The sequence below is a fragment of the Labrus bergylta genome, chromosome 12 (assembly GCF_963930695.1).
Source record: "Labrus bergylta chromosome 12, fLabBer1.1, whole genome shotgun sequence".
NCBI lineage: Eukaryota > Metazoa > Chordata > Actinopteri > Labriformes > Labridae > Labrus > Labrus bergylta.
Window position 1 is genome coordinate 19,416,867 of NC_089206.1, and position 288,358 is coordinate 19,705,224.

Below are 288,358 nucleotides of genomic sequence, written 5' to 3' on the forward strand. Positions count from 1 at the left end.
AATCTTATGCCGTTTGAAGGAAAGCCTGTTTATTTCTATTTTAAAAGGTGCTACATGCATTTGTGGGATGAGCAGCAGAGCTGAGTAAGTGGGTTGCGCCCATGAAAACTTGCCAAATCGTCTCTGCCAAACAGCTTATTCTGCTGTTGACTCTTGTTTGATGTTGTTTAGTGGATTGGATTATTGTAGTCTGAAGAAACAAGACATATTGGCAATTTAACAATTTATTAATTTAACAAACAGGAGCCTCAGTAGCATGTGGAAGAACCATACACAGTCTCAACAGCCTGGTCACACACTGCTGTGGGATGACATCCCATTCAGCCAAGTCAGCCAATGTGGTTGTGTTGGTCACTGGCATGAACAGCACGCCCAAGCTTATCCCACAAGTGTTCAATGGGTTTGAGGTCAGGACTGCAGGCAGGCCATTCCTTCCTCTCCACTCCCAAATTCTAGAGGTAGTCTCTAATAAAGCCCGCTCTGTGGGTGTGAGAGTTGTATATCTTGGAGGAAAGAGTTCGGTCCCAGATTGTGGAGATATGGGATTTCCACTGGTTGCAGAATCTCATCTCTACATCTGCCTGCATTGAGATTTCCTCCAATGATGACAAGCCTTGTTTTTCCAGTTAGGGAGATGCCGCCCCACACCATCACACTGCCTCCACCAAAAGCTGTTTCCCTATCAGTGCAGCAATCTGCATAGCGTGTCTTCTCCACACTTTGACCCTACTATCTAACTGATGTAGACTCATCGCTGAACATAACGTTCCTCCACATGTTCAGGTTCCAGTGCACGTGTGCCGACCCCAGCGCAACGGGCCTGGCAGTGAAGGGCAGTCATGGCAGTTGTTTGGCATTGGCAGAGAAGATTTGTCAAATTTTTCATGGGCGCAACCCATATACTCAGCTCTGCTGCTCATCCAACAAATGCATGTTCCTTACAAATGTGGCACCATTTAAAAGGGAAATAAACGGGCTTTCCACAGCCCATGGTTGAGCTTGTTGAGCTTCTCAACTCCGAAAAACACAAGAACATCTCTTTGATTCGATGTTAATGTAAAACTTAATTTTACATTAACAAATAATTAACTTAATAATTTTCAACATCGATTTAAAAACATAAAGTAAAAAAGCTCCTAGAATTGAATTTAGTGATGAAGTAGGCTAAGAACCAAAACTCTTTACAAACCTTGCCTCCCAATCTAGTGGCAGACTGGGTCAATTCCATTTTTTTAATAAGGAAGTTAAAACAAAGATTGCTGGAAATGATAAATGTCAAAGTAACAAAAATTCCATGTTGTAAATAATACATTTTAGCAGGGTGTTGCGTACGATTATTGGTGGACAGTAGTTATTTCATAACTTGAACATTTTATCCTATTTTTCAATCTCCTCCATTTTTATCTTCACATTTTGTTTGGTTTCACCCTTGAGGTCCGTTTTTTTAAATAAAGTAGAACTATCTGAAATGGTACTGATCTGAGGAGTAAGGGGCTTGAATCTGAAGTCTATGATCATGCCCTTAGTCTTAGACACATTGAATTGAATAAGATAGAGTTATAGTTACAATGCTACAGCCAGTAATAATGGTAAAAGTATGTATAGTATTAGCTGTAACAGCTAAGTATATTCATCTACTGGTCAGTCTAATGACCTTAGCAACTGTAATGATGATTAAACTGGGATTGGATAAGGATGAGTATGAGGAGGGAACAGCATTGGGATCTCTTCATTATTTAACAACATAACTTTTGTAATATCAACACTTACACTTACTTTATATCAAGACTTTCTTATTTCCAGATAAAACAAGCCTGTGGTGCCTTGAACAACAAATACAGTAGTTTCTTTTTACATTCCACAATTGCAGTCAAAGGTTAACTCAGAGTAAACCAAGAGAATTATAAAGAGTCAGGAAGCAGCTTTACATACTGTATGTATGGCTAATAGTTCAGTAAAATGATCAGTCAGTTACTACTTATTATGATGCCTCACTTTACTATGAGGTTAACTAAAGAAGTAAGATATGATTAGGAAATGATACAGTACTGAGTAACAACCCATTAGGATGTCTCACTTTACAATGGGCTACACAAAAAAGTAAGTAATGATTAGGCGATGATTCAGGATTGAGTAGCTTCCCTACTTCATTCTCTATTAAGTAATAATTAGCTACTCATTGAATTGGATGAGAAGTTATTTAGTATTTACCCATTAACTGATGGTTAACTAGTAGTTAGTTCTCATTTGTTTCATAGTTACTGTGCAACATTTTGTGTAGTTTATCTTGCATTCATTATCTGTTAGATAATCATTAGCTACTCTATGATTTGATGATGAGTTACTATCTACCCAGTTAATCATTGTTAACTAGTAGTTTCTCATTCATTCCCCAGTAACTTTAATAATGTAAAGTTTTACCAAAAAAACATTAAAAAACATAAATATCTTACCTTCTCTGTTACTGGCTGTTCCTTACATGTAAAGCTTTTGCTTCATATTAATATGTACTCTGCTCACACATATACATAAGTACTCTGCTCACACTTTTATACCTACTCTGCTCACACATATACATAAGAACTCTGCTCACACATATACATAAGTACTCTGCTCACACATATACATAAGAACTCTGCTCATACATATACATAAGTACTCTGCTCACACATATACATAAGTACTCTGCTCACACATATACATAAGTACTCTGCTCATACATATACATAAGTACTCTGCTCACACATATACATAAGTACTCTGCTCATACATATACATAAGTACTCTGCTCACACATATACATAAGTACTCTGCTCACACATATACATAAGTACTCTGCTCACACATATACATAAGTACTCTGCTCACACAGTGCATTCTCTGCTCACATGGGTCTTTGTTATATAGCAATGAGTATGGTATTTTACCTGCTCTTTTGTAATATCATATAACAGAGAATAAGGTCTTTCACCTGCTTTTTGTGAAGTGTCTTGAGATAACATTCATCATGAATTGGTGCTATTCAAATAAATATTGATTGATTAATTGATTTACTAATACAAACATATTTTATTCACACATACCAATACATATGTCCCAAATATACACATACTCTCTACTCAAACATATACACATGCATACATGTATGCATGAATATGTATGTATATGCAAGCATTTATGTAATCATGAGAGTATGTATATATCTGTAAGTGTTTAGTTTGAGTATGTATGTTTGTGCAAGCAAAGTTTGTATGTATATAGAAGCAAAGAATGCCTTTATTGCCTATGCAGCTTCTCATACATATCAGCTAGTTTTATAGATCAAAGCTACATCCTCATCCCATTTTGCACACAAATCTGAAAAATATAGCAAGGATCCGTTGAAAAAAAAATGTTTTTTTAATACATTTATTAAAAGAAATGTAAAGTGTATGAATGCATGTATGGGATTGTTAATTCAGAATGTTTCTGTTGTGACTTACTCTTGCTTTTTACTTACTGTTAAGAAAACTTTTTTGGCAGATGTTTTTATTCAAACATTGATTGAGCTTCTCCAGTTCCTTTATGATGCCCTCTTTTTTTTTTTACAAAAGGTATCAAAATACTCGTTACATCACTTGTGCAATATTTGTTCTTTGCCTGTCCAATCTCCCATCACTAATATTCCACCCAGCAGCTCTGATACTCGTTTTGTCTGTAGCCTTTAGACCCTCTCATTTCCTTTTCAGACGGATATGAACTCTGCTGACAGCACTGTCATCAGACGCATCATTGTCTGCCGGCCAACAAACAAGAGCAGACAAACAAGGAGGGACAGGTTGTTTCATACAGATCACGAACCAAACACTTGATATCTCCGATGATAACACCCTCAAGACGACTTTTTGAGAAAATCACGCTTGTGAAACATCCTCATTTGGATGGAAGCTATCTTTTGATTTGGAATTGCTTGTTCTATTTTGGTGTGTTATCTGGAGAGAGGCTGGCAGTCCTTTTGTCTACTGATGAAGGTACATTAGGATGCTCTGAGGAAAACGTCTTTTGTTGACTATTACTTTAAAAAACATAAACAACCAGGCAAACTTTGAACAAAAATATTTATATTAATATGTGTACCTTTCATGGTCACTTACACAAAACAGTTACAATAACTGACAGAGTATTATTTCATTAAAAATAATAATATCTCCATTACATTTCATACCTTTAATTTATCCAATTAATACATACAGCAATATTTTTTACAAATGTTGTTGTTTATAAAATAAATTATATGCTCATATAATATGCTGGATGGGTGTGTTTCGACATGAAGGCCCTGTTTCAAAATAATCAGATGTATTTCTGGGAGGGTATAATCATAAAAAGTTGCATTTGTAATATGCATACATATGAAAGTATATTTTTTTAAATATGTAGTTATCATTCAGGGAGATTTGATATGCTTTCCTCTTTTCAGGCAAAAAAAATCCACAGTGGTATTTATAAACTCTGATCTTTTGAGATGGCTTGGTCCAATTTTCATAAGAAAAATATGACGGTTATGTTAAAGGGGGAAGACCACTTCAGTCTCAAAAGGGGGGGGGGGTACATCAGACTGCCTCTTTTTTTGCTGGCTGCGAAGTGTCTTCAACCTAATACACATTGGTATCCATTTTCGTTATGAGATTAAGTGGACTGTGATTGTAATGAGTTAAGGATTATCATCCAGTTACCAGTGGTTTATGTTTGAGGGAACGGTCTTATTTTGTACAAAAATACAAAAAGAACAAAAAAACTTTCCCAACCGGCACAACCTCCACCCTCCTTTATTTTCCTTTGGATCTAGAGTAGAATGGGAAAGTGCGTGCAGTAATTTTTGGAAAACCTCACAAAACCTTGATTCAAAGGTACATTTTCTATTTTTTTAAAGGCAAAGCACATGTCAATGAATTTGCAACATTCATTTTGGTCTTATAGTTTCAATAAAACCAACAAAAACTTGAATAACAGCAATGGCATGTCTACACAAACAATACAAAACACTAACACTAGAATTGAGTTTACTTTATACAATCAGAAAGACTTTCCTAATGCCTCACCAACATGTGCTGGTATACACTGTCATTTCATCAAATATGGAAAGGACTCTAACATGGTCTGATACACGAATAAAATGATACAGAAAGAAGACCTCATTTACAAAAACACATCTTAAAGGAACATTACATACACTGCTATCTCACTTTAGGTTGTGCTTTAAGATTAGGATGTGGGTTCATTTTACAAGTGAATACAAAAATACAAAAATGAAAATCAACTAATATTTAACATAAATATTAGTACTGTATGAGTAGGATTGATCTATGCTAGAAAGCTCATTCCTCTTTAAACCCTGACCTTAATGTACACTTTCAGTGAATGCTTTTTATATGAGACCTCTTCACCTCCATCTAACATTAAAGCAGAAAGTAAAACTCGAAAATCTATTTTCTTTAGAATTCTATGAAACTAAAAACTACAATAAAGTATGTGTAGTTTGGTTGTTAGTGTTAATTGTAAAGTAAGTCAAAATATGATTCTTGTCTCACTAAGCTCCTCATTTCAACACTTTAGGTGAACAATAGGCCGCTAGAGTATGTAGCTTTTGATGGTATATGACTCCATCAGCTAACTAATATGCAACATACGTACGTATATGCATGTGCTAGCATTTGAGGAGATATAATCGTCAAATATGTTTAGAACAATGAATGGAAAACCTCTCTTTGATCAAATTATTTTTTTCATTTTGAGTGTTCACAAAATATGCTACCTTCTACAAAATAGCATAACTTTACTGTATGAAAACAGCAAATTGCAAGGCTCAATTTCTGTGAGTTACCTGGCTTGGAAGATTAAAAAAACAAAACAAAAAAACAGCTGTAGCCCAAATCAGAAGTGAATGAATGTAAACATGTTAAGAATCTGCAGACATAATATCCCCTCATCCTTCCTTCATCCTGTTCAGTCCGTCCAGGGTTATTCAGCTGCCTCATGCTGCTCCCTCTCCTCAGGAACAGACATAAAGATCTTCTGACAGAACATGGTGAAGATTTCTGGGAAAAAAAACAACTCATATTAGCAATGTCTTTTTGTCCTTCACTCAGTTAGTACAGGTCAGATTTCTTCAGATAGTATTAAACATCTGAGCAACATCTTGGTTTGTGTCCCTAGCACTAACTATACAAACAAACTCACGTATCAGTGCTGCGTAACAGTAGATATTCTCGCAGGAATTTCATAACAAAGTGTAATAAATGCTTCTCCAGCCATGCCTGAACAAATACACATAGCTGTTAAACAAATATGAACGCTTGGCTCACCCAGCATCTTCTTGACCACATGGGGTTTCTTCCACTTGTAGCCCAGGAGGTACGCCGGGATGCCTGTGAGAATAATGCTGCAGCCTATCAGGCACTCGAATGGAGCCGCCCAGAAGGAAACAGCGATCATGAACACACAGCCCAAAACAAAAGTCACAGGGATGAAGAGATACACCTGATGGAAGAAAACATAATAGGCATAGTTTATTGTTCCTGTTAGAAAAGAGACAATAAAACACTATGTGACAAAATCAAAATATGTTTATAGAACCAAACTTGTGAAATATCGTAGTTAGCTATTTTCTAAGTCTTTTTGGGACATTTCTGCTTGATCATACAGTAATCATTTCTAAAATTAAACATGTTGCTTCAAATACTTGGGAAGTGTGAGCAACTGGAAGGTTCATATAACGCATTTATTGATTACAATTTTGAAATGCATTTTCCACCTTCATTTTGTTACCCTCCTACATTTAATTTGATAAATAAACTTAGTAGTTGCATTCTAAAAATTAAGAATGATTTTTTTTTTAAATTGATTGATCCAGAGGATAAATAAAAATGTACCCAGCAATGTTGCTGTTTTTTAAATGCTAAAATGTGCTAATGTGCAGTTGTTTCTTTGAATATTTTCTGTATTTTTGACTCCATTGCTTAAGAAAAAAATACAGCTTCAACACCTTGTTTCTTTTGTCAAATTGCTTTTTTCACTTCAGCAAACGACAAAGCGAGAGTTCTTCTTCCATTCCTGGTTAAAAATAGTTACTTTCTTTATGAAGAAACAACAACCAGCTACTGTTAAAATGATATCCCAATGTTATGTGGACATTCATTACATTGTCACATTACATTTATACAGCTCATGCTGATTTAAATGCATCTTTACATTTTGAACTGGCAGTTTATTATTGCAAAAATTCAGACCCTGCAGTTGTATAACTGATCATTAAAGGTACAGGTTCCAAAAGTGGTTTACATAAGTATGAGGATAGCTCTATTTATACCTTATAAGAGGTTCACTTTAAAAACAAGAAGGTTCAGATATCCAGGTTCAAAAGAAAAGATAAAAGACTATGGTCAAAGTTATATTACCATGATGAAAGAGGAACAAAGAGTCATGTAATTGTGCTTATAACCACTCCCCTCATCCTGAAAACACAGCATGGTCCACTTCCAGATAATAACAAAGGCAGTGGTACAATGGGGCTTTCATAAAAAAAATAAACAATGAAATAAAAATGTAGGTGCTGTATGAAACCAGGAGACGTGTTTATGTTTTGGACAGACAAAGAACTGGCTGAGGTTCAGGTACATGAAAGGTCTTGGTTACCTTTCAGTAAGTCTTAAAATGGCTTTTCATAGATAGATATCTCAAGTGCAACAAGCATACACAACCTGTAATACAACTTTTTAGACATTGCCATTCTACCTTAATGGGCCTTCTGAGGTCAGGTTTGGTAATGCGCAGCCAGAGCATGCCTGCAATGGCCATCCCAACACAAAGCCAAGTGAAGAAGCTGAAGAGATTTATGACTGAGAAGATGTCCTGAGAGATGGTGTACAGCATGGACAGAAAACACTGGAAAAAAGGAAGACAAGGCTGTTTCAGTCTTACAAACAGTATAAAGCATATAGAAACATATCTTGTTTTTTGCAATCAAAAGTTATAACTAGTATCTCATAGTACAGAGGGAATACTCATGTTTAAAAGAATAACTACTGTAGTAGTCTGAAAAGGCCTGGAGTCTATGGAAGCTCAAAGCCAATTCACCATTTTTTAAAACAAATTTTGTTGGAAAAAGTGGTTTGAAGAATCCTTATTGTGGCTGTTAGCTAGAGGGTTCTTACAGTGAAGATAAGGGACGGCACTGGTGTGAAGAGGTCTGTGTGGACCAACCCCAGAGCAGCAGGGAGTTGACCCTCTCGCGCCCCAGCATAAAACAACCTAGAAGATGAGAAAACACCAGATCATATCCATTCCAAAACAGTTTTTTCTTCAATACTTTTTAATTCGTTGTGTCGGTTTTTCAATAAAGCTACAAGATTTGAAGTATTCAAATTGCTGTTGAAGTCTGTCCTCGTGAAATGTGACTGGAACATGTTTTCCAAACTGCATGTTGCTGATCTTTCTCAGAGACAGTGTAAGACTGCCAGCATTTTTTTCATGTTTGGGCAATACTCATTTTCAACCGATGAATCAGTGCATAATAACTACGCTCATTCCAAACTCCAACTCCTTTTGTTAACTCAGGAAAAGACAAATGTCATAAACTGTTGTATAACAATAGCATGCAACAAATACAAACCTTGCAGAGGTGAATAAGGACCCATTGACAGCTCCGAAACAGGACAATCCCACAAAGACAGGAATAAGCCAGGCCATAACACCAAGATGATACTCCCCAAAACTCTGTCAAACAACAATATGATTTATGGACGCTCCCATTTTGTCAAAACACAACCTATGAAGTGAAGTTTGCCAGTAGCTCTTGTGATTTTTGTAGCTCTTATGAGAGAAGTGTAAAGCTCACCACAGCAACAGCCTCGGACTCGACCATGACTTGTGGTGAGATGGTGGTGAAGTAGGCCAGGTTGGTAAGAACGTACACCACCGTCACTATAGGCATTGATATGATTATGGACAAGGGAAGGTTCCTGCGGGGGGGGGACACATTCTGTAAGAACATTTGAAAGTACTGCACTGCATTCTATATTTGATTTTTGACTAAGTTTTTGATCAGTCATGCTAGACTACATAATACTATAAGACTACATAATAAAATGTATCAAAAATAAAATAGCACATGCTTCATAGATAAATGAAGTTTAACCCAATGCGAAGCATATTTTTTCTTATTATTTAAGGCTGCTACTTTATTGGATTTTGATAATATTAAAATATCAGGAAATCTAGTATGCTTTTCTCCATGCAGTCAAATGATGATAAATCAGTTAAATCATGGGTGCAGGTAGTCATGATGTTTGCATATATTTACAGGGGAGGCTGTACAATCCTCAATACAACCTTCATCACATTTAAGTCACCTCTCTGGATTGATCATCTCCTCCGTTACATAATTCAGGTAATTCCTGGAAGAAAATATGGAGCAGGAGCACTATTTTAAGGACTGGGTAAAGACTTGAAATTACATTGCATTGCAAAAACAAACAGTTAGCTGCTATAAATAAACTATATTTCTGGTCTGTTCTTTTTTTTTTTTTTTTTTAATTGTTACAGTTCCCTTACCAGCCTCCAAAAGCGAAAAGACCACTATACAAGGCCAAGACAATGTTGTCCACTCCAGTTTTACTGCCTTCAAAGGCCTTTTCAGGTGTAAGGTACGGCACATCACCTGCACATAGACAGCAAGAAATAAAGCCAAATAAAACATCTGAAAGAGAAACCAAAGTGAAGTAATCCTGTGGGTTTACAGGCCTGTTCTGGATTCAAATTGAGAGCTGCTGTCACTTCTTATTTCTTGCATGAATGCCAGTCTGTGTTTGCTTGCCCACTCAAACACTTGACATTTGCAACCAGGAACTTGCCTGTTCTGTGTTTATCTGATCACTTTGTCTCACGGTTTGAGCATCTGCTTTGACGTACTGAAATATAATCAGACCCTGTCCAAGTGACATTTGAAAAGGAGCAGAAATGTCTTTTTAATAAGTACACAGATGTATTCACAGCAGCTATCATTAAAAAAGGAAAAACTGTCAAGTAGTGTTTAGGAGTGTGTGTTTATGTGTGTGTGTGTGTGTGTATGTGCTTAGAGTCTTTGTTGAGCAGGACTCCCTTCTCTACCTGTCGCTTTCAGATGCTAATGACTCTGCTCTCCATGAGGCCTATCACACACACATTATTTTCTCACTCTGTCCTTCTCTCGTGCGCTTTGAAAGACCACAGTGTGACAACAGCTTTGCCCGCCTAGTTTCCATGGTTACACAGTGTCGAGCACAATGGTGGTGAGCTTGACTTGCAAAAGGGGGGAGAGCAGCAGATGTAGCATGGAGCAAACCATTGCCTCCCTGTCTTCCCGCTTTTTTAAAAATTTGAATGGCGCGACTAGTTCACTCAGATGCTCCGCTATTTCAGTTTTGTAAAGAATAAATGTAAGTTTAGGATAGAGCTAAGATAGAGCTGACATTGCACATATGAATCATTTAAGGAGCAGTTGCCTCTGAGCCTCATATGAGTGTATTAATTCCATCTTGTTCTTTTAGGTGCATGATGTACAGATGGGTCATGTATGACACTATGCCTGGCAGAATTCATCTTTAAAGCACCACATACTGTAGATTCACATGCACATGGCTGCACAATTACTCAGACCCAATCACTTGGCTGCAGACAGACAGGCCTTGTGTTCAAACTCAGTATGTGTGTTAACAGAGTGAAAGGAGGGCAGTCTGCTTGATTGAACTCATTAGTGTTTGTCAACTATTTGTTGATCATTAGAGACAAAAGAAATTAACCTTGGTTGTAGTGCCACCATACAGTCACCTGGATTGAACAAAAATTGATAAAACTATACTTTGATAAGAAGGTTGACAGAACTTTTCTTTTGTTGCACTTTAATTACCATCAATATTGCAGTAAATAATGAAAATATTTAGGAATTGATTTTATAACTGATATAACTGTTTGCAGCCATGTGTTGGACACTTGTGAAAAGCAAAGGCACAAATACAGAGCTTAACATTACATGTTTGTTTTTTAACTGATCAATTAATCATACTTTAATACTCTTTAAGGTTTTACATTAAATCAAAATCTTTATGTGGATTAAATTAGCGTTCATTTGGACAAGTTAGGGATGATGAATTGTACTATGAATTTAATCTTGGCACAACCTTCATTACATGCTCACAAACATCAAACTGCAACCAGTTTTTTTTGAACACTTAAGTGTTAATGTCATTGCTTGTTATTTAATATTTACAATCTTACAATACACTTGTTTAACTTTCCTAGTTTGTTCCTTCTTCTTACACGTTCATCATGAGGTTTAACAGGGCTGATACCAGGTAGTGAAACACAAAAGGCTACAAAACCCAGCTGGTAGTTGTTAATTGATATATAGTTGAGAAATGACACAATTCTAAGTGATTAATGTGTTATTATAACTGCATGCTCATTACATGACCATTACAAACTATAAACTAACGGGAAAAACAAAGACAGTCTGAAATGTGCTGTGACTTTGTATGACTCTATCTGTTGATCTGTGAGTAGGTGGAACTCACCTGTGGAAATCTGGATGAAGCCAAAGAGGATGATGGTCATGAGGGCTAGCAACTTGGAAGCTGTGAACAAGTCCTGGACCTTGGTGGCAGCTCGCACACTGATACAGTTAACAAATGTCAGAGAGGCTACAGGAAATGACAAAAAGGGCGGGGAAATTAGAGGTAATGTCATCTCAGAATAAATGAATCATACAACTGAATTTGGTTGTAATGTTTAAGAAAAGGTGCTTTTACAGTTGTTCTTTGTTCAAAACCAGCAAAAAATCTCTCACTCACTAAGACACAGGCAGGCAATGAGCTTAGCAGCACTGTCAGGCACAGCGCAGTTTGGGTAGAGGGGTTTCAGAAGGTATGTAGCGAACACCAGGGACACCACATACTGGGATGAAGGCCGTATTATTAGCATCTCAACCCACAGCTTCAGAAAGGCCGCCAGTTCACCGTATATCTCCAAAATGTAGGTGTAATCACCCCCTGACTTGGTGATGGTGGTGCCCAACTCGGCGTAGCACAGGGCACCCATAGTGGAGATCACTCCACAAACAGACCAGACAATCAGGGAGAGCCCAGCCGAGCCGGTCTCTTTGACCACGCCCGTAGGAGTGACAAAAATGCCAGAGCCGATGATTGTGCCTATGATCATTCCCACACCATTAAAGAGGGTGATGCTGCGTTTGAGCTCGATCTTGTCGCCTTTGGCAGGTGAGCTGCTGGTTGGGCTGGCGACAGCATCAGCAGATACAATAGGGGTGGTCGGAGATGACGGCTGCTCCGCAATCAGACCGTCTTGGTCTGGGTCTACTTCAGCTGCTGGAGGAGAGAAGAAAACATAACAGGGGATGAAATAAGAGAGCTTCACACTTGAGGTACAAACATTTAGTGTGTGAAGACTAAAACAAAAACCAATCAATAGTGTGTTTTTTTATTTCCTTCCCTGGGGTATTTTCATGCTGTCGTAATGTACAGAATATATATATATATATATACAAAACTTTCATGATCACATTAACAGCATTTTCTCTAATGTCACAACATGTGTCAAGCAGGGAAGGAAAGTAGGCACACATAAAGGCACACAAGGTCTTTAATTGGGTAATATGAGTGCATACTCCTCATCTGTCAGTTAGTTCACCTGACAACATCACATAATCATTAAGAACTCAATGATGGATCTTAACAGCAAAATCAAACAGAATGTACTTTGGCATTAGGCAATGTTGCATCAGAGCGCATGGCGGGATAATGCCGCCTTGCACCATGTGGTATCTACAGGAGATTGAGCATGCACTGTACCTACCCCCCATCTTCTCCTGGCTCACCGCCTTGGCAATGCTATCCCGACTGCTCCGTGATTTCAGCTCCGGCTCAGCCATCTTCTCCTCTTAATCTGGGTTCCCTTGTCTTGTCTGTTTCCTCCTTATCCCCTTTTCCTTCCTCCCTTTATGTCCCCTTCCTCCTCCTGCCTGGATTTCCTCTCTGCCTCCCTCACATACAAAATCTCACCCCCCTCCCTCTACTCTCTCTTTAACCCTCTCTGATTCGTCCTCTCTCACACACATGCACACGCTCTCTCCTCTTCATTTGCAAACACGCTGCCTTCGTCACACAGACTGGAATCAAGCTGACCCTGATCCTCTCTCTGACTCTCCCTCCCTCCCTCTCCAAGATACAGCAGGGAGGAGCTGAACCTTTGTGATGCTCCTGCTTCCTGAGCCCACACCCACTCCAACTGAATGATGGGATTGCTTAGAGTGGGAAGTAGGTTACTTGCAGGCACCATTTGGAGGGTCTGTCATGTGATGCTGTAATCTCTCCTAGTGCTGCCTAATCCAGTAGTCTACAGTCTGTCAATGGGTGTCTGTTTTTGCCATCATGTCATAGTAAATTAGTGGAGGATGTTGTAAATCTGGGGCTCCCTCTAGTGGTGTTACCCAAGTAAAACAAGTGTCTTTGTTCTCCCTCTGTCATGCAGCAAGGTGACACACCACAGAGAAAATGGAGACTAGCGAGCCATATTCAATGTAGAAAATGCAGGGTGACAGATGAGCCACAGTATGTTTTAGCATTGCCTGATGCTTTTTTTCCAACCGATTTATTTCCAGAAAAGGGTCTCAATTCTCAAAAGCTGATTAAACAGGATCAACCTTTACATCCAATTGTCATACAGCCCCATAACAATTAGGGTACTAATGTACAGACACATGGTTTGTGTGATAGTGCTCGTTATAGTATTTAGTTTGAAATGATGGACAAATTAGAAAGATAGAAAGAGAGGTTAAAATAATAAAAACATTAACTGATACATAAGTACCAACATTGAGAAGTTTGATTGCCTCAAATTATGTCAGGAACTGGGCCTGAAGTGAAAGGTTGTACGTCCAATTTAAACCACCAGATGTCGACAGTGAGAAGCGCACACGCACACACACGCACGCGCACGCACACACACACACAGCAAGTTCGAAACGCACCGAACCGGCACTTGATGTGTTGTTCAGTAGTGCAACCACTTGGTTTCACTCAACATGAAATAGCTAACTTGCAAATAAGTAGTTTAAAGTTAGATAATTATAATAACTGTGTTTATAGGATACAATGATCAAGTGTTTTCGTAAAATGAGCATTCCGAGAATGAGCCCCGTTCTGTTTGAGCGCCAGTACATGCTCACTTGCATTACTAGTAACGCTGACAAAGTCGACAAGCAATCTCCGAGCTCAGCTCATGAGAGCATCTTAGCTTTGGAGGAGGAGTGCGTGCCGACGTTGGAATCATCCAGGGCACTTTCTGCCACGAGTCCGGGGACTTTCCCCTGGGCAGGCGGGGGAGAAACAGTGTTCTCTGTATGTAGCCCAGATAGCAAGCCTTCCGAATGCCCGGATGTAAACAAGAGTACAGGAGTTATAAGTAGGTAGGCAGATTGAACATATTTTCAATCACGGTTTAGAAAATGTTGATAATGTTTTTGCATTGTAATGTTGATTTTGTAACGTTAAAGTAATATTCTGCTCTTACGATCGTCTTAGGCGTTCGCGAGCGTCCAGTTTTAGAAACAAAACTTTTATAAACCGCGAGGAATCATGGGAAATTTTAAAAGCGTAGTAGTTCAATTGGACGGGGAGCACATAAAATACATGTAAAAGTCACTATTTATTTGGAAATGCACAAGGTGTTCTCATACATAGCGAATCATTATTTCTGACATAAGCTTGAAAGTCAATATGTAAATTAATTTTAAGCAGAACACCGATTAGAAAAAAATTGTATTGTGATATGCTATAGGCAAAAGGTTAAAGAGCCTAACTGCAGCAGAAAGGAAGGACCTGCGGTATCTCTTCTTCACACACCGCGGTGCGGTTACCATCCAGGGGGTAACGAGTCTCTGAACACAGCTGGCCTCTTCGCCAGTTTGCTCATTCTGTTCCTGCTACAGCAGACCACTCAATACCATACAGGATGGCTGATGCCACCACTGAGTCATAAAGAGTGAATGCTCCCTGAATCTCTCCGTCTCCTCAGCAGATGGCGTCTGCTCTGGCTGTCCTTGTTGTGTATGATATTCTTTATCACACATCCGACATCCCAATTCCTCTTCAGTGTGATCAATTCCCTAATACGCAGGTAGAAGACGCCCACTTTAGCCTTCTGAGTGAAACCTGTATCTACAGTATAACTCATTGAAGGGTGTATAGGTTGTATAAGTGCCACATGCTGATAGCCTATATTAGCTTACCTAAGAAGCATTTTATTATTTTTGTTGGTAACAGAGTAAACAAGTCCCTTAGTATTTGACCGACTAGTTTAGTCCTAAAAAATGCCTCAAATTTTATATTTGGGTGATTCTCATAGACTGTTTCTTCAACCAGGTGTCCTGTGAACCTGTAGAAAAAAAACTTTCCCAAATCACACTAATCAAAGTCCCAAAAGGTTATCTGATTTGCCTAGTTTTAAGATACAAGAGTGGATGAACTACCATCACAACATCATTTGGTCATTTTTGACATATTATCTGACCCTTAATGAGCTAATGTCATTTCCACCACATCTAAACAAACAGCATTTTGTTTAGAAATTGTATGACATATGACACCCCCAAATAAATGTATGACTATTCCTTTTTGCAATTTTATACCATTTTACAATTTTTATACATTTGTAAATTAAATTAATTAAATGTCACAAGGATCAAATGGCTTAACACACATTTACCTCAATATAAAATCTAATGTTGGATTATGTAAATACTGGTTTGAAATAAATAAATAATAATATTTCATATAGTGGAGTATGATCTAACATATTGTGGAGAATGTATAATTAGAACTTTTCGAATGTTTTCCAAAAAATGTGTTCAGTGATTGAAATGACAGGGTGTTGTGGAAATGACAATTTATGTACGTTGATGTAGAAAATCTTAATTTGAAAACAGTGAACATGTTTATTTGAAATATTTATGTTGAAATGCAAAATGTGAGTTGATAATAGGTTCAATTAATCTGTAAACATAGTTTTACTGCTATTTATTTTTACAGTCCATATTGTCAGCATAACAGCATAAATGTCATTTCCTCCACAATGACTGTGATGGAAATGAAATCTTTACAGTATTTAGGGAAAAACTACAATCTAGCTTTACATTTTAGCTTTGATTTGATATTTGTAAAGCTTATAAAATACACTTATTTAACTTAAACAATCTTTCCTCATACAAACTTCCATGGAGTTACAGCGTGTTTGGAAATGACATACAATAAAAGTAATATCTGCTCCAGCAATATTTACCTTTATTTATCTTTAAAGGCAGCTCATGAACATCACAATAACCACCATATGAGACATGTGCTCCGTTGTCACTGTTGACTTCCTTAGTAACTGCCTAACCAATCTCTCTTACAGACGTTTTGGTGGGAAAATACATCAGTGTGGTGAAAATGACGGTTAAACTGTGTGACTGATATATTTTGTGTAAAAATGAATATATACAATTGTCTCACATTGAATACTAACATGTTTTTGGATTGTTTAAGTACTACTTAATACAACTACATCAACATTCATATGATTAATCCTGATTTATAATACATTTAAATTGTTGAACATATGAGGTTCAGGTGTGGGACAAGGGCAAAACAGTGACATTTAAGCGTATAAGATATTGGAAAGTAAAATATTGGAGAGAAGGTAAAAGTTTTTAAGACAGTTTTATTGTTTATTTATCAAAGAGAGACATTTTTTGTGAAAATTGTAAGAAAAACAACAACAATATGACCAAAGGACATGAAAGTGCTTGTAGTCAAAGAACCACCCGTTTATGCTATGTCATTGGCTAAGTAAGACTCTTATTTACCTTTGTCAATTCGAAAATGGAAATTCGTCAGTATTATGCAGTCTACATATAGCCTATGTCCTTTGCTAAATAGGCTACTTATTAACTTTTTGCTGACAGTAGATAGGCTACTTGAAGATTTAATAAAATAAATCAGATCCCTGCTGGTTCATATATCTATATTGTTTTCTTTTGTGTGTCTATTTCTTTTACTTTTAGGTTTGGATTTATTCTTTCTTACCCCACTCCTATCTGTTTTTCATCGTGCTCTTGTTACTTTTTCCCCTTTCAGTTTTCTTCCCTCTTTAAGTTATCCCACATCTTCAATCATTTTGGAATTTGTCCCATGCAGCCTTGAGAGTATTGTTGTATTTGGACACAGATGCTTGCTTGCAGCATTTGCTGCCAGTCAGCCCAAACATCACAGTGTTGAGGGCATCGATCTGAGCGGTTGAGTTCTTACCAGAAATGAGTGGCAAAAAAGTAATTTGTAAATGGATCGGAAAAATGTAAATAACAAATACCACAATTTTGGCTGAAGAGGCTTCCCGATCTGTACACCCATTGAAACCTTTTTTGTGGATGCGAAAAATCCCCCCAAATAACAATTGAACCTTGGAAAAAAAGGAAGAAACTCCTGACAGAGGAGGAGGAATTAGGAGTTTTAGGCGTACAAAACAGAATTTATTGAATCAATGCAAATTGTGTCGATAGGGAAAATACAACATGTTTGGTATGGTGCAATACTATAACTGAATACAGTATATTGGCTTTTTATATAGGCTACCTGAACCTCACTTTAAACACTGGAGTGTTGTCATTATGTAATGGGAAAATGCCTGATACCTCAGCATTGACGTACACATTAGGCTATATAAAATAGTACATAGTACAGCTGTATACTTTGCCAGATACTGAAGTGTGTGGTTAATACTGCCTTCAGATGTTACTTAGTGGAAATATATCTGAATTTTGTACACTGTACTGCCATCTAACCACACACACTGTCCATTATCCTTTCATGGGATCTAATTCCTTCTCTGCATATCTTCATGTACATGTACCTCTGACCTATTTTAATTTCTTGTATTTTACAATGCCAATTTACTGTCTCCTCAGAATTCAGAGAACACTCTCTACTCCTTATCGCATATCTTACCTCATCCTTTTCTATTTTTTTCAAGTTTCATCCTGCATTCTTTGTCTGCTTGTTAAGCAGGGACACAACTTTGCTCTTGTGTTTTTTGGTATATCTTTATGAATAAAACATCATTTAGACACAGATAATATGCTATCTTTAGACATGAAACTTTCTTCTCTGCACTGGAACCACAGAATCCATCATTCTCCGGAAGAACTGATCGTATAATGCTATATGTCAGATGTACATTGAACAGGAAAAAAATATCAAAAAGCACTGCCGCATTCTGCCTGTACGCTGGTGTACCCCCCCCCCCCCCCCCCCCTACCACCACCCACAGTGAATGCATGGCCGATGATAGCGTGCAGTGTAGCCCATATGATAAAAAAGATCAAACGCCTTCACAATATATTTTGAGCCCTGGGTCGTGGTAATCCCTTCTTGTTTGACTGCCACTAAACTGGCCTGGAAATGTTTTTGAAGCCGGCCCATCACTGCAATCCCTGCATCCTCCAATCCAACCTCCCACCACCACCACCACCACCTCCATCTCCATCCTCCTCCTCAATTCTCCTCTTACCTTATAGCTTATCACGAATCATGCTACTGTTGTGTTGTTGTGTTTCTCGCTCTCTCTCTCTCGAGGAAATGAGAGTGGAGGCTTTCTGCTTGAGTTTGCTTTTCTTAGGCACAATGTGTCCTGACAGCTGACCCTGATTTTCCCCCGACAGTGCCTTCCCATCTCTTCGCACACCATTTCTCCCTCGCTCCTCCTTTTGAAAAAAGAATCAGCTCTTAGCTATCCTATTAAATTCATCTCATCTTCATCTAGTCCAACCACTTCTGATTGATCAAATAGCTGTGCAGTCTGGTGCATTAGTATTGTGAACAAAATATGTCTTCTAATGGGTGTAAAACATCACAAGTGGTATCCCTAAATCTCCACAGTATAAAATCTACCTATATATTGAATGATCTGCTTTCTCTTCTTCCATCTTGAATGTCTAACTTCATACCTATACATAGGGTATATAAAAGATAGGCCTGTGTGTGGAGCAAATAAAATGTTTTTTTGCCCATAATTGGTAAGCCCGGACATCCATGAGGAAGCCTCCCCATCACTGAGTAGAAAATAATCAGCAGGGAAGGATTACAGCGAGTCAGAAGGCAGGGAGATCAATTTAAAGGCGAGTGTCTGGTGGTGGGATTTACATTGAGAGAGAGAGAAAGAGAGAGAGAGAGGGGAAACACACACAAACACACACACACGTCTTCAGTCAAGGGGAAGAAAAAAAAAATCTTCCTGCAATTTCAGTCTCACAAATTAAAAATATTAGAAACCAGTCTAAAGACGCTCAGAATAGTCATGACATACAAGTGAGACAAACACACGAGGGGGCTGCTCAGTGGAGAAAATCAACCTTAACCTGAATTTAATAAAACATCCATATTTTCTCTATAAGATCACAATTAAAAAACATCGTCTTAAGCATAGGGACAAATAATGCATCAAGTCAAATCATCAACATGTCTTGAACTTTATTCGTGCGAAAAACAAACAAAGCATCCACGTAACAACTGTTTACTCTTCATAAAGGAAATGTTTGAACACCTCAAAGAAACAGTGAACACATTCATTCCTCTCATTAACAGAGCAACCAAATCTAAATAAACTATCATACTGTACATTTACCAATTTTCTACAACAATTACTTTAACAGCTTTCTTTAACTACTGTACACAATTTTGACATAGTCTTTCTAATCTACACTTCCTATCAATTTCTGTACTCAAAATATAAACTTCTATTTGTGTGGGCTGTGCCTTTAATCTTTTCTGAATACACACTGCAAATGTAAAATAATGGCTTGCGAATTATATTTCTAGAGTTACAGTACCGGCAGACTGCAGATTTATTAGATTTCTTGCAATCTCTGTTAATGTCTCACTGCACTTCAGTACAGTGTTTGTCTTTTTATAATATCACTTAATTATATCATTTTAATGGACAAACTACAATTAATAATAACTTGTTTACATTTAGGTCCATGTTTCATGTTTTTCAAAAGTGCAGGAGTGACACACAGATGATAGAAGTTTAGATGGGGATGATTATTCATTATTTTTCTTCTAACAGCTGTCTATCCCATCAACAAAAAGATGTTGGGCAGCAAAGCTTCGAAGGAGACAACAAAGATAATACCAGAACAAGAGAGAACAAGGAGAGGTGAAGGTTAATCCTATCAGTATTTCTGTCTGTATCAGAAAGTAGTGATGAACGCTGATCAATGAATGAATCAGGTGTCATACATGAGTTTGTTTTTGTGGCAGCACTGACACTTAATCTACTCTAAGATGTAACTTTGAAATAAACTAGCACTAAGAAATAACAAATCATGCACATTTTTTTAATCAAATCAGAAGCAATCATGTGCCTGTACAGTCAAATGTATGCTTGTACATATCCTTATGAGACAATCAAATATTGCATTACCACTATTCTTTCTCTCCAAGGTTTTAAGTTGCTTCACTGTTGACTCATTTCTCCAAGCAGTTGTCTTTCTTATAACCTTAGAACAAAGCTTTACAAAAACAATCCTGGTCATGCTATGAGGACAAAGTGAATATTAAAGAAAGTAAGACAAAAAACGATTATACAATATCCTCTTCCTTCTGCTTTTCTTGTGTTGAATAGCAGCAAAAGCTGCATTCCGTCAGTTGTTGTTCATAATCCACCAAGAGGCTGTTAAATGAAAAAAAAAAAAAATCATAAATGTTTTAAGTTCTCTGCTTAAGCAAACCAAATGAGCAATGAAAAAATAAAGATAATCTAAATGGCACCATTTATGGCATTTTAGACTTAAAAAAAGTAATGGCCTTTTAGATAAACTGTTATGGAGCATATCTGCTCTAGTTTTGGCCACTGGGGGCATCAAAAACAGGCTGTAGCTGCAACACTGGACATTACAGTTGATTTGTGTGACTTGTACGCAAACAGTTGCCTATTTACACACTGTAAACAAAAAAACAAATAAAAATGTTGTTGTGTTTCTGTTGAAGCTCAAGGAAAATAGTGAATTGGGTGATAATTACACTGTGTGTTCATTACACACTATGGGCAACTGTTTTGTCAATTGGTTCATTTTTATTATAAGACCATTTATTATAGCAGCTTTGATATTAAAAGACTTCGTACCTTCAGATTTTCTGAATTCTACAGTATTTCTCCCAGACACACTTAAATAAACCAAGGTGTCATCTTTTCTTTGCATCTTGAACCAAACACCTAATCTTGGAATCAGCTATTGATGATGAGGATTTAGCCTCTGGCAGCAATGGGCAGCTTTTTGGGGATTCAGAGTTGGACCTTTATATCCAAACAGTTGGATATTAAGGACTTCCTTTTTAGCCCATTGCCATCGTTTACATTCTGACTTGCATCTTGAGAAGCAAGAATGGAGTCCGAGAGTTGATTGTTAGCTGCATGCTGCACTGCTGACGTGTGTTTAGAGATTAATCAAAGCTGAATTGCGCTGGTCACAGAATATAAATGTCTCCATCCCCTCCCGTGCGTTCACAGTGAATTTTCCAGAATATTTCCTTCTGCGTTATCACACCAGCTCATCCTGAATTCACATGGGATATTTAATAGGAGGCTTGCTGGAAATAACTGGGTAAAGCCCGAATGAGAAATGTGTTTGTTTGCGTTTGCACATGAAGCTCACTCTGAATGTTTCAGGAGTTTTGTGTGAAAATACCACACTAGAGTCAGATACCCATGCCTGTGTATATGCCCAATCTGTTCACAGAGATTATGAGTGAAATAATGCAATTATATTTTTCACAAAGGCCATTTCTTTTATTGCATAATAAATATGCAAACACTTATCATGAATTAATTGAACTATCTGCACAAACTGTGATTGGTTTTACTGTATTTGTAACTGTATTTGAGTGAGATTTTGTGCACTATATACCTGGGAGAAGCATGGTGGAGATTATCTCAGGTTCCTCCAGCACGTTGATAATGCATCCCTGGAAGGTCTTACTGATGGATGACTGCAGGTAGCTGAGAGGAAAGAGGGGCGAACAGGATGAGATTGCCATTCGCTACTTCGGAGGGCAATAACACGAGAGAGCCTGCAAGCAGCTCGATGTTTGGTCCAGTAGTGAAAATTCTCAGAACTTGTTTTATCTGTTGTAAAGCTCATCTGATCCTACCTCATCCAGGAGAGACGGTCCTGCCAAAATTCGTACATGATGAAGCATGATCTGTCTGGCAGGTTCTGGACTGAAATGCTAAAAGAAAAAGAAAATGGACATAGAAAGAGAAAAAAGGGTAATTGGAGAAAATTGAAGTGATTAGAAGTGGCTGCATCAAATCAAAGAGGCATCAAGAGGTAAACAGAGGCGCATAGGCAAACAAATGACATACTGCAGGTTGTTCAGCTGGCTGCATGTGGCATCAGTGTAGATTTTAAGAGCGGTCTGAAACTGCTCGACATCTCTCTCTTTCACTAACATTTGCCTCTGGACCAGAAGAATGTTCTGGAGAAGACGGAGAAAAACAAACCCGGGTCAACAGGTCAATGTCAAAAGTAGCATGTATAAAACAGACCTGAATAATAAGCAGAAACAGCGATAATATTTTTTTTGGATATTGTTTTGAGAAAAGGCATCTCATAATATCTGATACAAACAATTTAAGCACAATTGCACTTACCGATTTGTATGTTCCTGCCAATGTATCCTCTTGGAGAGGTTCAAGGTGTGGGCTCTAAATGGGGGTATAAATGATGCATTCAGCCATTAGTTGTAGAAGAATTAGCAAAAACAAAAGGTTCAATCCAATCCAGCAAAAGGATGTCAGCTTGGTAGAGGCTGTCGCAAAGCATCAACTCTCTAAAAAGGAAAAGAAGGACATGTTCATATTTATCCTCAAACACCTTCCCTTCAGCCCTGTGACATTGATTTATTCTATATTCTCGTCTAAATGGGCAAGATAGGAAAATTTAATTTCTCGTATTAGCGAGATAGTTTATTACCCCTGCAGCAAAGGGATTCATCCTTGGAAAGGGCCTCAGCTTTATTTTTAGATTAACATTTTAAAATGTAATACAAACTAAAATGAATTCCAAAACAGAACCTTTAAGCGATTTGTGCTCTTCTTCTTGCCTCCAGGCAAAATATTGTCTGTATTGAATAAATGTCAAGAAATTCAAAACATCTGCCCTGGGTTATTTATGTACAGGACTGATGAATCAATCTCACATTTTTAAACAACTGCCAGATCTCATCAGTTCACTAAAAACTTTATCTGAAGCCGTTTTTACATATGCACTCCTGAAAATATCAAGATCAATTCAGAAGGACTGCTCCGGATAGTCTCCTGACCTGGCTGTTCAAATATGCTCCTCGCAGCAGAAGACTGTCCCTTTTCAGACAGGAGGCCTCCCTGCAGCTTGTACTGTTGGGACACATCTAAACACATTCTCTTTGTACAAATCATCCTCTCTGACATTTTGTTCATTCCCCTACTGCAGGGCAAACTTTGTGTGTCTACAAAAACACCTGGGCTGAAAGATTTGTTTCTGTCTGTAACAGCTGTGATTCAAACAGCCATTCTCCCCCATGAGACAAAGCTTGGTGCAACTAAAGTGAGTATTTCTAACATCTGAAACTGCTTAAATGTTTGTAGAAGCCTCAACAACAGCATTCGCTCCTATCTAAAAGATTCTACTACCCATAGTTTCCTCAAAATACAGAGAAAAATTTACTGTAACTGAGAATTACTTCACACATTTTGGACATAAAAGAAAGTTCTGAAGTGAAAAAATTATAATAGCTATCAATTTAAAGGAATCGATTGTCATTTTATAAAATAAACTCTGTTGCTGAGAGGTTGATATCACGCTTGTGTTTTGCTAGATGTGAAATTAGAGCCAGAAGAAGTTGAGGTTAGCTAAGCCAAGCAAAAAGGCTGAAACAAAAAAATAATACAAACCTCACACTCCAGTTTGTCTATGAGCTGCTCCAGCTGATTGATCTGGGAGCCCCAGTGGTTGTCTGGCTCCACACTAACCCCTGACCACAGAGAAAATAACCCAAAAATTAGCACAGCAGCATATTTTTTAGAAGTAAAAGTTTCCTTTGAGGCCAAATTGCTGCAATATACCCTTCAATAACGCCAATAATTTTCTAAACATTTGCTTTTATCACATCGTCCTCCGGTATTTGGTTCCTGAAACACACCTGTGGTGAGCATGCCAGAGTAGGGGTCAGTAGGGGAGAGACACATATTCTTCTGGATGCGTCGACCGGGGCGTTTGGTCACCCTCTGGATGGGCAGGTCCTCTGGTTTCTTCAGCATCCTCCTCTCTGTGAAGCCCTGGTCATGAACAGCCTCCATAGCGCAGTCCAGTGACGACTGAAGGGACTGCAGCTGGGTGGAAGTCTCCCTCAGCAGGAAGCGGGTCACAAACTGACCAAGCACTGATGAACCCTGATACTCCTGCATGGAACAGGACGTGTAAATGGAGAAAGACTACTGGTCATAATGAGATAGAAACAAATTAAACCCTTTTTTTCTCGTAATGATTCACGTATTTATATAATTTCTAAAATAATATACATAAGTCCTAGTTGGAAAGCAAGAAAAAATCCTCCCAATTTTTTTTTTTATTTGTTACATGTGAACTTAGTTGTTTTCACTTTATGTAAAGATGAACAAAAATGCTTTGCAAGAATAATCTTTCTTAGTTCCATTGTTGTCATGTCTGTTTGGATTGACCTCAATGCTTAAATGCAGTTTCAGCAAGATTAAATATATAACAGTAATGTGCAATAACTTGCTAAAGCAAAGACTTGAGTATATAACTTGTGTTCATAATGCATGGAGAAATAAAAATAACCATTAATGCTTTAAGCATAGTAGTTTAAAACATGGCCTTGTATTGCACTTGAGCCCTGTTTTGCCCAACTAAGTATTAAAGATACAAACAAAATTAATAATTATAATTAACCTGTAAAAACTTTTCAACCCATTTAAACCAGTATGGGTTTAAACTTGGAAGATTATCATTGAAAACAACATTTTCACCAGGAAAGAAAATGTTTCCTTTGTTCTTGTGAAGAAAGGAATTGGATCACAATTAGAAAATGAACCGACATGATTTTTATTCTCTGTTCTTCTTGGCTTTTGGGCTGATACGCCCAAACTGTAATCACCTTTAGAACTAGCTGCAAGTCTTTGTTCTTTGTTCATGTTACACTAAGCTTTTCGATCATGAAGACTGCTGATGCTCAAATAATTGACCCTCTAAATGTCATTTTTGTATTTTGAGGTTATTAATGATTATGATTATTGACACACTAGCTTTGTTAAAATGAAAGGAGATCTTTATTGATTAGGTATCTTCAGTCAGAGGAGCCAAGTTGGAGTTACCCTTCCCCTCCTGCTGTAAACATGCATTGTGTGAATATGCCACTGAGAAGATAACTGCAAGTTCATTCATTTAAAGCTCATAATATTGATAATTGGATCCGACTTAACTGGAGAGTGGTATTATAATAATGTATGGATGTCTGGGGCATGTTTGCACAGACCTTATGATACTTGTCAGTGCTGTGGCTGTTGTTTTTCTGCCAGCTGTGTTTTTGTGGATAATGTTGTCTGTCACACTCTCCAGCACGTTGTAGTGCAGAAAAATATAGTCCAGAGATATAGTCCAAATGGTAGAAGAGACTGGAAAAATGACCACTGAGCTTGTTGGAATCCATATTACTGTATATGCTGCACAATATAACTTATGAACCTCAATACTTTCTTTAATTTCTCCTGTTTTTTTATCACCAAGACAGAGAAGCTGACACTTTCTGTCTATCTCTGTTAATTGTTTATTTTAAACGTTTTTGGATTTGTGTTTTAAGGCATTACAAACACATTCAAAGCGGAAGATTATGTCAAAGGTTTATCCATATTTTTGCAAACTGGGGTTGTCACTTAGCACTGCGACATGATCAGCTAATTTGTTTTGTATAGCAAATGAGAATTTAATAACTAAGGCCGATCTCAGGGCGTGAAACATGAAAGGCATCTTTGACCGACTAAGAGCAACATGAAAAATGCATAAGATGTAGGAAGGAAAAGAGTGCTATACAGAAGAGGAAAAAAAGAGGAAAGAAAAAGAGCCAGGCAAGAAGGCAAAGCAGAGGAGACAGCTATCAAAAAGAAAAAGGATAAGAGAGAGACAAAAAATACATCTTAGCAAATAATAGAAACGCAATAAAAACGATGGAAAGAAATAGAAGGAGAACGAGATTAGAGCAGTTGAAAAACGATGATGTGTTAGTGGAGGACATCTGATGTCAGATCAGTTTGACAGCTTGGGGGTTTGTCAGCCTCATTTACTGTCATCCACACTCTTCACCCTATGTTCTCTCTCTGAATATCATCCCTTTAACCACTTCCTGCACTGCAGTTGCTACATACCAAAGAAAACGTCATGATGAGTCTGCATTCACAGCCATCTTTATTCACAGTCCATACCTGAGTCTCTAACCCTGCCAAATACAAACAAATAGACAATCACTCGTTGGCATTACATGCAGAGGTAGGTGAGACTGAAGAAGTGAAGTGAAGTGAGCTTTTGATCATGTCTTACTGGAAGCTTAAATAAAAATGAAGCCATGTACTGCATATCACAGGTGCAGATACTCCTCTCTACACCTTCTAGATTATATAGAAGCCTTTGTGATATATATTTTGATTGAGTACTCGGTGCTCTGCTTTGTTTTGTTGTTGTGATCAAGGCTTGATTGCTTATGCCTGAAGTTACTATGCGTGCCACTAATACTCTACAGTTATATCTTTTGACTATTAGTAATAAGTAGTAGATCATAGGCCTACATGTACACTCCCCCTGCATTTGGGAGTTAGGCCGCACTATAATAGTGTCACAATAAAAAACAAGCCACAACAGCCTACATGGCTCTGCTCAACCAGCCTTCATAACAGGATTTCATAATGCTCTACTTAGCAGGTGTCCCAGTCAAAGCGCTTTCAAGATTACAGGTCACACTGACCAATTCACACACTGATGGCAGCTAAGTAAAGCGTATTAGTATTAACTAATCCAATGATTCATATACACACGCCAGTGACGCAACAGGCTTGCCCGAGGACACTTCAAACATGTGACTGTAGGAGCTGGGGCTCGTGCATGGCTGTATATACCTTACGACTGAGAGACGACCAACTCTTGAATAAATTACCTGGTTGACAGTCACCTTCTCAAATTCAAGGATTGGCTACTTTTCACAGTGTTATAACCCTGTTTGTTTGTCTTGTTTTTAACTGGCTTTGGTAGAAACGTGGCTTTCTATGACAGCCAGATAGGTGAATCTATTATCTTCATATGGTCATAACCGGATCAAATTATTGATTGATCTAATATTGGGGGTTCTAGTCATAAGTCAAATAAGTCATAATCCTCATCATTCTTACCAGCCTCAGTAGAAATTCTGAGCAGGCATAGTGCTAATAAACAAGCTTACCCTGGAAAACTATGATAAACTGCATTAGTCTTGAGTATAGCTTCACACAATTGCTAGCATGGCTGTATAAGGCTGTGGAATTAAATCCCAATTGCATTTTTAGCTATTGCATTTAGCTGCTTCAGTATAAGGTTGTTTGAGCTCATATTAAGAAATAAACTGTAAGTGAGGAGAGGCAGTGCATATTGCAGGCAGAGTCAGTCATGCTGGTCAGCTCTCTTTCCCTCTTTCCTGCTTCCACAGCAGAGAGATCTCAAAGACCTCTCAGGGGCTTTCCAACTGACAGCTGAGGTACAAAACAGAAGCCTGTCTCAGTGCTCAGAGGCATGAAGGATGCTAACAAATCTCCTGAAACCTTTCAAAGTGGATGACAGTCTAGTTGTTGATATCTTGACAGTCAAAATTCAACTTGGTGCAGATGTGAGAACCTCGTTAGTCACATCACCTACCTCTTTAGTTTTATCCATGGCCTTCAGAATGGCCACATTCAGCTTTTCCAGAGCAGACAGGACATTGACGTATTCCCCCAGATGTGGAGTAAAGTACGCTAGAGGAGAAGAAGCATACAGCTTGTTTACATGCACACTTATCACTGAAGCAGGGGCGTGCTAAGCCAATAGCAACAGCTAAAACCATGAAAGGTTGGGCTTTTTTTAAACTTCAACATGATTTCATTCACTTGTGTTTTTAGATTGATTAGTTATGAAACCCACTATAATAAATCAAGTAGCACATAATTACCTGAGAGTTTGTCTATGTCCAAGTTGCTGTAAGACAATGAGAAAAACATAGAACTTGTTTTCTAAGAAATAGAAATGTTTTGAAATGTATTATAGAAAGACTAGTGTTTTTGTCATTAAGCCTGTAATGATGCTTTCTGTCAGTGGCACGGACAAATGTTTTCACATACTTCAGAATGTTATTTATATCAACAGTGTGGTCACACAGAATCCAGCAAACTGTGTGGCTTTCAAGCTTGACTTAAAGCTCTTTATTGAATACTGAGTATGACATCCTCTTCCTTGAAGTGAAATGTTGACATCTCACTGCGAGGCAGCAGGAGGGGCTGCAGATGGCAGCAGATTTGGAGGACTACTAAAGAGAAATATAAGCTTACTCTGTCTGCTGCCTGTCAATGGAGTAATATAGCTCCTGCATCTGCTCGGCAGTCAGGATACCATCCGTGAAGTATGACTGAAACTCCTCCGAGGACAGCTTCCCGTCGTCTGAAAAGGGAAACAAAGCTGTGAAAATCCCACCTCATGAAAACCTGAGATGCTTTATTACCTTAATGAAAAGTCATCTATCATTCATGATAATCAAACAAGGTGGCTTCTGATAAGGTTTGAGTGCAGTTGTTGGTTAAAATACTTAAAATCAAACAACATTATGCCAAAACTTGTCCTTTCTTGGTTTTAAACCTCTGTCTAGCAAAAAGCAAAAACCTTCTCTTCATAGTCTTTCCAGAAAATAGACATCAAACTTTTCTTTATCAGACTCCATTACTGCAGAAAATGATTATTTGTTGGTTGAAAATCCAATTTCTGCTCTTAGGAGTAACAATGGCCGAATTTAGCAAGACTGAGGCTTCATCTCTTCTTTTATTTTCTTATTGCTGTAAACTGAAAAGCCACAGGAATAAAGCTACTATTACATTCCTTCAATTAATTTATCCTATACAGTAAAGTCAAAATGAACTTAACATAATTGTATATCAACCAAACTTCTATCAGTGTGTAGTTACAGTAATGCCGGGTAGGTCTGCTGAAGTTAAGTATGAGGCCTCTGATCAGCAGCCTAAGGGGCTCGGTGAGGAATTAAGAGACAGAGGATTGAGGGCAAAGCCAACAAAAAATCAAATTATCTGGTTGTGGGGTGAGTACTAGTTTGACTTGTTGCCAACTCACACAGGCTCTGGTCATGATGTTTTTGCAGCTTTATAGCCAAATGACAAATTTCAAGAACACATTTGTTTCTCATTTCAGCTATTTGTATTCTGTGATTATTGCACAAAGGTGGATAAAAGCAGAAACTTTGCTCTTACTTTATAACTAATTATTACAAATGGCTTTGTAAGGGACTTCAGGAGAATCTACACTGGCCATATACAGGAATAATAACAAGCAATGGTCCGCTGTAGTGCCAGTGTTTGGTTTGCCTGTTCTGGACAACTGTGTGTACTGTATATACTAAGGGCGCGGTCACACTGGCAATCCATACCATACTGAAGCACGATTGCCCCCCCTCCTCCCCAGTCCCCCGCTGGCCTTCACGGCCTGCGGTCACACTGCTGCAAGACTGGGTCCAAACCAGGCCTAAGCACGGTTATCTATTGTACATAACTTTGTTATACAGCACATGCATTATGGCTTTATGTTATTATGAAGCGTGTTTACAGATAGACTCGAGAATTTTTTTTAAAAAGGGACGCGCAGTCAAGTCCGCGTCTGTACAGAGAACACAGAGAACATGACAGCTACATTACTGACTTTGTGTCTTATTTTCAGTCATTTTAATCAGATACAGCCATAAATACATTTTAAAAATAAAAGAGACGACAATGCAACAAGCTGTACTCTGTGAAAGAGGATCTGCTCTAACTGTAGATATCACGAGATTATACCAGAGTAAAAAAGGACACAACATTTCTTATTTTTAGGTCATTATTCACTAATTTAAAAAATCATAGTTACTAAACTAATATTCAATTTCTGCAGATAGAACCCAGTATTTTACCCACTGCTACTTTGAGATGACAATGTGTATATTGGAACATTTGTTGTTCTGGCCTTGTTAAACATCGAATGAAAAATGAAGCTTTTTGAGAAGTCAGAATTCGAAGTCCTTTCTCCAACTTTTCTGAGAAATTCTTCTTTCCACATGATGTGGGAGTAAATACAATCTGTTGCTCCTCTGACTCATTCTCCAGCCTTCTCCATCTAAAAAGCTTTAGTGAAGATTCTCACCCAATTTGATACTCAAGTGGATCTCAGAAAACCATCTGATATGCAAGTACTTGCCATAGACTAGAGTTGCCCTGATTTGAGCTTCTGGCTAAAGGCAGTTAGACTTATGTTTCAGTATTCTTGATTTTTGTCAGAATAATATTTTGTGGAAGTAAAGGCTGAATTAACATGGTGTTTATATAGCTTTTAGATGCAATAAATCAAACCTATAACTTAACCTAACTTAACTTAAGCTCATACATTTTGTTTTAGAGAGCAAAGACAAGTTCATGTTTTTAGCTCCAGGTTCCAAAATAAAAGAATTTTCTCTATTTGTGTGCTTATGATTGTCAACTAAAGATACAGTAGGTTTCAACCTCATGAATGTGCACGTGACGCAGCAACTGAACCTGAAGCTTCTTCAAAAACAACTGTCAATACAACACCTCTGTAGGGAAATTTTAAGTGTTGTTCACATGGATAATAAATCAGTACCATACTGCAGATGGGAGACTGCTTACTAGCTGTAATTGCCTCAATAAATAAAACCACTACAGTGACCTAAATGAAAATCTCTCCCTGTTATGAAGCTTTATATCCTAGAACAAATTTCCTCCAGGGGATCCTAAAGCCGAAAGTGCTTAAACATAAGCAGCAACAATAATTCATAAAGCCCAATAGTGCAATTCAAATAATATAAAGAAAACAAAAGACAGACAAGCAGACGTAGACAATATTGAACCCACCTGACAAAAATACATAGTGAATTTAGTCTAACAGAATATAAACTTGAAGTTATTTTCAAATGTATTGCAGAATTAGTGTCAAAATAAAAATATTTTGTCATGTATGTGTCAAAATTTGAGGAATTTAAAATGCAATACATTTTTACAACTTAGTCAGCCAACCAGCAAAATGTCAGCCAGATCTCTGCAATCACTCTTTTCCAAGTCAAGCTGCAGCTCTTTTGCACATCGAAGCATCTGGTAAGATTGTCTACAATCCTCTCTGCTACAGCCCTGAATGAAATGTGTGAGGTAAAAACCTCACAACTTCTAAAAGCCTTTCCACACATACGGAAATCTCCTGAAAAACTCTGGAGATTTGGCTACCCGGAGGTTCTTTAGGCTATGCGTGAACGCAAACAGCCATATTTTTCACGCGAACTTTACCTGGAGTTTCTCCGGCCAGACCTTTAGTATTTTTTCCGCAGAAAATCCGAGTGAGCTGATGTCTGAACGGTCTGTGTGACCACTACGATCTCCGTGCCCGTAATTAAACGGCTGCATTCTGTTTTCTGTTCGTCAGTATGTTGTTCTCCTCTCTTTTGTGGATGTTGTCATTCCATTGGACTACACATAGCATTGATATAAAGGCAAATATTCTCATTATAACATTTTGTAGCAGACTCTGTTGCTTCGGCCGCTACTTTCGTGTTGTTTTTTTACGTCACGTCTTACCTCAGGAAATCCCCCGAGCCCCCTCCCCTCTGACAGGGATAGTCTCCAGCTGTGAGGAGCATATGTGAACGGCTAGTTCGGGAGAATCTCCGGAGAAGTCCTCCTGTAAATATCTAGAAATTATCCGGAGTGCATATGTGAAAACGGCTTAAGTAGTGTCCAGTGTTGCTGCTGCTCTGTTTGTCTCTATCCTTCTCTTTCTTTCAGCCTCTCCCTCTATCCCAAGTTCTTAGTCCAACACAGTTTCAGCAGCTGAGCTGTTTAACATGAGTCTGGTTCTGCTTGAGGTTTCTGAATCTTAAAGGCAGTTTATCCTTGCCACTGTAACTTTGCTAAATGTTGCTTCGTGCTGTGCTCGTGATGGATTAATATTTAGTCTTTGTAGATAGAATAACAGAGACCATGGTCTAAACTGGCTCTTTTTATAACCAATGCAACAATCAAAACACAAAAAAAATGCACACCAGGTACTCACGGTACCAAAGTTTTTAAAGTCAGTCAGTAAGTCAGAGTTGGGCTTTGCTTCGTTGAGACTGGCATCTCCTGACTCCTGGGAACAGCTGATCCACCAGGGAAATAAACAAATCCAACAGGGAATCGTGCCTGACAACGACAGACCTCCAGCAACAATAGTTCACACAATAATGGCTTTAACGCGGACTTGAAAACACGCTCTATGCCGATGTTATGCCGAAGACACTTAATCCTGCTGCTTCAATGGCGGTGTATGAATGGGATTAGTTACTTCTGATGGATGATACTACACAGCAAGCACTACCATCAGACATGAGACCGTGAGACATGCAGTGTAAAAGCACTTTGAGTAGTCAGAAGACTAGAAAAGCTAAGACTATACAAGCTCAAATCCATTTCCCATTCCTTCACTGACTCCCCTCTCATCACCATGAAGAGATGTGAGTTAATGGAAAGGTGTGTAGTGTCTACAGTGAGTCTACAGGCGCTACAGTGTCTTGAGATAACATTTGTTATGAATAGGGCACTATACAAATACAAATTGATTGATAAAGAGAAGAAAGCAAAACTACTTCATCCACCTTAAATTTTGTCCAATAAAACTAGTGTGTACAGGCAGGGAGTCAGGGACCAACCAGTCGCCTGGCAAATTGTATACTCAGCTGCTTGTATTTACGATTGAATTTGTCCTGATGACAAATAAATAGAACTAAGATTAAGACTAACTATACAGAACTAAGATTCTATTTTGATTGTTGTTTTTTTTAATTTTGATCTCCTTTATATTCTGTATATTCTTGCATACATCCATTTTTCATATTAGAAATTAATCTCAGCACAAGAATGACAACTAACTTGTCATCCTTATAACAAGAGCACAGAGGAATAGGAGTAAAGTGGGTTGGTAGCCAGCACTCATTATGTGGTAAATCTGCAGTGCTCGAGGCGATCATGGCAGCCCACTCAGAGCTGATTGGTAGGAGGTACTTTCCTTCTCGGGTACACGACTCAGTGAGTTTGTGAAGATGCGAAGCCAGCAGAGCTTGGCTGCATATTGAAGATAACTACCACAAACACTGACAGAGTTTTCTCGTCTCGCTTATCTTCCCTCTTCCTACAGAGAGAGAAATAAAGCCTGGTGTGAGGTCTGGAGGGTGGCTGGTGGAAAAATGGGAGGAGTGAGGCTGAAACATATAAACTTAACTCGAAGAGAGTCAACATCTATTTATATCCAAATGTCACACCCCTGCTGTCTTTTTAGACACTTTGTTACCAGCTAATTTAGAAAGCAATCATCTGAAACACAACTTGAAATATTTCAAACCACCCACCATTCCTTCAACCTCCTACCGTTTCTTCACAACAGTCAGACAGAAAAAACATGCTCTGAGGGCTCTTTCATTATTCAAACAAACTGATGTTGGGTTTTATGGTACCTAAATATCTTCAGAAGAGCTGTGAGGTACCCCAGACAACCGCTGCTCATGGCTGCACATGTTGCATCATTAATCCTGCTCTTACATAACACATCCACTGCCCTCCTGTGGAAACTGATCAGTTTGTGGATGCACTATGCATTCATCACTAGCCTCTAGTATTCCATTAAAAAGAAATGCAGTTCATATCTAAAAACATCAACAGTATCAACATTTTCCTGTGCATTGTTTTTTATGCATAGCTGGAGGGCATTGAGGAGTGAAAACCCTTTGATCTAAAGGGAAGATCTAGATGTAATATTGTAACACATTTCTTGTTTGCCGGTTTAGTGCATTAAATTCACATCAGGTGCAAATCTCAAGTGAACTTTTAGAGTACATACTTACTAGGGGTGGGAAACACCAGGGTCCCCACGATACGATATGATCGCAATACTCGAGACACGATACGATTCTATTATATTATATATATGCTGAGAACTGCGATACAATATTTTGTGTTTAAGCTTTTTAACTGCACCTTATGTCCACTACACTAACTGTTTTGTCAGATAAGATACACTTCTCAGGCTGTTCATCTCACTTCAGTCTTTTTTCTTTGTACTTCAGATATTTTTCAAATGAATTGTGCGATCACCTTCAGCAGTTAAAAATTAAAAAAGCATATCTAAAATATCATATTGAAAATATCGATACTTGGCTGCCATGAGACGATATAATATCGCCACACAAAATATACTATGCTGTATTGATTTTACAAGCTACACATTGTATATAAGGGTTATATATACAATATCTTCTCAGTGAAATTAACATTGCATGGCAGGTCTGTATAAGGAGTTCATTTCGGCAATTCCAAGCCAGCACAAAATATATATATGAATATATATATATGAATTATATGAAAATATAACCAAGGTCAAGCGCAGGTGCATGTGTATATATGTATATATACACATATATACACATGCACCTGCGCTTGACCTTGGTTATATTTTTATCTTTTCTACATAGAGCTGTCAGACCGCAGTGAAACAGAAAGAAAGCTTTCACCTGGGTCCCATAGTCCCCTCAAACAACAACAAGCCATCTCTCTGAACAGATCAATCAAAGCTCATTTCAATTTGAGTTTGAAAGTTGAATTTCCCTCGGGATCAATAAAGTATCTGTCTATCTCTCTGTCTGCCTGTCTGCCTGCCTGCCTGTCTGCCTGTCTGTCTGTCTGCCTGCCTGCCTGCCTGCCTGCCTGCCTGCCTGTCTGCCTGCCTGCCTGTCTGCCTGCCTGTCTGCCTGCCTGCCTGCCTGCCTGCCTGCCTGTCTGCCTGTCTGCCTGTCTGCCTGCCTGCATGTCTGTCTGTCACAGCTTAGATAGATCTGTCTGTCTGCCTGTCTGCCTGCCTGCCTGCCTGTCTGCCTGCCTGCCTGCCTGTCTGTCTGTCACAGCTTAGATAGATCTGTCTGTCTGTCTGTCTGTATGTTTATGCCTTTTTTTAACTTGCTCCTTCAAAGAGTTTTTAATTGAGTTTAATGAGCTGTATCATCTAATTATCTGCATATTTTGCTAACTCACCATTTTTGTCTGCCCGACGGAATATCTGCAAGAGAAAAGAAGAAGAGAAGACCATGTTAAAGGTTAAAGGTTTAGGAACACAGAACAAATTACAAACAACAGCAGAAAAATAATTTACATAGTACATGTGTGATATCTAAAACCTTAGAGGTTTGGAGGAAATGCTATTTTTTCAAGTGTGCCCTTTCTTTAAGTTGAACATGAAATGCACTAGAAATCCAGAGATTCTTTTATATATTTGAGAAGCAGTAATGCAATCAGCCTAAACATTTGAGTTAATCTATCCATAGAGGCACTGTTTCTTAGCAAAGTCCTCTTGCAAAGTTTGGTAGGACACTTGAGGGGCTGTCATTTCTACATTTCAACAAGATATGATTCATGAGACATCTCAGGAAATAAAGCGATGACATTTATGTGGACACACAAGGAGCTCTGGAATGATGACTTAAATGATTTTTCTCTCTGTGAGCATTAAAGTGATGATGCTGCTTCAAGAATTTCCCCTATTTTTGTGCCTGTCCAGCAATCAGAAGGTGACCATCCATTCTTTTAATCAATTATTGTTTAGAACACAAACGTAAAATCAGTATTAAAATCTTCTACCTCATCAGCATAACAATGAACCTGTGAAAAAAGAGTCCCTTGTAGGTGTGAGGTGTTGTGTGAAATATCAGAGTGACACATTTTATCAGCCTGTGAGGACGAATACAGTCCAGTGTGTGGTTGATTAACTGTATGATCAGAGAGAAGCGTTGCTCTCACATCCAGCTGTTACCTTCTGAGCACAGCAGACTGTGACGGCCTGGACACTCTCTGATGTCATCTTTTTTTAAACAACATCCTCCTCCATAAGTGACACATCTACTGGATCTCACACTAATACTAATACTGTATAGAATAGTTCAGAACACCGAACAGAAGCTGAATGATTGCAGGTCTAATTCAGAGAGCAAAGGACTGTGCCCGTTTTTTAAGCATCTAAACCAAACATGTTTATGCTGTATGTTGCAAAAGTCCTTTAACAGACACTTGAAACTTTTATTTTTCAGAAAGTTATCTTGTTGCTTTCATAGTAGGCCTGGGAGATATGGCTTGGATAAAATATCAGATCTTTTCACACCAAATGTGATTTACAATTTCAATCGATTGTTTTGCTCTCTCTTTATTTAATACCTTATTCTCAGGGGCGCTACTGTAGAAGTGATTATGGGTTGGAACTTCCGGTGATATAGGGGAAGTAGGAAAAAGCTAGTTTCTTTCAGTGGCTAACCATAGTGTCTAACCATCGACAGTGCTTGTTTTGGAAGGAATCCTCTTCTGTTTTGCAAAGACTGCTTTATTTTTTTGTCAGATGTGTTACTGTTTTATATGGATTTAGGATATATTAAGTTATATGTCACAAGTTATTATCCGAAATGTCCCCTGCAGAGTTCTGGTACCTGTTGCGCCATTATGTGGTTGTAATAATAACCAGACGAAGCTAAATTTGTGGCTTGAACAGCGATGTAATGAACATGCACCGAAGACAGAACAATCACACGTTATAGTTTCCATCGCAGGCTGCAGATGAGGAATCCCAAAGGACGTGGCTGAAAATATAAAACCTGAAGAGACCAAACACTGTATGTGTGCTCAATTCATTTTGTGGACAAGAAGAAGGCCAACAAAGGAAAACCCTCATTCCACTTTGTGGCTGGGCTACGACCGGCTACGACAGACCACCAGAGAAGAGACGCCATGACTTGAAAAGCCAGGAGGACATAAGGTAACATTATGATTTCAGGCGTGGAAAGAACAACAGGTCATACGTTTTATTGTTGTCTTTAATGTAACATTAGGCCAATTTATGGCAAGGAGTTCTAAATGATGTGCTAACAGGCTCAAATTCATGCACACACAACCATAGCAAAACCACATAACAATCTTAAGTTACAGCTGTGATGATTTCTCATGCCCTAATAATTATGAACTGCTTGATGAGAACGAGGTGGATCTCACGCCATGAGGGGGTGGTCACACTAAGCACGATTCACACCTAAATTCCAGTCTGTTTGACCAGTTGACCCTCAGAGGTGTCACAGCCTGTTGCTGAAAGTATTTTGGAGACTGATTCAGACTCCCTCTTGTATACAGGGATTCCACTCTTCAAGTTTCACGCCCTTGTGTCATATCTAAAATCATTTGCTCCTGCTTCATCATTCATTTTATGTTATATAAGTCACCTGTTAAGTTGTATAGTGCAATTTAATTATGATCCATGTTTTGGAATTCTAATATCGTGACAAGGCTTGTTTTGTGTAAATAGTCTCACTTTGCCCACAGTTTTGACCCATTATTATTGAAATGGTTTATTTTTTAAGAAAAACTGAAGTCTGTTGCTGTTATTTTTCTACCTTCATTTTTTTATTATATTTATTCATTTAAAATAGAAACGGTGCACACTAATGAACATAAGCATCTAAATATGCCAGATTGTAGCCATAGGCTAATTTCCATCTATTGTCAATAGTGGACGACAGATTCATTATGCAGCTGTGGTGTTTGTTGTATGTACTACGCATAACCTCTGTTATCTGCCTACTGTATTTTCAAAATGATCCATGTATTTGGGGCAGAGCTTTATCTTCTATTCAAAATAATCATCCACTAATCTTGGAAGGATGTGGATAAATAAATACAATTTCTGAAGTTGTTTCATGTGTGTATCTGTGTCTTTGTGTGCAATACACGAGCAGCTGGCTGTAAGTATTTCACCTTATATTGAAACTAACTATACGTTTTTGTGGAAAAGTATTTGAGAGCAATAGACATCAGCTAGGATAAAACCTAAGGAGGAGATTTATAGGCCTTCATTTCTATTTTGTGATGTCACGTGGGAGGTTGGGGAGTTGATTAAGCTGTTTTCATCCCACACAGTGAATGAAGATCTACTGAAAGCAGCATTAGCTGCATTGATGATGTGTGGTAGTAATTTCCCTCTCAGTCAGTCCCTGGGGTCGGTTAATAAGTAACACTGAGAGCTACTGAGCACAATAAAGCTACAGCAGGAGGAGAAGCTGACACCGTCTAAACATCTATTCAACCTGCTGGGTATGACATGCTTCCTGTCAGCCTCTGGAGCAAAGAACAACAAAAGAACTCAGGCATGTGAAGGCTCAGAGCTTTTGCACAACCGTGAGTCTGTTAGATCAAATACAGTGAGTCCTTCAACTTGTCTAATGAAAGAATAAGAAGAAACAGACCTTTGTTAGAAAGACAGATTTAATTCAGAAGCATGCTCAAGCTAAATGAGGTGTGTGTTTAGAGAAGGCAAAGCACAAATGAGAAAATATTGAGTAAAATATCGCAAATAAAAGAGTGAGAAAAAGCATGATTTATCAGGCTTAGAAAACAGACGTGAAATGAATCAGTGCAGATCAGTGACAGTATAGTTGCCTTCAAGTAATAACCTGCTTTATTAATGCAGCTATAACAGAATACTGTATATGACCATTTTACTGTCACTATATAAGGTTTGGTGAAGAAAAATAACAAGAATGAAGGTAATGCAGCTTTGGGATTGTAGGAAAGGATGCTAACTGCACTGAAACCAAATGCTTTTGCTGCAGTCTTATGTTCCCTTCTTGCAAATAATCTGCCCAAAGGAAACAAGTGAAATGTGTTTACAGCTAGCTTTCAGGAAGTGAAAGTCTGGGAAATGATTTCTGATGCTCTAAGTAACCAGAGGCAAAAAAGCCAAAGGCTCCAAACTTAAAGCAATATTTCTTTAGATTTAATACTGAGTGGACATTGTGGCATTGACATCTTTTTATGGAGGGATTACTTATGTTATTATATTGTTATATAACACATATTTTTTTGTAACAAAAAGAGAAAGACAAGTTGGAGCTCCTGCATGTGAATCCAATTCTGTGTCAACTGTGCAAGCAATCTCCTGATTAAATAATTCAAAATGTACATCTTACATTTGTATGTTTCTGTTTGGAGATGTGTGAAGGGAAGGCTGCTAGTGCTCTTTAAAAATGTAGCCTACAACATGATTTAAACATGTTTTATCTTTTTTTAGTGTTCAACCAATGCCATGGGCTCTATGAGTTCATTGTTAAAAAAAAAAAAAAAAAAGAGGTAAAAAAAAAAATTGCAATGCTTTAGAGGTTAAAAGGTTAAAAAAATGCAAACGTGACCTTATTAAGGAATCTATTGTGTTATTAACGCACTAAGGGACATGCACTCACCTTTCTTACATAATAGAGCTCCTTCGCATCAACCACATGTGAATGAGAACATGAGCTCATTGGGAACCATTCACAGAAGATGATAAAGCACAGAGGATTACTCAAATTGTGCCTTGTAAGAGAGGTGGACGCGAGAAAACACGACCACTCATTCATATAGGGTAATGGTGCATAACTAACCAAACACAAGAATAGGTGGGATTTTTTTAAACAACAATGCCATCGGATATTTAAAAGACAAAATCGTTACTACTTACATCTTGAACCAGAGAGATGCCTTGGTTTTTGTTGTAGTCCAGCTCCTGCTGCTTTCTCAGGTGTTCATGTTTGGTAGATTGAAGACACATGGTGATCATCTCTGTGCAGGCCAGCATCTTGTCGCTGTCGATGCGATTTCTCCCCCTTTACAAAAAAAAGAGGACTGTTCCTGTTTGTTATTTGGTATGCGGTTGTCCTTGTCAGGATGGGTGGTGAATGGTGATTATTTCGTCCCTGTGATCCGGTCAGGAAGCTGGTGATAAGCACAACCTGCTGCCCTCTGCCTGCTGCTGCTGCTGCTGCTGAGCGTCGCCTGTACGTAGACAGCAGGGAGAACCCCGCCTCTACACGAGGCTCCATCAGCGATTCATAAAAGCCTGAGGAATGCACCATCTTCTGGTGAGAGTGCGCACATCTACACTGACAGGGAGCAGGAGGCGAAGGCTGACCATGTTTTGAGACACTATTTCAATAGCAAAACTGTTAATGGTTTGATCGCCTCAAACGCCAGTGTCCTATGTTATCGCTGTATTCGTTTTATTCCTAATGGTGAAACTAGTGTTTTGTGAAAGTAGGCTAAACCTTTATTCATGGCGTTTTTAGGTAGGATATAGGCCTACCTTAAATGACCTATTTGGGGCATTCTACCGAATTAGTTAAAAGTGCAGTCCCATTACAAAAAAAAGGGTTTCACAAAACAATTAAGTATTCAGACATGGATATTTACTGAGATTATATTATGATCTATTTAAACCCAGGGCTTTAAATGTGATAAGCTAAATAAATACAAAATCATCATTTATAGTGTACTTTCTATTGAGAAGTAGCTGTCCCCAATCCTGACCCCTAAATTTCAATTTATGTAAATACCACTTAAATTTTTTTTTAGATTTGTTTCAACTGTGTAATTTAAAAGATCTGAAATCAGTATCATATCAAATCTCATCATTTTGAAATAAATGTGTTCCAAAGTCTTAGAATCAGTGAGTTTCTATAAGTATCATCTTTTCAAGCATCTATTTACAGCAAATAAGCAATTGATAAGTAATATTTGTACTATAAATGGTCATGGATGAACATTTTTCTTCAAAAATAATTTATTTTATTGACCAGTAAACATACTATTCCCAACATCAGACATGTTATGAGTTAAATGTTATAATGATAAAACACTACAAAGAAAATACTGGTCACTACCGAAACACTGGTTGTTTTAAAAATAATATATATATATTTTTTTAAATATATATATATTTTTTCCCTCTATTGTGAACCATTGATTTAGGCTATTGATTTATTGACTGACTGACTGATTGATTGATTGATTGATTGATTGAATGATTGATTGATTGATTGATTGATTGAATGATTGAATGATTGAGTGATGCCTTTACTTCGAATAGTACAACAAACCAACAATGATGGCTGTAGTTAAAAGATGTAAAAAAACAAATAAACAAATACACACAAAAAAAAGTAATTCCTTCACCATCACTTCTACATTACATTTTACATGGCTGAAAAGGAGTCATAGGAAGCACAAACCTTCCCCTTTATTACCATGAACTTTCTATTTATGAATATAATAAAGAAAATAGTTACATATTTAGTTAGAGAGATAGACAATACATAATGTTTACATGATCATGTCCTCAAGTTTACTGACAGGTACATGGAAAAGGCATCATCACAGTTAAACTGCTCTGATATGTCCAAACTGAACATTTTTCAGGTTCTGTGGAGCTCTATCATTACTTTGCACCGCCCATGCGCACACACACGCACACACACACACACATACACACAGACACACACACACACACACATTCAGGCATACGCGATACACACCTCCTAGATTGGCCCCCAAGCTGAGCCCCATCTGACTCATCTGAGTGGTTATATGAGGGGCTAATTCATGAGTCAAGTCTTTAGTCTTTCACATTCATCCATAACTGCAGTACTTCTGACCTTTGTCTATTTGCTGTTTTGAAGTTCGTCCTCAGTGCAGGTCAACAGGTAAGCTTTCTGACTTCCTCACTTAAGACTTGTTTTCTTCTCACATTGTTTATGCATTTATTTATTATTATTATTATTTTTATTATTGGTAGTAGTAGTTCAAGTAGGATATAAGTAGAGGTTTTGTCTTTGTTATTGTTGTTATTTTTGCTGTCAACATTCCTATCATTATTTTGTATTTTTAATAGTAGTAGTTGTATCACTTTTAGCACTATCATAAATATTATTAGTAGCAGTGCTGTCGTAATTTACACTGTTATACATCACTATTTAACAATTGCATTGTTATTTATTATTACTATCACCATAAAGTATTCATAAATTGTTACAATAACGAATGATTTATTGATTTAGTTTTAAACACAGGTTTCCCAAAGCAATATTTAATCACTGAGAAGAAACATTAGATTAACAACCTGTGGCCAGCTGAAGGATATGGTTCATTTTTTTCTAAAAATTGAATGGTTTGGGAAGAAATTTCACACAAAAACATGTTACATACTTGTTGTGTTTAAAGGCACTCATGACTTGAAGATAGAATCTAACCACAAGAGAAAGCCACAATCCCAAGAATTGCTCTTATCTGCTGACCGCAGGATATTGTGCTGGAAATTATAGGGACGGTCCATCTTAAACTAAACGGCATCATCAGCAAATATAAAAGAGTATCAATAAGAATATCAATAAATTCAATAATTAAAGTCACAGTTTAATAAATTATTAATTGAATATTTTGTACATAATACTCTCAGTGTATAGTAACAGCTAATGACGTATGTCAGGGCAGCACATGAGCGTCTGCAGGGCAAAGATAAGAAGCAGAAACCTGCCACACCCTCGAGGAGGAACCTACTGGTTCCTATAGCTCAACTAAACCAATACATACATCATATTGCCCCCATAAATAAGTTATGCTTTGGAAACTATGATGGGATAGTTATTTTATGGATCTAAGTATAAAGTTGGATCATTCCTTGGACTTCCTGATTTCACATTTTTATTTTGTTTTGACTCAATTTTAACTCAGACTCAGAACAGTTGAAGAACAATGGCAGCCTTCCTACATCACTGTCCCTTCCTTAAGTCCGTTCCCAAGCCAGCTTTGAGGAGAACTGGAGCCGCCCTGCTGTCTATGGCAGATCAATGTCCAATCATCACTCGACAGATAAGTGTGAGCGGCCTAGGCTCTCTGGAGGACAAGCTGACTGTCTCACCCACAAAAACGAAGAGTCACCTTCTTCCCACTGTGGACCAAAGGCAGCAGTATACCCAAACAGCTGTTCAAGTAGCTGTGTCTATATCAAAAGGCTGCCCTTTTGTCACCACTCAGATTGGGATGGTCAAAGCCAGCCCTGAAGTGCAGGAGGACCTCCAAGAAGGTGAGGCATTGTTTATTGCTGCAGAAAACACATTCAACATAAGAGTAATTGAATTTGAATTTAAACAGAGGCAAAAAAAATCCAGGATCTGATATACCCTTACTCCTTTTTTCAGGTTTGATGAGCTCTCTCTTGAAGGATTTAAATGATTCAATTCTCCAAAAATCAGCTCAAACTAACGCAGTCACCCACCTCCTTAAAGACAGCATGAGTATGTCTTATCGTCAAAATAACAGAGAAGCTTATATAACCTGTTATTTGCATTCATTCAAACAAAAAAACTGTCCTTCTTGCAGTTGGCCCCAGCTACGACTATGACAGCTTCTTCAATGAGAAGATCGCAGAGAAAAAGAAGGACCACACATACAGAGTCTTTAAAACAGTCAACAGAAGTGCTGAGGTATTCCCTTTTGCTGATGATTATTCTATCTCCGGGCGAGAGGGCTCCCAAGTGTCTGTCTGGTGCAGCAACGACTATCTGGGAATGAGTCGGCACCCTAAGGTTCTCGGTGCGATCAGGTAAAGTGCGACAGAAATACAAATGTGACCTTATTATGTTCAAGTATCAAAGACTAGCTCAAACTTCAGTTCGTCTAGTCATTCAGCTGTCTAATACTGTATTTCTGCAGTTCAATAGTGTGTTTATAGATTTTAATTTTACGTAATGGTTCTCAAGTCCATTTAATTTGTAGTGTCAATGATCGATTATTAAAGTTGTGTTAAAGGACCAACCTATCACTTTCTTTTCCATGTTTTTTATTTCTACATTGTTATACCAGGTTAAACTTTTGAGACTTGAATGTTTTTATTTCTGTCTGCTCTTTAGTCAAGGAGGCAAATGTGGAGTACTTCCAGTATAACAGCAACAGCCACTTTTAAGACACATTTATTGAGTGGGTTTTGTAGCATGTGCCAATATTCCAAAGCTTTGAACAGAAATATGATGTAAAAAAAAAAAAAAAAGGATTGGATATCTTTTGTGGCATGATGCTTCATCATTGTGCTCTGGATGTCCTCAGTGATGCCCTGGAGAGACACGGTGCAGGAGCAGGGGGGACCAGGAACATATCAGGCACCAGCAATTTTCACGTCTCTCTGGAGAAGGAGCTTGCTCAGCTGCACCAGAAAAATGCAGCTCTGGCCTTCTCCTCCTGTTTTGTGGCAAATGACTCCACCCTCTTCACTTTGGCAAAGATGCTTCCAGGTAAACACTGATCTCTGAACAGTGGTTTGCTTGAATAGATTCAAGAGTAATGAATAGTGAAGTCTAGCAGAAATGTTTCAGAGGTGATATAGCCTATTATTATATTATATCAAATATTACAGATATATTACATTATAGAAAATGTTATAAGGATGTGTTACTGTTCAGAGAGAAATCAGCTCCACTGGTTTTATGATGTGTTCACTGTGCAGGTTGCGAAATCTACTCTGATGCAGGGAATCACGCATCAATGATTCAGGGCATCAGGAATAGCGGAGCCAAGCGCTTCATATTCCGCCACAACGATAGCCGACACCTGGAGGAGCTGCTGCAACGCTCAGACCCAAAGACTCCCAAAATAGTGGCCTTTGAGACTGTGCACTCAATGGACGGTGAGAACAATGTTTGCAGTGCTAGAGTTATATTTTAAGTCATTTATTCCATTTGTCAGAGATATGGTGTATCTATCTAACTACTTGAACTGCACTTTTATTTATTTTTTTAATTATACAATGATCCGTTTTATATGAGATTTTATTCTTTATGTTTGTTTACTAAATACAATTATAACATGGTGTGTATAATAGTTTACAAAGTGAAAAAGGAGAAAGTTACAAAAGTTTGCACAGTAAGTGTGGAATTTTCTTAGTTGTATGTACATTGGTAGCGACATTGAATTCTTCATGTATTTTGTAAATTAAGTCCAGTAGGCCTACCTAATGATCAATAAAATTCATAATCTATAACTAATAAAGACAAAGTCCAGTTGGGAGTATTATATCTCTATAATCTGCAATGTTCAGTCTAAATTATCCATTACTGTCTTGCCTGGGAGGAAATAGTTTTTCTCCTTCAGCTCTCTTCTGTGTGCAATAACACACTCCTGACAGCTCCATAAAGCACTGAAGTACGCTGAATGGATTTCTGTAACTGCTTCCCAAAAGAGGATAATGACTATATAAAACACTGACTCTATTTTGCTTTGCGCTAGGCCTACATATTTTTTATTATGCATTTAAGCTAGTGAGATATTAGTATTTCGAAACAATGTAGATAAAACATATGTTTAAGTGAATAATGCATATCAAGATCTTACACTGTGGTGACATTTGCAGCACAGATTTCCTGCTGATCAGCTTTATGGCTCACTTCTAAATAAACAACTTATTCTGTGGGGCTTTCAGGGGGCATATGTCCTCTAGAAGAGCTGTGCGATGTGTCTCACAGATACGGAGCCCTGACGTTTGTTGATGAGGTTCATGCTGTGGGTCTGTATGGAGCACATGGAGCTGGTGTGGGAGAGAGGGACAACGTGATGCACAAGATTGACATTGTTTCTGGGACCTTAGGTGAGTATTGACCTTTTTCTGAAAATGTTCCACCTTCATTACCCACCTGTTTTATTTAATCTTCAGGATGACGAAATACCCGATGCATAAAATATATTAAAGACCACTCCTTAGCTGATAACCCTTCTCCTATATAGGTTATTTCACAAGGGCAAGGCAAACGACCTCAAACTGTCTTAGATTATTGCCCCTCTTCTTAGAATAACTCTCACTTCCAGCCAATTGAACTAACTGGAATTTAGGCAGCAATAGGCTACCTCTGAAAAAGCATGTCACTTCTCACATGTAGGTTAAATGAGGACATGAGAGGATGAGTGAGCTCAGGGGAAAGCAGATATTGTATCTGTTGGGTGCCAGCTCTACTCCCTCTCTGGTGTCTCTGATAAAACCATCAACAGGGATTTCATGCTGTGTGAAGCTTTAAGACAGACGAATGGTTTTAGGTAGGAAACCCTGTCAAGCTCTTAGATTTCAACATTAGACTTTACTTAAGCTATATGGTTGCAAGTGCTCAATAGCGGGGGAAAAGAAAGAAAAGTTAAAGTAACAGCAGTAACAGTCACTTTAAATAGTGGCGTTAGTAGTTTAAGAGTAGGCCTAGCATTTCAGTAGCTTTGAATAGCTTTTGAGTAGCTGTTTTATTGATTAAGAAATGCAGTAGCATCCAATCAAGCTACAATTTTCCCACAACAAAGTTGAAGAACAGCCATAGACTGTAAATATCAAGTGTACAGCGGAGCGCTCTTTCATAGCCTTTTTCAGTGACATATGAACGTGGAAGAATGGGATTAGTTATTACTGATTGACACTTTACATAGGGGCCCATTTACCATTTACAATAATCCTTATTAAATAAAAATATGTAAATGCATATTTTGAAAAATCAACCACTTTTCAAAGTAATTGTATTATGTCTCAGTTGTGCCATTTAGAATAACATCCTTTATATTATTTGGTAGTATAACCAGTAAAATGTATGTTTTATAAGCTCATAATCAAATATCTTTAAATGTGAAATGTAGTCTTCAAGGTCACGTTACCTTTATTACATACCTTTATCAAACCAAACAAGTATAATAAGCACTACAATGTCATAATAGTTATGTATGTCACATCTTGATCAACAATAATTCCTATCTCTAATTATTTCTGTCCACTCCCCTTCCATACTTTTTTCTGTTGCTGTTTCAGGCAAAGCCTTCGGCTGTGTTGGAGGCTACATTGCCAGCAGCGCCGCCCTGGTTGACACTGTGCGCTCCCACGCAGCTGGCTTCATCTTCACCACTGCCCTGCCCCCCATGGTCCTGGCTGGAGCTCTGGAGTCCGTCCGGGTCCTGAAGAGTCCTGAGGGCCAGGGGCTTCGCAGAGCCCACCAGAGGAACGTCAAACACATGAGACAGCTGCTGATGGATAAGGGCCTGCCTGTGGTCAACTGTCCCAGCCACATCATACCCATTCAAGTATGAGAGTCTACCAGTGCTGCTACATTACAACCATCACTCCAGCAAATCATCATCTGACTTTTCTGGTAGTTAGTAGTGGTGGTTGGAGTTTTGGTCATATTTTTAGCAATTTATGTCAGGATGATGCATAAACCTACAACCAGCATCAGCATTGTCAAAATAAGTCTTTTGTAATAGGAGCTGAATAACAATTCACTTTTAAAAAAACATTTTAGGTGGGCAACGCTGAGCTGAACAGTAAGGTGTGTGACACACTTCTTGAGAGACACGACATATATGTCCAGGCCATCAACTACCCAACAGTTCCTCGTGGTGAAGAGTTGTTACGTCTGGCTCCATCTCCTCATCATGACCCCGCCATGATGGACTATTTTGTGGGTGAGTGCAGGGAACCTTAGAGAAATTAGGTCTGAGTCATTTTTGTTAGTGTCTAATCAATTTAAGGGGAAACAATGGCTGGTACAAGTGAATTATGTTTGTCCTTAGTGATTCTTAAGCAATAATGAGTCTCTTGACATCCACCTTCTCCACAAACCCTGCTATAGCAGCAAATAACACAGTAATCTTAATGACTAGATATTTGTTTTTAAAGTAGTAAAGAAGTAAATATCTGCAAGTACGTGTACATTTTTATAAATGCTTGTGTTTTTTCATAGAGAAACTGGTGGAGGTGTGGCAGGACTCTGGGCTCAGGCTCAACAGCGCGGCCAGGGCATCTTGCACCTTCTGTGACCGGCCGCTGCACTTTGACCTTATGAGTGAGTGGGAAAAATCCTACTTCGGCAACATGGAACCACAATACATAACTCTGTCTGTCTAATTATTGTCTTAACAGGAGTCAACAACATAAAATTATTATTGTATACTTACATCCATACTTACAATCATACAGACATAATTCAGGTGCACCAGGGGGAGTGCGAAAGTTATTATTTTGTAATTATTTTAACATTACTTAATGTCAGTGGTATGGACTAATTCCAGTATTAATTTCTGTTTTCATGTAACAATACTAAGTTAATGGATATGATTTTTTTTAAAGTGTGCCTTCTTAATTTTAGGAGCATAAAAACCTGCACATTAGGCACTTTCTTAAATCTCTTATCTGGTTGTGATGGATTGAATAAAACAATACTATTTAATTTTATGTGGTGTGATTTCTTTCATGTACTTTTTTCACAATGTTTCAACTAATGTTTCATTCAGTAATTAATGCACTATAAACGTTATGTGGTACACATACAAATATATATTTAAACATTTAAATGATTAGGGGTGATACAAATCTTTACCTTTCATACTCTAATATAATAATTATATAAAGAATGAATGATATTCATATGATGCATGAAAAATTACAATGAATAATAGAACAAACCTTTCCAGTTATCCTTAAGACCTGAATTGAAGTTGGAAGACATAAGATGTATACGTAATGTGATGTAGTGTGATGTTAAGTGTCCTCTAAGAATTTTCAAGCATGTCCTATTTAAGCCCTTAACTTGAGCTCCAATCAATGACGTTTTCTGACATGCTGGAGCTCCAATGAGGAGTTTGTGGTCATGAAACAGGCTGAAATTAATACAGATGCCTCTACATAAGCTTACAGCAGACAAGAACATCAGTGATTAAACTGATCATTTATATATAGTAATGTTTAATGCCTGTGACTTCTGATTCATGATGAGTAATATGTTTTAGTGTTAAAAGAACACAGGATGAGATGTTTTATCAAAAAATGCTAATTACTAATCAAGACAATATCAGCAAAAAAGTTAGAGGTACTACTTTGTCCACAGGGATTGCCTAAATCAATTTAAACCAAAAGTTCCTCACAGGCACTTAAAGGTATAGGCACTTGCATGGTTACATTATGTGACCTCAGCTGGAGCTACTTATTGATTCTATCCTCACTAGTTGACATTACAGGGGCTGGTAACTTCTCGTTTGACCTTTGCCTTCAGTCTGCGAAGCTCTGGATTCTCACGGTCGATAATTAGGCCACATTCAATAAATGCCCAGGCTTTATTGAGCTGCTGCTCTCCATAGTGCTGCAGCGCCCCCCGCAGGAAGCACTCAGCCAGACACAGCCTCCCCAGACCCGTCTCCACACACTGGACGGTCTGGTCCTTGTGAAGCTCCAAAGCTCGAGTGAAGTCCTCCAGAGCTGCTCCCTCCCTGGAACAAATCAGCAGGCTGCGGCCACGTCTACACAGGTCCTCCGCCCAAACTCGAGGTTCATCTGAGCAGCTGGAGTCAGTTCCCTGGTGTCTCTGGATAACTTTATCTAGATCAGCTATAGCATGTTCATGTAAGCCCAGCTGAGAGAGACAGGCAGCCCGCTGACGAAGATACTGAAGTCTTTGATTTCCCACTGCGTGTACTGCAACATTCAGGAGTGTAAGGGCCTGATCCCAGTGACCACCTGATGACACTCTGCTGGCTTCCTCTGCTGCTGCCTGTCATAGTGTGGAGGGAAAGGGAGAGTAAATATGCAGTTGATAAATGCATTTATCCACATTTACAGCATTTAGGCTTCAATGGAAGGTCATTGCAATATGAAAACGATCTGCATGCATACTGGCTGAAGTGGTTGCACTAATGATCAGGCAATAACGTTTACAAGACACACAGTATATGCCTAGGAAGAGAAGGAGGAGCAATTGAAGCAATTGAAAGGAGCAAAATTCAAAGTTTTGAAGGTGAGCCACTTCAATATAAAACATTTGTAAAGTCATTACAGCATCGAGAGCAAGAATCCAAACACAAGTTGTCTTTATTATCTCAAACAATACAACACAAGAGGACAGCAAAGGGAACTTGTCAGTAGTTGTTTGTTGTCATATAGTTGTCAAATGGTTTGGACAGAGCATTAAGAAAAGCTAAATCTTTACTTCACAAGCATTTTGGAAATGAGCATAACATTGCTTCAGCTGAGAAGGCTCTTTTGTCGATGTCAATAAAAGCAGATGACACTAAGACTTCAAGCACGTTGTTTCTTGGATGATGTATTTATTCTTTTAATGATATCACCTACATGCACAAACTAAATATGCCTTCCAACTAGATATCCTAAAGAATCCATCTTATTGTCTGAGCGACAAATGTAGAACTGTGGTCTGTGATTTACAGGAAAAACCAGACATGGTAGATTTCCTGGAAAGGCAAGTGAGGATAGTAACAGATTCAGTATTCAGAGACATTAAAGACACCTCTACATTGGGTAAGGACACAAGGAAATTTGAGCAATGACAGAGGAATAAAGGAAATGTGAATTTGCCAGTTTTATTTGTTATGTGGACTGAATCATGCTTTGGATATTTGACATTTATTGAAAAAAAAAGGCTGTCTCTGTAAGGTTTTTAATGTGTGTAAGGGGCACATCAGCAAAGACTGCAGGAAGCGACTCTCATCCAGTTTGCTGCATATTCATTAAAGTAAACTTGAAATGGATAAAGAACAAGCAGAAAAAGTGACAACAGGTGAGAACAGTGCTGTAGCCTCAGGTCAACCTATAGTGTTGTCACTGGGGGATAATTGCAAGCTCTCAATAGTGCCTGTTCAAGAAAGGGCTAGGAAAGGGAATGCAACAGCTATACATTTCTTAATACTGGTAGCACGGCATCACTCATCACTGAGGGGCTGATGAACAAGCTTCATCTTTAAGGAAGAAGATCAACTATTCTCCTGAAAAAGATGGGTCAAAAGAAGGTTGTTGAAACCTATATTGTTTTGGGCCTAGAGGTTGCTGGTCTGAACAACAATTTGCATCCTTTGCTAAATTCCAAGTGTCAAAGGACCATACCTGTTCATAAAGGAAACATTCCGCATCCAAAGGTTTTTCAAATAAATGGAGTCATTTTAGAAATGTTGAACTGCCAGATATTGACTCTGAGTAAGAGTCGTTAATTGGATTATATGTTCTGAAGGCCCTGGAACCACTGCAGGTCATACGGAGTGTGGAGTTGGACCATATGCTGTAAAAATAATGCTTGGCAAGACAGTTACTGAATCATTGAAGGAAAAGCTTGATGATGCTGATGAGCAGGCTGCCATTGATGTCAATATCATTTCAGTGGTAAAACTGTTTGAGCTTTTGTAACAGCTGTTCAAGACAGACTTTCCTGAGTGTGTCATGGATGACCAAGAATGTTCAGAAGAAAACCAGCTGTTCTTGGATTCAGTTCAAAGCCTGCAGAGCTTGATTGTCATTACTGCATCAGGCTAACATTAAAGGACAGGAACATACACATGCCTTCAAACAAAAGTGTTGCTGAACAACATACACCTAACCTGAAGAAAACGTTCAAATTCATGAACAGTAAAACAACAAGAGTTGTAACTGCCGAGATATGTGAATACACCAATCCAGCAACCATGGTTTCACAAGGTTCATCAGTCAAGTCCGTTCTTGAGAAAAAAACATGGGTCTCCAGGTCTCAGATTCTTCTTCAACCTGTGGAGGAATGGTCTCAAATCTTGGATGTATTGGAAGAAATCTAAAGACCCTAAAGTCAGAAACATAAATATATAACAATGTTTTTATGGCAGGATCACAATCATGATTTTTATCTAATTTACAAGTTACTGACCAGTTCAACCATACTTATTTCCCTGTATATTTTTTAATGCACAAAAATGTGCTAAAAAGTGTAATCTAGTTTAAAGTCTTCAGCAACAACCTGTTTTTCAATACATTAAATGTTTGCCAATGTAGTTGGCACCATCAGGAGTCTTCTGACACTCTTTGTTTCTACTCTACTGACAATTCAAAGCGCTTTTACAAACAGAATCATAGTTGAAATTGAAACTCGATTAATTTCCCAGCCCTAGGTGAAAAACCACTCCTTCTGCACAAATAAAAGCATCATCCAAAAGATCTGCACTTGTTGCCCAAATTGCCTGAACTGGCTGCATCTAATGCTAAGGTGGCCGTTTTGGAGGCTTCTGCTGGATAAGGTCTTTCTCATGCACCAACAGACAGCATGAACTCTTGTTTTTAAAACGGAAAAGAGAAAACTGTTACCAGTCAATACACTTAACCCCATTTCCAAGGAATATGAGCCTTCAGCACATAAGGAAAGGGTTGATCATTGCAACAAAGTAAACAGTAGTGAGCACGAACAAAACAACCTGAAAAACACATTTTGATAGCAAAGCGACATCCTGAACCAAATCAGCTTAAGCCTTTGGAAACATCACAAAACTGATGGCCTGATACAACAACTGCATGGGTAAATCAATTAGTAGGCAACACATGGATCATCCACAATGTTATCAGATTCCATCTGGAGATGTTGTCACTATTATGCATCAACAAAACAAAATAACAGCTGCCCTTGCACACCAACAGCGAATACTATCTTTGCCAGCATGAGACATTCCTGTGTTTGGAGGAAATCCATGTCAATATAAAGCTTTTATTAAGGCATTTGAACAAGGAGTGGAGGACAAAGCTACCTAAGCAGACTGCTAGTACTTCCTGGCAGCCAAAGGAATTGGTTCATAGCTGCCAGCACATGACGCTGTACATACACTTCAAGAAAATTCTGGGAACCAGTACAAGATTGGAAATGGACATATATGTAGAAAAGGCTTTAGCCTAGCCAACAGTAAAGGCAGAGGATGTCAAATCTTTACAAACCAATTCTTTATTCTTGCACAGATGCTGCAACGTGATGGAAGAACTTCATCATAATTATGCAAGAATTGGATATGCCCAGAAATTTGAACATGGTTGTTTTCAAGTTGCCATACAAATTAAGGGAACCCTTCGAGAACTTTACGCTATCAGAATGTAGGCCTGCTCATAGTACCTACAGTACATTCTCTAAATGCAGTATGGGAGGTGGAGCCTTTAGTTATCATGCCCTTCCCCTTTGGAATTGTCTACCAGTCAAGGTCCGGGAGGCAGACATATTCTGTACTTTTAAGTATAGACTCAAAACATTATTTTTTGATCAAGCTTATAGTTAAGGCTGGCACAGGTATGGACTAGCTCCTATCTCTCTCTTGCTCTGTGTATTGACATCATATTACTGCATGTATGTTATGAATTGGCACTATACAAATAAAGATTGATTGATTCATTGACTATCTGCAAATCTTAGTTATTAACCACATGTTTTCCTGGGAGCTCCTGAGCTCTCATGTCTTGTAGGTTCCTCGGGATTGTTGGAGGGGAAGGCCTACTGCTATCACCTCTGTTTGTCCCTGTCCTTCTTCCTGCATCTTATCCCACCTCCCTCTATCCCATTTTTCAAGCCTAGCGCAGTTTCGACAGATGGCTGTTCATCATGACACTTCTTTTACAAACAACTCAAAGAAAAAGGGGATATTTTACTGTCGTTGTTTTTCACATGCTCATCTTTTGGAGAAATGCGAACTGTTCCTACGAAAGAAGCACAGAGAAAAGATCCACTTCCTAAAGGAGAAGGGAATATGTATATATTCATATTCTAAAAGGTAAATGCTGAGTCGCTGCAGAGACTGTTCAAGCTGTTTAGCAGCAATTTTACAGTACATGAATGACTATTTAATTCAAGATTCAAAAATCTTTATTGTCTTTCACATAGTGATAGAAAATTACCTTCGGTTAGAGGCTCAAGTATCATTAAATCATTCACATCCATTTATATTCACATGAAATCATAAAAATAATGAGCTTGGGCTCAGAAGAGGTGTCCATGTAACAAATAAAGTAAATTGGTGCTTTCTGTAAAAGAGGTGGTTTCATTTTGGAGAAATGGAGTAGCAGCAGTCGTGCAGTGTGGCAGACAATTGCAGAGATCAATGGGTGAGGGACAGAAAAGAACTTGATCTTGATAACAACAATCTTCCTGTTGAGAGAGATTTAGGTATGTTTTGGTGTGACAGACTCCTTTAAATTCAAGATGGAAGTTAAACAACCAATTACTCTGTCTGCCAAGATGTTTCAACAAGACCCCTGCAGGAGAAGCTGTGGATAGGACGATGCTATACCATCAGAGATCTTAAACCAATGGGAAATGTGGTTGCATGAAGTTAAGTTGCTCTCATCATTCAGGGTTGAAAGATGTGTAAATCCAAAGAATTTTGGTAACCCCATACACGGCCAACTACATCATTTTGTGGATGCCACTAAAGATGGCTGAAGAATTGCAGTCATTGTTCACGTCTCTTTCCTTTTGGGTAATGCCAGAATTACACCTCTAAAAAGATGGAGTTTGGGAGCGTATGATATGTTGCATTATAATGGACTTCACTTTGATTACGTGAGAAAGAAGCCATTTTTAAAGGTCCAATATGTAAGATATCTACTGAATTGAATCATAAAATTACATTACCATCAGACATTAAGGAAGCATGCTATGTTCAAGTGTTGTCTTCTCTGTCAACGACCAGTAAGTACAACCAGTCTCCAATAAATAAAATAAATGAATGAAATAAATAAAGTAATCAATATAGCCTATATATAAAAATATTTTTTTAAATTGCAGATACAAGCACTGACACCTTTTGGTTTCTTAAGCCAACACATCTGGGACAGAATAGTTTCATCGCAGAACTTATAAAAACAATGACAAACAATAAAATCACATTCTGCGTGTAATGTAATGTTTGTTATGTCTTGGCCCGTTCAGAATAACTAGCAAAAGGCTGTTTAAATGCAAATGACAGTTGTGTTTGCTCCACGGTCTCCTTCTTCCTAGTTGCAGTGATGTTTACGTTCGTGTGGTGCCTTTTCGAGTGATTTTAATAAGTTGGACTTGTTGCCAGCGAAGTGCCCGATGAGCAACGTCGGCACACTATCTCGTTTCGTCAATGTCTCTTAGTTCATTAATGTATTTAAGTGGGAAACCGAAATGTTCCCACACAGGAGACCTTATCGATAGCGGGGGATCTTCCAGCATGAGCTGCTCATTTGTTGTGACTACCATGACGCTTGCCGGCTGTGGTGTGCTCCCGCTTTGCGGTCCGTGTAGGAACACAGATTAAAGCACTTTAGTGCCGCACGTAACAGTTTCTTGCCCCAGGCTGATGAAAGTCTAACAGTCACAGAGTGTCAGACCTGCCGCTGTAAAGTACCGCTAACCCTTAAACCATCACCACCTGTGAATGTATAGACTATTCAAAACATTTAATGTTCAATAACCTAATCATGTAGGCTATACTTTAATATCGTCCTCTTCATGCACACCTTTAAAGTAAATACTGTAAAAAAAAAAAAAAAAAACCTCTACCTTATGTAGGTTATATTAACCATCTGTTACACAATCACATATTTTCTTTCAATCCCATCTCAGCATTTTTGCACTACTACCATGCACTATTGTCTTATTTAGCCTCGTATATATTATTCTTTGCTTATTTATGTTCATATTTAATGTTAAACTTTTGTATATTGAGAGCACAGGTCACCGAAGACAAGTTCCTTGTGTGTGTGTGTGTAAGCATACATGGCCAATAAAGCTGATTCTGATTCTGTTTTACTTCAACAAAATGCAGGATGAATCAGTGGAAATTACTTCTTTTAATGTCAGTGGGGTTTTATATCCGATTAAAAGAAGCAAGATCTTGTCAAAACTGAGAAAGGAGAAGGCCAAGATAGTATTTTTGTAAGGAACACATATGAATGAGTTGCTATACTCTTGTATACAATACACTAAATCATTAACATATAATATGAAATATGCTATATATACACAGTATATATAGCATATTTCAGAGACTAGAAATGAAGGTGAAAGATTTGTCAGGATTACAGAACGAATTGAAGGCATTTTGGTCACTTAATGAATGTTTATGCACCACCTGGGAGTGAATGGTTATTTTACAGACATATTTTTGATGTAATGGTAAACTCCCAGGAGGTGGTTATTTGTGGGGGAGACTTTAACATCAGGCTCAATCCTATACTAGACTCATCAAGGGCTGCTAATGATAAGCCTCTAACTAGAAAAGTTAAAACTTTATGGAAGAACTGGGCATATATGTTTGAAGGAATCTGCATCCAACTAGTAGAGACTATATACACTGCTCTTTCTCACTCTCGGTCTACTCAAGGATAGACTCCTTTTTTTAAATTTACCACAGATAGGCCTATGGAAAGGATTGCAATATTGCTACAATTGATCTGTCAGACCACATAGCCCAATTTCTCTGTGTGTTATTCTAGAGAAGAAAAGAAGGAGATCAAATTGTAAATCAAATTCAAATATACTAAATGACCTCAAAATAGTGGAGAAATTGAACAGAGACATCAAAGACTATCTGGAATTTAATGATACTGAGGAAATATCACCAATAATTCTATGGGACACGCTGAAGGTGGTAATGAGAGGGAAAGTTATTTCCATAACTACATATATGAAGAAACTTAAAAAGGAAAGATTAACAGAGCTTCAAACGAAATTAAAACAGCTACAACCTGCGCATAGTAATAAAATACATCCTGATTTAAAACTGAAGATTAAAAACTTCAATAGAAATGGCAGCTGCCATGATAACGTCTGCTTGTTATAACCAACCGCCTCTTCACAGCTGCTGACGCTCACGCAAGTGACATCCTACGGCCTGACAGCCTGGGGGGAAAAACTGTTCTTCTGTCTGGTTGTTTTGGCGTGCAAAAATCTGTAACGCCTCTGAGTACGCATGGCACAAAAGTGCTTTAATCTGTGTTCCTACGCAGACCGCAAAGCGGCAGCACACCACAGACAGCGTGAGAAGTATAAATAGATAGCGCCCTCTGCTGTAAAAAAAAAAGCATTGCGATTAATTTTTCAGAGTACCGATGTGAACCTTGACACCTCACGATTAATCTTCACATCCTTAATTAACATAATTAACAGTAGAATTTTTTATAAAGTATTTTCCTTTCCTTTCTTATAATTTATTTTGCAACACAACTAGCCTAATTATAGCTAAGCAGATATATGGGCATGTTTTTGTTCCTGTCATTTGAAATGTATTGCAGAAAAACAATAATTTGCTGATGGTTGTAGAACAACAATGTTACAAAAGCAATCACGTTCAACGTATTAATGCCGCTCTCTCCATACTGAATTGAGGCTTCTTGTTCTAGGCATACCTGTGCAATGAGTTTTCGCTGATTTACTGGCATCAAGGACAGCAGAAAGTCCAGACTGGATGATTCTTTCTCACTAAGTTTGCTGAGCCTGCGAGCCGCACAGCGATAGTTACTCTGCCAGGCCTCCACCACACCCAGTCTGGCTTGAGCCACTGCATCTCTTGGCTCCTGGCCAAACACCTGGCCCAGATGAGCACCTGCTGCTTTCACGTCACCTGGAGTAGATGGACCACAACAGCAGGGGTAGGGATAACAGTAAACAAGAAGTACCTGATAGAATGTCTTTTATCAAAGTGGAAACAGCCTGAACCATAATGTAATGTAACTAGAATGCTGACATCAAGGATCCTAATGAAAATTCAAATCTCACCTTTGGCTAAGAGTGTGTCCACATATAGGAGATGCCACCTGGGGTCTCTGCAATCAGTCCTCATCAGAGCTCCACCAATTATAAAAGCCTTTCTAAGCAGCTCTTCATGGCAGGGGACAGCGTTAGTGACTAGGATGTCTGACAGATTAGATCGACAGAACTGATGCAGCCAATCACAGACCAGCTTGCGTGCCTTGTCCTTGAGGGACAGGATGTCTTTGGTGACTATGTCTGTGTTCATCTGAAGTGCTGATAAGATATCATTGGTGCATTCCTAAAGGGAAAAAGATTTCAATTTTTTTTATTTATTATTAATTTAATATTGCCTACAGCTATACCAACTTTTTGTTAAACTATGTCTATCGTATCAGGAAAATATGCAAAAAATAAAATATGTTTGTAAAAGAAAACAACATTCAAATCTGTGATATCATGTATAGTTTAAAGTGTGCTCACATATCAGCCCTTTTTCTAAGCTTTGCAGATCAACATGAGCATTGTGAAGCTCCTAAAATTTGAGATTTTCAAGTTTCCTTTTACAGCTAGTTGCAGCTACTAATTTGTAACGCTGAAAAATGTATCTTAAAGTCTAGACACCTGAAAAGTATGATGAACTGTGAATAGAATACCTGTTGTTGATTCAGCATGAGATACGTGAAGCCTCTTCCACAGAGTGCATGAACATGTTTTGGGTGACGCTTTAAAATGGCACTGAAATCAAAGATGGCAGTCTTTCTTTGGCCCAGCAAGGCATAACACCTTGCTCTCTCCAGCAAAGAGTCATCTGCCTCACCACCTACAACAATGCAGTTATACGACTGACATGAAAATATTTACAGCATTTATATTTTTAATTTTTCTAACTTTTTCTATAAATATACATTTACTTGCCCTTAACCAATGACAGTTCAGAAGCTCGATGACATGTGTTGAAATGTATTCACATTGACAGTTTTTCGGCTAAGGTTGCCTGTCTTTAAATTAAATTGTAAAACAAAAACAATCTGCCTGCTTTTTCACCCATTCTTGAGAATTGGGACAAATAATGCCCTAGCACACAAACTTTTAATGTCAAAAGATTTCATATATCTGAAACAAATATGAAATATCACATTTTTGCTCTACTTTAATTTTTTTAAACTTCTTAACATCCACTACGCCAGAAAACGCCCTAACCCAGACAACAATTCAAAACTTCAAACAATTTAACAATGTGCCAAGTAAAGCATTCAAAATATCAAACCTGTAATACCTACTGATTACATAGATGTAAAAAATACTTTTATTGTCATCTACATTTCAATTTTTAAAAAGAATTATGAAAACTTTGGCCCATCAAAGTTGTGTCCGAGATTTTTGGCAATTCCGTCTGACTTTTACAAAAAGTTAATATAATCAGTCATAAAGGGGTGAGCTACAACTAAAGGACCCCTGTCTAAATTCCTGGTTTCAAAAAAAGGGGTTATGCTGTTCAAACATCGTAAGGCTTTCTAGTTTTTTGAGAAATTCATTAAATAATATTACTATCAGTTGTGTATAACAAACATCCACATGTCATGAAAAGATTTTAATCACCAGAGGCCATGATAGCAATGGAAAGATATGCCACAGCCTCCCTCACTGCGCTTTCCTCTTTTGTGCCCTCCAGGATGCGTTTAGCAGCAGTGTGACAGTGTGCCTGCAGGAGTGTCCGATCCTTTTGCTGTGCCACCGCCAACAGAGGGCGCAAGCAGCATGTATCACCACAATGGATGAGCTTTTTCAACAGCTGTGAGGAAAATGAAAAGGCCTTTGTTTCATCTTTAATTAGTGATAGACGCTTAGGCTCACATTCTCTAACTAAGATGTTTTTTTTTATTTGGAGGAATATATTTCTTCTTTCAATAAATAAGGACATTCACTGTCACAATCCTATAGGACATAATAAAGGTACATTGTTTGAAGAGTAAAGGCAGTGTTGACTGTTTATCATTCCATTCACAAAAATGATATAACATTTTCTTTTAGATTTATTGAGAAAAAATGAGAAAAATGCTGTGTGTAGTTATACATCTGAATACTGGGGACTTTAACAGGTGATCTGCATGATTAAATGCCCCCCTTATTGCAATATAAATAAAACAATGTATTTATATTAGTGTGACTGTTCCCCTAGTATTGAGACAAGTTGAGATTTAATGTGCCGACTTCATATGGCACCGGGTCTATCAAATGCTTTCGCAACAGAAATACAAATAAAGAAATCTAACTTGAGGGTTTTAAAATTAGTCGTTGTGGTCCTTTATATCTTTAATATAGTTTTTTTGAGGCTTTTTCATGAGAGCAATTTCAGTGAATGGGAAAAGCACATGCAGGCAGTTACTCCAACCCTAGAAAAAAACAGGTTTTGTGTTTTCACCCAGCTACCACTAAAACAGGCAACATTGTAAAAATGCAACGCCTTTACAAATGGTGATCCAAACATTTTCATGCAAAACAATCTGAGTTTTAGACTCACTGCCTAGAACCTACATACCTGATTGGTGTCATATAAAAAGCCTCTGTGCAGCTGCAGCAGGGCGAGTCGAGCCAGTATGGATGCCCGTGGACTGCTGGGCCCAATGGAAAGTAGTAGTCGATAGGCCTCTTCCACCCGGCCCAGCTGGTACAAGGCATCCGCCGCCATTATCTGAGACGCATCATTCCCGGGCTGGAGCTCCATCAACAGCAGAGCCAGGGAGTGGACACCAGCAGGAATTCTGATGCACAGAGGGGGAAGAAAGAAAAACAACAAAATAAAAATCCTGAATGAGGACCTTTTAATTTTATTAAGAAGACTTTAAAGCACTGTTGACAATGCATTTTGAATTGTAGACAATAGAGGCCTACTTAAAACTTTAGCAGATCACCAGACTTCTACAAACATTGACTTTAATAGTCCGTCTTGGGACATTTATTTTGGTCTTTTTTATGCCTTTATAAGACGGACAGGACTCTTTAGGGACTTTGATACAATCACACGTCAAATTGTCTAAAAAAAAGTAAATTTACAGTTTATAACTATATATGAGGCAAGCATTATACCCTGATCTCTGGTTTTCTCTCTTTGATGGAGCTTGTGGCTGATCCCCTTTCTGGTGTTGTTGGGAGTCTTCATGGGAACAGGACCTGGATTCATGCTCCCCTGTCCCCTCCAGCATTACTCGTCCTTGCTCCAGTAAAACAGTGACTAGGAGTCCCCGGTAGTTCCATGGCACCAAGCAGCGAACAGTCAGTGCTGTTTCCTGAGGCTGCAGCCTGCTGGCGGTCACATAGTCCAGAGCTGTGAGGTAGTTTGAGCTGCCCATCATGCGCAGGAGGCCCCTTCCACACAGCGCCCGCACACAGCTGGTTGGGTGGGGGGTATTGTGTTCAATCACAGCCTGGAAGTCTTCTAACGCCCCCTTGTGGTCATCAGAGAGAAGTCGTGCATATCCACGAAGAACCTGTACAGTGTTTTGATAGCTTTGCTGACCTTGAGCAGAAGCTAGCTGGCTGCAGATAGAGAGTGCCTCTTTGTGCTCCCCTCTGAGTAGAAGAGAGTCTGCCAGTCGTACCCGCAGCTCTCTGCTTCCGCCGTCAGGCTCCAAATGGCACAGAGTCCGTAACTGACTGATCACAGGATCCAGGAGTTCGACTCCATCAGTAGATCGAAGGTCTGGACGGATGAGGACCCGTTCTCTGTAACCAGACAGGCCCCTCTCTGCCTCCTGACGGAGATGATTGCGAGCAGCCATCCCTGCACCTTGATCTGAGAATAACTTTTGGAAATAAATCCTGGCAGTTGCAGGATGGGTCTCAAATGCCTCTCCCAGGTCCCTGCATGCCTCTGTGGTCCTTCCACCTGCTGACAAGCAGGCTGCTGCTCGACACGTTAAGAGCTTTGTTCTTCTCTCATCAGTTACTATGAATGACATGTCCTCACTACTCTCTGTTTTCTGACAATGACCATGATTCAAAAGAGCCGAGTAAACCTCTGCACTGTCACCAAACCTGCCTATCAAAAACAAATATGCTGCTTGGAGTTCCTGCACTTCTCTATTATCAGGGGAGATTGTTAACAAAAACTCAATAATTGTTGAAGAAGTCTCTACATCAAGCTTTTCATACTCCTTTGACATTACTGCACAATCATTGTCAAACATCAAAGAGGGAATTATTTGCAGTAGTTGGTCTCTATAAGCCTCCACTATTTTGGGAAGGTGCTGAGATTGTCTTCTTCGAATGAGAGTGACAGTTTCAGATTTGTTGCTTAGGTAAACCCTGAGGTAAAGCTTCAGCCCCTTGACACTGTGAGGCTCAGAGAACAAGCAGGCCAGAGCTTGTGTTATCTCCAACACAATGCCAGTATTACCTTGTGAATGAAAATTGTGCTTCCCTTCAAGCAGAGCAGTGCAGCGAGCAAAAATCTCCTCACAGCTATGTCCACCATTCTGAAGGAGAGACTCCATTTTGAAAATGGTGGCGGACAGATTGTTGGGGCAGAGTGTGGACAGAAACACGGCTGCAAGACCTTTATTGAGACCCTCAGCAGGCTGGTTGTCCCCATAACCATCCAACCAGCCTTCTAGAGTAGAGATCACTCCACCCAGGCTGGACTTCAGTTTCCGCATGTGGGACATAGTTGAGGCAGCATGAGCCCTAAAGGCAGACATGTAGAGTGTGGTAGCCCTCTCCAACTCTCCGGCCTCAAGGAACTTGTCCCCTTCCTCACATAGCCCTGAAACACTGACCCCAGGTCTGACCACAGCAGTCATAATCAGTCAGCAAGGCACTCTCTTTTTCCTTACTCGTCCCAGTGATTACAGCATTGATGTCACCTGATGGTTGAATAAAAATGAAACAAGGTCAAACATAATTTGAAGAATTTTCAAATTTTCAAACCTGCACATGAAACTAAATATTGAAATCAATGTCAGCATACAGTAAAGAGTTGGTTTGGTTGTACCCCAAGTGACTTGTAGGCCAATAGCTAATTATTTTCATGAGTTATACCTTCAATTTGACCAGTGTAAATGAATCATCTTTTTTGACAGGTCTTGATAAAAGTCCCACTCAGGGGCCACTGACATGCCTTACAGTAGAAACGGCTGTGAGATCATGGCTATGAGCTAGACTGTGATAAGCCTGGAGAAGTCTGTGACTGTCCTCCCCTCCTTTTTTTTCTGCTGGGATGTTGTGGGTTGTATCTTTTTGTGGAACAGAGAGGCAAAAGGGTCCTCTGCTCTGCATATTCATTGGACTCTCTGGCTGTGGTGGAGATCCTGGAGGTCTGTCTATTAAGAGAGGAGACAGTGTTTCCCTTTTCTCTCTCTCCTCCTCCTCATTTCACTCTGTTGGAGGCCCACCTCAACAGCATACACAACACGACTGTGAAACTCTCTATCATAATCTGGACGATTTTCCTTAGGCCTGCAAACATGACTTAGGCTACTTGTCATCTAAGGAATCTATCTCCACTGCTGCTGGCTGAACCTCCTTTGTGCAGGGGGGGTGATGACGCCAACTTTTCGCCACACATTCACCCAATCATGTTCTGCATAGAAGTTACTAAGCAGACCTAATATGATCCTAAAGACGTCGGACAGCCACCGATTTCATTAAGTAGCCTAATTCTGGGCAGCTTTCTAAAATATACTAGCCTACCTGTAAACCTCTGTTAGAGGGGGGTTTCTTCTTCTCTGGCGTCTATACCTGCAATAAGCCTCATGTTGCAAACAGCCTATAGACCTACTAACCAAAACTTATGGTGACTTATTATATATGGAAATTACTCACCGATTATTTTACTGAACGTCCGGTGTAGCCTACAGAAAACATTGGCCCCATTACTGTAATTCAATAGCCCGGCCGCACAGGGTTTCCATGACAACGTGGTAAACTCATACAACAAAAGCTCTCGCGAAGTTTCACACGTTTGAAGCAGACGGAAGTACGCTGTACGTAAGAGAACAACGCCTCCTCGCGCTGTCCTCTTTTCGGAATGGGACCGTCCTGATGCGCGAGATAATGATTTTAAGCACGGGCCCGGTTGCCAATGGAAACCATTAATGCTTGTTTCCCCAGGAAGACCACAACACTGCAGACAGCAGCTCGTGTAGTCGACTTATCAGTTCCCTCACGTTAACGCGGACTAAATTCATAGCTAGTGCTAGGAAAGGAGAAAGCTACATAAAAAGTTATGAGATAAAATGTTATTTTCGCATCTCAATAAAGGCATCCATTAGGCCCACAGATATTTTTCCAGAGGCAGAAATGTGCCTTCTTAATTTCACTTTATCTAGGAGCCGCTATAACGAGCGTGAATTGCTCATTGATGTTACCTATAGGTAGTAGACTAGATCTTTATCGCTCAATTAAGCCTACATGATTGAGACCGACAACTTTGAAACTCAACATTTTCTTGCTTTCCATAATAGCCTATTATTGATAATCATGTTGCATCTTTGCATTAAAGGCTTTATATTATATGTGATTTTTCACACTTAAATATAATAGAAATCAAGTATATCCTCTGAAAATAACTGTGAGTCATGACTGTCTACAATGGGTGTAACACCAGAGTCCCACTGTCTGTGATGCTTTCCCAGTTTTCCCAGTCATATTTTCAGTTTGTTTACATCGCCCGGACAGCCGGCTGACTCCTCCCCTCGCGAACAAAAGTTGTTTAATTGAGGGACTAGAGAAAAGAAGAATAACATACTGTACTCACTGCTTAACTGCGTTTCTAGAACACGCTCATTTCAGGTAAATTTACATGCAGTGTGAAGATACGAGCATAATAAAGATCACTAGCATTAGCATGCTAACACAACAATGCACTGTGAGTTGTTTTGATTTCATGCTGGTGCTCAAGGGCGACATCTGCTGGATCAAAAAATAAACGCATATAAAGCCTTTAAGGAAAGAAAACAAATAGACCGCGATAAGCTAAATTTCAAATGTTGAATGTTGAATTCAACTAGGCCTACATTCAAATTCAATCTTGAAACAGCAGTTGAAATTGGCTCCTAAACGAAACCTATGCATGTAAACAAACTGAAGATAGGACTCGGAAAACTCTGAAAGCATCACAGACAGTGGGACTCAGGTGTTACACCCATTGTAGACAGTCATGACTCACAGAGTTATTTTCAGAGGATATACTTGATTTCTATTATATTTAAGTGTGATATATACACATATAAAGCCTTTAAGCTCAGTAATAAAGTATGTAAGCACCCATGAGCATTATGAAAAAATGATACCAGTAACAAAATATATATACAAGCCTACACCAACAAATATGTGTCTGGGCCTGTAGCCAAAAACTACAGATATATTCATATAAAAATATTCATTTATGGGCTCCAATAAATGGAGTGTCCTACTACTTTTCTGGTTGTTACTGAATTAACGTTAAAAAAATCTCAAAGTGAGATATACCCCTACCCAACTGCAGTAAATCATCAGCCTGGGTGTGTGGTTAGGAAAAACCTAACCTGCTGCACAATGACACCATTTGTTTGCAGGAAATTGAAAGTCTGACGTCCTGTGGGGATTTCAGTTTTCTAACCTTGCGAGGGAGTGCAGTAAAAAATTTGGTGGCTAAAACTGAAACAGACTTTCATGTGAAATGAGATGAAGGAGAACACCTAGATGTCAACTGATTTTTTTTCCCTTGTAGGTTACAGGATTGAGTGCAGAGTTACAGTAACAGGATGTCATGTTCTTCTTGAAATGAACCTACCACAAAGCTGAAGTTAAAAAAATAAATAAAATTAAGCTGCCACTGTTGTTGTTGTTGTTGTTGTTGTTGTTGTTGTTGATGATGATGTTGTTGATGTTATTAAATGCATTTGAGAATGCCACTTAATTATTCAAGCTCCTATTCTGCAGCTATCTCTGAAATACAACAAATCCATTAGTTTCGTATGAACATGGTGCATTTTGCAAGTTTATTTAGATACAAATATATCTCAACCCCAAAAAACACAAAGAATGGAGATATTTGGATTAAGTTAATGCATGCTATTTAGCCATTACAAGAAGTATGAAAACATAAAAAATGTAAATTCCTGTTGAGCCTGTCATGATCACAACAGATCTTCATAATGCCTAATATTAGCTCTTAGCTAGATTGTAATATACATCTTATTCACTAAGAATGGGTCATTATTGAAGTTTTCTGCGGTTGAACAATGTATTGGATACAGTCTGTAATGTCCTCTCCAGGAACTGGACTTTTCTAGTCTACAGGTGTCAAAGGTTTAAGCACTGATGATCTGATTTAATGATAGTGTGGTATTTTTACACTGCAGATGCAACTTCCGGTTTCCTGCATTGCCCCGTTCAAACCATGTTGTGTGTAATTTCTGCTTGCTGCGACCACCTCAAATGCAGCTTCTCCAGGCTTTCCTGCAGCAGCTGTGCACAGCCTGATAAATCCATGTGATGCAAGGCAGAGAAGACATCTTTCAAGCTTGCTGAGGAACGCTGGCTCCACAGCCTCAGCATCTGGTACTGCCTCTCTTTGGAGCCTAGACCCAAACCAGCCTCCAGCTCCACCCGCTCCAGCTGCTGGTCAGCCACCGAGAGCAAACGCAAGAATTCCTTCCATCTACGCAAGGGCACCTCCTTGATAATGGCATACAGGACGATGGCGGGCCAGTGCTCTGAATGATCATATTGTCCGCCAGCTGTACAGAGAGAATCACAGGCACTAGAGGTGAACAACCTGCATTAGTGTGCAGTGTATCTAGTGTGCTTCTGCATAAAAAAAACTTTTTTTTTTTTTGTAATCTTGCAAGTTTACCCTATTCAGTGCACAGCTCCATCTTGCTGAATGTTTTGTCCTTTGGTTTGTTTTTTGGCAAACTATAAACCCCGTTCAAGCTAAACTATCAAGATACAGGTCATCAAGATACAGAAACTGTGAAGAAGCATTTTAGCAGACCATGTCAGAAGATGGGGCATGTGTTGACTGCATTGATTGTGAAAAGGTTCACATGGTCCAAAAGGATTAGTTTGGGTGATATATTCTGTTTTCTTGACTGTAGACAAATGTCATCAAAGTACTAAAAAGCCCAGCCTGATATATCTTATTCCACTATGCCATAAACCTCCAGGTTTTCATTAGTCATATGTCACTTATTCATTATCACTACGCCCTACTGTTTGAGTAACATTTGCCTATAGGACAAAACACAGCCTTTTGAAAAATAAAACACACTTTGTAGGGTTTGACTAACTGTTGCAGCACTGCTACCAGTAAAATGATTTTTGATTCCTGGATGCGTTTTCTACATTTATTTGTGAAACAAAATCATAAATAGGGATCAAAACCTACAGTAAAAGATCTAACAGCCATGCGGTCAAGTCACTCTACAAAATGATACACAGCAACACAAAAGGACAACAACAGCACACAGATAATACAAGTATTATAAATGGATTTGTCATGGAATATTCCAAAAATGAGATCTAAATGCATGTACTGTACAGTCATTTCAATGTAATTCACACATAAAGGAAGAGGATGCAAAGTATTACAGTTAAGTTATATGCAATCTTATCTGATTTCCATTTACGCAAAGGCCAACTAGCTGACTGATGCACGAGTGAGGGCGGCACTGTGGGCGTTACAGCTGATCAGTGATAACTTACATGCTGAACAGGCATAGATGAAAAGGCTGAAGCCCAAGATAAAACACCACAAAAAGTGTAACTTTGACATTCTGTTTATTTTTTTTCCCCACAACATTTGATGTTAGCTGCATGATGTCTGGTAGATTACATTGTAATTAAATTCAGGTGATGGTTTGATAGAACTTTTTAACATTTTGGTAACAATCTATGCTCTAATGCTGATAATGGGCTTTAGTTTTAAGTCATTGCTCTCACATTGAAGATGAACGTTTTTGTTATTTATCAACTCAACTTTTATTTTATCAATTTAAAATAAACACAAGGTACTTGTGCTCTAATGAAAGGATATGCGAATAGTGAAGAAACCCCTCCTCCTAATTATGGCCCTATGCCCTACTGAAAAGTTATATAACCTACCTTGTGGCCCTTAGATGCCACTGCAACCAAAACAGCAATGCAACCAAAACAGACCCTGGCTCTGATTATGTAAACAAGCCAGGTTGTGACAATGCCGATACTACCTACCCTACCTTACCACATGAGCAATAAGTAGATAGATAATATGTAATTTATAGTTATTTTTTTTTATTTATAGTCTTGTTTCTATTTATATAATAAATAGAAATAGAATAAATAGAAACATGACGCTATTGGCACTCACAACTCAACCTAGGGTGTTTTGTCCAATTAATCCAAAATTCACTGTGTGTTTTTGATAACATGTATGGTGGCCCTGAAGTGCAAAGCACAATGAAAAATCACAAAACAAAAAAACAAATTTAAAAAACACAACAAATAAGAAAACATTGTTGTTGTTGCCATTTGTTGTTGTGTTTTCTTATTTGCTGTTGTGTTTTCTGACTGATCATTGTGCTTTGCACTTCAGGGCCACCGTAAATATGAGTCTCATTTCACCACAGTATTGAGAGTGAAATAAAAATAAAAAAAACAGTTCCGATTCAAGTACTGACAAATGCTGACATGCCATATCATGCTAAATTTGTTTTATACAAAAATGCAATACAAGCTGAAAAAAATGAGTCAACTCCAAACAGCTGCTTCTTTCATCCATATTCTACTGAAATCTTAGGGCCAAATATTTGTAACCATATATATTCACATTTATGTGTTATCAATCAAATGCACCAGTGAGGAACAGGGATGTCAAACATCAAAATAAATTGAACCAATTCCAAACAGTTCACTTATTTTCATGCTGTTTATTGTTGCCTGACAACAAGTAGTGAAACCTACCTTTGTGTTCAGTGGCTGGCAGTAGAGGACAGTCGTGGGTTGGTGTGGGATGTTCTTGTGTGGCCAGCACCTGTTTTGGAATCATTATGGGAGTTTCCTCAGATATATTTAATGTCTGAGAAGGACAAACAACAAAGAGAGGTAAAGATCAATTGAAGATTGAAGTGTCAAAGCGCAATGGGTAAAATTCATCAGTCTTTCTGACACACAACTATATCATCTAGATAATTCATCACAACTCTAGCTTTCTAAAAGAAAACTGATCAATTGATTAACTTTCCTCAAATTGACCTTCCATGTCTCTTTTTATTCAAACATTCATCTGTCTGGCCTTCGACAGGACATCAACAATCTTGAGCTCTATCTGAGCAGAACACAAAATTTGCAAAGTTTAGCACTTACCAGTGTGGTTGTGCTGATGTCCTGATGACTGTTTTGTTCTGGTAGGAGGAAAGCAGATGTTATCTATAAGCTTCCGTCTGAACACATTTTTGAGTGAGAAGCACACTTTGACAAAAAAAAAGCAAATACATTGCTGAGAAAAAAAACCCATTTTAAATCTGAAATCTTTAATGTACAGGGATAGAAAGACTACAGACGTATTGAGACCAAAATGAAAAAGTATTCATTTTAGACGTTTAGGTGTATCATAAAAAGTGAATTACTTCTACAGTTGGGTAGTTTAATTTATAACAATATATATCTTAACAGGCTTTTTTAAAGATATATTTAAAGTAACTTGGTACTTATAGTAATCCAATTAAAAAAACAGTAACAAAAAGTATATTTATACCTCTGAAAGTGAAGAAGAGGTATGAGTTGCATAAAATCAAAGTACTCAAGTATGAATCAAGTACAACAACTGTACTTAAAGGGATACTTCACCCATTTGCATTAAGCTTTGTATCATTAGAAACCTGGTAGTATTTTTGAATGGTCGTGCATCCCGCCCTCATTTTCCCCTGAGATGGGAAATCTTTGTATTTCTAAGTCTGAAAAGAAGCTTCCAGTGATGCAAAATGACGATTTTTACGTCACTGGAAGCTGTTGCGGTTAGTGGGGTGAAACTACAACGCTAGTTCCTCATATTTTCGACCACTGAAGCTACAGACCAATCACAGATCAGTGGGTGGGAACTCACTCCCAGAATCGAAACTTAACGTCCGCCATATTGCTTGGAAGTTATGCTAACAGGCTCAATGGAGAAAGCTGATAATGGCGAAAAAATATAAATATAATGGTGAGATGGCTGCTGCAGACAGGTCGGTCTTGTGTTTTGGCTGCTGCCAAACACAAGACCGGGTGCCGCGAGCCCGGCACAAGACTGGCCTGTCGGCAGCAACCGTCTCACGGCTGTGTTGCTATATTGCCGCTGCCAGCTCAGCAGCCGAGACATGATGCCTGCCTATCAGCGGCGGTGAGGACGAGGAGCCGGGGTCGGCTCGAGCTGGGGCGGACTGGTAGTGTCGGTGCTCTCACTGTTTGCCTATGGACTCAGACATAGAGTCTGTTTTCTGCCAGGAATTTCCAAGATAAATTCTGGAAGAAATCTCTGAATCTGTTGAGGAAACGGTCTTATGTGTTGAAGTAAATATGTCTGTAAATGCTTTTATTACTATATTTCTACTGCTATATTGTATATTTTGGAGAAACTGTAACGATCGATTTTCCCTCTGGGATTAATAAAGTATTTCTGATTCTGACCTAGAGGACCTTAGTGGGAGTGGCCTGCGGTGCTGTGCATTCTGGGATTTGGTATCTTTCATCCACATGATTCAAAAATAAACTTTCTGCCTTTTCTCGGCCAAGAAGGCACCAACTTCAAAATTTATTTCACATTTCTAATACATATATGAACCAATGTCAATACAGATTCATGTTTCAACGGGTGAAGTATCCCTTTAAGTACAATTTATGAGTGCATGTACTGAGTTAAATTTCATGCTTAGTTACCGTTGAATTTTGGTTCCTCGACAGGCAGCTCCAGGTCTTTCTTTGCACTCCAAAACGGACAACTGGCAGGGTATCTTAGTGGGTTCTTGTTGAGGAAAAGGAGGCAGGAAAGTAACAGAAAAGTCACAACATAAACTCCCCCCAGAAGCAGCCAGGAGAATTGGTTCAGTGCTGTGGAAACAAAGAAACACACTGAAATCAATCTAAAAGCGAGAGGAAACAATCAGGGTCTGTTAAACATGCACTGTTGTAAGTTTAAAGGCTTTTAAGCCATATAATAATAAGACAACAGGATAGTATGTGTATTCGTTAAATTACTTGTTAAAATCCCAAATATATTTAGAACTAACAGTGATGTGGAGTTGGATTCACTGCAGTGGTTGGAGCTTTAGTTCTTCTAAATGTAGCGCTCATAGGTGTAGTTGTAGTTGTAGGTAGATTCATCAAGGTAGTTATAGCTGAAGTTGTGCTGAAAAAAAGAGAAACTTATATAAATAACACCAGAAGCATATTTTACCTTACACTAAAGGATAGTTCCCAATTTTTGAAAGTCTTATTACAAATAATCTAGTCCATCTTTGAACACTGAGTCAGTTCTTCCTTGTTGTAATATTCAAATAGGTAATTAAACAATCCTTTTCTACTGTGATTTAAATGAAAGCAATGGATTACTAAACTAAAACACCTAATGGCATGTAAAAGATTCAAAGTTGGTCAGAGACAAAATTTAAGGTTTTTTTAATAAAATAAAACTTTACGTTTTATTGTAGAGTGTCCCTCTGCTGTTATGTGTCAGAGATAAAGGATGAAAACAAAAGAGAAAAAATTGTAATAAAAGTCTGATTTTTGAAGACACTTACTGGATTTCTTTACCTTGGATAGCTCAGGCTGAATATAATTTCAGATACTTGCTTAAATATGTTTGTGTGCACTTTTTTCACATTTACATCTAAAACCAATCTTGAGGTTACTTGTTTAAATAAATAAAAAACCACAGGGCTTGATAATGATTTGGACAATAAACTGAGGGGGAGGAAATTAGTTTCAAAACGATATATTTTGCTGTCCCTCCTCCTCTAAAAAACAACAGCTAATTCCCTCTCACATTTGTGTTCACATGGCTGTGATGAGGCAGGAACACTGATCCATGTATTGTGGTTTTGCCCTTCTGTAAGGAGTTTTTGGAATGAGGTGATCTCAAATTTGTCTTTTATTGTGAGAGTGAAAATACTTTTCTGTCCACTGGCATATACTGTATATACTGTATCATAATTCTATGAGACTTACAGTTTACTCCAAAGTTGTGTACCCATACTTTTGTGGGATTTTAAAAGGAAATCAGGCTAAATCCTATATATACACACTCACAACCCTTTAGTCACAAAGAGACCCTCAAAGTCTTCACAAACCTGAGACCTTTAACATCCACAGCCTCATAGCCACAAAGCACATACAGGCAATGCAGGGCCTCAGTAAAAACCACAAGTAGGCTACTCAGTGTCTTACACAAAAGTTTAAAAAAAAATAAGTTTCCTCCACTCTGACAAGAAGACCACATATGCCCCCTTAACTGAAATCAGGTCAGGCTTTATTCAGATGAAGACTTAATCCTGATAAAAGTATCCTACAAGTGATATTTTTTCTCAGTTGATGGAAATGTTGTTAATTATCAACAGTCAACAGCGTATCCAAAAAGGAAGCATGTATAATAGATTAGGTTTCATAGAAAGGGTAAATATAGCAACATAGAAATGTAAAGAACATAGACAAATAACACTTGACTGATATTAATGGTAAATAATTATAAATAAAATAATTATAATTAACATAGCTAGGTTTTCCTCTGTCAAAATGTATCTCCTACCTCTGACACTTCCTTTTGCAGTCACGATGAATAGCAGACTCTGAAAAATATTTGTGTGATTAAAAAAATATATGGCTTACTTTTGAGTGTGTTTATACTAAAATACACTAGCCAGATTATATACCAATGTGGCAGGTGAAAATGCTTAAGCAAGGCTTCCACTTTCTTTGAATTCACTTACCTTCACATTGTTTATCTGGGCATGGCCTGCAATCCCCAAAGACACGTTCATCTAAATAGTAATGTCTTTCTGGACAGTCACATATATAATCACGCTTATTGGTACAGTTCTTTATTGTCACCTCTTGATCTGGGGAAAACCAAATAAACAGTGTTTCTTTCACAATACAAAGAAAAATTGTCATTGGGTCTAAAAAATAATAATAATAATAATAAATTTGGCTAATTAACTACTTCTAATACCATCAGTAAGTCTGAAAAGAATGACAATTTGATCATTAAAGAGCTGTGTGCTAACTGCCACAAATAGCATCAGAAGTGTATTTTAATAACCAGAAAATGTAATCCAACCATGATCATTGCCAAAATTAAAATTAAAAAGATTAAACAATATATGAGAAGCTGAGAGGTAAGTTTTCTTTTAACCAAAGTGATTAATGATAAGATACTTACGACTACATGCCTTACAAGTTTCACATTTTGGTAAAAAGTTGTTTTTATCTGTGAATGTGTCATCATCACATTTGCTACATCTGTGCTGTTTTACTGGATCCTCACAGCCAGCACTTTTATAATATCCTGGGAGCAGAATAAAAAAAGGGAATGAGTAAAAATGTGATAACTTCCCTATAATTCTGTAACACGAAGCTTTGTCAGTATGACTTACCAGGTGGACAAATTGTATGACATGAACTGTTGGTTTGTTGTGTCAAATTGGCATATCTCAGTCCAGTTGATAGGAAGGCAAGTATCAGGAGGATAATCTGTAAAAAGATGAGGATTTATAATCGAATTTGAATCAGAAATACTTTAGTGAGATTAGACATTAGGGAGAGAGAAAAATAAAGCCTAATAGAAATAGGAATTAAATATAAATATAAAACATAGATAAACAACAATAAAATGAATAAGGAACATAATGCAGCATGTGATACTTTGACACAATAGCTGCCATTACAAAAGGACAACTGTGGAAACGTGGCTTGTGCTACTTATCAAGGCATTTCATGGGTTTATAATCAAGTGGCAACTTTTAGTCTTAAAAAGTTAAGCCAATGTGGAAGTGCACAATCCTGCAGTTTGTCTAGTGTCTGCTTGAGGCTGGCTCCAGGAACACCAGAAGTCACATACACATAAATGTCAAAAAAGCCTTTTTTACAGCATAAATTAACATGTACACAGCCTGGTACAAAAAAAACACGAAATGGTCTGATTGGTTACTGTCATCACTGCCACATACTGTACGGTGGGGTTCATTTTTTTAAACTGCTCCGTTTTTATTTTGAAAACTATACATATTATCCATAGTTAGATGCGTAGCTGACTTGACTGACAGCTGGAGTTTGTTGTAAAGCAGTCTGAACCGAAAAAGCATTCCCGATTCATTTTAATTAGGAGTGAACAAGACCCATTGCTAACAGATCTTTGATATTTGTATGGTCTGGGACAGTTGTTTTCAACTGGTCAAGTCTAAGGACCCACCACTAACTCCTTCATGAAAATCATGACCGAAATTTCTGATATCAGATTTATTGAATGAAAAATAGCGCAATTTGGACATCAAATGGTACAAAACACATGACGGAACAAAGAGAAGGAACAAAACCAACATGCTTGAAGAGTGTTTCATAGACTTTATACACTTTTTTTTTCCAGCCACATGTTCGCGACCCACTTTTGGGTCCCGACCCACCAGCAACTGCATGGATTCTTTCTTTTCAACTACATACATGTTTCGGCAATGGGTCATCACATATTCTGGTCATTGATAAACCTAATTTTGTAAATGTTAAACAACATCAAACATTAATGCATTTAACATAACAAATGATCCACAACTGTTTTGATAATCACAGACTTTGTGGGCCCCTTCTTCCATACACTAAACATTTTACAGCCCAAATGATTAACCATGAAAAGGCCTCCTATTATAACCAGGGTTGTATTCTTTTTTGAAGAATTGATGTAAAGCAACATGTTTAGCCATTGTTCTTATATCGTGTTTATCTCTCACACAGCATTCAGAAAATGATAAGATATAAAAAAAATGTGTCACTTATTATGTCATTGTAACATCAATAGATGTTCTGTTACAGGTGTCGATATAAAATGTACTCACAATAAACTAAATTTAAGTAAAACTGTTAAGCTGATCCATAAACAATACCTCAATTAAATGACTTACCTCGTCCATGCTGGCAGATTAGACTGTGTGGAAACTGGACACGTGTTAGTTGCACAGACAACAGATCACGAAAATATGTCCCCAGATGAAAACATCACTGCATTAAAAAATAAGAGGAAACTCTCTGACTTTAGGTCATCTTTAGATTTCCGTACAAAGCTGACTCAAAAAAAAGCATTCACGGAAGCCTGTGAGACTACCAGTCTGTGTGTGTATGTGTTTGAGTCTTCACAGAAACAGGAAACACACTGAGATCACCAAAATCAACCCCCATCACACACACACAAACACACACATGATGACAGCGTCACCACATGGGTTCCTCTGTTCCAATAATTCCATTTCACCTCTGCGATGATGACGATGATGATGATGTGGTTAAGACACAAGAGATAGGGACAGACAGGAGCCGAAAAAGGAGTAAGATTTGAGTGGAGTTTGTTGTCAGAGTGCAGCATATAAAGCACATTTAAATTGTATTTAATTCATGAACTACAAGAAAATCCTACCTTGAAAGTGGATTAACCAACCTATTTGTGCATTTAAAACATACAAAAGCAATATACAATTTATATGTATGATTACAATTACAAGTAGTAGTAAAGGTATTATGTACAATATTAAAGGGATACTTCACCCGTTGAAGCATGAATCTGTATTGACATTGGGTCATATATGTATTAGAAATGTGAAATACATTTTGAAGTTGGTGCCTTCTTGGCCGTGAAAAGGCAGAAAGTTTATTTTTTAATCATGTGGATGAAAGACACCAAATCCCAGAATGCACAGCACCGCAGGCCTCTCCCACTAAGGTCCTCTAGTTCAGAATCAGAAATACTTTATTAATCCCAGAGGGAAATTCGATCGTTACAGTTTCTCCAAAATATACAATATAGCAGTAGAAATATAGTAATAAAAACATTTACAGACATATTTACTTCAACACATAAGACCGTTTCCTCAACTGATTCAGAGATTTCTTCCAGAATTGATCTTGGAAATTCCTGTCAGAGAACAGACTCTATGTCTGAGTCCATAGGCAAACAGTGAGAGCACCGACACTACCAGTCCGCCCCAGCTCGAGCCGGCTCAAACTCCTCGTCCTCACAGCGGACAGGCAGGCCTTATGTCCCTGCTGCTGAGCTCCCGGCAGCCGGGCTCGGCCTGTCGGCAGCAGCCGTCTCGCCACTATATTTATATTTTTTCGCCATTATCAGCTTTCTCCATAGAGCCTGTTAGAATAGCTTCCAAGCAATATGGCGGACATTAAGTTTAGATTCTGGGCGTGAGTTCCCACCCACTGATCTGTGATTGGTCTGTAGCTTCAGTGGCCAAATTGTCATTTTACGTCACTGGAAGCTTCTTTTCAGACTTAGAAATACAAAGATTTCCCATCTCAGGGGAAAATGAGGGCAGGATGCACGACCATTCAAAAATACTACCAGGTTTCTAATGATACAAAGATTAATGCAGATGGGTGAAGTATCCCTTTAACTTTGAAAGCATCCTGAGGGTTTTTATTTGAAACCCAAATATTAGGAGTAGAGTTTAATAGGACAATTACAACAGTGAATGCTAAAATGTTTTGTTTTTTTTCACAAACATTCTACAAAAGACAGGAGTGCATACCAGTGATGCAATGGTGCTGCCCTCGAATAGAATATGAACGTGGGAAAGCGTATGTATCCCAGTATCCTTTGCACTCAGACTTATGTCTGTGTATAAATTGTTAGAGAGATACTTGTCAAAATGATAAGTTTATATTTGGGTTAAAGAAAAAATGTGAAATCCTACGTATCATTAAACTAAGATGATGGGACAGCACATTTACCCATGCTATTGCCTTAAGCTCCATTTTAGAGCAACTTTATCTACTTTAATTAGAAAATATTTTAGTTTTACCTTTAATTTATTAATAACACTGAGCAATTTAAGTGACGTGTAAAACACGAGTTGATCTCATCAAATACGATGTTCCCTTTAAGCAGCCTTGGTAGACTATTTAACAATTCAAGTAGCCATATTTCTTATTTAACCACCTATTCTGTGATTTTCGGGTACGTCGAGTAGACATATTTTGCAGGAGTGAAACTGTGAACGCAGTGCTTCTTTATAAAGGACTACCTTTATTTACACTGCGCCGTTATTTGAGGAAACGAAATTGAATAGGTGACTTTTCCACCCATGCGGATCTGTGCGCAAAATCAGACCCAAACAAGCGCCGAAACAGCGCCATTAAAGTGTTCACGGGCTGTCCCTTCAACGTGAATTGAGTAGGCCTAGGTCATCGTGTAAAAATTCAAAGCAACATAAGCACAATATTTCCTCAATGTCTGTTCTGCATGGATGGTAAGGCTGCAGCAGCACCCAGAAGTGAACAAAGCGACCCGGAAGCGGTGGTCCGACTGGAGGCAGACAGAAAGAACATCAAGCTTTTATATTATAGCTGTACTCGCAAGACAATATCTGCAATCAGGACACAAGGTATTTGTGCATGTCTTTTCGTGTTTTCACTGCTATGCAATTCTCCGATGAGCGATAGCTTCCTAAATCCGTGCATTGTGCACAACATGTAATAGCTGTCCTTTGATTCGTCCAAAAGTTGCAGAATGTAAAAAAAAAAACAGCCCTCAAAGTGAATTTGTTTAAGATGGCACGGCGTTTGTACAGAGACAGAGCACTTTGCGTTAGTTCTGTTTTGACATTAACGCATCGCTACATTTGTTTTAATCGCTCTGCTGTTCTGATCGAGCCTGCATCTTGTCCGTTTCTGTTTTTTGCAGGGCATGGTTGTTGTAGGAAGTGTCAGTTTTTTTAAGAGGTTGGGAGGCCGGGCTATTCAAACCTGCAATTCGCCGTAAACAATCATTCATGCCTTTGACATGATAAACACACCTTTGTGTCCGCGTTGGTCGCTTTTGTCGCCATCAACATTCTCACAACATGTTCATCCTCCTAAAATTTTGGGGTCTGCAGAATATGGCGTCCCGCCTTATAAAAATAAGGCTGCCATTTTTGTTTCTCTTTTGTCTGGAAATGTTTAAAGAAAACTGTCTGAGAATGTCTGAGCCGCACCGGGAGGAACAATATTCATCAGTTCGTCCGTAGATGTCCTCAGACGGCCAACATGTCCGAAACGTCAAAGAATGGAGAGTTTTGTTTTCAAGCCTATATGTGACAATTTAAAGCTTCGTCCACTTATTTTCAGGAATTCACTCTCAGACAAAAGGAATAGAGCTAAATGTCCAAGCTAAACTGCTATGGCATTGTCGGTCTCGATTTTTGTTTTTTAAGTGAGACGCTATTTTGAGACTTATCAGAGTTAATTTAAAGGCGACACAGCAGGCCTAATTTACACGATGAAATATATTAAAGTGTTACACTGTTCAAAAACAGCCTTACATCCTGTGCACTTTTGTGTCCCATCTTTCAATCACATATCAAGGTTTCTTAAGTAAATGGAGTTTGCATGTGCCATTTGCTCAAGTAATCTCCATGACAACTAAGCAAACTCATGTCTAAAAAAACGGATCCTAGCCTAATCGATCCATCCTACTTATTTTCACTTTTTATTTGTAAAAAAAAAAAAAAAGCCAAACAAATAATTTAATTTTTCCAAGAGAAAATTGAAGCAAGTGTATCAAATTGCCAGAAGAAGGGAATCCTTTTTTTTGCAGTAGGCCTATTGTTTGTGTGTGCGTGTGTGTTTGTATAAATCAATTTGATTTACTTGTTTTCTCTTTTTATTCAGTTCCTTTTCCTTTTTCTTTTCATCTTCATTATATTGTTGTCTTTATTTGTCATTTATTTTCCTCTCCATCCATTTGATTCAGATATTTGAAAACATCTCAACCATCTGCACCCTTATAACAAACATCTTTTGGCCCGTCTATTATGATCCTCTAAGTGGCCTTAATTGTGCATTTATTGCAATGTTGTTTTAGCCTAGCTAGCACGATATGTCCCAAAATATATCCTTGAATATTTTTTCATGATTAATAAAGATAGAATTTTAAAACTCTATTTTCTGCGGACAACATTTTTTTTTTTTTTTTTTTAGAGAAAATGTGTTTGAGCACCAAATTATGTTCTTCATACTTAAATGAATACTGATTTTGCAATTCTATCTATATACAGTATCTATCTTCTATCTATATCTATCAGTTCTTCGTACAATGAAAAAAAATTGTATCACAAAGACCTCTGATTCTAACTGGCTTTAAGAAATGTGTTTTTTAAATAGCATATCTTTTAGAATAACTTGACTTCAAAAGTGATGAGATATATGTTACTCATTTTAGGATGGCAGAGCCTCGATTTAACAACCCGTATTTCTGGCCGCCACCTCCATCAATGCCAGGCCAGGTAAGTCCCACCCAAGTAACATGTAGCTATTGTGACATTTCACGTTTGATTGCCTTTTAATTCCATGTGTGAATGTCTTTTCAGCCATTCAGCACCAGTCAGTGAAATAAATCTCACAGTGAGAAGCTGTCCCAGTTTGTCTTGTAGAGTTACAAAGTTGAGCTTGTCTTGTGTCCTGGGACATTTTTATTGGGTCATGATTGACATTCACACACGGTGGCTGTTTTCTGTTGAGCATGACCCGTTAACCCTTGCAGCTGGATAACCTGGTGCTCATTAACAAGATCAAGGAGCAGCTGATGGCTGAGAAGATTAGACCCCTACACCTGCCACCTACCTCCACACCTTCCCAGCAGACGTTGCTGGTGCCAACCTCTTCCCCCGATGGAAGTGCTCAGCACAGCATGCCGGTGCTGAAGCCGCAGCAGCTGTCGGGCCACCACATTCAGCAGCAGGGCTCCGGACAGCCGGACATCGCTCTGCATGCTCGCCCTGCCTCCAGCTCTGGACAAGGTACAGTCTTTGTGTTTATTGTGCTGCACCACATTTGAAACACTGTTAATCGTGTGTCAGCAGCATGAAGTATCCTAAACAATGAGTTTTAGTCTTGTTTACTTTGATCAGATACCTGTTTAAATCAGGGAACTTTTGGAAAAAATGCCAACAAGGCGGTGAAAGTTTATATGAACTGTGTGTTATTTGACAACGAAATAAGGTCAGTCTTTATTATTTTTGTTAAAATATTTTCTAATGCCATCACCTGAAAACTTCCAGATGGAAACATGGATGACAAGTCAGCAGTTAAGGCCAAAGGACTGTGGGAGGACTGGCACATGAGACAGCTCAGCGAGCAACATGGACGGCTCAACCATCGATCAGGTGCTGAAGTCAGCTGATCTCTGGTCTGTTGACATGGAGAAATATCAGAATAATAACTTAGTAATAACTTGGTTAAAATGATTACATGACATCAAATAAGACATTTATAAAACAGTTCCCAGTCTTAAAGTTAGGTTATGAACAAATAGACTATATTGTGAAGCGAGTGCATTCTACTATAATGCTCTCAACACTTCCAGATAACCTGACTTATGGTACATAAACAGGATATAAAACAACATATTGGTCAGTGTTATGCATTGAAGAGACACCAGTCTTGTTGAGCTGTTGAACAACCATACCAGTGGTGTTGTAAGTTTAAGCCTATTTAACACAAGTCCCATTTTCTTTATTTCATAGCTAACCATTTTGTAAACTGTGCTTCAGCTTTAGGAATCAGGAAGATGTTTTTTTTCTTGTTACGGGAAACCATTGGTTGTTATTTCTGTAAAATAGAAAAATCCTTGAACAGACTTGTGAAAACCTTTTGAGGCGTGAATTGTAAGTAGACCTAGAAAATGTAAAACAGACTTGATGTTCATTGTAATATATCCCATAACACATGTACCAAACATGTTGATCAGTAGTCAAGAGCTTCACTTACAATAACAATCATTTTGTGATTAAAGTAATCAAAACCCGGTCAAGTCAAAATTCTGAAGGTTCTTGTTCTTGTGTTGAGAGTTCTTGTTTTCTTCTCCGAAGGCCTGGCTCCCTCTTCCCGACCTGAAAGCCATGGCACCTCTGAGGCACTAACCCCCACAACCCCAACCTCCAGCAGCCACAACCGTCTGGGTGGCACCCCCTCTGTGAACATCATCTCTGGGCTAGCTAGCGGTCCTGGCATGGACCACATGAAAGTTGGAGGTCTGGCTGGACTATTGGGCCCCCCACCAAAAGCACCCCGGGGACGAAAGAAGATCAAAGCAGAAAACTCATCTGGTCCTCTGCTTGTGGTGCCCTATCCCATCCTAGCTGACCAAGGCTGTGTCACTATTGCACCCAAAGAGGGCAAAACCTACAGGTTGTACACAAGAACCAGCTACTATTACTCTTCAGTTTTAATGGAGTCACAGATTGGAGGCCATTTCTGAAAATACATTTTAAATATATAATTGTGGTCTAAAGATCAATAGGCACCGACATCGGTTTGGTTTAAAGTACACTGCAGATTATTGAGATGTGAGTAACCTCACCTGACTCACTTATTGGGATGTCAAGTGATATTTCACTCCTATAATCAAATTTCTTCAAACTGCTTTTCTACTTTAGTTTTTTCATGAAGATAATGGCAAAATAAATTGTGACTTAAACTTAATTTTGTGATGTAAAAACAATGGTGATCCATGAAAAAAATAAAATAAATCTAAGCTTTAGAAGATAAATGAAGCCCTGTGATTGACTGGTGACCAGTCCAGGGTGTACACCCTCCTCTCGCCCAATGACAGATCGGATCGGCAAAACACAGAAAAATATAATATAATCTGAAAAATATAAATGAATGGACTAAATGATTTCCTATTTTTGTAATTAATCCAGAATCAAACTACAATGATTTTGGTTTTGAGGGCATGCTTCAATAGTTTGCATAAATGGTTAAGTTTTTGGTGTCCTGATTTTGTCAATCTAAAAGACAATGAATTGGGACAGTCATTTTGATAGTTTGATAAATAATTCACTTTATTGCTTGTCTTTATATGCTTGTTCATTTTTTTTGTTTCCTTTATTTCCATCAAGATGCAAAGTGTGCCCGCTCACCTTCTTAACCAAGTCTGAGATGCAGATTCACTCCAAGTCCCACACGGAGGCCAAAGCACACAAGTGTCCCCACTGCTCCAAGACATTCGCCAACGCCTCCTACCTGTCCCAGCACCTGCGCATCCACCTGGGGATCAAACCCTACCACTGCTCATACTGCGAGAACTCGTTCCGTCAGCTGTCACACCTTCAGCAGCACACCAGGTCAGTCCAGCTGTGAACCCTAAATCTGGGAAATCAGGTTAGCTTTAGGAGAACAAATGTGACGCGTGTCATTCACAAATGTTATATTTCTGACTTTTAATTTGGGGAATTGAGCAAACATCTTCCAATTATTTTCCATTTTACAGCTAGGTATTTCTCCTTTGTATTTTAGAGGGAGGGGGGGGTAGTAATAGAATTTGTTGTGGAGTCTAACTTTATTTTCAACCCTTCATTCTTCTTCTTCATTAATGATTTAAAAAGAAAATTTAAAGTAATTTTTGATTTCTAATTTTGAAACAGAATCCACACTGGTGATAGGCCTTATAAATGTGCTCACCCTGGATGTGAAAAGGCTTTTACCCAGCTGTCTAACCTCCAGGTCAGTATTTCTGTCACAACTGATATATCTGCCATAAAAGGAACTGTCCCTTTTCAATGAACTAGTCAACACAGCAAAAAAAGAATTTGGTTTACACATAAACATGTTCTTTGCTTTAATTGAATGTTATCAAAAATATCTCAAATAAAAACTTCTTTCTCTTCCTGAACAGTCTCACCAGAGGCAGCACAATAAAGACAAGCCGTATAAATGTCCTAACTGCTACCGTGCCTACTCAGACTCCGCATCATTGCAGATCCACTTGTCAGCGCACGCCATCAAAAACGCTAAGGCCTACTGCTGTAGCATGTGTGGAAGGGCATACACCTCAGTGAGTAAACAACAGGTTATCTTTTATCATTTTGTGTGTCAGATTTTCTCTATGTTTCTCTTGCTCATATTGAATCAAGCCAAAAAAAATGCTAAGCCTTTTTCTTTTTGCTATTTAGAGTTCACACCCCATTTTGGCATACAAGGTTCTACCAAGTACACAGTAGTTTAAACAAAGTACTTTTTTGCTAGCCACATGTGACTCATGTAGATCAAAGATCACAATATTTATACAGCACCTCTCATCTTCAAATTTCTCTGCTACAAGATAACGCCAGAGCTGAAATGATTAATTACTCAACAAAAAGATCATAGAATACAATCAGAAACGTTTAGCGAAAATGCCCAAAGTTTATTGATGCCAGCTTCTAAAATAGCAAATGTATAATGAATCTTTGTTAGTTAAGTTCTGTCAGCTAGGATCAGTGCTTGTGGAATTGTTGTCAGATATTTCTTTACACTAAATAATTAATCAAGACATTTTCACTAACTTCATATAAGAGCAGCTAAGAAAAGTGATGTTTGACTGTACAAAGTTTTGTTTTTGCAATATTCTTTCGTTGCAGGACATGAATGAAAAAGGAAAAAAGACCAGCCAGTGTCTTCTTTTGATTTATACCTTTCAAAAGCTTCTGATCAAATGTGTAGTCTCCAGTTTCCTTCAAAAGTTGAAATATTTCTCATTTTGTTGTAATCTAGGTATATCTTAATTTACATGTGAGTTTAGGGTTACATTTCCTTATAGTAAACATCAGTGTGTTCATGTGTTTGTAGGAGACCTACCTTATGAAGCACATGTCCAAACACACGGTGGTGGAGCACCTAGTAAGCCACCAGTCGCCTCAAAGGACAGAGTCTCCCAGCATCCCCATTCGCATCTCCCTCATCTGAGCTCCCCAGCCACTCAGCAGCAGGTTGGATTCAGTATCTATGTAAGGCCGGTGTATGAGGACTGCACCCAGAGCCATCTACATAAGGCTTACATTAGCATTATAACCGCTGACATAAGCATTCAGTATATAGGCTGCCTCCATCCATCCCCACACAGGCCGTCTGTCAAAAATGAGCACAGCGTTATTTTGTGAATGTAAAAAATACAGCTAGATGTTTCTGGAGGATCAAGTGGCAAAGAATGTCTTGCGTCAGATTTAATAAGCACTTTTTCGTAAGCATCATATAAACTGCTGGATGCATTGGCCATTAGAAATATTTAAGTTAGTTTTTTTTTTCTTCCCCTCTTCCATGAAATGGTTTCCCAAAAATGTGCCAGATGATATTTGCCCTTAAAGGTCCCATATTATGCTTTTTCTGGTTTTATATGCCCTTTAGTGTGTTTTCCAAGTGTCCTGTGCATGTTTAGGCACATCTATGTGCAAAAATTCAAAGTCCGCGGAAATGCGGCTTCTCCTACGTCCTCCTGTTAGCTGTAGCATTAGCTGCATGTAATGCTCGGTTCTAGCCCCCCTCGATAAAAATTTGTCAGTGTGAGATCACTGATCTAAGCCCATTGGCTCGTTGTGGCAAGCCCTGTAGCTCATTAACGACAGAGCGGATCGGCAGACCAATCAGAGCAGACTTGGCCCACGTGGGGTCTAACAGTGTGGGCTCCACAGGGCGTAGCTGACGGACTCAGAGCGTAGAGGGAGCAGTACATGAAAACAGACACTTTTTTCAAACTTTAGCTATTGTGAACGTACAAAAGTAGGTACATAGATGAAATATACGAACCCCAAAAAGGGCATAATATGGGATCTTTAAAAAGAATTGAGAAAGTGAAAAAAAAACAACAATGTTGGATGGGTGTATTCTGGAGACATCCAAAGATAATCTTAAAGCACTTTTAGGCCTTGTGGTTTTTTGCTCAAATTGTTCAAATCTTGTTGGATGGAAAATGCCAAAGGGCATTACTTGTGGCAGCTAAGAGTACAGACTGTGTGTAGATAACAGTCTTTCTGTTACTTTTTTTTTTTTTACACAAATCTACAGGGTCATCTAAAATTTAAGCAAGGCAATCGGTAGATTACAATTCAAACATTTAATGATTGTATCAAGAAGTTGTATTATTGACTTTGGGAGGCAAGAAAGAGGGAAGAAAGATGAATGTTTTTTTTTTTACTTCCAAAATTTACTCCATATTTGATATTCACTTTTATGGCACCTTTTTGATCACAAGGTATGATCAGAGTAACACTGCTTTAGACATGTTTTCCTCACGTCTCATTTTCTAGTGCCATAAAGAACCTTGGTGAGGTGTTGAGAGGAAGCTTATCTTGTCATAGTGTGTGTTTGCTTTCTTTACCCAGTTAAGCTTTGACTAGTGTTAGCGGTTCGGAAATCTTGCACATATATCAGTGCCAGCTGTGCTCCAACAAGCCCAAATTTTGAAAAAAACTTGAAGTTACATTTTACGGGAGCAGTAATTTTATCATTAGAAAAATATTGGACCAAAATGTGAAGTCACTGTATACCTACTTTGACCCAGTTAAGTTTTTTTTTTTTTCATTTAAATAAGCTTTACCCATTTGGTATAAACTGCAGTATAAGTCATATTCAATTAGTCTATATTTTTAGTTAAAGAAATTTGTAGTTTTTGTAGAGGTGATGCCTCTCTCCTTTTCATTTTTTTTTCTCATTAGTTTTCTTTTTATTGTACATGGTATTGTTTGTTGTATTTTAACGGAAACTTTAACCTCTGGATGGTACTATTCTTCAGGGCACTTCTGAAAAGGTGCTACAGCTAGATATCACGCTGGAGATGAACAGAGAATAATGTAAAATACATATACAGTATATAGTATGTTTTCAAAAAATAAAAACGTATTACTCAAGCCACTGGCCTGAAAAACATTTACGCCAACAACAGACCCTGCCTCCTCAACCTACTCCCTCTTTCGAGATAACCGGAAAATGTACATGTTGCTGTACTGTAAAACATGTTACTCATTTAAAGTTCCTATTTTTACGTTTAATAAACATGTTCGGTTTGGGTTTTGTAAAGGTTTATGTATGAACTTTCTGTTATTATTTTAGTCTACTCATATGTTATTAATATTCATGTTTTCTATCAGTTATTTACATGTAAGCCTTAACTGTTTTATCATCACATTTCCATTACTCTGTATTGTGTTCTGCAGTATTCGGTTGTGTAAACATTTTTATTATTTTTATCCTTCAGCATGGAGTTTCTGAGCTGTAATCTGTATAACTGTTTAACCCATGTTCTCTATGAAAAGATATTGCGTAGATTTACTACACTTTTTCCTGTCTTGCATTGTGGTTTCATATACAGTTTCTAGACAACTAAATATGCACAGCCAAGACTGAGAAGTTAAACTAAGGTTATCAATGTTTTAAAAAAGAAAAAAAGCTTTGTATCTTTACCTTGTTTAATAAACAGACTGTTATAAATTCATCACTGATTTCTTGGTTCATACAAAACATATTTATCTTAAAAAAAACCTAAAAGATGAAGAGAAAAGTCAAGCACTATATATGTATTCACTTTTATTCATGAAAATATAAATGTAAAAAAAGCATTTACATGAATACAACATTGACATGATATTTTTCATGTCCATAAGGTTTCAGGTTACATCTGACATAAATAGGCTCATCATTTCAGGCACATTTAAGACAAAACAGTGTACAACTCTGTTATCGGCACAAAATAATGTAGTGGTAAGAATAAGTTAAATGTGGGATGTGCAATTGTGTGCGTACACAATAATTACTGCACAAAAAAAGTTTTATAACTCACAACCTAGCTGTTGTGAGTTAAAAAAAAACTTAATGTGCCCATGTCCTCTATAACTTATTTTTAATATATATATCTAATCCTTTGCTTTTATGAAGGGATTTGAAGACATTTATTTTTCAAATATGGTATCAACAATCTTTCTCCAGTTGTATACGCCTCTACTTTAAATTGTAGTTTATTGCCATGTCACACACATCTCCTTGTAGAAGGGTAAAGGTAATTTCTGACCAACACAAAAAACAGCTTCAGTTACTTCAAACAAGCAACAAAAAAAAACCTTTACTTTAATTTACTGGCTTACTGACATTTTGGCTTTTTTGTAAAAACTAATTGTGGAGCTCAGAATGTAAATACTGGAGCAGCTTAAGCTTTCAAACAGAACCAATAACAGATATCAGAATGGTCCCGTTTCTTAAGGATCGCGATATTAACTGCCATATATGGTAAGTCCTTTTCCTATATTCCTGTTTTGTAAACTCGTAAAAAAAAATGCTGATCTGTGTTCCAAGTTTTTTTAGATACAGTAAAACCATAAACATACAACACCATAGGAGGCTTTTTTTCCATCGAAAACTGCAAAGAATAATTTACATGTGTATAATACACGCCATCAGTACACTGCATGAGACACTGATATATCCTGCATCTCAGTTCTCTTAAATACTGTCTCCTCGGCCAAACCGGAAGTAGTTCTAGAACCGCCAAGTTAAGGAGCGTCCCAAAGCTCTTTATAACTGAAAGGAGGAGAGAGGATGGAAGAGAGAGGAGGGAGATCTGAGGAGCGATGAGCGAGGATACACAAGAGCACACTTTATGGAAGTCTTTTTACTGACAGGCACGCCCCTTTATCAAATACCTCTCATTGACTGACATTAAAAAGACTAAACGGACACATCGGACATTTAAACAGATTATAAACATCTGTCAGTTTGTGAAGAGTCGGTCTGTTATGAGCTGGGAATAAATAAAGTGTCTGACATGAAGATTAACAATGAAATATTAAGCATAAGTTCTATAAAATCAATACTACAGTGTAGGCCGCTCACTCCCGACTTTATATTTGATTTACTGTGTATTTTATTAGAAATAATACAATGCGTATTTGTGCCGACATAAACAGCTGTTAAAGCCGACTGACAGCTGAACGTGATCAGCTGATATCATCACAAACGGACGTCGCTTCAGGTGACGCTGTAAAGGAAAGGACGTCTCGTGTCTCTTAAAACATATCTCCTCATTTCCTCTCTCCTCTGCTTCAGTTCCTTGCTACTTCCCATGTATCTCTGGTGGGAGGGACTAAGACGCAAGTGGAGGAGCCAAATGTAGGACGCGTGGATGCAATTAAGGGAACTGAGACGTACCCGTAACCAGTGCTACAATTTTCAAAAATGTTAAAACGAGTAAAACATTTCGTAAAGTGCTCAAGCTAAACATTTGTCAGTCAGTTTCCCTCATGAAATGTCTTTAAGACATTTACTTTGCTGAACATTTCCATATGTTGCACCATTACATGTTTTTTTTGAATAATGTAATGGTACAACAAAGATTATCATTTCCACGAGCCAATATAAGGCTTACAAACGTTCTGATTTGCTTTGGTGCTTCCCCGGCTTATGCAACATAACTTTGCATACAAACACTATCAAGCCACGTGTTTAGTTTCACTCTCCTGTAAGATGATTTTTTTAATATGCCTTTACAGTAATTGATTGACACTTGCAGTTCATTTTTTTTTAAATAAATCACTCATTTTCTTTATCTGGACCCGGATCAGAAACAGAAATTGCAAGCCAAACAAGAATCTGCTTTGCATTTACAAAAGTTATATCACCCTGAGAACAACTACGGTGGAAGCGCCTGTTCATTGTTACTGGCTTTTAACAAGCTGGATTTGCATTCTATATTTGTAGGATATTGGATGCTGTGGTGCCTCACCAAAACCTCTCATACCTGGTTGGTGTCATTATTGCTCTCCTCTGTTCCTTTAGAGTCTGGAGGAACCAGGGGGGAGATGAGATTCAGGTAGCCCTGCTCCGATGGTTGCTGCATGGACACAGCAGCAGTCGAATCCGCCACCACACACTCACCCACCTTCACATGACAGATCGCATCAAGGATGTGCAGCGGGTCACATGAACCTGATGTCAGACTGTTGACATAGAATTAGTGTGAAATATTGGAAAATACAAGTGCCAGCATCCATCTGTATGCAATGATATGAAAACACACCAATTACTCAATTTTACCTTAGCGAAGACGTACGCAGGATGCCATCACAAAGGCTATCAGAGGGGGGCACTTTCTTTGCATTCTGTTGAGAAATTTTAACCATTTGAGACCAAAACACACCAACTTTTTTGAGTACAGTGAAATACAGGACATGTCCCCCATTTACTTAAAGTATGGTCAAGAACATTCTCTTACATTTGATACATACACAGACGCAGGTCTTTCATTCCATCTGTAGTCAGATTGTTTAATCAGACTCTTTAACAGCATCACCACCTCATGACGCATATCAATGCTTCACACTGTGTGTGTTTTCAATAATAATAACTCTTGCCACAAGTGGAAGTGTACATACCTTGTATTATTCTATTATTGTCTTTATTTAACTGATGTACATATGTTTGATTTTTAACTTCTTGTTATTTTTGATAATTATATTCCTGTTTTTGAGCTGTTGTGACAAAAAAATGTCCCCCATGGAGGATCAATAAAGTTTATCTTTATCTTTATTTAGCCTCAGTCGTGATATACTCCACCTTTCATGATTTTTCAACAGCATAAACATTTGAAATTCTTTATCTCATATCTTCAATGCTTTATGAGCTGTTTTGAAATAAAATAAAACCTGAGAACTTTGGGTGGCATGTCCTATTACACCATAAAGATCTGCATGGTGTTACCTCCACGCTGTAGTGTGACTGGACATTCCTTAGGGCACGCTCCAAAGAACTGACTTGATTGGAGAGCTTCAGAGTTCGATCCTGAAGTTGTCTGTTTTCCATCTCTAAAACGTTGACCCTAAAAGACAGATTCAAGTTCACAATCTCAAAAACAGTGACATTTTCTTTCTTGTAATTCATAGTTCAGAATTTGCACAATGAGTCATTATGTGTGGATTCGTTTTTTTTATCTGAATCCCGATACAAAACCTTGCGCACAGAATACTTGCTCTGATGTATAAATTTTTTCTATGAATTACAAAAGTTTACAGTAAGAGACTAAATGTAGTTATCAAGCAGTGAAGATGATTTGGTGGTTCTTTCACTCCTTGAAAAAATAAAACACTATTTATACAACGTATTGATAAAGGAGTTTTGGAATTATCCTTCTAACTTCCAGGTGAATATCAGGATGTCAGTGGTCCAGTTTGATACAAAGCTGAACAGCGGCTGTCAGTATGTTTGAGATAGAGACACACACACACACACACACACACACACACACACACACACACACACACACACACACACACACACACACACACACACACACACACACACACACACACACACACACACACACAACACACACACACACACACACACACACACACACACACACGGTTGTGACAAAACAGTCGATGGATTTCAGAGTCAGTGTGCGAACATGATTGACACAAATTAGACCGTATTGCTTTTTAAAAGTGCAGCAATTTTGGACAAAATCAGACTCAACTTCTGAATAAAACTAATTGTAGCGACACGGAACAACAACTAAAAGCTGCTAGTATGGGGCTGACTTAAATCAGCCCCATACTAGGGCTGGGCTATATATTGAGTTTTTAAAATATATCAATATATATTTTCAGATATAGTGTAGAACAATGTCGTTAATATTGATATACCGTAGTTTATGTTGCATTAAAAATAATATGTGTCTTCTGTAGAGCTGCCAGTTCACCTACTCTGTCACTCTTCACCCTGCTCCTCCTCTCTCCCTCTCTGAGCCAAACTCCAAAAACAGAATGAAATACAAAACACACAACTGTGTTTGATATCACAATCAGCACCCAGCTGTTATCACAATGCACATGCACTAGTAATCACAGACTACTGCTCTTTAAAGATATGTAGATTCCACTGCCAGGGGGCTCTCAATCAATACTACAATAATCATGGAAGTTCTCCCTCTGCGGTGTGTTAGAGAGAGCAAGAGCTTTGGGGGTGCAGGGAAGGAGATGGAAAATAAGATGGTGACGCCACAAGATGGTGGACAAAGACCAAAGGGAGCCATGTGGCTCTGCTCAGGCCCCCCGTTCGGCGCAACATGAAGCTCCTGCCACCAAAGTTACTTGGCAAAGGAAGCCCTTTAACCAACAGGCTGACCAGGCAACCAGACCCACAGAAGAAGGGGTCTTAGGGGTCAAAACCACTGCCAGCGAGCGTGCCAGATGTTCCCTGTCCTCTGGCCGCGCTTACGAAGCGTTCTGTTTTTAATAATAGCCAGTGTCATCCCCGTCTCTCTGACGTGTGGGCCTGGAGCCTTGTTTGTCCGTTCTGGCCCAGAAGAGGAGAAGAGACTCTGTTCCAGTGTTAGATGTTCTACTTACACATTTCAGCATCACAAGCACTCGCACGCACACTTTAAAAATAAAGATGCACCGACTGATGCATCCAGGCTCACAGCCGTGCAGTGTTTACATTTGTCAGAAGAAGTAATGTCAAAAATGTTCTTGTCACTGCAATGCCGCCGGGCAGGGTTACAACCCTCCTGGGGGCAAGGCAGCTCTCCCCGGTTGTCCTGGGTCTATCAGTGCGCACATGCATAGTTGTACTCGGTTGTACATACAAGGTATTTTTTCTGGTACTGAAGACAAGAGGGCCGGTGTGCGTAAATGGTAAATGGACTTGACCTTGTATAGAGCTTTTCTAGTCTTCTGACTACTTCTGACTACTCAAAGCGCTTTTAGAGGCAGTGGTTGTTATGTAGTGAGACCATCAGAAGTAACTAATCCCATTCATACGCTGCCGACGAAGCAGCGGCAGCACTTCAAGATTAAGTGTCTTGCCCAAGGGAAAAAAAATCGGACATCGCACTGATTAGCATTGTGTACAGTACAGTGGTGGGATTGTGGGAAGGCTGAAATCAGGGTTTTCTGTCAGCAGTACACTCTCAATGTCACACGGGACATTACCAGATCTGTAAAAGCTCTAGAGATTGATATTGTGGAACTTCAGTCCTTGATAGATTCCATAGGAAATCAAGGACATATTGAAGTTCTCAAAGCTAAAAAGAAAGCCCTGGCAGACCTGCTGGGCACCAGAGCCCAGGGAGCCCTCGTCAGATTGAGATTCCAAAGTGTGGCTCAGATGGACGCCCTGTCCAAGTTTTTCTTTGGAATGGAAAAAAAGAATGGACAAAGTAAATGTATGCATGGCCTTCGAACAGCAGCAGGACAGGAGCTGAAAGAAGCTGGAGACATCCGAAGACATGCTGTGGAGTTTTATTCAGCGCTCTACAACAGTGAGTACACTGACAATGAACAGCTGTTTGAGTCTTTTTGTGATTGTTTACCTCATGTCTCTGAGGACTACAACCAGCTGATCAGAGAATCTCTACAGCTACAGGAGCTGTCCACAGCTCTGCAGAGCATGGAGGGAGGAAAAGCTCCCGGAATCTATGGACTATTATGGACCGGAATATTCTCTTACAAAAAAGCTCTTTAATGACAATGTGTCTTTAATTCCTGATGTTTTGGACGCCTCTAGTTCATTGGATATAGACCTTGGTCTCATTTCATTAGATCAAGAAAAAGCTTTTGACCGAGTTGAGCACCTCTACCTCTGGAAAGTTCTGGAGAGTTTTGGTTTCAGCCCTGGTTTCATTGCTATGATCAAGGTTTTGTACCAGGACATTGAGAGTGTACTGAAAGTGCACCTTTTAAAATTAAGAGAGGAATAAGACAAGGTTGTGCTCTTTCAGGGATGTTATATTCCATCTCTATAGAACCCATGTTTTGTAAAATACGGTCTTCCATTGAAGGGTTCATTTTACCTCACTGTTCAAAACATTTTATTGTGTCAGCCTATGCAGATGATGTTATTGTCATGATAAAAAATCAAAAAGAAGTGTTTTCAATAGAAAAGGAATTTGGTATAGTATCATCTGCAAAAGTGAACTGGGGGAAGAGTGAAGGGTTAGCAGTTGGTTTTAAATCACATTCGCTGCCCAACCTACCATCAGGACTAACATGGGGAAGAAATGGTTTTAAGTATCTTGGTGTTTTTTTAAGGGATGAGCTAACTGTACAGAAAAACTGGGAGGAGGTGGTGGAGAAAGTGAAGGGGAGGCTGGAGAAGTGGAGGTGGCTGCTGCCACAAATGTCGTACAGAGGAAGAGTGCTCATCATTAACAACTTGGTCTCCTGTGGACTCTGGCACAAGATGGCATCAATAGATCCCCCTGCTGGACTTCTTAAACAACTGCAATCAGTGATGTTGGACTTTTTCTGGGAAAAGCTGCATTGGGTTCCACAGGCTGTGCTGTTTCTACCTGTTTTCCACCTGGCCAGCAGAGTAGCCGCCTTCAGAATCCTGTTTCTCCAGAAATTCCTCACTGGCCCAGCTGATGTGGTCTGGAGACCAGTGGCCAGCAGCATTTTTAAAAAAGTGAACAGACTAGGACTAGACTCCTCACTGTTTTTAATGAATACTGACTGTTTTAATCTGTGCAACCTGTCTGCTTTTTTATCAGAGCCTTTTCAAAACCCGGAAACTGTTTTTATGGAAAAGACTAGAGCCCACACTGTCCCTACACTGGCTGCTGGAGGAGCCTCTGATCTATGGGGCCCGGCTGGATGTTCAGGACACATCCTTAATGGGCCTCACGCATGCTCTCATCTGCACTGACAACACCACACTGAGACAGATCGTGGACGTAGCTGGACCTGAACTGAACAATACAGCAGCAGTGACCTCTGCTCTTGGTCTCCGGTCTGCACGTTTTGTGGACGGAGTGCTCAGACTGTCGCGTCTCAGACTGACAGGGGAAGAGAAGGAGATGCTGCAGGATTACTGTAGCAGGATGGAAGTGCCCATTGACAGTGACCTGTTTCCTGAAATAGGCCTCACAATAAAATCTTGTGTTTCAAGTGAGAGGGACTGATGACAAATGTTTGAACTTGTATAATATTAGAGGTAAGGAATTGTTTTGTGTGTGTGTTAAAGTATTAATTGAGAGTATATTGAAAAACAGAGTGGACACCAAGTGGAGACAATGGTTGAAAGTGGCTGACTAAATCAAGCCAGTGTGGAGGGTTTTTTATAAAAGCCCTCTGAACAAGAGATCTGGTGATCTGCAATGGAGGATTTTAAATGGAGCAATAATAATCCTTCTGTGTCTAATGAATGTTTCTTTGTGGGTCTGTGGAAACCATTTTTCACTGCTTTTCAGTGTGTGTCAGACTCAGCGATCTGTTTGGGGTTTTAAAGAAGGTTTTTATGGGTTTTAAAGAGACATGGTCAAAAACTGTTTATCTTTGGAGCAGGGAACAGCAAAACAAACGGGTTAAATGGAAACTTTTAAATGTTTTATCAGGACAGGCAAAACTGGCAATTTATCTCAGCAGGAAAAAACAGTTGGCGAACAGGCAAGGAAAGGAAGTGATTGACCTCTTCCTTTCTTTAGTAAGAGCCAGAGTCTGGGTGGACTTTAATTTCTTTAAAGCTATGACTAATTTTACAGATTTCATTGAAACATGGTGTGATGGAGCGATAATCTACTCTGTAGAAGACGAGAAACTCATCTTCAATTCTTTTTTTAGCATCTAAAAAGTCAATCGTGTGATATTCAGTTTCTTTATGCTGTATAAAAGTATGTTGTTAATTGTTGTTAATTATTGTAAATACATTTGTTTTGTAAAATCAAAAATCTCTCTCTCTCTCTCTCTGAAATAGATATTTTTCATATTATGCAAGGATAGCTTAATGATTAATGCCTGACCTGTTTTGTTCATGTTAACATACAGTTCTCTGTACAAGTAGCTTAATTTGATTTTTTTAAAATAATACAGCAGCCTATATAGCCATGTGTTTTGACACAGCTGACTTAAGGTCTACGCTGTTTGCTCCAACTGCCCCTCTTCAAAACCATTTTTTAAATATCTCCCAATAAGATATTTTGTCCAGAAAAGTATTTCTTCTTTTACAGATCTTCCTGCAAAAAATACAACAGATGATATACTGTCATTATCCCCGCCCGGAAAACCTTTTTTTTTTTTTTTTTTAACAGTATTATGAGAGCTTACAGATACCACTGGAAAAAGGACGATGAACAACGTTGAGGTGGAACTGAGGCGGAACTGAGGTAGCCCCCCCCCCCCCCCTTTTTTAATTAATTTATTTTCATTATTATTATTTTGAAATCTAATTAAATTTTTTCCTCCCTTTTTTCTGTTTATTCTATTTTATTTATGTTTCAATTCTTTATCAAAATAGATTCCCTATCAGCAGCAATGGGAAAACTAAGTGAATCTAGCATGAATTCAAAATCTTAATTCTTGATTTACACAGAAAAAAAAAGATCCAATTGCCAACTTTTAAAAGAACCAGCAACATATGCTCGAGTTCCATGTACCGGTAAATCATTAGTCTGCTTCAAAAGATACCTGTATTGTACAGTTGAGGCAGTCCTCATGCCTTTGCTGCCCATTTCCTCTGCCTCGCTTATATTTCGCAAAAGTTCCCTCTTCTCTTCCAGAAGTTTCTCATTTTCCTCCATCACTGTATTGATCCTTTCCTTCTCCTGAAAGCCACCAAGGAGGAGATAGGAAGAAAGTACAGACAATTTAGATGTTAAAATTATTCAAATGGTATTCTGGCACAAACATCTCTTATTTGGAAATAAAGGGGCTTTGCTAGCCTTCTGCATTAAGTGTGTGACCTTGTGTGAGAGGCTGGAGGCCAGCACCAAGTCGTTCTCCAGTTTCTGTATGATGCGGTCCTTCTGTGCAGTAGCCTTGAGGAAGACCTGCTTGGCCTGACGGAGCTTGGTCTTGTGCTGACTCTGCTTCTCATTGTACTTTCTGGTTGATAAAAAAAAAAAACAATAATAATAATTATTTTATATAACATAGTTTACAAAGTGCTTTACATAAAACAAGTATACAATGATTATTTAGAAAAAATAAATAATAATAAATATATATATATAAAATGAATCATGGATTGTATGTGTGGTACACATTCATAACAAAAGTTAGATTAACTGTCAGTTAAAAAGTTAATTAAACACAAAACAGTAATATATTCTTTATTCCTGTTAATGGGTTCAAGGTATGTCTGCTAATAGGTTCAATTAATCAACCAATTCTAATTTGTATAGCTCCAATTCATAACAAATGTTATCTGAAGACACTTTACAAAAGAGCAGGTAAAAGACCTTACTCTCTGAGATATTTTCTACAAATACCCATCATTAATCCATCATGAGCACAGCACTAAGCAACATTTAGCTACGTTACAGTTACAATGAAAAACTTTCTTTAAGGGGCAGAAATCTTAAGCAAAACCAGACTCATGTTAAACAGCCATCTGCCAAAACTGTATTGGCTTGCCTTGGAAAGTGGGATAGAGGGAAATGCAGAAAGAAAGAGAAGGATAGAGACAAACAGAGCAGCAGCAACAACAACAACAAGAACAACAACAATGAATAAGATATATATATAGGCACAATTTCAGTGATATTGTTAATGTGTGATCATTTAGTCTAATATTAACTAGGCAACTGTAATGATGAAGCAATAGGGAAGTTGAGCAACTCTAATAGGGCTTTCAAACTTGAAAAAAACTCCTGAAAAACTCCTGATATTTGGAGGAGGAGCTTTATGTGTGAACCCAAACCGCCAAATTTTAAACTCTGACTTCACTCTGAGTTTCTCCTGCCAAACCCCTAGTTTTTTTTCCCGCAGCAAGTCCGAGTAAGCTGATCTGAGAACGCAGCAGGAAATTATCTGGAGAATTCACCTCAAGCCAATCAGAGGGGGGGAGTGATGTTTATATACTGTGACTGATGCACGGTGCATAAAGATGTGTGTGTGACTGCTACCGCATTACGTTTTCTGTTCATCAGTATGTTCTTCTCTGCTCTTTTGTTGATATTGTGATTCCGTTGATCTATACGCAGCATTGCTATAAAGGCAAATATTCCCATTTTAGTATTGTATAGCGGACTCGCTTGCTTCATCCGCGTGCAATGTTGTTTCCCAGGTACATCAGAGTTAATTGTATTACATTGCTTACAATGCAAAAAATGCATATCAGTGAAAATGTGATCGTCTCACCTGACATGTGTGTCCAGTTGGAGTAGAACTTGCTGCAGCTCCCCCTGCAGTCTGTCAACCTCCTGCTGCTTGGATCCCAAGTCCTCCTGTAGTTTGTTGTATGACCTCTGGTTGTCTCTTACCTTATAGGATATATTTAACACATAAATGTTAATCTAAATTCAAACAAACATCAACAATAATACATAAATCAGTTTGAAGAGATGCTCTGTATATTGACTTTTTAAAAATGCCAGCCAAAGGTCACACAGTACTATGTGATAAAAGGAGAAGCATCTGAACACAGAGACAGAAATATTAGGAGTATAGAAATTGCATTAGATGGCCAAAACCCAGCCACATCATTGACATTGGATGAACTGTGTTACACTGATCCTTACCTCCTCTCTGGCCTTGCGTAGCTCAGCCTCCAGGATGGTTAGATGTGATTCCAGCTGTTGAGCCCGGTGGCTGAGCTCTGCATTTGTCTTGGTCATGGAGGCCTCCTTCAGCCTGAGTGACCGTAACTGCTGTTGCAGCTCCTCCTCACGCTGCTCCAACAGCTTCCTGAGATATAAAAAGAGGAAATGATGGATAGAAGTTTTGTTCATAAACGGACATTAAAACTTGCAATGTTGGCAAAAGCTATACCACTACCAATGGGGAGAGCAGCACTGCCATTTATGTTACCTGGTAATGTGCTCCTCCTGCTGCTTGGTTCTCAGGGCTGATATGGTATCGGCCAGATCCCTGCTGTCCCTCTCCAGACGACTGCTCTCACCTGCCCGAGCTTCCTCCACTCGCAGCTGGTGCTGGGCATTCTTAAGCTGCTGCTGCAGCTCTAACACCTACCATTGCAACAAAGTCACGTTGCAATCATTCAGATAACACAGCAATTCATTTCCAGAGAGTACAAGGCTTAAGGTGTCCAACAGAAAGTCTTTAATTTTGGTGAATAGACCTGCCTAACCTTCAGGTTAGGTAGAACCAATTTACAGGTACTAGAATGAGGGGGAGGGGCTGTTGCCTCACAGCGAGAAGGTTCCAGGTTCAAAATGCATTACAACTGGTCGCCATTAAAAATAATGAAAAAATAAAATTATTAAGCTAAGATAAAAGTAAGATGAAAACTGAACACTTAAACTTTATTATAAATTGATGACTATTTGAATATTCAAATATCATGACCCATCCCAAGTGTGGATGCACGCAAACCTCATACCACCCCTGCATAAGTCATGGCCCCAGTTGAGCCATCCCAGTCAAAAAAGGCTCGATTCGCCCCCTGCTTTCTAAACTTGCATGTTTGCAAGTATGTCATATTACTTTGACAAGCAGCAGGAAAGAGGGCTATGTAAATGGGACAGAGGGGTCAACTAGTGAGGGACAGGGACGCAACTTTCACCCAGTTCAGTCGTACAACTTAAGTCATACAACTTCACTGGTTAGCAAAATTCCCAGCTAAACTCTGGGTTTTCCAACCTTTCCATGTGCATTCATATAAAAATTGGGAAATTTGTAATTACAAGACGATAGCATCCAACATTAAGAAGAGAACCAAATAAAGACCATACTAAATGAAAGTGCTTATGTGAAGATGTCCTGTCAGCACTGACCTTTTTGTCAGCAGCCATCAGCCGCACCCTCTCTGCCTGTAGCTCTTCCTGCAAACTAGTGGTGGTGCTGCGATTTGTTGAGTTACGTGCAAGTTCCAATTCCAGCTTTCGAATTTTCTGCTGCTGACATTCACACTCAGCCGCCTGAGCTTGGACACTATGCTCCATCTGGACCAGCTTTTTCTGGACCTGCTTCAGCTCTGCACAAAGCTAAAAGATGCAAATGAGAAAATATGAACACAAATAAACATTGCTTAACACCTGCATTTCCACTATTCTGACGGTTCTTTAACCTCTTCCCTTTGAGACTTTAGGTAAGAGTTTCACACTTTAAGTTTTGCTCTGTCTAATTGTCATTAACTGTAAGTTGACTAAACGAGTTAACATGATGAAGGTGTAAGAGTAATATAGTCATATGAATCTGGAGGAAAAACCTGAATACGCTATTCTGTAACCTTACACCAACCTTGAGTTTTTCCTGATCCAGCAGGGTATTATGTCTCTTCAGATCCAGGTTCTTCTCTTTCTCGTAGCGCAGCTCTCGCTCTGCTGAGGAGAAAAGGCTCTGGGCCCTCTGCAGGTCCTGCTTCATCTGTTTAGCCTCCTCTGCCTTCTGGTTCAGCACTAAGTCCTGGGACTGAAGATAATAGACAAAGCTGGGTTAAATTTTTTGATGAAGAAGAGTATAGATTAACACATTTAGTCAAGTGTCCCTGGATCAGTTAGCTAGCTAACATCATTTTTGGCTGTTATGACTCAATAAGCAAATTACCAAACCACACATTCTCCTTAAAGCTCCATAAACATGACACATGGCTACTGGGATACCTGAAGCATTAGTGCCAATCATCCATATTTATTATGAATTTAAAGGAAATGAGGGTTGTCAGATGATATACATGCTAACGAATACAAATGTTTAAAATATTTCTTTTGTATTGTAAACTCACAGTTAGGCTACTGGATAAAAAAATATATCAAATTGCAAAATGCTGATGGTTTAAGGCATAATGAAGCGGCTGCAATGTGAAAAGAAATTAAAGCCAATTATGCAATATAAGTAGATATGCAATACATTGAATATTAAATGTGACTGTGATTACCATGGCTGCTTTAATAATCATACCTTTATATGTGCCTGGGCTTCATTGACCTGAGCCTGCAGGGCCAGTTGGTGCTGTGAGGCCAGCTGACACTCCTTTTCCAGCTTGGTCTGGAGAAGATTCAGCTCCTGCTTAAGACGTGAAAACTATGAACACCACATAAATACAAACATGATCCTGGCAGAGGACATCCCCTTAATGCTGGCCTCATAGCTCATAAGTTAGAGTCAGACCATGTGCCTTACTAATGACAGAAACGCTGTACTTTGATCAGAGTTTGTGTTGCAGGATGTTTTGCTCTATTGTTATTTCATTTCTGAACATCTGATTTCAACAGTTTTACAATATGACTGCACATGTCAAATATTAAATGACTCGACCAATGGAGATGTATCCCAGTTACCTGATATGAGTACTCATCCTGCGTCCTCTCCACTGGACTCATAATGGATTCTTTATCAGCTGTTTGCAGTTCAGGCTCCTTTTTGCTAATAAGTGCTTCCTTTGAAGACGAGAGCTGCTCATCGTGCCACTTCAGCTGCTCTTTAAGGCGCTGGATCTCTACCTTCAGCCTAGCTCTTTCTCCCTCGGCTGTCAGCTTTTCCTGGACACCTGAGCTCAGCTTTGCCTGGAGCTCAGCCGACTGCAGCCGCTCAGCAACCATCTCTTCCCTGAAAAATATGCACATTCATAAAAAAACAAGTAAGCTCCAGTACTATTTTTTTCACTTGACAAGATAAAAGATGTATGGACCAGTTGTAGCAGGGATCTCACTTATCCTCCAACACTGCACTATTTCCATTCCAATGAGTCAAATATACATTGGCCAATGCAGTGGCCTAAGTTTAAAACTTTGAGCTCAACACTGATAACAACCTCAAGGCATTGTGTGCTGTCTGGAGGCTGATGAGTTCAGCAATAAGCCCGTCAGCCTGCTCCTGCAACTTGTCCTCCTGGGTTCGGTTACTGTCCTTGCAGTATTCCAGCTTGCTCTGCAGTCGGCTCTGGGAACGCTCCATCTGAGCAACCTATCAGGAAGAGAGGCAAAGACAGAAAGATGGAGATAATCTTGTTTAAGTGGCAGAACACATGCTGTTAATTTATGTTGACACATTTTAAAGTTGCAAAAGTGTATTGGATTGTATTGGCAGTTTTATTATTTTTAGCTGCTGATTTGACAAGTCGGCGCCAGAGAGCACTTCTTTTAATCATCCCAGACTTAAGCCAGGCGAGTCATGACTTTAAATACACACTATACTGAATTAAAGGTGCACTGATATATTGGCATTTCACACGCACGCACAAGCCTTTCATGATGTGTGTACAGTGACACAAATCTCTAATGGACGGCCACAAACACAATAAGCTAACATGTCAGAGGTGTAGACTTGAGGTGCCCATCAGCAGAGGAGAAAAAGGTTTGACATACATTTAGGACAAACAAACCGTTTCCCTGCACTTGCTCCCCTTTTGCCTCTCTGCTTATGGCAGATTCGTGACTGTGTTGCCCGTACGTATGTGAGTGCTCCTGCTTTCTCTCTCTCTCTCTCTCTCTCCCACTTGGGGAGCACAGCACATTAAAAGATTTAAATATTCCCATAATATTGTTTGGTTATAGAGGGTAATTTGTATGAAAACCTATATATAATATAGTATAAGCACGTTATCAAAAAGTTTGAATGGGAGAGGTAACACTTTGCATGTTACAAATTCATATTGATACTTAAGAGATATAAACATGATTAAGATTTGTTGCTAACACAAATACCATTCACCGAGGCAGTGAGAAAAAACAGAGGCAGGCAGGTAGGATACTGTAAGTGATCAAGGGAGAATTCAGCTGAGGAGAGTGAATCAGTGAACTTCTCTGTTCCTTTAGCCATCGTCTCAACCCCCCGAGGTGCAAAACTGAGTGCTTCAGGAGCTCCATTGTGCCTACCTCCATCAGACTGTACAACAGCAGTGGGTCCTATAGTCTGTCTTCATCATGCAGACTTATATTCCCGACAGTGGCTGTCCCGCTGCCATACCCTGGACTCTGTCATGTATGTCATATTACTTATAGATGCTTATTTTGATATTCATTGCTTACTTTTGTCACCTTTTTCAACTCCGTCACTTTATCTGATAACTGTTACCTTATCTCATAACTGTTCACTTTAACTTAAACTTGCCACTTAATATGTCTCAATGTCCTGTATAGTGTTTTGTGTATAGTTTACTTAATACTTGCTAATAATAGTTGTAAATACATTATTTTTATTATTATTATTATTTATATAATAATATACTTATACTTATATATTCTTATTTTATTTGTACTCATACGCTCTCTATACTCTTCTTCTTGTCTTTTACTGCTGTAACACTTGAATTTCAATAAACCCTCAATCAATAAAGGACAATCTTATTTTATCATATCTTATAATTTGATTTATTATTTATCTTTACTTCTAGGCGCTGAGAGCCAGCAGCCTGTTGCAGCAGCTCAGACTCATACAAGTACCGATACCTTGAGGTCCACATCAACCATAAACTGGACTGTTCTCACAACACTGACGCCCTCTTCAGGAAAGGACAGAGCAGGCTGTTCTTCCTGAGGAGACTCAGATCGTTCAGTGTCTGCAACAGACACCTTCTCCGTGACATAGGCAGTATAGGCAAATGTGAGGGGCGCCAGCCTTCCACGCAACAACCACTCACGATGGTCCAACTAGGACCGACGGCTGACAATCTCCTTGGTATGTCAGGGCCTTAAGAGCATGAATGCATTTGGTACAAGAAGTCCTTACTGAATAGATATTAGTGTATGGTGTAGGTCTCTTTGCAAGGAAAACGTTTGGGCTCACCTGAAAAACTATGCTGAGGTTTCTGTACTGCTCTGAAGAGAAAATATACCAGATTTTTGAAAAGTGTGTTTTATTATCACCACTTATTCATAACTATGAAATAATAATTATAATAGATTGGTTTTATATAGCGCTTTTCTAGATATTTAAAGACCTGTCTGGTCTCCTTTAAAAATAGAGGAGAATACAGGTAACAAAGCGTTCAACACTTACAATGTTAGAATGAGAGATGGTCATGTAACTTGCTGTAGGTTTTCAAGATCTTTTGTAACAAACAGTTACTTAACAGTCAGTGTTTGACTGTAAACATAAAATAATTTTTAATCTAAGAAAACAGTTTGCTTTTGCTGTCAGTTATAGTGCTTTAAAGATAGAAAATTGGTATCGGCTAAATATCGGTAACATATTGCAAGATCCATACTTGTTAATGTTTTGTAAACTTTTCACCACTTGGGGGAGTAGCGCCGCCGTCAGGAAGGGAGAGGTCAATCCAGGGGTTACTTGACACAGGTGTATTTTATAAGTGGGAAAAAGACGTATTTGTCTACAGAGAAAGTGGATACACTATATATTAAACAATCTACAAACTGTAAGTAATAAATTGGTTTTATTGGAAATTGGACATTTCTTTATTTTTGCACCCTGGCCTTTTTTTTCGATAGGCATAGGGGTCACTACATGCAGGTCAGACCAGGTAAAATTTGGAAATCGGAATCGGCCAGAGAAATTGGTTCATCTCGACACTGAATCATTATTACTATCGCAATGTTTGCAAAATCACATTGTATTTAACCAATTTCCAACAATGCACTCTTGCAGTCATGACAACTTTGTGTTTAAAAATGTTAATTAATGTTATTTGTAAATATTAACCATTAACCCCAATTTTTTCCTATTTTCTCCAATGTCATCATGTTTAAAAACAGACCTATCCGAGATGTCATTGAAAGCAAACAGATTTAACATGAACAAACCTTTTCCTCCAGAACGGCTTTCTCCCCTTTGACTTGAGTGAGGCTCTTGATGAGTGTTTTCCCTTGTTGGCATTCTCTCTGAAGGCTGTTGACCTCTAGTCTTAGCTTCTTCAGCTCTCGCTCACTTATCTGCAGAGCCTTTAGTGAAAAGAATGAGGGCATAACATCAGGTTCCAAGTGGCTTGTAACTGTAGTTTTTATATTATACTTTTCTGAAAAATTTAAAACAAACTTTCATTGGGATTAACTTCTTAACAAGTAAACTGAAGTTCACATACAAAACATTAACGCTTTTGGTTTCAACAGTAACAAAGAAAAGGCTTTGGTTTCAATGCTTTTTCAGCTAAAGCAATTGATGTGCTTTTTTTCACCTCCTTGTCTTTCTTGAGGGCAGCCTGGGCAGCACTGAGGTCTACCTCCAGCTGTTTCCTCCAGTCCTTCTCCTCTGTCAGACGAGCCTCTAGCAGAGCTAGTCTCTCCTGGCTGCTGTCCCTTAGATGCAGTTGTAAGAAGGACTCAGTGGCTTTTACATTTTCTCCATTCCTCATCATTTTTCCTGGGTCACCTGGCATCTTGAGCTCTGCCTCCAGGCCTCTGATCTGCATTGACAGTTAAGATTATTATTCAGTCATTACAGACTGGACTGTTTCCAAGAAAATAATTTATATTGTTTTTTCCGTGAGGTTTTTAAACTTTCACCTTTATGTGTCACTACCTTCGGGCCTGGAAAGAAGCTCTTGGCTTTTTTTTCTCCTAAATTGACAGGTTGACAGAACCATAAAAAACACAAAACTTAGGCTAATTTGATAGCTCTTCTCTAAGCAAAAATCACTTCCTGACCCCCATCTGGAGTTCTTCCCGTGACTTGACCTGATCGGCAAACAACCTATTGATAAGTCTGTGTAAATTTTTAGCCAGAATTTAGAGCTGCTCTTTACCCTTCTGTGGAGTCCTTCAAGTTCTCCCTCGTGGCGATGTCTCTCCTCCTTGCTGGAGTTCTGGGCCTCCCCCAGCAGAGCCTCCAGTTCCTCGTTCCTCTCCTCAAGCTCTTCTTGTTGCTTGTGGAGCCTCTGGAGTTGTCTTTGCATCTCTTTCAACTGTACAACCCCGTCTTCCATCGCTTCACGACATCTGACAGAAAAAGGATGTTTACAGTTAGAAAAATAGGCTGGCAAAGTTTCCAAAGATAGGTAAACGGATGCAGTTGTTTGTAGTACTGTATGTTGTACCGTTTGTGAATACCGTCCTCGTCTTGATCCAACAAACCAGACTGATGGGGTTTACTGCTAATGCTCTTGTCCTTTGGATCGTCATGTTTCCCATCATTTACTTTCAACTGGACAAAGACAATACCAAACTGCCATAGATAGCCATCGAATTTGAAGTTACGTTTTTTTCTGTTCAATACACATACACAAACTGTAAAACACTAACCTGATCCAAGAGACATTTCTTTTCAGAGTCTAAAGTGAGGACTCTCTCTCTCAGAGCTCTGTTCTCAGCATCTAGTTTGTCATTTTGCTCTTTGGCTCGCTGCAGCTTCATCATATCTGTGAATAGACAAACAAAGAATTATGATTGTATACACAAAATTCTCAATTTTACTTTTTTACAAATGTAGTCAATTTTTGCCCTTTTGGACCCTTTGCAAATTAAGTTATTAAAAGCAACAACTATATTGATGAATGATTCATGACAAATTCTGTTAGGACTGGTGTTGCATTCGTAGCTTTGTGTGATAATTTGTAAGATGTATGTAAGAGCCATAGTCACGTTTTTGGGTAAAACATATTAATTATTGTGCCACTGGGTGTTGCTGTCCTATTGCTTAGGGCACAGGTATATAGGTGCCTCTCTTGTCAAGGTAATGGGATGCTTCTTGTTGTGTTAGATTGCTTATAGGCTAAATTGTCTTGTTAGACCATGTGGCAGCTGCTCCGAGACCCGCCCGAGCCTACACATCCAATTAAAAGACCAAGCAGAACATTTCTGACAAGAATAAAATTAACATTTTGCTAAAACACAATACGAATACATGGAAATAAACAGAAATATAAATTATAAACAATGAATAAAATAATGTCCAATTTTCAAACCTACAAGAAATATGAGAAAAATATGAGAGGTATATCTGAAAGTAATCAACTCCCTTGCCAGGTAGTCTAAAGCAGTGACTGATGTCTCAATCTGTTAAAATGAGAGAAAAGAATACTTATTAACATTCTAGGTTTTATCAAGGGCTGAGATACTAAAGGCTCTGGACTTTGTGGGGCTGTCTTGGCTGACACGCCTTTTCAATGTCACGTGGAAATCTGGGACAGTGAGTGCCTGTGGAGTGGCAGACCGGTGTGGTGGTTCTCATTTTCAAAAAGGGGGACTGGAGGGTGTGCTCCAATTATGGGGGTATCACACTTCTCAGCCTTCCGGGGAAAGCTAACTCTAGGGTTCTAGAAAGGAGGCTCCGGCCGATTGTCGAACCTCGGATACAGGAGGAACAATGTGGATTCCGTCCCGGCCGTGGGACAGTGGACCAGCTCTGTACCCTCGCAGGGCTTCTTGGGGGAGCATGGGAATTTGCTCATGTGTTTTGAGGATTTGGAGAAGGCTTTTGACTGTGTCCCTTGGGTGATCATGTGGGGGGGTACTGCGGGAATATGGGGCCCCGGGGCCGTTAGTACGAGCCATCCAGTCCCTGTATGACCAAAGTGGGAGCTGTGCCCGCATCCTCAGCACAAACTCAGACACGTTCCCAGTGCGTGTCGGCCTCCGCCAGGGTTGCCCCTTGTCACCAGTCCTGTTTGTGATCTTCATGGTCAGGATCTCAAGGAGCAGCCGGGGGGAGGAGGGTTTCCAGTTTGGGGACCTCAAAATCTCGTCTCTGCTTTTTGCAAATGACGTGGTTTTGTTGGCTTCCTCAAGCTGGGACCTCCAGCAGGCATTGGGGCAGTTTGCAGCGAAGAGTGTGAAGCAGCTGGGATGAGGGTAAGCACCTCCAAGTCCCAGGCCATGGTTCTCTGCCGGAAAAAGGTGGATTGCTCTCTCCGGGTGGGGAGTGAGTCCTTGCCCCAAGTGGAGGAGTTCAAGCATCTCTGGGTCTTGTTTACAAGTGAGGGTAGGATGAAGCGTGAGATTAACAGACGGATTGGCTCGGTGTCAGCAGTAATGCAGGCATTGTGCCGGACCGTTGTGGCAAAGAGGGAGCTGAGCCTGAAGGCAAAGCTCTCGATTTACCGGTCGATCTACGTTCCAACCCTCACCTATGGTCATGAGCTATGGGTAGTGATCGAAAGAATGAGATTGCGGATACAAGCGGCCGAAATTAGCTTCCTCTGGAGGGTGGCTGGGCTTAGTCTTAGAGATAGGGTGAGGAGCTATGACATTCGGGGGGAGCTCAGAGTAGAGCCGCTGCTCCTCCGCATTGAAAGGAGCCAGTTGAGGTGGTTTGGGCATCTGTTAAGGATGCCTCCCTTTAGAGGTTTTCCAGGCACGACCAACTGGGAGGAGACCCCGGGGCAGACCCAGAACGCGCTGGAGGGATTATATATCACGTCTAGCCTGGGAACTCCTCGGAGTCCTCCAGGAGGAGCTGGAAAACGTTGCTGGGGAGAGGGAAGTCTGGGTTGACTTACTGCGCCTGCTACCACCGTGACACGACCTCGGATAAGCGGAAGAAAATGGATGGATGGATGGATGGATGGTTTAATCAAAATAGAACTTTTCCTCAGCTTACAAAATAATGACAAACATTTAATAAATAAAAAGTCAAATATTTCCAAAATATGTCAAACATACTGTACAGCAGTTTACCAAGTACATTTTGAAGTCTGTCTCACCACAGTGTTTCAGTTTGTCCACTTCCTTCCTCAGGTTCTCTACTTCTTGGACTGTTCCCTGTAGCTCAGATCCTGAGATGTTATAAGCAAATTCTTAATTCTACAAAGCCAAATATATGCTTTATGCTCATTTATAACTGCAAAAACATTTAGTTTGGTAGCCTGTTACCACTTTCTAAAGTTAACTTATATAATCCAACAAGTACTAAATTTAAATGTTACGATTCTGTTGGTGAGAAGCAGCTAAAGTGTAATGCTGGGTTTGAATGGTGAGAGTTGTTCAGGTGTTTGGTTAGGAACACCAGTGAAGCAGTTCTTTGTCTTTGCTTTTCCTACTTTAATTCAAGTATACTCAAAATACAGTAGAGTGGGTATGTGTATCTGTGTGAGCTGCAAGTGTGTGTGGTCTGCAAAAAAAAAGAAGGCAGAAATCAAACACTGTCTCTGTATTAATATTCACTACTATCCTGTTGCTAATCCAAAGTTTACACTGATAACTGTCATGTCAACACACTTGATAGCCATATATGTGTAACTGCTTTGCTGTGTAACCCAATTCTATCCAGCTGCAGCCCCGGATCACAAGCCCCTGGCGTGACAAAAGCCCATGGTGTGACAGAATTTACTTATTGATTAGATATTGAAAATATCCACAGTAAAGAGCTAATGTTCCTGTATATGCTATGATATTATTTGAATCCCTCTTTCAATAAGTAGCTCAGTACTCTTCAAGAGTTTGCAATGTTCACGCGCTGTAATTAAACACTGTCCTTAATTTGTCCCTTGCAATCTTAAAGGGTGTGGTGTGTAGGTCGACTTTGGTTGATATGGGCATCAGTTCGCTCTTATCCAAATAGCCTTATGACCTAAAAAGCTACCAAATGTATATAATTCTATATATAATCACAGTCGTGAGGAAATAGACAGTTGGGGCCTGACAAAAATAGTTTTATATCCTCTTCAAAAAGGGATAAATTGCTAGCTGTGTTGTGAAACCTATCGAGGTGATCTCATTGCTCACTCTAATTTGGGTGGCTAAGACCTCAATAGCTGAACACATCCCTTGCAAAGGCCTCTCCGAATATAAAAAACTTGCGATACCTCCTTGTGTGAACAATGGATGATTGGGGTGTGCAACAACAACAGATTCTTCTGTGTGGTTATGATACATGATATTAAAATGTAGACATAGTACTGTAGTGTATATGTAAAGTATATTTATCAGCCTGGGTCGACGGGATGTATTACACTAGCTATATATTTGCAGTCTGTTTTGTTGAGGAAATTACTAAGACTTGACTCCACACAATAAGACTCAGTTGACTCAGATGGCTTACGTTGATGAAAGTTTATACATAAGAAGAATACTCATGAGGAGACATGATTCAACATCACACTTCTGTACTCGTGTCTTGCTCAATCACGTCTGCAGAACTTTTCGAAAGGCATCGCATATATCCCAAAAGACATCACCATTATCAGGGTTGTGTCACATTGACCCATATAGAATAAACTGTGACATCTGGAGCAGACAATAAGTCTACCAAACATCCTTGCAGATATCAGGAAAAATAGTTGACACTCTCTAAGCTGTACTTGGGGTTCTAACAACAGCTGAACTCTGTCAGGTCTGACTGACATTAGAGAACAGTGAATAAACCTAATGACATCTGTACATTATTATCTAAATAACTACAGAAATTCCACCACATGTTTGACAGAACCTTACTCAATATTTTAATTTCTATTTGGAGGAGCAAGATTGTACTGAATGATGACATTTCTAGAGGCTATAGTGCTCCAAGCGGGCGGCCCGGGTTCAAATCTGACCTGTGGCTCCTTTCCCGCATGTCATTCCCTACTCTCTCTCCCTGATTTCCAACTCTATCCACTGTCCTATCTCTCCGTTAAAGGCCCAAAAAGCCCAAAAATAAATCTTCAAAAAAAAAAAACCTGCTAATCCTCTTGCTTTGGTACTAAAATGTATTCAAAGATCTGGGCCTGTATTCACAAACATTCTGAGAATCCTCTCAGAGAGCTCCTAACTTCTCATAAAATCTTAGCAAGGATGTTTAACTTAAGAGTGATATAGGAACATTCTTAGAGCAACTCTGAGCAAGGAAAAGACAGAAACTTTTATCTTAGTGAGGAGGTGGGGTTGACCCCGTTGCTAGGTATGACAACTTTTTTCAGAAGTTGTGATTGGTTAATCTAAAAAATGATTGTGGAAAAAAAGTATAGAATCTAGTCAGCTATTGTGTAATTATGAACACTATGACATTAGCATCTGTGTGATAATTTGTAAGATGTATGTAAGAGCCATAGTCACGTTTTTGGGTAAAACATATTAATTATTGTGCCACTGGGTGTTGCTCTCCTATTGCTTAGGGCACAGGTATATAGGTGCCTCTCTTGTCAAGGTATGGGATGTGTTTGACCCTGGAAGGGCATATGGTTTTTGACCAGTAACCGCAGCTGTATTGTTTGTTTGTTTGTTTTGTTCAATGAATGGAAACTGATGGACGCTGTATTCACTTCGCATGGTGCTGCAATAAAACGGATTGTATTATGCTGCAAACCAAAGACACGACTGCAGAAATGTTATTGAAACAACATACAGCAAACGGTATCGTATTGACCTACATACGACAGTACAGCGCGTCAGCCAGTTCGCTCCTGGGAGTCAAAGCACATCGGCAGCTTTACTATTGGACTAAACTTCTATAATGTACTTTAAAGGTGCACTATGTAGATTTGGTGGGGAAATTTGAAAGTTGGACCTATTACAAAGAAGTGAGCGGTCTATAATTGTTATGGTACTTTTGTTTTAACAAACAGAAACAGAATATTTAAAAAAAAGTCCAGAAAAAAACAAGGTATTCAGCATTTCTCTCCCTCCAAACACAATGACTCAAGTTTATGCCAAAGAGTTAAATTTTGGTCTCATTTGACCACATCACCTTCTCCCAAGCCTTCTCTGAATCATTTAGGTGTTCATTGGCAAACTTCAGACGGGCCTGTACATGTGCCTTTGTGAGTAGGGGGACCCTGCGGACACTGCAGGATTTAAATCCGTTACGGCACAGTGTGTTTCTAATGGTTTTGTTACTGACTGTGGTCCAAGCTGTCTTGAGATCATTACAAAGCTCCTCCCGTGTAGTTCTGGGCTGATCCCTCTCCCTTCTAATGATCATCCTTACCCCACGAGGAGAGATCTTGCATGGAGCTCCAGACCGAGGGTGATTGATGGTTATTTTACATTTCTTCCATTTTCTTATAATTCCACCAACAGTTTCTCCTTCTCACCAAGCTTCTTGCTGATGGTCTTGTAGCCCATTCCAGCCTTATGCAGGTCTACAATCTTGCCCCTGATGTACTTTGAAAGTTCTTTGGTCTTGCTCATGGTGGTGGAGTGGTTGGAAAGGAAGAGATTGATTCTGTTGACATTGTCTTCTATACCCATAACGAGCAGTGATTAGGACTACTTTCTTAAAGCGACAGGACTAATCTGAGTGCTTCCCGGGCACATAACCGGTCTGTGGGAGCCAGAATTTGTGCTGGTTTGTAGGGGATCAAATACTTATTTCCTTTGATCAAATGCAAATTAATTTATAACTTTATGTAATGTTTTTTTTCTGGACTTTCTTTTTAATATTCTGTCTCTGTTAAAATAAAAGTACTATAAAAATTATAGACCGCTCACATCTTTGTAACAGGTCAAACTTACAAAATCAGCAGGGGATCAAATAATTATTTCCTCCACTGTATATGATTTAGCTGCTAGTTAGCTTGTGTTTTTTCGCGATGTAGGTTGTGTGTGTGTGTCTGTGTGTGCATGCGTGTGTAAGAGATAGGCGGAGAACAAGAGAGCACGTTTTTGTCAGTGTGTGTAGCCCAGTTGAGCTGGACATATGAGACAACTGAAATCAACCTCCATCTGTGGAAGTTTTCTATCGAATAAAAACGTATTTATCAATTACCAAAAACAATATACACAATTCCAATTTCTTAAGTAAACACATAATTTTTGAAGGGATACAAGCTGTCTGTCCTTTGAACATACCACTTGGGTCCAGGTTGTTCTTGGCAGCATCCACCTCATTGGTGAGTCTGCGGATATCCTGATGAGCCATTGCCAGCCTCCTGGATGCCTCTTCAAGGTCTCGTTCCAGTCGCTGGTGCTCATTTTTCTCTTGGGAAATCTCCTCGCTGTGAGCCTGGTGTGAAAAAATTAAGCGTTGATCGTTAGAATGGGATGTTGCACTAGGTAGATTGGTAATCAGATGAATTGCCTCGCTTGCTGCTGAAAGAGACATGCTAAGGCTAAGGTCATCATTACTGCAGGCCTGGAAAGTGGTAATGAGTTATATTTCTATATGTCAGTATTCAATTGCTTACAGAGGACAAAGGACACATGCTTTTACCTGTTACATACTGTCACTGTTTCAGCCATTTTGCGCAATCATCTGCTTGAAAATTACATTCACTGATGAGTTACTAAGAAAAGTATCTTCTGCATCATTGTGGTCATGCAAATGTAAATGCATGATGCCAGCATGGTATGTATTTCAACAAGTGGTACTCTTCCAAAACATGCCAGTGATTCCTATTATCATGACAACAGTGTTAGTTAACAGTTAGTTTGATTTATAAATTAAAACCTACAGGGGTAATATTGTGTTTGCTTTGACCAGACCTGCGCAGCCCAAACAACTTCTTCCATGGACTTTGGGACGCACACTGCTGAGAGGAAACAACAGTGTGTACAAAATGGCAAAATACAGTAGATAACTATCACATGGTATGTCTGTTCTTTGGCTGGAAAAAAAAACAGGTTGTTCTTTAATCTACAAACTTAACTCAGCCTGAAGCTTTAAACTCTGCCAAAGCATGAGGACAGTCACCTCACCTTCATGTTATCTATGGTTTTCTTCATATCCTCCCTCTGATTCCTCAGCTCCACCCCCATTGTGTGGTGAATATAGTCCTGTCAGTGTCAAAGATGGATAGAGTTAACAAATGTATTTTCCTACAGCTATGAAACATTGGCATCATTGAAATCAAAAATTGAATAAGACCTGTGCCCCTGCAATTACACTGGAATACTATTGGCATTTAAAGTGCCAATAGTAAAAATACACTACAGCACAAACTATATTAGCAGTTTAAATGATATCGCAAAATGACTTAATTTTTGTCTTTCTCTAAAGAACTGACATTATGAGGAAATAGTTGTTCAATGTCTTTGAAGTTTGCATGTCAGTCCTTCACCTGTTGATGGACTTCTCTTAAGTTTTCAGTGAGGCTCTGACTTTCCAGTCTCCTTTCTACAGCCTCCAGCCTCTCCAGTAAAGTGGCCCTTTCCACCAAAAGGTAGGCCACTTGCTCACTGGGACTGCTCAGACCAATTTCCCCAAGGTCCTCCTGAGCCAACATCTCTGCCAGCTCCTTGCTCTGACTCTCTGGAAGAGGTCGAAGTTATCACAGGTTAACAGTTGTTGTTTTTTTTTGTTATTTGTAAGTAGTATTACAGCCAAATACTGAATTGATATATGGCAGCAGAATTTACAAAATTTTTAATTCAGGGAACATATGCTCGAACATATTACCAGAGCAATTTTAGGCCGTTCACGGCAAACATCAATTGTAAGCTAAGGTGTGCTTAAACTAAGATGCTTTAAAGTAAATAAACAAATAAAAATGTATTATTATTATTATTGAGAGCCTATAGGTAGGTTACAACCCAAATGAGAGAATCCCAACATTTTACCACATTTGGAAGTCACCTTGTCGTTGTCTGATCTGGTGAAGCTCTTGTCGCAAGTGTTCATTGTCTCTCTCATAATCTGCAGTAAGACATTCACGCTCTTCCAGTAGCCCACGGATATGTGCAACATAGCTCTCCACCTAACGAGCAAAAGTACAGAAGTAATTGTGGTGTGACTGACATACCATTTTTAGCAGTTAGCAGTGTTCTGTAACACTTACACAAACCGAATTGAGTTTTTCTGAATGTACTGTCGTCATGAGATAAAACACGTTGGCACTGTAGTTTTAGTAGCACATTGTGTAAGACTGGAAGTAAGGTTCATAGATTTAAATAAGAAAAACTATGATTATTAATTATGTTAAAACACTGAATGTACAGAATTACTCAGAGTCAGACCCTTACTCACTGAATAAAATACAATAAAATAAAAATAAAATGTATAATCATTTTTAAAAAGTTGGTCACCTCCAGCATCTCTTTGGCCTGCTGAGTACGCAAGGTCTGCAGCTCCCGGGTGGCTGTCTGAAGCTTTGCCTCACTGTCAAGCAGTTTTTGACAGGGGTGACCCTGCCGTTCCTCAGCACTGGTCCCCAAGGGGATGCCGCCATCAAGGCGTGTCTGCACCTGGGAACCCAGCGAAAAGAGCTGAATGTTTTATGAAAAGACAGTATATTCATCAGTTAAGTTTTGAACTGTAATGTAAATCTAAAACCTCAAAGATTTGAAAAAGCTTAAAGTACTGTGGTTTGCAGGGCAAACTGCTTCATACAAGCTTGCTCGTTACAACAACATTTATATTCAACTGAAGTTAACTTCAAATAAAAGCTGAAACAATTACAAAAAAATGCAACTTAATGACCTTCAATAAATACACACGACAACACCTGTGACATTGACAGCTTAACATTTGTACTTCTAAATCACTAACAGAGACAACAATAAAGAAAATGATCCTGCAAACTACTGCATTATCAAAAGTGTTCATCATCAGGGTTGTGAGTCTTGCTGAAAACTGATCCATTGGTGTAACACACATGCCAACAGTAAACACCTGTTGCTGAATTCAATACTGTACGTTGTAGCCAGGGCCTGTAACCTGAACATGCCCCCCGTGCAGCACTTTAACTACACCATACATACAACATATTTTCACTAGCTGGGTAGCAATGTGTCACGGGCATGTTGTGCTTAAAGATCAACTTAACTGTTACATTAAAGATATGTTACCTCTTCATGATTCATGGTCGTACATCAAGTTGAATCAAGCAGTATGTATTTTTCCACAATGTGAAAGTTCTTATTCAGAACTGCATTTCAGCCTACATGATATCCCATAGAGCATTATTTTGCAATAACATTGCAAAGATCTGCAGGTCTTCCCACTCCATCACTCCCATTGTTGAACATGTTCCATGATTTCTCTTGGCCTTTAAGTTCCCCTGCAAAAGATAATTCATTAGAAATAATGCTGTAAAGACATGTGAGGATATGTCTGCCTACAGCCAACGTTTAGAGAAAGGTACAAGCACACTACAGCAAAATTGCATCATCTGAGGCTATGCAAAACTTTGCAAAACATGTGCTTTGTTTAATCTGCAACAATGTTATGAAGAATTTACCTGGACACCAATTAATGTATCATCTGCTAAACGTTTTAAACCGTGGCATTAAGAACCAAATCTATACCTATTCATTGCTGTGTTATTACTTTCGGGTCCTGGTTATCCCCAAAATGTCTGACGAGGAGGAGCAAAAATGTTTTTGTGGGACATCAGTTGTTGCGTTCCTTTTGGTCACGCATGCTGAATAGTAAGAAAAATGCAGGTCGTTTTCAGAATTGTTGCCCCACTTGTGCCATAGTAATAACCCACACTGTAAACTGTAACAGACCGCAGTCCAAGATAGTAAACAAAGTAAGTTCCGAAGTTACCGTGACACAGCTAACTAACTCACATTCAGCTAACGCTAGCATTATTGTTAGCTGTTAGCTTCCTACAGTGGCGTCTTGGCAGCAACCGGTATATAGGCCGTGAGGTTTTCATTTTCAAATTTTAGGACTTCTGCTTAAACCATTACTTATTTGCATGTATCGATGGTAAAGTTTTACTCACCTTTCACAAGGAAAGGGCGTCAAGAGAGCCAAGCGCTATGAACAGGCGTGGCGGAGAAAATTGGCTTCTTCTAGCACCTAGGCAACGGACCGTACCATTCAGGAAGGTCTTCTAGCACCTAGGCAACGGACCGTACCATTCAAGAAGGGGACAGTCCATCAGCAAAGTTACCACCAAACAACTATTGGTTTTCGTTTCAGTTTGGAAAAAAATAAGAAACAAATTAATAGTATTGTTCTTTTATACAAACTTTGTATGATTGACAAAAACAAAATGTAGAAAGTTTTTTTTTTTCACTTTGGCAGTCAGCAAGTAGGCTGGTCTATGTGTGCATATGGTGTAATAGTAGACTAATGCAAATAAGTAAAGCTGATGATATCTTGGACGAGAGACATGTACTCTTTATTGAATGTTTTGATACGAGGTTCTCACCAATCCATTGCTTTAAACAAGACAACATGTAGCCTACGTCTTTTGCCCATAGACTGTAAAAATAATTATTTACAGTCATGCTTTTACCCCGTTGGCTGTGAAATGAAACAGTCTAGGCCTACATTCAGCCTTCACGTTGCAGGAATTCGTCGTGATTTTAGTTTTAAACCAACAGTCTATGTTTTTAACACATAGGCCCACAGACCGGTGTTATGCCGAGAAATCGAGCAACTCGCAGATGCAATCTTCTAAGCTACCAAATTTTGGATCCACCCTTATTTCCTGTAGACACTTCAGAGTCAAACAGACTGTTAGCAGAGTATTATAGTACTTCTACCAAGTCTATAGCCTACAACAATGAGGAAACTTAACGTTTATTAAATATAAGCTTCAGATACACTGTCATCACAGATCTGCCACCAGAAATGACAGCAGGCATTCGTCTCTCGGCATAACCCCTGTAAGCAGGCTACCTGAATTGATTCTTTAAAATGATTGAATTGTAGTTTTTGTAATGCTATGCAATGAAAAAACGTATGAGCCAAGTTGTGTCCTGCCCAGATGTTTTATAGGCTATGTTCCAGTGTTATTGTTAAAGGTGCACTATGAAGTTTTTGTAGCGAAATGTGAAATATGGAGAAGTGTACAGATTATGTGGTATATGTTCATTATTCCATACACAAACTGTCCTCAGAGGAAAATTTGGTCCTAGTAACCATTTTTGAAGATAAAATGCTACACGAGCAGTTATGGTGGTGGGCCCACAACAGTGAAACCTTAACTCTCCGGGTAACTTTTTTGCTTCCAAACAATGTTCCAGGGACCCATTTTTTCCTTAGAATAAAATTTGTGTATTTACTTCAGAAAATATAGCATAGAATTGTTTCACTTCTCCAACTTTCAAATTTCCCTACCAAATCTAGTGCACCTTTAAACATTTTGCAGCTTTGTTTCATATCTGCTCATATAGGCTAAATGGGCGTTCACCCTTGAAAGTATGGATGGAGTGACTGCAAAAATATAGGGGGTGTGGCAATGGCCGACTAGAAAGGAGAGGACCACCTGGAGGGGCACAATGCTGTAGAGTGGTGAGTCTGCAAGATTTTGTTCAGAGGAACTGGCGATAATCAGGGTAAGAACTTTATTAACTCTTCATGGGATTTTTTATTGATTGGGTTCAATTTACTTCGAAACAAACATCAATGTAGAAAACCATGAATCTAAATATACATCTGCAGAATATCATTGTCTTGATTCGGCCTTATTCGTTTGTGTTTGTCTATTTCAAAGTTTAAGTTTCCTTGTGGTTATTCATCCTAGTGTTGCTTGTTTCCCTTGAGTGTCAAGAATGTAACATAACCACTAGAACAAAGAAACACACCAAAAAGAAACTACAAAATAAAAACAGGAAACGCTGAAGACTAAACTATGAAACATTAAGACAAAAACACACAAGGGAAACTGTTTTGAGACATACTGTAAGATTCTATAATTCACTTAGCAGATGCTTTTATCCAAAGCAACATACATCAGAGAGTATGTACAACACTAATCCATTCACACTGAAGCAGCGGGAGCAATGCAGGGTTAAGTGTCTTGCCCAAGGACACAACAGAAATGTTGTTCAAATGGGGATCGAACCCTCGACCTTCCGGTTGAGAGGCGACGACTTTATCAAACTGAGCCAGAGCCGCTCAACAACGGTAGAACACCAAGGTGTTTTTGAACGTTTTTCAATCGTCCCTAAAACACACTTTGATCAGGCTAGATGTATCTACTGGATTTAATAATCAATATAACACGAAGAAACACAAAATGTTTAAGTTTTGTTGTAACCCTAAATCTTATTTGATAATAATAAATTGATTATTTGATAGGCTGCCACGTTGTAAAAGAGGATATTATTATTGTGCATTTAATCAGGCTATCAATTTAATACTTGTTTTCCAAGTAAATTACGCTATTCCGGCCTGTAGAGTTGGTTTGTTTATCAAAAATGACTACGTTTATTTAGACACGGAAGCTGCTGAAGTCGTTGCCATGGTAATGGTAAACTTGTAGTTTTCTTTCAACAACTGGCGATTGCTATCAGCTTGTTTTGTGTTAGAAAGTAACAGGCTACCTGGTATACGTGTAACCATCGCAAACGGGCTTACTTTTAATAATGGAAGGGGAACGACACGTTTTTGGGAAAACATCCAAGATTATTTCTCTTGCCTTACCCAAAGCGACGGAGAAACTGTGTGAACTTTGTCAAAGACCAGCAAACCTGCAATGCACTGGATGTCGGGTCACCTTTTACTGGTGAGAATGAGTCAGCATTAGTAGCCTAGCTAGTCGTTTTGTCTTCAACCTTAACATTTTTGATTGGCTGTGAGACGATTAATTCGTGAAAGCATAGCAACCCTAAATTCAACAAAATGTGGCTTTTGTTAAAATTCATGTTGGCTTAGTTAAACAATGTCTTACTGAGGACGCTAGGTGGCAGTGTTTGCCATGTTCTTCACAGTAACAGTTACAGAACACGTCGGCATAAAGGGCGTTCATGTGACTGTGTCGTCAGTGGGCGGATTGCAGCTGGAGATGAAATTAACACGAATTATTTTTTGCTCATGTGACTGATTGTCTGTTTAATCGTTTTAGTCGGTCAACATCAGCATTTTCATGGAAGCAACTATCCTTCGGCAGATACTGGCAGTGTCTGCAGACTCAATGACAGTTTATAAGACTGAGCTCTGTGAAATCCTTATTGACACAGTATTGGGAGTGAAGAGGAGCATGTGGTGACATCCCTCTCTGTAGGGATTTATGTAAAGGGATGGATGAGCCACTTAACCCACTTTCTTAAAGGGAGATTACAGCCACTTATATTGCTAGCTTCCCTCTCCTGAACTTCAAGTCTGGAACTTTTCTTGACATAAATAAATATTTTTGGCCTTCCCTACTCAGCTAATCTTCAAAGCCCATAAAATATAAGGGATAAAACAAACAAATAAAGTAGATTAAATGCAGTTGCCAGTTAAGGCCTGACTATAGATTTTGTTCTTAGTCAGAGCAGTATCATTTTTTATGTCTGTGTCCGACTATTATGTCACTGGCTAAAATACAGCTATTACATTGATAGCAAATTGTCTATTGAATTGTATCATATACTTGTATTCGAGTCATATACTCATGCTTTTATATCCAAATAAATGTTTGTTGGAACATTTTCAGGAATTTAGAGAAGTTTCAGGCAAAGAAAGCTTAGGAAAATGATAAGAGAGAGCAGTGGCCATGCTGTCCTGAGAAGACCCCTTGATTTGTGTGTGTCAGCGCTACTGTTGAAGTGACATGGCCAGATTTCCTGCCAACTGCTTATTCCGTTGCAGGTCCAGAGAACACAAACATAATGGAGCGAGCTAACATGCTCCTCTGTAAAAAAAAAAGGAAATCCAAGAGAGTTTCCACAGAAGTTTAGACAAGAGCCAGATGAGCAAAATTACAGACCAGACAGTTATGTAACAACATGCAATTTAGTATGACCTCTGTGTACTGTGATATTTTCTAACTTGAAAGAAGCTCTTTTTTGGAAATGTAAGAACTGTGATTCATACCAAATTATCTTTGTAGTTAACACACATTTAATAGTTAATACTCTCGTCATATCGGTCGGTTGCAGTTTGATGTTCATCTCATGTCAGTAAAAAATGTTCTCGATAAAGAGTTGATTTCTGAGCCAACACCAGCCATATTTTTCCCAAAGGGAAGATTTAGTGTTTGTGTTATACACAGTGAATCTTAAAGAAATATTAAGAAAGCCACAACATTTGTTTGTGATTATAAAATAGACCTTTAAGCTGCTGTAAGGAGTTTTTAGCTGGTTTTGAAAAAGACTGAAATAATATCGATATCTCTATATGACCTAATGCGACAGAGAGAGTCAGCCACAAGATTTATTATCTCTTTATAATAATTTCTAATGCCTGAAACAACTGTGTGCAAGGTGGCAGACAAGAGTTAAGAGTTCATTGTTAATGACCTGCACATGTACAGCACAGAATAAGCAAAGACAGAAAAGGTTTTGTCCAAAAGGGGCGCCTAGATCGACAAAAAAATCTTCACACACGCTTTAAATTGCGATCTTTTTTCTTTCTTTTTTTTAAACTCTCTTTATATCTCAGTGATGCAGAGCACCAGCAGGCTGACTGGTTAGGGATCCACCAGAGAATCTGTCCTTTGCTTGTTCCCATTCGTACCCTGACTCTCCAGAGGGCTGGCCAGAGTGAAATACAGCTTAAAAAGGTGAGGTGTTGAACTGGTTATATGGACATTCATGAAATAGTGCAGACAGCTTGTTTTGAGTTGATAGGAAAGTGCAAAGAGATACTTGAGTTGTAAAACCGTATCGCTATGGCCATTAAATCTTTTTTAATTTTCTTCTAAGATTTGTAGTTGCAAGACTGCATTTCTTTTTAAATGCCTTAGCACTTTGGGCCATGTGAATTGTTAAGTAATATTCCTTGAAGCTAAGTGTGATGAATTCATGTAGGATAAACGTCACCTGATGTGAACTGTGTGTTTGGTTCTCAACTAAGGCAGAGCTAATGGAGATCTGCCGGTCAGTGGCCCAGAGCAAACTGTCTGAGGGGAAACACAAAGAGGCTCTGCCTGCTGCTCAGTTTTGTCTGTGTGCTTCCATAGACATCCATGGTCCAAGTACTGTCCAACTGGTTCCTGTATACCTGCTGCTGGCTGATGCTAACATGGGTCAGGAGGAAGTTTTGTCAGCTTATTTACCGCCTTATTCCTTCCTAGATGTTTAATGTTTCTATTTCTTAGTGCATGTATTTATTTGCACTTATATCTCTAGGTATGGGTAATCTAAAACTGGTGGCAGAGCTCCTGTCCCAAGCAGAGTGGGCAGTGTTGAAGAGCCCAGAATGTGGTCATGAAGTCTACCACCAGCTGCACAGGAGCCTGGGCCGCCTCCATGTTGCGACTGGAAACCTGGAAGCAGCCGTGGTTAACTTTGCAAATGATGTCTGTATAAAATGTAGTACAGTCACCAATAGCTGCATTACATTAATTATTGTAAGCTGTCCAATAACTTCACAAGCTCTATTGACATCGTGAGGAGGGAAATGAGGGCCACATCTTTTATGCAGTTAGTTAGCCATACGGACTTGTCTTATTGCATATAAATATTCCTAAATTTCACGAAGATTAACAAAGTGTGAGGTACATCTCGAGATGTACAATATTTTTTCCTGATTATCGTCTTGCTTTTCAGATATACTACTCCAGTGAAGAGTATGGTCTGGATAGCACAATAACCTGTAGAGGCTACGTTCTCATGGCTGATGTTTTTGCTAAACAAGGGAAGACACCCATTGCGCGCTCCTTGTACTCTGAGGTATAATAAAACATACAATGTGATTATATAACTTAATCCTGTTTTGTCTATGTCTTTCATGCTGTGTCTTCTGTTGCTCTGATTTTAGGTGGCACATACTTTGCACTGCCTCCTGAACAAACTCATCAACACCAAGGTCCAAAATGTCCAAAATCCAGGCATGTGGTCAGAGCCATTATTTGGTGAGTCCTGATAAATTAAATATGAAAAGTTTAAATTGAATGTAGAACCATAGGAAAACACAATTAAAAATTAAAAATGCACTTGCTTATGAACATACCAACATACATTAACAAACCATCTAATTTCAGTGCATAATAGGAAATGACATCAGCAAGTTATCACTTGCTGCTTCTGGTGAACAGCAGAGTTCCATTGGTGTATCACTGATAAAATTAGGTCAGCGTTTCCATATTTAGCTGAGCTGTATTGCTGTGCAATCCGAAAGCTAAACCCCAGATTTACACATGCATGCATGCTTGGGGCCGACACAGAGCCAGAGACCAGTGCTGACACATCTCTGGCTCTGCAGTATCCGCATCACTAGCCTCTATCGCAGCTGCTGCCCTACATATGATGCTAAGCCTGTTAGCAGTGCAATTTCCAGGGCATTGTGGATGTTTGGGCGGGTGCTTACACAAACTGCAGAAGATGCAGGCGGATCTTAATGTTATGTTAACTTCTGTTAAATGCACAAATACATTTGTAAAGGTGAACAATGTATTTAGCACTTATTGTGTCTCTATCCATGGTTTTCAATCAGGGAAATCCCAGCAAGTTGAAGTGGGTGAGACCTTAAGAACAATACTAGAGTTTTGGCAGAATGACTCCAGAAACGATTCTGGTCAGATTGCACTAGTGGCCCATTGCCTTGCTATGCTCGAGTTCCTAGGAGGAGACTCCCTGAAGGTGAGTAACCTGACAAGACAGCCAGGCATTAACAGTTCTACTTGACACAGTGACACAGTTCCACATTATCCCCTTTGAGAGGGCAGTCTCAAGATGGGATTAGCTCTAATTGGTAAAGCTGTAAAGATGAGGTTTAAAATTAGCAGGAATAGACTTGACTGTCCCGACATTCTGACTTTAATCTTTGTTTCCAGTGTCTCCATGATACTACGAGAAGTTATTTGAGTTAAGTTAAGCTGCTTGCCAGATGAAAGGAAGAGACAGCATTGGCTTAGGTAATGTTTTCATATAACTACCTGTACAGGAAGTTGAGTACTAGACAGGTAAGTGCAGAGACTAAAATACTTGCAGAGGATCTAAGTTCAATGGGTTGAATGACATATTATGGTATAGCACTAGTAACTTCACTCTAGCAGACAGTAACCATATGGACAGAAGACAGAAGACCTGCTGGAGGTTAAGAGGTTCTGTCTACCAAGCAGAGCAGTGTGTGTGTGTTTCGTTCTGTTTAAGCAGTACAATGTAGAAGCATCCTTTCTTATATCGTCATATAAGGTTTTGTTGCAAGAATGGAGGAAAACATTAGGTTTTAAAGCATAGGTGTAAATTAACTACATGAATGCATTCAGCCTTGTAATGGCTGTGAGAGAGGTGGATTGATTAAACACTGTTAAACCAACAGACACTTCAGGAACACATACATAATGCCTATTTCCAGTAGTCCTCGAGAAAGTGATTAGTCCATGTAAACCACAGGTTTCTTCGATGAATTCCACATTGACATTGACAAGTTTCACCAAAGTGTGCATAGTTATGTCAACAGTATCAAACCATCACCCGCCCCTTTTTTATTATAAACTAGAGGACCGCATAACAGCCAAACAAATCAAGTTGTCAGAGGGGTAAAGAAGGACAAGCAATCTTACCGGGTGACATCCAATTACAGTGATATTATTATATAAGTCAGCTTTATTCTCCCAGGAGAGTCTAACAGCTGCAGCTGCTGTGTTTCCGTTTGTTTTTCTGTGCCAGGCACTGGGATTTGGTAACATGGCCCTGCAGGCCTGCCAGCTGATACCAAACCATGACCTGGTGGAATCCATCCAGGCCCTGCTGCAGCTGGTGCAGAGGTTGCAGACATAATCGCATCCTGGTTCTGACTAGACAGCATACCAGGCTTTCCCTCTTCATGGAGTGTGCTTCTTGTGGACTTTTGTTCAACTCCATAATCATTAATGTGATTCAATGTACAAGAAGTATGGAAATTAGTAAAAGATAAATAAAAGTTAATATTTTTGCTGTCATTTAGTGTAAATCTAGATCTGGTCCTAAGTAGTTATAGAGGATAATAAAACTTGTTTGCTTATTCAAGTATGTCAAAGCATAGTAAACAATATCGAAGTCTTAATGTTTGATAGGAGTGAACAAATAAGACGTTTACTGGTCTGAATAATGACTCATCTTTATTTTCATCTAAAAAAAAGAGGGATATATATTTACATCTTTTTGCACGTTTGAGTGACATTATTTTGGGATCCAGTTTGTAACACTGTCAGAATGATACAGAACAGAATGATGGAAAAAGCATTTCTTAATCAACCTTTTAAGCAATGTTTTTGCTTATCTTATAACCTTCAGTCCTGAACCTCCTTTTAATTCAGTTTGATATGGAGATAGAATTCAAAGTTTGAAATGTTTCTGTCATAACCGGGGGCTGCATTTGTTTCTCCTGAAGCATAAACACTGCATTTTCCTCCTGAAAATCAAAGAATATTGTAAACCTTTACACAAACCTCAGGTTTGCTTTGAAACACAAGACATAAAACGAACCTGAAAATTGCTGTGAAATCCTACGTTTTATGTACAATTATTAAACATTTATTCATTATATCAAAAACAAAGAATCACTTTTAGAAACTTCTCACAACTAGTGTTATTAGAATGGAACTATACAACAAAATGTTTGTTTTTGGCTTTCAGATTCATTTTAAAGTGTTGAGAGGCAGTAAAACACAAACATTGGATTTCCTCATATTCCCTTTATATTTTTTGAGCCAAATATACATTAGCAGCAGTTTGGATTTAAATATTAACATTGTGCTGTTGTGTTTGCACACAGTGGCTAGTCCAGAGGTCCCTACAGTTTGTTCTAGGCTTCCTATGCATTACATAGGCCAATACACATTTGACCATTTCCTGTTTCAACACATTTGTCTTTCCCTAAGTACTTAGTAGCCATTTCTTTCAGTAGCTTCCATGCCTGATATCTACTTTATCATGGCCACTGATTAATAAAGACCAAGCAAAGGAACACCACCTGACCTGGGAGCTTGATAGTGATCTTTATATTACTGCTCCCAAAGGAAACCAGACAATGAAAAGGCATTTTCAGTTGTTAGGGCACATTGAAATGACCATGCAATGGCTAAATGTGCTTTGTATGAGTGATTCATTATAGACAAATTGAAATAACAGGGTCTGTAAAACAGAATGAGCACCTCCCTCTTTTCTATGGCTGGCTTATTTAATGTATGTAAGGATATGTGAGCTTTGATTTACACTGATGTACAAAATGGTGAATAACACAGGCTTCAATACAAAGACAAAGACTTAAAAACATTGGGGACAACAACAACTGGAGCATGTTGGGATTTGACTTGATCAAGCCCACCGGCCTTTACATGTCAGGAAAGAGGACATCAGCAGATTTCACAGTTTGTTCGTCGGATACTTTCATTATTAAGATACCAGACAACTTCACAAAGGTGTCAATGGTGTTATTTTCTTGGTGGAACCACTGTGATCACTGTTAGATTCCAGTATACCTGGCCCTCAAGAAAGGGAAATAAAATCAAGCTTTACAGCGGTTTCAGTTTATTGAGACAATATTAGTGCACTCAAACCACTTTTTCTTTTTTAAATACCATAAATTAGGAATAAAACAAGGAACAATATAAAACAAGCAAGGAAAAAAAGTGCATGTGAACCATGGTATACACCAAATAGCCTCATACTGTAGTTGACAACCTTTTTTTCATTGTTGTTTGTGTGTCTTTTTGTCTACCTATATGGATATGGGTGGTTTATTTTAACAGGTCTAGTTTGGTAGGATATGTAGTGTCTTTTGGGGTCAGGGGTGAGATCCAGGCTGCTTCCCTGAGATGCTTTTAACAGAGGAGTTATGAGCCTACATACATGGATGTCACAACATGACAACATTTTAGGGTTTGCTTTTGTTCAAAGCTGTTAATTATTCCAAGTGAAATAATGTATCCCAGTGTACCATTCCTTTGTGTTAATAGTTTTATGGAAAGGTATACGAGGTAATAAACAGGAAACCCATAAGCGAAAAGCTCTTGGCCATTTAAATCCCTGGATTTTTTTTCCTTTCTTTTCAAAGGAAAGAAAAGTAACATTCTATCCAAAGAGACTGCAAAAATAGAGTTTTCATTTTTTATTTGAACATCATGCCAACATGTTTTTGTGGGTTAAGATACTCGTTTTTTTTATTATCAAAAACTAGGTTAAAACAATAAAGAGTAAAATCTAAAATTCCTAAACAAATCCTGAAATATTAGCACCAAATTGCAGATACAACCCTTCAATGTTGCAGCTCTGTACAAACAAGTTTGTCACCAATAACTTTGTAAAATTTCTATGTTGGTAGTTATTTCAGCCAGTCCAGTTTAAGCATCTGGACACTAGCATTCACTGGAGCTCATCTGCTACCTAAATATTTACAAAAGAAAAAGGTAAAAAAAACAAAAACAATTACACACAACTACCCTTTTAAATCTTAGGACATAAAGGGAAGGAACACCTGGTACAACATGGGCCATTGGGGAACAACAACGGATTCTGGCTGATATGTTTTGTACTTTTGAATATCTTAAGCTATCCTATTAGTGGAGCAGATAAGTGCTACAATCTTTCAATTTGTGATACAAGCGTGAAAATTCGCATGAGCAGTCTCCATGGGTCACTTGACAAGAAAATTGTCCGAGACATTTGAAATTTCATGATGGCGGTCATTTTTCAAGATGGCCGACACCTTAGTGGAGCAGTTAAGTGATATAATGGTTTATTTGGTGATACAAGCATGAAAATTGGCATGAGCAGTCTCTGTGGGTCACTTGACAATAAGCTACCCACAGCTACTTGAAATTTCAAGATGGCGGCCTTTTTTCAGGATGACTGCCGCCCGCCATGTGGATCTTTAAATGATACATTTTCTCATAGAAATGTATTGGGTTCCTCAAAAGGCTCTGTCAAGAGAGGTTGTTTGACTGTGTTTTGTCTGACTCCTCACCCATGACCTGTCCAGTTTGGTAAAACCTGTGAGGAGTTGCCTCCCACCGGCATAGCTCTCAGGGTTCACTACGGTACCCACCCCCCCTTTCCAGGTAACAGTCACAAGGGAGGTTCTATTTTTTTTTTAAACTAACAACCATTCAATTTGTCAAATACATACTAAGGGGTGGGAAAACAAAAAATAAGATTAATAAATTAGCACAGTTGTGGTGCTGAACGGACAGTGCTCCAAAAATAATAATTGAGCAATGGCTACCACTGAATGACAATAAGTACAGATCCAGAGGCAACACACAGCCCTCCTCCTCACAGCCACGGAACCATGACAAACAGAAAGTATCTCAAACAATACTAAGGAACTAAACTGAAAATGTGCTTCACTGTTAGATAGGCTGGTGTCAAAGTAAAATATGATGCACCTATGTGGCGAGGGGAAGCCGAGCCATAGGCCTACACCTGAAAACACAGAGGACAACGGGGAATAACTCTGGCAAAAGAAACATGCAAATAGGTTCTAGCAGGGGCAACTACATAGGCATGTGCAACTGAGTCCATATCTGATGCACTTGCACCTTCCACATGCCTTGGTGCACCCACATTTGGTCAACTCCCAACAACTCTCGGCAATACGTGGAAGTGGAGTCCAGAACACTCGTGCTCTCTGTTGAATAAACTCGGCTGAATGAGTTTTTCCTTGGTGTCCTGCTGACAAATGAAACATCTGTCCCAGTTAGTTTTCTCAACTGTTATGATGGCTTCTGCCATGTCTGCAGCAAATGCATAGGCAGAGGCCGAGGGTTTATCCGTTTACCACCTTTTACCAAGCACTTTGATGTATGGGATACAACTAAGTTCATGCCTTAACCCTACACTTAGCCCAATCGTTCATCCAATGCCATTTATATCCCGTGCGATCTGTACACCATCCGGTTGACTAAAACCCCATTAACCTTGGCTCGGCTCTCCCGCGCTGGCACAACCTGTCAATTCAGGTGCGGCTATCTAACTGTTTTGGGGTCAATTAGACAGCATTTGGGATACTAACTTTCAATTAGCTGACATTGAACCCCACTCTGAGGTTAACAGCAGTGATATATCACCAGTGTGCCCTGGTAGTGCAGATATTCACTCTTGTCTAATCTATGATCAACAAATCAACACAACTGTATTTTGATGCGTTAAAAAGTTGTTCTTTAGCATGATCTAAAACATATAAAATAAAATGACACCAAATCATCCTTAATGAAAAAACCCAATACATTTCAATGAGAAAAATTATCTTTTTTTTGAAAATATAAATTGTGGCTAGGAGTGTTTTCTTGTCAAGCAACCCTTAGAGACTGCTCAGACCAATTTTCATGCTTGTATCACCAACTAAATGATTTCTTAAGCCTAACTGCTCCACTAAGGTGGTGGCCATCTTGAAATTTCAAGTATCTGAAAGATTCTGACAAAAATAAGCACTTAGCCGCTCCACTATATGGCAGTGAGAAGTCACTGTTCTGAGGTATATTTTGTTCGCAAGTGTAGACGCAGCTTTCACACTCTGTCTCAAGTTTCCTAAATGTAATCTGAGCGAGAAACAAAATGCATCTGTTAATCATAAAGTGCTAGACATTGAGTGAATTTTTAAAAAGCAGCAGACTGCTGCTGCTGGTAAGGCTAGTCAGACAACCTATATAAGAATGTAAAGAAATAAAATCAAATAATGGCACTCAAACAGTTTATATTTCAAGTTGTGACTGAAAGAAAATAAGAGCTATTTGTTATTTCTACTTTTTTGCTCATGTAAGGGCAGTTTTACTTAATTTAACATTAGCCTGCTTCATTCACAGTGTACAACAAATCAGTTTAAGACCAGTGTTAGCATCCAGGATGATATTCAGGTGTTATGGTGCTGGAATTTGTTTTTTTTCTTATATTCTTATTAAAGGCTTTATATGCGATTTTTCATACTTAAATATAATAGAAATCAAGTATATCCTCTGAAAATAACTCTGAGTAAAGACTGTCTACAATGGGTATAACACCCGAGTCCCACTGTCTGTGATGTTTTCCAAGTTATATCTTCAGTTTGTTTACATCGTCGGGACGGCCGGCTGACTCCTCCCCTCGCAAATAAAAGTTGTTTAACTGAGGGACTAGAGAAAAGAAGAATAACATACTGTACTCACTGCTTAACTGTGTTTCTAGATCACGCTCATTTCGGGCAAAGATACGAGCATAATAAAGATCGCTAGCATTAGCATGCTAACACAACAATGCACCGCAAGTTGTTTTGGTTTCATGATGGTGCTCAAGGGCGACATCTGCTGGACCAAAAAAAAAAAAAAATCGCATATAAAGCCTTTAACGCACAAAAATAAAAAAATAAGAATGGCACCACAACATCATTCTCTTTTCACTGTCAGTGAATAAGCTCTAGAAACTTCAAATCAGCTCTAGCAACTTCAAATCAGCTCAATCAAGCCAATGTGCATTTTATTAGTGAAGTTGTAGCCCCACAAATTCACAATCTGTTTCATTGAGATCACAACATATGACAGGCATGACAGGTGCACTTAATTTCTACATTGGAACTGACAGTGTAGTGTGCTTGGCGCAAGGGTGTTTTGTTTTCCAATCCAAACAACTTTATCTAGAAAAAACAGCAACACTTCATCTTGCCTCTCATCAACCACCAAACGTAGCTGTAGTCTCAGCAGGAAAACCTCTTTTTTACTGGATGCATTAGTTTTTTTTAAATTATGTATGCATGTTAAAAGGGTAAAAATATGGCAGGTTGTAGCCTTTATGGGAATCCCACACCCACACCTAAAAGCGAGGCTGTTTGGCAGTGTTCTTATTTAGTGTATTCTAACACTTGGCACCATGCTGAAGTGTAAGCTATGTTTAGATGGTGTGGTTTGCAGTTTTCGAAAAAGACATGCAAAGCGAGGAGAATCAGGGGAGCAGCCTCAGATCTTTTAATTTCTAATTAGTAAGTAGGGGAATGTTTATGTTTATACCTCTGTGGCTGTGTGTTTCTCTGCTCTTGATTTCCATTTAACTTCCTATGATTTAAAAGTTTGTACTGATATGCGTTTTTCAAAGGAATGTTTGTTATCATGCGTACAGGGAGTGTGTATGTGTTGTGTATCTGTGTTGTTTTGTGTGTAATTAAGATGCATAATATCATTCAGTCAATAACTTGATCTCGTTGGCGAGGAGGGTGTTGAAGTTGTAGGCTGGATCAGGAAGGTCAGAGAGATTAGGCAAGGTTGGGGCAGTGGACTGGCGGGGCGAGGACTGGGAGGGCTCGGTCAGCTCCGGGTCACTCTCGCTGGAAGTAGAACCCACACTCATGTTGCAGACGGCCTCAGGTAGGGAGCCTCCACCACTGGGCACAGAACACACCTCGTGCTCGCTACTGGTCTCGCTGGTGCTCGAAACAACAGACAGCAGGGACATCTTACGGGTCAGGCGGCTGGGGAGCATTGAGAGGGCAAAGTCTGCGACGATGCCCGCCACATCCATGCCACAGGCTTGGTCAAAGGCGATGAAGCCCACATTGGCATTCGCCTCGCAAACCACAAATGAGCCATCATTGAGCTGCAGGAGGTCAATGCCACACACATCCATGCCGAGGATGTTGGACACTTCTATGGCAAGCTGCTTGCCCTGCTCGCTCAGTGGGCACATCATACCTACTCCACCTAAAAATCCAGACAGACATCAAAATGGTTAATACCTACTACATTCTGTCATTCATTTCACCATCTAGACTGTCCAAGAGTGTAATTATATCTAACGAGAAATTGTACTATCATAGAAATATTTTTGGGGCATTTTGCTAGTGTCAATATTTAGTATCACAGAATCAGTGCAAATATTCACAAAATCTGTTACATAAAGAATAATCTGATGACTGACGTCATAAGCCCCTTTTTCGACCAGTGGAACTATCCCCCAGAACTAGGGACCAACCTAACCAAAAGCTCCAAACCCCCGAGCTGCTTACGCTCGAGTTCATCATGCTACTTGAGCAGTAGTCAGAAGAAAAGTTTTTGTTTTGGCATGGCTATTAACAGGACTTATTGTGCAATTCCACCAGAGGAACCAGGGTCTAAATTTTGTTTTGGGGTAAAAGAGATCTACCCCTTAAAAAGACCTTGCTAGGGGGGTAGTACTTTCTAAAGGTCCAGGTACTTTGGAGGCCAGGGATTGCAGCCCCTGCTGAATATCTCTGATTGGTCAGGCACAGGCACAGCAGGGATTTAGATCACCTGCAGTGTTTAAAAGCTATAGTTTAGTTTCAATGAGTACACTGAAACAAAACTAACCCCCCTGTGTTTGCATGCAACTTTCTTTCTCCCATGATGATACAGTACTGAAATTAGCCAAACTAATGGCAATAAACCTTGATCTTAATCTCAATCGTAGTTGTTGGTTATTTCATTTAAAGATACATGTAACGAGTGCTTTTAGATTTCTGTAATTGGAAAAGGATACTGAATTTGAAAAGTAACTAGACACACGACTAGTTACCGCAAATATTAGTGAAGTTACAGTAATGCGTTACATTTACAGTTTTATTTCTTGTTGTATGGTAAAATATCCCACTGTTCTGGTTATAGTCTGTTCTGGTTATAAGGGCATTTTCTGCAAACCAAAATGTTTCAGACAAAAAGGGAAACATTATGAAATAAGATCTTTACAAATAACATAGCACAAGGGTATATGTTAACTATGACCAAATATATAATGGTTATAAGGTAATTAAAAATATCTTAAAAAAGCAAACAACAAGTTTGGGGAAACTGTTAAATGAACAAGCTTGTACTGAAGTCACCCTGAAGAAATCAACTGACTGCAATCCAGCAGACATATTTTTCGTGTCAGAGCTAGGAATGGGCACAGAGAATCAGAATTGTTTGGTACTAGTACGTGATTGGTCACTACTGAAAGTACTGTTAAGCTCATGCACAAATGGTGCTCCTATCTGTATTTACATAATACAACTTATTTAATGCAGGGCTTTCCATAAGTACGGATGTTGGCCAAACTGTGGACTAGTCACTTACCGTAATTACAACCACCTTCTTTTATTCTGTTGTCAGTCTAATAAATTGGATTAACAAGTTGAGATACGTTTTTGCTGTACATTTTAGAAGCATGCACCACTGCCAATTTTTGGGGAGGCTTGCCTTGCTCCCTTTATGAACTCCTTTTTCTCTCCCAGATTTCTCCAATAAAGCAAGTAAACCACAATAGTTGGTCCTGCTGCATGCAGGATCCGTCTACAACCCTGTTCCCCTGGTTATCCGCCACCCCTCCCCTTCCCCCCCACAGCTACCACACAGGTGACAGTGAGTGACAAAACATTCGTGGAATTAATGGATTAATTAGTTGCTTGACTGAGTAAACTTTTTTTAAACTTAAGAGTTAAAAAAAAAAGTAAGATGTGTTTACTGTCTAACTATTAGAAAGAGCTCATGAAGGACGAGCGAGTGTGCCATTACACACAGAGACATGAAACAGACACTCAAATCAATCACCTGTTCTATTGTAACTTAGTGTACCAGAGAAGAGTGTGATCTACACTGCAGCCTGTAGTCTCTGTTAACAGAATGATGCTTTCAAAACAGCTGCAACGTGCGATGAGTGCACATTGATGTCTTTGCGCCCGCTTGTCACCCTCACTGTTTATTATAAACAAAAAAAACGGTCATGTGTGTGAATTTTCATTGTGAGGTTTGAGGCTGTTGAAGTAATAAATGTTCTAATAATGAAATGTTAATACCAAGTATTACTAACAGTAATTGAAAGTCCCGAAGATTCAAATTAATTAATTAAATAGGAATTTGCGCAGCACCTGTTATGATGTCATCATATAGAATGACTTTTCTCAACTGAAAATAGTCAGCATGTCATTCAGAGAGAGCGCAGGGGACACAGATGTACACGGTAGGGGTGCAGAAATGCAAAATTTTCTCTAATCGATTACTCTTCCCATTGTTAAAGCGAGTACTTGAGTAATCGTTTTTTAGTTCTTTTTTTTTCTGTGATTCTTTTCCCCCACAGGAGGCCCCGCCCCCAACTATGACACGATGCCGACTGTAACTATTGATTAATTTTAATCTTTGGGATTTTAATAATTGTTAGTAAGAGGCCTTTGTATTAACGTTCAAATATGAAATTTCTTACTTCAACAGACAGCAAACCTCAAATAAATATTCACACAGACGTATCTTATGACTGTTTTAACACTTCATTATAATTAGAGCATTGAGTGTGGCGAGCGGACGTGCAGACATCAATGCACTCATCGCACGCTGAAGCTGTTTTGACAGCAACATTCAGTTAGGAAAGACTACAGTCTGCAGTGTAGAGCACACTTTACTCTGGTAAATGAAGTTACAATAGAACAGGTGAACAATTTAAGTATCTGTCTGTTTCATCTTTCTCCTCTGTGCGTAATGACACACTCGCTCCATCTCGCTCGTCCGTCCGCTATGAGCTATTTCTCCCTATAAGGTTGTTCCATTTTGTAGTTATTAAAAGAATAATCATCTAAAATTCCAAAATAAAGGAAAACATCTAGTTATGCTGTTCTGTCCTGTCCCATTGGTTTGGCAGAGTAAAGCGGTAATTGCAAAGTGAAAGTCCTTCTTTTTCTGTGGACTAAAAAGACAATTTGAACTGAACTTTCATAGATCATATTGCATATTTTGTTTGTTTGGGACTTTTTGTTCATTGTGAATTCATAGGGGGGTTAATTAAAGAGATATTTTTGTTAGGGTAGCAGCGTACGGTTCAACAACGGACGCGTTTCAGCACAGAGCCTTTATCAGCGCTTTGTTTGTCATCTATTTTCTTTTTGCGCTTGTGCACCTTAAGTTTTATTTCTCTTTGTGTGTGCTCCATCTTTTCTGTTTTGAATTAGGCCTATCCTAGAACCCACAACGCAACAAGAAACATTTACAAAAATGTGGACTACAAAACGATTATTGATTAAAAGATTTTTGTAACCGATTATGATTTAATGTACTGGGTACCCAAGTACTCGTTTGCACCCCTAGTACACGGTGATTCTACGCAGTTCTATAGTTGATTTTGAGCGATCATTGTGAACACAGTGCCAGAGGCTCTGTGAATTTTTATGTACTGCGTGACTTTTTTTTGTCTCCTCCTGCCCCGCCATAACAGTATGGCTACTCTCTCTGCTCCGGAACCTCAGGATTTACAAATTAACCTCTGAGCACAATCGACAACAGCATAACGCTGCCCGCATTGATTCCAATGTGAATCACAGAAGTTTTAGATTGCAAAAAAAAAAAAGAACTACATAATGATTACTCTAGTACTCGCTTTAACAATATAGCGTTTTTTGTTGGCAGAGAAGCGCCAGATGTGCGCCCGGAAGCGTTTGTGCTCCGAGAAGAAAAGCGCTGAACGTAAGTCCTGTCTCTATGACAACAGTTTGTTGACAGTGGCCACTGTATGACCGACACGGCTCCATTATTTTTTACTGCATGTTTTATATTTGAGATTGTTTTTTACCCCAGGAGACACAGAGCACAGAGGATGTGAGTACAAGATATGATCCATAGGGGGCTAAATATGGGGAATATCATACAATTTGAAAAGAGCGCCCTTGATATCAACAGCGCCTTTCTGAAAAGTTGAACGGCTGCACAAAAATGGCAGAGCGCTTGTAAAAAAAAAGACGCTGGGCATGGATAAATATTAGCAAAATAACTATTTTCTGCTCCTAATAATACTCAACTAATGCCTCTTCAACCTGTGGAGTATCATTCATACAAGCAGGGTTGGGAGTAACTGGTTACTTAGTAAAGTGTAATGTGTCTATTATGTAATAGTATCCATAATTCAGTTATTTAGTGTATGTCTTCCTACCGAGAGAGCAGTTGCTCTGCATACGGCCATCAGTGGAGCAGCGTAGCATTGAGCCTATGACGCGGCCACCAACCAGAACAACCCGCACATCCCGGCCATGTGACTCTTTGACATACTCCTGAAACAGGTAAGGGGTGTCATGGCGGATCAAGTGGCACAGGTCTGTCAGGTGGTGTTTGTCCCGGGCCAGGAACACAGCCTTGCCTTGGAGAGGGAGGAAAGGAGACGTTAGATGAAGAAAGGGAGTAAAAAATAGCAAGTTTCAGGTTAAATAGACCTCTTTTTCTTACATTAAAAACATATTTTTGAAATGTGTGAAATTGCTCAAGCGGTTGGATAACTTTAACAGTGTCCTGACAAGTAGCTGCCTTTGCTGACCAAGCCCCGTGTCAGTTCCCAATTCCCATATAATGAAAAGGACACTCCTCTTAGCAGCCACAGAACTGCTTCTCACAGAGCATAGAAGACGCCTGTTTTAATTAGCACGTCTTAGCTGCCTCTCCTAGTTGTCAAGTTAGATGATCCTGTTCCTTCACAGGGAAAAAAACGTGCTCTTACTCTAAGTGATGAACAGTGTAAGATGACAGGGCAATCCTTTGGTAACATCTTTTACTTGATGAAAATGGACTGTAGCCAGTACCATGTAGCACTTTACAAGTAAAAAAAAAACAAGAAAATAAATGCCAAATTTGTCCTGTGACTCATTGGGACACATGGCCTTAATTACTTTGTATGGTATTGAAACTTAATTTGGACAATTCCCTTGAAAGAGTGCATGAAATAACAATGTGACAATTAGTACAGACCCCCTACTACCAGTGATTCAGGATACTTTGTAATGGCCTATGTATTTGTTCACATGCCTTTTGTATGGTCATTAGAAGGAATGCATGCTGGACTTTGGCCAATGTTAGTGTTCAATCACAGAGGGAAGGAAAGTAGCCCCTGAGATGCACTCCATAAAAAAAAAGGTCAAGTCTTTGACCAACGGTTGCTTTCCCTAACAATACATGTTGAAGAACACCACTAGTCAAGGTCTATTGTTATTTCTTAGTTTCTTTTTTAACACAATGCCAAGCCAGGCAAGTATCAATAACTATGGATAGGCTAATGGGTGCTTAGACACTGGGACTTATCTCTTGGAAGCATTATTGACAAAGCTAAAAGTTCCACACACCCCCCTGTCAATTTAGGCACAATGGGTAAACAATTTGTAAACTAAAAGCAAAATTATTAGCATAGTAGACACACATCTGCTTTGTTTTGTGTTTCCTACATCACCACAGACCTAATTATTTAACACTCTGTCAGTGAATTTTATATAAGGGTGGAACAGGCTGGTATTAGGTGAGTGCAGTGTACATGTCTTTGAGTGGGGGTGTAGGCTTGTGACAGCAATATCTACACGGTTGGTCTTACCTCTGTGGCCACGTGCATTCTTCACCACCACAGGGTAGCCTAGCGGCTCCGCCTCGTCAATCATTTTACGGAAGTTGTCATGTCCTCCTGGAAAATGCCAATGCACACAAACACAAATCAAACACACAAACAAGTACCCAAATGTTTAAAAATTTTCCTTGTTTTGATGGCATGGTTCACACATTACAGACGACTGAGCAGCATGGGGGAGGAACTGTAGCCTGTTGCCTTGGCAACTGAAGTGACTCAAAACAGCAAGGCTGTAGGAGTGTTGTCCCAGGCTTTTACATATCTTGCGTTTCTAAGTCATTGGATTGAAAAAGAGCAGCCGCTGAGTTATGCATTAATGCAAAGAAGCTGATCATATCTGACAAGGATTCAGACTGGCAGCTTTTAGCCACAAATGTGCTTCAGGTTCTCTGCCTTGGCTTCAGAAGTGATTGAAAAATGTGTCAGAAATATTGAAAAATGGAGGAGAAAATAACATCTTTCCATATTCTGTCTCCACTGCACTTCCCCGTGTCTCTCTTTCTCTGTGTCTCCCTGCATGGTCCTTTATGGTATTCAGTCAAGGGAACAGATGTGAACTGGCCTGTCACATGGCTTTTTTCAGACACCGAGATTCACATGTGTTTTCACTGAGAGGGAGAAAAAAAAGAGGGAGCTAAGGAAGGCAAGGAGGGAACAGCAAATGTGGGTCTGACCACGTCACAAGCTGCTGTAGAGGTCAGGAGGGAGGGAATGGTATCCTTTATTTTCAAAAAACATGAGGGGGCAGAGGGCGGGGCCATGGGGAGGGGGTGGGGGGTTTGTTACATAAGCTCTACAGCCGCTCTGCATGCATCGCCTGGCCTACTGTGCAGAGAGACGAATGGAATGTAGGCCAAAAACCCTCGCCGCTTTCTTTTCTCCTTTCCCTCTATCTGAATCTTTTTCTCTCTGCTTTCTGCTAAAAACAGATGGATAGGTTTTATGTTGATTGTCAGCACTTGTATTGTCTAATCAAACCAAGACACTACAACAAATTAAGAGCAGTTTGGCTTTTGCTGCAAGATACATCCTTGCCTTGGTGAAAATGAAATGATTAAATATATGTGATTTGGTGATTGAAATGTAAACCAGTTATTCCATATGTTCTCAGTAGCAGTCTATATAAAAAAAACATGTGTTAACTAGGGGCCTGTGTCCTCAGACAGCATTCTTGCGCTGGCAGCGCCTGTTTTCAAAACGCCCTTGTGTCCGCTGTTTTTTTGTCGCTGCGCTTACATCTACCCAGTTGACAGAATTTCATCTTTTAGAATACCACACTCGTCGATGTCACTTCTCCCTCACAAACAAATTCAAAACCAAGAAGGGACGGGACTTCGGATATGTCAACAACAAAGCAGGAGGAGATGCCAGTTTGTCTGTTCCTTTCGAGGTTACAATTTAATGCAGCAGGACTTGAACAGCCAGAATGTGAAAATGTATTTTGTGTGCATAAAAAAGCCAGTTCACATAAATACTGACTTACTGATTATTTAAAATGAGAACTGTTAAGTATTTATTTACCGTAAGAGAAAGTGTCAGGAAGAGGCACGCCGTGGCCGGCCAGCTCCTGGAAGGTCCAGAACTTGTTGACACAGTTGAGTATGGCCTGGGGTCTGTTGATCAGCCGACAGCCCATCTTTTCAAGGTGGCGAAGCACAGTGATGTCACTGTCTGACTGCACCCAGGGTGTGGGAACCCGTACTACCACCACTTGTGGGTAAGAGGTTACCAATTCCTGATCAACTCGCAGACCTGGAGGGTAATGCGGTGAAAGATGGGGGGGGGGGGGGGGGGGGGGGGAGAGAAGAATTCATTAATTTTTGAAAGGGCCACTCATTTGCTTTTTAACAAATCATCACACATTTGGGACTGACCCTCAGACGTAAAAATTATTCTTACTTGTTTGTGATGTTTCATTGTCATCACATCCTAAACATAGGAGACTTTAAGACCTTGTAAGACATTGTGAAATGTAGGTAAAATTTGGATACCATTATGTACTGGTGAAGAAGTGTACTACTTCTATGGAGTATGTTAGTGCATTATGCTCTCCATTCATTTCTGACTGAGAACCGGTCTATTTACAGGACAAGGCAGAGACAGTTTGCTCTGATGTTGGTGGTGTTAAGCTATGAATTTTCAACCTGACCAACTTTTCATGCTGATATAATTAATATGCCGCTCATATCTGTATACAGTGCTCCCCTGCATTGCTGCCACTTCTTATGGTTCATTACTTTCTAAACCTTTGAATGAGAAAGAAATATCCCTCTCCTTCTGTAGGGCAGTGGACTGAGGAGAGTAGTCTGGAACCCAAAGGTTGCATATCTTGAATTTAATCAAACATGAACACAAATCAGAGCAAACAGTAAGACTGAATACATCATATTGTACCTACACAACTTCCTAACCCTTTTAGATGAAAAAATAGGTATTAAAACCTTTTTTCACGGTAAGTCTTTCTATATTTCGGGATATTTCTGACTTCCTTCTACTCTGTAATTCCTTAAATTAAAGGGCAATATTTATTTTATCAAGTCAAAGTAGACGATAATTGCCATCTAGGGACTGTTATGTGAATTTCATCATGTTTGTTCTTTGCAAAGTCAAACGAAGTCACAGAGACAATGGTTTCAATGTATCAGTCTAACAGTAAGTTAATTATTTAAGTGTGAGCTATGGAAACAAAACATGCTACCTCAACATATCTGAATAGGTCACCGCCTATTCAGTTCAGCACAGGATGTATAAACCATGGACATACTTGACTAAGATAAGCTGTTCGGCTTGAAAAGCTGACGTTAAATAGCATACAGTTACTGTTCTAGAACGCTAAAATGCTGGCAGATTTAAACATTAACCAGCTATCTCCAATCTCTATCAATAGCTATCTATATATGCTAAAGAAAACAAAAAATTATGATGATATAAAAGAATATTAGATTGCCCTAACAGATGGCTAATTCATCTGCCATTGCCAAAGATATGGCGGCATGTAACTGGTGACTAGTGCTACTTCTTCACCCTGGATGAGAAGAGGAAACAGAGACAGACTGGGAGATTTCTGAGCATGCGATGCCACCCAACAACTGATCAGTAAGAACAGATTGTGCTACAGAAAAACCTTTGCGTATGTGTGGGTCTGCACATACAATGTATGGGAAAGGGGGATAGGGACACATTTGTCACTAGCACAGCATATCACCTGTACACTGACCTACTGTACAGTTCAGCCATCTTAGAACCTGCATGCTCTCAATAATGACAGCGCCACTGTCTGAGATCATCAAAGGTCGACAAGAAGCTTGACGGCTGCTGCATACAGTACATAATAAGATCAGACCGAAAGCTGTCAGTGTGCTGACAGAGGCACTGTGCTTAACGTAATATGCTAAGGCACAACAGTATACTATTGAAGAGACCAACATTTGTTTTAGGGTCTTTGTGTGCATGAACAAGTAGAGGGAGAAACAGGAGAGAAGCATTCAGCAAAAAAGCCATGTAGCCTAGTCATGTAGCCTTAGTATAGAAAGGGCGGGAGGGAAGTGCTAAATAGAGGAGCATGCAAATAGGAGTATGAAGCCATGAAAAGACTGTGACCTCTCTCTTTTTCTCCTCCTTCTCTTCCTCACAATGTCAGCAAAGATGTAAGAGGATTCACAGTCTCTCTCCGGCCCTATTCAACACTCTAACACAATGATCTGATTGTGTAGCCTCAGAAAGCACAGTGAGTTGTGTTACAGTGAGAAGTGTTAGGGGACGTGGTCTCGTGCTTTTTGACAGACAGTATTTTCTGTTCATGGTGTTCATCTCCATCTCCAGAGGGAACTACACAGACACCAATGAGGCAGCCAAATGAATCAGTCCTATTCATCTGAGCAAGTGTTTATGTGTTCTGCAGTAGGATTCATGTGACCAATGCAAAACCCTAACCCCCCCTAAAAAATTCTGTTTAACAAAAGCAAATTAGGTTTATCTTGACCAGCCTACTACTGTGGGTGTGGCCTGTCATAGTTACCACAGCTGTAACAGTATTGTTTTTAGGGTTAAGCATACTGTATACATATGTCACATTTTCAATCTGCCTGACAAAGCTAAGCGTAACAGACATTCGATGCATACCATTCAGTGTTTCCCCTACCATTATATTAGGGGGGCGGCCCGCCCTAATATAAAAATAAAATAAAATAAAATAAATATATATATATACAGCTCTGGAAAAAATTAAGAGACCACTGCAATTTTTTCTGAAATCAGCATTTCTACATGTATGAAAGCCATTCCATTCCAGTGTCTGTTGAATTCCAACACAAGCACACCTCATTCTACTTAATGAGGTACTGTTTAGGTGATCACCTGATTTTAAATCTTATTAAAAGAGGAAAAGTATAAAAACCACTGCTGTGGTCATCAGTATCCTCTTGCAATAGGACCAGCTGGATGGCAAAAACAGTGCTAGTAGTACCTCAGAAGTAATTGGAGTAAAAAACTATTGATCGTTCCAAAAGAGTTGAAAATAAAAGTTTTGAGTGAGGAAAAGAAGGGTTAAATTCTGGTTTTACTGGCAGAGGGTTACAGTGAGCATCAGCTTGCTTCCATCCTTAAAATTTCCAAGACGGTTGTTCATAAGAACAAGGTCAAGCAGCAGACATTGGGCACAAGAAAGCTACAGACCGGCATAGGGCGAAAATAACTCTCCACTGAACGGAATGACCGTCAACTCATTTGAATGTCACTTAGAAACAGTAGGATGACATCAAGTGACCTACAAAAAAAATGGCAAATGGCAGCTGGGGTGAGGTGCATGGTGAGAACATTTAGAAACAGGCTCCTAGGGGCAGGGCTCAAGTCGTGTAAAGCTAGAAAAAAGCCCTTCATCAATGAGAAGCAAAGAAGAGCCAGGCTGAGGTTTGGCAAAAGACCATAATGATTGGACCATAGAGGACTGGAGTAAGGTCATCTTCTCTGATGAGTCCAATTTTCAGCTCTGCCCAACAACTGGTCGTGTAATGGTTAGACAGAGACCTACAAGCCACAGTGTATCGCACCCACTGTGAAATTTGGTGGAGGATCGGTGACGGACTGGGATTGCTTCAGCAGGGCTGGAATTGGGCAGATGCGTAGGGTGCATGAATCAAGCCACGTACAAGGTTGTCCTGAAAGAAAACTTGCTTCCTTCTGCTCTGACAATGTTCCCCAACTCTGAGGATTGTTTTTTCCAGCAGGACAATGTTCCATGCCACACAGCTAAGTCAATCAAGGTGTGGATGAAGGCCCACCAGACCTGTCATGGCCAGCCCAATCTCCAGACCTGAACCCCATTAAAAACCTCTGGGATGTGATCAAGAGGAAGATGGATGGTCACAAGCCATCAAACAAAGCTGAGCTGCTTGAATTTTTGCACCAGGTGGGGCATAAAGTCACCCAACAGCAATTTGAAAGACTGCTGCAGAGCATGCCAATACGCATGAAAGCTGTGATTGACAATCAGGGTTATTCCTCCAAATATTGATTTCTGAACTCTTCCAAAGTTAAAACATTAGTATTGTGTTGTGTATAAATGAATATGAACTTGTTTTCTTGGCATTATTTAAGGTCTGAAAACACTGCATCTTTTTTGTTATTTTGACCATTTGGCATTTTCTGCAAATAAATGCTCTAAATGACAATATTTTTATTTGGAATTTGGGAGAAATGTTGTCAGTAGTTGATAGAATAAAAAAAAATTGTTAATTTTACTCAACCACATACCTACAAATAGTAAAATCAGAGAAACAGATAATTTTGCTGTGGTCTCTTAATTTTTTCCAGAGCTGTATATATATATATATTTCTAAAGATTTATTTTTGGGCTTTTTGTGCCTTTATTGTAGGGATAGGATAGTGGATTGAGTCGGAAATCAGGGAAATAAGTAATTTAAGGATACCTTTCCGATAGAAAAGGACAGCTGTCATTAAAAGTAACGCATGAACACCAAGATTCCTTAAAGTGTTTGTGTGGGCGTCCGTCTGCCCGCACCCCTCATCCCCCCAAAGCTGTAAACCTAGGGGAAACACTGCCATTGAAACGTCACAAAGCAGGCGATGCAGACATATGCTGTGCTACCTTTTGGCTGTATCCTTTTGGCCCAGAATGCAGTAGATCTGGGGCTGAGGTTCTGTCTATATAAGTGAGAAGGAGCAACAAGTTACATTTTGATCTTTTCTGGTTAGGTTCAGGCAAACAATGTCTCAATGTCAAATTTGTATATGCCAGTACTTATTTGTGGTGTTGCCATATAGATGAAAAAGAAAGGCGAAACATTCCCCACAAAAATTGTCCGATTACGATTTGATAAATACAATCTTCAGGTATAACAGCTGAAATATCAAGTATTTTAAATGTATCGTGTCATTTCAAATATGCGCTTCCTGCTGTTAACACAAACGTTAAGGCATGTGCTGTTGGCCTTCATTGCAACACCAATAAAATGCAAATACATCCTTCTGCTTAAAAAAAATTGCAAATGAGTTACTGCTGTGAATTGACTTATAAGCGGTTGTCCTTTGGCACTCTGTGCTCTCTTTGTTATCTTAAGAATAAACATATTTGTTTTAGAATCATACACAACTGGAGCAGGGCAGTTAGCATGACATGTAATCCTTGCTGGCCCCAGTCTGCACACAATATATATATTGTTTGTGTGTGTATTAATGTGGTAGAGGGTGGGATGCGAGGGACGAGATTTGTGTGACATAAATAAATGGGACATTAATGTACAGGTTTTTATATTTATTTAATTATATATATATTTTTTGTTTTATTTTATGTGTTTTTTCTGTTGTGTCTTGGGATATAAAGGTCAATGTCTCATGTGATCCTGATTTAACTCTTGAAAAGTGTAACTAAGTTAAATGTTACGGTATTATTTTGGTTGATAAAAACTTGTAAGTATGACTGATGGAAAGCATGAAAGCAATAAAAATAATTATAAAAATAAATAAATAAATAATAAAAAAAAAAGAATAAACATGTATTTGTGAATCATTTTTAAAACATTCTAAAATGTGGTAATAAACACCAGCAGCAATCCCATTTGTGACCAAGACCCACCAAAATCTCTGTAATTCATGGCAAAACCTAACATTTTTCTACCTATTAAATCACGGGCAAGAGTTTGTCGATGTAAAATAAGTTAACTTCTATGCCATTCTCTGATCCTCATAGTCTCATTTGTAATTCCCTTGCAGATTTGTGCTTCAACCAAATTAATGATGAGCAATAATACTACAGTAACACCCGTTGTATGTGGATGCTAATATGTCATTTAGTTGGTGATAAATTAAGATACTGAGCCTGCCTTGATTTTCCGTCCTTCTGTTCACTGACACAGGAGTGTTGCATTTAACATCTTTTGGTTAAAGACGTCCCCACAAGCATGCACAACGATACCACATGATCAGACAATCAATTACCAATTCAGTTTAACCATCTCACAGCACAAAAAAATTGGACTTGAATTGTCTCTAGATGGTGAAATGCTGGGTTTGGTTAGCTACAATTCTACAATTCATTGAGCAGACGCTTTTATCCAATGCGACGTACAATTATTACGTCCAATTATGTCCGATCAGGCACATGACCTGACAGGCAACGCACAGAGGCAAAGCACAACATTGACTGCTGTTCTTGAGAGTTCTAATCAGCATAGGAACCATCTTAAAATCATCATTATCAAACAAAACCATAGTCATTATCATCATCAATAATATCAAAACAATCGTCATCATCATCGTTAAGGTCGTAGGTACTCATGAAAGAGCTGGGTCTTTAGCTTTTTCTTAAAAGGTGCAAAGGGACTCTGCAGATCGAATGGAGTTTGGAAGTTCATTCTTGGAAGCGACAGAGTAGAAGGGGATATTTGTAGTTTTGGGAACTTGTTGTGAAGGTTGGAACAGGCGCTTTTCATTGGCAGAGCGTAGTGGGCGGGAGGGAGTGTAGACCTCCATTATAGAGTTTAGGTAAGGGGGAACAGCTATTATTGGTGTTTTGTAAGCAAGCAGCAGAGTTTTAGATTTGAAGCGAGAAGTAAATGGGAGCCAGTTTAGTGTGATGAACAGCAGAGTGACATGAGCTCTTTTGGGCATGGTCTGCAGGAGGTTTGATGGTATTGGGTCTAGAGGACATATTTCTAGCATAGGCTTAGAGACTTTGTCGTCAGTCAGAGGGGAGAATGTGGGGAGTGACACTTTATATGTTGGCGTTTTGTTAGATGACATAAACTACGTAAGGTAAGAACCCCACTTGTGAATTTTGAAGTTTTTACGCGTCCTTAAAAAAGGCGGTCGCTAACAAGTGGCTAAATGAGACTACAGTGGTTGTCGGGACATTAACCGTCATCACGCCGGATACAAACGCTGGGAACTCTTGCTAGTCCGTGATGTCTCCTGTAGATCAAATTTTTGGGTTAAGACAAATATTAGGTCAATAAACAATTTATTAAGCTGCGCTGATATGTTTATCGGAGATCGTCTGAAGCAAAACGGTAGTGACGTCAAAATCATCCGACCGTGGTGTAGTTCCGGGTTGGCCTACAAAAATATGTCATATGGTTTGTTCTCTATAGTCACCGAGGTCAGTGGACTCTTTGGATTTTTGCCATTTTCTCTCTGCTGCCCTGAGCACTACTCATAACAGGCATTCTATGAATATCACTGTAATGTCAAAAAGCAGGCGATGCTGACTAATGCCCCTAACTTTCGGCCCAGAATGCAGTAGGTCTTTTCTGGTTAGGTTCGGGCAAACAATGCCTCAATGTCTTCTGTCATCAGTAAAACATATCTATTTATATCAGACATACATAAATAAATAAAATAAGGTTGTATTACAGTAAGCTGATAATGAGTTAATTGAGTAAATGTATACATCAAACCCCCCCAGAGAATTCTGAGCATCAAATACTTCATTTCCTGCATTCTGGTGAATTTTTATGCAACAATTTGTGCCTTTTCTGAATTAATTTGTGGCGGAAATTTCTTTACTATGTATAGGAAATTATAATTATTTTTGAATTACTATTAATTATTCATAACTTTCTGCATATTCAAAACATTACAGGTGTTTTGGGATGTTTTTTTTAGGAATCATGTACATCTCAAATCAAATCTATTAGAGAATGACACCTTGTTATAGCCTTAGTATCCAAAATTTAAAACTACATAAAAGCCATTGTTATGGCTGACTAACCTTTCACTCACTATTTGGAAAAAATGCGGTAGGATATTGTCTGTGTTTATTGCACTTAAAATCAATTGATAGGCAGGCTATATAAAGATTAATATCATCAAGGCATGTAGATTCATAGCCTGCTGTTTTTATTAAAATGTTGGCAGGCAGAGGACAGAACAATTACACAATGAATAAAACAATAACGTAACTGTTGTGACCCTGCCACTCCACCGCTCTCTGATAATGGGGACGGCTGTGTCTGTGTTGCTTCTTCTGTCACCTGACAAAGTCACAAATCAATCGCCATGAAGAGTGAGAAAACGGTTGGAAACAATGTTTTGCATTCATTAGCGGTAGCCTATGAGGGGGGACTATTTTCCTCAGGTGACTTACACTTTGTTTCGTGAAATATCTTCCAATGTTTTCTTCCACCTTTCTTTTCTTGCCCGACATCCTCGTACATGTGTCGCACACCAACAGTATCGACCTCCCTCTCGTCAACACTGGCAAAGCCTGCAAGCGAAACAACTTCGACAGCCTACAGGAAGCTAAGCCAATCAAAAAACAGACCTGTCTCAAAGTCGTATTTGAGAGGCGGTGCCGAAGTGGGAAAGGATTTAACCCTTTGTGTGCCACATGAGGCGCCTTTTTTTCTTTCCTTCAACCTTAATATTGGTGTGGACATTTCAGCCATCGTTTGAGATTGGTATGGACACGTCCATACGGTCCATACGCAATTCTACGCCTATGGGAAGAGGCTTTCTTAAGCAGAGACAGGTCAAGATTGCATTGTCTATGACAGGTGCGTCTTTTTCTGTTTCCAAAGGATATCCAATGGAGATTTGTTTGTAGCATATGATGCGTTTGGCAGGCAACAAGAGGAAATATAGGCAAAAGCAGTTGTTGTGGATGTCCTGGTTCAGTGGCTTGTTTAATTTCACACGGCTGAACCCATCCCTGCTTGATTTTCAGCTAGTAATCAACAAACGGTGTGACACGTGTCAACTGACCTCTCCTGTTGATGCTCAAAGAATGAAACTTAAGTGCTCAGCCCAAACAAAGCCTGCCAACAACCCAATATCACTCTCCACTCAAAGCAGGTTTCCCCTTCACCCACCTAAGCTGACTAGACCTTCCTAGATTTCAGATCAGAGCTTGTTCTCTGGTTATCTAACGTGAGGGACCATCATTTGCCATTAAAACATAGTGTGGGGTGTGTGTTTGTCTGTGTGTGTGCAGAGTGAAATGTGGAACTCAACCAGACTTGAGAGCACAAAAATGAGCAAAGAACATTAAGAACCTTTGGAGCAGCCGGTTGTTACTTGGGTGTTAAGTGTTATCTGTTTAAAGGCTTTATATGCGATTTATTGATCCAGCAGATGTCGCCCATGAGCACCAGCATGAAACAACAACTTGCAGTGCATTGTTGTGTTAGCATGCTAATGCTAGCAATCTTTATTATGCTCGTATCTTCACACTGCATGTAAATTTACCTGAAATGAGCATGATCTAGAAACACAGTTAAGCAGTGAGTACAGTATGTTATTCTTCTTTTCTCTAGTCCCTCAATTAAACAACTTTTATACACGAGGGGAGGAGTCAGCCGGCCGTCCCAACAATGTAAACAAACTGAAGATAGGACTCGGAAAACTCGGAAAGCATCCAAGACAGTGGGACTCTGGTGTTACACCCATTGTAGACAGTCATGACTCACAGTTATTTTCAGAGGATATACTTGATTTCTAATATTTAAGTGTGAAAAATCGCATATAAACCTTTAAGGGTTATGATTAAACTCTGACCCTAAAATAAATAGGTTTGCAAGGTCTTTTGGTTTGACTTGTTGTTTGGTATCTAATGTTAATAGAAAGCCTTCCTCTATACAAAACAGTTTAAAAAAGGAGAAAGTGTGACAATAGGAACAGAAATAAAACAAGCCCTCAGCTCGTAAAAACTTAAACTTTGTCATTCTCTAGGACTGATGATCATGAAATTGGAAACTATAAAGCTCCAGGATGCATTCTAACCTTCCTTGAATAAGTTCTGGTATCCAAGTCCCTTTTTTATGCCTGTCTCAATTTTAAAATTGTGAGTTGCAATGTATTCATTTTTGGACCATATATTTCCCTAAATTCTGAAGGCGCTTATTTACGTAATTAAATGTGATTGTCAAATATTTAGACTTGTTATTCAAATGCAAAACCTCCAAATATAACCATAACAAGTCGTGAATTATTGTAACCACTAATAGAGGTGGTGAAACACCACAAGGTAATTTTAGATCACATGACTTTGGGATATCATACCGCTTATGTTTCCAATGCAGAAACAATGAGGACTATAAACAGGCACTTATCTCGCCTTAGTCACTGCATGTTAAGAGTTTACTAGGTTACTTTAAATCCCAGAACTGCCTAACTATTTTTGTTTGATTCTAGTAATGTATATTGGGGCCAATCCACATGAAGTTCACAGCTTATTTTATATAGTGATTTATTTTGATAAAGTCAATGCAGTCAAAGTAAACCATGGGGAAACACTGAATGTTATGTACATCAAGACCCATGCCACTAACTAAGCAGCCGGTGTGGCAAGCCTACAGTGGGGTCAATCTGTTTACCTGCTACTTATCTGTGATGACGAGCCAAGGCCAAGAAGACATCGACTGTGTGCAGACTGGGGCCAGCAAGGATTACATGTCATGCTAACTGCCCTGCTCCAGTTGTGTATGATTCTAAGCAACAGGTCTAGACTAGAGTCTACCCACCCATCTGTGTTGTTTTTTCTCTAACTGTTTTAATCTCGTCTTCTAATATATGACAGAACCCTTTTTATTGGGTTATCTTATGTAACAATGGTAGTTAATGTAATGATATTTTCATGTGGCAGGTACAGTGTATAACCCCCCCCCCCCAAAAAAAACAATAACTAAATAACCGTTTAGTTTCCCATATAACCTTTGGCCTATGAAATAACCTATGAAAAAAGTCATGTAATGCCTTCCTCTTTAGTTATCCATTGTTGGTATTTCAAGCCCTATGTTGTGCGTAACAATTTGCCAGAACTTATCTGTATAGAATACCTTTTATAACTGTGTATTGTGTAAGGGAAATGCTGCCCAATCTCACATGTTTTCTTTCCACATCTTCTTCTCAATGTTTGCAAGTGTCAGCCTTCATGCCCATGTATGTGTTAATTGCGACCTACATGCCTCTCATCTGGTGACACGGACCTACTTGACACAGCCTTGACAAATTCCATGTGTGTCTGTTTGTTGAGAATTCCTTTTGTTACCATCACATTACCATTGCCTCTTGTGACAGTGCTGCGATATTCTGTCACTTTCATAGCAGACAGGACACCAATATGATGTTCTGGACAAGAACGAATCAAAATGACAGCAGATGATTTACTGGATATTTGCAATTAATGTAAGTTTGTATAGGCACAGATGAGGTGAAAAAAACCCATCTAAAATTAGTGAATATATGTGTGTGTGTACACTAGTGTAATTTAATGTTTAAAGGCATGAATCTTTCGCTGTGCTATGAAGCATAACATTTTGTTAAGTCAAGTCAAGTTCCCACTTAAAAGAGAGTGATGGGAGTATGTTGTAAATTACTACAACTTCAACTTTAGGTTATCGACTGGTGCAGTACAATCAATGATTTGCCACTTAATATTGTTAACACTCGTTTTTTCTCTTAAAGCTAGCCTTCTGAAGTGTTGACAAAAATATTCCCCTGTCTTTTTTTCAGCTGAATTACCCCTATCGTGCAGGGCATTGTTTGGATTGCAGCGTATTCAGCGAAATTAAACCAAGCATCATCGCTCCTTTCGGTATAAGGCAGTCTAGCTGGAAAGTAGGTTAGGCGGTCACTGCTGTGGTTACACTACGTTTGCACAGACTCGGCTAGCCCTCTCCCTCCCTGCTTTACGGCAGTGGGGTCCCCAAACAATAACCACCTGGCATTAACTCTGCTGAACACGTAGCACTGTCGATCAAAAAAACCAACATTCCCCCACATCGTTTACTAACACAGACTGCGACCACACGTCGGATGTTTCTGTAAACACTTGCCTAATTGTCCCTCGCTGATCGTGAGCACGATTTGATCCATGAGAAGCGAGCGGAATTCAACATCCTCGTCGGCACAGCGCTCCTTTAGTGCGCGGAGGATCTGGACTTGAGGATACTCCTGGCTGATACGCCGGTCGGTCACGAACCAAACTCTTGAACACATTGTGTGTTGGTGGAATCAAGAAGTTGATTTAAAAAAAGATCCGGCTGTTGTTTGAGGCGGCTCGTCACACCGAGTAGACCGGGGGGTCGGTCGGCTGTGATGCGGTTAGCACAGAGATGCTCACACAATGGAGACCTTAGCGGCTAGCGGCAGAAGCAGGCAGTGATGTGGCTGAAAAGAGGACCGCGGTTCAGCCGTCGTCTGGACAAAGCCGGCTAAGATGAATTATCTTCTTTAATCCTCTTCATTTGCAGCCATGTAGTGTTTCCGGGCACGTTTGGATAAAACCAGACCGCGCAAAATCGACAAAAGCGAACCAAAAATAACGGAGTGTTTCCGCGAAGAAACTTCTTCCTTTCCACCGTGGTGCAGTTGTCGGCACTATTTGCCCGCTGCCGGGGCAAACAAAGCTCAGTCTGTGCCTCTTTGTTTCGTCCTCGTGTCGACGCAAAACTATCAATGAAGTTTTCCCGCGACTGCAACGGCTGTGCACCGCTGCAAACCGAGAAGTCTCCGGTGTGTCACAATGGACTGAGCTAGCTCACAAAGACAACTCTGCTCCGTTTGGCTGCTATCCACGAGGTGCTGGTGCTGAAAAGTGCACGCGCTTCGTTTACAACTCCACTTCTAGGCGTGCCCGTGCACGGCGAGTGGCGCCTGCGCCTAAATAATAGGTTTAGAGAAGAGTAAACCAATAGCGACTCGTCAACTTCCCGAGTTGTCCAAACAGGACACGGAAGGTGTGGGAGAACTGTGGCTATCCCGACCAATGAGGGAGGACCAAACGGAACGGGAGGCAGAGCTTGGTGAGCGCGCGCGCACAGAACTGCATTGAACCAGTACGTGGAGTCTGCAGTACGCACGAGACCGCGCACTTTCCTAACCGGTTGAGACCAGACGGTGCAAGGAGGTTTGGCGAATACCGACAGCGCTGTCTCCATGCCGAAGTGGCAGCAAATGAAACAAGGTCATAACAAGCCAAAGACACAATTAATCATCCCATTTTATGGGGAGATTAAAGACTAAGAGCAGTTTGGATTAAAATCCGAGCCTAATAAAAAATACGACTCAGCTACTTGAATAAACAGTCAGTGCTTTTGTTTTGAAGTGCCATTCAGAGCGATGACTGAGAGAAACACTTCCATGTGTTGATGGTGAAAAAATATAGGCTACGAGCGTCCCACTTGTTCTCTACCTCTCTCTGTCTCTTTGATGGTCTATTTGTTGTAACCTAGTCAAACTTGTTTCCACAGACATGGTTCGACTAAAACATTACGACAATATTGTTTTCAGCCAACGACGTTCAGAACTCCACATAACCTACAATAAGCTCCTTGAAACTTTCATTTTTAATATTTTATTCTATTAGTCTGCTTTAAAGTTCTGTTTGTTTATATTGCCTGTTTGCTCTCATATTAGGCTGTGTTTGCCTTTATAGTCTATCCTTGTTTTTATTGTCTGTTGTGAAGCATTTTTTTTTTTTTACTTGTAGGTCTATTGAAAAATGCGATACAAATAAAGTATTATTACTATTAGGCTGTTTGAGAATCTCTCAGATAATCATCATGTTTTGGGGCTCTCTTAGATAGGTCTAGGCCTATATGCGCAATCCTTTGAGCAATTCTTTACACCAATGCCTAAAAACGAGCCTCTATGAGCTCATTTGGTAGGCTATATGTTGGTTGTTTGCAGAAATGTAAATAAATAGGTGTTAAATACTTTAGTGAACGCTGGTGTGAATAGTATACAAGGTCCAAACAAATCTCTGATAAAGTTAAACGTGCTTTTTTCGAGATAATAATTTCATAGGTTCGTGAAAGATAGTTTACTATTAGGGAACACTCTGTGCCGATACCAAAATGCAACTATTTTTCTTCATGAAAAGAAACTTAAAACTGAGGAAAATAATTTCCTCATAAATAAATAAACATAATAAAGGAGCTTCGGATTCCATTTAATTTGTTTAAAATATTCCTAGAAGTAATTCATCAGACCATCGTTGTTTCTCCTACGAAAACATTGCCTTAATATTTATCTTACTGAACTTTAATCATAAAGAAAGTGTTAAGAAAAAAAAAACATGTTCACAGTCGCACTCCAAACCCGTTAGCCGTCATCACTTTGTTTTTACTTTGGATGCAGTTTGAGCATGCGCAACTGTCACCTCTCGTCAACGAGGCGTATTCTCGCGAGGCCAAATTGTGCCCTGCCCATATCAAAGAAGAGAAAAAAAACGATGAAGTCATAAGCTATTTGATTCAACAATATATTCTTCATGTATTATAACCTGGATTAAGTACAAATCACTGTCTTTTTTCTTTCTTTCTTATCCTATCTATCCAACCTACATGAAGGCATAAAGGCCCCCAAAAATAATCTAAATAATCTAAATCCTCTAGGCAAACTTAATGTTTTTTTTCCTCTTTGTCATAATGCTTTTGATTATGTTTGTGAAGCACTTTGAATTGCCTTGTTGCCTAAATTTTCTATATAAATAAACTGAAATTGTATAACCCCCTGTCCTCAACGTTTTAAAAGACATGGATAGTCTCAACAAGATTTATTTATTTGCCTTAATACATCCTTTAGGTTCACATTTTAAGAAATGTCTACCTCCTTCAGCATACATAGAACTCCTAAACTCACTGCACCGTTGATAAGCCAGTAAGATCAAACCAGACAGAGCCAGTCGTGCTGCCCTATCATCACAAAGCCTGATGAGCTGCAAGACCATTCTGCCATCTTATTAGCAGGTTCAAGTTCACAACACTGACAAATGTTAGTGTTTTACTGTTAAATTATTGTACCATACATTTAGGAATCCTCTAACAACCGTTTGATAAACAAGACATCAAAGCAGAAAAACTGCAGGCTCTATTGACATGATTCACCATAGGACTATTTGAGAATCAGTGGGATATATTTTTCCTGAGATGATCACATGAATTTTAAATATAATATTATAAAGCTGGAGTTAGTTTATAAGTAATATTAAGCTAATAGTCAAGTTGTAAACAAATATTTATTTATTTTTGGCTGGGAGATCAGGTCTTTGCATAAGGGTTGCATTTTTAAAGCATGAGCCATTTGAGGAGACATTTAATTACTTTGAAGACTAAAAGTTGTTTCACAATGGCCAGTCTTTGTAGAACATTTGATTAGTGAATAAAAACACAGATCCAATTCAGATTGCTTACAATGGGTTTTTGAAAACACAGCACTGTATTGTGTTAGCTTAGAGAGTCCTCTGGTGGTGGACATACAAATTACAACAGCTGGCCCCTAACATTTACAAGATTTAACAGTTATCAGTTATTTTATTTCTTAATCTTACTTTCTAAATCATTAGTATATACATGCATATATAGCGTTTTATTTAGTATAAAAAAATATTCATTCACTTTCATTTTTCATCAAGTACTGCATGCACACCCCTTATCCAGGGGAGTGCAGCACTGAGTTGTTTCTGAGCTTGACACTGATTTGAAGTCTGAATGAGGATGGGTCTATTTGACCAAGCTTACAGACATATAAAACATCATTTGTTCGATACCTAACTTATTTTAGTTGTGTTAAAAGATTGGTGAAAATTATACGAGGAGAAAACCCGCCAAATTACTTGCTTAAAACATTTTGTTATTGATATTGCCCCCTTCATGGAAAACTTAATCTTTGTGCCAACAAAAGTTGTGCTATCACAAAATCATCTTGTTGTAAACTCAAAAAACTAGGGCTGAATAATTTTTCCCCTTGTCGCAAATTAATGTGGAAAAAACCCAGTTGCAACTTTTAACATACAGTATATCATTCTGCACATTGAATAGATTAGGATTGATAGGCACTGGAATTGTCTTTGCATGTTTGCACTTGTATTTTAAGAACCTGACGTCATTTATATTCCCACTTGTTATTTTCTGGACATAACTAAATAATGTTTATCATTTTATGATTGATCTGAATGATGTTGATTTTTGTCTTTTTGATGGCTACAGCAGGCGTGAAGAGCCCAAGACAAATTTTTCACTTTGTAAGACAATAAAGTGAACCTTGACTCTTGACATTGAAAATCAAACAACCAATTGGACTTTAACTGTGAAGGATAAACATAAAGCCAGTTAAAAGTGTACCATGACACATGAAGCCGTTTTAAAAGTTGTTGAGTGAACGATAGCTAGCGTTAGCTATGTATGTTTTCACGGAGGATGAACTTTTTTCCTGTAAGCGTACTGTGTATTCTTGGCTTTATTAAACGTTTGGTAGATAGATTTTGCAGATGAGGTTATGTATTTGTGGTTTAAAATGTGTTAAAGTTTGTAATACAGGAATGGAGTTCTAAAGTTGCCGTTCGGCAAATATATTCACTGAAATGCTCAGTTTTAACAGCACTGAATGACATTGCACTGTATGATTGAATCTTGTTTAATCTGAAATCCGTATACAAAGTGGAAATGTATATATATATATATATATGTATATATATATATATTTTTTTTTTTTTTTGGAAAAGCATCATTTGATGTGGCTCAAGGCCTACATAACATGCTGCAACCTGTAACAATACCCCCTGTGCCCTTAATAAACCCACACGACTATCAAAGAATCACATTCAGGGGCGCTGGTGGCACAGTGGTTAGAGTGCGTGCCCCATGTATGGAGGCTGTAGACCTCCAAGCAGGCAGCCCATGTTCGAATCTGACCTGTGGCTCCTTTCCTACTTGTCATTCCCTACTCTCTTTCTCCCTGATTTCCGACTCTTTCCACTGTCCTATCTCTCTAATAAAGGCACAAAATGCCCAAAAATAGAAATTCAGATTCACCTGGAAGTCCAAGGCAGTCCACCTTAAGTTGCTGGGAAAGGCAAAAAGGGTTCAAAACCTTTTTTAGTTGGCTTTGATAAAGATTAGTTCAAGATTTGGCCATTATGTGATCGTTGCTTCTTTTTTTTTTAAATTCACAGGAGTAACTGGAGCCTCTGCAAGGTGACAGCTCGCTTGAACAAGAAGTGGAGACAACAGGAAGAAGTATAATTTTATGCTTCCTACCCAAAAGGGATGCCCTTTGCTCTATGCTCTATGAAGTATTCAAATAAACAATGTGTCATTTTGCTAAATTCAATACTCATATAACCCCTTCCTCTCTTTTTTCCAAAGACCAGTGCCTGATGGCAGGGTGGTGAACAGAGTGTCCAGGATGTGATGCGCCCTACATGATATTTGAGGCTCAGCAGGGAAATAATAAAGTTGAACAGAACTTTTTATCATTTTTTCTGTTTGTGTGTTTTCCCTTATTTTAAAGTACTTAATAATTCACTTCAAGACCACACAGAGATGAGTTTCAACACATACTAGGGTTAATGTACTTTGAAATGAGCCCCCTCATTGACACAGTTAGGTGGTCCAACAGCACAAGGTAAGAAAATCCCACAATAAGACATAATAGTGCAATAGTGCTAAATATTGAATGATGGTGAGGAGTAAAAATATCAAATTAAAATGCACAAGGTTAGTTAAAACTATGAAGACAAATAAAAGTTAAACTATATTCAGAGATTTCAGACAATAGTGCCATACAATCCAAGGGTGAAATGGTCACTTCATGAAGGAGTGCAGGAGAACTTCCTGTTGAAGTATGTCAACAGAACGAAACATAGGCCTATTATATAAACATTGCACGAAAAGTAAGGACATTTGTGTTTGGTAGATTATTATTTATTTGTTGTTACAATGCTTCTTTGCAATAAATCTTATCCCATTGGAAAGCATGTTTATTTCCCTTTCAAATGGTGCCATATATGTAAGGAACATGCATTTGTGGGATGAGCAGCAGAGCTGAGTATGTGGGTTTCGCCCATGAAAAACGTACCAAATCTTCTCTGCCAACAACTTATTCTACTGTGTACTCTTGTTTGGTGTCGTTTAGTGGCTTGGATGATTGAAGTTTGAAGAAACAAGACATTGGCAATTTAACAATTTATTCATTTAACAAACAGGAGCCTCAGTAGTGTAGCATACACAGCCATGACAGCCTGGCACCTCTTCCTCATGCTGGTCACAAGCCTGGTCACACACTGCTGTGGGAAGACATACCATTCTTCAACCAGCATTTGTTGCAAGTCAGCCAATGTGGTTGTGTTGGTCACTCTGGCATGAACAGCACGCCCAAGCTGATCCCACCAGTGTTCAATTGGGTTGAGGTCAGGACTGCAGGCGGGCCATTCCTTCCTCTCCACTCCCAAATTCTAGAGATTGTCTCTGATAAACCTCGCTCTGTGGGGGCGAGCGTTGTCATCTTGGAGGATAGGGTTTGTTCCTAAACTGTGGAGACATGGGCCTGTCTCTGACATCCCTCCGTTATATGGAACTAAATTCTCCATATGGAACACTCCAAATGATGCTGCAACTTGGTTGTGCGGAAGTAGCCCTACAGCACAGGCCCTATCAAGATCAGTCAAACTTTGCATGCTTGGAACATCAACTTACCACTGTAGCAGGGCGAATGCTCACAGGTGCTGCCAATCAGTGGCCAATCAGGCACCTGATTGGCAGCACCTGGGGTATCAGAAGCTCAAAACAAGAGTCAACAGCAACAGCAGAATAAGCTGTTTGGCATTGGCAGAGAAGATTCTGCTCTGCTGCTCATCCCACAAATGCATGTTCTTTACAAATGTTTTATAATTTAAAACTGAAGTAAACAGGCTTTCCAACGGTATAAGATTTATTGCCCAGAAGCATTGTTATAACAAAGAAGTAATCTACCAAACACAAATGTCCTTACTTTTTGTGCGATGTTTATATTAATGTCATAACATAATGAGGAGACGTAATGTTAAGATAAATTGTGACTAACTATGTCTGCCTTCCACATATTCCCATATTGTTTTAATTAATTATTTAATGTCATTAATGTCATCCTTCAGTTTTGGAATGCAGAAAGACATATCACGTTATTTTATTTTGTGCTAAAGACATTAAATAAAGCAAATTGCACTTATATGCTTCACTATAATATTTTAAGAAGGAATTTGTATGAAATGTGTTTTCTAAGAAGAGAGCCTTAACTGCAGACTCAATAAGCATTTTTCTCTGTATTTAATTCATTTTCCTGTTCATCTCTCATCTTAACTGAGTAAACGATAGTAAAAATGATATGATGTTTAGTAATGAGTTAATATTATTTATATTCATTAAATGTATTTATGTCTATATAAATAAATGACTAAAATGTTAATGTAAAAATGGAAGTAAATCCAATTTTATATTGAAATATTTTGCATGCATGCATTCCCGTATAAGAGTTTATATATGAATGAAACTCTAAACCGGAAGTGCAGTCAAATTTTATTTTGAAAGTGTTTGCTGTTTGCAGAGGTTTAAAGTCATTTTTAACATATTCAGATAAGCTCTTATTAATAACAGCATCCTGAGCATTTTGTCAAGGCAAGACAAGATTAATCAACTGCACAGTTTAACCAAAAGAACATTTGTTCAGTTTGTATCAATAACCCATATTTTTAATGCAAAACTTAAAGATTTCATAATTCTACATTGTTTGAATGTTTGTATCCTTGAAAATAGTTATTCATGTGTTGCAGTTGCATGACTGCTAAAGCACAACTTGTGCACTCTTCAAAGCATTGAGGATTTAAGTCCAAATGGGCAATCACTCTGATCCCAAAAAAAACTAAAGCATTAGCAAAGTCAGTGCTACAGCGACAGCAGTCTCCTTGAGACTATGTGAACTTGTGAGTTTGAATGCCAAAAACTTAAACCTAAAGTGTGCCTGGAAATCTTCAGCTCCAAGTTGCATTGATTTGTGTTCCAGTGGTAAACTTTGGCTGTCTGAGGGATATCACCAAAAAAAGCTGAATCCATCAAGGCACACACATTAAGAAAGTCATGATGGTTTTATGTGAAAATAGTAAATGGACTTGAGCTTGTATAGCACTTTTCTACTCATCTGACTACCCAAAGTGCTTTAACACTGCATGTCACACCCATTCACACACTGATGGTAGAGGTTGCTATGTAAAGGGACCTTTAGAAGTAACTAATCACATGCATACACCACCGCCAAGCAATTCAGAGTCAAGTGTCTTGCCCAAGATTGAACCCCAAATCGGTTGAGAGACGACTCAACCAAATGAGCCACAGCCACCCAAATTATCCCTAACAATGGTGAAAACTTAAATGATTTCAAAATACGATCACATTTTGTAATCAATTTATCTCTAAAAAAACAACACAGAGAATAATAAAAAGCAGCAGGTGCTATTTTTTTAATTAGCCTAATTAGATGGCTGTATATGTTTGTCCAGTGTGTAAATATTTTAATATAACACATGTTCATTGTCTTGAATATTTCTTTGTAATTGGTGTCTGGTTATCACAAAGACAGTTTCACTGTAGTTGAAACTCTTAAGGGCATCAGAAAAAACTTAACATAGCCTAATATTTAATATTTTGTTTTGATATTTTGTTCAGTGATAATATTAATAACAAGAAAAATAATAATTCCTTGGGTTACAATAGGGTACTTCGCACTTGGACCCTAATTATCTTTAATATTATCAGAATAATATATGCAAGACCACTTGATATCCCAGGGAAATGCCATTAATGATATACTTGGGGACTAGTTAAATGGATGTGATTTCTTTTTTTCTTTTGTGGTGCATGAATTCATCTTCAACATGCTCCGGCTGGCGTTGGAAGTAGTTCCGGTGGTTTAGCAGCCGAGCGGAGCACACAGACCCGGGATCTCCGTGTTGTTGAGTGCAAATGTGAACATAGGCTCTAGTCTTCCTGTCATGACTGTGGAGTGACCACGGCAGCGGTCAGTGTGCCCCCCGCAGAGCTTTGAGCTGCAACACGAGTGACAGCGACAGAACATCGCTGGAGCCTTTGCCTTCAAAGGGGATTTTTTTTTTCAAGTGCAACACAGGCGTCTTGATATCTGAAGCGGAGCAGATATCCTGAGCCGTTTCATATTTACCCACGACGGTGAGTAGCCTAGTCTGTGCAGGGGGATTTTGGAATGCCAGTCATGAATGTTTGAATTTAGCCTAGTTTATTATAAATAATGTTTTACCGGGAAAGGAGTCCTGAACGTCAGAATGACGAGTTTGCCGCCTGTCACTATATGCATGGTAACAGACACAGACAGTGTTTTTTGTTTTTACCAAATGTACAAGCAATGTACAATCAACTTATTTGAAGTTTACAAGAAGCCTCCGGTTTGGAGATGCCATCCAGACAACACGATTAGCCTACTATGTAGAAAAGTGGTGTTGGTATCTTGGTTTTATCTAGTAATCCAAAGGAGTTAACTGGACGCGCATGAAGCCATGACAGTGCCTCTGAAAAACACTTTTTTTAAACAGTGGAAGCTTAAAATCTGAGCAACAACCCGAGCAGAGAGAGGAGGACTGCCCCTCAGTGAAATGTCCCTATTTGTCCCAACGTTACTGAATGGAAATGATAGATATTCTTTACTGCCGAATTTTAAAAACATTATTGTTGTAGTTAACTATCGTAACAGAAGGAAAAGTTTGCCATTTCACGTGAAAAAGTAGCATATTATTTAGTTTTCACAGTAGGCTATGCCTAGGCCTATAGGCTACACGAAGGTTACTGTAAATAGTACAGTAGGATATTTGCATGCCTGTATGCATCATGTCATTGTTATCAAACAGCGCACTATTAAGGTATTTTTTTTTTCGTAAGTTGTTTAGAACAATAGGCTATATGACAGCATTTGTTTTGTAAAAACAAATCGCGGTTTGTAACTTGTATAAAAAGAAAAGAAAACGTATAAACCTAATGATTCCGTTTTTTTGTTTTGTGCAAAGCATGCAGCCATTTCAAGAGTGAAGTTATCTCATGAAACTGTAGAGCAATTTCAGTCCTTACACTTGAATTTACTAATTACCTTGTTGTCTAATATAAGATGCAGGTATTAAATATTTCTATCTTAACAGTAGCCTATATCTTATGCAGACTTAACTTGCCATAACCATGAGCATCTGTTGTACATGAGGCCATGCATGTCATTTTTATTTACTGCTTTAAAGATAGCTGAGTGTGTGGTACAGTTGTGGTGCAGTTATGCTTACTATGGATTTCTTTTCCATATACATGCATCAAATGGGCCATCATAATCTCCTTACAGAAATTATAACATTGCCCTGAACATGGACCAAATACTGTAAAGGAGTTATTATCTCTTGTCAAGCCTCTATATGGAGTATGGTGAGCCAGTGATAATACACTTTCGATCTCTCTAAAAAGACACAGAAAAGGGGAGATCTGTGTATTTAAGTGTGTGTTTGTGGGAGACAGGCTGAGAAAGCATTTGAGGCTGCCACTGATTTGGATGCGCCTCTAATTCCTATCAAGATGAGAGCTGTCTGAACAGATTTCGCTCATCATTATTTGCTCTGAGATTTACTTGCGCTTGTAAATGGTGTTGATTGAGGGTAATTTGGCTTTTTAATTGCTGAACAGCTGCCACACTCATTGCTGTTTGCCATTGTAGACTTTCTCAGTAGATCACTCATAGGCCCCTAAATGCCTCATTAAAACGTTATGAAGAATTGCATGAAACGTGAAGAGAAGGAGCTCAATAATGTTTGACTGATTTGTTTTTACCATTCGAAAGGTCATTGTAATTATCGTCAATGTCAGCAAATGCAGTGCTGAAAGAACGAGTGTAGTAATGACTACTTTTTGAACTCCATATGCCAGTATGACAGATGTAAGTTTGATATAGACGAGAAATACTCAAGAATGATTCCCATCATTCCTCTCTTGTAGAAAGACAATGTAACACACATTCTCTCCAGGTTGATCGCTGCATATCTGGACCACCATACAAACAAAGTGGCTCTGTTAGAGCTTTTCTTTAAAATGTCTTTAAGGCATTTATCATCTAAGAACTTTTTATATGTACAGCAAAGCTTATTTTGGCAGAGCCTCATATGTAAAGTTTCCATGAGTATTAAATAATCCATTTATACACATTTACCGGTACATGCCACTGATGCAACAGCGGAAGCAATTTTTGGTTCAGTGATTTGCCCAAGGACACTTGGACATGTGACTGCAGGAGCTGGGGATCGAACCCCGAAACTTCCAGTAGAGAGACGACCAACTCTAACACTGAGCCACAGGATAAGGATTATCTGATATGGATGTTTACAGAAAACAATTGGCTTTTAAGGTCTTGCACATCAACCTGACAGAAGGGTCTCTTATTCACCCCATAATTCATGATTTATAGGCCCATTATAGAAAGGAAAAGGATGGGATGGCACATTTATTTACATGTCACACACATTAAACCTAAGAGATGTCTAACTAAGGATTTGATCAGCAAAAGAACTGAAACATAAGAGTTGAGATGTCCTGAGATGAAGAGGGTCATGCTTGTTATGTCAGTATAGCATCAAGTTGTTCCACAATTTGTAAAACGGATTAACCCATGCAGTGATTTTTCTTTTAGACTCAAAGATCAATGGGCTTATTCTCTTTCTCAAACTCGTAGGTGGAAGGGACAGCGGAGGTGCAGCTGGATTCAAATGTTACATATGTAACATGTTTCCCTACAGGGCTCAACAGTGTGGTTGTGGAAGTAAAAATCCCATTCATTTTCTCCACAAGCTATCCGAGTGTAAAACGATGGTATATGTTCCTGAAGAAGACACAAGTTTGTATGAGATCAACCTAGTTTTGAGGAAAACAAGATTTATAGGCGATATCGGGGCAAAGAACTACACTACCCATCATAGAGTGTCACAACGACGTCTCTGATTGGTTGAGCTTGCTGTTACCATGGCAATGTTTCCCGCCGTATGTGATCAGATTAGGTTCGCTAGTTAGCTAACACGTCAGTTAACTAACACGAAATTTATTAAATAACCTTGTCATGACGCAGTGAATGTAGTTTATATTTTCCACAACACAAACTACAAGATAGTACAACTCATGCATTAACAATATAACAATGACAAAAGTTACTTTTAAAAAGAAACAATATAATTCGCAATGGATTGTGTGATGGGTAGTTCCTTGACTCTGGACAAAAATTAGGTACACAGTCTTGTACTGTTTTTTTTAATCCCGTTTTGGTTCCGAATTAAGTGTACTAGAGTGTGAGAAATTCTGTTTATTTGATGGATTGCCCCTTGAGATGAACCATCTCGTTTTCGAGGGGGTCCAAAGTATTGGGGTAGCTGGCTGTCTTTGTTCCAGGCACCAATCTCTTGATATAAGGATTTTGTGAAAAATCAAGGGAGGATTTGAATGGGCAAATCTACTTCAGCTCTATTGGGTGGGAAAGGGCTTTGTTATTTCTTGACATCAGAGACCTCCAGAAGCTCAGTTAGCTCCTCAGTCATTTTCTGGGAATAAAAAAGTGGCGTTCCTGAAGCCGGACATAACTGTTTAGCTGACAGACCTTTGCCTAAACCATCCCCATTAAGTGCTGTTTTATCACTAGATGCTGATGGATTTTTTTTCTGCTCATGTCTTGGCCAACCAAAGGGTGAAATAGACAAGATGTAGCTTTCTAGATGTGACATGCTCTTCTAGGGACCTCCACTTCAGGTTTACTGTTTTACTAACAATACATCACCAACAATTGTGTAGGCAGTAATTACATAAAAAAACATGAACTCGCTGTCATTCTTAAAAATATTAAAGTAAAAATCAAAAAATATAGACAGTACCTCTAAATAATATGTTAACAGTATAAATGTTGCAATGATCATCGATTGGATCATAAGAAAAACAACCATGACCAACAAAACAGGCATTCATTGGACCCTCTCAAAACATCTTGAGGACCTCGATTTTGCAGATGACATCAGCCTCTTGTCCCATCAACACCAACACATACAGTCAAAACTAGCACGACTCTGTGGAGAGGCAGCTAAGACTGGCCTGAGGATAAACAAGACAAAGATAGAAAACATGCAAATTAACAATAAGCAGGAATCTCTGGTTCACCTACAGGGAGAGAATATCAAAGAAACTTACCACTTCACATATCTGGGAAGCATAGTCAGCAAAGATGGCGGATCATATCAGGACATCAAGAGCTGAAAAAACAAAGCAAGACATGCCTATAACACACTGCGACCCATCTGGAACTCAAAGGCTTTTTCCCTCCATAACAAGATCAGGATATTCATACCAACGTCAAGGCAGTCCTCCTATATGGATCCGAGACATGGAGAGTGACCTTCACCACCACCAACAGACTCCAGACCTTCACCAACAGGTGCCTAAGACACATCCTGAACATCATATGGCCTGACAGGATAACCAACAACAATCTGTGGGAGAGAACAGACCAGAAGCCTATCGGCCAGGATGGGATGTAGAGAAAGTGGGGGTGGATTGGACACACTTTAAGAAAATCAACAGACAACATCACAAGGCAGGCACTGGACTGGAATCCACAGGGGAAGAGGAAAGTGGGGAGGCCAAGACAGACTTGGAGAAGATCAGTCGAGAGTGAAGCCAAGAAAACCGGACAAACATGAACAAGCTGAAGAAAACTGCTCAAAACCAAAAGGGGTGTGGTTGCTGTCCTATGCTCCACTTAGGAGTCTAAATGAACAAGAAGAAGAAGATATACAAGAAGCTTGTTCTTTACATTATATAGTCATGTATTTAAGTGACTGGTGTTTAATGGGTAATTTTCAATATACAACTGAATTAACTATTTCATTATTTAAAAACACCCCAGTCCCACTCTGTCTATATATTTGTATGCATGTTATCTTGTTGTGTTTGTCCATCTGTGATTATCTGTCGGCATGCTGTCCATAACTGTACTGTGAAGTGGAAAAGAATTTCCCCTTGGGGACAATAAAGTAAAGTAAAGTATGATGGCCTAGATTTTTCACATCACATCATTCACCTGTGCTCCTTCTACAGCTCAGTAGTACAAAACTTTATGTTTAACCTGCAGTGTGGACAACATCTGTTAGCCTAAGCCACACTCACAATTAGTGTTAGGCATGTTACTGAAAAATAGTAACTAGTTACAGTTACTAGTTAGTTCTATCAAAAAATAACTGAGTTACTAATGGAGTTACTGCTTCATTAAAGTAACTAGTAACTTGTAAAAGTAACTTTAGCATTTTTTTGTTTCAATCCTCATATTTATGTTCACATTAGTGTTGCTGTGACAGAATTGAGCGGTGCCAACTGCAACATTTCAAATAACACAAGTCATTTTCAATATGTAGCCTCGGTATTTAACCAGTCCTCTAAAGGCCACAGAATCAACAGTTGATATGAAGCACTTCGCCATCAATATACCTGTTTATCAAGTCCAGATTAAAGATCGTGGAGCTGGCTGTTTTAAATCAACTTGTTTGTTTGAAGGGTCTCCTCCTTGATCTGCTGAGCTAACGTGAGCTGCACCTGGGTCTCTGGTGTCTGCAGCACCGGGCTCTTTGACAGCTAGTTTAGTAGAAGCGTGTTGTTTATCTCTGTGTTTCTTTCTCGTTTTCCTTCCTCTGTTACAGTACTGTTACGGGAACAGTTTTTTTTTCTTTATTATGACTACAGAACAGCATTGCAGCCTTTAACAAAGGTAAGGAACAGGCCTAACTTGTTCCTGCTGGAAGCCTATCTCTATAAATAGGCAATTTTTGATTTTATTTGATCAACAGGTCATTTTAATTACTTCAAGTCATATCAAAAAGCAGCTGACAAAGTGAAAAATAAAATTACCTGATATTACAGGAATCACCATAGCCCTGAAACTCTCACCAGACTATGAAATCAGTTTTTGCATAGATTGATTCTAAATATTTTCATATATTCTGCACCAATGCATGCTGCTCTATAATCTGGCTGTGAAGGTGAACAAAAACTAGACTGACCCTCTTTTGAAATACCTCTAAGTGTGATTTTTTGTCTTGTCCCCAAGGAAAATACACATAATTTAAATTCAAATGCAGCAAACCCATTTATCTTGTCAAAATCCTCAAATCAAAGCATTGCTTTGATTTGAAAGAGAAATTTGTAAAAGAAAAAATCAGGGATGATAACCTTGAAAGGACAGTCATTTGGAATAAACTCAGTACTGAGCTGCCATTGACAAGAGTTCAGTGCCAAGCCTCTATTGTGAACATGATGTAAAGCCTGTGTCTTACTCAAACTGATAGGGTTGTGTACCTTCTTGGTTTTATTTTAATGAGTAACAATTCTTAGCCAATTTTCATGTCAAACAGTATAATTATAAACAAGATTTAAAACTAGAAAAACAACTTAAAAAAAGTAAATGACTCTTCATTATAAAGCACAACAAAATCTAAGCCATGCCTCCAAGCCAGTGCCTAGGTTTTGTATTGTTGCTTTCATTATTAATACCATTCACAATCCAAAGTTTTTTGGTTGTTGCAGTTGGGCTCTTATTTTTGCTGTAAATTAATGATTTTTTAAAGAAGAATAGTCCTTGCTGAATAGGGAATGTAGTTGGAGTTGTTGTGACGCAGAGCTGAATCCCCCTTTACTGTGCAAATCATATTTTTACAAACAACACCCTGTCCGTCTCTTGGGACCAATCGCTTGGGGAGTATGCTGAAGTGCTGCACTCCTATGTTTTATTTATGACAAAATATGCCTTTTAACTCCACTGTTGTCAGAATCTGGAATTGTGATAGCTCTTCCCTAGCTGGCTGTGCTAAGCCTTCTGGGTTGCTAACTGCCTCTACCTTCGCAGATTTTTTCAGGTTTGGTGTTCATTTTGGGCTTACAGTGAGTTAAATGTTTTTATTCCAAGCCTTTATGAATTCAGAGGAAACTACTGATTTCCTCACCTTCTTTCAATCAGATTTGGTTTCACTGATGTCATAGAACAATCATCTCCCTATTTCTGTGTAACTCTTTTTTCCACTTATTTTTTTCTTTCAAGCATTAGTTTCCCTGACCACTCGTTTTTGAAGCACTAAGGACACAAAATGTATTTCAGTTTTAAACGGTGCATTACATGGATGCCTCTCCAGGTCTCCTTTTAGGACAAGTAGACATATCAAATGATAATTGCTCAACCCAACTCCAATGAGTGATGAGCAAGCAGCCATCATAAGAGCAGCTGATTTGCCTTTATATCTTATAATTTAACCTTTTCAGGGATATGTTTTCTGGTGCTGAGGCAGAAAGGAATTAAGACATTCAATACTGCCTTTTGTAACTTTTCCTCCTTGCTTTGAATGGCCCACGCTCCTAGACATGACAGCGCTCCCTATGCCTACAGACTTTTTTTTGACACGTAGCCTTACCTCTATTCGTCCAAGAAACCCCCTCTGCTCTGCACACTCTAGGTGGCTATTTTGTCAGTACTTAATTTTATTTCGAAACTATTTTGAAGCCTCTTTCTTTAGACTACCTCTCCCTCCTTCTCTCACCCATCCCCCATCACTCCATTGAAAGTTCTCTATTAAAATGCAGAACTGTAAAACCTCCTCTCTTTCTAAAAGCCTGCTAGCAGCAGGGGACTGATAGCTGTTAGTGATGCATACAGCTGAGTGAGTGCATCACAGCTACACAGTCTAATGGATGAATACATTCAATCACACACAGACCCTCAACTCTTTTAAAAGGGACAGTGTTATCAGTCATTAAAGCTCCAACGACAACACGAACAGCGATGTATTTAAATTCTTGGGAGGAGATAAATGTTTTGTTCTTAAATTTCCAGAGCCTTTATCTTCTTTTTACATTAGTTCTTACAATCTTCTTCAGGCGGTGCAAGTTAATATCTTACAACTTTTAAGTTAACTTTTTACAATTTATGAGGTTCAAGAGGCAAATCTGAGATGCCACGTACTCTCTTTCATGCCAGAATTTGAATCACACTTGATACCCACTTATATTGTCCAAAAAATGATCTTTCAAAATGTATGTACCTGAGCTCATTCATACGACAAGTGTTCAAAAATATTTGATCAAGCACTGCTTGTCTCTATGATCAGATCAGCTGCCAGAATATTCCCATATCCACTATATTTATTTGCTATTTAACTGCAGCACATTTAAATCTACCTGGTAGTAAAGGTTTTTATGTTTACTGACCACAGTCATTTGGACACACCATTTGGTAAAGTTAAGTAGGCTACATGAGCACCCAATTATTGAATTTTTGTTTTCGACTTTTCTACTGCTCTAACAATGAGATCCTCTTTCACTAACAATTTAATAAATCATCATGAACTTTACTGTAAAAGTTGTATTTCTAAACCTGAAATTCATACATCTATGAATAGAAAAGGATAACAAGCTATTAATACTTCCATTTCCTTCTGAATCGTTCTAATTGTTTTCATTGTGACATTATTTCTGATAATTACTGTGACATTTTCATTAATGTTACTTTTCATACATAAAACTGTACGATGTATGCAATGTCAGGGCTTAAATTTCTCGAGACCTGAGTAGGCTGTGTGCAGTTAATAAGTGGGGTATACTTGTAAGGATGTTTTAGTGCAAGTATTTTTCACTGAAATGAAAAAAAACAACCTGCAGGAACCTCAATAAAAACTTATCTTTCTTTCTTTGTATGTTGCTCATTTAGTACACTTTAATAACCATGAACCTCCTCAGTACAAATCACTCAGTTCAGAGAGTTTAGCACTAAACTTCTCATAATATGATGAATACATTTCTATAAAATTGAATTTCCCCTCGCCGGATTAATAAAGTATATCTCCTACTTCTATAAAGTAAAGCAGAGTTAAAGGCTATGTCCCAATTAAGGGGCTGTTGCCTTTGGAGTGTGCATTTTAAGGCAGATTACATCACAGCAGTGTGTCGAAGGCTGTCCCATTTCGAAGGCTCCTTCAAACGTCAAATGCATCCTTCTTTCTCCAGCTTTTGAAGATTGATTGCGTGCCATTTAAAAAAATAATAATTGTAAACTGTTAATCAATAATCAAACTCTGATATTAAAATTAGGAAATACAATTACAGACCAAGCATTAGTTAACAAAAGAAACAAAACACAACAGAATGGAGGCATAACAAATTAAATAGTTACCAAAAAAAAGGGGAATCCTCCATAGACCAGACTGTCTCATACCAGTTTGGTCTGAGTGGTCCTCCCAGGCTACAAAGGCTTGGTGTCTCAAAGTTTGCTACTTCTCTGCGGTGATCATTTTATCCCCTGATACCTTGCAAGCCCTCAGAGGCTGATGTGAAACACAGCAAGTATCAGAAACAAAAGACACAGGGCAGAGGTTGGCTTGCTCAACAGGACATGAGTGTCCTGTGGGACCAGTTGACTGAGTCGACTGGGTAATTTGTTGTGTTTACCTAGCAAGCAGGGCTCCCTCTCCTCAGAAGCCAAGTCATGCCTCTCCTTTTCCTCTCTCCTCTCTTCTTATTACTCATCATCTCAATCCGTCACCGGGCTAGCAGTGCGAAAGCTTCAACATGCTGACAGCGCAGCAGGTCAGGGTTTGTGGCGGGCTGATTTGCAGCTTGAGCCTTCTTTTTAATGAGAGGAAAAGAAGTACATGTAGTTCATTGTCTTGTGTGTCATCATCCCCATCCACCTACCCGCTACCAATAAAACTATCAGTGCTAGCTTCCCTTCAGTGAGAAAAAGGTGCACTAATTAAGATGGCTTCCTGGGATTTGGGAGAGGAGGGGGCGGGGCGATAGGGCTTCTCCCACAGCGCCAGAGAGTTAGGAGGATATGGGGGTGGTGTTGTGCAAGAGGCCTCATATCTGCTTGGCTTATTCGGCTTGCTGAGTCTTTGGCTACACATTTGTTTCTTTTTTCTTCTTGTAATTAAGCAAGCAGGAAAGGAGCGCTTCCTTTTTTCCTTCTGGCTCTCTCGGGGATTGTGGAAAGAGAGACAGAACGGTTTGTGTTTTTCCTGGTGGAAAGGCTCATTTGAAGTTCTCCTGCCTTGATTATATACAGTGAGCATCAATGGAAAGGCGTGGGCCAATAAGGTCTTTCTTGTTCAAGGACAAACCAAGGTAGCTGCATGGGATGGTATATGACGGTGTGATTTAGAATTCTATATCTTTAGTAGTATGAATTCATCCTGCTATTAGTAACTATTCACTGGCTATGGTCCTCTCCGTCCATCTTTTTGTATAGTACTCATAGCTTTACCTGAATTTTACTGAATTTAGGACATTTACCATCCAGGGTCACAATCTCTAGACAAGGCAATGTTTCTTTGTTGAATCAGAGTTTTGCCTGAATGCAAAATCTTCACTCCAACTAGAGCCGTTTTCACATATGCACTCAGGATAATAACTAGATAATTATGGGAGGACTGCTCGGAGATTCTCCCGACCTGGCTGTTAGCATGTTCTCCTTACAGCTGGAGACTATCCCTGTCAGAGGGGAGGGGGGTCGAGACAAGACATGACGTAAAAAAACAACAACGCAGAAGTAGCGGACTAAGCAACAGAGTCCGCTACACAACGCTATAATGACAATTTTTGCCTTTATATCAATGCTATGTATAATCCAATGGAATGACAACAACAAAAGAGCGGAGAACAACATACTAACGAACAGAAAACATAATGCAGCAGTTTAATTATGTGCACAAAGATCGTAGTTGTCGTGTGCAGACACTTTACGCACGTATACAAACGTCACTCTCGCTCTTGTTGTTCTCTGGGAGAATCTGCTGCTGCATTCTCACATCAGCCCACTCAGACATATTGCAGAAAAAATACTAGGGGCCTGGCCGAAGAAACTCCAGGTGAAGTCAGTGTAAAAAAATTCAGCTGTTTGCGTTCACATATACAGCCCCATCGGGTAATCAGTTACAGGACATTTTTAGTCATGTTGTGACAAATCTACTAACTTTCTGTGACTGACAGAACAATTGGTGAGTAAGTTCCCTCTTATGTACCAAATAATTGTCTTTGTTTTGTTTTTCTGAATAAAATTATTTGCAAAAGCCCCTAAATTCCTATGACATGTTATGGAGCGTAGCATTAGTTCAGACAGGCCATGGAGTCACGCTCTGTTATCATGCCAGCATTTTGGTAACAGCTGATCTCACGCAGCCGCATCAGCTGATGGCCAGCTGATTTGCTTCGAAGCATCCTATTGGCCAAATAGTACATATGCTGCCTTATTTAAACTGCTCCCTCTGCAAGCAGCATTGATGCTTGCTCTGTTGGGGTTTGCTGCTTATCACCCTGCCTATAGCTCTCCTTGTATGCACGGGAAAGTCAGGAATGTGTGCTGTTCCTGCCTAATGCTTTCCATGTAAGCGTGTAGGAGGGCAGGGAGATCCCTCACAGAGCCATACCATATTTATACAAAGAAGAAAAGGGGATGAGCCTTTTGGGTCCTCTAGCGGGTTGAAATTCCTCCCGAGCTGCTTCCCCTATTTGGCAAGCACTTGTGAAAACAATTCCCCAGCTTTTAGTCACTCTGAAGATCCAATTGCCATTTCCACTTTGGAGGGAATGAGAGTGAGAGGCAATCCAGATAGACAGAACCCATAGAGCGAAAGAGAGAGGAGTTTTAATCAGGCTGGACAGATGCCGAGACCAGTTGAGCGGTTGTGTGATATTAATATCTTATGAAGGCTGTCTGGCAGTACAAGCTTACCGTCTTGTGTGGTTTTTGTGTTTGTGCTTTGCAGCAACAGCCACAGCATTGGCTAGAAGAAGGACCTGTTAAAATGACATGGGGACGGACTCTCTCTTTCACTTCGGTGACTTCCTCAGATGCTTTGGCCCAAAGAAGGATGGAGAAGAATGGGAAGAGTAAGACACTTACCTCATACCTATTCTCCCAAACTGCTTTGCTTTTCACTGTGTAATTACTAGAATCTACTGTTAGAGTTAAGGTTATCTTAAAGGCTTTATATGTGATTTTTTTCATCCAGCAGATGTCACCCTTGAGCACCAGCATGAAACAAAAACAACTTGCGGTGCATTGTTGTGTTAGCATGCTAATGCTAGCGATCTTTATTATGCTCGTATCTTCACACTGCATGTCAATTTACCCGAAATGAGCATGATCTAGAAACACAGTAAAGCAGTGAGTACAGTATGTTAATCTTCTTTTCTCTAGTCCCTCAATTTAACAACTTTTATACGCGAAGGGAGGGAGTCTGCCTGCCGTCCCGACGATGTAAACAAACTGAAGATAGGACTCTGAAAGCATCACAGACAGTGGGACTCGGGTGTTACACCCACTGTAGACAGTCATTACTCACAGAGTTATTTTCAGAGGATATACTTCTATTCTATTTAAGTGTGAAAAACATATAAAGCCTTTAACAATAGCTATCATTGCAGATCATATTTAGACACAGTACTTCAGACTAAGTGATGAACGTGTCAAAATGTTTAGTTTTCCGTTAAACACAGCTACATTTGGAAAATCATGTGCAAGTTAAAATCTGTGTGTTTGCCAACTCAACTTTCTGTACGTTCAAGGAGATGAATAGGCATAGTAATCATACCTCCTGCTCTTCTAGACATGAGCCAAGGCTGATGCTCAGAATCCAATCAGTGAGCCAACAGGAGATCCTCCAAACGCCACGTCGCTGAGCCTCTCAACCTTACCCTCTGACCCCTTAACACACAGGCACCATGACCTCAGAGCTAGAGAGCAGCCTGACCTCAATGGACTGGCTCCCACAGCTCAGCATGAGGGCAGCCATCCAGAAGGCAGATGCTGGACTACATTACGGCTACCACCATGGACACCACCTCCACCACCATAGTCATCATCACGGGCAAGGACCTGGCAAAAAGATCACACATCTGGACCCAGGAACAAAACTTGACCAGGAGGAGGCTGCTCAGCATAGAGACGGTAAACCACCCTACAGCTATGCCAGCCTCATCACTTTTGCAATCAATGGCTCGCCCCAAAAACGGATGACCCTCAGTGAGATCTACCAGTGGATCTGCGACAACTTCCCCTACTACAGAGAGGCAGGCAGCGGCTGGAAGGTAAGAGAGAAGACGTATATGTGATTTGGAGTCATATAAGTCACAGTCACTGCAGATGTAAATTAGCCTAACCCCCAATTCACACATACTCCATGCGCGCCGCGGTCCGTCAGTGTCACGGTTTTGCTCCGTCGGATGGCTCGCGTCCATTCACACTGGATCCGTTTCTGGGACGTCAGCACAGAGGAGCGCACCCATGACACATCACAGGAGAACTACAAGATCCCGCGGGAATAAAGAGAAAAACATGTTGCTTTGTCTTTCTGAGGATGATTTGGTGTTCATGCTGTGTGAGAATTAGAAAGAAGTTGTGGACACCCTGTGATTCTAATCCTTCAAAATGACAGACAGCTTTCAGATTTTTCCGTCATTGTTAAAAAAAATCTGTTTAAGACGGAAAATATTCGGTTAAAGCAACCTCTGGGTGTGAGGTGTGTTACGATTAATTTCAACCTCCCCGATCGGCTCGGAAGAAGATCTGGGACGCCCCTAGTTGAAACCGTAAATATGAACACGTGTTCAATATTAACTATCAGAAATCCTGTTGTGTGGGGAGAACACAGAGGACGGCCGAGCATAGACTCTGTGAATTGCCACGTGGAATAGATCAATAGCCAATAAGGAAGCGAGCTGACTGAAGCAGGAAGCACAACAAACATAACCCTGGCGACGACAGCTAACGCAAACCATAAAGATGTATGTCATAAATTCAGGACCAACTTCTTGATTTGTGGCAACAACACAAGTGTATATAACTGTCCTGTCAAAAAAACAAAACACAATACAACTGACAAGGAAAGGAGTTGGACCAAAATGTTTACTGTAATGGATTTACCAGCTAACAGCTAGCCACATTTAGCTTGACCATAATGTTTGTTTAATCTTGAGTCACATTAGAAAGTGTATGATTACACATTTTGATAGTCGAGACTCTGGTTGTTGGTGAATCATCAACACACCATTCCCTGAGCAGGGATGCATGAAAAATGTCAAAAAGGTTATGATGCTATAACCCTAACCCTCTGTCTCTCACTGCTCTGTGAAAGCTTGTTGCGTTTGAAAAGCGTTTTAATCATGTTAATCATGATATCCGTTAATTATCTATATTGATCTATAATATTTATTAACTGATACTTCTCACATCAGGTCAGGCTTTTTAATAACGCGCTCATGCACTGAGGTTCCATCATTTAAAGGTTCCCTCTGCAACCAAATAATATTACAGTGTTAACATAACATTAACGTGTTAATGTTAACGTGATGAACGCACAGATCTGGAGGGTGCTGCCTTTAACCCCGAAAGTGCCCTTATATGATGCTAATAAGTGTTAGGCCACGCAGGCTTAGAACAGTCAAACAATGGACTTGGGCCTGTACCTCTGTCAGAAGCCTCATTTGAGTGATTCACTGAGATCACAAAGAGACCTAAAAGGACTCTTTATCCCAGAATCCCCTGCGGTACTTCACACCTACGTGTGAGGTAAAGGGGGGACCGGAACCTGAGGGAGACCCCACAGGAAGGCAGCCAGGTGATAAAACTCTGAGACTTCCATTGCTCTCTCTCTTTCCACGCGCTGACTTCAAGTGTTCGGAGACATAAGGTCACCTCCTGTTTCCTGCAACAGTCTTCCTTTGTTTTAAGTTTTGGCGTGCAGGTAATCCGCGGCCGGCAGTGTTCTGAATTCCGAGCTCGGATTGTCCAGTGAACGCATCTCAGTTTCTCAGAGAGCGTCAGACTATAACAGATTATCAGAAAGATAACGGTCTTATTCCGTCCTGCAACGAAAAGGTCATCAACGGACATCTTTCCACTCGACGGAAAACCAACGAAGCCGCTCTTGCCGTAAGGGACCCTCGCTGCCATCAGACGCCTCGGCACCAGGACGGACAGAAGATCTGTTTTATCGCCGGACTCTTTGCCTTTCACCAATCGCGGGCAAAGCGATTCACAAGTGAGGCTTAATTAGGTCTGGGCAGAATTAGCTTTAGAGAGTGTTTTTAACAATTGTTTGCTCGAAGCAGAAACTGTAATTTTTCTCTTTGTTGGACCGCTGCGTCCTGAGAGTTACCTGTTTAAAACTCTTGTTCCCGTTTCGGACCGCTGCGTCCCATATGTGTTTAGCGTAACAGCGTTATAACTGGGTATTACTCTTCTGATCAGAAAGGCCAGTGTAAGCCGTATTAACTTGAATTCGGCCATTGGTTTGCTTCTGTGAATGAAGGGAATTACTCCAAGTTGTGGTGCGGGATTCGGACTGTGATCCGGCCTCTTCAGGCACGCATTTCTCTCCTCCTCTGCTCTCCTCTTTTATCCTCTTTTCTCCCCCTTTTACTAACAGACACACACACATATTCCCGTGTAAACGTACATCTGGAGACTAACTCCACCACCGCGCCATTACGCACATAGGCTACACACACACACAGATCTATACACTCGCGGCCGTCCAGACGCCTCAGAGACACAGATCGTGTAGGGCCGAACTCGGTCTCTTCTAGAGATTAAGGCCACATTAGGTCTTTGTTAGGTGTGCGCCATCGGGAGGGCGACCACGTGGGACGAAGCAATCTCCCCCCCTCCTCTCTCTCTTTCATCCACAGACACACACACGCACGCACCCAGGTCTTTGTTAGGTGTGCACCATCGTGAGCGACCACGTGGGTACGAAGCCATCTCCCCCCTCTCTCTCTCTCTCTCTCACACACACACACACACACACACACACACACACACACACACACACACACACACACACACACACACACACACACACACACACACTTGCTTTGTTTAAATAAATTCTGCTAGAATTTAAGAGAGCAGTTGTTTGTGATTACTGGTTGTATTTGCATTGTGATATAAGCTGGGTGCGAAGGCTTTGTGTATGGACTTCACGCCTTCAATTTATTAAATATAGTTATTAATTATTAATAATATTAGTAATTAAATAACTAATTTGAGACTGATTTGAGTGATATTTTGGTTATATTTACCTGAGTACAGGTTGGTGCCCCAAAACGAGATTAAACATAGTTTAATGATATTTTATTTATATTATTAGTAATTAAATATTATTATTAAAGAATATAACCAAAGTTGACTTGATAAAACCCCAACATAAGCAAACTGTCAGATTGTCAAAATCATTGCTCTGCTTCGCTCACATTCACCGCTCCCTCTCTCTCAGTCGCTCTACCTGACCCTGATAAAAGCAGAAGGTGAGATAACAGAGCGCGCAAATACAGAAGGTGCTCTAACTATGCGAGTTGTCAAATGTAATGTGGTAAAATATACCAAATCTAAATGAGTAAATGCTCATTTAGACCTATTAGTAATGTGAATGGGCTACAGGCTACATAAACTTAATTGAAAGGTTCAAATATATTTTTCGGCTCAGATGGACATCCCTGATCTAACTTATAATGTCTGGACTATAATATAAACAACCTTCTTTACATTCAGGTTTTAAAGAAGTATAGTCAGTCAGACCATAAGGTCGCAATAATAATGCATGTTGTGGCTTACAGCACCCAGACTGGAGGAAGCCACATGGACCCCCAGCCTTAAATGAACCTGCATCTGTGTAGGATAATGTCGGATGCACAAACGGGCTCCCTCCTTGCCATTTATGAGAGTAAAAGATAGTGATGTGTCGTTCGCGAACGATTCAGTCAAAAAGACTGAATCTTATGGGGGAATGAACTGAACCGAATCCATTACTTAAAAAGAGTCGTTCATTTCTCAACTTCAGTTGGGCTCTCCTCTCTCCCGTCTTGTGTGTCTCTCTCTCTAAACCGCAAGTGGCATGCCAAGTAGATTGAGTCACTGAAGCCCGCCAACTATTGTATTTAATAATTTGCTGTTGTGAAAATATAACTGACTGTTACAGCAGCTTTCAGTCTGCAAATTGTAGCTTTATCCAACTAAATTCTCAGCTCATTGGCTTATTATTCACAAATGGCCGTTCTCAGTACGATTGCGAGCAGAACTAAACGTTGGGCCGTGTTTCAACTCATTGAGTTCTGGTTCGCAGTCAGAGCGCTGTCTTTTTACTGATCTGATTCTAATGATTCAATACAATGAAAAGAACTGCTTTTCCCATCACTAGTAAAATAAATTGTCACGGTCGAGTTTAAAAACAAAGGTGGACCCAATTGCAGATACGAAGAAAACTATTTATTTTAACAAAAAGGCAAACAAAATTTACGACATAGAAATCCAAAATGTCCGACTAAAAAATTCCACAAAGATCAAAACACAAAGGGAGCACAGCAAATCACAAGGACAACTGACAAGAGGCAACTGACATTCATAAACTAACACTCTGACGTACGACAAAAAACAATGATCTGACACAGAAGGGAAGAAAAACAGAGACTAAATAGACACGGGTAATCAGACACAGGTGAGACTAATGACACAGATGAAGACAATGAGGGCAATCAGACACAGAGGCAGGAATAAACACAAGACAAGAAACACTGAGGACAACTACAAAATAAATCATGAAACGTTGAAGACACAGAAACTCAAGAATGTAACCTCAAGACACACTACAACATAGAGAAACACTAGGATAACATAGGAAAGATAGATAACACACATGGGAAACAAGCAACACCAGGGAAGAATGAGAACTAAAACAAATATGAAATCTAAACTCTGAAATACAAACCTAAAACAGACCAAATCATGACAGAAATTCATAAAAACCTGAAACTTCTTGTATCAAATGATTGTGTTAGGGTTTGACTAAACGCTGTGTATTGTATATTTCTCATCTGAATAGCCTAATTGCAAAACCTAAGAATTTAACTCTTACACATAAGGTCCTGTCTCCGTCTTACAGCCCCCAATTGTTATTATGCCACATGTAGCCTTTTTCTCAGTGAGTCTTATAATTATTGATTATTTAAATCCCCTGGCGTGCCAATTAGTTATGACCTGTTAGTATTCTGTATTCTCAAAGGGTCAACTCGCACGCACGCACGCACGCACGCACGCACGCACGCACGCACGCACGCACGCACGCACGCACGCACGCACGCACGCACGCACGCACGCACGCACGCACGCACGCACGCACGCACGCACGCCAGCCTCTCTAATCTTTAACGTAAATTGATAAATTAAACACAAATTCATCAAATATAACAATATAAAAAATTCACCTAATAGCTCACACTGCTCAGCATTATTTAAAAAGCAATGTAGTCTACAGGGTTCGTTTGAGGTGGAGCGTAATGTACAATCCATTTTAGATGCCATATCTTTACTAACAATAAATCTGTGGACCTCTATTTGTCTGTCTCAACAGATATTGCACTAATATGACCTAATAATTATCCAACAAAGCCTGATTTGTTAAACTGTAAGTCCATAGTGATTTGAAAACGTGCGTACACGAGCTGAGACCTAGTGTTTGTCGAAAGAGGCTGGGTGATGTGGACTCTTGAGCAAGGAGGTGGAAGGCACTGGAAGGGAAAAAGCATAAAAGCAAAATGAGTCGAAGGAAAAGTCACTGAATAGTTGCCAAAAGGTCACACAAAGCAAATAAATCACTACAGTCTAGCTCATGTAACACATGAAGAGCAGAGAAAATCTGGCAACATTGAAGACTGAAACCAGGGTTTTTAAGCAGCCACTCATTAGGGTGAAATGAGTTGCAGGTGTGTGTGGGGAGCTCCAGCACCAAGAAGCCACACCCAGCCTCTGAAAACACAGGGAAGAGCCACAACAGCACCACAAGGTCGTCGTCAGGACCACAGAGAGGGAACCAGGAGAACCAGGAGCAGGCTGGACTGCTGCTTGGGCCAACTTTAGCCTGGCTCACACTGCAGGACGCAAGCGTTCCTTTTTTTATAGGTTTCGATACAGATCATCAGTGCAGCACTTTTCTGAATCATTGTATCCATACATCTACAATTACATCAACTTTCCTATATCCTGCAACAACTTCCACATCCTTCTATTTCACCAACCGCCGTCCGTTGGAGTTTTCAAATGAAACTTTATTAACAGTTGTCAACGCTCCGTTCCGATTTCACTCGTACAGTGTGAGCTCTCAGGTCGTGCCAAACAATCGGGTCATACAGTGTGAGCTGGCATGCCACCCCGACTTTTATACAATCTAGAAAAATCACACAGCAAGCCTATAGCACCCTATATACACTGGGTAATCAGACACAGGTGAGACTTGCATGATACACTGGGTACTTCTCAAGTCTTTTATTTTTCGTTTCCTCGCTCCTCGAACCGGAAGCCATTCCGTGCCGCCATGTTGAAGGACGTCTCAAGTCTCTAATTTCAGCAGCGAGGAGCGAGAATCGAGGATTAAGGAAATAACTTTGAGGAGCTAAGATTGAGGTCATGAGACCAGCCTTCCTGGAGGTCTTTTTACTGACAGAGGCGCCCCCCTTATCAAATATCACTCATTGATTGGACGCTGCAGCGGATCGTACTTCAATGGAACTTATCAAGATCAGGGGAGTTTAATAACGGAGTAAAGATATGGAGTTAGATCAGTCTCAATGTTCATGAATGCACCCAGAAGGATTCACAAATGCATTTTGTGATTTATATATGAATGACTCTATCCACTAAAATATTTTTCAATGCACATTCTATATAAATGTAATAAGAAATCCACATATAAAATAATAATAAGGTTCACAAACATATTTCTGATTCACACACAAATATTTATTGTTTTATATGTAATAGAAATCCACAAATATGATATACACATATTTAAAAGTATCTGAAATTTGCATCAAAAAAACATTTGGATCTTGGTACATTTATATAAAAACTACATTTGTTTGTGGGATTTTTTTTTTTACATTGATTTTTAATATTTATGGAAGATCATTTAACACCCTAGTGCTCTGACATTCGCAGCATTAACAATAGGAATAAATAGAATAAATTACAAATTAAATTAAATCAAGAACAGACAAACAAACCAAAAGAAAAAAAAAACAGCCATCATCATCTTATGTAACAGAAGCAGACATACACAAGAATGAAAAGCACAAACTTGCGAGGCCCATGACTGTCACTTCATCTTTCGACTAAATCTCTACTAAAGGTCCTTGTCTCCCTGTATCTTTTCGTCACCTCTTCTTGTCTACCACCCACCTAACTCTTCTTCCTGCCATGGAGGGGAGAAAAAGAAAGAAAAAGGAAATTCCACTAATTCAGCTAGGGGTTAATGGGATTACCCCAGTCCAAAGCATACCTGCCCTTCTGTATAATGTTCCTAAGGGATGGGGGTTGATATAATAACAAGGTGAACCATATTCTCTCGAATAGACCCTCATCCCCCTTTACGTATTCTGTCAATCTTTCTAAGGGCAGGACTCTATTCATTTCTTGGAGCCACTGAGTAACTGAGGGAAGCCTATCATTTATCCGCTGGTTCAAAATACATCTCCTGGCCAGCAGGAGGAGTTTGTCACATAGCATAAAATTGGATCTACTCAGGGACAGTGTTTTGGAGGTTCAGTTCAGTATGAAGAGACCTGGGTCTTTGGGAATCGTCAATGAAAGAACCTTACCCAGTTCGAGTGCTATGTTACGCCAAAATTTTGAGATCTCTGAGCACGTCCAGAAATTGTGAATGTATGTCCGACCTCTATCTTGCACTTAATGCAGAGGGGATGTCTGATTATTCATTGTATTGAGTATATAAGGCGTTATATGGGCTCTGTGGAGTATTTTATACTGAGTTTCTCTCATTCGGTTACATATGAAAGTGGTTTTGGTAGAAGCTATCGCTATCGCCAGTCATCCTCAATATAGTTATTGCCTAGATCACACTCCCATTTTTGTATGACCTGACATATGTCAGAGGGATCCAAGGAGCTAAACAGCGAGTAGGAATGTGTAAGAAAATGTTTTGTATCTCTCCGCTTTAATAAAAATAAATCTATGTCACTAAAGCAGGGAGTGCCCAGGGGACATCCTTCACTTTTGATTGGATAAAGTGGCGGACTTGTTGGTACACAAATCTACATTCCTAGTGAGTGGGATTAATGCAAATGATGTAATGTCTTTCTCCAAATATTTTTTCATGTCTTGCCAGACTCTCATAGTGTTGCGTATTATAGGATTAGCTTTAATTTCAGAGGTCATATTTTTTCTATCGTCGTTTGTCAGTTTACTTAGTAAAGAGAAGGGAGTTGGATACCATTCATCCATGCTTGTTTCTGAGTTTAAGTGAGACTGCAGCCATTCCCAAATAATGCGGGTATGGCAGGCCCAATTATAAAACCTCAAATTGGGAAAGGCTAAGCCTCCTTGTTCTCCAGGCAGTTGTAAGGTTTTCATGTTAATCCTGGCCTTTTACTCATGCCAAATAAATCTAGTGAATGTCTTTTCTTCCCTTGATATACATAAAGGTAACATTTGTAGAGGATAAAGTAATTTGGGGAGTATCAAGCTAATCCTACCAATCCAAGAGGGGGGGAGGTGATGCCATCTCTCCAGGTCATTTTTTACATTTTTAATAGTGGGTGCAAAATTAAGTCTCCAGAGATCTGCTGCATTGGGAGACACTTTTGTCCCTAGGTAAGTAAAACCTGAGGTGGCCCATCTAAAGGGGAAATTTGCAAATGAGCTTGTACTGCCAAAATTTCCAAGTGGCATAGCTTCAGACTTCATGTGATTGACTTTGTAGCCTGATATTAAAACAAACTCATTTATAATTGACAGAGTAGCTGGGACCGAGGTCTCAGGGCTTGTAAGAAAAAGCAAGATGTCATCTGCATACAATGTTATCTTGTGTGTAGTTCTACCCAAAGAGACACCATGAATATCCTTACTGCCCCTAATACAGTTTGCGAGTGGTTCCAGCATGAGGGCAAAAAGAAGGGGAGACAGTGGGCAGCCCTGCCTAGTTCCTCTATAAGGTGGAAAAGGAGAAGAGTGTACCCCGTTGGTCAAGACGCTAGCCTCATGGGAGTGATATATAGTTTTAATCCAGTTTATAAATTCCCTCCCCAATTTGAATCTATCCAGAGCCTCCCACATAAATCCCCATTCAACCCTGTCAAACGCCTTCTCAGCGTCTAACGATATAGCTAGAGTTCAATGATTCATCTGTGACGAGAACTGTATGACAATGATAAGCCTCCTCACGTTGGAATATGCAAACCGGTTCTTAATAAAACCTGTCTGATCAGCATCTATTAGTGAGGGCAGGTAAACCTCCAGTCTTCTGGCCAGCACTTTGGAGAGTAACTTGCTATCCACATTAATAAGGCTCACAGGTCTGTAGGAGCCACACTCATCTGGTGGTTTGTTTTTTGTGTGTTTGTGGGATTTTTGAGAATCAGATGTTCCTATCCAGCCAATCACAGTAATGGGATCATCTGCACATGTGGTGATTCGCCTAGCTGTCTGATTCAAGTCATCTTTATGGTATTTGGACTAGTACAAATAGTCTCTGTGATTGTCCCACTATAGATGGAAAGTTGTTCATCGTGTTGGGTATATTGACTGCGTGTGGCGGTTTAACTGGTGTTGAACATAATGGTGATATTCCGGGCAATGTGTTGGGGGCGCAGCTTTTGAAGGACCCTTTGTTTACTATCGTAATCATGTTTAAAACCAAATAACATCCAAATAACATTCTTTCCTTTAAAATAAATAACCGTGCCAACATAGACATTGCACTGAACAGCAGCTAAAAGTAAGCAGACACGGAGAGTCTGGCTTGTTTCTTGAGGAGTCGGGCTGCTTATTATTGCACACAGAGCTCAAACTATACATACACCTGTAGTTAGTGATGTCCTGAAGGCCTCTCCGAACTGCTGTAGGGTCGAGCTACCCTGATCTCCTTTCTTAGCTTGTTTCTGGCCTGTTTATACAGGTCCCGGTTCCCACTCCTGTAGGCCTCCTCCTGGGCCTGACACAGCTTTCTGAGATGGTTTGTTGTTGTTTGTGCAGAAGGGCCTGGTCTGCACACATGTATCCTCAAAAAAGTAGATGTATGATGTCGCAGTGTCATTGAGTTTGTCGAGGTTTGCTGATTCAGCTTCAAAAACAGTCTAATCAGTGCAGTCAAAGCAGGCCTGTAACTTCTAACTAAGACAGGTAACACTAAAGATAAATAAATACACATGGAATTAAAGCTTACATGAGGGATGAACAATACAAAATAAAACAGGAAATTACATTTAAACACTAAAATTAACAAAATATAAAAAATAACGAGAACAAATTATGATCATAGACTGAGTGATGTCAGCCATCTGTTACGGCAGGGGGCTTCCGAGGCTCATCATCGTCAGCTGCCATGCTGGAAATCCTGTCTCATCCTAACTATCAGTCATCCTGATTATCAGTCAACCTAACGACAGGCTTAGAGCTGGAGCTGAGGCAGGTTTTAAGTGTCTTGACGAACCGTTAAACCGCGCCCACCTTTCAAGTGCAGTGTGTGCCAGTGATGACAATTACTAATCAAACCTATTTTGTTTATGTACCAGGCTGTAAACATGTTAATTTATGCTGTAAAAAAACACATTTTTTGCCTGTTGTGTGTATGTGACTTCAGGTGTTCCTGGAGCCAGCCTCAAGTCGACACTTGACGAACTGCAGGATTTTGTACTTCCTCATTGGCTTCATTTTTGAAGAACGGAGGTTGCAGCTTGATTATGGTCACTCTGCACACTTAAAAGTAAAGTGATAGTTTCAGAGCTGTGTCTTTTTTTAAAAACTGCAAACTTTTGCTCTGAATGATCTGACTGAACACAGTGGGGATTGTTTTATACCAGCCATGGTCATCACAGGAAAAGTTACATAAGTCTGGTTCATTCCAGTTCAGTTGATTGCTGTCAGGTGTACACAGTAGGGTGCAGAAACAGTGATTGTCTGGCTGCCAATTTCAGCAGACATCATCGGCTCTCACACACACACACACACACACACACACACACACACACACACACACACACACACACACACACACACACACACACACACACACACACACACACACACACACACACACACACACACACACACACACACACGCAAAATACACAATTTGAAATGTGTGTTTTCTGAATGTACCGAAAAAAGCCTCATAAATACTCCACCATGTCTGCTATTTTCTCCACTCTAACCTGCCTGCACACAAACACACACACACACGCTTGTATTTCCACATAGCGACTCCCACTCAGGTAGGCAACGTACGTGTGCAGTCTACTGATTATGCACAGGGAACTCAGCAGGAGGGGAGATGAGGGGGAGATGGAGAAGAGAGAGGAGACTGTCAGAAAGCAGAGGAGAGTTTTACTACTCAGCACACGCACTCTGTCTGCTCTGTATGATAATGTAAGAGTGCAGGAACAGCAGAGTTTAAACCAGGACGACATAGTAACACAACATGCACAAACACACACATAGACACGAATACGCAAATATACATCACCTTCCATACAATCACGCACACACACACACACACAAGGTTACACACTTCTCAGTGTATAAAAAGGCCAAACTACTTAACTGTTAAAGTCATGATGCTTTCCAAGGTAAGGAGAATGTTTAGAATCTGTAACCAAAAAAATGAAATAGCAAGTGTGAGCTTGAATAAACTTGAGTGGTGAGCAAACAGCAATGAATCAGACAACAGCAGTCGGGTGTTATTTTTTTACCACTGGAAAAGCTAAAGCATTATTTTGTTGTCATTACCAACCTCTTATTCTATCTGTCTGTATACACTGTGAGGCAGAAAGACTTGTTTGTTTGTTGATGGCCTGAAAGATTGTTACATTGTGGTTGCTGTGTTGGTTGGATCTTCAAATGGTGTACATGGTCAGAATCAGAAGAATCGTTGTGTTCTAGCGATGTAAAACACGAGTGATAACATAAGATAAACTTACAGTTTTACAGCAGCAAAAAGCAAGGATAGCCAAAAAAGAGCACACAGTGCACAATAATGTACTATAATTGAGGAGCCAAAACAGAGCTGCAGTTATTACAAATGTGGTCTGACTGAATATTTACAGTTCTATAAAAAAAGACTATCCTGCACACAGTGCACATGAAGTTGAAAATGTTATTGATAGATAACCAAAAATAGATAAGACAGACAGACAGATAGATAGATAGACATTATTGCACCAGGTAAGTTCTGTATTTTATTGCACATAAGTACCGGAGGATATTATAATATGTTACATAATGTAATGTGATGATATTGCATGAGTGGTTGAAGTGAATTCTGTGAGTGATGAAGCCTGTTGCTGTAGGAGCTGCCCAGTGCTGTTACTGTACCATGCATAGGTTGGGAAACGTTCTTCAACAGAGATGATAGCTATTATCCTATCCGTTTCCCACCACTACTCGGGGGCGAGGGGGTAGCCCAGAACAAAGCTGGCCTTCTTCACAAGATTGAATCGTACACCATGACACCAATATAATGCTGTTGCGGATGCAGTCTATAAGTATGAGGGGAGACGGAACGTTTAATGTTTTGTCTTCGCAAAAAATGTCTCTCTTGAAACTCAGTACAGTAAGAATTATTAACTTCTAACTCACCTTGACCACCTGTCCTGAAGTACTTACTTGGTGTTGTTTGTCTTTGACTTAGTAAACTCATGTTATTTATAGTTCATAGTCTACTGTGGGCTATCTGTTCTTCTTTTTGAATTGTTTGTATTTGTTTTTTCAATAATAGAAAACAAAGGTCATAATATACATTTAAACATATTTGTATGTCCATCCCCTGTCTTATATGTAGACATCCAGTACATAATTCTATGAATATTGGAGGCCCAATAGTAGTACAAAAAATTTGGCAAGGCCTCCATCTCGCTTCTGTAGTTCCAGGAATTTTTTTATGTATACGTGGGATAGTTTTATTCCAGATATACGAAGAGATGTGCTTATCTAGTTCCTTAAAAAATGATTTAGGAATGAAGACAGGAATTGTCTGAAAGAGACTCGAAATCTAGGCATAATGATCATTTTAATAGAGTTGATCCTTCCTGCTATGGATAGGGGCAGATTTGACCATCGGCTCAAGTTATCCTTAGCCTTTTCTAAGGCTGTCTTAACATTGAATTTGAATAGGTCCTTGTATTCTCGAGTCACACAAACACCTAGATATGTAAAGGAGTTTTGGACAAGCTTGAAGGGGTATAAATCATAGTCTAAATCATGAGCCGCCTGACTGACTGGGAAGAGTAGACTTTTTGTAAAGTTGATTTTATATCCTGACACATCACCAAAGTTTGATATAACATCCAAAGCAATGGGAATGACCGTGTGTGGTTCTGAAATAAAAAGCAGTAGGTCGTCTGCATACAAAGATAGTTTGTGTGGTTGCCATTCTCTAAGTATACCTATAATACTGGTTTTAGCTCTCAGAGAGATAGCCAGGGGCTCTATGGCAATATCAAAAAGGAGGGGGCTCAGAGGACAGCCATGCCGGGTTTCCCTGTATAAACGAAAGCACTTGGACATGATCTTTTTTGTATAGACTGATGCCAGTGGGGCTGAATATAACGCTTTAATCCAAGAAATGAATGATTGGCCAAATTCAAATTTCTCCAAAACTGAAAATAAATATTCATATTCGATACGGTCAAAGGCTTTGTGGGCATCTAAAGAAATAATGGCTTCAGAGGCCTTGGTAGTTTTAGATGTATAAAGAATGTTAAATAGCCAGCGCAGGTTGACAAATGATTGCCTACCTGTAATAAAGCCCAACTGGTCTTTATGGATTATTGTGGGCATGCATAGGGTGGGAAACTTTCCGAATAGCTAGGGATTGGTGAGTATTTTATAGTCACATCCTAGGAGACTCACTGGACGATATGACTCACATTTATGTGGTTAGGCTATCTGTTCATCTAACAGTTGCTTTTACACTAACTTAAAGTCCTCGTCAAAGAAAGTTTTCCACTTGTTGGAAAGATGTAATAAAACAAAAAAAACATGATTTACAGATTTTTTTTTTTTTTAGTGGATTAGTCATTTAAGTGATTTATATATACAGTATATTCTTTATTATTTGCTGACCTTTTCTTTTCTATTTAATCGGAATATAGGTAATTATGGGACACGTTTATACACCTCGGCATTATGTGATTATTTAACTGTGCGGGCCTTCCCATTATGTACCACCTGAGAAATACAGTTTTGACCTGAACCCTCACCAAATGGCGTGTTGCAATCTGAGCCCATTACCAAGCTGCTCTCTTGCGACCTTGGTCACGTTGGGCTAGCTCCCATGAAACTAGGCTAATTGCCTGCAAATTATCAAGGCCTACTGTAATGCTGTAAAGGGCAGCGCTACTGCCTTTGGCCTTTGGCGAGTGCCACATGTCACAGACAATCACCTGATATGAATCAGAGCCGGGCCATTATCCTGTCTCCGATCCTTCCCTGCCTTCTCTGTGGGACATCTACGACTGAGCACAGCGGAGGCCTGTGCACAGTGTCTGTCAAGTGTACTTACGTTTACGTAGAAAGGCTGTTGTCATTGCCTGCTTGAGCTGTTATGTGGCTGTAGCTGCTCCGACTCCTGTGTCTTATGAGCACAACAAAAATTTCAACATCTAACTGTTCTTTTTGTGATTAAGCTTGGAGACAATCTTTGGAAAATAAAACAGAAAGCTGGATGTGAGTCTGTAAATCTTCAGTATGTGTTTCTTGTGTTTGTGTGTATAGCTGCATGCCTGCATCTGTTCCTGTATGTGTATAATAAATTTCAGTTATTTTAAATAGTGTTTATGCTTTAGTGTGCATGCTGTAGTATGTGTATAGTTCAGTGTGCATCTCAAGGGAAAATTCTCTTTGTTGATACAGTGATGAAAGTTATTTACAATATACAATAGCTTTCTTGTCAATAAAATTTAACTGACCCTTACATTTGAAAATGTGTATATACTTTTTTACAAAAGCTTGTATCAGTTTTATCATATGTATTTAATTAGAAAACAATCTGCCAATTTAAGACACAAAATTAGAAAAATGCTGAAATTCAGGTGAACCCTTTACCTGGCAATATATTAGTGAAGTTTTATGGTTTCTTAAAGTGCAATAAATGCATTTTAGATTTAAACCCAGGAAAAAGTCATGATTAGTTTTAGTTCTAAAACACTTGTATTTCCCTTAAATGAAATTATCTTTAAAGGAATAGGACAAAATATACAGCTTATATTAAAAAGGATTTTTCCCCTTGTGTATGTCTAATGGGGACACATCATACACAAGAAAAATAGTTTACTTCCAAAACCAGATACAAGTCAAGGTGAAAGGATAAAACATAATTTTTGTGGGATTACACTTCCTAATAAGGCAACATATACAAGCCCATCACTATTTTAAAGTAAACTGTTGCTATCCTTTGAAGAAACTTTTGAGATTATAAACAAACTTTATTTTATTTGCACCCTCCATAAACGCACACACATACAGGTTTGGCTGTGGCTCAGTTGTAGAGCCGGTCTTCTCTGAACTATTACCACAAATAACAAAACAAACAAATAAACCCATATGTGTATATTCAGTATATATATCAGTTATATACAGCATATTTTCCGACTCTCCTTTTTTATTTTTTATTACCCGTAGTCCACATAAACCCACATATTGGGCAAGACACTCAACCCTGCATTGCTCCCACTGCTTCGGTGGCGTTGAATGAATGGATTACTCTCTGATGTACGTCGCTTTGGATAAAAGCATCTGCTAAGTGAATTTCAACATTGTTACAATATATATTTATTTGTTATCCATTATTTTCCCTCAGACAGAACAGCATACAATTCCTTCCTCTATGTCCTTGTGTCACGTTCAGGGGAAAAACAAGGAGAGGTAGACCCAAGTGCAGAATGAACTAAAAGTCTTTAATAAACAAAAAGGCAAACAAAAACTTCAACAAAAAGACACAGGAATCAAAAACAGGGAGCCACAGAGGCGCACGAGCAAAAACTGACATACCAACAAACGACATAGAAACAACAGTGAACTGACACAGGAGGGCAGAAACACAGAGACTAAATAGACACAGGGGTAATCAAACACAGGTGAAACTAATGACACAGGTGAAGACAATCAAGGCAATCAAGGCAGGGAGAAACTCAAGACCAGAAACACTGAGGACAATACAAAATAAATCATGAAACACTAAAGACACACAGAACTCAAGAGTCAAACAAAACACTAGAACACAGAGATACACGAGGATAATAAATGACAAAATAAAACAGAAAACACTGAAGACAAAACTAGGAAACCATGAACACTAGGAAACATTAACACACAAGGGAAACAAGCAACACTGGGATAAAACAGGGAAACTCAAACACAAAACCAAATCATGACACCTTGCTGTTGATGGAAGGTGTGCAGAATGAGTTTGGAACCATGCTGATTTTCAGAGGAAAAAAAGGGCGTAGGGCTGCACGATAGTGGTCAAAACTTACATTGCAATAATTTTTTTTCCTGCGATATAAAAAAAACAACTTTTTTTTTTTAAGTTTACTGCTTCACTATGTTCAGCTGAATTCTCCCATACTCCTGCAGAAATGATCACTTACAGACTCTCACCTGTCTGTCTCTGTCTCTCTCTTCCTCCGTAAATGCTATTGGCGTTTGCAAAGAGTTTGAATCATGTTGATATCCGTTAATTATCTAAATTGGTCTATAATATTTATTAAGTGATAATTCTCACATCAGGTCAGACTTTTTAATAAAGCTCATGCACTGATGCTCTATCATTTAAGTTTTCCTCTGCGACCAAATAATGTTACGGGGATATTAATTACATATGTTAACGTGCTGCACCCCTCCAGCCTGCGAGAGAGACGGAGAAACACACAGCGGGTGCGCGCACATACATACAGGCTGAGCAGACGCGCAATGGCTCAGAGTTTGTCCTTTCTCTGCATTTTGCCTTTTTTGTAGGCTTGAGCAATCTGTTGCCAGAAATTTGAAACAATGAAAAGAAATGTTTAGAGACATTTCTAGAACAAGCACAATGCATTTTGTAAAGATGATCCGCCTTGCAAAGAGGAAAAGGAGGATTTCTGCAGGAAGAAAAGCAAACTTTTAAGCAACGGATTACTTTGACCTTAAACTATACAACTGTTTCAAATTTTATGGCAGCTCATGAAATCGTTAGGCATGGGAGGATGGCGGGAAATAAACAATAAAATGGGCTATCAGAAGATCGAAACTTAGACCTCAAAAACAAGACCGGATAAATTAAAGTTATTTATTAACAAATTATTGAAATTGTTTAACAATTTAAAGTGAGCCAACTGACAATCAATAAACAAGGAAAGCAGAAAAAGACTCTAATTTGGAGTTTTAAATCTAAAACTAATCTTGGTAAATACAAAGAAATAAAAATAAAACCTAACCAACTATTGTAACTACAAAAATCAAAACACAGCCAAACAGCACCCCTAACCTAGTGTGAATAACAAAAGAATCTCTACGTGAATGAAACACAAGTTCTCTTGAATAAGTACACAATACACACGCACGCACGCACGCACGCACGCACGCACGCACGCACGCACGCACGCACACACCTGAGACGAGAAATCTTTGTATTTTTAAGTCTGAAAAGGAGCCTGAGAAATGAAGATTTTTGCTTCATCGGCGGCTGCTGTGGTTAGTGGGGGTGAAACTACATTGCTAGGTCCTCATATTTTCGACCACTGAAGCTACTGACCTATCACAGATCAGTGGGTGGGACCTCACTCCCAAACATTGCTTTGAAGCTATGCTAACAGGCTCTGTTACGACCTGGCTCGTGTAGGGGAAAGGAAGTAACATAAAACCAGGTGTTGATGGTAAAATAAAGCTATTTATTTACAAAAAGAGTAAAACTGTGACACAATAGCCTATAAAGTGAGGCAACTGAGGCAACCTGCCGACAGGTGCTGTTCAAATCAATAAAGAAGTAAAACAGAAAGAGACTCTAACTTAGAGTTTTAAAATCTAGACCTAAACTTTGTGAATACAAAGAAATGAACATAAAACCTAACCTGCTACTCTAACTACCCAAACCATAATCCAACCAAACAGCACCCCTAATCTAGTGTGAAATAACAAAGAAATTACCTACGTGAGTGCGCCAGAATAAGTACACAATTAACTAAACCTGGCCCAGCCAACGAGTACCTCAATTCACAATTAACAAAATATTCAGAATACACAGAAGCCTAACGTCTCTGTTCGGAGCAGTCTCTCCATTACTGCAGAGGCAGCCTTTTTAAACCTAGTTGTCTGCAGCTGCTCGACTCTGATTGGCCCCCTTCCTCTCCCAGGTAGTATGCCATAAGCCACCTGAAAATTGTCACTGACAGCCGTAAGCCAACCACTCACACACACGCACACACACACATACACACAAAGACAAGCCACACAAAGGGGCGGGGCGAGGCTGCGGCAATTCCTTCTGTAAGAAATCTCAGAATCAGTTGAGGAAACGGCCGTATGTGTTGTAGTAAATGTCTGTAAATAGAGCATAGCTTCAGTGGGAGTGGCCTGCGGTGCTGTGCATTCTGGGATTTGGTGTCTTTCATCAACATGAGCCAAAAAGACACTTTCTGCCTTTTCTCGGTCAAGAAGGCACCAACTTCAAAATGTATTTCACATTTCTACTACATATATGAACCAATGTCAATACAGATTCATGTTTCAACGGGTGAAATATTCCTTTCACAACACAATAATAATCACATTCTGGACAGAGCATCAGCAACTATGTTTTCAGACCCCCTTTTGTGCCGAATTACAATATTGTAATCCTGCATGATCAGTGCCAAACGCATGAGCCTTTGGTTATGGTTATACATGCGAGTCAAGAACATAAGTGGATTGTGATCAGTGAAGACTTTCACCGGCAGAGGACTTGAACCCACATAAACCTCAAAATGTTGGAGTGACAGTAACAAAGCAAGTGTTTCCTTCTCAATGGTGGGACATTGAGAAGGAAAACTTCATCGAAAAATAACGAGGACGAGGAGGAGGCGGACAAAGTCGAAGAAGAAGAAGAAGATTTGTTTGATTTTTAGAAAATACTTTATTTACATAATAAATCTAAACAGGCAAACTTGTCAATTCAATCAAAAACACATTTACATTAACACTCAGCCAAGACAATTACTGAACTTCAGCTCTCCTTTTCCAGACACACAACACATTATATTCTCATATCCCCACAGCTCCAGGAACTTTTCCATGTTCCCGGTGGTCCTGTGGAAACAGAACTCAAGCCTTAGCCGGGCTTTAATGTTGCACCTCCACAAGGCCACCACATCAGCATTAGGTCCAGTCTGTATCTTGTCTCGTCTTGTCAGATAAATCGCTGATTTTGCTTCACCAATTAAAAAGTTCAAAAGTTGGCACTTAAATTTTGTTTCTTTCTTTTCTCCACCGATAAAAACAGGACCTGAAAAAACAACACAAAAAGAATTAAAAACAACAGTTTAAAAGCTAAAAAAACAGCAAGTCTCCTGCACTCAGAAAAAACATGAAACACATTCTCAGGCAGTTTAAAATAACTGGATTAATAACAGATTAAAACGCATTAGCAGCAATAGCACCGTGTAAAATCCTCCACTGAAGGTCACCAGTTTGTTTTTTAAAGGTGGTTTGTACAGGGTCTTCCACTGAGGGGCCTGCCCCCCAAGTCTGTCGGTCCACACTGAGACAGCTCGATCAGCCAGGTTCTTCTGGTTTATGTTTTTACACAGTTTTTGTAAATAGTCTTTTGGTCCACGCTGTGCAGATTTAAATTTTCTTTTGCTCTCACAGTCAGGAGGGGACCACTGAGTTCTTTGAACCCCGGGTTGAGGTTGAGGTCAGGGAACATGTCCGTGGGGTCAGGTTGAACCCCTCCTTCACTGTACAATAGGAGGAGGCTCTTCTCCTTTGCAGAGAGCTTCTGTCTCCACAGATCCAGGCTTCTCTGAACCAGTCTAGCAGAATGGACCCCCAACAGAGAACTCACGGCCTGGATGTCAGAGAGTGCTGGTCCCGCAGAGTCCACCAGTTGTTTCAGTGACACGGTCTTTGTGCTACACAGCGCCCCCATCATTCCTGGCACGGAGCTGCAACACACATCCAGTCTGGCACCACAAACTAAAGGCTCCATCAACAACCAGTGCAGAGAGTTATACTTGAGTCGTTTCCAGTCAAATAAAGTGCATGATTTAAAAACCCCTTGATAAAACCGAGGTAGCACACATTTTTAAATAAGTTAAAAACAGAGTAGCATCCAGTCCCAGGTTATTTACTCACCTGAATATGCAGCTGTCCACATCCCTCCACACTAAGTCAGGAGGTCCTGTTAGGTACTTTTGAATGAACTGTAACCTGAAGGTGGATGTTCTACTGGCCAGGTGGACAAGGCCCTTACCCCTCTCCTCTCCGGATAAAAACAAAACACACTGTGGCACCCAATGCAAACCAGTCCAGAAGAAATTGATCATTTTGCTCTGGATCTGAGCCAACAGATCTGATGGTGGATCTAAACAGGCCAGCCGGTGCCACAGTAAAGAGGCTACCAGGTTGTTTAAAACCAAAACCCTGCCTCTGGAAGACATCTGGGAATGTAGCCATCTCCACTTCGCTAACTTGCTCTCTACTTTTTCTGTTATGTTTTCCCAGTTCTTTTTAACAACATTTTCCTCCTAGGTAAGAGGCCTAGGTATTTGAAGCCATCTCTTCTCCAGACCAGGCTTTGAGGGAGAACAGGGAGGCTTTCACGCCACACACTAACAGCAAGAGCTTCACTCTTACTCCAGTTTACCTTGGCAGAGGACATAACAGAAAACATATCACTTACACTGATTATTGTGTTTACATCCTGTTGATCTTTTAATAAAACAACGACATCATCAGCATAAGCAGATAAAACTATATTGCTATTAAAACCAGGTAAAACCAGACCATGAACAGTTGAACGAATCTTCTGAAGGAGGAGTTCCAGGGAGAGTGCATAGAGCATCCCAGACAGAGCACAGCCCTGCCGAACGCCCCTATGCACCCTAAAAGGAGCACACAAGCTACCATTAATCTTCAGCACACTCTCAATGTCACTATACAACACCTGGATCTTGGCAATGAGACCAGTGCTGAACCCAAACCTCCTCATAGTCTTCCAAAGGAAGCGGTGCTAAACACGGTCAAATGCCTTTTCTTGATCTCATTAGATCAAACTAGTATTCAAGCCTAATGAACTGCAGACCTCCAAAACATCTTGAATTAGATAGATATTATCTATCATTGACCTGCCAGGCACACAGTATGTCTGGTCCTGATGGATGACCTGCTCCATAGCTTCTCTCAGGCGAGTGGCTAAGGCTTTGGAGAGGATTTTGTAATCTGTGCAGAGGAGAGACACAGGGAGCCAGTTTTTCATCTCTTGTAGGTTTCCTTTTTTAGGCAAGAGTGTAATGACGGCCCTACGGCGGGACAGCAGGAGTGAATCAGTGGCCAAACTTTCATTACATACATCCAAATAATCATGAGCCAAGATCTCCCAGTAGGCTTTATAAAACTCTACAGCGAGTCAATCAATGCCTGGGACTTTGCGGCCCTGGATGCTCTGTAGGGCTATATACAATTCACGTACATCCAGAGGGCGCTTTAACTGGGAGGTAGTCCACTGCAGAACTCCTCCAACAGCTCATCATTCTCTTTGTACTTACTCTTGAACAATGAGGAGTAGAACTGTACAGCTCCCTTCCTGATCTGGCCTGGTTCACTCAGTTCCTGCCCCGTGTCTGACAGCAGGGAGTGGATCAACTTCCTCTGCCTGTGTTTCCTCTCCAAGCTAAAGAAGAAGCTAGAGGGAGCATCCATCTCGGTGATATTCAGTGCACCTTGTACTTTGGTGTCCAGCAGGTTGACTAAAGTCATTTTTTTAGTTTTGAGGATTTCAATATATCCTCGATCTCCTGTGGACTCACTCATTTGTTCTAGTTCCTACATCAGTCTCCAGGTCTCTGATAGATCTGGTGATATCACGTGTAACACTGAGAGTATGCTGTTGACACAGTAATTTAATTTGAATCTTTCCCACCCAATGGTCCCACCATTGCCTTAGACAGGTAAAATCACTCTTCCTCTGTCTGAAACCAGTCCAAAAATAATTTAGTGCTTCTCTAAAACTTTTATCAATAGTTAAAACTGAATTAAAATGCCAGTAGGTGCTTTTAGGTAAAATGTTTCTAATAAAAACACTACTTAAAAGCAAAGAGTGATCTGTAAAACCTACTGGTAAAATCTGACATGTTTTAAATATACTCAAATGATGCTTAAAACAATAAAAACTATCAAGACGAGCTAAGGAGATTCTGTTCTCATTAAAGTGGGACCATGTGTACTGTCTGGAGCGTGCATCCTTCTCCATACATTCACTAGGCTATGGGAAGAGACCAGCTGCTTGCCTGCTGGGGCACTGGATGAGGCTCTGCATGGTTACGGTCTAAAAGCTTGTTTTCTGTACAATTAAAATCTCCTAAAAATACATAATCAGATGACCCACATTCCTTCAATTTTTCAGTGACTTTTAAAAAGAAATGCTTCCTCTCTGCACCGTTGTTTGGAGCATAAATATTCATAAAAACAATAGAATAATGCTCAAAAGCAGCTCGGACTAAAAGACAACTCCCCTGGATGACGTGTTGCACATCTAAGGACTTTGGAGTAAATGACTGAGAGAAGAGGATGCCCACTCCTGCACTCAGTGAGGTGTTGTGGCTTAAAATGGCTCTCCACTCTCTGCACCAGTCCACTTCATTATTATTGTCACTGTGTGTTTCTTGTAAAAAATAAAACATCAATGCGTTTAAGTTTAGCTGTTTCATATAAAATTGCTCTTTTTCTCGCCTCTCTGGCTCCGTTCATATTTAAAGTGCCAATTTTAAAAGTGTTCATGAAGGGTGAGAGGTTAAGAACAACATTAAAAACTGCCAACAAACTCAATAAAGTGCATAAACGTGTCATTTTAAAAATCATTAACAGATTTGTTTGCAAATTTTGAACATTACTTTCTTTAATCTAAAAACCTCTTGGTCTGTAAAACCAGATTGGACTTTGTTACTAATGTGATGTCTTGCTGAAGAATAAAATGTGCTTTTGTCAGGAAAATATTTTTTCTGCTGTGAAGTACATGCCTACGTAGGAGTACATGCCTACGTAGGAGTACACACCTACGTCACGAAACCTATGAAAGCCTCGTCACTTGACGCGGCAAGGGAGTCAGTTGGATTGGGAGAGCTGGGCGATCAATAGCTTAGTGGTTTAGTAGTTGGATTGTGCTGTTAGTATAGATTAATTTAGTGTAGATTGTAGAGTTGTGAGTTTATAGTATTTTCAAAGTTAGTTGGAGGTTGTAGGCAGTAGATTGATTGTTAGATCTTATCAATATTAGTTAGCTAGTGGCTTAGCTTTAATTGTATGTTAGCTTTAGCGCGTAGTTTAGCACAGTGACTTTTAGGAAACTTGGTTAGTTATTTGATTTAGCATTTTGTTTTTAGAGTATTTATTAGATAGTGGCCAGGATGGGTCGGCAGTTTCTGCCCCGGCTGCAGTAGCAGCTCCGGGTTGCACATCTGTTACGACCCCTAAATTAATGACTAGTTTTTACCGGGAGTCGAACATAAATCAATCAGAGATTAAATTATTTCAAAGAAAAGGTTTATTTTTACAATCTGAATTTGCTTAATAACATATATATGTGGACAAAGAAACAACAAAACTATAAGCTGAAAACCTGGGGTACAAAACAAAACAAAAAAGAAAGGTCAGCCACCCAAGCCAGCCCACACAGGGCCGTAGGACCAGGCACTCACCCTCTACCACCAAAACTACAGGATCCCTTAAAACAATGAACAAAAGCCGTGATAAAGGGATAAACACTCTACCAGGTTACTCAGACAACATTGATACTGAATAGACATTCTGTTGTGACTCTCAGGAGCCAAGGAGAGAGAGGGATGAGAGCCAGGCAGTTTCTGCCTTCTTATTTGCACCGTCCTCAATCACCCCCAACCCTATGGAGAGACAAAAGCAATTAGTCGACAGGTTACAAACATAGTACAACCAGCAGAGGGGGACAAAACAACATACAACGTAACAACAGCTTACAGCGAACCTTGAAATTAGGCACCCCAAAGCAAGCAGCACCAGTGGCTACCAGACGGTCTGGTAGCTTTGGGGCTACCAGACCGTGATCTCCCACCTACAGCTTGGTAGTGCAACCATCACTTCTCCAAAGATTGTTTTTCCAACATCATGGAAGTGGAACTGGGTTTTTCTAAATTGGCCAAGCTAAAACCTGATGCAGTGCCAGACGTTGCTCTCCCGGTGCCGACAACAGGAGGACAGTCACAGCAGCTGTAAGTCCAAGTCCTTTGAATATTGAGGTGAGTGAATAAATAGTATGTTGGTAATAGGCATTTTATTAACAGTCACATGTCTGCTTGGCTAATTTTATGGGGAAATAAACTGCTCAAGGTAAATGACGTTGGCGAAGATAATGGTTAGGCTTCGGGAAAAGAGCGCACTTATAGACATATTGCCTAACGTTATCCTGCGGTCCTATAGATTCTGTGTATAAGCTGGTAAAGTGATGAATATTGCAATAATTAGGCCGTGCTGTAACGTTTTTCAGGAGAGCTGGTTAATATGCTTGGCTGGTAACATTAGCCTGTACCAGGGATGCGAGCACAATGTACAATTTAACCATCAGCTCGTGTGAAAGTTCACCCTTATGTTTCCCCCGTTTTAAGGGATACGTTCGTTTACTATAATAGTCCGTATCGTGTTTATCATACTTTGTGCAAGGTGATAAAAGTCACAGCAGGTTGGAGCTTTCCATCTTTGCGCACACATAGAGGGGTTTGTGAGAGGTCTAGACGTAATCAAATAAATTGAAGTTCAACTAGGCACGCGCTGCCCAGCTCCTTTGCTCACTTGTCTATAATTTAGAAGTCTTTCAAATCTGCTCTCCACAAGGTTTATTTACTAAACAGTATATCAACGTTTTCTTGAAATGTACTTTTTTTTTTTTTTAAATATACCTCTAACGTGCGTCAAGTGCTCTCATAGCTCCACAGATCCACTCATCACCAGTCCCTCAGTGCTCTGTTTATTAGAAACTATAAAACCATAGAGTGGTCATAGGCAACTTGTGAACTTTATATTTGCTGTCTATTGAAGTGTAAAAAAGGTTGAAGTGGGTATGAGCTGCTGTTAATAAGCACGAGTATTATCCAAACAATAGCTGGGATAAAGTAGAATGGTGATATAGCATATGTTCTGTTTCAGCCTAAACTGATCGGTTTGCTGCTCATTTGTAAAAAGTTTAATCTAGAACCCCTCTCTCTCTCTCTCTGCACAGCTCCTCAGTCTCGGACTCCTAACAGAAGTGTGTCATGTGAGACAGGCACTTTCATGGCTGTTCCTGAAGCTCTTGCAATCCCTGATGGTCCAAGGGCGAGCTCCACCCCAGTCAAAAGAGTCTCAACTCAGAAACTCTTATTGTGGTGTATCCTAAATATAAACATGGGGACTTCACTGCCCACTGAAGAGTCATCCTACTTCAGGTAATTTGTTTTTGGAAATATGAGTGGCATCATTATTAATCTATGGAAAATTGTGTTATAACTCTAATTTATCTGTACACTGAAGGCTACATTGACACACTTTTTTTGCAGGCAGTAAGTTCCTGTCACCCCAAGTGAATACACTTCAGACTGCTGTGTACTGCCTGGTTGCAATCTTTACATGGACGACGGCGTCTGAGACATGAACAATTTGTTCTTCAAGCTGCACAGCACCAATTCCAGGCGTTTGATGTCTCTTCCCTAATGTGCTTATTAATTTTGCTGTTTTTATTTTTGATGATTCTTATGAAATACTCCTGATCAATCGCAGACATATTCAAAATCAATTGTAGTTTATAATTTAAACTGGGAAACGGAGTGGAGTATGTTTTACAGTTTACAAATAGTATTAATTGAAGCCCCTCCGTGATAATAAAAAAGCTATCTCTGACAGTGTTGTATTTCTGTCTCGCCTGATTTGCTGGCCCAGGTATTTCCCAGCACCACTGCACAAAATTGGGGTATGCCAGGTGTCTGTAGGAACTGTGAAAAATGAATATAACAAAATAATGGTCAGCCTTTTTGCAGTGCTTTGTCCTAAATGAGAATAATTTGATGTACTCCGAAGCAAGGATAATGAATCACACAGGTGACTTTGTAAACTACATGTTATGAATAAAAATATTTAGAAACTATTCTCTGTATTGATTTTGTAAAACTGACCTATTGAGATCTGGTGTTTGCATTTCACTTTAGAGCTTCATGTATGTCCCATACACAGCCTGCAGCACATAGGGGTTTATTTGTGTGAGAGGGGCAAACATTGTATCATGTTGCGGCAGAAGGAGTGAGTGGGCGTGTCTTACCCCCCTGCCCCCATCCCTCTCGAAGTTGATACATTGACATTCTAAAGGCATTTTAAATGTGGGGTTTAGTTACCCTTTAATTCCGTGCTTAAGCATGTTACACTTCCTTGGCCCTGTGATGTTTGGGAGAGGTGTGCTTCGGCACGGTACAGTTGCTTATGCACGAGCCCCAGAACGGGTACACAACGTGAACATAAACAATCCCCCCTTTCTCAAGTAATCCCAAAGTGCAATGTCTGTATCTGACTAAAATCACTCAGAATAAGCCACAAAGTCAGGCAATGCAGTCATGTTCTCTGTGTTGTTCTCCGATGTTTTGAGTCCGCCTGTCTTGTAAACTAACGTACTTTATGATCATGTACTGTAAATCCATGCATGTGTTGTATTCCAACGTTATGTAAAAGACTTAACCATGCTCAGACCGGGTTAGTCCTTGAGCAATGCAGGCCAGGGAGGTAATGGGAAGGGGGGGCAATTGTGACAATTCAGCACGGTGCGAGGCAACTTTGCCTGGTGTGAGTGCGCCCATACTGTATTAACCTCACCCAACAGAGAACACATGCCAGAGGACCCGACTGTACACACAGGGTTATACAAGCATAGCAAGCAGTGCACAGGTGTGCAGAAATAACTTTTGGAAGAGATTGATGGCCAAATTCAGCCACTGACCCGCCAAGTAGAGCAACTGACCCCTGCATGAGCTTTTCTCCAGCAAGAAGAGGCAGCGTTTGAGCAGGCTGATACGGAGAGAGGAGGTGGTTTTTGTAGGAGAAACAAAGGCAGTGAGCTCAGGAGAAAGAGCATAGAAAAACGTCCATCCCTCCATCTTCTCCCCATCTCCTCCCAAGTGGTATTAATTAGCAGCAGCAGATGAGTGAAGAATAGAGCCTGAAGGGAGAACAAGTTCATGTCAGGTTAATCTTCACTATTGAGGGCATTTCCTCTCCCTCCCTCTCCTCATCTCCTTTGCTTTCATACTCTCACATACAGTAAATAGAAATTTACAACAGAATATGTTACAAAGCATAAAAATGACTGGTTACTCTAATTGTCAGCAAACCTATGAATTTGCATAGAAATCTGTTTCAATAATGGTGACAGTGGCGCTTTAACCTCATCCCAACAGGGACACCCCACATTAAGTGACTCTCACGCCCTCTCCTCACAGCTTAGACTTGTTATTTTGTTTCCCCAACCTCCCTCTGTCCACACTGAATGCTTTTCAGCCATCTTTATAAAAAGTCAAATTCACCACAGCTTTAATCAATACAGCCTTCTACATCTGCAGCATAACGGCTTGCTTTTGTGTTTGTATAACTGCATAATCTTTTTTAACTCCAAAATAGTAAATAGTGAAAAGTGGAAGACAGATCTGAGACAGATGCCAGATATTTTAAGATTGTAGGTTACAATCAGGGAGGAGGATTGAAGTTAAAATGTAAAAAATATTTTTGAGCCCTTGAGGTTTAAATTCCCATGAGTTATGAGCAATGAGCACCAAATAGTAAGGAAGGAAATTACTGGTATTTTACAAGAAAAGAGGTCAGAAAACATTTGTATTTATACTTATTTCTGGGATTCTCCTGTCCCATTACTTATTATATAAGCCCCTGAGATATATCTTGGATGGTACTGGCCTCCAGTTTTTTAACCTTTTATCAAAAGGACAGGAACTATCCTTCAATGGAAGGTCAATCAGAATCAGCTAACAGCATTATAAGTAACCTAAAATGTAATTTACATCTTTAAAAGTGGATTTAGTCTTGAGTAAACCTGTTTCTTCTTCTCTTCCCCTTCCTTTTTCTGCTTCTGCTCTGTCCGTTTTTCTCCCTGCAGAATTCTATACGACACAACCTGTCCTTGAACAAGTGTTTTCTCAAAGTGCCTCGCTCCAAAGATGACCCTGGAAAAGTAAGTATTTCTTGAACAATGTAATGGCACTGAAAAGCTCAGATTTTATTTTGGTGCAACACAATGAAAATACAAGCCTTCAGTGAGCCTTTAAATGAGGCAGAGGTAACTTTACTATTCACATGTTTAGTTGCCCTATTGCTGCATGTCTGTGTGCAATGTGCATAACTGCACCCTAAGACACTTAAACTCACTTGTACTCTTTCCTTGTCACACACTTACATACACCCACACACAGACACACAGACACACACACACACACACACACACACACACACACACACACACACACACACACACACACACACACACACACACACACACACACACACACACACACACACACACACACACACACACGCACACAAATGAGAAGAAGCTTGAGATATGTTTCACAGCTGCTACTTCTGTGGTTAGGAAGCAGAGTTTATTTGGCCACTTCAGCACAGCTTTGAATATACAATTTGTCAAGTCCTTGTCTGTGCTGAATCCAAAGAATGGCCCAGATGTTTAAAGCTGATCATTAAAGCTTGCTTGAACACGTATTTTTTTTAGAAAAGGTTTGCTTCTCAACTCATTGAAGGGATATTGCAAGAGACAATCCACCTTTTTTACAAAAACTGAAAAGCCGAAAACTTTTCATAGTGTACTAAAACTCGGCTTATTTTGTACAAGAAGCAACAGAGACGGGAGTTTCTCCAGGCTTAGGGGACTTTGGAGCCATTGAAAAATGTATTAAGTGGAAGAAGTTTTAAATAATTCAAAGAAAATCCTTGGGCTTTAGTTTAGACATATAGTCAGACACAAAGAGAGCAGCTCTCTTCTGATTATCCTGACTCTGACTTCACCAGCATGTTATTTCAAACCCTGGATGGAAGTGGTCGATAACTCCATGCGGTGCTGGTGTCGGGGTTGGGGAGTGGCAGTGGGGTGGTCCGCTTATGTGGGTTCAGAAATCGGATTGATTGGATGTACCATCTCTGTTTGAAGCCATAGAGGCAAGGCGAAGCTAAATCATACATGTGCTATTGGCTGTGTACTGTTCAGTGATTTGGGACTGAGACACAGGGGGAGAAGAGTGTGTGTGTGTGTGTGTGTGTGTGTGTGTGTGTGTGTGTGTGTGTGTGTGTGTCCTAAATCTGGCTGATGCTCTGGACCTTACAGGACGAAAAAGGTTAGATCGCAAGGAAATCAATCAATCAATCATTATTTGTATAGCGCCAATGGTGGAGGTGGGGCGAAACCAAGTACCTGAAAGCAATACATTTCCTCCTCTCTCATTGTATGTGTTTATTTCAGAGGCTGCTGTATTTTGAGGTTGTGTATTAGAATGATTGCAGTGGATTTTCTGAGGGAGGGAAGCAGAAATATGTGCTATACGTATACATAGAAAATGAATTCAGGACTAACCCTTTTTTTGATAGGGCACAAAAAAAACAACAGATACATTGGCTTTATTGGATTCAATGAAGAACCCCTCACTGAACCTTTTTTCCTTGTATTTTTTACACAATACAAGAAATAATTGCAGGCTCACTTAGAAAATAGTGTAAAAGAGAATTGTAATAAATGGTAATTGATACATGGACTTATATAGTGTTATATAGTGCCTTCCTGCTGCCCAAACTACCAAAATTAGGGGGGTTGCATTAGAAAAATGGAAATTTGGAAAGAATAAGATATTTCTAACACACAGTTATCAGGTAGAACTAAGCCTTATGTAACGGGTGTGCCTGTCCTGCTGAAGTTCTAAACCTCACTGGATGCACATCCGTTAGTGGTAGTGTTATCTGCGTTGTGTTGTGTTGTTCTGTTGATGGAAGAAGGACTCAGAACACAAACTGCTACTGGTTTCTCATTTAATGTGAACAGTGCTGGCTGCTGCATCTGCACAAGTCCAAAATAAAATACAAGTCTCTGTAACATGCAGTCTCTCCTACACACGTGGGTCTCCAGTCCCCTCAATGATCGGGTTGCCTAAAGAAGCGTTATAGTTTTACACGTCAAGTCAAGATTATTTAGCCGTGTGGTAGTTTGATCTGTGTAGGCTGAACACAAAAGAAAATGGACGAAGGCCAGATCTCCCTGTTAACCGAATGGTACACCATCCAAAACATCAAAACTGATTTGTTGAACCATTTTGAATTAAAGATGGATCCCACCCACAGCAGTTTGTGTAATATTCAGTCTTAATTAAACACTTTAGGAGAACAAGTTTCTGAGCTGGAACGAGTCAGCTCAAATGAAGACAACGTCCACGATCTTCAGACTGCAGCTGCAGCAAAAAAAAATGCTTACTGGTGGACAAAGTTAAGGACCTGGAAACAGAAGCCGATCCTTAAATCTCTGCTTTATCCAGATTCCAGAGTCAGTGGTGGGCCGCAACACCATCTGCTTCATGTCACAGCTAATCCCGGAGCTCTTTGGGCAGGAGAACTTCCCTGAGCCACCTGACATCGAGAGGGTTCACCGTACTCCTACAACTCGGCGAGATGACAGCGCTATCTCGGCCCATTCTAATCAAACTCCTCAACTTCCATGATAAAGTCAAAATACTCAGATTTTCCAGAGAAAAGAATGAATTGCTTTAGAAGGGAACTTGTTATGTTAGAGTTCTTGAGTTTGGACCCCAAGATGCAAAGACAGAGACAAACACAGTTTTTAAGCTGTTCCATTTAAATTTTTGTTCAATAGGCTTAAGGCAGGTTGTGGCGACTGAGGGCTGGCGTTGAACAAGAAGTAGGCAAGCTTTCCCAGAAGAAACTCTCAGGCAGCAAGGTCATAAAGAAGCACAGGTGGGTGGTGAGGCACTAAAGCTTAGTACACACTAAACGATTTTTAAAATCTTAAACGATTTTGAAAATGTGAGAGACCCCACACATGACAAAAATCATGACCGATTAATATTTCGGATCTCATGGTGTGTGGTTTTCAACAAGATAATCAACTCAGCACACCACAGACTAACCGAGTAAGTAAGTAAACAAACATGACGGGCAAGCTAAATGTGATTAGCTGGTAGAGCCACTACGGTAAACATTTTGGTCCGACTCCTTTCCTTGTCAGTTGGATTGTGGTTTGTTTTACAGACATGTTGTTATATAACTCGTGTTGTTGCCACAAATCAAAAAGTTGGTCCTGAATTCATGACATCCATTTAACTTTGTACTCTGCGATTTCTGTTGTCGCCATGGTAATGTTTGTTGTGCTTCCTGCTTGAGTTAGCTTGCTTCCCTATTGGCTATTGTTCCATGCCATGTGAGGGGGTGACCAGAGTATTTTGAACAACTAAAGGCCTATATCAAATTTGTCAGTACTGGTTAAAATCATTAAATCTCTTGTGAGTGATCAGCTAAAATAGTTTTTATACACCAATGATATTTTATCACCTTATCAATCAGGTTAAAGAAAAAGGCGTAGCACTGTCACAGCTGCGCTGAAAGTGGTTAACGACTTTTCTGTAGCACTTGACAAGAAACAACATTGTGCTGCACTTTCTATTGATTTGTCAAAAGCTTTTGACAAAGTCCACCATGATGAGGGCTTTGTATTAGGTCCACTTTTATTTACCATTTATGTGAATAATCTGGGTCAAAACGTGTCAAATTCTACCTTATTTTTTTATGCTGATGACACTATTGTGTACTGCTGTGCTGCATCTCTTGCACAAGCTGTTGAAAATTAGCAAAATGCCTTTGTTGTCCTTCATAATACACTGCATGAGCTGAAACTTGTTTTAAATGTAGACCAAGCTTATGTTTTTTACCAGATCAAAGACCAGGTCACAAAATCTACCTGTGGTTTCTACTGTTGATGGAAAGGAAATTGAAGTTGTACACTATTGTAATAAATACCTTGGTGTGTTAATTGATGACTCCCTTAATTTTTAATGTACTGTGCCAGGTGAAAAAGCTGAGGCTAAAACTGGGTTTTTATTTTAGAAACAAACTGTGCATTCTTTTAATGTAAAAAAAGCGTCTTGTCACTGCACTTTTTTTTAAGATTTATTTTTGGGCTTTTTGGGCCTTTTTTAATTGATAGATAGGACAGTGGATAGAGTCGGAAATCAGGGAGCGAGAGTGGGGAATGACATGCGGGAAAGAGGCCACAGGTGGGATGTGAACCCAGGCCACCCGCTTGAGACGACAGCCTCCATACATGGGGCTCGCGCACTAACCACTGCAAGAAAATAAACAAATGAAAGAATCAATCCTTGAACTTCAATTCCCGAGCATGAGAGACAATCTAGTCTTCTCCGGTATACCTGAACAACACAACGACAACCCCGAACAATTAATACAGGATTTCATGACCACCCATCTGAAAATACCCCTGGACGCTGTGACGGACATTACATTTCACCGTACACATTGCATTGGACCCAAGAACACCGCAAACAAACGCCCGCGACCCATAATTGCCAAATTCGAACACTTCCAACAAAAACAACAGGTACAACGACATGGCCATAATCTTAAAGGCACGGACTTTGGCATCAATGATCAATTCCCCCAAGAAATAATGGACAGGTGCAAAACACTACTCCCCATCCGCAAAAAGAACATACAGGAAGGAAAAAAAACAGTACTCTCAGTCGACAAATCTTACATTAACGGACAACTGTACCGTGACATAACAATAACCCCCTGGCTATTTTGAATATCACTCCACTCGCCGTACATGCTTTCACCACAATGACGCTGACTTGAATTGAAAATATGCACCTTAATTTCACCATGTACAGCACTTTTGCTCTTTGGTTTTGTAGTTTCTTTGAATTTATGTGTTTAATGTTTTTTACATCTTGCTTGTTTGTTTTCTGTCTACACGCTGTGTTCTTTCTCCTTCTTTCCCTCTCTATTCCCCAAACCCTTACTCCAACCAACATTAACCCCTTACATCTTCAGATCACTGAGAGGAATACTAACACACATACACACACTTACACACACGTCTCAAATAAAACACACACAACACACTCACACACACAATCATAGGCACCTGCATTCTATCACAATGAGTTCACTTAAATGTCTTACTTGAAACATTCGTGGAATTGGTGAACAGGCAAAAAGACTCAAGGTATTTAACCACATAGATAAATTACAACCAGACATATGCTTCTTACAGGAAACACACACATCTGAATCTGATCATCATAAATTAATAACACCACAGTTCAATAAAGTATTCTCTGCCCATTTTAACTCCAGACAGAAAGGAGTAGCCATATTAATACACAAGAAAATCTCATTTATCCATAACAGCACAGTAACAGATCATGAAGGAAGATTTATCATCATAAACATCTCCATAAATAACACCCCCTTTACTATTGCATCTGTCTATGGTCCAAATAATATTGATCCTTCTTTTTTTAACACATTTTTTTACCTCTCTCTACAATATGTCTGACTCCCTGGTAATTATTGGAGGAGACTTCAGTACAGTCTTAAACCCATCACTTAACAGATCTAACAACTCAAATAATACACGTAACTCCCAATCCACAGAAACAATAAAACAGTTCATGAGTGACTTGGCGATGGTTACCGGCTACAACACCCAAACACCAAAAAATGTACATTCTATTCTCTGGTTCACCACTCCTACTCTCGCATTGACTTCTTCATTTCTAGCAACTCAATTATTTCCAAAATATCTGACACACAAATACACTCCATTACCATCAGTGATCATGCTCCTGTCTCCCTCACCTTGAATACTACCCACTCTCACAAACCACCCAGCAGATGGCGCTTTAACCTATCACTACTCAATGACCCAAACTTTGACAGTCACATCAAAAGAGAGTGGGCATCCTTTCTTGAAATGAACGATTCACCAAAAACAGCACCATTACTTCTCTCGGAAACAGGCAAAGCAGTGTTAAGAGGAAAAATCATTTCATACTCCACATACAAGAAAAAGAAAGACAGTGAAGAGGAAAAATTATTAGAGGAAAAAATGAAAGAATTAGAGAACGTAAACAACCCCACATCAGAAACTGAAAACGATTTACAGAAATACAGATTAAAACTAAATGACCACATCAACAGTAAGACTGCATTCCTCATACACAGACATGAACACTTTGAACATTGCAATAAATCCGATAAATATCTGGCAAACCAAATTAAACGAAATATAGAAAAATCAACAATTACTTCACTCACGAACTCAGGTCCTGACGGCTTCCCTGCTGAGTTTTATAAACACTTCTGGAATATTCTAGCACCCATTTTCAACAGATTAACAGCAGAAATCAAACAAAAATCTAAACTTCCCACAAACATGAACACTGCTTTAATATGCCTCCTACTCAAACCCGATAAAGACCCCACCTCCCCATCAAACCACCGTCCCCTATCCCTCATCAACACAGACACAAAAATTATTAGTAAGGCACTAGCATCACGTATAGAAAAAGTAATTCCATCCATCATCCACCCAGACCAAACCGGCTTTATTAAAGGAAGACACTCATCCATCAATCTACGCAGACTCTTCAATCTAATCCAATATACAACCCTCACACACTCACCACCGGTCATACTCTCTTTGGACACTGAAAAAGCATTTGATAAAGTTAATTGGGAATTTTGATTTGCTGCACTTAAAAAATGTGGTTTTGGAGATTATTTTATTCACTGGGTGAGGGTTCTTTACACAACACCTATGGCCACAATCAAAACCAATGGAATCACTTCACACCGTTTCACTTTGCACAGGGGCAGGAGACAAGGATGCCCACTCTCTCCTTCGCTATTCGCTATTTTTATTGAACCATGCTGCAGCCATCCGCCAAAAACAAAGCATCACAGGAATCAAAACACAAAATATGCACCATAAAATCAGCCTTTATGCAGACGACATTCTCCTTTATCTACAAAAATCATCATCCATACCTGAAACCATTAATCTCATAAACACTTTCTCAAAAATCTCAGACTACACTATAAACTGGTCCAAATCAACTATTCTCCCTCTCAGCCCAAATAGTTGGGATGTGGCAACGAAAACCTCACCAAACTCCCTGCGCACCGCTAACATCACTTATTTAGGAATGAATATTTCCCCCAGGCTGTCAGAGTTAATTAGTTTCAACTTCAACCCCCTTCTCAAGACAATAAATGATGACCTCCACCGCTGGATGACCCTACCGCTATCACTCATAGGTAGAATTGCTACAATACAAATGACCATATTACCCAAAATTAACTACCTCTTCTCTATGATCCCAACAAAGCCCCCACAATCCTGGTTCAAATCCCTTGACTCGATCACTACAACATTTTATTGGAAAAACAAAACGGCCAGAATTAAATTAGAAACACTACAAAAACCCAAACCCCAAGGAGGTCTACAAGCACCTAACTTTTTCCACTACTTCATTGCCCACCAACTACAATACATTCACAAATGGACCAATCCCATTGAATCTGACAACTCCTGGAAAGACATTGAACAAACATTATGCAAAGAAATCAACATATTAGACCTTCCTTTCATTAGCCCCTCTATCAAACGCCACCCCTGTTTTAAAATCCCTACCATAGCAACAACTCTGACAGCCTGGTGGACATTTCACCAAATTACTCACACCACTATTTCTTACACCAAACAAACCCCAATTTGGAACAACTCGGACTTTACAATAAACAGAAAATCACTCCAGCTCCCAGCATGGATCACTAAAGGCATCACATACCTCAAGCACATTTTTCATATCAACACTCTTGCCTCATTCCCTCGTTTGGTTCAGAAGTTTGGCATTGAGGAACAGCCCTTTTTAGAATATCATCAAATTCATTCTTCTATAAAAAGCAAAATCAATATTATCACATCCAACTTTGAACTTCCACCACTTACCACAGACATAATCAATATCAAAACAAGGAAAAAACTATTATCTAAAACCTACAAAATAATCTTGAAATCTGACCAAACAGTATCCCTACCCTTCACAAAATGGGAAACTGACCTCCAGATAGCCCCCAATGCCCACTTCTGGACCCAAATCTGCAGAAACATATCAAACAATACAACCCTACAACTCATACAATACAAGATTATAAGAAAAACTAACTGCCTCACTCAGAAAACATACTGCTGAATTTGAATCTGTCTGGAACCTAATAATCAACAACCTCAACTCATAACTAACTCACACCCAACACACACACACACACACACACACACACACACACACACAATTTACAAGTGACTGCATTTTCATACACTTTTATTTTTTCCACCTGGCCCCCATAGTCTCTTATCTGATTCGCCCTTTTCTCTTTCTCTTTTTTAGCTGTTCACCTTCCTTTACATAAAACCAGTCCTCTGAAATATAATTTCACATTTTCCCCAATTTGTATTATTATAATCATTATTATTACGTTGCTGAATTTCGTCCTTGTTTTTTTTATTATCTTTGTGTGACTTCCGTGGATAATACATCAATGGTCTCTCTCAACACTTCTGCCTTATTTCATTTAATACCGTGTTATATTTCATCTTTCTTGAACTGTGACATACTATTATTATTTTTTTATTTTTTTTTTACTTAATTTTATTATAATCATTATTAGATACGAAACATAGTATTCTTATTTTCTTGTCATTCCTATGTTCAAAATGCCTAGGATTTTTTCTATCTGAATTAACACGTTACGTGGAAACTGTCAAAAGTGAGAGGCAGAAACGTACCTTATTGGATCAACTCTGAAATCATATCTTGGACTCAAGTACGGAATGCCAGGTCTAATTATTATAAACAATGTCTGAGTAATAATTTCAAAAATCCAAAACAATTCTGGAGCAAAATAAAAAGCATTCTTTATACGTCATACAATTGAAGTGTTACTCAGCTAGGGGTTGCTGATACAATATTGAATCACTTATTGCATGCTCTTTCAATCAGCACTTCTGTGTCTGTTCCAACTCCATTCTAACCCCATTTCAGTTTCTCAAAGTTATTTTGACTTTCATAATAGCTCCTTTAGATGTCCAAAATGCCATTCAGGATTTGAAAGAGCGCAGTGGTCCTGGACTTGAAGGAATTGAAGGAAGTTCATCAAAATGGCGCCTCATATACTAATGTATTCATGCTGATCTCTTTAATCTCTCATTATGCACTTACAAAATACCAGCTGCCTGGAAAACTACCGATATTACTACTCTTCTTAAGGGTGGTGAAAAAGTCAACATGAATAATTATAGAACAATCTCAATTATCTGCTCCATTGCCAAAGTATTTTAAACAATATTTATGATCAATTATCACATTACCTTAACAATAATAATATCATTTCTCATTTTTTGAAACAGAGGAGGGAAACCTCTGTTTAAAATAATACTTGCTTAGGTGTGGAGTAGGCCAAAACCTCAACTCAAAATCTAACTGAAAAGATTCCTCCATAACTTTTCACCTGCCCCCACTTCCCCTACACTTACTACAGCCAGCAGAGTGATAAGGTTGAGTGAGGCCACCTGTGCCTAATTGGACAGTGTGGAGCCTTCAGTTTGTGTAGGGTTTCTTGTTTCTACATAAAAAGGTTGAATAAAACAAGTCTCATGTTTACTATTGTTAGATGGTAGTCAGCTTTAGCTTCCCATTTGAATTATTGTTGTGATATTTTTCTCTTTAAAGATTGTTGTGTCAGTGGGAATTTAGTTTTTTGGTTTGCTCGAATTAGGGCGGGGCCAAGAGAAGCAGTAGAGGAACAAACCAAAACAAAGGCTGTTTTTTCAGTTTATTTAGTCTAGCTGTTTTTTTATCAATTTATCTGCCCTTTACTTTAAAACAGACATTGATCATATCATTAAAGAAGTAAACGTTTGTGCTGGTGCTTTATATCGTTCTAGACATTGTTTCACATTAAATGTTAAATGTTAAATGTTTTGTATTGATGTGTTGTACTTTTGTGTTTGTTAAGGTTTTTTTGGGACCCCCTTGAAAATGAGATGATACACCTCAAGCGGTTTATCCTTGTCAAATCACAAGAGAAAAATTGTATAAATACACAGACTAATAATCTTTGGTTTTTGGGCTCTCTACAGGGTTCCTACTGGGCCATAGACACCAATCCTAAAGAAGACACAGTACCCAGCAGGCCAAAGAAGAGACCACGCTCTGGAGAAAGGGTAGGTTGGAGCTGCATTTGTTAACAGTTACCCCCCTGTATCCCCATGTATATAACACAGTTTGACCTATTACCCATCTGTGAACATGGAGGAGGCCAAGCTTATGACTGCAGCCAGTTGGTAGGGGGAGCACCAAATGTTTTGGCTTCACTTTTTGGATGATGCAATGCCGTTCATCTTTCATGTAGTTGCTAGCCGTATCTCATTTCAGAGGGTAGCACCCTTCAAAGGACCCAGCCTAAGAAGGATCCAGCCCCAGTAGTCTGTATAGACCCCCAGCTGCAGTCCGACAGCACCATGGTTTTTCTCTGACGGACTGTGTGCCCTGTCACTAACCTGTGTGTGTGTGTGTGAGAGGAATAGAGAGGAGACATCGGAGAAGAAGTTTGGAGAGTTTTATTTTAGCGGTAGTTTAGTTAAAAACATTGCCTGTATTTCCTCTGTTATTTCAAAATGTTAAAAACATGTTGATAATATTGTTTGATTGTTAATCGATTTTAATGTTGAATCATACTGTACATAGTTCGCCCTTGTGAAACACTTTGTTTTGAAAAGTGCCGTAGGCCTATACCGATAAATACGGTATGTTAATTATTATTATAATTATTAATACAACAGGTGTTTAATTCAATGTGTTTTAAATATTGTTATTTTCAAATAAAATGAAGTTCTTTAAAAAAAAGTTCTTTATAAAAACAAGATCTGGTCTGCAAATCTTTTTTTTCTAAATATGAGTGTTGAAAAACGGAGGTCGTCTTATAATCAGGGTCGTCTTATATTCGGACCAATACGGTACTTACTATATTCACCGTATTGGCTTTTTTTTACTTTATTAATGGGAATTCCAGAAACTCCCCAGAAAACAAAGTTACAAGCAACAGGGTACATGTATCAACACACAAGTTGTAATTTATAGTGTTCTGGGAAAATTGACTGATGACAGCTGATAAAAATAACCCTGACGCAAGCTGTATAAGGTGGCTGGGATAAGTCATCAATCATGAGATCTGTATTTGAAGAAGTGAGCTTCTTGATGTTTTATGTCACCATCGTCTGCCTACATTTCTGTTGTTTGTCACGTCATAAATAGACTAAAATTTCATTTTTTTCTTTAAACCAAAGTATCAGATTAATTATATATAATTTTAAACATTCATGTTATTTTTGTACCATCTCAGTTGATCTAAAATTAACCATGGAATCCACTCCATGTTTGACAAAAGTGCAACTATTACAGTACATATCTGAAAATAATGGGAAGAAAATTTACAGAATAAATTTACTCTATAAATGGCAAAAATGCTCCAGACATTTTCCAATTATAAGTCTGGCTCTTACAGACCACAACTGAGATACTGTAAGTCAGAGGTCGGACAAAGTCATTATTTTGCAAGTCACAGGTAAGTCTAAAGTCTTTGGTCTTAAGTCTGGAGTCCAGTCCCAAGTAAAGACAGGCAAGTTCCAAGTCGAGTCAAAAGTCCTAAAGTTTGAATTTTGAGTCCTAAACAAGTCATTAGCTCTCTTCACCAAATGAAAGGCCATTCTTACAGACTATTAATCAGTTACATTTACACAAATCATGATTGCTATTTGAATTATTTTATTTAGCTTATTTCTTAAAATAAAATAACAATACCAGTGTGACTGGCTGTTTTATTTTTTCCCTAAATGTAATTTTTGGATGTTTATTTTTTTTACAGGCGAGCAGACAGCTCTATTTTTAGAGGTAGTAGTGCCAATGCCACCCCTTCTCCCCCTTTTTAACAGTGTGTCTGCAGACGTTCTCAGACTACAGCAGGCTGTGAGATAACTTAACTATCGTTAAGGTGCTGATTGTTGATAAATGTAATACAGTAATACAGTAAGAGAGAATGTATGAATGTCAAAATTACCTTTTGACCGGATCACATGCTATCCCGACCATAAAGACTTGGTCCGTATGGATCATGGACTGTGTTCCATTGTGCTAAAAGTAAACCGTCTGTGACTCAGACTGGAGTCACAGATTGGATGACTTTGGACTTGACTTGATCAAAACAAAATCATTAAGGATTTACAACTCAACTTGGACTTCATCACCAATGGCTCATGACTTCACTTGGACTTGAGCCTAATAATACTTTTTTCCATCTCTTTTTATTCACATTTTTCAGTAAAGTGACAAATATTTGTAAATGACAATGATACAGTTCTGAAGTAGTTTGTCAACAAACCCATTCCCCTCCCTCCCTCCCTCCCACCCACCCAATTTCGTCCTTCAATGATAATTATAATGATAATAATACATCAATGGTCTCTCTCAACACTTCTGCCTTATTTCATTTAATACCGTGTTAAATTTCATCTTTCTTGAACTGCGACATACTATTATTATTTTTTTTAACTTAATTTTATTATAATCATTATTAGATACGAAACATAGTATTTTTATTTTCTTGTCATTGTCAAGATTCCAATGTTCAAAATGCCTAGGATTTTTTCTATCTGAATTAACACGTTACGTGGAAACTGTCAAAAGTGAGAGGCAGAAACGTGCGAAACTGGAGACAGACAGTCCTCGAAATAAAGGTAAAAGAATGATAATGGTAAAAAAAAAAAAAAAACACATGGGTAAATGAATGAGTGATCATTAATAAGAGAATACCAGTATACTGGAAAGTAAACAAGAACAAATAAATTAATAACGTAGAAAAGTAAATACATAATAAATTAAAATAGAAAATATATGTATATGTACTAAGCTGTACATTCACACATACACAAACATGGATATATACATACACAGGGCCTAAAAGGACAGTGAAAATAAATAAATAGTTAAAACTAAAAGTTGGGCAGAAGTAAGGGGTGGGGGTGGATAGCAGCTTGCACAGAGAGGTAGAGGAGTTAGAAGAGCAATTTAGTCTTCATCTGAATCAGGGGATAAACTAAGAGAGTTAACATATAATAGAAAAGGACTCCATGAGCTTTGGAATGTTTTAGCAGAGCCTTTAAGTGAGAACATAATTTTTTCAAGTTTTAGATTATAGAGAACTTCTTTAATCCAACGACCATGTGATGGGGCCGAGCCAGCTTCCAATTGAACAGGATCGTGCAACGGCACGTTTTGTCTCCACAGAGAGGGTGATGTCAGGGGATATGTCGAAAATGGCTGTGGATTAGGAGGAATGGTCTGGCCGTATGCCCTACTTATCGCGTCGAAAGCGCTCTCCCAAAAGGACGAAAGTTTATAACATATGAATATGATTGCCAGGGGATTGTTTGCATCTATTGCAGGTATCACTAACAGTCGAGTAAATTCTGGATAACTTTGCATTAGTATAATGAACTGTATGGAGGACTTTGCATTGGATAAGGCTATGGCAGGCACATATCGAGGAGGAATGGACCAGATTTAGAGCAGATTTAGAGCATTAGAGTCCCATTGTTTATCCGTTATGTCCATATTCAAATCGCTCTCCCACAAGGCTTTTATTAAAGCTAGAGAGTTTGCGGCGGTTGAACCCAGGGAGTTGTACAGCAGAGTTTGTTAAGTTATATTTGGAAGAAAGTTCAGCGAAGGACGAGAAGATTCCGTCTTTGTATAGGTCTTTGACAGCAGTGATACCACGACTGTGCCAAGTTTTAAATGTAGGGTCCGTGCTTGAAGGTGTAAATATGTGGTTTTTAAGTAGTGAGGTCAGAGCGGAGGGGCCCTGTAAGCCCAAGTTTTTCCTGAGCTGGCTCCATATTTTTAACGAAGTCAACTCAATTGTGTTTCCACTGTCAAGTTTTAAAGGGAGGGGGAGTGAGGAGCATAAGGCGGAGCGCAGGGAAAAGTGTGGGGTTGCCATCTCCAGGTGCACCCAGGCCGGGAGGGAATCGGATCCATCACCCATCCAGTGCAGAAGGTTTTGCACGTTAGCCGCCCAATAGTATCGCCTGAAATTAGGGAGTGCCTAAACCTTTACTCACCAAGATTAGGCTACATGTTTTTGTGGAGGAAAATTATTGAATCCACTGTAGATGGCTTCAGCGAGGTCCTGCACTCAGCTAGTTAAATTTTGGCCAGAGGAATGTTGCGATCTTGTGGAGGTCCTGTATTATCACTTTACGCGCGAGCCAGTTTTCGTGCCGTTTACGCACGACAGCTTGCTGAGGGGAGTCCAGGGCATTGGGCTGACAGTGGCGTTTCAGTTTCTCACACCAGAGACACACACGATTAAGTGTTGGATACTTGTCTCCCTCAAGTTCCCGCTGTGCTTCATAGTACGGCTTCAGAAAGTCTATCAAAAAGCCCAGTGTGTCCGGTGCTATTTTTTCCAATGCGCGTGCTCTCTCCTCGTTCCTCCAGCTTTTCATGGAGCTCATGATAAATGGCCTGAATCGAAGTCAGTGTGAGCCACACCTTACTGAACCGAGTGTCTCCCATTTGCAGCAATGTTGTTGACAGTTGCGCAGCCAACCCCGACTGTTTAACGTACCTCACTAATGCTTTAGCAGCAGAAATGGTATCTCCTTATGGAAGCGATTAGTGATCAAAATTCAAATGCATTAACAGAAATGCTTCTTAATTTTCAGGATATGGGTGTATTATTTGACTCAAAAATAAAATGATGATTAATTTATCTAATTTGAATTTTAGTTTTCAACTTCAAAAATGCACATTCTTTGACTAAATTAAAATGAGGAAGAAAATTACATTTGCTTTATCATTTTCAAAAAATGCCCCGCTACATTTGTATCAGAATTCAAATGATTTCCGCGATGCAGAAAACATGGACGGAATCACAGTTTGGCAATGAAAATATCATAATCAACAGTACACAGAATATCGTTGGATTTGCCTCAACATGGGTGTGATTAATTTTTTTTTAAATCTACGTTTTTCAGTGTTTTTATAAAAATATGCTGAGTTTTAAGCGCAATTGGTGTACCTGTAGCTGCACGCACGCACGCACGTCTCGTACTTTTCTACCGTCGTCAGTGTATCTTGATCATTATCTTACTGCAAACCTACCTGATTGCCTGCTATGCTTTGAACTGCCTCTACCTCTCTGCCTGTATCACTGCTTAGGTATTCTCCTCTCTGGTATACTCATGCAGGTGTGGAGCTGCTAAGTGTGCAATCTCAGAGAAGAGATATCTATTAGTGGGAAACACTGGAGATCAAATATTTTGAAACAGGTTGTTGGTATAAAGGTGTCATTTTTATTGTTCTGCACTTTTTTTTGATTTGGGCAAATGTCAGAGTTGTGTGGAGTTAAACTGGCACTGGAGTGCGCTTGCCCTTAGTAGGCCTACAGCGTGGCTGCCAGCAGTCAATAATAAATAATATTGTTTTTATGAATATATTTGCCTCTTGCGTGAAATGTGTGTAGAAATAGGCCTACACTGTATTTTAACGTCTACCATAATGGTGGGACTTGGAGAGCCAAATATTTCGGAGGTGTGTGCCCTCTCTGCTTGTCTGTCTGTCCTTCACCAAACTATTATCTCTGTACCTATTCTTCTCTTCCACAAGCCTTCCTCACTCTTCTTGTCACCTCTGCGTTGTCTTCTTTTGCGTTCAACAGGGAACGGGGACAACTCGTTTCATAGGGAGTTTATCATAAATTAAAGATTGCATTGTTGCCAACCAATCCTCTTATGATAAGCAGTTTGGGAAGGCAGGCAAGCTGTCTTGAACTCTGAAAGGAGTCAGACAAGAGGAAAAATATTGTCCTCATTCTTTCTCACACTGAAGGCTCCAATTTAGAACCCAATGTTAGAATAGTTTCTCATATTTTAGCTCATTGTGAGGAAAAAGTAACTGCAGCTGAATACAATATGAAAACTTTCTCCTTTTCTGGAGTTGCCCAGGGTGAGAGGTGCTGGGCGGGTGTGGGGATACTCAAATGGCCCTGGCTGAGTGCGTCTGTGTTGCAGTTTTCCCTGGTAAACGAGAGGGTCACCTCTGCGACCTCAGGTTGCGGAGAGGAAGGCCCTGACTGTTGTGTGCCCACTTAAGTGGGTAATGTGGCCTTATGGACTTGGTTAGCCCAGGGGTCTCTGGAAGCAGCTGACAGGTTTTGGGTGACTCAGAGGGCTGTGGCTTCAGTGGCTGCAGCAAAAACACGTCTGGGGAGGCTTTCAGTTGGCTTTGGCTTTCGGTTGGCCTCAAGGAAGTTCTGTCAAATTGTCTGACGGCTCAGGAAGGGAGAGCAGGGCTTGCCCCAGGCTGTTATCAGCAGGGGTGGAGAACTGCTGACCCAGACTGGGGACACCGTTGGGTGGTGGAATGAATACTTTGAGGAACTCCTGAACCCAGACAGCAAGTCCTCTGAAGAGGAGGCGGAGTCGGAAGATCAGGGGGAAGCCTTACCACTAACATTGGCAGAGGTCACTCAGTTAAAAAGCTCCTCAGAGGCAAGGTGCCAGGTGTGGATGATGAGATTCACCTGGCGATGCTAAAGGCTCTTTATATTGTTTGGCTGTCTTGGCTGCATCCTCGGCACAAAGTCGGACACCTTCCTGGTTGGCCAGGGTTGCCCATTGTCACCGATTTTGTTTGTGATTTTATGGACAGGATATTAAGACCCAGCCGGGGAGGAAGGTTTCTAGTTTGGTGGTCTCAAAATCGTATCTCTGCTTTTTGCAGATGATGTGGTTTTGTTGGCATTGGGGCAGTTTGCAGCTGAGTGCGAAGCGGCTGGGATGAGGGTCAGCACTGTTGAGAAAATTTGTAAGAACTTGACTTCACACAAGAAATTAATGGTCAGGACTAAATAATGTATGTCTACCTAAACAGATACTGAATTCCATCACAAGCACCTCCAAGTCTGAGGCTATGGTTTTCTGCCAGTAAACTGGATTGCTCTCACTGGGTGGGGAATGACTCTTGAAGGCTAAGCTCTCGATTTACTGCTCGATCTTCGGTTCGACCCTCACCTATGGTCATGAGCTATGGGTAGTGACCATTGAATAATGCGGATACAAAGTGCAAAGTGATACTAAGCAAAGTGATACTAAGTGACATTAGAAGCATCTGCATCGTTTAAGTGCAACCAGATTCTCTCACTCTCTTATTTCCTATGGTTGTTTTTTCATTCCCTTCTTTTCGTATCTTTCCTTGGCCGTGTGACGTTTTCACCAAGGTCAAGGAAAAGTGGATAGGAAAGGACTTAAGGGGTATTTTTTTTATGTTTTGAATGGACCCCAGAAACCTGAAACTTGAGCAGCTAAATGGAATTCAGCCATCAATAATCAAATTATTATTTACTAGAGCGCTACTATTGTTAGTGATCTTTTGGATGCACAGATGATTTGGTAAGATGATAAAAAGAATACTTGACCCCTCCATCCTCATTCTCAGCCGTGTGTCTGCTACTTTTAGGCTTCAACTCCGTACAGCCTGGAGTCTGAATCACTGAGGATGGACTGTATAATGTCAGGAGGTGCGTCTCCCACCCTGGCTTTCAATGCTGTAACTAACGAGGTAAGACAGCAGTTTCTAAGGAATACAGATGTTATCTTTAATACAAATTTAAAGAGGAAATTAGCTTGTCTGTAATCATATCTGACAGGGAAAAAGTAACTACTGAAACATAAATATAGAAAAAAATTTATAATATGAGATAAACCTTCATTCATCCCACAACAGAGAAATGTACAGTGTTACAACAGCAAAGGTCAAGGATAGCCAAAAAAGACAACACAGTTCTAAATAAAATAAAATATTTGAGGATCCAACACAGAGAGGCAGTTGTTACAATTGTAGTCTGAATATTCAAAGTTATATACAAAAGACTACCATGCACACAGTGCACATCAAGTTGAACATGTTATTGCACCAAGTAAGTTCTGTATTTGCACGTAAGTATCAGATGATATTGTGATATGGTAGATATTGTAATGTGATAATATTGCATGAGTGGTTGCAGTGAATTCGGTCCAGCTTGTGTGGGTGTTTTATGATCTACTGGGAGCAGGCTTGCTTAAAAAGGCTGACTGGAGCTGGAAGGAAGGACCTGTGGTATCTCTCCTTGCCCAGTCCAAGCTGTCCAGTGCTGTTACTGTAACATGCAGGGGGTGAGAAAGGTTCTCCTGGAGAGATGATCATCCTCCTGTCTCCCACCACCTCCTCAGGTTGAAGGGGGCAGCCCAGAACAGAGCTGGCCTTCTTCACAAGCTTGTTCAGTCAGTCAGTTCCTCTCTTTAGCCGTGATGCTGCTGCTCCAGCAGACCACTCCGTATAGGATGACTGATGCAATCACACAGTCATTAAAAAGTCTGCTCTAGCCTTTCTTATACAGTGTGTTGATGTTGTGAGTCCAATCCAGCTTATTGTTCAGGTATTGTACAGGTAAGATTCCACTGTCTCAGTGTCCCTTCCCTGGATGTTGACTGGTGTTAGAGGAGTGCATCTCTCCACTAACAGCTCTTTTGTTTTCCCCACATTGCTCTGGAGGCAGTTCCGCTGCCACCAGTCCACAAAGTCCAGGTGGAGTTCTCTTTACTCCCCCTACTACAATGGCAGTCATCAGAGAACTTCTGCAGGTGACAGTTTGTTGTCTTCTGGGAGAAGTCTGGAACATAAGAGTGAAAAGGAATTGCAGGGCCCTTGTACTGCAAACAACCAAGTTGAATGGTCAGGTAATCCTGCAACGATGTGAGGTGATGACAAAAGTTAATATAGTCCATAATGCTGTGTTAGACTGTCATTTTTCTCCCTGTGATCTTCACAGAACACTTCCCACACAGTCTCAAAACATTCCTAGACAGCTCCTTCAGTCTCATGAGACTGTCTTTTGACAATGTGGGTGACTGTTGGTTGTCTGTGAACCAGAGGTTTGTACAGGGGTAGGAGGTGCAGCTTATTATCTGATCTTCAAAGGGGAGGGAGAGGGAATGTTGTGTATTGCCCCTACAGTAGGTGTTGGCATAGAAAAGGTCCAGTATTTTATTGTCTCTGGTGTGGCAGGGACATATTGCGGCAAAGTGAGCAGAGTAGAAGAATTATTAAAGTCCCCAGTGATAAGGAAGAGAGAGGGTGGTTGCAGTCTGAAGTCTGTTTGTGACTGAGTGCAGGACAAGCCAATTTCCGGCATTGGCGGAAATTGGCCCTTGGTAGCCGTGTGTTTCTTTTGTAGAGCTCCCCCAGCAGGACTCGGATCAGAGCAGCACCAATCACAGACGGTGCCAAATCGAGGACCTGGCAAAGAGGGAAGATCCTTTCAATGCGTGTCCTCTGAAGCTCATCCCTCATCCAATGATTACGGGGGGGAGGTCTTTCCTCTGAAGTGGCACTGGTGTGCGGTGCGAGTCCCAGGAACCCCCTGTGATTAGTCAGACTTTTGTTGCTGACTGTGCTCGTGCCAAGGCTTGAGCTTAGGTGGAAGTTGAGTGGTGACAGGGGCCTTCCGTAGAAGAGCTCCTCCAGTGCCAGCTCACACTGGAACCTTCCAACTTGCATCAAAGGTTGCCACTCCTTTGCTGCTGTTGAAGAGCACTCTCAGTGTGTCATTGAGGTAGCCAATCACACTGCGCACAGTTGGCAGTAGCCCCTCACCCTTAACGGTGTCCTTGAATGGGACAAGGACAGCGTGCTCTGAGATGAGGAACTGGAGTGCCTCGAGGTCGAAGTGGGCTTGAGGGTCAATGGACATTGGGATTTCCCCCTCCATCCTCACCACCTGTTCAATTCGGCAACCCAGCTGACAGACGAGTCTGTCATTTAGGTCCTTCATGTGTTGCAGATAGGTGATCGCCCTTGAAATTATGGTCGTTTGGCAATGAGGGTGTGACAGCCCACATGCCACAATCACACCACTAACCGGATGCTTGAACAGCATCTGCACATGTGCTTGTGGGGAGTCCACATACAGCTGCAGAAAGGTGACCTTTCCCTCCTTCCCAAGGACACCCATCAACTCAGCACTGACATCCACCCCAGTGTGGTCAAGATTGGTTTGGAAATTGGTGCTTTCGTGCATGCCCAAAGTTGAAAACAATGTCCCTTTGCTTCCAACAATTTCTTCCAGCCCAAATCTTGAGAAAAGGAGATGGATGTCAGGGTCCCTGGCCACAATCCTGCATGCCAGATGCACGGACACTGACCTAACATCTGCAGGGTCAGCCAGGTCGGACAGTTCGAAGGTTTCTGGATCTTTCTGCCCAAACTGGGTCAGGAAGACCTTGACCTTGAGCAAGTGGCAGGTGTTGGCCTTGTTGATTGCCTGGTCAATCAGGCTGAGGATGAAGGTACAATTCTGCCTCAAAACATGGAAGTTTTTTGTGTCATGAGACACCTGTTTTTGAATGGTCGGCCTGCTCTTGTCCTTTGGGGACAGCTTGGTCAGGAGCTCTTTGAAGTTGTTAGTGACTTCATTCAGTAACTCGGCCGCATACACGTAATGTCCTTACGGAACAGTCGTGAGTCCTGTGCTGTTGCGCTAGACGGGACAACAGTCAACACAAGGTAGTACCCACCATCTAAATACCCCAGTGTGTGGCCCACCACATTCTTCAGGGCACGGATGCCATCTGTGCTGTACTTACTCAAGTCCTTGTGTTTCTTCAAAGTGTGGTATTGGGGCTTACGTAACGGTGCTTTGAAATAGGGGAGAAATATGTGGTGCACCCCACCTTGCAGCCCCTGCAGTTTGTCAAATTCGATGACAATGCCATCAACATCAAAGAAGTATCTGAGGAAGTGATGTGGGTAGGACACTGTGGTGGCATGTACTCCCACATACTCCTCAGAATGCAGGAATTCGTCCACAGAGGTGAACGCTTCTATTGAATCCAGTATGTTCATTGTGTTTTCCACCCCCATATCAAAAAGTTCGTCTGGAACATCCATATTGTAGGTGGTTTTTGGGTTAGGGTGTTGAATGTCTTACTAACTGGGAGTGCAGAGCAAAAAAACGTTTGTCTCTATGAGCTTGTAAACCAGAATGAGAGCTAAATGAATTTCAGCTATTTATATAGTGTAAATTAAATGGTAATGAAAAAGTTTTAATGGCAAGTACCATTTAAAAGAAATGGCGTTAGACGGGCTTGGCTTGTGATAATGTCCTTACCACCCATGCAATTAGCATACACACTACATGCGTGTGCAGTCAAGGCCCTGTGGATCACCTGAGAGTGAAGCTGGAGAGCTGGGAAGAGGGTCCTTCATGGAACATTGGGTCAGTACGACCCATACGCCCACTTCAGAGGCATATACCTCCACGACAAACTGTAGGATGAGGATGGGAGCTGAGGTGAAGCAATCTTAGGTTTCCTGAAGGCAGCATCGGCTTCAGGATCCACTGGAACTTGACATGGGGTGGCTGTGGATCAGTGATAGAGACGGTACCCTCTCAACCAGAAGTACGAGGGTTCGATCCCCAGCTCCTGCAGCCACATGTCAGATGTGTCCTTGGGCAAGACACTTAACCCCAAGTTGCTCCAGCTGCTTTGTCTGCAGGATGTGAATGTGTATGAATGGGAATGGTTAATACTGGTGGACACATTTCATAGCTGACTAAGGTTAGGAATAAAACATTTGTAGAAATTAGCAAACCCTGAAAACCTCTTGTTACGACCTTATTATGTATAAAACTAGGGGAACAAAAGGAGTAACATAACGAATTTGTGAAATAACTAACTGAAGAAAAGTATAGTACAAAAGCTTTTAAATTTAAGATTAACAAATGTTTATTTACAATAAACAGATTAACACAAATAATTCCGACACGCCTTTCTTAAGTAAAATCAAATAGTTCATACAAACACAAAAAAAAGGTACTAAGAAAAGAAAAATACCCACAAGGCCAAATAAACAAAAACCCCACTCTGAATTGAAATAAAGTTTTCTTACCTGTTAGAAACACAATACAATACTAAACTCCCTGACTTACCACAAAACAGGAGAAAATTAGTTTAACAACACTTTAACAATGCTTCAATAACAAAATGACTTGCTGGTTACAGCAATTAAATGAATCTTGCTAAAAAAAACAACGCTCTTTCAAAAAACACACTGGAAAACACACAGCACACCTGTAACGCATGCATCAGTTATCTACTTCACTATAAAATAATCAGTCTCCACAAAGTGCATGCATTTAAACTCTACAATGTGTCAGCTATGATGTTTTCACAACCTTTGTTGTGCCTGATCGGCAAATTTTATTCCTGAACTAGTAAAGCCCAGCGCATAAGTCTTTGGCTGTGGTTAAATTTTGAAGTTGGTGCCTACTTGATCGTGAAAACGCAGAAAGTGTCTTTTTGCCTCATGAGGATGAAAGACAACAACTCCCAGAATGCACAGCACCGCAGGCCACTCCCACTGAAGCTAGAGTGCTCTATTTACAGACATTTACTACAACACATATGGCTGTTTCCTCAACTGATTCCGAGATTTCTTCCAGAAGGAATTGGCATCTTGGAAATTCCTGGCAGCAAACAGACTCTATGTCTGTGTCCATAGGCAAACATTGAGAGCACCAACACAACCAGTCCGCCCCAGCTCGAGCCGGACCGGGCTCCTCGTCCTCACCCCAGCCGACAGTCAGGTCAGCAGCTGAGGCACAAGACATGCCTAACCAAAGCAGCCTCCGATGATGCAAAATAAAAAATTTCTTTTCAGACAAGAAATACAGAGCTTTCCCGTCTCAGGGGAAAATGAGGGTGTGATGCACGACCATTCAAAAACACTATCAGATTTCTAATGATACAAAGCTTAATGCTAATGGGTGAAGTATCTCTTTAAGTTGGTTGCACTTGAACCTAACTGAGAACTAGGAAACAGGGTTTGTTTGTTTGTTTATTTGGATCCCCATTAGCTTCAGCATAGCGAGAAGCTATTCTTCCTGGGGTCTGCAGTTTATATTGTGACTATACATTTTACAAATTCATATTATATATTTTTCTTTTCACACTACACAAACATTCCACATTTCTACAATAACTAAAAATAATAGACAATTGACATAAATGAACAAAACAAACAAAAGAAAGAGACAAACACAAAGGCTCCGTCTGATTTACAGCATCTAAGACGTAACATGGTTAAACAAAGAAGGCCCAGTAGTCCTATCAATACTGACTAAAGTTTCTCCGTAGATAATGTTCTTAAAGACTTCTTTTAAAACTGTATACAGTGCTTTGTTGTTTAACATAACTCGGGAGTGAATTCCATTCCAGCATTGTTCTGTAAGTTACTGAACGTTGAGATGCTGATGTTCTTAATTTAAGAGAGTAAAACAACCTCCCACAGCATGCCTTGTAAGATATGGTGTGTGGCTGTACTGAAAGATAATCTTCTGTACAAGTTAAAAAGAGTCTTTGTTGTTATCATGTTCTGTAAGAAAACAATGAGTGAATATAATAATCTATGTTTAACTTCCAACCAAGAGAGTAAGATGCGTTCATTCATTTTACTGACATTTGATCTGAAACCACGAGAGAGCTACTCGTGCAGCTTTATTCTGGACCAGTTTACTAGACCCTACTTTACTTATTGAAATACTTGACCAAACCACAGAGCAATAATCAAGATGAGAGAAAAATAAGTCTTGAATGACTTGTTTAAATGTTTGTTGTGTCAAGTTTTTTGCACACCTTTTTGATCACGGACAAAGTATTTCCCATTTTCTTTAATTTCTGTACATGTTTTGGTGGCTGATGTCATCAACACTGTCCTGAAGAAGCACAGCTCCAGCTCCTGTACACTCACAACAATATTTAGTTCTGATATGTAAGATTTATGTATTTTAATTGCATAGAAAATTTCCATTCATTTTTATTATACAGTTTTTACATAAAACAGTGTAATAAACTTTGTGATTCACATGTTTAAGTCAAATCTTAATGAAATACATAAATTTGAGATTTATGTAATATTTTTACATAAAATGTACTATTTTAAATGTACAATTAATTGTGTTATTTGTTTATCATACATAAAACCAATTAATTTCAATTTCTTAAAAACCTGGCTCATCTATTTAATATACATAAAACGTATTTGTTTGAAATGCATAGAAAGTAGGTTAGTACAATGGGCCAAATTTAATAAAATTATATTCATAAACTTTTTATATATATACCTACACAGAACCAGTGGTCAATAATGTTGTGTGCAAAAAGCTTAAAGATAGAAAAGTACAAAAAACATTCAGGCAGTTACCTTCTCGATCTTAAACTGTTATTTAAAGGAACTGAGAAGATCCCAACTCTTCTATCCATCTTAAAGGAGCAGCTTTTCCGCTGACATCGACCCTTGCCCATAAGTAACATGCAGTGTACAAAAAGTCAAGAAACATTACATGTATCTCAGAGGGATAAAAATTCTGCGATACATTTTCAGATTACGATGCAGAGCACCAACACACGGCTCAGGTGAGAAGTCTTTCCGCTGGCATTGACACTTGTCCATAAGTAACATAAAATAGCTTGGTGGCTCACATTTGCTCACATGAACAAGAAAATGTCTATATTTTCCATGAAAAATATAGCAATAACTTTGATAAGTGAAGTTAGTTTCTGAAGTACTTCGAATGTACACTTTAGGTCCTTTGGATAACTCAGATTGAGTGCCTAAATCAGGCCAAAGAGCATCACACATCTAAGTGTGACACTTGGTAGGTCTTTCACTACTTCCACGCCTTCAAGTACGACTCCAACATCAGCTGGTTCATCATCAAGGTCTGCGCCTTCCACACGAGTCATGTAAATGCCCATTGTTGTATGTTCAATCCCACACTCAGCCTCAGCACATTCGCTGTCCTGGTTGAAAAAAAGTAAAGATGTATGAGACATTTAACATATCCATCAATGCATTTATACCTGTAAAACATTTATAACAAACGGCAGGTTGAAATAAACTAACCATGTACTCTTCGACGAGTGTCTCCATGTCCTCATTGAGATAGATGCTAAGGCTCCTTACTACACAGTCCCTGGTGAGGGCTATGTTTTCACACTGAAAAATATTCAAAGAAAAACACATTGTATGAAAATAGACAAATGAATTGTTTGAAATTCAAAGAGCAGAGAAATCATGACTGATTAAAACATATTTCCTTTAAAAAGACAATTTTAATGTAAATAAGATATTTTAATTTATGGTTTGTGCACAATAAAAATATAGTAAAGTTATTTTCGGACTTCTGATAGTTTTTTCCAAGATATTTTAATCTTCAAGTGAAGTTACTCAGCGATAACTGAAGAGGGGGGTAAATAGAAAAAAAAACAGTTGAGGCTCAGGTTGGGATGTGATTTTTTTTTTTGTCAATTATATTGCAAACAACACACTTTGAACACTTGGCTTTAGTGTTCAAAGTTCAAACACCTTTCTGCTGCTGCAGAGTGTACTGGAACCCTTTCAACTTTGAAAGAGTTACAAAAAGAGATGAGTCTGTTATAAAACCAGAATATTTCCAATGTACTTATCAACAAAAGAAATCACCAATAAAAGAAAAGATGATTTTAATCACTGAAAGTTTTTTATTATAAGTGTAATGAGGCTTGACTGAATCTGTCAATGTGTCTTTTGTGTAGATATAGAAATACTTGACAAGACCCCCACTTACAGTAGCTATTGGTGCCATTATGGTGCGGATTATCTGTCCGACAGTTCCTCCTTTGGCATGGAAAAGCTTCATCAGGACAGGGGTAGTTTCACCTTTTGGGTGGCTTGGACAGAAATTGACTTCTGCCTTCCGGAGCTTTTTTGAAAACAAAGAAAAAAATTACATCAGTTGTAAAGTCATGTCGAAGGTTTCTAAGTTGTATATTAAGAAATTAAAACACCCTAAAACCAACTACTTTTTAAAGAAATAGGATTTACAATACTTCCTTAATAAAAATAATAATAATAATATACTAGTTAAAAAGCCCAAAGAAACTTGAAAACATTTATGTACTAATTGCTTTATTAGTTTATCTATTTCCAAAGGAATAGTTAACATTTAATTAACCGAAAAGTGAGTAAGCCTATTATTTCTCCTTAATAAAAGAAATAAGAAAGAGGTTGATTATTAAAGTTCCAAGTAAAAAAACATACTTACAAGAACTAAGAGGTTGCCCTGTCATGCCAGTGGTCATTAGGATGTCAGTGGTCATTAGGATGCTTGATAATCAGATATCTGTTTAAGAGAAAACAATTTAAGAAACTACATGCATTTATGTTATAACATGCAATTGATTAACTTTTGAAATCCCAAAGCAAGTATTTAAGTCTTTTCATTTTGTCATTATTTAATGATTTTAATGCCTTAAAAATGTAACTTAAATAGCATGGTTTCACTCAAGTAAAATAGGAATATCAGTGTTTCCCAAAGAATGACGAGATACCTGGGCAACACACAACTTTAATCTGCTCAATTTATCCATGCACAAGCACAGACATTAACGTTTTTAAAATGGAGCCATGAAAAGCTTCAGTTTTGCACTGAGCCATGAGGAGAGAGAACTCATTCAGTAACAACTCCACATTCACAGGGACCATGAATCAGGTTTCACTCTCTTGTGCACGCAGAAATTTTATGAATAAATGAAAAATTAAATAAAAACAGATCAGAAATATGCTTGTGTGGCCATAAATTTATTTGCGCTTCCCGCCTAAGTATCGTCTATGTGTGGAAAACACTGAGTAGTCATTATAATTTTATACTATAGCTCAGCATAAACATCTACAGACTAACTAAAATGTTCTGTATTCTCACCGCCACAATCGTGAAAAAGAGAGGGCAATATTTTACCGCCGACAACTCTTGTATAGTTTTCTATCTAGAGTTATATGGCTGTGCTGCTGCTGCACTAAACACACCTGAGCTGCGTGTCCTCGCGCAGCATGAGTAGTCCGTTAGACGCCAACGTCCGTTCCTCTAGCTTAAAAAATGTACATAACTCTCCGCGTGTATCTAGGACCTAACTTGCTAAATGTTTATATGTGTAGTCAATTGATAACATGCCTACGGGGCTTTCAAGCGGATGTTCAATAATTAATCAGTCGTCCGTTTTTAAAAACAGGCTAGGCTATATATGACAGTTGATACGTGTTAATGGAAAGTACAGCGGACAAACGTTGGAACCGTGCGTCTCTTAGCTAGCTAGTCTACTTGACAAAAAAGTTTGCATTTATGGATTTCATGAGAAATATATAAATACATGCATATATATACATAATATTTGAGTTTCGATACCAAATTTTCCAATATAAAACATACATAGTTTACAATTTACCTATTTATTAAGATGAATGAGGATGTACTACCTCGTGACAGTCCGATCACACCTTGCTCCTCCAAGATGAGATGGCGAAAAGAACTCTGACGTCATGTCCGCTTTGAATCAATTCTAGTTCCTGGAATGTTTATGTAAATTGTTCTAATATATTTTAACTAACTTAATCTCGTTCTTACAAGAGATAGCTATATTTAAAAGTTATAAATACGTTTTAACAGCTTTAATTAAATAATGTGAAGAATTGAAAGATTCATGTTGATTCGAAGTAATTTAAATAAATATATTTAAAAAATATGACTATTTGAATAAAATATAGTGGAAGGATTTTTGAAGTAACAGGAGTGCTACCCAAATAGATTTGGCACAATCAAAAGCATGTTGGCAGTCATTGGTCCAGACAAAAGCATTGTTTGGCCGTTGAAAAGTTGCTGCCGCATTTCGCATTCCAAAGGGCATCACCGTGTATTGCAGGAAGTGATCCGGAGTGACAAAGGCAGAGATCTCAGAAGCTTTTTAGCTGATAAAGAAACCTGCCAGTAACCCTTCAACAGGTCTAGCTTGCTTATATAGGTGGCTGAACCTATGCAATCCACCAGAGGGGAACCCTAAGGGCCTTCCAGGCCTTCAGAGAAGGCCAAACATATCAGCATTTTAAATGTTATATTAATGTCTTTAATTAAATAATTATTCTCTGCTAATTTAAATTTTCATTTTTCATTTACATTCATTTTCAATTAAGTTTGCTTCAGAAATGAGTTATACAATCAGATTTGTTTTGTTGTTGTCTTGACAGACAGAGACATAAAACATATGTCCCCCAAAACATAACAAAAATGGGAAAAAAAAACAAAAACACATCAAAGCCACATAAGACAACACAAACAAGAAAAAAACCCATAAAACCACAAGCTCAAATTTATAATTTTCCCAATCCATCAGATCCATCTCATTAAGCAAATTAGAGTATTAGTCCACTCTATCTACTACACCCTGTTTTCCTTACCCAAACTAAAAATTAGACATCCATAAAATTAAATAGTTTACAGCAATTCATATGTAGTGTCACACTTAATGGAAACAATATTAGAATACAGTAAGCACTCAGGCTGCAAGTTAAATGAAAGTAAATGTGAAGTACTGACTTTTAAAAAACAGATATCTGTAGAACTGAAAAATAAATATAAACTGAAATGGGATTTAAAAAATTAAATATTTAGGAATCTACCTTACTGGAGACATACAAACTCTATATACAGATAATTATCAAGTTTTAGAAAATAAATTAAAACAAGACTTGAATAGATGGAAAACGGTACCAGAATCAATACTGAATATAGTAGATATAGTGAAGATGATGATTCTACCACAATTTCTGTTCTTATTTCAGGCTTTACCAATATCCATCCTGCTAAGCAGTTTTAAAAAAATGGAATAGAATGCTCTCAAATTATATCTGGAACTGAAAAAGGAAAAGGAAAAAACTTGGTTTAAACTCAACCAAAAGAGAAGGGTGGACTTAGTTTTCCAGATTTAATGACCTACTTTCATGCTACTCAAGTAGACATTGTAATGCAATGGATGAATGATTAAGTCAAAACTAAATGGAATCTAATAGAAAAACAATCAACACTAATATCAATTGGAACAATACCACACTTAGGGTTAAATGAAATGCAAAACTATAATAGAAATAATAGTTGTGTGGAAAACACATTGATAAATTGGAGATATATTCGTAAAAAGTATAAATGTGATAAAGACTGCATTTATTTGAGACAGATGGCGAATGATCCTGATTTTCTTCCAAATAAAATCGATAGAGTGCTGGAAGAATGGGCATGCAAGGGATTAAAAATCTACCAAGAAATGATAACAAATAATAGGGTTGATACATTTGAAACATTAGTAGCTAAATTTAAAATATCCCACAATCAGTTCTTCAAGTATCTACAAGTTAGGAGTTACCTCAAGAAACAGCAGAGACAAGAACAGAGCCAGATAATGTGTAGGTTAATAGAATTTATAAGCAAAAATAATCGTGGAAATAGCAAAATTTAAAAACTGTATAAAATCTTACAAGAAACAAAGACAATTGAAGACAATACCAAAGACAGATGGGAAACAGAAATGTCAATAACAATTTCAGAAGAAGACTGGGAACAAGCATGTAAATTAATCTTTAAGACAACACAATCAAAATATTGGAAAGAGTTTGCCAGGAAAATTAACATGAGGGTTTTCACAACACCAAAAATCACATCAAAATGCAATTTATCAGGAAGTACTGAATGCTGGAGGAAGTGTGGGGATCAGGAAGCAAATCATTTACATATCTTTTATTACTGTCCTGTGTTGGGAAGGTTTTGGGGAATTGTTCAGGAGAAAATTACAAATATTTTTAACTTACAGAAACAACTTCACCCAGTTAATATCATACTTGGTATTACTCCAGGAATAGAGAAGGAAGGGGACAAATATTTGTACACAATAATACGCATTGCCGCATTAAAGCAAATTACACGAAGCTGGCTGGATGATAAACCCCCGTCTATTAATGCATGGAAGTTAACAGTGGAAGAGATTAAAGAAATGGAAAGAATTACGTATAGGCTAAGAAACAGAGAAGATGTGATGAAATATGACAACTTGTAATGTAGTAAAACATCCTGCAATAAAGTAATAAAAAAAAAAAAATAGCAGAAAGATCTTGAACAAAACAAAGTGTCTGGTCTCGGATCTTGATTTCTTTGTCACCTTGTGCCTTCAGTATGTTGACCTTCGTCTGGTGGCTCCATACCTTAAATATGGATATTTTAATTTCTTCTGTTTAACATCGATTCTGTGACACAATTATAGTTTTTTCAATGCTAGCTTGTACCGTAGACGAAGCAGTGAGCTAACCATGGCTGCGGGTATGGCGGACGAGAGCAACACATTGGCTAGCTTGATAGCGTTGTCATTTTCTAGGCGGACATTCGCTGACAAGGAGCTTCTAATAAAAAATGGAAGACCAACTCCAGCACTGGAGTTAACAGAAAAGGGGAAAGGTGAATTATCAACACTACCCGTGGATGACAGGCTGTGAGAAAAAAAAATAGGTTGTATCGCTGGAGTTGCCTGCTTTTTACAACAGACAAGTCATCCACCTGGGCTAATGCTGGATTTGTGAGCCTTACCAACCTAACAAAGTCAGCCCACCATCATCAATTCTGCTTCACACCTGCAAGCTATGGTGAGGAAAACAGCTTTTGTTTCCATTATGGTCGACGAGACAACTGACATCAGCAATACAGCTCAGATGTCTTACGTCTTGCGTTATGCTTCTGACGGTGGTGTGAAGGAGAGGTTCTTGAAGTAAGATGACGTGAGTGGGAACAAGCGTGCGGAGGCAATAGCAGGCCAGGTCCTTGATTTCATAGAGGACTGTGACTGCACTACCAAAGTGGTGGCTCAGTGTTATGATGGAGCCGCAGTCATGGCCTCTGTTCTGCATGGAGTACAAGCCAAAATTTAAGAAAAAATTACACAAGCTCTTTTCATTCATTGTTATGCACACTTTCGGAATATTGTTATTTTGCAAGGTAGTGCTAAAATTAAGGAATGCAAGATATTTTTCTCTCATCTCAGTGGCCTGGCAGCGTTTTTCTCAAAATCAGCGAAACGTACAAAACTGCTGGATGAGATATGTTAACGAAGACTCCCAAGAGTGGCTCCCACATGCTGGAACTTGAGAGTGCAGACTCTTGCGCTCTCTCTCTCTCTCCCGCTCACTCGCTCTCTCTCTGCCGCACGCTCACTCTCTCTCTGTTGTGCACGCAGCAGTTGTATGTATAAATGAAAAATAAAAATAAAAACTTCTGGTCCATGTTTGGCGCTTTCTCTGGAGTGAAACAGCTTCAGCATATTAACATGGTAAAGTCGGGTCTGACGTCTTTTGTTGAGAGTATGATGTAGTCTGTGTGACTGACTTTTCGCTTTATTTCGTAAGGGCCTGCAAACTCAGCAGTATGAGCAGGGCCAGGAGTGGGTATAAGCACCAAGACTTTGGGTACTTCTCATGTCTCTTATTTTTCGTTTCCTCTCTCCTTGATCCTTGCTTGAACCGGAAGTCGTTCCGTGCCGCCATGTCGAAGGACGTCTCAAGTCGCTTATTTCGGCACCGAGGAGCGAGGATTGAGGAAATAACTCTGAGGAGCTATGATTGAGGTAACATGAGACCAGCCTTCCAGTAAGTCTTTTTACTTAAAGACCTGCCCCTGTCTCGTATGTCACTCATTGATTGTACGCTGCAGCGGATCGGATTTCAATGAAACTTATTAACATCACCAGAGTTTAATAACAGAGAAAAGACGGACATTGAAAAGACGCTAAACGAACCGTCGGGCATTTAAACAGACTGATAACATCTGTCAGTTTGTAAAGAGTCAGTCTGTGATGAGCTGGGATTAAAAAAGTGTTTGACATGAGGATTAACAACAAAATATTAGGTATTAGTTGATTATTTGATTTGTTTTCTGATTCAGCATCAAACAAAAAGTCTGTTAATTTTAAGTGTTAAAACCAAAAGATCATACACGGTTACTGTGTGTAGTTTATTTTAAATAACACAGTGCATATTTGTGCAGACACAACCAGCTGTTAAGGACGACAGACAGCTGAGCGATGATCAGCTGATGTCATCATCGCAAAGGGACGATGCTTAAAACTAGGCATGTAAAGATTAATCCTGAGGCAGTTAAAAATCTGTTCAAAGGTGTCAAGGTTCACATCGATTCTCTGAAAAACAAATCACAGTTATTAAATTTTATCTTCTATATAGCACTAGATCACAACAGAAGTCATAAGGATACCTTTCCTATTAAACAAACTAAATAGCCTTATGTTATTATCTTATTTACACAAGGGCATGTCATTTCTTTCTCTACATGGTCGCACGTTTACAATTCTCCTCTGCTCTCTTTATGCACACATATATACACACACACACACACACACACACACTTGCGCACACACACAGGTGAGCACACTCTCACCAGCGGAGGCCTGGGTGTGTGTGGTTGTGTCTCACAGACACACGCGAAATAATAAAAAGTCCGTAAGAACCATCAGAAAATACAGTAGTCGGCTTAGTTGACTTTGGACTTTTCTGGGCATGTCTCTCTCTCTGTCGTTACTCTGCATGCTGCATTCAGGGGTACTCAGACAATGAAAGATGCATTCAGGTGTGCTCAGAAACGGGTGTTGCAGGAACAAAAAACTAGTTCAAAGTTCTTGAACTATGCTTTAAGTTCAAATAATTGTTCAGTTGCTATATTGACTGCTGTCATTAAAAGAAACACATGAACACCATTATTCCTTTAAGTGTCTGTGGCAGTGTTCAACTGACACCCCCCTAAAAAATTAAAGGAATCTTTTTCAGTCATCTCAAAATATTTCTTCAGTCTCATTTGGTAAAATAAAGAGAGAATCGAATCGTGAACCCAGTATCGTGAATCGTATTGTGAGTTGAATGAATTGTTACATACCTACTTAAAACATATTTCCTTGGTCCTCTCTCCTCTGCTTAGTTTCGTTGCGTATCCCCATGCATCTCTGGTGGGAGGGACTAAGACGCAAGCAAGGGAAGCAAGTGAAGGAAACGTGGATGCAATTTAAGAGACATGGGAAGTACCCCCAGTCACCAGGCTGAAAAGTGCGGTCAACTGCCTCTTGGTCAAACTGTTTCTTAATACTCTGTTGGGCAGAAGAGAGTGTTTCCTGAGCTTAAGCACAAGCATGATGAAGGCGATCCCGGCACTGTATAACAAAGTTAAGAACGTTAGTTTGTGGGGTGGGACCAGTAGACAATAACTGTTCTTTCATCACCTTCAGGGGGCCACGTACACTGTGACCAAACACAAATAGGCAACCCCTCATCCCAATCTTTATCCTTTTCGAGACAATACTTCTTCATCATGGCTTTAAGGGTCTGTTGCCAGTGTTAGTGTTAGATGGAACTGATTTCCAGACCTAGACGTTGGAAGTGGACCAACACAATCAACTATAACATTCTCAAAGGGCTCTCCAACTGCAGGTATGAGATTGAGAGCGACGGTTGGCACCACCTGATCAAGTTTTCCTGCAATTTGCAGGCACTACAAGTTTTGCAGAACCTTGACACATCAGATTTCAATCCTGGCCAGAAAAAATGTTTGAGAATGCGGTCATACGTTTTTGTGACTCCTACCTCACCAGACATGGGGTGTTCATGTGCTAACTGTAGAACATTGTGAGGTACATGGATGGGACAACTACCAGATGTACAGTACCCCAGTCTTCCTCCATCCCTTCCTCTCTCAATTTGGGAGGAGAAACCCACCTCCTCATGATAGTACCTTTCTCTGAATAAAAGGAATGTGATTTCTTCTTGTCTGCTTTTTCAACAGCAGAAAAACACTTAGACAGACAAGAATTAGCTTTTTGAGCCTCCATCAACAACTCACGCGTCACCAGCAGTGATAGTTGAAACCCTGTTTGTCTAGCTGGTTCCTGTTCAGGCTGTGGAACATCAGGGGGCAGCTGATCCTTTTCGAGAGCAGAAGCAAGCATGGAGTCACAAGGTTGACCTTATCCTGCTTCCGAGCTTGGGATATGGTAAGAACACTGACAGAAAACACTTCAGTATAACTTTTTGACAGTTCATCTTGTTCTTCACTTCACCAAAAATTCAGGACTAGGCAGTACTTTATCCCCAGCTATATCATTGCCCATAATAAAGTCCACCCACTCTATAAGAAATGATTCACGTGCAGCAACATTAAAGAATCCTGATATTATTTTTGACCTGACATGTTTATGATGAAGTGAAGCAGAAACATCCCATTGTACTCAGTGTACAATCTCCATAATAGCCTGTGAATTAGGTGCTAGTGACTATGATCCCTGAGATATTTAAAATATAAAACTATAACTCAGGCTAAGCCTCAAGTGCAGTAGTGTGCATGAACCAGCTCAGCAGTTTAGCAATCTAACAGCTTGTGGTAGGAAGCTGTTGATCAGTCTGTTGGTCCTGCCTTTTAAGCTCCAGAACCGTTTTTCTGATGGCAGCAGTTCAAATAATTTATGGAGAGGGTGGGAGGTGTCCCTTACAATGTTCAGTGCCCTGCTCCTACAGCGGCTCAGGAAGAGTTCTTGGACAGAGGGGAGGGAAACTCAGATGACCCTCTCTGCACCCCTGACTATCCTCTGCAGGGCTTTTTTGTCTGACATACTGCAGCTGGAGTACCATGTCGAGATACAGTGTGTCAGAACTCTCTCAACCACACCTCTATAAATAGTTTTGAGGATGCTGATCGGGAGAGATGCTTGTTTCAGCTTCCTCAGGAAGTGCAGTCTTTCCTGTGGAGAAGAACGGGGGTTTCATAAGTCTGAGTCTGGGTAGAGGTAGGTCTTCCATCTTAGGAACATTTGGCCCTCCATCTCTGGCAGTCTGGGCAGTAGCGCTGGTGGCGCCTAATAGCTTCACGGCCATCCAGTATTTGCGGTGCAGCTCTGCAAACAGTCGTTCTGCTCCAGGATGAAGGTCCCCGTCTGTGTCATGGATGATGAGTTGGGTTACTCTATGATGAGGTTCCAAGATTACTGGGTGGACGGCATCTGGCTCTAGCTGGTCACTCCTGCGAAGTCGTCCTGCAACCCGAATGAGTTTCACAGTCTCACTCTTTATTGTCATTGTATATAAGAATACAACGAAACTTTGTCAGCAGCGTTTACAAAATCAGGTTCACATATAAAAATAGATTTGTGTTTAAGTTGTGTAAATGTTCAGTGAATGAGTATGTAAGTGAGTAAGCAGTTGTGGTGGCTGAATAATATGTACAGTTATTATTGTGAAATGACTGGGTAAGTAAAAAATATGTAGAGAGAGCGATAAAAAGCTAATATGTTATAGTGCAGGGAATTAATATTTACAGTTGTTATTATGCGGTGATGAATGAATAAATAATGCAGATATAATAAATAAAACAGATATAGAGCAGTGAGCAGCTAGAGTACCAGACAGTACAGCCGTACGTCAGGAAAAGCTTGATTTTGCAGCAGTAGAAGTTCTTCAACAGATCATGAGGAAGTCTGTTGCGCTTCAGGGTCCTCAGGAAAAAGAGGCACTGGTATGCCTTCTTTACCAAGTGTGCTGTGTTCAGGCTCCAGCTCAGGTCTTCTGAGATGTGCACTCCCAGGAACTTGAAGCTGGTGAAGCGTTCCACTTCTTTCAGACTAGAGTGGAGTGTTTTTTGTTTTTTTCTCTAGTCGATAATTATTTCCTTGGTTTTCTTTGTGTTGAGGTGAAGGTTGTTGTTTTCACACCACACAGAGAATGTTTGGACCTGCTCTCTGTACCTCTGTACCAACCTATAGAATTCCCGATGGACACGGATGTCGTATCCAAGGAAGTCTGCAACCTGGTCAAGATCATTGTTTTTCAGATTTAGGATTTGAGAGTGTGGCAACATGTTTTCGGAGTTGAGTTGACTTGAGGAGCTCCGGGTGCTTTGCTCCGCACTGGCTCGCATAAACACGCAAGCAATCTTGTCCTCTGTAGTAGCTCAGTGCTTGGGGTCTGGGATGAAAACACTTTCATCACGGACACCACATTCCTTCCTTAAAGAAATAACTTCATTAAGCTCAAAACACCTCGTTTTCACATAAAAATTGCTAATATTCAAGAAAATGTGTAAATATATTACTTGATCCTGCGTAGCCAGCACAGACTGTAAGGTAGCCAGCAGCAGATTTCCCACGAAACGTTCCCCTTTCACGCCCACATCCAAATGACGTCACCCGCCCCCCGCGTGTGTGTATCCGTGTGTGTCTGAAAGTCCAAAAAGTCATATAAATATGATGTTTAGAAATTAATTAATGCATGACTATTATCCTAGCTGTGTAGTAGGCTCACATTGTCCTCATTTCCTCAAAATCAACCAATCAAAAGCAGCGGGGCCCTTCCTCCCGAACCACATGATCTTGGTTTTTCTGGTGTTAAGCATGACGTTCACGGAGGAGAAGGTCCGCTGGATCTTGTTGAAGCTATCTTGTAGTGATGTGAGTACTATATCTGGGGAGGGACCAAAGGCATAAAGGACTGTGTCATCGTCATAGAGGTGGATGGATGAGTCTGTGAAGATTTGGGGATATCATTAATATAGATGGAGAAGAGAGTGGGAGCTAGGATCAAACCCTGGGGTACACCCTTAGTGACAGGGAGTGGCTGTGAGAGGAGATTTTTTTTTACCCGTTGCTCCCTATTAGTGTGGTAGTTTGAAAACCATGCCAGTGAGTGCCCTGAAACCCTGATGCTGCCCAGTCTGCCGGTTAGGATGGAGTGATCAACAGTGTCGAATGCCTTTGCCAGGTTAATGAAGATTGCTGCACAGTGTTGTTTTGTGTCTAATACAGAGGTTATGTCATTCAGGACTGACAGCGTAGCAGTGAAACAGCCATTACCAGCTCGGAAACCAGATTGAGCATCAGACAAGATATTGTGCATTTCCATATGACTAGTTAGTTGCTAGAATAGACAGGGCAGTATTGAGATGGGCCGGTAACAGTTAGGATCAGCCTGATCCCCTCCCTTAAAAAGGGGACGCACCACTACTGCTTTCCAAGCACATGGGAATTCAGCTGTGTGGATGGACAGGTTATAAATGTCAGTAATGGGGCCGCAATCTTCAAGAAGAAAGGGTCTAGCTCATCAGACCTAGCTGGCTTTTTTGGGTCCAGCCTAAGCTGTTCATCCAGGACCTTGTCCACCGAGACAGCCTGTAAAGTGAAGCTGTGTACGGGAGCGGGGTGCCTGGTGGGGGAGGCGCGGTTTGGGAGGTTATGATGAGAGTTGTTGGGTGGGTTTCGGGGAGAAGAACTACTGGCCTGGAATGGGGGGCTGGCAGACTCAGTAATAAACTCAGATTTAGTGAAGTGCTGCTTAAAAATGTTGACACTTATCAGACACTATGATATTGTCCACTTTAAGTGACAGAGGTAGCTGAGTAGGGGTTTTGTTTTCAAGCTCTCTCACTGTTTTCCAGAATTGTTGGGGGTCAGAACCACAGCAGTAGAATTGTTCTTAATAATTGGCTTTGGTCTTCCGAACAGCTTGTACGGCCTTATTCCTAAGTTGCCTGAAAGCCAGGCAGTCTGTGGGGGATTTGGATAGCCATGCCTTACACCAGGCAGCGTTTTTTTGTTGAAGTAACATAGACAGTTTATGGTCAAACCAGGGACTAATTCTGTTTTTTGTTAGGGATATGATTTGATGGAGATTTAGGGAGTCAAATTGCAGTGAAACTTTGTCAGTACAGACTGGTGCTGATGGAGGGCAATAACAACCAGCTACTGACATTGAGTAGTTATTTGATAGTTTGATGTTAAGAACTAATAGGTCAAACTGTTTGGGAATTGACTTAGCGAGGGCGACAGAGCAGTGAATGTGTTCTTTAGTAAAGATAGCCACCCCACCTCCCTTAGATGATCTATCCTGCCTAAACAGGTTGGATTTCACTGTCGGAAATTGATTTTCTTAACCAGAACATTTACCATTTACCTTACTTTTCAAGGGTTAGATAGAGAGGCGGCTGGTAACACACACTGAAAGGGAGAGAGTCCATATAAAGTGCAAGGAAACAAATTTTGTTCTACTCAACCTAAGTAAGTTGTTTGGTCCAGGAACTGGAAATTTGAAATGCTAGGCAGCGAAGTCCAGTCTCCAGCTCCTGGCTCAGTCGGTCTGTTTGGCAATCACTCTGGAGGTGTTATCCCGATGATGCTGACTGTGGCTCCCAACAGCGAATATTACTCCTACCAGAATTGTGCCCCAAACTGGTCTGACACCAACATATCCCTAGGGAACCCAAGTGATGCAACATTCCTTGACTCCTCCCTGCAATCTTGCTCACCACTTTAACCAGGCTCCTAAATCTGTTTTTATTAGCTAGAGCCAGATTACCATACCAGGCAATAATAAAAAACCTTAAAACCGATTCAATAAAACTTTTATAAAAGAGGGTCATCGTGTCAGAGGCTTCATTAAAAGAACGCATCCTCCTATAATCTCACCAAATGTTAGACATCGTGTTAAACAAATTAAGGGCAAACTCACACTAGCAAAGTTTTCCCATACCTTGCAGTGAATTTGACATGTCTCTTCTTTTTTTTTACCAAATACCATATACTAAAATTGTAAAGGCCAGCTTTGTCCAAGAACATTTCTTCAATATTACCGGAATTCTAAAAAATCCCAGCCCGTCAAATTTTTTTCTTTGTAACAACTTCACACCTTTTCACCATCAATGGAGTGAAACAATAAGGGGTGGAGGAGGACGACAGGCTGCACTCCCAATAAAAAACGAGATTGGAGCAGTGTTGGGAGTAATGCATTACCGTAATTAGATATAGATTACATTTGTCTGTAACGCAGTAATATAACTCAGTAATCACGTTACTGTTACTAATCAAGCAATTACCTTGTTACTTGCATTACTTCAAGTCCTTGAACTGTCTGCATAACGGGAGGACAGAAAAACAAATCAACTGTCCTTTTTCATGCGTGCTCACACAACACTTCGTCTGACTCATGTCTGACCTTGCTCACGTCACGTGACGCAGGTGACGGGTCACACTCAAGTGTAGCTACTCATGGAGGGAGAAAACGAAAATGTCAGCAAGGCCCAAATCAGGTCATCTTTTTCAGGCTTGGAAATATACACACTACTTGTGACGGTAAAGTGTAAACTGTGCCCAGGTCAGAAACTCTCGACTGCAGCGAACTCAATATCAAATCTTTTCAAGCACCTGCAGAGGCAACATGCTAACACAAAGCTAGTAGCTAAAGAAGACCCCCGGCCACTGAGTGATGCTCAAGAAAAGAGTATATATATATATATATATATATATATATATATATATACAATATATCAATATTATAAGGCCACTGTCGGACTAAAAAGGCTTTGTCAAAACATGTATTTACAATGTGTAATATTTCTGATAGAAGTATGTAAAAGTTTAACTAGAATTTTTGTAGCTCAGGAAAAGTGTGTTGAAGTTGCAGAGATTTGTAAAAATCTTAAATCTGTACTGTTACAATAATTGCTCAAAACCTTGTTGAGCACCTTAACTGCCTCTGCTTTATCTGGTCTCATGCACTACATCACTTTATTCTATCCATTTTATATCAGTATTCATACAGTTCTGGTTAATTTATTCCTGTTGTTTCTTCTCCGTCATTGCACTACGGTCACTTTATTTATTTAATTCTTACCTTTACAGTTACGGTCACTTTATTTATCTAATTTTTACCTTAAAGTTATATTGTATATGTTAGTTCTGTTGTTCCATTATTCACCATGCACCTTAATAACTTATCATTTAGTATTTGCCTACTTGCACATAGCTCTGTATATATATATATTTATTTCTCCTTTACTGCATATAGTTCTGTTTACATCTGGTCACTACTGCACATAGTTCTGTATATATATATTTATTTCTTGTTTACTGCACATAGTTCTGTTTACATCTGGTCACTACTGCACATAGTTCTGTATATATATATTTATTTCTCGTTACCGCACATAGTTCTGTCTACATCTGGTCACTACTGCACATAGTTATGGTTACATCTGTTTACATCTGTTAGTCCGATCACTGTCCACTTATATCTACTCTTTTATATTTTGTATTTTTAAGTTAAGTTTAAGCTTTAAGTTGTATTTAAATTGACACTTTCTATTTAGGTTAAAATGTTTTGTTTACTTGCACTGTTGTTAATTTACTGCTCTGTGTGCCTTTGAATTGCCCCCCCGGGGACAAATAAAGTTTTTTGAATTGAATTGAATTGAATTGAGTCTGATTAGTAAATGAAAGCAACAGTTTGATGGAAGATGTTACATTTTGTTTTGATAAAAACTGAACTGATGGATGACTGTTTTCAAACGTAATGTTGCAAAACCTTTTTTATTGGCACATTGGCCTTATGGGCCTCTTTGATTTGAATGAGGAGTGGTTTTTGATGCAGTGCTGATGTTGGCCTGACAGCAGATTGTAGCCTTACAAAAATTGAGAACAAAAACCTCAATTGCTTTCCTGTTTCTCTTATTGTATCTCTCACATTCCGTCTCTTTCTGCCTCTTCTTTCTGCCCTCTCTCTCCTCTGTCTCTCTTGAAGGGGAGTAGCCAATCAGAGCCTTCATCTCAGTCCTTGAGCCTTCAGCAGTCTTCCAAGCTGCCGCCTGCCCCTCCTCCTGCACAGTCCCAGTGCGGTTTGCCAATCCAGGAGTCACGGCACAAGCAGCCCTGCTTCTCAGACTTCGAGGACCTCAGCGCTTCTTTCCGTAGTCTTTACAAGTGTGTCTTTGAGCAGTCATTCTCCCAGCAAGGTGGGTGTAAACCTTCATGTTTTTTGATGCTTAGTGTGTATCTTTTTATGTGTGCCTATCAACTTTATTGATGAGTGAACACACCAAAACTATAAACCTCTATGTCAGGCTTCATGCAAGTAAGTGACTGTCAGCATTAAGCCCCTAATGGAAAGAATAGCTATAGCGCTGCTTTCCCAGCATTAAAAGCATTCAGGTATTAACCTCCACCACATTTTACTCCTACTCTATTGTATTTCAATAAACAAACACTCTGTTGTTGCACATATCTGCATTTAATGACTTGATCATTCAAATGAGTGAAGGGAATTAGGAGGAAGAATTCAACAGAAGGAGAAAAAAATGCAGTCGAGCAGGTGCTCTGCAGTCGATCTGAGCTAAATGGTTCTGTAGCTTTAGTTGCAGTTAATCAGATTGGTTCTAATGTTTGTGTAGCAACTTGCTTATTGCCTCCTGAAAATTTTAGGTCACCAGGGGCCTGTACTACAAAGTGGGATTTGGAGATAGCGAGGTAACTTCAGGGTTAACCCTGGGTTTTCAATCCTACAAAGATTGTTCACTTCTTACCTGGGTATATCGCCACGGTAACTTATGCTGCACACCTAACCTGCTCCAGAGCAGGTTATGTTTGAGATATGAGATCAACCTGTGGAAATCTCTGCACACTGACCAATCCGATCTTTTGATTGTGGAGCTCCCGCAGCTGATCGAGAAGGGGGAGGAGGGAGAGAGACCCATGTGTTCCGTATAATAACATTATAGTCTGTGAAGTTAATAATTATTTTTAACTGATATCATCCTTAATCATTCAACATCATGAGTCGTGTTTTTAAGATGTTAAATTATGAATATCTTCTTATGTCTTTGAATTATATTTTCATATGAATGTTTAGTGTCTCCATGCCGCTCTGTCTGTTATCATCAGAGCTGCAGCTGAAATATAACTTCTCAAACTGTTATAATCGCCACATAAAAGAGTAGGAGAAACAAAATCAGTTAAGTTATTATAATCAGTTCTAACGTGAACTAATGATGGGAAAAAAAATGTTTTTAATAAGCCATAGTTTGGACATTAATACTCGGCAATTTTTCTTTTATCTGCCAATTTTTCTCCCTGCATTTGTTCCTGTAGCTGTGTAACTTTAGTCTCTGGGAGCCTGTTTGTTTTAAACGTCTTTATATAATTAATAGTTTGTTCAGAGTTTGTGAGATATGAAGGTCTGCTGACGGGAGACGCAGTTATGCTTGTGACGATGTTATATCACGCTAACTCCGCCCCTTTTATGTGAACTCGCTCTTGAAAACTCAAGGGTGTTGGGCCATGCAGGCAAACAATGGACTTGGGCCTGCATCTCTGAGAAGCCTCATTTAAGTTATTCACTGAGATCACAAAGAGACCTAAAGGACTCTTAATCCCAGAATCCCCTGCAATACTTCACACCTACGTGTGAAGAAAGGGAGGGGACCGGAACCTCTCTCTTCTCATTGGAGGGGACCTGAGGTAGACCCCCCATGAAGCAGGCCAGGCTACAAAACTCCAAGACTTCCATTGCTCTCTCTCTTTCCACGCGCTGACTTCAAGTGTTTGGAGACACAAGCTCATCTCCTGTTTTCCTGCAAAAATCTGTCTTTGTTTTAAGTTTTGGCGTGCAGGTAATCCGCGGCCGGCAGTGTTCTGAATTCCGAGCTCAGATTGTCCAGTGAACGCATCTCAGTTTCTTGGAGAGCATCAGACTATGACAGATTATCAGAAAGATAAGGGTCTTATTCCGTCCTGCAACGAAAGGTCATCAACGGACACCAACGGACATCTTTCCACTCGACGAGGACACATCGAAGCCGCTCTTGCCATAAGGGACCCTCGCCACCATCAAATGCCTCTGTACCAGGACGGACAGAAGATCTGTTCCATTGCCGGACTCTTTTTCCTTCACCAATCGCAGGCAGAGCGATTCATAAGTGAGACTTAATTAGGTCTGGGCAGAATTAGCTTTAGAGAGTGTTTTTTTAACAATTGTTTGATTGATGCGAAAACTGTAATTTTACCTGTTTAAAACTCTTGTTGTTCCCGTTTTGAACTGCTGCATCCTATATGTGTTTAGCGTAACAGCGTTATAACCAGTGATTACTCTTCTGATCGGAAAGGCCAGTGTAAACCGTATTAACTTGAATTTGGCCATTGGTTCCTTTCTGTGAATGAAGGGAATTACTCCAAGTTGTGGCGCGGGATTTGAACTGTGATCCGGCCTCTTCAGGCACGCATTTCTCTCCTTTTCTCCTCCTCTAACTAACGCACACAGACACAGACACACACACACACACACACACACACACACACACACACACACACACACACACACACACACACACACACACACACACACACACACATTTCCGTGTAGACGCACATCTGGAGACTAACTCCACCACCGCTCCAGTACACACATAGGCTGCACACTCACACATAGAGATCTGTACACTCGCGGCCATTCAAACGCCTCAGAGACATAGATCGTGCAGGGCCGAACTCGGCCTCTTTTGACAATAGATCACGCCAGGTCTTTGTTATGTGTGCGCCATCGTAAGGGGCGACCACGTGGGTGCGAAGCAATCTCCCCCCTCTCTCCCCCTCCTCTCTCTTTTTCATCCACAGACAGACACACACACACACACACACACACACACACACACACTCACACACACACCTAGTTATTAATAATATTAGTAATTAAGTAACTAATTTGAGACTGATTTGAGTGATATTTTGGTTATATTTCCCTGATTCCAGGGTGGTGCCCCAAGAGTTGATTAAACAAAGTTTAATGATATTGTTATTTATATTATTAATTATTAAATATAATTATTAAAGAATATAACCAAAGTTGACTTGATAAAACCCCAACAAGGGTGAGTTATCAGGTTGATAACCGGCTTCATATGACTGTTAATCACGGTCTCATGTTACGGTTAGTGTAGCCAGATTACCCAAAAATACCTTGGGTATGTTAATCTCACTTCGTAGTACAGGCCCCTGACCTTCTCCATTTCAGACCCCCCACCATCCGACCCGCCTCCAATCACCTTCCCTCTCCCTATTTCTTCTCACACAGACCAACATTTGTTTTGTAAGTGAGGAGAGGGGAGTCGCTTTGTAGAGCTTCATACCTGCTGCCTGGATTCTACCTCTGTAAAAGTCCTCTTCAACTTGTGGGAAGAAAAGTCAATGGCTATGGGGCGCAGGTTGTAAAGTTGTGCACACCTGAAAGAACAGCAACATTGAAAAGTCAATTTTTAATAACATTTAGAGCAATTTGTGAACTTTGTCATTTAAAAAAAAAACTTTAATTAAAGATAATTTTATGTTTGACTGTCGAACCTCGGATACAGTAGGAACAATGTGGATTCGGTCCCGGCCGTGGGACAGTGGACCAGCTCTTTACCCTCGCAGGGCTTCTTGGGGGAGCATGGGAATTTGCTCATCCAGTCTACATGTGTTTTGTGGATTTGGAGAAGGCTTTTGACCGTGTCCCTTGGGGGATCACGTTGGGGGTACTGTGGGAATATTGGGCCCCAGGGCCGTTGATACGAGCCATCTGGTCCCTGTATGACCAAAGTGGGAGCTGTGTCCGCCTCCTCAGCACAAAGTCAGACACGTTCCCAGTGCGTGTCGGCCTCCGCCAGTGTTGTCACCCGTCCTGTTTGTGATCTTCATGGTCAGGATCTCAAGGAGCAGCCGGGGGGAGGAGGGTTTCCAGTTTGGGGACCTCAAAATCTCGTCTCTGCTTTTTGCAGATAACATGGTTTTGTTGGCTTCCTCAAGCTGGGACCTCCAGCAGGCATTGGGGCGGTTTGTAGCCAAGTGCGAAGCAGCTGGGATAAGGGTTAGCACCTCCAAGTCCGAGGCCATGGTTCTCTGCCGGAAAAAGGTGGATTGCGCTCTCCGGGTGGGGAGTGAGTCCTTGCTCCAAGTGGAGGAGTTCAAGTACCTCGGGGTCTTCTTCACGAGTGAGGGTAGGATGGAGCGTGAGATTGACAGACGGATTGGCTCGGCGTCAGCAGTAATGCAGGCGTTGTGCCGGACTGTTGTGGCAAAGAGGGAGCTGAGCCTGAAGGCAAAGCTCTCGATTTACCGGTCGATCTACATTCCAACCCTCACCTATGGTCATGAGCTATGGGTAGTGACCGAAAGAATGAGATTGTGGATACAAGCAGCCGAAATGAGCTTCCTCTGGAAGGTGGCTGGGCTCAGTCTTAGAGATAGGGTGAGGAGCTATGACATTTGGGGGGAGCTCGTAGTAGAGCGGCTGTTTCTCCGCATCGAAAGGAGCCAGTTGAGGTGGTTTGGGCATCTGTTAAGGATGCCTCCTGGACGCCTCCCTTTAGAAGTTTTCCAGGCACGACCAACTGGGAGGAGACCCCGGGGCAGACCCAGAATGCGGTGAAGGGATTATATATCCCGTCTAGCCTGGAAACTCCTCGGAATCCCCCAGAAGGAGCTGGAAAACATTGCTGGGGAGAGGGAAGTCTGGGTTGACTTACTGCGCCTGCTACCACCGTGACCCGACCTCAGATAAGCAGGAGAAAATGGATGGATGGATTTTAAATATTTTGTTAAAAGTCACATATTATGCAAAATACACTTTACCATGTTTTTCTGACATTCAAATGTGGCCCTAGTCCGTCTATAAACCCCCCAATTATGAGCAAAGTCCATCTGTCTTTTGCCTGCTCCACTGAGTCCCACCTTTCCAACATAAACAACAGAAAAAGCCTACAGCACATCCAGTTCCAGAGGACACAGCTCACTTGCATTTAAAGCTATAGACACGGAAACAGCCTGTTTTGAGAAGGGCTAAAATAGAGGGGTTCATAGGTTTGCTAAAATACAGGATCAGAGTTGATTTTGAAAAAGAAACTTCAAAGACATATTTTAGGGACCTCTGAGACTTATATCAACTTGTTGAAAAGCAGTATTAGTCCAGTACATAAGTCCTTTAAGATTCTGAATATTTCGCTTTGATCCTATGTATTGAGTTTTATCCTAAACATTTATCTAAGTTTCAAAATATTTAGAATCGAAGCTAAATAAACTTAGTATTTTCCAAAGATTTGTACATATTAGGATAAGATAATACTTTATTGATCCCCAGATGGGAAATTTGGGCGTTAATAATAATCTTAACTAAATGTTTAGTTTGGTTCTCAATATTTAGAAACATATAATACCATACCAGCCAATATTTATATAATATAATATTTAGAAATTCTAAATATATAGAATCAGTACATGTATTGTTAACAAGATACACCATTAAACATTTAGATACAACATTTAAATGTAGATATAATATGTAACATTTAGAATTGCTTATATAATTTTTTTTATTCATATTCACTTAAACTAATAATGACAAAATTCAAACTATTGGTCTAAATGTGATTAAAAAGTGACTTTTTAAAATTTACATCAATTTTTAGGCATGTTTTTTAACTTAATGTGAAGAAATGTTGCTGTTATTTTTAGTGTGCGCAACTTTACAATCGGCGTCCCATAAATGACAACTAGCTTTGAAAAAAGTTATGACACTAGACAGAAATTGAAGGAGGGAACAGAACAATCCTGCATTGCTCACAAATGGCTTGCGGTCATATAATTTTCACATTCGGAGATGACCCTTTCTCGCCTCTGCTATTTGCGCTGGCTATCGAGCCGCTTGCTGAGGCTGACAAACAATCAGGACAAACAAGGGCATACATGGCCTAACCATTGCAGACAGACAGCATAAGATTACTCTCTATGCAGATGACACCTTTGTCACTTTGACAAAGCCTGATGTATCTATCCCTGCTCTTATTGAGATCATTAAGATGTTTAGTAAGGCTACAGAATCAATCTCTGCACATGGAAGTAATGCCTTTAGGTCATCTTAAACAGAAACCTCAAACTCTGTCTTGTGCGAGTGAGCAGTTCTCTAAGGATTGGAGGGGCATTGCTGTGTTTTTTCATTGATGGTTAAGTAAGGAGATTTTAAATTTGATCCTGAGTGAGATTGGAAGCCAGTGTAGTGAATGAAGGATGGGTGTAATGTGCTTGTGTTTCCACACTCTCATCAGGATCCTGGCAGCACTGTTCTGTATGTACGCTCTTGCCAGGGATCCTGATGAGAAGTGAGTTGCAGTAATCGAGCCTGAGGTAGACAAAGGCGTGGACAAGTTTCTCAACACCTTTGAGGCTGAGCAAGGGGCGGAGTTTCGTTCTTGAGATGGAAGAATGAGGTTTTGCAGATGTGTTTTATGTGTGATTCAAAGGTTAGATTAGGTTAATTTTTTGACCAGTGGTGAGAGATAGATGTCTTGACTAGAAAGGGATATGGTAGTTATAAGGGCTGACTAAACTTGTCAGGGGTGCCAACAAGGATGGCTTAAGTTTTTGGACTGTTTAAATGGAGGACGTTTATATCCTCCAGGCAGGTGGTGAGTGTGGATGAAGGTGCTGTGACCTTGTTATCAGAGACTCCCAGGTCATCCATCTCTCTATCTATCTATCTCTACCTACCTACCTACCTACCTACCTACCTACCATGAAGCATCATATTGCGTTGCATTACGCATAGCTAAGGCAGGTAGGCCCCACAATCTTACGGTGAAACCTTACTGCTTCCTGGTGTATGTGCGCTACACCGAAGAGCTCTCCAGGAGGAGTTTTTATTTTGCCATTCTCTGCCAGCTCACACTACAGCAGAAGAAATCTTAAAAGTCTTGAATGATTTCATGAAGGAGAATGATGTTGAATCGGGGCACTGCTGTGGCACATGCAGTGACGGGGCCAGGGCAATGACAGTTTGCCACAATGGTCTGGTAAAAAAAAAAAGTACAAGGCGTTTCTCCTGCAGCAGTTTGGAACCACTGTATCTTCCATCTCAAGGCCTTGGCTGAAGTATAATGAAGTATAATGATGAAAAGGCATACATTTTATGGTTATTTAATATATTTCGTCAATGCATTAATAAATTAACTTTTTTAATTGTTGTCTTTTGAACATATATGCTTATATGTATATATATATATATATATATATATATATATATATATATATATATATATATACATATTGTTAATATTTTTTTTACTGAATGTAGTATTAATATGTCATGCATTTAGTTAAAAGAACTTTTTTGTTCTTTTTTTGTTCACAGAATAAGAATAACTTCAAATAAAAATATATAGATGAATCTCAGATTTGTGCGGCAAACGTTTGTACGAACGATTTAACTATAGATTTGTGCATACGCACTGTTTGTGAATGAGGCCCAATGTATTTTACAAAAACTGAACCCTTTGTGTAGAATCCCTACGAAAGATGGTTGACTCTTGAACTGATTATTGCATGGTTTATTTTGAAGCAATCAAGACCACATAAAACACCTAAACCCCCGCAAGAGCGGAATGCCTCTTTGTCGTCAGAGCTTCATTATAGCGCTGTGATGGAATTGTACTCTGAAAAGGGCTAATAACTGATTATTTGTAAATTTTCTGTCAGTTAATAGAGACCATAAACACTTTATTACCACACTATAAGCCCACTATTACCATCTTATCACTTTGGTGTAACATAAAGTGCTATCGACCAGAAAATGTATTTTACCTGCACGAAGGTCAAGAAAATATGTAACTAGGATTTTGATTCTATCCACTCCTTCTCTATGGAAATCTCTTGACCTTTTTCTACTCTGAAGTCTTTCTTTGTATTCTATTTCATTCCAATCTATTTTTCAATAATTAATAGTTTAGTAAAAGCTACTTTTATTGCAATAAAGATTTCACCATGTTGTAATGATTGGTTTATAATTTCTAATTTTTGTTCTATAATACGGCTTCAGGTTATTGTGCTCACTTGGGATATTTTTTGTTTTGTTCTTTTCCTCGCAGGTTTGATAGGTATACCTGGTGACTCCCACCTGCAGGTTCGGACTAACTGCTCCTACCAACACTCACTAGGTGCTGGAAGTGGTGGCGTCCACCACCACCAAAACAACCATGGTCAGATGTCACACCACCCCTACCACCCTCAGCAGCACATCCAGAACAAACACCACCCAGCTCATTCCCAGCAGCACCCATCTCTCTCCAACCCAAATCATGCCGGACAGACCTGCCCAACAACAGGTGAGTACAGTGTCCAATTTAGTATTTGTTAGTTTCCTGAGGATGTACAGTTTATGTAGGAATTTGGCTTCAGAGACACTTGTTTAAAGCAAGATATTGTGTAGGAAGTTACACAGATATAAAACACTTGGATATATGTATATATATGTATTGTGTGGAAGACCCCTTAGTTATTTAACTTTCTTTTTAGATATACAGGGGTGTGTCCAAAGGGGTGTCCAGGGGTGGCATGGGCTCTTCTAGAAATCTGATTTACCACCCCAAATATCCTAAACTGTGATTGGCTATTTGCCCTGTCAGAGGCCCTTTTTTGCAAAGGCTAATATTTGTATCTACATATCAAAAAAGCATATTTTCTTTTGTTTGTAGTTTAAATTTAAATAAAAAATTGGGACATTTATTTCATAAGACATGTTAATAGGAAAGTAATGCACATTGTCTTACTTGCAATGAACTAATTGTTAATATTTTTTTGGTCCCAACAGACCAGAAAATAGTGCAAGTTAGACCGTGTGCAGGAGTTTGCATGCACTTTTTTATGTACTTTAAATGGTGACTTTGCAATCTTTTGTGTCTTAAAAAATTTAGCTAATGTTGCCTTTAAAAAAAGTCTGGACAGTCTCTGGGGATGTAGTCATCGCTATCAGAATTTGAGATTATGAGGCAGTGCAGATACAGACTGGAATCTCCAAAGCTTCCCCATGGCTTTTCTGGCTCATATTCCCACTCTTTTTTTCTTTTTTTGTTTCTCTGCGACACAGCTCTTAGGCCAGAAGACACTGTGTATCTAGGTTAGTATACCCATTAACGAATCACAGGATGAATGAAAGCAATCCCTCTGTCTTTGATCCCAGGCTTCAGAATGTATTGTTGTTTAGTTTTTGGTGGCAAAGGTAGCAAAAAGCATCTCCTTTCTCTCTCTCTTTTTTTTTAAAGTATAGATAGGCTGCAGTGTTGCTGTGTCACTCCACCTTGTGGTTGACAGAGGAGGCAGATTGCCCATTTTAATTTGAAGCAGTTCACCTGGTTTTAATAATGCAACACTGTTAAACTGAAATGACTCATATTAATTCAATATTTTTAATATTAAAAAGGTGAAATATATGCAAAAAACATTAAACATGAAATTACCTTGAAAATCATTTATCAAGAAAAAAATTACTTCTCTAAGAAAGCATATTAAAGATGTCACCTCGACCAAATAAAAGACAAAATGAAATAATAATCCACACCTTTTCTGATAGTTAAAATAAGTTCAAGTTCAAGTTTATTATTAGCCATTTCAACAATACAGTTGATATGAATTTGTCTTGTTGTGCTCACATATACCACACAATGACATAAATGCACAAACATAAGGGTGTATGTAGACAGGTTGTGTAACCAGTCCATAAAGTGCTTGGTCCAGCCAGAGGGCAGTAAGAACAGTCCATAGTGCAAATGGCAAATGGAGTGTAGGGGGGCAATCCATAGTGCAGGGGAGGGGCAGACCATAGTACAGGGGGGGACAGTCCATAAGTACATTGTATCATAATAATGGTGACAGTCTGTTTGTCCAGTCCATACTGGGAACCAACAGGGAAAAAGAAAAAGAAAACATCAAAACGTTAAGCCATATTTAAGTGTCGTATTGCTTGGAGGTAGGTGCTTTCTCTGAAGCGTGATGTTCTGCTGGTGATGGTTCTGCACCTCTTCCCTGATGGCAAAAGAGTGAACAAGTGATGTGCTGGTTGGGAGGGGTCAGTGGTGATGTTTCTAGCCTTCCTGATGTCAACAGTTTAAGCCCTAATTCCTTTGTAATTGATAACATGTAAAAAGTGGATGTGGATGTGTGCCCCCTCTCTTAGGCATTTCATCAGACTGTTACCCCAACCTAGACTGGCTGAAGGAGAGCTGCCGGATTGCTACCAGCTACAACTGGGCTGATGTAGACCTCTCCCCATTTCAAGGTAAGACACATACTGCACTCACTCACTCACACACACACACACACACACACACACACACACACACACACACACACACACACACACACACACACACACACACACACACACACACACACACACACACACACACACACACACCATGGTTGGAAATGAACTTTTTCACCTAACTGACACTGTGACTGGTGGATTCAAAAATCACAATTTTTTTTTACCTGCCACTTTATTACCGGCAGCTAAATGTCATGATGTTTAATATCAAATCAAGGCTTACAGTTTTTAAATAATTTAGCCTACTATTTTATGAAGGAAATATCCTTCAACAATTAAAGAAAATACTGACATCTTTTTTCTCACTTATAAACAGAAAAACGTTTATTTTACTTATTTTAGTTCAGTATTTTGAGGCTGGCAGGAGTTTCCATTCAGTTATGTGCTTAAAGGCTGATTTAACTGCACTAAGGTAGACTGAGAGAACTAAATCTGTGAGATAGGCAAGTTTTGTTTCCATCCTGTGTTTGTATTTCAGAAGTCTGTGTTAAGTTGCTAGAGCTGAAAATACCCCATTCCTGATATCGCTGTTTCACAATAAAAGCCTGTCATATATATTTAAACTTGGACCTTTTATTATGAAGACCTTGTCAGATATAGAAAATCTTTATTATCGAGAGGTAGACGTTTTAGCGGAGTTACAATTAGCGAAAAGGCTGTCAGGAGTAAAAGTATTGGCAGCCGCTCTTTTGACCACTTGTCACCTCCACGGCCCGCTCCTTTTAATCATAGACTTAAGACAGCGAGGAGTCGGTTTTAACACACCTTCAGCAGGTAGACCCGCTGAAATTGAGGTTCTAATCCGGGCTGCGCTTGGTTAAAGAGACATGGAGTCAAGTCATTCCAGCAGATAGCCTATCATTGTAATTAGAAACACTGACACTAGGAGGTGGCAGAGCCGTGTGGGCCTTATGCCTGACTCTTGTCATGAAGTGAGAACGGAACAAGCAGGATCCTGGTATAATTTAAGTCTCAAAAGTACACAGTAAAAGTACTTCATAGTACTGCAGCATGTAGTCTAAGAAGTACTAAGTATAGTCATATTAGAGTCATGATGTACTTATGGTAGAATTTGTTTTTACAAGACACCAAAGTCATAAAAATAAGACTCAATATCATGACATATAAAGTACTTTGACATTGGATTACTCAAAAAGTACACTGTAAAAGTACTTCATACTACTGCAGCATGTAGTCCAATAAGTATTAAGTCCAACCATCTCAGAATCATGGTGTACTTGCTTTCCCAGGAAAACTGTTTAATTGTGAATACCTTATTTTGAAAAATGGATATGTTATCGCAGACTCGCAGTAGTGTTTGCTCCCATTCCATACAAGTGTATCACATAGCCAGTTTTATGGTCAGACTTAGGCATTTAGCACTTTTGCTTGGAAAAGGGTGGACTTCAAATTTAGGGGTGGCTTACTTGATCATGTAAAAGCAAGGAGAGGCTGGCTTGACCGCAGTTAATTTCCAACCCTGACACACACACACACACACACACACACACACACACACACACACACACACACACACACACACACACACACACACACACACACACACACACACACACACAAACAATGTAAACTAGGCCTTCCTCTGAAATAAATATTGATAAAGCTGTCTATGGCAGCGTGTTAGTCCTAATCAGTTAGTTTAATTAAACCATCATGGTTCCTCTCTGCTCTTTCATATAATCCCATTCGTAGAGGCAGAATTTTATAATATGCAGCAGTGGCGTAGCCACGGGTGTGCCAGAGTGTGCCGGTGCCCAAAGTGGCAGCTGGCACACCCAAAAAAAAACAGAAGAATCATTTTTATTTTTAAATTAGATGTTTTTTTTTGTATACTATGCTATTGTTGTTTAATTACAATATTTGTTAATTTTAAATGTAATTAAAGTTTTGAAATTAAAGTTTTGAAGCTGGCTTGACAACCGATCCGCAAATAGCCGTTGACCTGACAGTGACCCCAGCATCTTGGTAGACGTTGCAGCGCATTGTAAATAAATAAAACACTGTACGCAACTACTCCCTACTCAATTTCTTCTTTAAAAAACCTCGGCTTGATGGCCAGCTGGACACAAGGCCTAACACTACAACTAAAGAAGATGTTTCTCTCTCCCCGGGCCCGGCATCAACAGGAGTGACTCCTCCTGCACAGGTGGCTGCAGAGCCTACGGTATTGTTATATTTTATATAGGCAGTTTATGGCTATGTTGGCAATCCTGAGTGTAATGTATGGTTATATTTTATATAGTTTGATGTCTATATGGGTGATCCTGAGTATATCTTTGCACATCAGCCCAGCCTATTCTGTGGTGATGCGTAGTAATTATTATTTTTTAAGCCCCACACTCACCCGGCCAACAGCCAATCCGCTCTGCCCGACGGCAAACGTGTTATTTAACTACCTACTGCACCCAAATCATCCCGTTAATCACCAACTTTTAACATTACAGCAACACAATAGTAGAAAAAACTGTTGCGTGCCGCTGTCTAAGGTGCAGATCCAGCTGCTGGAGCTTAAAAACTGCCAGAGCTTAAAAACTGCCAGTTTCTCCTCAGCGCGCAGCAGAGGGAAGATCTGCTAAATTAACACTTATTTTCCAATCGCTGTTTTGACACTTGACATTTATTAAGTCACGGTTTGAGGTTCAAGCCAAGCATCACTCATACTCTCTGGGCTGTAAAGCAAATAGTCTGGTACTATTTATACTGTTTGTTATGACTTTATTGTAGCAGAGTGGAGCGTTATGTAGCCTGTTGTGATGTATTTGTCATGATTTGGTTTTGTGTTTGAGTTTCCCTGTTTTATCCCAGTGTTGCTTGTTTCCCTTGTGTGTTAATGTTTCCTAGTGTTCATGGTTTCCTAGATTTGTCTTAAGTGTTTTCTGTTTTATTTTGTCATTTATTATCCTCGTGTATCTCTGTGTTCTAGTGTGTTTTGTTTGACTCTTGAGTTCTGTGTGTCTTTAGTGTTTCATGATTTATTTTGTATTGTCCTCAGTGTTTCTAGTCTTGTGTTTCTCCCTGCCTTGATTGCCTTGATTGTCTTCACCTGTGTCGTTAGTCTCACCTGTGTTTGATTACCCCTGTGTCTATTTAGTCTCTGTGTTTCGTCTCTCCTGTGTCAGTTTATTGTTGTTTCTATGTCATTCGATGGTATGTCTGTTTTTGCTCGTGCTCCTCTGTGGCGCCCTGTGTTTTTGATCCCTGTGTGTTTTGTTAAACTTTCTGATGTGAGCTTTTGTTTGCCTTTTTGTTAAAATAAATAGTTAGTTAATTCTGCACTTGGGTCCACACTCCCTTGTTTTCCAACCGTTCGTGACAGTATTTGTAGAGCTGCACATCAATCTGACAATAAATGTGGCACACCCAAAGTCTCTTTTCTGGCTAAGCTACTGATATGCAGTGATGTAATAGTACTGGTCCAATAACAGTCATTATTGTGCATCTCAGAGGTTGCTACTCTCGCGCTCTCTCTCACTCACTCATTCACTCACACACTCACACTCACTTTCCCAATTGTATGTTGTGAATAATCCAATTAGGCCCCAGCTGGATAACAGCCTCTTATCATGGCCAGTGCACAAAGCGGGCACCTATGATGGATAACGACAGCTGGTCTTATAACACACAGGTCCAGGCTGCTTTGCTCTCTTTTTCTCCTGCAGCGATTGACCCTCCTTCATGTGGCAGTAATTCTATCCTCTACATCTCTGGCCCACATCCAAAGAGCAGGGATCGAGCCTCTCGTCTCTTTTGCTGACAAAAACAAGCCATATGAATTTTATTTGGGGAATTAACAGACAGCAGTGTGTTGAATAGAAGCTCAGGTGTGTCTCTATTGAAGGAGAAACAAAATGTTTTTGGGCCTTGTTTCATCATGTTGACAGTTCAATCATAGTGGGTTAATAATGTGGGATCTAGATTCACATATGACAATAATTTATTGTAAACATAAACGTTATTTGTTTTATGCAAATTTCTCATGATGTGCAGATTTGTTTTTATTTATATTTTATACTTTTCAAAGTTACATAAATGGTCCAGTATAGCCATCATGGCTCATTTTCAACTGTAGTCCCTGGGCACGTGAGTAACAGAACAATAGCCACACAAAAACAGAGCAGCAATACTGCACACTTAAGCAGAGCACATTAAGGACACTTAAAAGCAAGGACAGCAATAGCCTACATAAAAATTTGACTAAAATGGAAAAACATTATATTACATCTAGAAGCACATATAAGACACTTAAAAGCCAGACAACGTAATACATACATTAAAACAGGACAGCCATACTGTACATCTAGCAAAGCACATAAGATGCCTGAGAGCAGGACAGCAAAACATGACACAGGATTAGTGTGTGACAGCATATCAATATAGGCCTACAAGGCACATGTAAAATCCTGTCTTTAAGCCAGGATTTAAAGATGTTGATTTAAATGTAATGGTAAATGGACTTAAGCTTATATAGCACTTTTCTAGTCTTCAGACTATTCAAAGCACTTTTACTTCGCATTTCACACCTACCCATTCACATACTGATGGCAGTGGTGGCTACCTACTGAGACCTTTAGAAGTAACTAATCCCATGCATACTCATTCATACGCTGCCGACGAAGCAGCGGGAGCAATTCGGGGTTAAGTGTCTTGCCCAAGGACAAATCGGACATGTTGCTGCAGGAGCTGGGGATCAACCCCTCGAGCTTCTGGTTGACAGACGACAACTTTACTAACTGAGCCACAGCCGCCCACACAGCTACAGTGCTTTCAGACTGTAGCATTGTCACTTTATTGGGATGGAGGTCTAACTGCAATGGAATGCAGCTGCGGAGATTCAAGGTGTAGACCAGCTCCTAGTTATGCTGCTATAGGCTTAGACTACCGGGGGAACAGGCACCTTACCACTGTAACTTTTGCTGCTTTGCTAAAGTGCTCATGATGGATAGACTGGGTCTTTGTAATATAGCAATAAGTAAGGTATTTTACCTGCTTTTTGTAAAGTGTCTCGAGATAACACTTGTTATGAGTTGACGCTATACAAATATTGATTGATTGAATTGAAGATGGAAACCCATTTGGCCTTATTCATGAATCAAGATGCACACTGATGAATACAAAATGTAATGTTTGTTCTTTATCATTTGTCAGATATTTCTATTTGCTAATATCTTTAATCCCCCAATCATTAATATTGTAAACCCGAGAAAACCAGAACACTCACTTTTCACACACAATAAAAAATATTAAAAGGAAAGTAGCTTGATTGAATAAGGCAGATTGGTAAAAAGTCACTGAAAGTACTGAAACTAATTTGGAAGCTGCTCAAGTGGAAAATGGAAAACTAAGTTTCAAGTAGATCCATGAAAATTAGAAACACTCAGCCTCAAGTGACCATCTATACTCACCTCCTCTGTCTGTCTGTCTGTCTATCAGGTCTGAAGAAGAGTATGCAGCGGGCTGAGCTAAACAACTGGTCACTGGACACTGCCACGATTGCCGACCTCTGTTCCTCCATTAACAAGTTTTTTACAGCCACGGGGGTCATCCCCCCTCAAGGTGCCGCCCACCCACAACCTCAGGTCCAACACCCCACACTTCCAGTAACACCACAGCACCCGGCTCAGCAGCATGGGGCAATGCACTCGAAGGCCAGCCAACACACTCAGCACGGGCAACACAACCAACATAACCAACACATGAGCATGGGTCAGAAAAAGCTATTTTTTACTATACACATATTTAAATGCATGGTATCGACATAACAATTTCTAAAAAAACAAGTTATACCATAAAAGCGTCAAACTGGTGTCAGCTTTAAGGGAAAAAGTCTTATCTTCTTGGTGTTACAAGATTTGTTTTCCCAGAGAAAATATAGATTATCAAGTTGGTTAACTTCAGGTAAAAGTAAATTTAATATATTTTTAATTGCATTTATTATTATTATTTAACAGGGGACAGTATGCAATGACATTGATCATTTATACAAAGAAAAATGAAAAGAATGTTGCACCAGATTTAGCGAGTCTCTAATTTCCATCTGTAGTCCCACATAAGACATACAATAATTGCTTCATGGCCAATGCAGTAAATATACGAAGATGAAGGCATATTTCCACATTCAGAGATCCATGAAATGACAGCGCATTTTGATGGATTTTTCAGGCTTAGCCTAAGAAGTAAAGCTGTTCAGGTGACAGCAGCTCAAAGACACAAATGTGAAATTCAGGATACTAATCTGACAGTTAATTATTGCCCTCTGTTTGTTCTCCCACTGCAGGGAACATGTACATGGACTCAAGACAGAGCATTTCCTCTCTGATGGGCCCACCAGGATACCCCCACATGCCTCCCATTAGCAACACGGCTCCAAACATTACAGGTGACTCGCACATCTTACTCTTAGAAGGTCAGGAAGAGGATTTCCAAAGCAGTTTATGTTTGTATGCAGGTTAATAGCCATGCAAGTGTATTTTTTTCAGTGTCCCAAAATGGCCAATAGACAATATGATATATTATATATATATATATATTATATGTGTATAAGTGCTATGACATAATGGCAAATATGTAACACATTATAACGAAAGTAAACAAGGGAGAGAACCATTGTTTTCAAAATAATATATAATAAGTATTTTTGGTATTGTAGGTCCATTTCAGAACCTAAAACCATTTTACAATTAATTACATTTTCATTTCTGCAATCACAAATAACAATGAATAATATATGCAGGCATGTGAAAGAGTTTATTTGAGGGGGCCCTGGTCTCCATCCCACACCAAAAATACTTGGTCCTTAATTTATTAAGACTTATGTTATGCGACTTCTAATTTTCTCAGGATTGGCCAAGCTCCTTACAGAGCACCATATGGCTATACAGTTTTGATTAGGTTTCAATCTGGAGCACTACTTTAATACATTTTATTGGTTTAACAGTACATATATATATATATATTCCTATTTAGATGCTGTAGAAGATTTGTGTGTCTGCATTAAAAGTTTGAAAAAGGATAGCTAAAATATGCTTTGGAGGATAAATATACTTTAAGACAACAAAATAAATATTTGCAACTCACTAATGTATATAGTCATATTGTTGAATAACCATCTCTGACAGTTAAAACCCTTACATTTTGCATTGGATTGGCTTTTATAGCCCTGTGATACCAAGTAATTAATTTTCCTCTGTGGAGGACATTAATCAGCAGCGGACTTTATTAGTTACTATTCACTTTTGAGCTATTAGGCTTAAATCTGTTGTACCATATAGAGGAAATCCTAGCTTTTCAAATTTACTATCATTTGTTTTTATTTTATAAAGTTTCTCCATTTTAGTGTGTCTTGTTAAATTCTTGAGTTCTGTGTCTTGAGTGTTTCGTGATTTATTTAGTAATTCTTGTCCACAGTGTTTCTTGTTTTGAATTTTCTCCTGCCTCTGTGTGTGTTTCCCTCCAGTTTTGATTACCCTCATTGTCTTCACCTGTATCGTTTGTCTCACCTGTGTTTGCCTGTCAGTTCATTTTAGTGTCAGTCAATGTCAGTCATCAGTCTTTCCCTGTTCCTGGTGATTCCTCGTAGCTCCTTGTGTTTTAGACCTTTAGTGGATTTTTCAATTTGGACATCTTTTGATAATAAGTTTGTTTTGCCTTTTTTCCTAAACCTGGAGTTTATGTAGCAACTGTTTTGTTACTCCAGCATAAAGTGCATTGCAGTAGTCAAGTCTGCTGGAGATAAAAGCGTAAACCAGCTTTTCAGAGTCTGACTGTGATGAGAAACATTTGTCTTTGGATAGGTTTCTGAGATGGTAGAATGCTGTCTTGGAGATATTTGCTACATGCTTTTGAAAGTTGAGATCTACATTAAGAATCACGACTAGGTTTTTCACAAAGACAAGAAAGACAAATTAAACACATGTGTTCTTCAATTTAGCGTATTTTAACTACTTTCAGACCAGGTACAAGAGTCTTCGTTCAGGCAACATTGAAACGGTGATCAGAAATCAAGCATGCATTCTCAGGAGTTATTTTTCTAACTTCATTCATCGGTCGCTAGCGTTCCTAGCCGGTGGGCTAACATGTTATGGTACGCCTAACTGGACTTGTTATTCAGTTCTCCATTTCTGGTCACTATGTCGACAGCTCCAACCCCCGCCAAAGGATCGGAACCGAACCCTAAAGAGGCTGCATCCCGCCTATGCCCCGCATCATGCGGGGCATCTATCTCAGGCAGGGACCCTCATCCGATGTGCATAGCCTGCATGGGCACTAAACATGCTCAAGCATCCCTGGCTGACCCCCACACGTGTCCTCATTACACATCGATGCCAGAAAAGATTTTGGAACAGAGACTGAGAGTGGCAGTGGACGAAATGGAAGATGTGGAGGATAACTCCACATTTCCTGTCCAGCAGTTCAGACCGCCCAGCGCGTCTGACACTGCCTCCCCTGTGGACAGCAACTTGTACAAAGTGTGCAATCGAGCTGCTTCCAAATTGGGGATCCCATGGCCTGCAGCCCTGGATGCTGAAGGGACAGAGAGGGACCTCTATGATGGTAAGAGGCTCCCACCAGCCCAACCACCCGGTAAGCAACTCCTCCCTGCAGTACCAGCTTGCATGAAGGAGATGAGCTGTTACTGGTCTAGCCCATTGAAGAGTAAACTGTCACCAAGGGTTACTGTCAGCTGGAAATCCACGGAATGAGGGACCTGGGACTGGCCAAACCCCCAGTGGTGGAGCCTTCAGTGGCTTACCACCTCCATCCCAGCCGTCGCTCACTCTCGACATCCAGCAACATTTCTCTGCCTAACAAAATGGAGCGCGTGACTGACTCCATTTTCCAGAGGATGTATAAATATGGGGCTCAGTCAGTATGTTCTCTTAATGCCACAACTCTGCTATCTGCAGACCAGTACTCTCAGGAAACAGGAAGGTGAAGCTTTTGACCTTTGCCTGCCTAGGAAACACACTCCTCGTCCCCCTCAAGCTCAGAGGACTAGCTTTGCCGCAGTAGGGTGAGCAAGCTCACCAGCACCCTCGGTCAGGAAACAATAAACCGTGGAGTAAACACTCCTTTGTGGCCGTGGTCACAAAGGAGTCACAAGTCTTCCTAACTCCCCTTTCTTCTCTTCCTCCTCCTTGCAAGAGAGCAAGGATGAAGGAGCAGAGCCCCGAAGCTCTTGGTTCAGAGCGGTGGGCACGCACTGTAGCTGTTCCCACGCAACGTTCTTGAAGCCAAAATAGGCCCCTAACGGGCGCTTCCATCTTGCGATTTTGACGTCATTTGGAGCCAGAGTCTGCGCAGTAGGGTCCGGCGGGAGGAGCCCTGGTAACACGCCCCACCCATTTTGCGTACTGCCCTGATGACTAACGCAGCCCAGCTACGCTGAAAGCGCTCTGCCGGTCTACGAGTCTTATGAAGAAATGTGTAAGTACAACCAACCGCCGTATTCAAAGTCTAATATTTAAACACAGTGTTTTAAAAAATCCCGCTATTTTGATCATTATTGAAAATACATGGGCTGCTGGGATCTCTTGTTTTTGCCGAAATCGTTCTATATTTAAGCTAGGTTAGCACCACATACCGTAGGCTACAGGTGGTAAGATATGTTGTATTTTGTTAGAAACTGGTAGTTTGCAATGCGATTCATGTCTGCTTTTCTAGTATATTTAAGTGAACAGTAAATCAATTGTTTTTTGTATCTTCATTTAGGCAAAGAAGAGATAAAAGCAGGTCTGACATCTTCCACAGAGGTGAAGTGTAAGTTAAAATCATCTGTTAAAAGTTATATATCCTGTGGTTTTTTGAAGTTTCATAAGAGGATTGTAAAAACAAGCTATTGTTAACAATACAGTCTTCTAAAATAAAAATCACACTGAGTCATACAACAGCTAAATGTTAAATAGAAAGGTGATGTTTTCTTTTCTGTTTTACAATCAACAGAACCTAAAAATGACTCTATATCACTACTAATTTCAACCTTCGTCTGCACGCCTATGTACCACTGTACAGGCTGGGGTCGCATACTTTGAAGGAACCTCCTCCCTTTTTTTCAAGTGTGCTTGGACTAAGAGCTGTGCCAGATGCCCTGCTCATCCACTGTGGGAATGAAATGACCTTACACCAGCAGGTTTCCCAGATGAAGAGTCCTCTCTGCCATCACCCAGAGGAGCTGATCGACATCTGCACAACTGAAGAAGGTGGACAGAGTCTGGTGCTTTGTGACAGTGAACAGTGAGAAGGCTACTATAGTCATCCTCAGATAAAACACAGAGATCCTAGTCAATATTCAATGCTATTTTTCTATACATGATGTTGCCCTGTGTTTGAAAGGCCAGATGCTGGAGGATTGTGTTGGATTTGCTTTTCCATCATATTTTAACAGTCAAAAAATCATCCAGGATCTCTATACTTTATTTGATTTTTGTTGGGATTTCTTTGTTAAATTATTTTTTATACTTTCTCCTATGTCCCAGCAATTCGACCTGATGGTCTCCCTTACTTATTTTCTACAAATGTTTTTTCATAAAATGTTTCAATAAAGTTTTAAAAAATCTGACCTGACTGTCTCTGATTAACTGGAGCACTACAAAGTGTTGGTCACAGTTAAATAATTTAGTTTATAGTTCACATTTTAAAAGGCCTTGAACTGACATTAATTTCTTCTTGACCAACAACAGCTATGACAACAGCAAAGCTATCAGATGAGCTCAGCTTGTCACAGCCGGGCTCGTCTGAGTTAAATGGCCTTTAAACTTATTTAATATCAAATATTTAAAGCCAATAAGCATAGCAAGGTATTCCATCACACACTTGTCAAACAGTCTGGCATTTTGTGCTACTGTTTTCAAGAGTTAATAACTGAAGAGAAGAAGTCCATCGAGAGAGGACAGGAAACGCTCGGGACGAGTCCTCCATGTTGTCAGGGGTTGCTGATGGATCTGAATCAGAGGGCATCTTCTGTAATAAAGAAAAACAATCACAGAGTTAAATGTAAAGTACAATGAATTTTACTGTGATGTTTATGCTTCAGACCTGAAATCGGATCTGTCCTGAGGTTCTGCTAAACTTCAGGTTCTAAAGTTTGCTTTAAAGACAGGATAACTATTTAAGAGGAAAAACAAAATATATAATAAGACATGATGAATCCAATAATATGACCAGCTTTATGAATTTATGTTTTAAGACAAGTGTTCCTACCACTTTCTATTAAAGATTATTGTAAACTGTCATCACATGGGCCAGCCTGATAAATTAAACTGATATTAAATACTCTCATATAATCATGACATAAACAGGGTTACAATAATTAACTTTTGCCAATGACTCAGCAGTAGCTAACAGGTGAAAAACTGAAACAGCAGAATCAATCTGAGAGGCAGAAATCAAAAGCTTGTATAATTGAATATACATAGAGTTTACATTAACTCAGTGTTAGACAGACTGTGGCTTACTTAGTATGATTCTGTAATACTCCACCTTATATCACTTTAAAGTGAGACAGCTCTTTACCTGAAGAGTGACACAATCTGGGACTTGTGTGTCTCGTACATGGAAGCCAAGTGTCCTCTCTCTTCCCAGCTGCAGTGAGCCTATGGACAGGGACAGACAGATGAACTGGTTTATACTGGTTTTATCAGTGTGCCTATGGACAGGGACAGACAGATGGACTGGTTTATACTGGTTTTATCAGTGAGTCTATGGACAGGAACAGATGGATGAGCAGAACCGGTTTATACTGGTTTTTGTTAGCCATGGAAACTTTTATTTCTGAAGTGCAAACACATAAACACCTTTGGTTTAGACAAAACTCACTTTAGACACTAGGTGGCTGTATTTGGCTGTTGTTTAAGTTATTGATGAATATTTGGGTCAGTTGTTGTATGCCCTGAAGCAAGTTCAACATATCCAGGCTTTCTATGAGAAAGCTGGTTCAGCAAAGCCAGAAGCTCCAGATAAAGATATCTGATAGCATGAGCTGATTATGAACTTTGTCTGTTAACTCAGGCGTTCTGCTTCAGGCTCTCAGCGCGTCACAGAAAGGGCGCATGTGAAACGTCTTTTGACCATTCTTATTCACAAAAGCGTTGAGTGCAGGCGGTCCAATATAATGAGGTGTGATGATGAAGTAAACGTGGTAAAACAGGATACTGCAGCTGCAGATAAGGAACAAGAGAACAATTCTGCAGAAAAGTATTGTGTTCATTCGTACATGAATTTATTGATTTTACCACACACACTGCACCACAGCGTCTCCTGTTGATTTATTATTTCTAACTACTCACAGTACAACTGTGAAACTTAAACAGTGAGACATGATTTCAGCAGTGTGAGCAGAAACTGCAGTCAGTTGGATTCTTGTGCTTCATGAGAAATACGCCGAAGTAGCTTCAGTATTTGGCTAAAAAAAGTAAATTCAATGTACTGATTTGGTGTTGTGTGGTAAATACCCATTAAATGAATCAGACAGCCAATTTGTGTGCAGAACCTCACCGGAGCTGGAATCAGAGTCTGGACTGCTGTTTCCTTTGGGCGTTGATTTCCTTGAAGACAGAAAGAAGAACAATTTAAACATGAACTTCTTGCAGAACCATAGAGGCTGTTAAAATCTTCTGTTAGTCTTCCTTACATTTTAAGAAAAAATATAAATTGTTACTAAAATTACTTTGGTACTGATAGGGGTTACAATAAAACGGTCCAGTCATTTAAGAGATTTTTACCTTTGAGTCCAATGTGAAGACATGCTCTTCAGAATCAGCACTGCAAAGACAAGATGATGGCGTCCACCTTCACAACCTGCTGCTTCAGTCTGGCTGCATCATAGTCACTACAGGAACACCACAGAAATGCAATCCAAGTACTTCAGTTTATTTATCAGAGGATGTACTGTATGCAAAGTAGAATTTTTTTTTTTTAGCTATACTTCCTCAAAAATATTTGAGACTGCTTTGTTATTGGAGAGGTTAAAATTTAAGTCTAAAACTAAAAAGTTATAACAGACAAATATGATAATTATATATAATATAAAGAACATTTTAAATAGAAATTAATCTTGTTGAACAGAAATAGTGTTAATAAAAGGAAAGTTATTATATAACATATGAATCACATAATCATGGAGCAAAGCAAAAAGAGTATTTCTGAACAAATTCTGAATAAGCTGAACTAAAGTCACAACAAATCAACTGTAAACTGTTGAATTGACTCCTGGTTGTGTGCTGAAGTCTTAAATATTAACTTAAGTAAATTAACACTAAAGTCAACCTGTTGAAGTCTAAGTAGAATATGATCAGCCCGTTTTGAGTCCTTATACAAATCATGTTTGGTTCATATTACATTTTACCGTCGGCTGCAGATGTTAACGTGTCTGTTCTGTTTCTTTCCTTGGAACAGTTAGAGATATTATTGAACCATATAATAACTTTAGTGTTATCTGAACACATGAAGAAATATTCTGCCTCTTCCAAATATTAATTTAAAATGTCAGCCCCGCAGCAGCATCACGGGGAGCGGAAGAAAGTTGAGCCTGTTATTCTTACATTCTGTGCACACTGAGCAAGACTGACCAACTGTTAATGTTAGTGATAATGCAGACCATCAGGACGTATTCTATTTTACTTTAACAGACCGTAAAGTAAAGTTATTGTCGCTGATGCGCATCTATATGCTGAATTTTACCAAGGATCTGATCGTTCATTAATATGAATAATAAAGTTATAGTGTCATGAAGCACAGCCAGCATAGTTTATCAGGATCCCCCCCCCTAATTCTTTACTGAAATAAAACAATAAATAATGTCCGTCACAGCCAGCTATCAGTAACATATTATTGCCACCATAACGTTAGCTCCGTTAGCATACTTCAGTGTTAGCTAGCTAGCTAAAGACATGACCCCCGACTAGCACATTAAACAAACATTTCAAATTACCAAGTTAACGCAGATATCCTTAAATCCCATAGGTTGGTTAGATGTGTTTACAGCAGAACAACTCATTCTGTCAGTCCAAGAGAGACAAACACGGAGTGGAAAAGTTCAATGGCGTCTCTGCTTTCTTTCGCTACGTAGATTTGCTATTCCCAAAGAGAGCTACGCAAGATCGGCGGCTGTCAATCATCGTCAAATATGACGTAAAATCCAGTTTTTCAACCTCAAATAACTTATTTAAAAGAAACTTCACAGAAAAATTAGCACTTGAACACAATGTAGTGTGATAATAATTAATGATCACAGCAGAGTTTAGGTTTGGAAAAAAATTATGTGACGAGTATTTTAACTTTACAGTTTGACCCACATCCCATCTGTTATCATTGAGAAGGTGGGGTTTATGACCTATACTGCAGCCAGTCAGCAGGGGGAGCTCTTAAAATAAAAGCTTCACTCCACCGGGGAGCTTGTCCCATCCATTATTTTTACAGTCTATGGTTCAGAGGCCCCAGGGCTCCTCTCAAATTTTTTATCCCCTCATGTTCAAGAGGTGGAAGAGCAAGGGGAGCAGACTGCACAGTGTCACCAAGCACTTTAATTTTTCACAAAAATAAAAATAAAGTATTCAGCCTCGCAGCCAGGCCAGGCAGACACCAACTGACCACTTTCGCAGGGCCCATGCTCACAAGGGCTGCCAATCAGACACCTGATTGTCAGTACCTGGGGTATCAGAAGCTCCAAAAAAGAGTCAATAGCAACAGCAGAATAAGCTATTTGGCATTGGCAGAGAAGATTTGGCAAATTTTTCATGGGCGCAACCCACATACTCAGCTCTGCTGCTTATCCCAAAAATGTATGTTACTGACAAATTTGGCACCATTTAAAAGGGAAATGAATAGGCTTTCCAATGGTATCCAATTTAGTGCCAAGAAGCATTGTTACAACAAAGAAATAATCTACCAAACACAAATTTCCTTACTTTTTGTACGATGTTTATATCAACTTTCATCCATGATATGCAGCTTAATGTGCATGAGTATTGAATACTTTCAATACAATTCAATCAGAGAGACTTAGCAAATGCACGGTCCCAAAATAAAGTTGTATTTCCACCTAGAATTGGCCATACCAACTGACGTGAATTATGGTCCCTTAACTAAAGATGTATTAAAGACAAACTTATTGAATTAATTCATAGTGACTACACCATTAGTTAATGCAGTTAGTCATGCAAAAATTCATCATGAGATATGCATTAGTGTTACCTAACAGTGTTTATAGTAGTTATGGTGGTTCGTTTTTATAAAAAACATTAAGGCTGGTGGGGATTAAAAAAAAGTGTTTTTTTGTTACCACCTGTAAAATTTCTTGAAACTTTGGCTTCAAAAGTCTTTATCTAGTGTGGTTACAAACCTTTGCAAACCTGGATTGCTTTGTACATGTTTTAGAAAGAAGGTTTTTTTTCCTTAAGTTATCCCTACTGCTGAAATAAAGACTGTGTTCCTGTTTGTGTTGATATAAAGTGTATCTGCTAAGAATTATTGAAACTGCCAAAAGTGGAAAATTGTCAGAATATTGCCAGAAAGGCTCAACTGCTTAAGTTAACTCACTTTTCATTGAAATGATTCCAATCATGGTTGATACCCATAGCAGGTTCAGGAGCAAAATACATTTTTCTTAAGTTTTTTAACCCCTTTTTTAACTGATAATAGACTGTAATGACACTTAACGTAGTTGGTGTAATAGAGAATACGCACAAACATGTCAGTGTGTGTGTGTTACAGCATCTTGTGTATTAATGCTGCTACTCTCCATGTTTAGGACATCTCAGCCAGCTGAGCCAGCAGCAGCTACAACCCAGGCTGCCTCTGGGACACTTCCAGGTAAGACGCATGCTCACTGCAGATGACATCCAGGATGACTTTGACTGGGACTCCATCGTCTAAACTGACTAACTGCAAGAGACAGAGACTGCAAAAAGACGCAATGTCAGGTGACGTATGATACTAGCCGACCTGCTCCTTTCACCTCTGAGGAAGTTACGGAAGACAATCGAACAGAAAACAAACAGAAAATAAACTTTTGTGATCTTTCTGGTACAAGTGGACATGGAGTATAAAGACAATCACTACAAAGTGACCAAGCCAAGCTGTAAACACACTGTCTAAAGCAAGAAAGACTGAAGCTTTCTGAATTTTCTTGTTTTGCACCAGTGCAAAGAGGCTTACAAGTGTTGTCAAATTGTCTCTGAATTATTTTATTTTTGGTTATTATTTTTGTTTACTTTTAAAACTCAAAGTGTATGATATCTGCAAAGTTTAAGCCCCGTATCTCCAAAATCCATACAAAAAATCCTTCAACATCAGGCCTGACCTTTTCTTCTTTCTTTCTTTGTTTGCTTTGGGCCTTCACGACTACAGTAGAAAAGAGGATTTTTGACAGAGAAAATAACAAGGTTTATCTGTTCAACTTACATAGTAATGGCACCACCTTTTGGTTAAAATAGGCACCATATAAAGTAGCTTCCTTTGCCTGATATAGTTCTATGCACCACAATCTGTTTGATCTTTCTCATCGCTTGGTCACATTGGATACTTTATATATTACTTTTTATATTTATTTTATCATTTTTATTTTTGTAAACATAGTGAATTAATGATGGGGAAAGCAGTTCTTTTCAGTGTACTGAATCAGTTCAGTGAAGTGATTTGTTCAAAGGATTCATTCACTGAATCTTTCAGTACTTCTCCGCAGCTCTGCCTGCGAATCAGAATTTAATAAGCTGAAACACGGCCAAATGTTTAGTTCTGCTCGCGATCGTACTGAGAACGGCCGGTGGTGAGTAATAAACTAATGAGCTGAGAATTTAGTTGGATAAAGCTGCAGTTTGAAAACTGAAAGCTGCTAAAACAATCACATTTATTTTCCCCGACTGTTCTGTTCAGTACGTTCAGTACACAAATCACTGACTGACTGACTGACTGAGAGGAAGAGACAGATTTGGAGGCGGAGCTCCCGTTCAGTACGTTCAGTGAACGAATCACTGACTGACTGTCTGACTGAGAGGAAGAAAGTGACTCGGAGGCGGAGCTCTCGTTCAGTACGTTAAGTGAACAAATCACTCACTGAGCATGAGAACGACGTACTAGTACAATGAACAAGAGCCCTGGGTCTCAATTCTCTCGAAGTCGAGGAAGCACGGCACTAAATATTTTAATAACAATAAGGCTGGGTGTCGCGAAAATGTATGTGCCTGTTAAAGCAGCTTTCAGTTTCCAAACGTTATCGTGAATGACAGTTAATTGAACTTAATATAGGCTACATGTCAGCAGAAAATATGCATGGAAACGAATATATCCTGTACCAGGACAGTTATTTTTTAAATTATATAAGCAGGGCAAAAAAAATGATTTAAAAAATAATATTTAAAAAACAATAATAATGGGCTTAGACTACTTTATGAGTCTCTCTCTTCCTCTCAGTCAGTCAGTGAGTGATTCGTGTCGGAGCTCCCGTTCAGTACGTTCAGTGAACAAATCACTGACTGAACGTGAACGTGCAAGACTGCGAGTAACCAGCCTCAGTCACACACACATTGTACTGACTGAAACACGATCGAATTGAGACCATCGTTAGTGGATGTTAAAACAGTCAGCTGAGTGAAATTAAATTGGATATAAAAGCCGTTTGCAAACTGACAGCAGTTATAAAAAGCACATACATTTTCGCGACACTTAAATGTTAAATAAAATATTTGCTACTTCCTCGATTTTGGAGACATGAGAGGGAGATGTAGGGGTGGGCATGAGCGACACAGAGCTCCCGACCAACTTCGTCCTGTTGGTTCAGTCAGTATGTATCACTGACATGAAAGGGAGAGGGAGGGCGGGCTTTGAGCGACTCTCGCGGTCTGGAGAGAGAGACATGAGACGGGAGAGAGGAGAGCGCAACTGAAGTTGAGAAATGAACGACTCTTTTCAGTAAGTGATTCAGTTCAGTTCGTTCACCCAGATGATTCGTTCGTTTTGAACAAATCGTTCAGGAACGACACATCACTATAGTGAATAGTGCCATGGTCTCAGGGTGTTACATTTATATAACAAGTCAGACCAACATAAAGCCATTTACATATCAGTATTTGATGTCACTGCATCTACTGTCAATGCTCACTTCATGAGGACAATGTCTGCTAAATTGATGTTCAAAAGGTTTACACTTTTTACTTCTCAGTTTATAAGCTATCTGATATAAAATACTGATGAATAAGCTTTATCAGCTTCTCAAATATCTGTCACCAGTACCATGAAATAAAATGCTGGCTAGACTTGGAAGTAGTCAACAATAATGCAGAGTTTTCTAAGATATAAATAGTTTTTTTTAAGATTTTAAACATTTTTGACATTTCAATTATGACCAGACATTGAAGGTCAGCAGCAATTAAAATAATCCTGATGTAGTAAAGGACAAGCGGTTTTTGCACAACAAACCTTGTAAATGAGATAAAGAGAAAGAAAGAAAATAGTAAACATTTAATTTCTTTGTTTAAGAAGACTTAACAAATAATAGTTTAGCAGAGGAGAAAGACTCATTGGAAGTTTCAAATGCTCAATTCTACTGTGATGTTTATTATTGTCCCTGTGTGCAATCCTCTCAGATTTTCTTTTGCCATACAGCTCCTTACAGCTAAAAAAAATACAGAGAAGACAGAAGTCATTTATTTGTATTCAGTGGGTACAAAGTGAATTATGGGACCCAAAAGTGCTCTTTGGTGTTAAAGATTTCATTGGTTGATGGAATGGTGAAAAAAAGTTCTCACTGAGAAAAAAAAGAAAATACTCTTTATTATTGCCATGAAATGCTGTATTACAGTGACCAGCGTATATATATTGTATGTTTGTGCGTTGTCGTCCTTTTAGATAGCCGTATGATACTCCTATGGTTGCCCTTGAAAAACAAGACTGATGAAAAGAGCAAAAAAAAAAACAGCAAAAGGAGAGAAAGTATTTTGTTATTTGTCCTTCAGGAGTCACTATAATGTAAAAAAGTCAGTAAAAAACGATGCCAATGGCGTTTTTGTGTCAGGGAAAATCTGTGTATGGGGGTTTAGCAGTTAAAATCTGTTTCAGTGTTTATTAAAATATTATTGACAGTTTTTACTGCAATTACCTTGCGTTTGCTGTCTTCATTTCATCTCAAATTTGGCATGTTTGAGTTAAAAGTGTTATAAATCTAATGCTGGACAAGTTACTGTTTTACTAACGATAAATCTAAAATAGTGCTCCTGTAAGATCACGTTTTTTAGGTCAAAAACCCTACAGGAACAGGGATATTTTGGTAACCGAGGTAACTTGCCTTCTTTGCTCTGTGCCGTCTTGTCCACTAGCTTGTTGTCCAACAGGTGTCAGTCTTGTGCCAAGTGACAGTTTTGCCTTCAATTGCATATAAACTCGGAAGACCACCCATGCTCACTATGTGAAAGTAACACAATGTTCTAACTGTATTTAGTGGTCCTTTTTTATTACAAAAACTGCTTAAATTGCTGCTTTCTCTTGCTACTGTCTGTCAGCCACAGATGTAAGCTGTCGCTTTCTTTGCAAGAAAAAGATTGATGATTTGAGATATAAATACAGATGCTTATTTTATTCACTGATTGCATAAATACCGTCAATCGTTTGATGGGTAACATGTAGTAAAGCTGTGGTCTATTTCAGAAACTGTCTTGACTCCTAACTATGTGATTGAGGAGTACTCAAACAGCTCAATGATTTGTTTACATAAGGCTCAATCCATTCATAAAATGCTTGTTGCTTAAGTTTTTTTAATTGCAAAAACTTGCCAGTTATATATTTCTGTGCCTATCATGCGTTGATATATTCTGGCACCTCAACAGTCCACTTATCAGTTTTTCCTAGTCTGTGTTTGCGTGTGTGTGCTGCTGATATTGCTGGGTTTGCAAACAGGAGGCTGGTTGTGCGGGGGAGAGGAGAGGGCGTCCTGTAGGAGGCTGCACCACGAGGGCTGAAATCACCTAACTACCCCAATCCAGACAACCTCCTCCCAACCCAACCTGCCCCTTCACTCCTCAGCCCGCCCAGTCCACCACCAGTACCAGCACCCCTCCTCCACTGTAAGCTAACATACTCACGCACACACTCACTTTTCTCTCTCTTTCTGCATGCCAGTCCCCTTTTCTCGATCTCTCTCTCTCTTTCTCTCCCTCCCTCTACTCCCTCAAATTGGCCAGATCTCCCCTTCTCTTTACATCCCTCCAACACTCTTTTCTTCCAGCTGTGAGAGCAACCAGCCTGCCTTGGCCCTGCTCTTCTTCTTCACATCCATTGGTTTTAAAGGATCAAAGGCACATTACTTTTACAAAAACTACTCCTGAAGACTTTATTTTAAATAGTTGACTTTTAGTTTTTGGAACTTTAACCCTTCCCCCCGGAAAGGCTGCTTGGTGTGAGTCTGGCGTGTGTGAGGGCTCCGGTGTCTTGCTGTTTGCCCTGTGGGACTCCCCTAAAGGTTGTGACTAAAGAAGAGAAGATTTCACAACCATGAATGTTCAGCTGCTGCTCCTATTGGCCCTGGTTGGCCCTTTCTGTGCCTTCACACATGCAAGTAAGTGAACTTTCTGCCATCACCATCCTGCTGTTAGCACACTGTGTCCCCTCTCTCCCTCTGCCTCCATGTGCCCACACTACTCTTTGTCTGCTTAATCCCTACTGATTGAACAATAACTTTGTGGATGCAACTTTTTTAGAAAGTAAAATAATTTTAATTTTTGTATAAAACAAAATAAATTATTGAGTTTCTCTGCTATATAATTTGAAAAGAAAACATTGTTTTTATTGTCGTGTTAAATTGTAATTGAAAACCTTTTAGATTGTATCTTGTCTGAGAATCACCCTGATGGGAATTTTTTGGGGTTATTTTACAGAGGCCTACTCAAAAGTTATTTTTGTCTTTGTCTCTCCTGATATCTGTCTCTGTCATTTTCACCACTACTGAGCACTGGACAGCAGAATTTCTTTTTTTTTTAATGCAAGGGAGAAATTATGATGTCATAGCAAGAGCTCTGGTGCCTCACGTCTGTAATTTCTTGGCACTGGTAAAGAGAAGAAAGGAATATCCTTTGGAAGGCTCCCAAAACAGTACTCAGTCACAGGGAGGGGAGGGATGTGATGGGAAATCTGAAAACTGTAAAATACACCGTATACATTTATCTGAAAGCTTATCCCCTGTCTTCTCTCCCTTTACTCCTGTTCTCTCAGTTCTTTCTCAACTGAAACTTCTTTCTTCCTTTTGCTTTGATTTCTGATTTCCTTTTTGCATTTGCTCTCTCTTGCCTCTTTTTGTCACTGTATGTATGTTTTCCATTTCTTCTTTTCTTCCTGCTTCCCTTCTGTGCCTTGACCAGTGTGTTTGCCTAGTAGAAGCAGAAGGCGGGAGGGGGGGGGGGAACCAGAGCTGGTTCTCGTGTGTGTATAAATAGAGAGTCTCTATATTTAAGAGTGGTCATATGGATGAGAGAGGAGCAGGATACGACAAGACAGAGAACACCCAGTACGTGATGAGCTTTAGGAGGCGCCCCACCCTCTTTCACCCACATGTTGTAAGCACGTGCAGCCGCCCTTTGGCATTTACCCATCTTTGGTGGGGTATCAAGCTTTACCACTTGAAATCCCCCTCTGCTCCCCACTTCTTCCCTTCGTCTCTGAACAGTCTTCCACCTTTCCCCAACTCTGCCACCTTCAAGCTTGATAGGTCTGGACTCTGGGAGACAGGGTTGCTGCACATGGGGGAGCAGAGAGGGACCGGGTCTATTTATATATAACAACCTTTACTGGTTAGAATTGGCTGACTCATTTTCATGGAGGTTTATTGTGAAACAGAAAGTTCTTAAACTTTTAGAATGAATCTTAATTAATCCTTTTCAGATTTCCTATGAAAATGGAAAGTCCTTCCACAAATGGGGTCTTTTGAATCCTCGTGCCTGCTTACTTAACAAGCAAACCTCATGTATCCTATAAAACTCTGCACCTCCTCCCTTCTCCGTCCGGTCTCCATCTTAATGAGCTTTGTCTGCCTCTCTGCTCTTATAACATCCCGGTCACATCTGGCTTCTGCAGGGAGAGGTCAATGGCCTTTGTCCATGCCCACCTCTAGAAATGAGTCAAATACTGCGCTCATACTACAAATATGAGACACATGTTGACAAAGAGACTGTTCGGAAAAAGCACTTCTCATGTCAATTTAGAATCATTTTCAGACAAAAATCAAACACACTTCGTCATAGTTTTTCTCCACAGAGAAAGAAACACAAGTTACTATAAAAAAAAAAGTCTGACTATTTTGGCTACCTAATACTGAACTGAAAATAATGCTTAAGAGTATGGCCCAAACTTCTCTGTAGACTGTTCTTTTATGTATGTTAGTGTGTATATACTGTGGGTACTAACACAAATGTTTCATATCTCTAGCACATAGGTGTTTGCAGGCTGAGGTGTGGTGTGGAGAAAGTTAAAAAAACAAAAACAAAGTCAAGCTGCTGACTAAGGAACACTTATACAACTGGGTGTGTGTTTAAGATGTGGGAGTTGGATTTGAAGATCAGCAGGATAAAAAGTACATAGATGTTTTCTTGATACAGTTGAAAGTCAGCTGTTTTGCTTTTATCTAGGATGTTACGATTAATTTGAAAGAAAAAAGAGAGTATTTTGGCATTTCTGTTGGATTTCATGTCATCTCCACCCTGGCTCATTACATTTTAATGATACTGACTTCAGACCTTTTAAACCTTAGACTAAAGGCCCACTTGATTAAGGTTAGGATGATTTTCTGCTTCTAGCAATTGAGTCCAGATGGAACCTGCTGCATACACTGGATCTTATTTAGACCAGGAGGAGAAAAAACTGTCTTTCTTCTACTTACAGGGATAGTTCGGTATTTTTGAAGTGGGTGAGATACTTCTCAATAGTAAGTTTATTAGCTACCGGAGATGTTGGTCAGCTCAGCCCCAGTGAGAATACGGGATATACTTTGTAGCAGACAGGTATGTTTGCTCCATGCTGTACTGAAAAAAATCACAGCGTTTTGCATTTCCTCTCGCAAGCCCCTTTGTTTTAGCACTTCTTCAGCACACTATAAGGTGTTATTCCTCTGGCAGCATACTGATCAGCTGTTCAGGTCTATAGTGTATGACTCAACTTAAAGGGGACATATTATGAAAAATCCACTTGGACAGTGTTTTTGAACATATATTTGGGTAACCTGAGTGTCTACCATCCCACAAAATGTGAAATAAATCCATCCAGTCCTTTGTTTGTAGTCTGCATAAGTCTTACAACACAGAGAAAAGTTCCCCGTTTCAAATTTGCTCAACTGGCACTTGTGTGTTTTCATCACGTAAACATGAGGACCATGGTTGTGAATTCATGTATCTAACAGTATGAGCCGAAAAACGTACTTTGTAGAAAATTTTAATTTGTAAACTTTGAAGAAGATCCATAAAAACCTCAGCATTCAATACGGCAGGGAGCTCTGCTTGGTGAGACACGCAGATTGCAGGCATTTGTGAGTCACTGGTAATACTTAGTTTAGATGCAATACTTAGTTTTTAGTTTGGCTGTATTTGTTGTCTCTTTCAAAGCCTGCAGAACAAAACAGCTGAGCTGTGCATTGCAGGTGGAAGATCCCGTAGCCTATGTGGTGTGCTGAAGTAGCCCTAAATGGGCTTGTTAGCGTAAAAGTAAAGTGCTGATTGTTTTCAGTATAGCATAGCCTACACTTAAACCCAACATTGTTTTTCACCTCTGATTTTCCTAAAATGAGCTAAATTAAGAGGAGCAAATGCAATCTGTTTGTATACCCTTCTTCAGTGCCAGCACTGAATAGAGGGGCTGAGCTGACCGACATCTCCGTTGGCTAATATGTTTACTGTTGACAGGAGACTCGTACAACCCCACTTTAAATATACTGCACTATCCCTTTAACCCACACATCACATTTGCCTCCTCTGGCGCTGCAAAAACATTCCTTGCTGGCAAAGGTGGACTCAAATACTCCCTTACACCATCTGTAGGGGCCCTCACCCTCCTACACAGGACTGGATTAGCGGCCGTCTCTTTGTTTCACACATAGATGTACACACAGCTGAGGGGCCTATATGACAGCTGATTGTGATCGTAATGGAGGGAAGCTGCTACCCCCTCATATAGGCCTTCCATCTTACAGTGTTTTTTGCTGTGACCCTCCCTAATTTTTTATGCCAAGCAGGAGTGATGCCTGGCATGGGAGGCCTCCACTTCCATCTCCCAGTGTTTAACTTTATAACTTCACCTCTACTTCTACATTAAATCATTGTATTCCTGCCTGCCTTTTAAACCACCTGTCCCTCTCTGAAACCTATCTTCACAGATACTGTCATTGCCACTTGTTTGTTTTTGTGCTCTTTTTGTGTATTGTTTCTTTTTCTTTTTTCCTTCGTTTATGTGTCAAATCAAAAACATTAAAGCAAAAATAATTATTAAATAATTATTAAAAAATTATTAATAACTTTTGGTGAATTAATACTTTGATGCCCATGCAATAGGGGAGGGCATCCTTTTACTGTTTCATGCACATACAAACAGTAACAGGCAGAATGAACTCATTGGCACTTATTGAATAGCAGGGTGATTTCAGGCTTTTTTGTGCTCCACTTTGAAACAGATGCAAGAGAGCATGTGTGTTCTAAATTATGTAATGGCAAGTAAAGTGACCTGGGTTCTCCACCAAGCATTTGGAATAACAAGGCAGACGCCACAGTTACGTAAACGTTCCTCAGTCTAGGATTGAAAGAGTAAAAAAGAAACAAGAACTGCTTCCAACTCTGCTCTGCTTTGACTTGCATAGGGGCGCATGGAGCTGAGTTTCATTGCAATGCCTCTTGAGATTCCAGGTTTTAATGTGTTTGATTATCATCAGACAAATGAAGACATCAAGGGTGACAAAGGCATACCTGAGTTTTATGATGTTAACATATGGAGAAAGTCTGTGTTTTTTATTTGACTTACCTACCTGTATAGGTAGAAAATCCTGCCAGCTTCAGGGGTCCTGTTCTGGATCAGTCCCTCTTCTAAGGCCCTTCTCGGGATTCAAAAAGCACAACTAAAATACACACATGCTAAACACTACACACTGAGACTTCTTGCTGTGAGCCCAGACTGAAAACCATAGACTCACTTAGTTCACAATGAAATAGCTATAAGACTCAATACTGCTTCCTCAGAACTTCCCTCTAAATCTCTTGCTCAGCCCTTCTGCTCTTTCTTTCTTTCTTTCTTTCTTTCTTCTCTGCTCTTCTTCTCTCCATGGATTCAGCCCTCTCAAAACATTCAGCAGCAACAAACCTCTCCTTGGGAGTGACAGGGTCATGTAGAAGAAGGTGGACAAGTAGTATATTAAAAGGCGAAGACTGACTGCAGCAGGACCACTGTTTTATTCACTCATGCAGCTGATAGTCAGCATGATTGGGAGGTAATCAAAGCTAATTGTGGTAACAGTAGACATTATAAAAGGTTGAGGGGGCAATTAAACATATAGCATTCATAGCCATACTCTGTGAAGTACAGACCATTTTATCATCACTAACAGACGTTTAAAAAAAAAACAGTGTAAGTGACCTTGAAAAAGCCCCTTCAGTGCTCTGCTTTTTTTTGTTATATTTACCACTCAAGTTGTTAGACAAATTCAGCTATTCAGGGTTCCTTTTTACTTCTGTATAGTATTTTCTGTGATTCTAAGAACACAGACAGATTATTATGTCACACTCTTAGATTAGAAAAATAGAAAAGATGCACTCCTGATTTAAAGTTTTTAGGGATAAGAAGACTTCCCTGAGAACAGAAGCAATTTCAGTTCAACATCTTGTCTATGGAAATGTTAACTGTAGACCGTAATTTCAATGCCACACTGAAATCTACCTCCTTGATTTTGAAGCAGTGCTGTCCACTCTAAGCCCCTAGTTGTGGCTGGGAGGATGTTGTATGTGGGGAGATAAATCTCAGCATTTTGCAGGGAAATTATTAGGTTGAACCCGGCCTACTGCATAGTCAAGACCACGATGAAAGACCAAAGGATAAATGTGTGTCTTTATACAGTTGCCTGGTACACAATGGAAACCTCTGACATTCCTGCAAATTTCTCACATGATCAGGCGTTTCCCCTGCAACTCCACCCTTTAATGACTGCACATGTGTACTGTCACAGGGTTAACAAGCACTTTCACGCGTTCCAAATGCGTTGGCTGCTGTCGCAAGCAGCTGGCTCACAGGAAATAAGGCAGAGGATGTGGCATGCCAGTGCTCTAATGTAGAGCCTGGAAGAAAGGGGAGTTACACTTTATGAAATCACGTTGTGTGTTGGTCATTCTGTCACGGTAGCCATTTGCCAGTGTTGCTAGAGAGTGTGAGAAAGAGGAAAGGTCATGTTAACTTTATTTCATTATGTCAGGAAGGAATCTATACATTTACATTGACATTGTTTTTATAAATCCTCACAGACTGGGAACCTTTTGTGTCAATTTATATTCTGTCCTGATTGAACAGACTGTTTTTATACATTTAAACCTGCATTTGAACCTATATCTCCTCTCTCTCCTCAGGTCCCACAGAGATCCCTACAGAACTTGATGTTGCAGTTACTGAGGCTGCACCAGAAGTCATCCCTGAGCCTACAGAGGCTCAAAAAGAAGAGCTCACTGTTGTCACTGCTCCTTCAGCAACCGAACCAGTGGTGGACCCTGAAGAAGTTGTAACAGAAGCACCTGAAGCAAAAGAGGTCACAGATGTTGCGTCTCCTGCCCTTACAGAGGTGCAAATTGCAGAGACAGAAAACCCTATTGCTGCTGCTACTGAAGCCCTAGAACCTGCTATCACTGATGCTCCTGCTGCTGAGCCAGAAACTCCTGCAGCTCCTGAGGCTCCCACTGAGGCAGAAGAGGTCACTGTTGAGGTGACAGCAGCTGCGGGGGTAGAAACGAATGAAGAAGTGGTGGTTGAGGAAGACCCTGAGGGTGAGAAATTAGTGGGATGTGTACCAAGGAATTGAAAAGGTGGTCAGTTTAAAGTCAGGTGTGATTGTTGAGTGATATAAAAAAATTATAGAAGGGGCTCAATTGGACCACCTAACCTCCAACCCAAACATCTATTGAAAAATCTAAATCTGGTGTCTCAAATATCAGATAAGGGATCAATAAGTCAGGAAATTGTTAACACAATTAATGAAAAGGGGAAGGCAGTGATTCTCCACAAGGCTTTCGCTGAGCCAGCCAATGAAAAATAGAAATCAGCTAGGGGTTGTGAGTCAACATTCTGGCATTAAAAGCCTGAATTTTCAGATATAACGTGCCCTCCTGTCAGTAAAATATACCACGCGCTTTATTAGCCTTAATATAATCAAATGAATAGGTTTTTTAAAAAGTATGAATTTTATGTGAAGGTTTGAATGTTAATATTAGCTCTAAAAGGGATTCCTTGTTTGGTTTTTTTGGAGCCAGTCACAGGTGGATACTTGAGGAACTGCAGTTTATTTCCCCTCCACATTAGCCTTCTTTTTCAACACTGGAGGTTGCAGCTCTGTCTAAACATATAGTACATTTTAGTCGAGAAGAATCAGCCTTCCCTTATTTTTGGCAAACACAGTCTGTAACAGCTATGAATTCTTAAAGGTACAAAAGGTGGATTGGTTTGCAGCCAGCCCCTATGGCAGGTAGGAAATGTTATTTTTCAAACAAGGAGGTAAAACCTTTCCTTATCCACTCTACAATCACCAACTACACTTAAAAATACTTTTAAAAGTAACATGTATGTTACTAATATTAATGTTAAAATGACCCATAAAACTTGAGTTTTTTTTACTGGTCTCCATAAAACATCAAAATAGTTTTCATTCACAAATTCTTTCCCACAGAGGTCCTGAGTTCTGGCCAAGTAGTCGGCATTGTGATTGGTGCTCTGTTGGCAGTGGTCATCGTCATCGCCGTAGTGATAGCTGTGGTGAGAAGGATGGGCAAATACTCGTAAGTACCTCTTTACTTCTGAATACACATTCAAACACTCACAATGCTTGAATCCATGTTATATTGTGCATTGAGTCATCACTTCTGGCTTCCTTAAATATGGAGTTACAGAGCCTGAGCTTTGAGTCATCACTGAAACATTTAGTTATTAAATAACACAGGCAGTGATGTAACGGCTGATAGATAGTATAGGTAATCTGCATGATAAATTGGTAGAGTTAATGCAAGAGTGTAAATAAGATATGCAAATAAGTTAGAAACATATGTTTATTATGCTCTTTCTTTATGCAGACATAACTTTAGTATGTTCTTAAATGATTGCTATAATATTGGTTACAAGTGTTTACAGAAATGTTAATATCCTGTTATTAGGTATGCCACCTAGGGGGTGCTGTTCAGGCAGGAGTGAGCTGGGTAGGGGAGAAGAAGAGAGGGGAGAAAGGAATGGAATGTACCGTACATCGTAGAAGCTGACTAAAAGTTATGAGAAAGACCCAGAACGTGTTTGGACTGATTTATTCCTGCACACACACCCACGTCGCTTACATGAATTCTGTTTGATAAGATGACCTCTATCCAAAACACAAACTTTAAAACAATGATTGCAGGCAATTGTTAAACATGTTTTAATATTTACCTTTCCTTATGAAAATAATAGAGGTGCCGTTAAGTGACAATATTCCTCCCTTGTGAGGATACTGTCATGCGCTGCATGCCTTCTTAATAATGAATGTTGTTTTGTGTCACAGGTCTCAGAAGAACAAAAAACCTGCGAAAAAAGACAGCATTTTGGTTTCTGTAAATTTCTCTGTTTCAACCTTTCTGCTAATCTTTGTAACACATGTGCCTATCTTGATCCTAATTCACAGTCGTGTAACCCCCCCCTCCCCCACCACCATCACCACCTTCCAAAATTGTGTTGATGCTTTCACTGACATTCAGTGCCACTGCTATAGAAGGAAAATTGTGTATTCATGGTGACAAGTTGCCACTATGACCTTGAAAGTGTTTAACAACTCAGTGTCTCTCTTTGTGGCCAATGTTCATCAAGCTGACTGCTTTTATATCAGTAGCTTCCCATGAAGAGAGGGCTCTGTGTTTGTCAGAGGTGAAGCAGCATCACAAACAAATCTGTTTGGTTTTTCGTCTGACGAACTAGTAATAAGTCTTTCTGTGATAATTTTGGTATTTATAAATGATTTATTTACAATTATCGCTATAATATCTATTGTATAGCTTCATTTTGAAAGGGTTAAATGTATTCCTAAAAACTAATCTTTTCTTCTTTAAAAAAATAACCTTGCTTTCAAAAATAGTGTATTTCTTTTGGATTTGATAAATACACCTCATATTATACTTGTATAGTTTCTTTTTGGTTTCTTTTCCTACTTTTCCTACATCTTTCAATTAGTCCGAAAGCAAGATTTTTTATCCCCACCCATTTTGTGACAACCTATGTGTCCCCTAACAGTAGAGAAAATTATTTAAAAGATGAAATTACACTAAATGCCCAGATGACTTACTTTGAAATAAAACACGTCAGATACTCTTCCTACTGTTAACACAATTATCAGACTTTTTCAACCATCATTGAACTCTTTAGTTACTCTTTTTTTCTTCTTTTTCTTCACAGCCCTTGAGGAAAAAGTCTTCCAAGCAGCAAGAGCGCCCAAGGTTCTGGAAATTCTGAACTACTGACCTGTGACCGATCATGAAAAAACAAGCACAATACCAGAACTAGACAAAATCTAACCAGGACTCCGGGCTGTTGCCAAAAAAGGGGGAAGCAAGACTCTTGTGTGATTATGTATGTATTGTATGTAAGGCAAGAGGGGTAAATGAGCAAACATCACCTCCCCCATAAACTCCTTTACCCCTTCTGCTGATATAAAAAGCTTTATCTTCCCTAACTGCCCATCAGAGAAAATAAAACAAGGTGACTGCAGGATGTCACAATAAGTATCTGTCTTTTTCAAATGCATTTTGATAAATAAAGAGAGAAAGAGGGAAATATCAGTGTTTTATCTATCACCAAGGGCTAAAGTCACATCAATGAGGGCGTACTCACACTAGGCAATCTGTACTGCGCCCAAGCACTCTTGACCCCCATAAGTCCAGTTCGTTTGACTACTGTGAGTGATCCAGGTACACTTCCTTGGCCCTGGCACAGTTGAAATAGGTGTGCTTCGCCATGGTGCAGATGTGGACTTGGGCGCAGTACGGTGCAATTGGGCCCAGTGTGAGTGCACCCTTAAAGAGCCACTAATTCTGATTTGCATGGAAGTTTGAGAGGACTTGTAAAGGGAAAAAAAATTGCCCAAATTTAATTGAATTAAACACAAAAGATTGTGGGAGAAGGAACCAAAGCAGGAAAGACTGTTTCAAAATTCCACAGGGAGTATACACAATGCAAGGGGACAACATAGTATACAGCAAAAGACTTTCTCATCTGTTGCAGTTGTAAAGGCTAACTATATTATATTATGAAACACACAGTACAAACAGGCAGCCTTCGGCTATTCTTAAAGCTATGAGACCTTTAGATCCCTGTGCACCAATACAAACCCTTTCTCACAGAAACCCTCATATGTTGGCCAAATGTATAAAGCACCATATGCACAAGTTTTTCTGACATTACACTTTGACACTCTGAGGGCAAGCAGGGGGCTAACAGATAAAAGGCACCCTCATAAACAAGAGTAACGTGACATTCTGTCCGCTTTAACACTGACATATAAAAACCTAATACACATCTGTGAAATTTAGCAGAAGGGTTTGTGCCACTGTTTCTGGTATTCGGCTAGATAGTTGGAGGATTTTAAGTTTTGAAGTGCATTAATAATGTGAATTGACTGTATTTTCTAACTGCCAACCCATTCCAAAAAGAACAACTTTGTTGACTTCTGGCTTGTTCCTTATGAAGGCTTCCATAGCCATTGGTTATTAGACATAGAAATAGCATTGTCCTTACAATGTATTCATAGTAATTCAGTTGATAGTTAAATTACCAGAACAGCATCCAGGCTTTATATTTAGCTAACCCGAGATTGAGTGCAGAGGATGACGTTTTACAGTTGCACTTAGTTTTAGTGCACAGTGTTAGGCAGCAATGCCCCCTTTTGTTATTATTGCAACTGTAAGTGTGCTAAGTGGGTGTACAATTGATTAAGTGTCAGACTAGCTCTGCTTGCTTTACAAATTTGTTTAATATGGCACTGAGTGAGTGTTGTAATATTTAATGAACAGGCTTTAGACACTGCAAGTGTTTGCAACGATGTTTTGTTTCCCCAACTTTTTCTTGCTACATTTGATCAGTTCTACGACTTTAATGTATTATGTCCCATTTGTTTGAACCCTTTTAATTTAATTGCAGTGTTTCATGTTCATACTGTTTCAATAAAAAACTGAAAACACTCCATATGTGTCACTGAATTGTAAGAAAGCTTCTCATTTGAGCATTACAATATTTCTGAATAGATTTTTTTCTTTTTAATTAGATAAACATAGTCACCATGCAGTTAGCTTTCTTGAGCACCACTGTATTCAGTCTCGAGACAGAGAAAAATATTTGTTAAAAAGAAAATCTCAACACACTTATTGTCTTTATCTAGGTGAAGCTCACACAAAGGGGCAAATTCCAGTCAGTCCTCTCTGATTGGCATGTTAATTATTGCTCAAGTAAATGCTTCAAATAAATACTCTTCCTTTTCCTCTATGATGCAAAAAGCACCCAATCTGGAGAAACGTCAGACCTGAGTTTCAGATTTGGATTTGGAAAATCTTTATTGTCCCCGAGGGGCAATTTGGTTTGCAACAGAGGTCCATACAGTCAATACATCCATAATAAACAGCACAATGACAGAAATACATACATATGAAACATAACTACCATGGATATCACCATTGGTTGGTTGAGCCCTTTGACGGTTAGGTGCTTCTTTTTTCATGTCAAGATGTGGACTTTTTCATTCTCTGCTGTTGAGTTGAGGCATTGCTCAAATAGAAGGTTGTGAGTCGCACAGAGATGCCCTGTGTCTTGCTTGCTTGCTCTACTCTGTGTTGTTTAAGGCAGCAGCCCAACGCCCACCACCCCAGCCTCTGCCCCACCAGCGGGCTTAAAAGCTCTCTTTAACTCACTCTCTTGCCTCAGACTGCTGAGAACAATGGAGTCTTTTGAGAGGGACAGATGTAGAGGCAATGGGCTATGGCTGAAGCTGATACCTAGCAGCCCCCTCTCTCCCCTTTAGCAAGGGGGAATTCTGAACAATTACTACAGGGCAGAGTCACTTCCTGGGTGGGCATCAATCATGTGTGTTATCGCAATAAAACACGAAAAAAAATACATCAGAGACCTTAATCACTAGTGTAGCCTTCCCCATGCTGAAAGATGGTCTGGCTCTGAAACTGATGTTTCACAGAGTTTTATTTGAAGTAGTGCCTCAAACAGCTGGGTGCTTTATCAAAGGATTTCACTAATATTTATCATATTCAACACACATGTAAGCAGTTTTCACTGCATTTTTAGACGGTCCTTTTACTTTCACTTCCTGTCATTTTCCTTTCAAAATAAGTGCATCTGTATTTTTGATGTAACTATCAGGAACATATCACATAACCTTAAGAGATATTTTTCAAATTAAAATACACACTAACAACAGACTTCTGGGTCATTTACACTCCCACAAATCTTGAGTGATAATTAGAACATTGTGGGATGCATAAACACGAATGATTTACTCAAAACAACCTTTAACACAAAAAGGTTCACAACATACTGAAAGTCATATCATTTATATGACTCTATTAGATTGTTCATACATTCTTGAAATCCTTCAAACTAAAGGATATGGCGGTGGAGAGAAGAGGACTGTCAAACAGTATAATATAAACAGCTTCTGAACTGGGCTTTCGACGATAGATGGCTTACTAGAAAGCTGTCCCTTTTCACCCTCTTCTGGTCTCTAACAGGAATCTTTACTCTTCTTTTAAGTCCATCTTTATCAGTCACTGTTTCTACAACTTTAGCCAACCTCCACTCATTCCTTGAAAGATAATCCGCCTTCTCCATGACTATATTACCAACCTCCTGGTCCAAAACTGCTCCGCAAGATGGCTGCATCTCTTGCATGTGTACATGTCCTCTCTGATGAACCTGCCTGCTGGTAGTAAGGCTACAACAGGTTTCAAGGTGAGTAGGTGATAGGGCGTTATTGTTTCAGGACTATCTTGATGACTTAGTTGACTGTGAGTGGACGACTGTTCACAATAGCCATTGCCTTGTCGAAGAACATGCGCAGAGAGTCATCGTCAAGTCTGCCTGATGAGAGTGAGAGAGTGGCACAAAGAACATTCCTTACTGCACTGCATCCTGCAGATCATTTTTGGCTCCAACAAAATGAGTCACTTGATGTGCATCATACGGTATTTGACGCACAGATCCTCTAAAGGTGAAGCAACAACAAAGGCTGTTATTGTGTTTTGGCTGTGGGAACATATCTCCACTGCTGAGGAGTTGTGCTGAGGTGTATCTTCTGTATTCTATTTGACACAAATGTGTGGAAGCGACGTGCCTCATTATTGATTTACCGTAGAACTACTTTGGAGTCGGTCCTAAAGTATTCATCAGTGTCTTTGAGGTCAAACTCCTCCTTCAGGGTGTTACTTTATAAAACTGGAACCACTGCAGCCATGAGCTCTAACCTTGGGATTGTTGTGACCTTAATGGGAGCTACTTTGGATTTAGCTATAACCAGAGCACAATGAACCCTTTCATCTTCATTAATATGTCTCAAGTATGAACACTGGCCGTAACCAAATATGATTGCGTCCAAGAAGTGGTGTAGCTCTCTTCTCAACACGCGTACAAAGTCAGTTGACACATTACAGCGAGGAAGGCTGATTTTTTTTTGCAAGATCACATTGCCAGCATTCCCAAACTGGAACGAGGAGAGGGTCGTCCCATCCTGTGCCATGTCGACACATTACCTGAAGTACCTTTTTTCCAATGAGCAGGAAGGGAGCAACTAACCCCAGCGTATTATAAATGGAGGCCACTGTGGATAGTATCCCACGACGGGTTGCGGGTTGCTGATCTTTCAAGCATATCTGAAATTTGAAAGTGTCAGATTCAATGTGCCAATGGATCCCTAAGGCTCTCAAGGTAGAATCTTTGAAGGAAAGGTTAAGAACCTTCATTCATTGGTGCACTCAGAGGGTGGGATACTTTGTGGAACTGATTTGTTGTTGATAAACTTGTCAGACTACCAGAAGCAAAGTTCCTTTTTTTTTGTTTTCATCCCCAATTTTCTTCAAAGGGGATTGAGTCGGACAACAGCTTGTAGCTTATTGTCAGGGAGGAAGGGTCTCTCTTTAAAAGGTAGTGGCATTTCATAATTCAAGTGTTCCCTTGAATACCTTCTTCCAAAATGTTCAGGAAGAGGATGTCATTCTGAGACAGAGGTCCTTTCCGAAAAGCCACAGTTCAGTATTGAGTGCGCACTTTTCAATAGGGGGTTTCAGTAGACTGAACCCTCGTGGTCATTCAGTGGGCATTTTTTGGGTCCACCTCAGTATACTGATCATTTCAGCATGGATGCTTACTTTCAGGTTTTGTGCAGTATGGTTTGGATGCATCCTTTCAGGAAATTTGTTGTATTTTAACACGCACAAAGCTGTGCAAAATGAAATGTAAAACGTCACTTCACGTGCGCCTCCAAATCAAAACAAACAAGGATGGGAAAAAAACCCAGAAAAAACAAAAATGGGTGCGGCTGTTTCAGGTAACATGCCTTTCAAATGTAAAGTTATTAAATTGTTTTGTTTTATTTAATGAGCCATCGAGCATATCACATCTGAGTTGGAGTGTCAATAACATGAGGCGGGCTAATGCAACATGTCCACACCGAATGAATCAGACGAAGTTGGAACAAATATTGGACTACTGTGTGCTCCTACTGAACAGTAGGTCCTGACAGTATACAGCACGGATAGAAGGGACTGTCTACGGACATTTACTGCTCAACCATGGAGACGTGCAACATACAAGTACAGCTACACCACTTACACAAACCACACAGTTTAATGTTAATTTAATTTCAGATCTGATTTTGGAAAAGAAATTCATCAGCTGACTTAAGAGCAAATGTAGTGAGTAACCATAACATTCATAGAAATACAGTATATTGGAGTCAAAAGTACAATATTTGTCAAATGTAATGTAGTTAAAGTAATACTTAAGTAAAGTACAGTTACTACATTTTTTTTTACTTAAGTACAGTACTCAAGTTTACTTTGTTATTGTCCACCACTGATTACTGTATCTCTTCATCCCACATTCCGCGACCTATACCCTTATCCCTCAATCCCACATCGCTTGACTATACCCTTATCCCTTAATCCCACATTGCTTGACCCTTTCCCTCATCCCTTAATCCCTTGACCTGACCCTTAACCTCATCTCTTCATCTGAACATCCATTGCATTGACCCTTATAATCTTCCTTTCATCCAACCTCACTCATCATTTTGATCTCTGCCATGCTTTAAAAAATTAACTATTCTAAATCCATATTTTGTTGGTGTGGTCGTTGTTAGTTAAAATCTCTTCATTCTCAACAACAAACTGAAGATGACATGAACATAAAATACAGTATACAATATTGCAATTACAGTTTCTTCATGATTGCTTCCCCAATTCAATTTTAAACAGTACACGTTTATTCAATGGTAAGGAGTAGAATAAAATCATTGAAACACTCCTTTATGAACCTGTATTGTTTGCTTTGAGTTGAATATGCTGAAAGTGTAGTTCAGGTTCAACACTGTATGTAGTGTTTTGCAAAAACCATGTGCCTTATAGTTCTGAAAATCTGGCCTTACATTTTGTTCTCTGTGTGTGAGTTTCAATAACTGTGGATCAGTTTTCATTTGTGTGCAAATTTAAAAAAACCTGTGAGCTCTGATTTCTCTGTGGTCTGATTGGTTACATGTGTCTTCAGTTGTGTATTCTGTGTTCAGGTGTATAGCAAAAGCTGTTCAACTAAATACATGGGTTTTGACGGAATGGTTTCACATTAGACTCGTCAGTGGACATTAGCAACACATTATACACTGCAACCCCCTGGCCAGCCATAGTAAGTGTACAAAAAAGCTCTTCAAAATCAAGATGGCAGACGGAAAGTCAACATTGCCATGTTGCTCAGCATGGGCGGTTCTTGGCAGTTCCCCTGTAACACTGAGCTTGTTCCCCCCTGTGGCCACGCCTCCAAAAGGAAGAGCCCCCCCATACACAGTATTTGACTCAACAACCGGACTCACAATCTAGTATTAAATACTGTTACTGAAACAAACATAAATCATGGTAGTTTATGTTGTGGTATTTACTGATGTGAGCTATTATTTGGCATAATATATATATATATATATATTTTTTTTTTAAAGAGATCCTCTTTGTCTATTTTTCACATGGGTTTAATGTTCCCCTCTAACAAAACAACTGGCCCCAATTTGGCCCCCTCAGTAAAAGTGGTCTAGAACCGCCACTGTTGCTCAGGAATATCTTTCCAGTCCTGCTGTTCTAGAAAACCTTTGCAGGTGACAATTATTTGATAAACATCAAGTAACAATTAAGGAACAATATTATTGTCAAAATTCCCAAGTATTGATTTTAGTTTTGGATAAGTTATGATTATCATCTGTCCACTAAGTTTATTTCTATTATAATTATAAATATTTATTCTGAGACCTCTTGAAAATAGTTGATGTGGAGTAAAAAAAACTGTAAATTAATAGATTTTTACTTTTGAATTATAAATTGTAGGTTTTAAAAAAAAACAAAACATAAACAATTAAATGAGATATACATAGGTTTCATTAAATTAAATATGTTTTATGGTAAGAGCTCAAGTTTGATTTAAACACTTGCCCTTCCACAATATTTGCTCTTTCATTATACTGTATCTCTGCTGTTTTGCTGTTCTGGCAGCCTCTAGGCCAAACCAGTGTTTTGCCACACTTGATTTGATCAATCAAGTGTGTTTTTTTCCTGCATAAGACAGGAAAACTCCAAAATTAAAATACAATAAACTCAAAATAATTCACTCTACCCCAGTGGGCATGTGACAAACTCAAAATGTGTTTTTTAAAAGAAACAAAAATTTTATTATTTTGTTTTTAAGCATTTAAAAAAAAGAAATACTTTTTGCAATGCTGCCTTGCATGATTTCCAATGTCTAGTGGACACTTCTGTAACTTATTCAGAATTAGGCATATTAAGAAAAAATGCTAAAAATGTTGTAATCTGTAACCCTTTTCACACATACAGAAATCTCCTGAAAAACTCCAGAAATTTGGCTACCCGGAGGGGCTTTAGGCTATGTGTGAACGCAAACAGACCCATTTTTCGCTCTGACTTTACCCAGAGTTTCTCCGGCCAGACCCCTAGTATTTTTTCCGCAGAAAGTCCAAGTGAGCTGATGTCTGAACACGGAAGCATATACACCAGAGACTTTAACTCGAGTCAATGGGAAGAGAATGACGTTTACATACAGTGACTGCCTAAAGTGTCTGAACGCGACCACTACGATCTCCGTGCACGTAATTAAACGGCTGCAATATATTTTCTGTTCGTCAGTATGTTGTTCTCCTCTCTTTAGTGGATGTTGTCATTCCATTGGATTACACATAGCATTGATATAAAGGCAAATATTCTCATTATAACGTTGTGTAGCGGACTCTGTTGCTTCGGCCGCTACTTCCACGTTGTTTTTTTACATCACGTCTTACCTCAGTGATATCTCAAGATACTTTACAAAAAGCAGGTAAAAGACCTTACTCTTTGTTATGTTACAAAAAAAATACCTTACTTATTGATATATTACAAAGACCGGGCTTCAAAAAGGGATAGGGGGAGATGGGATAAGATGCAGGAAGAGGGATAGGGAACAAGAGGGGTGGGGTTGGGGGGTTGTTCATTGTGTGTATGTATTTCTCTCTGCAAAGAGGGAACCAGAAATAACAGGTTACTTACATGAGACTGGCAGCTTGTTTTGTATTCAGCCCACTCAGAAGAAACCCTGTTCTCTTAACCAGTCATCCTTTTATTTGCTCAATAGCTACTTATGCCCACTCAGCAAGATGTCATCAT

The 288,358-nt window shown here is 39.5% G+C and overlaps 11 protein-coding genes and 1 long non-coding RNA gene across 22 annotated transcripts; 6 read left to right on the forward strand and 6 right to left on the reverse strand.

Annotated features, from left to right (window-relative positions):
- Nucleotides 1-4,775: 4,775 nt before the first annotated feature.
- LOC109982863 (large neutral amino acids transporter small subunit 1) lies at nucleotides 4,776-13,204 on the reverse strand. Its single transcript, XM_020632299.2, has 11 exons — nucleotides 12,886-13,204; nucleotides 11,865-12,398; nucleotides 11,589-11,714; nucleotides 9,592-9,697; nucleotides 9,390-9,434; nucleotides 8,876-8,999; nucleotides 8,651-8,754; nucleotides 8,193-8,289; nucleotides 7,774-7,923; nucleotides 6,345-6,519; nucleotides 4,776-6,077 (listed from the first exon to the last, which is right to left on the reverse strand). Exons 1-11 carry the CDS (start codon nucleotides 12,959-12,961, stop codon nucleotides 6,001-6,003), a joined length of 1,614 nt encoding a protein of 537 aa, XP_020487955.1. The 5' UTR covers nucleotides 12,962-13,204; the 3' UTR covers nucleotides 4,776-6,000.
- A 6,366-nt stretch (nucleotides 13,205-19,570) lies between these two features.
- On the reverse strand, nucleotides 19,571-40,315 carry LOC109982804 (N-terminal EF-hand calcium-binding protein 1). Its single transcript, XM_020632189.2, has 12 exons — nucleotides 39,986-40,315; nucleotides 35,494-35,518; nucleotides 28,726-28,834; nucleotides 28,350-28,375; nucleotides 28,058-28,155; nucleotides 24,306-24,564; nucleotides 24,058-24,137; nucleotides 22,777-22,830; nucleotides 22,489-22,601; nucleotides 22,275-22,352; nucleotides 22,031-22,122; nucleotides 19,571-20,796 (listed from the first exon to the last, which is right to left on the reverse strand). The coding sequence occupies exons 1-12, from the start codon at nucleotides 40,100-40,102 to the stop codon at nucleotides 20,768-20,770; spliced, it is 1,080 nt and encodes a 359-aa protein (XP_020487845.1). The 5' UTR covers nucleotides 40,103-40,315; the 3' UTR covers nucleotides 19,571-20,767.
- A 1,529-nt stretch (nucleotides 40,316-41,844) lies between these two features.
- alas2 (aminolevulinate, delta-, synthase 2) lies at nucleotides 41,845-48,539 on the forward strand. Its single transcript, XM_020632359.3, has 10 exons — nucleotides 41,845-42,002; nucleotides 43,030-43,381; nucleotides 43,497-43,592; nucleotides 43,678-43,900; nucleotides 44,401-44,585; nucleotides 44,798-44,977; nucleotides 45,770-45,934; nucleotides 47,126-47,394; nucleotides 47,613-47,775; nucleotides 48,054-48,539. The coding sequence occupies exons 2-10, from the start codon at nucleotides 43,051-43,053 to the stop codon at nucleotides 48,215-48,217; spliced, it is 1,776 nt and encodes a 591-aa protein (XP_020488015.1). The 5' UTR covers nucleotides 41,845-42,002; nucleotides 43,030-43,050; the 3' UTR covers nucleotides 48,218-48,539.
- A 114-nt stretch (nucleotides 48,540-48,653) lies between these two features.
- Nucleotides 48,654-62,714, reverse strand: ttc34 (tetratricopeptide repeat domain 34). The gene is made up of 7 exons (XM_065961630.1): nucleotides 60,900-62,714; nucleotides 60,352-60,574; nucleotides 59,412-59,604; nucleotides 58,466-58,632; nucleotides 57,837-58,110; nucleotides 57,467-57,681; nucleotides 48,654-49,856 (listed from the first exon to the last, which is right to left on the reverse strand). Exons 1-7 carry the CDS (start codon nucleotides 62,609-62,611, stop codon nucleotides 49,311-49,313), a joined length of 3,330 nt encoding a protein of 1,109 aa, XP_065817702.1. The 5' UTR covers nucleotides 62,612-62,714; the 3' UTR covers nucleotides 48,654-49,310.
- A 3,043-nt stretch (nucleotides 62,715-65,757) lies between these two features.
- Nucleotides 65,758-75,173, reverse strand: si:ch211-112c15.8 (tumor necrosis factor receptor superfamily member 1A). The gene is made up of 10 exons (XM_020632325.3): nucleotides 74,918-75,173; nucleotides 73,400-73,496; nucleotides 73,186-73,311; nucleotides 72,734-72,862; nucleotides 72,553-72,592; nucleotides 71,039-71,157; nucleotides 70,689-70,859; nucleotides 69,138-69,175; nucleotides 68,736-68,850; nucleotides 65,758-66,532 (listed from the first exon to the last, which is right to left on the reverse strand). Exons 1-10 carry the CDS (start codon nucleotides 74,924-74,926, stop codon nucleotides 66,186-66,188), a joined length of 1,191 nt encoding a protein of 396 aa, XP_020487981.1. The 5' UTR covers nucleotides 74,927-75,173; the 3' UTR covers nucleotides 65,758-66,185.
- Nucleotides 75,174-77,092: 1,919 nt separating this feature from the next.
- Nucleotides 77,093-86,244, forward strand: znf362b (zinc finger protein 362b). Of its 2 annotated transcripts, none has more exons than XM_065961006.1 (9): nucleotides 77,093-77,401; nucleotides 79,219-79,282; nucleotides 79,567-79,795; nucleotides 80,057-80,161; nucleotides 80,867-81,185; nucleotides 81,899-82,123; nucleotides 82,424-82,502; nucleotides 82,675-82,833; nucleotides 83,607-86,244. In XM_065961006.1, the coding sequence occupies exons 2-9, from the start codon at nucleotides 79,220-79,222 to the stop codon at nucleotides 83,721-83,723; spliced, it is 1,296 nt and encodes a 431-aa protein (XP_065817078.1). In that variant the 5' UTR covers nucleotides 77,093-77,401; nucleotide 79,219; the 3' UTR covers nucleotides 83,724-86,244. The 2 variants fall into 2 exon arrangements, with proteins under 2 accessions (XP_065817078.1, XP_020487853.3); XM_020632197.3 differs by having other exon boundaries at nucleotides 77,097-77,401; nucleotides 79,540-79,795.
- Nucleotides 86,245-86,323: 79 nt separating this feature from the next.
- ccdc30 (coiled-coil domain containing 30) lies at nucleotides 86,324-115,198 on the reverse strand. 6 transcript variants are annotated; one of them, XM_065961000.1, is made up of 27 exons: nucleotides 115,113-115,198; nucleotides 114,229-114,440; nucleotides 113,467-113,625; nucleotides 113,018-113,138; nucleotides 112,503-112,693; nucleotides 112,141-112,218; nucleotides 111,897-111,971; nucleotides 111,295-111,448; nucleotides 107,232-107,303; nucleotides 104,833-104,948; nucleotides 104,628-104,734; nucleotides 104,337-104,529; nucleotides 103,770-103,997; nucleotides 103,399-103,536; nucleotides 100,452-100,603; nucleotides 99,979-100,246; nucleotides 99,599-99,706; nucleotides 98,939-99,109; nucleotides 98,473-98,682; nucleotides 97,547-97,704; nucleotides 97,258-97,423; nucleotides 96,878-96,999; nucleotides 95,479-95,620; nucleotides 95,204-95,340; nucleotides 89,499-89,616; nucleotides 88,836-88,900; nucleotides 86,324-88,738 (listed from the first exon to the last, which is right to left on the reverse strand). In XM_065961000.1, the coding sequence occupies exons 2-27, from the start codon at nucleotides 114,241-114,243 to the stop codon at nucleotides 88,534-88,536; spliced, it is 3,669 nt and encodes a 1,222-aa protein (XP_065817072.1). In that variant the 5' UTR covers nucleotides 114,244-114,440; nucleotides 115,113-115,198; the 3' UTR covers nucleotides 86,324-88,533. The 6 variants fall into 6 exon arrangements, with proteins under 6 accessions (XP_065817072.1, XP_020487946.2, XP_065817071.1 ...); XM_020632290.3 differs by having other exon boundaries at nucleotides 99,599-99,703; nucleotides 111,897-111,974; XM_065960999.1 differs by having other exon boundaries at nucleotides 111,897-111,974.
- A 2,340-nt stretch (nucleotides 115,199-117,538) lies between these two features.
- Nucleotides 117,539-123,152, forward strand: zmynd12 (zinc finger, MYND-type containing 12). Its single transcript, XM_020632321.3, has 8 exons — nucleotides 117,539-117,848; nucleotides 119,708-119,828; nucleotides 120,122-120,293; nucleotides 120,397-120,566; nucleotides 120,817-120,939; nucleotides 121,028-121,121; nucleotides 121,703-121,848; nucleotides 122,881-123,152. Exons 1-8 carry the CDS (start codon nucleotides 117,709-117,711, stop codon nucleotides 122,989-122,991), a joined length of 1,077 nt encoding a protein of 358 aa, XP_020487977.3. The 5' UTR covers nucleotides 117,539-117,708; the 3' UTR covers nucleotides 122,992-123,152.
- Nucleotides 123,153-123,294: 142 nt separating this feature from the next.
- On the reverse strand, nucleotides 123,295-150,422 carry rimkla (ribosomal modification protein rimK-like family member A). The gene is made up of 5 exons (XM_020632305.3): nucleotides 148,797-150,422; nucleotides 137,029-137,259; nucleotides 135,478-135,564; nucleotides 134,059-134,262; nucleotides 123,295-129,854 (listed from the first exon to the last, which is right to left on the reverse strand). The coding sequence occupies exons 1-5, from the start codon at nucleotides 148,957-148,959 to the stop codon at nucleotides 129,334-129,336; spliced, it is 1,206 nt and encodes a 401-aa protein (XP_020487961.1). The 5' UTR covers nucleotides 148,960-150,422; the 3' UTR covers nucleotides 123,295-129,333.
- A 7,246-nt stretch (nucleotides 150,423-157,668) lies between these two features.
- Nucleotides 157,669-269,321, forward strand: LOC109982817 (forkhead box protein J3-like). Of its 3 annotated transcripts, XM_065961004.1 has the most exons (12): nucleotides 157,669-157,958; nucleotides 169,601-169,724; nucleotides 170,444-170,924; nucleotides 199,223-199,297; nucleotides 209,360-209,443; nucleotides 216,798-216,899; nucleotides 239,841-240,051; nucleotides 247,981-248,217; nucleotides 250,065-250,166; nucleotides 255,666-255,938; nucleotides 256,510-256,611; nucleotides 265,978-269,321. In XM_065961004.1, exons 3-12 carry the CDS (start codon nucleotides 170,559-170,561, stop codon nucleotides 266,100-266,102), a joined length of 1,677 nt encoding a protein of 558 aa, XP_065817076.1. In that variant the 5' UTR covers nucleotides 157,669-157,958; nucleotides 169,601-169,724; nucleotides 170,444-170,558; the 3' UTR covers nucleotides 266,103-269,321. The 3 variants fall into 3 exon arrangements, with proteins under 3 accessions (XP_065817076.1, XP_020487865.1, XP_065817077.1); XM_020632209.3 differs by lacking the exon at nucleotides 216,798-216,899; XM_065961005.1 differs by lacking the exon at nucleotides 199,223-199,297.
- LOC136181031 (uncharacterized) lies at nucleotides 256,647-260,790 on the forward strand. Its single transcript, XR_010667510.1, has 2 exons — nucleotides 256,647-259,991; nucleotides 260,244-260,790. It is a non-coding gene; the product is annotated as an uncharacterized lncRNA (long non-coding RNA).
- Nucleotides 269,322-270,340: 1,019 nt separating the features above from the next.
- si:ch211-156j16.1 (uncharacterized protein LOC564557 homolog) lies at nucleotides 270,341-281,631 on the forward strand. Of its 3 annotated transcripts, none has more exons than XM_020632355.3 (5): nucleotides 270,341-270,774; nucleotides 276,800-277,210; nucleotides 278,107-278,215; nucleotides 278,965-279,013; nucleotides 279,849-281,631. In XM_020632355.3, the coding sequence occupies exons 1-5, from the start codon at nucleotides 270,711-270,713 to the stop codon at nucleotides 279,903-279,905; spliced, it is 690 nt and encodes a 229-aa protein (XP_020488011.1). In that variant the 5' UTR covers nucleotides 270,341-270,710; the 3' UTR covers nucleotides 279,906-281,631. The 3 variants fall into 3 exon arrangements, with proteins under 3 accessions (XP_020488011.1, XP_020488012.1, XP_020488013.1); XM_020632356.3 differs by having other exon boundaries at nucleotides 278,965-279,007; XM_020632357.3 differs by lacking the exon at nucleotides 278,965-279,013 and having other exon boundaries at nucleotides 270,351-270,774.
- Nucleotides 281,632-288,358: the final 6,727 nt, after the last annotated feature.

What these genes read in the sequence shown, in the direction of transcription:
- LOC109982863 (XM_020632299.2), bottom strand. Translation starts at nt 12,961, where the DNA reads ATGGCTGAGCCGGAGCTGAAATCACGGAGCAGTCGGGATAGCATTGCC. An exon ending in CTTTTCGCTTTTGGAGGCTG is followed by an intron (nt 9,435 to 9,591) that starts GTAAGGGAACTG and finishes ATTTTCTTCCAG; the next exon opens with GAATTACCTGAATTATGTAA. An exon ending in TGTGGTCAAGAAGATGCTGG is followed by an intron (nt 6,078 to 6,344) that starts GTGAGCCAAGCG and finishes TTTTTTTCCCAG; the next exon opens with AAATCTTCACCATGTTCTGT.
- LOC109982804 (XM_020632189.2), bottom strand. Translation starts at nt 40,102, where the DNA reads ATGCTGGCCTGCACAGAGATGATCACCATGTGTCTTCAATCTACCAAA. An exon ending in TGGCAGGAACATACAAATCG is followed by an intron (nt 22,602 to 22,776) that starts GTAAGTGCAATT and finishes CGTCTTCTCCAG; the next exon opens with AACATTCTTCTGGTCCAGAG. An exon ending in GACCGTCTCTCCTGGATGAG is followed by an intron (nt 22,123 to 22,274) that starts GTAGGATCAGAT and finishes CTTTCCTCTCAG; the next exon opens with CTACCTGCAGTCATCCATCA.
- alas2 (XM_020632359.3), top strand. Translation starts at nt 43,051, where the DNA reads ATGGCAGCCTTCCTACATCACTGTCCCTTCCTTAAGTCCGTTCCCAAG. An exon ending in GCAGGAGGACCTCCAAGAAG is followed by an intron (nt 43,382 to 43,496) that starts GTGAGGCATTGT and finishes TCCTTTTTTCAG; the next exon opens with GTTTGATGAGCTCTCTCTTG. An exon ending in GACTGTGCACTCAATGGACG is followed by an intron (nt 44,978 to 45,769) that starts GTGAGAACAATG and finishes TGGGGCTTTCAG; the next exon opens with GGGGCATATGTCCTCTAGAA.
- ttc34 (XM_065961630.1), bottom strand. Translation starts at nt 62,611, where the DNA reads ATGACTGCTGTGGTCAGACCTGGGGTCAGTGTTTCAGGGCTATGTGAG. An exon ending in AGAGAAAACCAGAGATCAGG is followed by an intron (nt 60,575 to 60,899) that starts GTATAATGCTTG and finishes TCTGTGCATCAG; the next exon opens with AATTCCTGCTGGTGTCCACT. An exon ending in CATTGCTATCATGGCCTCTG is followed by an intron (nt 58,633 to 59,411) that starts GTGATTAAAATC and finishes GCATTGTTGTAG; the next exon opens with GTGGTGAGGCAGATGACTCT.
- si:ch211-112c15.8 (XM_020632325.3), bottom strand. An exon ending in TCATACAATTTGTCCACCTG is followed by an intron (nt 73,312 to 73,399) that starts GTAAGTCATACT and finishes TTCTGCTCCCAG; the next exon opens with GATATTATAAAAGTGCTGGC. An exon ending in AACTTGTAAGGCATGTAGTC is followed by an intron (nt 72,863 to 73,185) that starts GTAAGTATCTTA and finishes GGTTTTCCCCAG; the next exon opens with ATCAAGAGGTGACAATAAAG.
- znf362b (XM_020632197.3), top strand. Translation starts at nt 79,220, where the DNA reads ATGGCAGAGCCTCGATTTAACAACCCGTATTTCTGGCCGCCACCTCCA. An exon ending in TGCCTCCAGCTCTGGACAAG is followed by an intron (nt 79,796 to 80,056) that starts GTACAGTCTTTG and finishes GAAAACTTCCAG; the next exon opens with ATGGAAACATGGATGACAAG. An exon ending in AAAGAGGGCAAAACCTACAG is followed by an intron (nt 81,186 to 81,898) that starts GTTGTACACAAG and finishes ATTTCCATCAAG; the next exon opens with ATGCAAAGTGTGCCCGCTCA.
- ccdc30 (XM_065960999.1), bottom strand. An exon ending in GAACAACCTGGACCCAAGTG is followed by an intron (nt 107,304 to 111,294) that starts GTATGTTCAAAG and finishes ATAACATCTCAG; the next exon opens with GATCTGAGCTACAGGGAACA. An exon ending in TGGATCAGGAAAAACTCAAG is followed by an intron (nt 98,683 to 98,938) that starts GTTGGTGTAAGG and finishes TGCATCTTTTAG; the next exon opens with CTTTGTGCAGAGCTGAAGCA.
- zmynd12 (XM_020632321.3), top strand. Translation starts at nt 117,709, where the DNA reads ATGGAAGGGGAACGACACGTTTTTGGGAAAACATCCAAGATTATTTCT. An exon ending in TGGTTAACTTTGCAAATGAT is followed by an intron (nt 120,567 to 120,816) that starts GTCTGTATAAAA and finishes CTTGCTTTTCAG; the next exon opens with ATATACTACTCCAGTGAAGA. An exon ending in TAGGAGGAGACTCCCTGAAG is followed by an intron (nt 121,849 to 122,880) that starts GTGAGTAACCTG and finishes TTTCTGTGCCAG; the next exon opens with GCACTGGGATTTGGTAACAT.
- rimkla (XM_020632305.3), bottom strand. Translation starts at nt 148,959, where the DNA reads ATGTGTTCAAGAGTTTGGTTCGTGACCGACCGGCGTATCAGCCAGGAG. An exon ending in TCCTGACACTTTCTCTTACG is followed by an intron (nt 135,565 to 137,028) that starts GTAAATAAATAC and finishes GGCATTTTCCAG; the next exon opens with GAGGACATGACAACTTCCGT. An exon ending in GAATGCACGTGGCCACAGAG is followed by an intron (nt 134,263 to 135,477) that starts GTAAGACCAACC and finishes TCCCTCTCCAAG; the next exon opens with GCAAGGCTGTGTTCCTGGCC.
- LOC109982817 (XM_065961004.1), top strand. Translation starts at nt 170,559, where the DNA reads ATGACCTCAGAGCTAGAGAGCAGCCTGACCTCAATGGACTGGCTCCCA. An exon ending in GACCACGCTCTGGAGAAAGG is followed by an intron (nt 209,444 to 216,797) that starts GTAGGTTGGAGC and finishes TGCTACTTTTAG; the next exon opens with GCTTCAACTCCGTACAGCCT. An exon ending in GCAGTCATTCTCCCAGCAAG is followed by an intron (nt 240,052 to 247,980) that starts GTGGGTGTAAAC and finishes TTTTCCTCGCAG; the next exon opens with GTTTGATAGGTATACCTGGT.
- si:ch211-156j16.1 (XM_020632355.3), top strand. Translation starts at nt 270,711, where the DNA reads ATGAATGTTCAGCTGCTGCTCCTATTGGCCCTGGTTGGCCCTTTCTGT. An exon ending in AGAAGGATGGGCAAATACTC is followed by an intron (nt 278,216 to 278,964) that starts GTAAGTACCTCT and finishes TTTGTGTCACAG; the next exon opens with GTCTCAGAAGAACAAAAAAC. An exon ending in AAGACAGCATTTTGGTTTCT is followed by an intron (nt 279,014 to 279,848) that starts GTAAATTTCTCT and finishes TTTTCTTCACAG; the next exon opens with CCCTTGAGGAAAAAGTCTTC.